At 39.1% G+C, this 272,730-nt stretch overlaps 9 protein-coding genes and 2 long non-coding RNA genes across 26 annotated transcripts; 4 read left to right on the plus strand and 7 right to left on the minus strand.

Moving 5' to 3' along the window:
• Positions 1-4,759: 4,759 nt before the first annotated feature.
• Positions 4,760-25,429, minus strand: cnstb (consortin, connexin sorting protein b). The gene is made up of 10 exons (XM_077553319.1): positions 25,175-25,429; positions 21,050-21,431; positions 17,606-17,715; positions 14,825-14,855; positions 13,224-13,310; positions 13,044-13,152; positions 10,939-11,015; positions 8,655-8,875; positions 6,515-6,659; positions 4,760-6,296 (listed from the first exon to the last, which is right to left on the minus strand). The coding sequence occupies exons 2-10, from the start codon at positions 21,165-21,167 to the stop codon at positions 6,088-6,090; spliced, it is 1,107 nt and encodes a 368-aa protein (XP_077409445.1). The 5' UTR covers positions 21,168-21,431; positions 25,175-25,429; the 3' UTR covers positions 4,760-6,087.
• Positions 25,430-26,086: 657 nt separating this feature from the next.
• On the minus strand, positions 26,087-27,841 carry LOC144039009 (uncharacterized). Its single transcript, XM_077551847.1, has 7 exons — positions 27,675-27,841; positions 27,445-27,522; positions 27,201-27,248; positions 27,057-27,110; positions 26,548-26,837; positions 26,354-26,478; positions 26,087-26,256 (listed from the first exon to the last, which is right to left on the minus strand). The coding sequence occupies exons 1-7, from the start codon at positions 27,772-27,774 to the stop codon at positions 26,118-26,120; spliced, it is 834 nt and encodes a 277-aa protein (XP_077407973.1). The 5' UTR covers positions 27,775-27,841; the 3' UTR covers positions 26,087-26,117.
• A 2,275-nt stretch (positions 27,842-30,116) lies between these two features.
• Positions 30,117-63,306, minus strand: kif26bb (kinesin family member 26Bb). The gene is made up of 15 exons (XM_077553425.1): positions 63,075-63,306; positions 62,521-62,871; positions 58,079-58,504; positions 54,252-54,367; positions 53,973-54,144; positions 47,468-47,662; positions 44,948-45,041; positions 42,621-42,892; positions 41,591-41,771; positions 41,266-41,413; positions 40,743-40,902; positions 35,964-38,880; positions 34,528-34,680; positions 33,667-33,790; positions 30,117-30,934 (listed from the first exon to the last, which is right to left on the minus strand). The coding sequence occupies exons 1-15, from the start codon at positions 63,132-63,134 to the stop codon at positions 30,880-30,882; spliced, it is 5,424 nt and encodes a 1,807-aa protein (XP_077409551.1). The 5' UTR covers positions 63,135-63,306; the 3' UTR covers positions 30,117-30,879.
• Positions 63,307-66,077: 2,771 nt separating this feature from the next.
• hnrnpub (heterogeneous nuclear ribonucleoprotein Ub) lies at positions 66,078-82,173 on the plus strand. Its single transcript, XM_077552154.1, has 14 exons — positions 66,078-67,344; positions 68,419-68,533; positions 71,558-71,637; positions 72,630-72,769; positions 72,890-72,989; positions 74,004-74,116; positions 74,219-74,482; positions 74,574-74,693; positions 78,722-78,850; positions 78,926-79,094; positions 79,228-79,521; positions 80,169-80,449; positions 80,535-80,672; positions 80,746-82,173. Exons 1-14 carry the CDS (start codon positions 66,885-66,887, stop codon positions 80,794-80,796), a joined length of 2,454 nt encoding a protein of 817 aa, XP_077408280.1. The 5' UTR covers positions 66,078-66,884; the 3' UTR covers positions 80,797-82,173.
• A 516-nt stretch (positions 82,174-82,689) lies between these two features.
• LOC144039458 (uncharacterized) lies at positions 82,690-84,856 on the plus strand. Of its 2 annotated transcripts, XR_013289458.1 has the most exons (4): positions 82,690-83,108; positions 83,415-83,460; positions 83,618-83,760; positions 83,851-83,883. It is a non-coding gene; the product is annotated as an uncharacterized LOC144039458 (long non-coding RNA). The 2 variants fall into 2 exon arrangements; XR_013289459.1 differs by lacking the exons at positions 83,618-83,760; positions 83,851-83,883 and adding an exon at positions 84,384-84,856.
• lft1 (lefty1) lies at positions 84,051-88,090 on the minus strand. The gene is made up of 4 exons (XM_077552814.1): positions 86,850-88,090; positions 86,450-86,696; positions 86,103-86,345; positions 84,051-84,606 (listed from the first exon to the last, which is right to left on the minus strand). The coding sequence occupies exons 1-4, from the start codon at positions 87,112-87,114 to the stop codon at positions 84,282-84,284; spliced, it is 1,080 nt and encodes a 359-aa protein (XP_077408940.1). The 5' UTR covers positions 87,115-88,090; the 3' UTR covers positions 84,051-84,281.
• Positions 88,091-93,566: 5,476 nt separating this feature from the next.
• cdc42bpab (CDC42 binding protein kinase alpha (DMPK-like) b) lies at positions 93,567-167,189 on the plus strand. 11 transcript variants are annotated; one of them, XM_077552010.1, is made up of 44 exons: positions 93,569-94,782; positions 122,689-122,780; positions 127,346-127,429; positions 128,271-128,366; positions 129,046-129,194; positions 136,736-136,829; positions 137,465-137,665; positions 137,768-137,909; positions 138,111-138,220; positions 138,933-139,012; positions 140,567-140,745; positions 140,891-141,013; positions 141,135-141,268; positions 142,062-142,183; positions 143,379-143,499; positions 143,756-143,866; positions 144,453-144,685; positions 147,970-148,075; positions 149,516-149,640; positions 151,787-151,892; positions 151,992-152,140; positions 152,218-152,309; positions 152,679-152,755; positions 152,980-153,027; positions 153,529-153,567; positions 153,903-154,022; positions 154,965-155,048; positions 155,128-155,233; positions 155,322-155,458; positions 155,539-155,678; positions 156,711-156,792; positions 157,065-157,284; positions 157,397-157,459; positions 157,547-157,800; positions 157,876-158,000; positions 158,254-158,468; positions 158,543-158,640; positions 158,895-158,979; positions 159,217-159,340; positions 159,974-160,091; positions 160,942-161,059; positions 161,133-161,290; positions 161,783-161,857; positions 165,214-167,189. In XM_077552010.1, the coding sequence occupies exons 1-44, from the start codon at positions 94,605-94,607 to the stop codon at positions 165,343-165,345; spliced, it is 5,445 nt and encodes a 1,814-aa protein (XP_077408136.1). In that variant the 5' UTR covers positions 93,569-94,604; the 3' UTR covers positions 165,346-167,189. The 11 variants fall into 11 exon arrangements, with proteins under 11 accessions (XP_077408131.1, XP_077408132.1, XP_077408141.1 ...); XM_077552005.1 differs by having other exon boundaries at positions 93,567-94,782; positions 151,787-152,140; XM_077552006.1 differs by having other exon boundaries at positions 93,567-94,782; positions 151,787-152,140; positions 154,995-155,048.
• A 40-nt stretch (positions 167,190-167,229) lies between these two features.
• On the minus strand, positions 167,230-186,334 carry fzd3a (frizzled class receptor 3a). Of its 2 annotated transcripts, XM_077552018.1 has the most exons (9): positions 186,200-186,334; positions 185,074-185,557; positions 174,105-174,301; positions 173,530-173,992; positions 171,828-172,127; positions 170,479-170,730; positions 170,121-170,269; positions 168,791-169,045; positions 167,230-168,703 (listed from the first exon to the last, which is right to left on the minus strand). In XM_077552018.1, the coding sequence occupies exons 2-9, from the start codon at positions 185,272-185,274 to the stop codon at positions 168,451-168,453; spliced, it is 2,070 nt and encodes a 689-aa protein (XP_077408144.1). In that variant the 5' UTR covers positions 185,275-185,557; positions 186,200-186,334; the 3' UTR covers positions 167,230-168,450. The 2 variants fall into 2 exon arrangements, with proteins under 2 accessions (XP_077408144.1, XP_077408145.1); XM_077552019.1 differs by lacking the exon at positions 167,230-168,703 and having other exon boundaries at positions 168,834-169,179.
• Positions 186,335-186,897: 563 nt separating this feature from the next.
• On the minus strand, positions 186,898-191,894 carry LOC144039629 (uncharacterized). Its single transcript, XR_013289501.1, has 4 exons — positions 191,793-191,894; positions 191,437-191,677; positions 187,587-187,654; positions 186,898-187,169 (listed from the first exon to the last, which is right to left on the minus strand). It is a non-coding gene; the product is annotated as an uncharacterized LOC144039629 (long non-coding RNA).
• On the plus strand, positions 187,009-193,106 carry fbxo16 (F-box protein 16). Its single transcript, XM_077553174.1, has 9 exons — positions 187,009-187,332; positions 187,609-187,716; positions 188,776-188,811; positions 188,894-189,100; positions 189,196-189,366; positions 190,518-190,777; positions 190,955-191,066; positions 191,426-191,666; positions 191,826-193,106. Exons 2-9 carry the CDS (start codon positions 187,609-187,611, stop codon positions 191,915-191,917), a joined length of 1,227 nt encoding a protein of 408 aa, XP_077409300.1. The 5' UTR covers positions 187,009-187,332; the 3' UTR covers positions 191,918-193,106.
• fam49a (family with sequence similarity 49 member A) lies at positions 193,034-224,060 on the minus strand. Of its 4 annotated transcripts, XM_077553176.1 has the most exons (13): positions 223,935-224,060; positions 206,043-206,093; positions 200,345-200,424; positions 200,026-200,105; positions 198,445-198,566; positions 198,217-198,322; positions 198,004-198,140; positions 197,849-197,926; positions 197,663-197,779; positions 196,045-196,124; positions 195,813-195,939; positions 195,672-195,742; positions 193,034-194,594 (listed from the first exon to the last, which is right to left on the minus strand). In XM_077553176.1, the coding sequence occupies exons 4-13, from the start codon at positions 200,096-200,098 to the stop codon at positions 194,531-194,533; spliced, it is 975 nt and encodes a 324-aa protein (XP_077409302.1). In that variant the 5' UTR covers positions 200,099-200,105; positions 200,345-200,424; positions 206,043-206,093; positions 223,935-224,060; the 3' UTR covers positions 193,034-194,530. The 4 variants fall into 4 exon arrangements, with proteins under 4 accessions (XP_077409302.1, XP_077409301.1, XP_077409303.1 ...); XM_077553175.1 differs by lacking the exon at positions 200,345-200,424; XM_077553177.1 differs by lacking the exon at positions 200,026-200,105.
• Between the last annotated feature and the right edge of the window lie 48,670 nt (positions 224,061-272,730).

The following is a 272,730-nucleotide window of genomic DNA, read 5'->3' on the forward strand; positions in this document are numbered from 1 at the left end:
TTCCAAGTTCGCCGTCAAGCTCGGATTCACCTTCATCATCATCGATGATGATCATCGTCGTCATCAATGTACTATTTTAGCGTTGGTCGATGCCTTTCATCTTGTAAGTGTAGAGCTGCTTGCAAACGCTCGCCATTGCCCGTTCCCTCCTCCATCTAGCTCCATCTAACGTCTTCTACTGCCGCGTCAATGCTTCCCAACCACGGAGTCACCACCCTCATCTTCATCATCGATGATGATCATCGTCGTCAACAATGTGCTCTTTCAGCGATGCTTTTGGTCTTTGAAAAAAACGGCTCGGGCGTGAGCTCCTCGCGACCGGCCGCCATTTTTCCTTTGTCTTCCATTCTCATCTCCTGCTCGACGCTCTAGCGCCGCCTCTACTGACGCCCACCCGATCTTGTCAAAAGAGAGTCATCGCTGCCCTCTAGGGGCCAAAAATAGTCATTAGGCACAACAGACAGGCTGGAAACTTTCACCAGACATGCGGAAGGGTTTCCTCTACCCGTTTAAAAAAAAAATAAAAAATCATTGGATGACGTCTTTTGACGTCATTGGCAGTGCTCCGTAGGTTTTTACTTGACGTCTTTAAACGTCAGTGGCAGTGAAAGAGTTAATATATTTTCGGGGTGGCATTATGATAATGGTGGTAGGAAAATATGTCATTTCAATAAAAACGTCGATAATGCAAGCCAAATGTCAAAAAGAAGTAGTCAAGCTGGCGTTCCCGCCACCATGCAGGCAGACTTCAAAGTAAAATCCGTCAAGGCTTTTGCATTGGTGTCAATGTATTATTTGGTCAGCTTTATTTTGAAGTTTGCCTTAACGTAGGCAGCGTGTGTTTGTTTGCGCCTTTGCGGTTTCCCTGACATGTCTCAACGACGGCACTGTGTCGCGCACATACACACACGTGCTTAACTTACTCGTTAACATACATTTTAATCTTTTTGTTTTAGTGGAAGAAGCAAGTCAAAGGGCTCAAGTCCGAGTGAAGTCACAAGTCATTGTTGGTCAAGTCCAAGTCGAGTTGCAAGTCTTTTAACATTTTGTCAAGTCGAGTCTAAAGTCGTCAAATTCATGACTCGAGTCTGACACAAGTCCAAGTCACATGACTCGAGTCCACACCTCTGCACTTTACTATAATAATTTATCTTTTAGCAAATAAGAACTTATTTATAACCTTTAATCAACAGATGACACTTATGACATAATATGGAATATCGCCTCTTCACCAGAAGACATGACAATCGTGTATTTAAAGACACTGGAAATGCTTTTCATGTAGAGAACTCTAGCCTACCTGATTCTATTCTGGTTTCCTTTAAATTAAGAGAAGGAAACTGTAATTTAAGGGGTTTGTGTATTTGGTGGTACTTCCCGCTCCAAAAATTGCGTGAAGAGGTCAGTGAGTAAACCATATAAAATGTTATGCAAAAGAGAAAAGGACTGTAATAGTAAAATACAAATTTATGCTATTCCTAATCCTAATTTATGGGGAAGGGTGCTCTTTTTGATGCAACAGCTCCTCAACATACACATTGACAGTATGCATGTTTCTGGAGTAAACCACAGTTTACATTGAAAACAAAAATGGATGTTGAATTTATTTATGAACCTTTCTTTTAAATGAAACACACAACATATTAACAGACGATTGTGATTAATTTAATACAGAATGTTTGTATTCTAACTTTATATTGCTTGTTTGTACTAAAACAGGGGAACGAAAATGTGCAAGTCTTATAAAAATTCATTTTAATGTATCACTTTTTAATTCTAGCCATAATTGAGAGACACATCATGTCTATAACGTGTCATGATCGACGACCAATTAAGATTTCCTACAATTACTGTATTTTAATTTATATACATGTGTCGGGGTAATATAGCCTATTTTGTGAATTTATTTGGTGATTACAAATGCTATTATTTTATTGTGTTTTATTTTGTGCTTATCAAACTGGTAGCCCTTCGCATAGATCTATAACCAAGAAGTAGCTCTCAATTTGAAAATAGTTGCTGACCCCTGGTATTGACCTTTGAAAAGAGTATTCACAAAGTGCTTTAAACACATCTTCCAACACGGTTGAAATTGCTCCTCAATGAAACAAAACAGCCATTTTTCATGTCTTCCTCTGAAAGCTCTGTCATCCTGTTCACGTTTGTCTTCATCCAACATAAGGGAAGATGAATACATGTAAAAACACACATAGGTGCTGTTGGTGAACCTCAGCAGTGTTGCAGTCCCGTTTCCTTCTTTTGTCAGACCTGTAGATGATGCTAAAGTAGAAGGTAATGAAAGGTTTAATAAATAAAAAAGGCAACACTGAAGCTTGAAACGTGGATTAAACAAATGATTCTGAGGCTGTCCATTTTTGCAAAAATATCGCAACCCGTGTAAGTTATTAACGTTTTTTATAATTCATAGACAATTAGCTACTGTTTTTTTTCCTTTTTGCAGCAACCATACTGTAAATTATATCTATGCTACAAGACTATTACATTTAGCTGTGTGGTATTATCATTATTATTAACATGCGTGTGTAATGTTTGTTTTGTTTTTATAAACTTCTATTGACAATTCCAAACATCCGGGCATTTCTGATACTTCCCCAATGTAAAGCAATTCAAATGCTGCCTGTATGTAGTGAAAACAAACGGCGAATTGTATTGCTTTTGCCCATGACTATTATAAGTCACACCGTTTGTTATAGTAGTCAAACATTATCTCATCACATTTTCAAATCAAAATAATCCTCACAAATTAAATTACTACAATCTAGTGCAGTGCTTTTCAATTTGCAGCGAGATTTCCTTCACCAAATTGACTGCCGTCTTGACTTGTGACATCATCTCGGAATTGTCAATAAAGCTGCGTTGAGACTGCAGGCAAATCGGATTCCTCCTCAAATACGATTTTTAGGGCTGACTGTCCAAACTGTTTTTAGAAAGTGTCCCAATCCGATCTGGCCCTGTTCAGACTGAGCCACATTATTGACCCGTCTGACAGGTTACTGTAGCAAAGACGTCAAACGGAGGCGGTGCCCGACGCGTGCAGTGTTTGACGTCATGTGACGCTGTTGAGGCTTGTTACGTTACGACGCTGAAACTGGCTCCATACATGTTTGGCCTTTGCCACTTCTACTTTCACCCTACGCTGCATTTCCCTGTACTCCTGTCCACTTTCTTCAGTCCTCTGTGTCCCACTTCTTCATAGCTAACCTCTTTCTTTGGATCGATTTCTGCACCTCCTCATTCCACCACTAAGTCTCCTTATTTCCTACCTGTCTTCCTGATCACATTTGCTGTAGTTGTCCAGTCATCTGGAAGCACCTCCTGACCATCCCGAGCCTGTCTCAACTCCTTCCTGAAAGTCATACAACACCGCCCTCTGCTGTGCCTTTGCCGTTTTTGTCTTCCTCACCACCAGAGTCATCCTACACACTACCATCCTATGCTGTCTGGCTACACTTTCACCCACCACTACTCGCTGATCTCCTTCAGATTACACCGTCTACACAAGATGTAGTCTACCTGTGTACTCCTACCTCCACTCTTGTAGGTCACCCTATGTTCCTGCTTCTTCTGGAAGAAAGTATTACGACAGCTATTTCCATTATTTTTGCAAAGTCAACCACCAGCTGTCCTTCTGCGTTCCTCTGCACCAAACTTGCCCATCACCTCTTTTTCCTGCACTAACGTGTCCATTGAAGTCTGCACCAATGACAACTCTCTCACTTCTAGGGATGCTCTGTATCATTTCATCAAGGTCCAATCAAAAGTTTTCCTTTTCCTCCAGCTCACCTCCTACCTGTAGCGCATACCCACTAACAACATTGATCATCACACCTTCGATTCCTAGCTTCAGGCTCATCACTTTATCTGACACTCTTTTTATCTTCAGGACGTTCCTAACAAACTCCTCCTTCACGATAACTCCTACTTAATTTCTCTTCCTATTTACACCATGATAGAGCAACTTGAACCCTGTTTCTAAACTTCTAGCTTTGCTCCCTTTCCACCTGGTCTCCTAAGCACACAAAAACGTCCACCTTCCTCCTCTGCATCATGTCAACCAGCTCTCTACCTTTTCCTGTCATCGTTCGAACATTCAAAGTCCCTACTCTCAGTCCTAGACTCTTGGTGCTCCTCTTCTCTTTCTTCCTACGAACACACCTTCCTCCTCTCCTTCTTCGACCAACAGTAGTCCAGTTTCCACCAGCACCCTGTAGGTCAACAGCACTGATGGCGGTCGTTGTTAACCCAGGCCTTGACCGATCCGGTATGGAAGTCATATACTGTATTTGATTTGCATGTTTGATTTAGCCAAAGTTTTAGGTCGGATGCCCTTCTTGACACCACCCTGTGTATTTATCCGGGCTTGGAACCGGCACAAGAAGACACTGGCTTGTGCCACCTTGCGGCTACATTGCAGTTCCAGTTACAAGTGAACCTCCGATATCAAGATGGATGTTTTTAGCTTTAGTTTTAATCCTACTACTAAACCCTGTCTGTTTCAGACACTTCCGAATCTGACGGGGTTGGACCTGTTCTCTGATATCTTTTCATTGAAAAACTCTTCCTTTGCTTCTTAATAAGCCTATTGACCTCATTCCTGAGTGTTTTAAAAGTTTTAAAAACCTGCTCATCCCTACTTTTCCTAAACTCACAAAGTGTATCATTCATTTGATGGATCTTAAAATTTCCTCATTAACAGTCTTCGAACTTGATTGAAAAAAAACATTCATCACTCAACCACTGGAACCCAAAAGCAATTTGGTTTTTAATATGGTAATCAATGAAGTACACGGCAGTGGGTAAAGGAACATGATTTTACCCACTACTAAAAATAAAATAATTGCCAACAATATGTTGATAGAACATTTTCTTTACACGTGGCTTACAGTTAAAATATACATTGTAAACCTTTATTGTAAATTTTATTTACATCCTATGTTGACATGACATCATATATTTTAAATTAAGTCCAACTTCATTTCATGTCTAGAAAAGTCAATCTTATGTACGTCTTTCACCATCTTTGTAACTACATTTGCGCTGCACTGCTCCTTTGGTATTATCGCGTAAACAAATTGTGCTCATATTAATCCAAACACATGAACATGAATTTCATGGATAAACCTTGAATGGGGACCTCCGAGCATTTAAGAGTACAAACACAATTTAAGGACCCGATTAGTATTTTATGGGCACATATGACCATTATCCCATATTGTCCTCACATGTATGTCATGTGTCATTGTAATTTGATTCTCATTCTGTTTAGTACAAGCCTGTGACGTTAAACCAATCCATGCATATATTTTCCATACCTTGCGTCGCAAAAGTATATCGTAGCTGGCTTTGAATGAGGTGCTGGATACAGCCTGGACTGGGCGCATATAGACAAACAACCATTCACACAAATCCAAACAAGAAACATGAGTAGAGAATTGATTGCAGTGAAATGTGCTAGGCCAGATCTTGGCCGAGGTACTGGAATTGGACACGTGATTTAGAGTCTTTAATTTACTTTGCATGCATGTTCTGGGGAAACAAATTTGTATCAACTGTGTTAATGGTTATAGTATGATACAAAGTCCATTTTGCCACTGGTACTAAGAAATTCTTCCTTCGAAAGCCTGTGTTTGATGTAGATATTCAGCCCTGTTCAGGAATAAGAACAGAACAAATAAAATGGATATAAAAAAGCATAACCCATTGTTCTTAAAACAAACACATGCAATCCTAAAAATGTCAACTTTGTTATTGTATCAGTGCAGAGGCAAACACAACAGAAACTGGAACAAAGGATAAAAAAAAACACACACAAACATGATACAAATGACTAAACAAGTATTGATGTTAAAATACGGGCACAAGTGAAAGCTGCAAGACCCATCTGAGGTTTTGTCTACGATAAACGAACCACACAAGCAAAAGTCGACTATCACCTTTTGACTTGAAACATTGTACCTCTTGGTGTTCCGCTGAGATTGAAACCCAAATTTCCAAATCATGATAAGCTCAAAAATGCTCCTTTTCTGTCCGTGACTCCAAACTGCTTCAGACTTCACATGATGGCTCTTATGTCCCATAAGGCAGCCAATGTCCGAGTCTTTGGAAGAAACTCCGCACGTTTGTTAGGTAGAAGTCGACGTTGAGAGTGAAGTCGCTGCAAATGTTGGACGACGTGTCCACCAAGGCGCAGTAGAACGCGGTGCCACCTACGCTGATCACCACGGTAACCAGACACAGCAGGAGCAGGATCAAGCAGGAGTCTCCGCCCACCTCGTCTATATTGGAGACACAGATGTGAAGAGGGCATGAAGTCAGTAAATGCGCGATTTTTGGGTGCCTTTGAAAGATTACGCTGCATGATTGGGGTGTTCAAACTACAGCCCAGGGGCCATTTGTCAAATCAAATCAAATTAAAAATTTAATAAATCTGTTCAAGCCCCCCCCCCCAAAACAGACAAAAAATGATTTAAAGTGGTGTGGTTTAAAATTTAACCTTGTTCGATGCCGTCCTCCGGCTCAGTGAAGCGGACTTTGCGATTGGCGTTCATCTTGATGTCTATATTGTTGGGGGGCGGTAGTCCATCCAGGGATGCTCTTCTCCTCTTCAGAATGGAAACCAGGCCATCAGAGGAAAGACTCTACATTTGAAAGACAAGCAAGATAATATTGGATCTTGCATCACAACATAACTGAAAGTGTTTAATTCCAGGTATTTGATAAGCAGACGAATTGCTGTTAGAAAACAGCAGTTGTTTGTTTACATTCAACCATCAGCTGCAGCAGCCAACATGAGTGATGTCATCTTCACAATCCAAGCACCTTAATACTGTACCGCTCAATTACTGTGCAAAGTACAGTACTCGTAGTTATTTTACACCTTGCTGCTGGAAATACATTTATGAATATTAAACTAATGCAAAATTCAACTTAATTTGCTGGCATTTTGTGGTTTAATTGCACTTCCACTATCCATGTTGAATAGAGTGCCAAATAACCAAGATACAAAATTGCTAAGCTACACTTCATATTCAAATGATTCACTCGCTATCCCCACTGTGTGCTATGTGTACTTAGACTTTTGTCCATCAGGGGGCAGTAATAGTTACTTTCAGCAGAGGCTTTGACACTCAACAACAACAACAAAAAGACTTAACCCGTGTCCATAGTGCAGAAATAATATGATGCAGCCTGCAGCATATGCTGCTAACTCTAAAACGATGTCATTTCTTTATATATCTGGAGTGCTGACATCACAGGCCAGTAAATCACAGCCTTGTACTCCGCATCATGTCTCATCACCAACTGTGACTGAGCATATTGCATGTCTTGAGATAATGATTGAATTCATAAAATGAAGTTAAATGAAAAATCTACATATATATACCCTATTTTCATTTATAGAGATAAAGTAGACATCACAATTTCAGTGTGGTCTGAAAGTCAACAATAAAATGCATGGTGAGATCATGATGTAGGTCATATATACTCAATGAGCATAAATGTTGATTGCTAAAAATAGATATCCTGTAATAAAGGCCACATCATGCACACACATCTAACGTCGTATTGTGCTGAGAGTGAGAGCCCATAAATGCACAGCGTTTCAATGCAAGCTATTATGCAGTGTATGTTAAGGTTGCCACCTGCTGCTTATGGTTTGACCAAGCTGGCCTACATGTTGCTCAGTTGATGACTGATCTCAGGACAGACAAGCTTTGTTTTTACAACAGAACCTAGTGAAGTACAATTTGCAGAAACTGTGGCCACTTTCACACAACACCATATCATAAGTGTGACAACTACAACCATGATGTTCGATGGAAATGCTAAAACTTGTATGCTGAGCAGATGTCTTGTCTGTCTGTCTGTCTACCTACCTACCTACCTAATAGCTAGCAAGTGAGCTAGATAGCTAGCAAGCGAGCTAACTTGCTATCTACCTACCTACCTAGCTAATAGCTAGCAATTGAGCTAGATAGCTAGCAAGTAAGCTAACTTGCTTGCTAGCTCTCTCTCTCTATCTACCTATCTACCTACCTACCTAATTATCTAATAGCTAGCAAGTGAGCTAGATAGCTAGCAAGCAAGCTAGCTCGCTTGCTAGCTCTCGATCTACCTACCTACCTACTAAGTGAGTTAAGCTAGCAAGCAAGCTAAATCGCTTGCTAGCTCTCCATCCATCCATTCCTCCATCTGTCCATCTGTCCGTCCGTCAATAAGGCTATTCTGATTCTGTGTAGAGTTGTACGTGTGAGTACTCACATTTTAAAATGTGGTTCTTCACTAAAGTAAAGGGCCTTGTTCAATTGTTCATTCAATTCAGCATGGCTCCACCCAGCCAAAGCTACACTGGGTTATGTAGCAATACTGTGAATGTGTTTCTTAGAAACAGCTGATTTGCTCCCCGCCCTGCAGACAAGACATGATGTCTTGGCCCCATCTCAGTAAGACAGCATACTCCCAATGTGTCTCAAAATGAGAAATTGGGGATGATGTCACTCAGGGAGCAAACGCTGGGAGAGTCCCAGCAAACGCTGAATGGCTGCGGGCTGCAATTTGGTTTGCACAAATAGCATAGAATTTCATGTATGAGTAAAGGAACAGTGACAAGAACGCGAGAAGGTCTTTCCTACCCCATCCGCATGGCAAAGTCTGGCCAAGTCCGTGTCTGACGCCTGCGGGACTCCTGCTGGCCACTCAACTTTCACCTCGTACTCCTCTTCCTCCTCCTCGTCCTTCACTTCATCGTGCGTCTCTTCACATTTTGTTTGTTTAGGATTCTTAGGATGACCTGACTTGGACTTCATCCTTCCCGCTTCGTCGTCATCTTCGTTTGTTGTTTCAGGGTTGCATGCTGTTGACACACAATATCAACATTACAGCAACTCTTGGACAAATTGTTGGGTATTTAAGGCTAATTTACTATGGCTAATTTCATTAGCTCACCTAAAATAAAAAAAATAATGAATGGCTTTTACTCACATAACTACAACAAAAAATGATTTAAATAATGTAGTACCTTGTATTCATATACAGCTCAGTTATTTACACCCACTCCATATTTTAATATCAACTATTATTTATTTGGTGAATTGGTGTAGAAGCCCTGTGATTGGCTGGCAACCAGTTCAGGGTGTACCCCGCCTACTGCCCGAAGCCAGCTGGGATAGGCTCCAGCACCCCCGCGACCCTTGTGAGGAAAAGCGGTCAAGAAAATGGATGGATGGATGGTGTAGAAAACGGCTAGAACAATGTCGAGCCAGCTTTTGTGGTCAAGGGCTTTATTTGATGTTTTAATCAGACAGAACAGGTCACTCGTAAACCAGGGTAAAATATAAAAAGTGAAATATGTAATCCCCCCCATTTTTATTTTATTATTCTACTGAATGTACTGTATTTCTAATTAGCACATTATTCAATCAAGTAAATATAAAAAATATATAAAAATATATACATTTTGACAAAATGTCAAATGCATGTTTAAAAACAATTATTTACAGAAAACCTATTGCAGCCTAATCATAAAACAAATACAAATTAATTAACTAATAACAAGTTCCATAAAACATTCACATATACCGGTAGGCACATTTACAACTAGCCAAATTAAGTAGAGGAACACCCATTAAAACACAATTAAGCACTACATGCACACACGGCTGAATTATTACATTAGAGGATTCGCGATAATGCAAATTTTCAGAGGGTTTGATTCAAAAACAGACCAACCCTAGGCATAATGATACATACATAAAACTAGGGATGTGCGATCTTCAGCTCTTTTGGGTGATCCGGTTCATTTGGATCGGCTCAGTGAATAGAGCTGGCTCTTTTTGGCTCTCAAACGGCTCTTTTAATTTTAGCTTTTCGTTGAAATATTTACGACAAATTTAGCATTAATTTGGATAAATGACTTGGTGAACTAAATATTGCACTCTTGACTGCAAATAGCAACAATTATCAAGCAAAGAAAAATATTGTTTATTTTATTGAAAGTTATAAAAAGGCTACAAACAATAAATAAGCAAAAAAATTAATACTTCAACCAATAACAATCAAAATAACAATCAAATAACAAAAATAGTGAGCAGTAATTTAAAGGCAACAGCAACAAAACAAACATTATAAGCTACTCACCAGGTCCAGGATAAAATACCGCATTTTATTTCAAATTGGCATTCAGAAAAACTAAATACTTCAACTCTCGTCTTCTGTTTTCTCCTCCTCTTTCTCTCTCTCTCTGACTGGCTGAGACACGGAGCACGGATGCCCTCGCCCCTCCCCTTTCTCTTCCCATCTCTCCCTCTCTGAGCAGCGCAGCTAAACCTCGTTTCAGACATGTGAAAAAGAGAGAGCGACATAGGAAGAGAGAGAGAGAAAGAGAGGGAAAATGACGGAGCCAGCTCTTTGTAGCGGCTCGTTCACAAATGACCCATCACTAATGGCCGAGTACCGATACCAGGTATCAGTATTTCAGTATTGGGTCGATACCAGGCCTCATTTCAAAGTACTTGCAAAGGGGACCGATGCCAGTACCGGCTGCCCTCTTGTGGTTGTTTTACAATCAGGAACTAGAAATTAAAATAGAAAATTGGCATTAATTTCATGCAATTTTTAATTTTTCTTAAGATGGAACCCAGGGGTGTGCACATACAATGGAAACAGCAGAGGCCCCAGAATTGAACTCTGTGGAACACGGTTCACGTTATATATTACATGTGAATTCATATTGCACATATTCAATTCATATGTCAAGCAGAGAGTTGTTCGGCTTTCTAAATTGTACAGTAGCCCCACAAAGAAGGGCCACCATGTTTTTATCAGCTGTGGAATGCTTCACAATCATAGATAATGTAGCTCAACATTATACTATATGGCTCCAGTTCTGTTTTCAACAAAAGAATCAGTTGGATTTACCGTTTCCCTGATGGGACGCCTCTTTCTTGCTCTGTCTTGCTATGTTGATTAGCGTTATATCCTCACCAAGGGATGGTCTTAATCCACAGACAATGATGAGGGAAAAATAGAAAAGAAAAGTATGAAAAAACAAGGTTAATCAAAATGAGCTGACGTGACAGAAATTTGAAAGCGAGAGTTGGTATTCTCTGCTGAAGCCGAAACAGATCCACCTGCACCCGAAGGCTAGGCTGGTGGCTACAGTCGCATAGCAGAATGTCGTGCAGGTACGCAACAGTGTCTGGTGGCAAATAGATCTGTGACTTATGTCTTTATCAGTCAGCATGGTCATAAGTGAGGATCCGACAAATCAATGTCAGTTGTCGTTCTTTGGTTAATTTAATTAAATTCTCAGCAATCTTTCCCACTGAACAAATAGAATGCCCACCAGCAAAATCACTTTCATTTATCCACATTATTAAGCAGCTGTGTGTTGCCCCTTAATGAAAACAATTCACCCATGTGGTGTTTCAGCGACTTTGGTTTGGTTTGATTAACAATGCAGAGTTGTGTTTAAATTATGATCAATGTAAATATAACTCAAATATGCAACATTATTATTATTATTTTTTAAATCTCTACAAGCCTTTTTTTTATAATGATCACTTCACAACATTCCTAGGACATCACAATGTCCCATCACTGGTGAGCAATTTTTTACAACAGTGGTGAATCCACAAATTATGATCCCAAAATAGGTTAATTTCATTTCACACTACAATACCTTGACAAATAAATGGATTACACTCAGTGGAAATGTGTCACTTCAACAGAGAACAGTCCTGCTTTCCTGTTAAAAAAATTTAAAAAAGGAATTGGCACCATCTTGTGCATACGATGGCGTATTAGGGTTGCGTATATTTTTTTCCCCAGAGGGTAATATTCAGAGAAAAAGCTTGCAAATTTGTCACTTTGTAAAGTGGCAAATTTGCGAGAAAAAAACTCAGAAACTTACGACAAATACCCGTAGCGTAGCTATAGTCTAATGTGAGGATTCGTTGGTGGTTAATGGGACACTGTTTATAAAATGAAAAGGCAGGATGGAGACGGATTCATTCTTAAATTTAAACTTTACTCGTCATTCACAGCAGCTACAGCGACAACACTTCCTGATCCACCATCAGCTGACTAACACTAACCAATCAGATGCTAGCATACATTAGGTAAATGCTAGTGAATAACAAAGAGGAGCTGATTCGACACATCAACTTAGATACTTATACAAAAATAACAAAAACAAAATGTATGAATGTGTAAATAATAATTCTGTAAACATAAATTTACAACTAAAAATACATTTTAACAAATTAACTTAAATGCTTGATCCTCAAGGTGTGGACCTTCGCAAAGTGAGGCGTCTTTGTTGCTGGCCAGTGGCCGTACACAATGCTTCAAAGAGCGAATGCTTAACATCATATGGTTAATCTCTGCCAAAGGAATGACTTTATTTCCTTATTTGAAAAGTATTGGCAAAAACATCCGAGTAGTACGCTACGTGTTTTTCTTGTAAATTTCTGAGATTTTTTTCTCGCAAATCTGCCACTTTATAAATTTGCAAATTTACAATTTTTTCTCACAAATTTGCCATTTTATAAAGTCGTAAATCTGCCAATTTACAAAGTTGCAAATTTGCCACTTTAGAAACTCGTAACTCTGCCACTTAATAAACTCGCAAATTTACAAGTTTTTTTCTCGCACTTTACAAAGTGGCAAATTTGCCACTTTATAAACTCTCAAATGTGCAAGTTTTTTTCTCTGAATATTGCCCCCACCCTCTAAAAAAGATATATTTATACGTGGCCCTAATACGCCATCATAAGTGCCCTCTTAGAAAAAGCACCAAAAAATTAATAAGTGTGTTTTTCAGCAAATAACAAGTTCCATAAAACATTCACATATACCGGTAGGCACATTTACAACTAGCCAAATTAAGTAGAGGAACACCCATTAAAACACAATTAAGCACTACATGCACACTCACATTTTCTCTTCAGCAGCACAACACAGTACCCTAACAGCGATTAAATGAGCCATTCAGTATGTGTATACAGGCTGTGATGACTCACTTGAGGTGTGTCCCACAGATGTGCCTCAGCGTCTCAATGTGTTTCTGACCGATGTTGTCCGTTTCAGCGGGCAAACATTTCTCAGCGTCCTTCTCTTTGCAGCGGCTCTCTGCAAGCACAGAAAAAAAAAGCATCTGTATTTTCACCAAGTACTCAATTAGAAAGCAGCATTTGCAGTACCCCAGTTCTCCTGCAGGACAGTGAGGTTGAAGAGCACACGTTCATGGTAGAGCTTCTCTAGCTGGAGAAGTTGGATGGCTAACTGGTCTGTTGTCATCAGCAGTTAAAGAGGTTCAACCCATTCAAGGCCTCAGACTAAAAGCACTAACAGAAACGCACGGAACTGCATTGTCTGAAACTGAGTTACTTTTTTTTTTTTAACCACTGTGTAGTTAAAAACAAATATAAAGACATAAAATACCTTAGAAAAAAACATGCTATTTATTGATTAGTAATGGTAAAAATGAGAGGACTACAACTTACAAAAATAGTCCGCTTCCATAATAACGTGGGGAAATTCTGATTGAAGTGCTTTGTCTTTAGTTTTTATTCTTATTATTTTAGTCAGTTTCTTTTCTAATTCAATGGTTAATTTTGTCATACTAATCCAGGAAAACTTGTCTTTTTCTGTAAAAAGAAAGTAGGATATATTTATTTTATATAATTTTTAGGCCAAATTAAGATATTACAGCCGATCACCGATTTTTTAAAAAATGCTTAAAATGGTCCAGTCCCGATCCAGTCGTTTAGATTGGTGTAAAATCTAATAAATTTTTGATTGATCACCAACGAGAGCTTTCTGTAGGTGCTTCTTTGGAGTGGACGTGGTATGCTGTGTCTGGCATCTGCGATTGGGTGAATGTATTGTATGTAGGTGGAACTTCTGCCTTGTGACAATATGTGTGGACGGATGATTACACCATTCATTAGTTCATTAAAGTTCAATGAAATAAAATACATACTATAGATAACATTTTCAGACCTCTATTAGGTAACCATGACAATCATTTGCAATTGGCTGATCGAGGATGCGGAGGCGGAACTTGCACACTAAAGTTAAAAAATAACCCAAATTTCGTCAAGAATGGACCAACCAAACTTTTGAGTTATTTGATACAAAAATTTGGGTCAAATTTACTTTTTGGGGGTTGTTTTGTAGGTTATTCATTTGACCCAACTTTTTGGGTTAGTTGAATAACCCAATTAATTTGGGTCAAATAAGAACTGACCGACTGAATTATTTAACTCAAAAAGTTAATGAAACGATTTATTTAACCCAAAAAGTTGGGTCAAATTAAATTAACAACCCACAAAGCAACCCGATTTTGGAGGTTGTTTGTGGGGGTATTCATTTGACCCAACTTTTTGGTCAATTGAATAACCCAATTGAACTGGGTCAAAACTGATCTGACCCGTTTTGAGTTATTTATTTATAATTCGTAACAATGAAACCCACGTGTGGACTGACTAAAAGCATAGCTTTTTGAAGAAATATTAAAAATGCGAAATTGTGATTTATGAGCCCGACACTAGCGATATGCAACGGGTTTCCGCCTTCCACCAAAGTTGTATACAACTATTATTCACTTTTGGTGTGTTAGCATGTAGTCAATGATGATTAGACAGCGTAAAACAAAGCACAATATAGCTCCATCTGCTAGTCCATGCCAAGACCATTCATATCATTTTTCTATGAAAATTTTGTGCCTAACTCATTGTATTATAAAACGCACTGATGGCTATAGAATTGTTCACTGTCTTGTTTTGTATTGAAAGGATACAGTCCTCCTGGAGTGAGCAGGCTTCTGCGATCTACAACGAAAAACATGTTTAATGTACGCCAAACGTTGTTAAGGTTTTTACCCTTGAGAAATTTTAAACAACAACTTTAACCCTCATGACTGAGCACTGTGGATCTGGTCAAATTAGGCTGCTCAGCCACGAGATGATGATTTGAAGTGAAATGCACTCCATTCCCACAAAGATGACGTGCACATGGTGAGACAGAGCATGTGGACCTGTGAAGCTGAAAGTCACGTGCAACTACTTATAACATACTTTCAAATATTTGAGCATCACAAGTTTTGCTCATTATTCTTTTACTTTATGTCACAGGTGTCAAACTCAAGGCCCGGGGACAAGATCCGGCCCGCCACACCCTTTTATGTGGCCTACAAAAGCAAACCATGTGAGTCAACTTTCATGAGCCATGCCCAAATATGTATGAAAATGTAAAAATTTTCAAGTGTAATACTAACGCTGAGATTTCGCATAAAATTTTCTTGTTACCTTTTTATAGTAACAATCTATTATCATTGATTTGTGATCTATTTGTTGTGTTTAATGACGTTAGTGTAATGATGACCTTTACAGCAACCATAACTATGAAGTGGCTTGCAATAAAAACACTTTTTTCAATTGTTGGAATCTCCTGGACTTCTCCCTCAAATAATAATCCATCAAATGAGTTGAAAAATGTGATGCACTAAAGCAACACAAATGCTTCTTTGAAGGTAATATTTCTTTGGTCTTCATTTCTCAGATTTATTTATCCTAGAACAGAAATAGCAAAACAGAAGGTCGATGTCGATAAGACCAAATAAGAACCTTTGTTTCTAATACGCTAAGCGGAGTTTAACAATGATGTATTTGTATTGCTAGATCTTTTACCACTGCATTGTCATGTGTAAAAAGTAAGTATAAATTATTTGATAACTACATTTTGCATTAAGGTTATGTTCCCTTCCCACCAAATCCACAGACAGACAGAAAAAACATAATTATTAGTTGAGTTGTGGATTAAACTTTGAAATCCACATTTTTTAAATTGGACTTTGAGGATCAATCAACATATTCAGCAACTAGCAACTAGAGGCAATTCTGTTGATCTGCATTACAACACATGCTAGCAACCTTAACTTTAATTTGTTGGACATTTTTCACACTGGATTTAATTATAATTATAGGGAATTAACACCTCATTTTTTGTATTGAAAACATAATCAAAACAATTTGGTAAGCAGTCATTTGATATATTTGACAGGAAAAGGGTCCTCCTTCATGTGCCAAAAAAAACAAAACTTTAATGAGATATTTATATTTTCAAATACTATACTTAACCCCCTTTAAAATTATATATAATACATGGACTTACCTCAAAAATTTTGAAAGTTACAGCAATTTTAATGCTGAAAGGATGAAATCCCTCGTTTTGAGGAAAAACGGGTTTAGCTAGCTAGCTAGCAGCTAGGCTAAAAACACACCCTAGTTACGATGCATACTGTCTAATAATTGCTTATTTTCATACACTTGTATTACAATTTTAACTTTTGTGTGGCTGGGGAATGAAACTAGAGACCTCAGGAGGGTATTTGTGGAGAAACTTTAAAATAATCTCTAAAATTGTCCGTATCTCAACATTAATCCAAGAGACATGCGGACCCTTTTGCCAGAGCGGGTCACATTTGATTTATTGGCTGATTTACTTCCAGTGGTTGCACGTTAAAAGTTAAATATTTAAAATATTTAATTTTAAATATAAAAGCCCAGTTATCAAGTATGATCTGCAAGATGTTTTTCTTTAGCCGTTTTTGAGAAACCACAAAATTGATAAATTTTCACATTGTTGCTGTTAATGTCTGTAAATTAGTTAGGCAACCCTAGTTTGTCATCGCATGTATTCTCTTCAGGAGAAAAAAATGCCGTAAATAAGCATTTTTTGACAGCAAAGGTAGTGTAGCCGTTGTCGCACACTCCGTGCTAGCTTTAAAAAAACACAACATCAAAATGTTTCAAAAATAAAAACAATTAAGTAAAAAGGGTTTTATTTTTTTTTTTTTAACCCAAAACTAACTTTATTCTTCTTCTTTTTTTCCAATGTTATGTGCCGGAACCAAGAAAAAAAAGTTGGATAACAATGAGTGCGTTAACTTTTTTTTAGCGCTGTTGAACTATCAACCAAGGTAGCATTTAGCATTAGCTAAAGTAGTAACACAACCACCGGTCACCAGACCAGGTGATAAATTATTGTCACCCTAGTCTACAGAAACATTTTGTTTGCCAACTTAAAGAAAATGTGACCAAACTTATGGGAAGAACTTTTATTATGCAGAAAGATAATGGCCCAAAACTTCCCACAACAACAAAGCAGCTCATCAAAGGCAAGAAGTGAAAAGGTTTAGACTAGCCAAATCAATCTCCAGAATTACACCAGATAGTGTTCAATATGGGAGTACTACTATTCTGCCTCTCTGACATACTTAAAAGGTCCAGACAGTATCTGAGGGGACAGAGATCCTGTCAGTAAATAGCTAGCAAAAAGGACGTTGTTGTGCTAGCTGTGGTGGAGTGAATGAAGAGAGCGAGTGGTGTGTTCGATCAATAACACGTTGCAGCGGTTACCTCTATCCAATCCTCAAGCTCTACCACATAACTGTACCTCGGAATCTGACACAGTTTGCTTTCACCAGATGCTTGTTTGGTCTCTCTTAGTAAAAGCGTACGCTCCCGAAGGAATAGAGGAGGGGAAAAAAACATTGCCCTTTTTCCACACAAACACCCACCTGGTGCAGCGAGTGCGGCAGTAGTGTGTAGTCAGTGTTTTCTCCAAGAGACTGCAGAGAGGCCAGCAGCTCTGGGCTGAGGCTCGACGCTCCATATCTGGAGACACTTGCTGGAAACATACCAGAAAACACAAAACACCTCTGAGACTCACCTGCTGTTTCTCATGTCCAATTAATTATGTGAAGCCTTGCATGTTTCCCTTCAGAAGCATTGTCATCCGCAGGAAGATCAACCTGGTGATGACGCGGCGATGTCATCCATGACATCAGAAGTGTGTGTTGTGCCTGAGCAAACATGCCCCTCATGGAAAGTGTCACAAAAGTGATGACGCACTAATACGAAAGTATGAGTCACAATGATGAATAGCTGTGAAGCGAGAATAGCACGTTGACTGAACTAGCATTGAATCCATTTGTAATTCCATGTGTTTGATCGGGTATGTTGCCAGGATACTATTTGCATTGTAATGTCTGATTAAAATGGCTGGCAAAATTGTTGTCTCAGCAGCCATTACTATGCCTTATGAAACAAAGCTGTATGATACATAACATACTGTAGCTTACCATCTCCAACTGTTTGATACATTGTAGGCATGCACCCATGAGTAATTTTCTAGGGCTTACGATCATCCTGCTCATCTTAATGCTCTGGTAGCCTGGCGCACACTCAGAGGGGACAGCATGATGATGATGACGATGTTTTGCTTTGCTTGAATTGTTTGAAACTGATTTAATTGGCAAAGATATAGGCATAATAATCCATTAATTAATTAATTAAGCATTAACCCGTTCACGGATAGTGGTTACTACAGTGGACAGCTATTAAAACATTTCCAACGATATAATTATTTAATTTTGCCACTTTTGACCATTAGCCACTCCAGTGGACACTAGTGTAGTCTTGAGATACACTGCCATCCAGTGGTCAACGTTTGTAAGTGCAAAAAAAAAAAGACGGACAACAAGATGACCGACAGAAGTTCAGAAGTGACGTACGTGCAAGGAATGAATAATGCTGCCTTCATCTGGTATCGAAATTATGGTAAATACCACATGTCGAGTAGAAAATTGTAGGTGAACGCCCCCTCATGTCGTATTTTCCACTGGACAACTGGGAATTTATTTTGATACCCGAGTTTCCGAGATGAGAAAACCTTTCAAATTTCAACATGGCGGAGAGCGCCGAAGACTATAATGGCGTTGTCGTCCGCTAGCAGGTTGTTTTACAATCTACACATTTACGTAGCGTACACAATTTAATGTCATGTTCAGTTGCTCAAATACACGTTATCCACCCTAGTGGACATGTCACCAACTCCTTGAAAAATGTATGTTTAAAAAAAATAAAGGTGTTTTTTTTTGTTCATGCTTAAACAGAATAAAAACTGTTGAGAAAAAAAGTATTGATGTATGTTAACATAATTTTTGCATGAAAGGGTTAAATTACACCTTTTCACAATATAGTATGACTATGTCAAAATATTTCAAGGATCAAGGTCAGACTTGTCTCATGCCAGTGGGCAACCCTGCCCACCCAACCTTGGGAGGCTAACGCTAGGCTACGCTGCTAGCTAGCATGGTTCCTACTCATAGCATCCTCTCACAAGCAGACATGTTTAGTTAACTGAAGACTAAATTAAAAATCTTAAATTGCCCATTAGTGGAAATGCTAGTGTAAATGACTGTTTGTTCACATGTTAACTGCAGACTGGACAAGCAAAATGGATGAAATACGGCAAAATAGTGTTCAATTAAAGTAACTGACACCTCCTTAAGAAAAAATACATAACCCAAATATGTTTTTTACAGTAATATGTTGTATGTGCCCCCACTAAAGTGGTTATTTCCCAAAATATTTTATTTTAAATACATACATTTTAGAGCTGTAATTTCAATACGGTGATACCGTCAGAATCTGATATCGGTCCATCAGGAAGTGACCTAATACCAACAGGAAGTTTTTCTAAAGCATCTGGGTTATATTTAAATTTAAAAACAAAAGTGAGTTGATGTCAATACAAGATGATAACCCACCGGATTTCTATGGAATTCCAGTGAAAGATGAGGTGAAATATTTAGGTGTGACCATAACAAAAGACTATAAAACCAGAGAAAACTTGAATGTTGTACCAGTGTTGAAAAAAAAAGAAGCTAATCTATACTTAATTCCTGGTTACAAAGAGATCTGTCAATTTTCGGACATATTTTGTTAACCAAAATTGAGATTCCCTCAAGATTTATATACCCAGCCTTTTCTTTATACATTTCGGATCCTTTAATTAAATCAACAAATCAAACACATTTTTATTTCATTTGGAAAAACAAACATCACTATTTGGGGAAAAGGACATTTTTTGTTAAGGTGTGATTTTTGTGTTACTAAGTTGCCAGTAAAACTATCAAAATTTCATCAGCGGGTTTTGTTGTATTGGAAACGGATTTATAATCATAACTTTACTCCACATTCTGTTCCTATCTAGAATAATAGACGTTTTTCTAGTGAAAAGAAAATCTTTGTTTTATCTTTCTTAGTTTTTTTATGTTGGATACAAGAGGAGAATTTCTTAGATTTGAGGATTTTGTCACTAAATTTGATTTAAGATGTACGAAACAACAATATTCAATACACGCTATACCACAAGCTATGGTAAACATAGTGAAAGAATTGTTACTTTATGACCTAAGAACACCTACGATTCCATCACTCTTTATTGACGAGGTTAATCTTATAGATAAAAGATGTACTAATAATTTTTTACATGGTAGCCTTACTTCCAAGATATTTTCATTCCCTATAAAAAGGAAACATTTGTTAAAAGAATATACTCAAGAAATGAGTGTTAGAATTAGAACCCGGTACCTTACTCTACCCATATCACCGAAGGCTAAAGAAACACATTTTAAGGTGATGAATGATGTTTATCCTTGTGGGGACTTTATGAAACAGAGGTTTAAGGTAGAACAAATCTGCTGTGCTTTTTGTGGCTGTGATAAAGAGTTTTAAATGTGTGTACACCAAGAATTTATGAATAAATTGTTTTGCCATTATTATCAAATAATTGATCATCATTTCCCTTGTTCTGTCTTGTGTTACAATCCCAAACTTAATATTCTTAAAATCCAGTGTTAGTGAATCATTGTCTCAATTTCAACATGAAGTGACCTGCTTGACCAGGAAGTTATCTGATATCAACAGGAAGTGACGTAATACCAACAGGAAGTGACCACACAATGATTATTATTGTGTTTGTGAAATATGAGTCAAGCAGCAAAATTCACCCATGTTTATCCATCTCAAGGGGCGGCCATTTTGTCACTTGCTGTCGACTGAAAATGACATCACAGTTGCTCAGGGCTCAGTCAACAACTAACGACCAATCACGGCTCAGTCATAAACAACTCTGATGTCATTTTCATTTATTTTTTTATTTTTTTAAATAGTACCTGTGACACTGCTGTTGCCGTCATTCTCCTTCTGGTGAGTTGCAGTATCTGGACCTTTAGGGGGCCCAGTGTTCTTGTTACCCATCACCTCTGTCACTTCAGCCAGCTTTTCCTTCATGTATATGTCCTGGCAGCCAGTATTTTTCTCCAGTAATCGTCTCCGGCTCTGCGTGATGTGTATCTGAGAAACGATTAGAGTTCCCAGGAAAGTAATGCCACAGTCTTGTGTGTTGAAGACACCAGAAGTCTCAGCAGGTCGCTTCTAACAAAGCAAGTGATATAATCCTCAGTGGACAAGTAAGGGGAGATCCACGTCTTCTACGCTTTACTCAGAGATTCGCGGTAGAAGGAGGAATCAGCTTCCTTAATTGTTCCCAGCCAGCTGTCGAGTAAAAATACGATTATTTAGTTATTTTATGAACAGAACATTTGCCTTGAGTGTTTTTTATCTCTGCGTCACATTGCATGTGAAATGGCACGGACGCCACTGACTAAATGAGCTGTTTTGTGTCTAAAACAAAAACATGGCTGCTTACTGAGGCATAGTCAATTCTTGAATGGCTCCTAAAATCTAAATCACATCCTTGAAGTCAGCGTGTTCTATGCTATTCGTGAATCATTTGCTCACTTTCTCCGACCTAGATTAAAAGAGACAATATTATACCTAAGGCTTTAGAACTGAGAATATGTTGGAATTTTTGACCCATGGTATGCCTAAAACAGTGGGATGAAATTAAATCTGCAAGCAGGATCACATCAAATAAATCAAAAGTACTAGAGCTTTCAAAATTAATCGACAAGTAATCTATTATCAACTATTTTAATGATCAAGTAATCGTTTGGAGCCATTTTTTAATTTAAAATTGTCCAAATCCTAGGATTTCAGCATATCAACAGTAATTCTTCACTGATTTCTGTAGTCCTTATTGGAAGAACACTGATTATCTTGTGTGTTTAATCAAAATAAGACATTTGCAAACATATGTTTTACTTTGGAAAACAATGACCGAATCGGTAACATCATAGTATAACATCAATCCACCTTTTTTTTTAAATACTATACAAATATGTAGTATGGAATAAACACCAATCACTGGTTAATAAACAGTAATCAGGGAAAAAAATGCTTTTGTAATACAATTTAATGCAAAATTAAAATGAATCCGATTAGTCGATTAATCGATTGAATAATCGATAGATTCATCTATTCTAAAAATATTCAATAATGACAGCACTAAAAAGTACTGAAGACTGACATATTTTAAAAATATCATCCAGTCCATCCTTTCCCCCCTGCAAAACACTGAGACGTATGCACGGTTATTTCTTCACGGTATTCAAATTTTTTGAAACCTTGTTTTCTTGGGTTTTATAAAATGGAAGCTCAATTTATGCAAAAATAAACAAATTCATACTTATGTTTATTTTTTTTAATAGAATTATGGAAAATATTCAACTTTTCCAAAATATTCACACACAAAATTTAAAAGGGTCTGTATTTGCATATGAACAATTTTTTAAATTGTTCTTAAATGTGCCCCTTTAAGAAGAAAATACCAACTGTACTCCGGTGAAATATCCTGGTTGGCTCATTAACTGCCGACTTTCTAGGTTTATGTTCCATCAAAGAACATATCTGTCACATTATGTAAAACAAATAACAAAACAATATGAAGTGGTTATTTTCATAATAAAGGCCTTATTTATGTTATCGACATTTACATTTACCTAATTAGGCTAATGAGGATAATACTACTCCTAAAGAGTTGTTTGAAGATCTAAAAAAGACCTGTCATTTGCCAAAAGCCTCCTTTACAAACCCTCCTTTCATGATAACCACACACAGTACAGGTCCATTACTTTTTGCTCAACCCAGCTAATCACCTGCACCCATCTGTCAGGGCTTCCCCCATGGGAAACAAATCACAAGGCCTGCTGCCATTTTACACACTAAAAGCTTGTCAACACCAACGTCATGGCTTCCTGTCTCTTAGCATTAGCGCAGAATGAATAGGCCAGAGCTGACATGGTGCGCATGAATTACATGTACGCCTTATGAGGTGCGATAGGCCTACAATGTTCTAAATAAAAGTAAAATAGTAGTATAATAAATAATATAATAATAATGGTAAAATAAAGAATTGACTCATTAATTTTAAATAACCAATTTAAAGAGAAAATAGACTTATTATACCATATTTAAGGCCAAAACAGCTAAATAAATCCAGCAAATATTAAAGAACTCTTGATAATATAAATGCTGCATGGGCCGGATTCAAGCACGAAGCGGGCCGTTTGTGGTCCCTGGGCCATACTTTGCGCATCCCCACCTTGAGAGCCTCAAGAAGTTGCTGCAATACTTCAGAGAGATCTGTGAGCTGAAGTGCCAGGATGATAGATGTTGTCATTTCTCATATGTGTATGATGAATTAGGGCTCGACCAATTAATTGTCCGCCGATTATATTCGGGCGATTATTGCCCTTCAAACATCTGCCAAAACAACGATTATTTTGCCCTTAAAACGTTATAATCGACAAAAAGTGACGTTTCCCACTGTGAAAGTGCCCTGAATGCACCATTTTGCTTGCGTAGCATTAGCAACTAGCAAATGTGTAACGTTTGTTATTCTGGTTATTTTGTTGTCCCTAAGCGTCCTTTAAGCCCATTTGGAGTTAACTGTAAAACTGAACACACGACAATAATAATTACATCAACTGTATATTTAAATACAAAACATGCTTCATTTTTAAAACATTGCTAGCCTTTTTTTTTTTTTTTTTTTTTTTTTTGGGGGAGAAAACATTGCTAGCCTAGCGCTAAAAGCGAAGGGAGAATCCCATTCAAATGCTAACCATAAATTAGCTTCAACTTCAGGAGTGTTTTTCCTTCAAATAGTAAATATTTGATAATAACCATTCTTAGTTGTAAACGAGTAAGATGGTTTTATTATTGACACAATCTATACAATAAACCTTGTATACTTAATTAAAATTGTTGATAAGGTCATATTATGGACTTAGCATTCAAAGCAGTGTAATTCTTAATAGCAAAAGTTTGTGCGTAAGTGACACCCATTGAAAAGGAATTGGTGGGGCGGGGGGATTATTTTATGCATGAAATATTTTTTTAAATAATCAGCAGATTAATCGGTAATTGGTATTTTTTTCTGCAAAAAATCGGTATCTGCATCGGCCTCAAAAAATGCATATCGGTCGGCGCTAGAATGAATTTGAGAAAATGTCAAAACTGTTACAAGTCCTTACTATTATTCAGATTGTACTGAACTCTTGAGTAGTCACTGATACTGACACATAAAATAAAGAAAAAAAAACAATGACAGATCATTTTAGAGGGAAAAAAATGCTACATTGGGATTTATAGTTCATGCCAAATATATCATTGTTCCTTAAAAGTGCATGAATTGAATTGCATCCCTAATATATATATATATATATATATATATATATATATATATATATATATATATATATATATATATATATATATATATATATGTTTATTCTATATATCAAAACATAATATAGTTGCCTTAAGAATTATTCAACCTCTCTCTGCAAAATAAATGTTGAAACGTTCAATAGATGCCACCTTCAAAAACCTACTAATATTGGTCAGTTCAACGAAAGTTACTGTTTAACATTTGCAAATATAATTTACACTGAGAGCAATTCTTTAGATAACATGACGCCTATATAATCTAATACAGGGCAAACATAAAAACACTATTATTTAAAATGGATTACTATGTGGTATGCCCCTACTTTATCGCTGGTTAAACATTATACCTGCACTTTTCTGTTTAATTGGATGAGGTCAAGTGGGCTACATTGTGGTCCTCGTGACCATGCTTGTGTCTACCTCTTGTAAAGTCAAACACACACAAGAATAAATGTTCGTGGCTCAATCGTTTTCACGCACCAAACGGGATTTTCCAAGAGCGTCTTGTCAAATTGGTGAAGGTGATACACTCTTCCCCTCTCCATCGCTCCCTTTATATAGCGAAACTCTCACTTCATCTACCGAAAGCCAAACGCTACGCGTCGCATCTTATATAATTTAAAGACACATCAGGGGAGATATAAGACATCATGTAGGCTACTCACCACTACATGTGCGTGAACATCTTCTACCGGAAAGGAAACACACGTCTCGGGCGTCTTGGCTTCTTTTTGGTTGCAGGCGCACATCACATCAGTCTTGTCGTCTCGGCGCCTCCAATCTTCGACTTGCACGTTCATCTTGTTTACGCTTCCATCCGGGGAATTTGCAGCACCAAACGCCCTTCATGCGAATGGGCTTTAGTTTTTAATTTAGTCACACATGTGGCCGGGGCTGCCATCTTCTGGCAGAGAAGTGGACTCGTGCTGTGTATCAGAGGTTACGTAAACGAGTCATATGATGATTTAATCCAGTGTAGTGCGCGTCAGATTACCAGGAAAACAAACATATGTTACGTATGTATAATTCTCCGGGGACACATGCAACAGTCTGTAGTCTGTACTTGACCTTTATTCTTATTGTCCAGGTTGTTCTATACTACAACAAAATGGAATCAAAATCTGGACCTATTTATTTATTGACTATTACAGTAGGCCTAAACTACTTCATAAGCACCTGCTTCACTAATTCATATTTTTAATATAATAATATTTATATTACTTAAAATGTATATCATTAATTTAAGATAAATATTTTAAATTGTCATTCTTTATGTGTCCAATATTTTGTTTTGGGATATAAATTATGTAATTATATCAGTTTTTGTTCATTTTTTAAATTATAAGTAATTTCTTAAATTTTATTATTTTAAAGAGTATTTTTTATGATTACTGTACATTTTTAGATGAGTTACAGTTTTATGAAGTGATGCTAACCCTGTAAGACATGCTGTATATTAGTAATTCTTGTGTTATATAGCAATGGAAAAAAATGCATTTCAACTTTTTTTATGCCATGCCTTTATTTGATAACTTTTGGTGATTCAAAAAAATGAGCAAAAGAAAATGAAACAATCATTTAACACAAGTTTTCATTCTTCTGAGCCTACTATGGTTCCCTCCAGGTTCCCTCCAGGTTCCCATCCTCTTTTTGTGGCTGTTGGTTGCCACACTTGACTGGATAAAGTTCCAGTCGAGACGCTCCCGTCAGCCTGTAGCGGAGGTTGGACCATTTCAGCACAGAGCCTCTGGGACAACGGGAAAAAAAGCAGAGGGGGGGATTTAGTTGACTTTTCCTGTTGTGGAGTTATCATGACAGGTCACATGACTTAACAGGGCACTTACTCGTAGTTGCCGTTGGTCATGTACTGGTAGGTGTTGTCCACTGATGGGTAATCCCACATCTGTAGGTCTGTCACATGACCACCCGGACCATACATGGCAATCACAGGCTCACCAGTGAACACATACTGAACACACATGAAATACCATATTGAGAATTATGGATGGATATATAGAAAGATAGACAGATACTGTACTTTCTCAGGTATCCACGCCAAGTATTTCTCACTGCTCCCTCTGTAGAACATGGTGATGTTGTAGTTTGGGTAGACAACGAGGCACATCCTATTCCACTGTCCGTCCTTGTCTCTGACCCCAGACCACTGGTTGTCCCCCAGCCTCGTCGTCCAGGTGGTTGTGCTCAGCCAAAAGGCACCGGTGTTGTCTGACTTCAGCGTCAAAGGGGTCTGGCTGAACCGGCCGAGCGTGAAGATGGTGTGGGGCGACATCTTGTGGTCAAAACAGTAGCGCAGGCATATGGTCACACCTAGTGGAGAGATGAATGGTAATTTAGAGAATTACTTTTTAGATTTATAATTTATTTCACTGCCATAAATTCATTTAAAAAAAGATTAAAAATTAGGGGTGACAGGCGATTACAATTTTTAATTGGAACTAATTGCATGACTTTACTAGTTAACTCACAATTAATCACAAATTTTATATCTGTTCTAAATGTACAATAAAAAAAATTCTAGGTTTTCACCTCTTGGGTAGGTGAAGTCACTGTCAGGGTCAGGCGGGTAGAACTCCACTCCTCCTTTAGAGGTCACCACAAGGATTTGAAATTTTAAATAAAATCATCAGTGTATAGGAGAAGAGACTTAATGTGCTTTTTGATTATTCTCACCTTTTGGGTAGGTCTCATCGACATCAATTTGGCCATAATAATCGTGTCCTTCACCAATAGAAGACATGATTCAAGATCATCCCATTTGAAATGCATTCGTACAGTATTATAATATTTAAATGCTTTTATAAATCTCCGCAGGGAATTAAAAAAAAAAAGGGAACTCAAAAGTATTTGGACAAAGTAACATTATAGAGAAATTGTGCCTTTATTTCACAATCTAAAATGGTTACATTATGCTCACCATTTGGAAGTTCATGGTCGTAAGTAAAGTCATCAGAAAACAATGTTGTCACCAAACCGTTTAAATTGGAAGGGTCAACTGCAAAGAAAAAACACAGCAGAACACAAAAACATGCTGGAGTCGGCACAATTACAACATTGAGTGAAAATAAGACAAAAAGCTTTTGTATGAAAACAGTTGATAAAATTGTCTTCTTTTTTTTCATTACAAATATGTGTGTGAGTGTCTACCTTTAACTCCTTCCTTTTCTTCGTGTATGGGATAGCCAGATACTTCCACGATGACGATTAATATCAGCATCAAGGTGGTAGCAAAAAGAATTGTCTTCATCTTTCTCGGTGCGTCTTCCCACTTTGAATGCCTGTATTGTGAATGGCTGTAAGTGAGTGCGAGTGAGCGCTTATATACAGTAACAGCAAGGGCACGTTCAAAATGTTTTGTTTCACTTCCGATCAGGGGATTTTTTTTCTCTCCGAAGGCCGCATACCCTGAAAAATGGAAAGATGCCAGGAACCTGGTATGCCACTTTGAAATTCTTCCACTTTAGTCGCTAGTACATTTAGGAGGGGAAATCAAATACAATTTTATTAAATTAAATATTTAGAGAAAATAAAATGAGTGAATAATGAACAAATTGGCTGTATTTACCATCACTTTCATTTATTAAGATCACTAAAACCAATCTATCAAGTCCTATAATAATAGTGAATCACAGACATGAAGAATTTTTTTTTTTTGAAACAGGAAGTCAACCCAAAAATATTTTTTGCAATGTGTTCTATGCATCCCGCTAGTCTAAACACTATTCTGTGATTAATATTACTTTTGTGGAATATGAATTAAGCAGCAAAATTTCCATTTCGGCCATTATGACACTTGCTGTTTGTAACCATCTGCAGTGTGGCACCGCACCACAGGGTGGCGCCTCTTTTTTTTTTGTGGGCATGTTCTTTTGTGTTTTTTGGCAGTGAACGTTTTTGACGCCAGGGAGGCACGATAATTGTAACGCGCGGTGGCGCCTAGTCTACTCCTAGCCCAGTTTTTTTGTTTATTTTTAATAAAAGTGAACCTCTAGATTTCCAGTTGCTCTCCTGTTTTTTTTTTTTTTGGGGGGGGGGGGGGGGGGGGGGGTTTGCTGTCCCGCTGCGCCGTCCATGGACAGTCAGCCACCGCGCAGTACATGTTGACTGAAAATAACATCATCAGGTAACGACCAATCACGGCTGACCTGTTTTCTGAAGCAGAGCCGTGATTGGTTATTACCTGGACCTTGACCAAATTTGATGTCATTTTCAGTCAACAGCAAAATGGCCGCCACTTGAAATGTAGAAAAACAGGTGGATTTTGCTCATAGTCCACAAACACAATATTAGTCAGAATGCTATGTTTCGACTAGTGGGGCTGCATAGAACATATTGTAAAGAAAATGTTGGGGTTGACTTCTTTAAGCAAGCATTTTGGTATTTTGTATTGATGTTGTAATAGTATGTTCACCGTTAATGTCCAACGGATTTCCATTGCTGTTTGTAAACACAACATTCAATACTGACACTCGATGAACCCAAGGAAAACAGCCAACCAGGAACTAACATGAAACCAGTCCGCCCAATCAGGAACGGGGGGTTCGCACAGCAAAATTTGTCACTGATCACTGCCGTCAAAAATATGTCACTGATATATATATATATATATTTTTTTTTATGACACTTATAGTAGCCTGCTTTTTTTTTTTTGGGGGGGGGGGAGTAAAAATTAAAAATTCATTGAAAAAAATAAATGCATTACTCAAGTATTTGTCCTTAAACTCTTTCCACCCACTAAATGTCCGCATTCCTCAGCCCATGGGGGATTCTGAAGACAAGTGTTCCACAAGTTGCTACATTGTTTGAGAGTTGACTATATCTCTCAGTTACACAAGGTGCAAGGTCAGTGTTTATTTATTTTGTACATTCAGTGTACTGGAAATAATTAATCTGACAATGCAATCTCATTGAGACTGTGAAGGAGAATGAGATCACAAATTAAAATGTATTAAGAGCGCATGTTGTGATCTGGACATTGGAATAAATGGGAGTGTGTGCGCATTTCAACCCAAATTCAATTTGCTGCCCTCGGCACGGCTCACAAGACCTTGAAGCGTTGAAGTGTCAACAAACATGGGAAACAACAGAAGCGCTGCCTGAAAAAATGCTAATGCTAACCACGCGAACAGATTCAAAAGCACAACAAGCCTGTCTGTCGGGCTTAAGGGGTTCTCACATCAAATCTTGAGTTGGGAATGTGAGTTGTTGAGAGGGTCTCCTTTGCCCACCGAAGGGCTTCTACAGAAATGATGCCCCTTAAAGTATGTTAAGCTATTTACAACTTTAAAAGGGTTTGGCTACATGATACAAGGTGTGCTAATCTTGTTGTCGATATGCATTACTTTAGTTTTACTTTTTTTTTCCCCCTTAAATCTTAGTGATGTCACATATAGTAATGTAACACAGACAGATATACATACACAAACGTCAATATTCCACACAGTAACAAACATCAAAGTTGGGAAGTTTATTTTTGCAGATTTGGGTTTTGAGCGACTACAAGGGAATTTACCCAAGTGTGCCCCTTCAAAGCAGATATCAAACCGCCCTATTGTGTGAAGCCTCTTTGCCTTCATCATCGACATTAAATTCAAAAGACGAACAATTTTATTTCATTGGTTCAGCACCAAAAAGTATATACAATACAGCAAGTCATTAAGGATTTTCCAATAGGAAACTAACACAAAAGGGCTAAACCTATTGTCAGATCAATCAAAACTTTGAAAAAAGCAAACATGTTTTTTCATCAGACTAAGACAGAAATTCATTTGAGCTACAGTGAGTGTCGTAATAGTGTTTTTCAGTGCCTCTCCAAATAAGGCAAAATGGCAGACAGGCAGAGAGAAACAATGTAATATACTGACAACAATGTACATTCAGTGATGAAAAACAGCAAAAGTGATATCATTAAAGAAAAAAAAACAATTCACAAGTGTGCATAAATTAGAGGCTGAAATGACCAACTGGACCAACAACTTTAAAATATACAGTAGATAATAAGCCATATATACAGCTATATATAGTATTTTTGGTCAGGAAAATAAAACATGCAAGTGCTGAAAGGATGGTTAAAAAAAAGTTCCTCCATTGTAAGTGCATCAAAATTGTCTTTATTTACAAGAAAATACTATATTATATCGTATCTGACTACACTAAAAGCAACATTAAGGTGACATATATTTAATTAATAAGTGAAAATTGTGTAGTTAACATACATGTAGTGTGTACCTGATTTACTTTAACTACCGTGTGAAACTCAGGCAGCTCTGTGGCTGTTAATAAACTTCCGTTTTCTGTAAGGGCATCCAGACAGGTCATCTTCTCCCTCTTTACCAGCTGTGCAGTCATCTACTCAAGGTCCTCCAGGAGCGCCAGGAAGGCCACCTCGAAACGCAGCTGAAGGTCGCCTGCAGGACAGTGATGTAACAAGTACAGTATATGATGGACAAGAGACCGAACGCTAACGTGGCTAGCGCTGCCAAGCAAGTGTGAGGGCTGTTTGATTACTTTTGAAAGGTGTAAATGACTGTGCGCACTTCGATGTTGACAGCCTGACACACTTGCCATGCTGATCTTTTTTACTTTTTCTTTTTTTTTTAACAAACCAGGCATACTCAAATGTGCTGATTTAGTCGGCAAAATCGCTACTGTGGTTCTGACGCCATCTTGTCTCATAGGCCAAAATCTATGGAGAGAATTTCTAGAGGAAAATAGCGTGACGCTAAGCAGTTTACATTTAAGTTTAAAAAAAAAAAAGGAAAAAGTTGATTATTTAAAATTTAAAACAAGTTGGTCGCTCATTATTAAGTGAAAATGTGTTTTTTTGTCTTCTGTATTTATAATTTATAATGGTAATTTAATAATAATAATAATAGATTTTATTTGTAACACACTTTACATGTATAAAATAAATCTCAAAGTGCACAGCACAAGCAACAATAAAAGCACACATTAAAAATCTGAGTAAATATTACTCTTGTCCTTGCTCCGGTGACAATACAGGGTCTGCTATTTGCTTCTTCTCCTTTAATATAGTATTCACATGACGTGACCGACCCCCACCTATCGACGCAGCACGCCTTTCGTGGGGCAAAAGACCAGCAAGACAACGCAACCAAATTCTGAAAAGCACTCGTGTTGCTTATTCCAAGTTACTTTGATTCATTCATTTGTTCATTCATTCCGGATTTTCACCAACCGCTTCACAATGGTGCACACGTGTGCCGTTCACGGGTGCAAAGTTGGGCGAACAAAGATGTGAAGTGAAACTTCTAGATAGTATTCACATGCCGTCATTTGCCCCACATTGTGTGCAAGAAGTGTCCGGAATTACAAAGATACATCTAAAAGATTTCCAATCGACAAAGTCTACCAAAGTGTGTTCTGGCCATTTTGATTAAGGTAAGTGTCATAGCAAGATGGTAAAAATGATTTTACCATAATGCGATCGTGATATATGTGAGCCGCTAGCGATGGCTAACTCTGGCTAAACATAGATTTGTGATCAAGATATTCGATTTTGAGATCTCTCCAAATACCCTCCTCTCTTATTTTCCTTTAACAGCAGCCCAAAAGTTGAAATTGTTGTTGAAGTGTACGAAAATAAGTGATGAATCAACAATGTTTTTTTGTTGTTGTTGTTGTAACATGCTAGCGTTAGTAGCTAGCGCGTTCGGGGGGAACTAGCTACTTTAAGAATAACCCGAGATTCTTCACCTCAAATGTTTGTAATTCAATCGAATTCGACTACCCAAACGTTTCAACGTTTACCGCTGCAAAGAGTGTTGAGCTAAATCTTTCGCATACGTCTTGCTTACACAAGTAACGTTAGAGGTGTCATGTCTGGGAAGATTTGGCTTTGGATCCCGATTGTTCCTGAGTGGATTCCTGCCCTTTCGCAGGCTGACCAATCCGGGCCCTCAGCCACTTGTGCCTGGCCCCAGCTGTGATTAGTTACCCTAATTGGTGTGGGTGTATTTAATTCCCGGGTGGTGATCAGTTCCTTGTGGGATCATTGCCACCCTCGGAGTTCTGTCTGTCATTTTGATTTTTGTACGTTTCAGTTCCTTGTTTATTTTAATACTAACCAGTACCCTGGTTAGTGTTTGTTTGCAAAATAAACCACGCCAGTCTCGCCTGCACTGATTCTCCTGCCTCCCTGCATTTTGGGTCCTCCACTCCACACGCCGACAGACACCATGCTGCTCCGTCACGGTGTGGTCACGGAGCGGCATGGTGTCTGTCGGCGTGTGGAGTGGAGGACCCAAAATGCAGGGAGGCAGGAGAATCAGTGCAGGCGAGACTGGCGTGGTTTATTTTGCAAACAAACACTAACCAGGGTACTGGTTAGTATTAAAATAAACAAGGAACTGAAACGTACAAAAATCAAAATGACAGACAGAACTCCGAGGGTGGCAATGATCCCACAAGGAACTGATCACCACCCGGGAATTAAATACACCCACACCAATTAGGGTAACTAATCACAGCTGGGGCCAGGCACAAGTGGCTGAGGGCCCGGATTGGTCAGCCTGCGAAAGGGCAGGAATCCACTCAGGACCAATCGGGATCCTCAACCAAAGCCAGACATGACAAGAGGAAGCTCAGGGTGACTGACATTCGTCAATAACAAAATAACATTCGATGTAAACTCAATAGAAGCAAAATTGACTTCACTGGAAAGTTGCCCCACCATGAGGGTAGCGATCCAATGATGTCAGTGAATACTACGTATAGAGATACCTGCCAAAATACAACAGTCTTTACAGTATTTACCTGTAATCCACATAAATATGTGCCAAAACATAGTCGCTATAAAATTTACAGTATTATACAGTACAGCAAACTACTATACTGTGTTTTTACCTATAATGAACTTTGTTTTACCCATAATGCATTGCTGCATAGAGTAAAATACTGTAAAATTTAAAAAAAAAATGATGTAATTCTTTACTGTAGATTTTACAGAAATTTGTTAGTGTAACGCCAAGCCATCTGTGACTGAGCAGGAAACACTTCAAAGCTTCTTTTTTTTTCATTGACAGGAAGAGCTACAATAATAACTTCAACAATGACAAATAATAACATTGTGACTTTGTAGAGTAACTTGCATATTTCCCAGGAAAATCCCATCACTCACAGTTTTGGTTCTGTATGGTACGCTCCTGCACGAGATTCTGCTCCAGATCTTTGCTCATTTTGTGGGATTGGGCTCCGACGTCTATAATCGTCTACTGCTGCTTGCCGCTGAAACATGTGAGACCCTGAAAATGCAAACAGTTTCATATTGCACATGATCTCTTCACTTTCATTTATTATCACGTTTCTGGCAGGTTTATGAAAACCATTAACATTATTACCCTCACCTTGACCGAACTCTAACATTGGCCCCAAGAACTGTGTGTGTATAAGTAGGCCAGGACAAGAAGTCTGACACACCCCAACACACACACATTTTACAACCGCCTCCACTCTTTGTGTAATAAAGACATCAGACATGGCCCACTGGGGACTGAAAAAAGGTCTCTAATGTCTCCATCCAAGCCACTCAACAAAATTAATCAAATCATGCTTACAGTATTATGGTTATGTACAGCATGGGTATTATTTTTAAAGAAACACAACACTGTTTAAAAATCATATTTCAGGCCTTTGCCCACAACATGTTGAGCTAGTTCATTCTTTGTTCTTTACTGCACATTGACCCAATTCCCCCCCATGTGGTCATTAAAAATGCATCAACAGGCAACGTTTGAGTGTGGTGGAGGCAGGCTTCGGTCTCATGGGGCCAGACTGTTTCCAATTTGATCCCTTGCTGTGATTGTGTATTTGTTTGTGTTAATGTACAATCAAGTGTTAACACAGCCAATAGGAAATGTTCAGATATATACATCGTAGTTGCTATTAATAATTTTGAAAGCAAAAACAAAAATGATCAAAGATTGATGCAATGTATTGCATACAATCTTTTTTGTATTTAATAGTGCATAACAAACCGGACCTTTTTTCTGCATCCGTCGCACATTGTCAATTTCGTATACTCTGACGTCCAAGTTCTCTGGGATTCCATGATCCGCCCAGCGAGATAGCAGGCCGTTAGATGATTGTCTTGTGGCGAGGGGTGCGTCACTGGAAAGTTGACGAGGGTGCGTGCCTACAAACAGAAATTAATCCAGCATGAGAACTTTGTTGAGCTGTTTTCAATTTTTGAAACTTGTGAATGTACAGTATACACAAAAAAAACCTTCAAATTTAGCATTTTTATAATTTTTGTAATTTTGTAATTGAACAACACAGACATAACGCAATGTATCCATGTTGCATCTCACTTTTTAACAGATCTTTTCACCCTTTTTATTTTCTGAACCAAGTGCAACCTGATTTTGTATTTTAACTTCCATTACTGGGTGAAGTGTTGGATTCATACATTAATGATGTGACTTCTGGCAATGTAAGGCTTTCCTGGTCACTAAGTGTGCTTGATCTGACTGCATTCCACAGACTTGTCATCTCCAATTCACATCACAACATGGTAGGGTGGAAGCATTTTTCTATTCATTAATTAATATAAAATGTCTACTCTCTTTTAAAATCATTTCTATGAAACTATTATGAGGTGTTTCAACATTTGACAGTCAGGAGCCCCTTTTGCAACATTTCCTGTCAAAATTGTTGTCTGAAATGCAACTAGCTACTCAGCATTATAAATTTCAGTACCAAACAAAGCAGATGTTGATTTTAGAGTGTTTTTTTCTTTAGTTATACTTAACCATCTTTGACTGTCAGATGTTAAAATTTGGCATTTAAAAAGATATCCTGTTATTTGAAAATAGAAGAAAAAAAACTCGCTCATTTTGTTTTAATGGCACAATAACAGGATGTGAAAATCAGGTCTTACTTCAAATACGAGAAACGGATCACTCATCCTTCCTACTAGGGATGTTCGATACCACTTTTTTTTTTTTGATTTATCTCAGTAAGACTATGCTTGACTATGCTCACTTTATTCAGAATTCTGAGAATAAATTCATAATTCTCACTTTAAAGTCAGAAGTATTAGATTTAAGTCCGAATTCTCACTTTATTCTCAGAATTCTGACTTTAAAGTCAGAATCATGCCAAACTTTTTTTCTCTCTCTTCACTGGCCCTAATCCTCTTCCATAAAAACTAACTAAAAAGAAAATTACAAAGCTATAATAACCCTGCAAGGTACTCAAAACTTTTGCCTTTGCAATTACCTACTGATGGCACAGCATCAGGATCAACTGGGATTGCTGCATTTTGTTTAAGGACACTGACATGGTCACTAGGGCTGGAGATCGAACCCACAACCTCCAGATTGGGAGACGACCACTCTACCGCTGAGCCATGCCACCCCTCTTCCACAAGTTTGTTTTGCATATAAGCATATCTGACACTTGGACTGCATTTTGTACCTGTATTGCCTCTCCGCCGAGATGATCTGCTACTGTAAGCCTCTCTGAGAAGGGAGCCGCTCCTGTCGCTAACAGAATCTCTGTTCGATGTGCTGCTGGTTGTGGCTTCACTGTCCCTCACCAAGCTGTCATAGCCACTGCTCATTGTACTATTCCTGTTTGAGAAATACAGCGACGTTTTACCCATAGCTGGTGGCAAATCACCACTCAGGACACTCGTGGTCTCGCTTGCATGCCCACTCATGTGAGGGGGCGTCCGGGGAGAGGTGACTTGGCTGTACGGAGAAGGAAACAAGCCCATTGGGTCTGGTCCTGATGAAGTGGGGCTGGCGGACCTTTCCTTTAGGAAGTCTGAAATGCGACCGTTGGTGAATCCCTGAATGGCAGATTTCGTGGACGAGCATGTTGAGCTTTGACTGGGAGTGCGGCTGATGGAGTGGAAGGAGGCTGGAGGGGAAGAAGAGAGAAATGAGGAAGTCCTCTCAATGCGAACAGTTTTGCTGTCCGGGGAAAGACTGGCACTCCGGTTGATGGACTGCTGCAGGCCTTTACGGGGGAGACTAAGGTTCTTGATGCTCGGGGCAGACAGGCGACGCACTTTGGGACAAACCATTTTCAGTTTCCCGACAGCAGACAGCTTTGAATGTGTCTGCCTGGATTGAATTACAGTTTCAGAAGGGCTGGGATTATGACTGTGGCTCGTCTGGCGAGGTTTTCTGGAGCTTCTGCTTGCCCTTGGTATCGTACAATCCCCAACACTATTTCCTTTGTGAACACCTTTACCAAAACCATCAGAACTTTTCTTGTTGATCCCCTTATAGCTTGGAGAGGTGCTGCTACTTCCCCTGTCAAAAATTGGGAAGTCACATGTGTTCCTCCCAAGTGATTTGCTTGTCATCTGATCCATTTTGGCACTAACATGTCTGCCACTCTCCTCCAAGGGTGACATCATCTTCCCAGGACCCCTTCTGGGAGGTCTCCTTACCTCCTGCTTGGAGTCTGTTTCATATTTCGGCAAGGAAGCGCTGTGGAGGCTGTGGTTCACCGGGGAAGGCTGCTTGCCTCTTTTCCTCTCTAGGGTAACCCCGGGGCTGCACGGAGTGGATGATGTCACCCCCCTTGGGTCTCCGCAACCATCTGCCATGCGATGGTTGGCGTTTAGCCAACTTCGAGGCAGACTACCTGCATTAAAGGGTTCAATGCCCGTTTCCAGGCAACCTAAAGAAAGACCAATTACCCGACTATTCCCAACACGTCTGCGAGTTGACTCGTCCCCCAGGAAGGCCTTTGGAGGGTTCATGGAGTAAACATGCTCGCAGTCTCCATGGTGGCTTTTGTCCGTACCGCACATTGAGTCGTTCTGAGAAGATACATTTTCCAAGGCCAGTCGATCGCAGGGAATCAGATTGCAGCTTGAGTTACATATCTCGTCTGACCTTATTATGTGAGTCTCTGAAGCTGATTCCGGGCATTTTATTTTAGTCACAGTTCTTTGTCTTTCTTTGACATCGCACTGTTCATCAGCATTTATAAGCATGGGATTTATAAATGACGGGAGAAATCTTTCCCTTCTTGAGGTATACTGTACTTTTTCAATAGCGGTCACCCGGCTCTGTGCGGCATTTGTCTGACTTGCTTCTGCAGAATCTTCAGTTATATTGCTTATGATTTGGATCGGTTGGGAGCCTGCAGAGCCTTGCACGTGTGCCGTTGACTGGGCAGTATCTTTGATGCAAATAATGTTCCCTCCCGTCCTTCCACTGTCAAGTGTGCCGCTAATGGTCACCTCCTCCACCATAGAGAAGACAAGTTCATCTTGACCTTTCAAATCCAGCGGCTGTTGAACAGTTACAGTGATGGTTGCTGTCAATTCCTTAGCGTCCTTTTTGTTGTCAAGTAGAGAACTGCTAGGTTGTGAAGAGGTGCAGGGAGGAGAAGGGGGAGATGCAGGTAAACTCTTTCCAACTGGTGAAGTCCTTTTGTCTGCTTTGAACCAGACAGCTGCTTCATGACTCTCCTGTTTCTCTGTAGGCTGAAGGGAACTGTTAGCAGCCATGCCCTCAACTTTGACATCTAAGAATTGAGAAGCTAGTGTTTCAGCAGACTGAATTGCTCCAGGTTTTGGTAACTGATAGCGACAAGTCATGTTTCGATTGAGCGTTTGATTCAGTGGCTCCTCACTGGAACTGGTTGCACTGCACTCCTCGCAATCATAAAGACCAGAGTCCTCTCTCTGAAAATTGTCCCCATGAAAGGCACCATCTGTTTGTTTCTCTCGACCCAATGTCTGACTGCAGCCTAGCCCCTGCTTCAATATCTGTGGTGCCTCCAATGCGTCTGTAGCAGTCTCTTTCACCGTGTCTTTCTGGGATTGTGGTTTTTGTGTGACATCGGTAATAGGAGGCCCTTTTGAGGCGGACTTGAGCAAATCCATTGTTTCCTCGCCGTCTATGCAGCCCAAGCGCTCCTGAAGCTCGGCAAACGTGTCACATTTAAGACAGTCCCTCTCTGGCTTCTTCATTTCGGCTTTCAGCATGTCAGTCTGCCCTTGAGTGTCATCTTTCTTCTTCTCTCCATGGAGTTTGGGGATTTTCAGCAGCTCTTGGAGCAAAGCGGTAAACTCCGGGTCTTCCACGTCAGCCTTATTTGGATGTAAGGAGGGTATAATGGGCACAAACTCAGGTTTTGCTAACCTTGGGGGAGCTCTAGGTTGGATCAAACCATCAGAGTCTATTTGGATGACTGTGTCACAGGACTGGTCACTACTGGAGCGTTCATCGAGCTCCCCGCGGAGACGGAAATGTTGCACATCAACGTCAACCTCATCTGTGGAGTGGAAAGCTCGCAGGGAAAAAGATGTGGGGCCTCTCTTTTGTCTTGTCAAACTCCTGCCACTAGGTGAGCATGAGCTGGATTGCTGTTGAGCAAAGATACATTGGCAAGGTTAATTTTAGTATTGGACTATATTTGACATGAAATACATATTACATTTTTAGTGGTGTCAAAATTAGTGCATCGAGTTAATTTAAATTAGGGCCCGACCAATATGCATTTTTTTTAGGCCGCTGCCAATACAGATTTTTGTCAGAAAAAAATACAGATTACTGACTAATCTGCCGATTATTTAAAAATATATATAATGTATAAAATTACCCTCTCTCCCCAATTCCTTTTCAGTGGGTGTCACTCTCGCACAAACTTTCGCTATTAAGATTCTCTGCTTTGAATGACAAGTCCACTTATCAACAAATTTCATAAAGTATGCAAGGTAATTGTTTCGATTCATGTGTCAATAATAAAACCATTCTTACTTGTTTAACTACTGTTGTAAAGCATTAACCTTTTCTTTTATATATTTTTATTTTGTGTTATTTTCACAAGTCTTGGGACTTACTGGGCTAACCTGGGACCTCTGTGTTAAGACAAAAAAAAAATCCTTGGATGTTTGCATCTTTGAATTTTGAGAAAAGCTTTGAATCCTTCAAATATCATCTTTAAATATAACTTGAAAGGACTAAGACAAAATAAAACAATTAGAAAGTAAAATAAGAATAGAATAAATAGCAACCGAAAAAACAGTAGGAATAAATACGTGAGAGTGTTCCTGTGCGTTTTGGCCTCTTGGGGGCAGTGTGGTGCTGTGCATCTATGGCGTACACACTTAAAATGAGTACAGAAGAAAGTTGTGATTGAATTATATTAGAATAACTCGTTTTTCAAAGATTGGGAAGGATTTGTGCCTTTGCGTAGTGTTATCTCACCCGTGGGTATGTATTCCCACAACATTTGTGTGTGGATATTCGTTATTTGATGCTAACTTCCTGTTAGCATTTGAATGGGATTCCCCCACCCTTTGCTTTTAGCATTAGCGCTAGGCTAGCGATGTTTTAAAAATGAAGCATGTTTTGTATTTAAATATACAGTGGATGTAATTCTTAACGTCGTGTGTTTAGTTTTACAGTTAACTGAGGTGTCATTAAACCGCTTAAAGGACGCTTAAGGACAACCGAATAACCAGAACAACATATGCTAAACGCTTGCTAGTTGCTAATGCTACGCAAGCAAAATGGTGCATTCTGGGTACTTTCACAGCGTCGGAAACTTCAGTTTTAATCAATAACGTTTTAAGGGGCAAATAATCGGCCATTTGACCCAATTGGCCGATTGTTTTGGCCAATGTTTGAAGGCCAATAATCGGCCGATTATAATCGGCAGCCGATTAATCAACAGCCAATTAATTGGTCGGGCCCTAGTTTAAAGTTCCTTTAACACCACTCATCTTTTTAACGCTCGATTAACATCCACCCCTTGCACTGTGCTGTCATCAATGTCCAACATTAAATGCTTATGCCATCTACTGGCAGAAAAATTACCTCAACACAAATCAATGTCTCACACTCACAAAGGTGAGTTTCGCGTGTGTGTATTATTATTCTTATGGTCATGGCATGGGTTCGACCCCCCACCCCCCAACAACAGGGTCGAACACGGGAGCAAAGCTTAGACCATTATGTCATTATTTATTTATTTGTCAAGTAAGATTTTAAAACAGAGTTTTGTATTCAGTTTTATTTTCTACCCATACGTTACATCTTTGAGTAAACTTTAAGTATCTCTAGACTGGGCCGAGTGTCCTCTTTTTTGGAAAGCTATATACGGTCACCCTACTATACTACAATTAAAATGTCTACATTTTAGACAAACAAATACTGTATGTGATCCTTTCATACAGTCGCAATTCAAATTGAGTAAAATTATTGAATTGATAACGTGTAATACCTTTGTCCTCTTTTGGGACCTTCGGATACGAGAAGCCAGCTGGATGATGGAGGTGGTTTCGTGTAGCTGCGCCAGTGAATTGGCAACCTGAGCAATGACTGCGGTGTGGCAGTTAGCATGACTCAAGGACTCCCGAAGAAGCATGGTTAACTTACTTCCCCTGCTCACACACACAGACATGCAACAAAATAATACTTCAGCAATGTTACATTTCATTTTCCATTGACACAATCTTATCTTGTCTTACCGACAATACACAACATCACTTTGATGGGAATACTGCATTGATATTATGCATACAATGAAAAAGCTACATGGGAGACAGAGAAAACACAAACCTCATCTTTTTTAAGATAGCAACTCAATTGCAATTTGGTTATCTGATTGTTGTCAGTGTCAGGCGTAAACCAATGTCCAAATTTGGTCAATTTCAGATTTCACCACATGTCTCATTCATACATTGATACAATGGATCAAACAACAGTTATACAGTAACAAAATTATTATTTTTTTTAAATCTTACTTTTTGGGGATGGTTTTATGTCCACTTAGTAGTGACAAAACAACAGGGCCCAGGTCCGAATGGGGAAGTTTGTTTTTGATATATCCAACCCCGCCCCTCATGCCACTACAGACATCAATCATAGTCAACTTGGTTGAACCACGTGAACCTAAAGCACAAAAAAAAAAAATACAGTACATAAAAATAGAAAACATGAGCTCTTTATTAAATGTTAAACTGAATTAAATAAGATGCAAATTCGGGGTTAGCTTAAGTTATAATTAATATAGCACCATCTAATTTGCCTGGTACAAGCTCCCATGGTAGATAAATATTTTATTACAACCTTTCCCAACGGTGCTGCTTTCTTGCGTGCGAGGGGGTTGAACGTGCAGAGTGAAGAACATTACGGAGCTGTGGGACAAGAACGTGGTGAAGTCATTGTGCCGACGTGCTGCAATGGCGACATCCAGAAGGGAGGCAGCCCGCTCAGCAGTTGGGGCCTTGACCCGATTGTGGTTCCGGAGCTGAAACGGAAAACTGTATTGTCACAATCGCACCTTAATAAGCAGAAACAGGAATCGTACCACAACTGCAAGAATGTCTTCTCAAATATATGCCATTAGTATTAGCAATTAGCAATCCACTTAATGCTTCATCTGTGAAAATATGTAAATTTTGTGGAAAACATTTTGTGAGAAGTCGACTATCTGGCTTACATTCAGTACTGTACAATACACTCATCGGCACCTGCAAAATCTAATAAATTCAAAATGGAAAAAAACAACTGCCTTCACAATTATAATAAATGATACTTCATTTTCCTACTGATGAAGCAGGATCAGGACTAACTGAGGGTTCAGTATCTTGCTTAAGGACACTTCACCATGGTCACAGTGGGCTGGGATTGAACCCTCAACCCGAGTTGCGGGATGACCACTGAAAATATTTATTTGACTTTTTGTGTGTGTGAATATCTAAATTTTTCAATCTGAGAAGACTTCAAATAAATGTGTTAATTTGCATAGACTACATAGCAATGTAAATGCTTTCATTCAGTTGTATGCATGAGAAGATCCAAATAGCCAGTTACAATGTATCCATTAATGCAGCCGTGTCTCTGGCCTTGCATTTCTAGTTAGTTAGTTAGTTAGTTAGTTTGAACTCTTACTTTTAGAGTGAACATTTGAGGACTCCGTAGGCAACCACTGCTCAGCCACTTCTACATTTATCTGGGGTGTACCGCAAGGTTCAGCTTTAGGGCCAATTTTATTTTCCACTATTTTTTTTATTGCTATTATTAGTGTTGGTGCTGTTACTGTTAAGTGGTTAGACCAGAGTGGTTAGTGGTTAAATGACCAGATTTCTCTTTCTACCTGTATCCCATGGATGGGGTCGTCTTGGAGCCGAATGTGGGCTCTTGGGCTGTCCTGTACATTGCCCAAAGAAGGGGCGACCTCCCCCAGTAGATCTCTCAGTTTGTCTTCCTCTCCGCAGCAGAGTTCCACAGCAGATACGGATACAGTAAGATCGGTCCACGTCTTCTCCCGACGCTTCTCGATGGCGCTATACAGCCAGGAGATGGCACATGGAATCAGCCCAAGCTTGTGGATGCTCTCAGCGTTCCCTACCATGCTGGACCAGGAGCCTATGGCAGACAACAGGGATTGTGTATGCATTATAACACACATTTTGATTGGTCATATTTGTGTTATTAACTTAAGGCCAGCACACACAAAAATCCATATCAATAGTATTTCCATAAAGAGACATATGAACATATGCTTTGACTGAATGTATCAAATGTAGTATGTTTTCCATGCGTGAAATATAGCTGTGGCGGCAACCACAGGACACAAGGCTAGTTAACATATGCCCCTATCTGAGACAAATGTAAGTACGTGGACTATTTCAAAGGAGAAAACTAAATAAACTATTATAGACTATGCATAGTATACCATTGGAATGCCTATATACCGTATATGACCTCAGGCATTAGACATTTGGAAGAATTTGGACAAAGTGAAATTGATTTCATAATAATTCATAAAATTGAGGTAAAATTAAAAAGATGTACTATACTGTAAAAAAAACAGTGTGATATTGATTTGTGTTGAGGTCATTTTTCTGCTACTAAATGGCATAATTGCATTTGTAAGACGTTGGTGACAGCTCAGTACATTTTCTTTTCATATTAGGAGCTATCTAATCTTTAACATGAAGTAATTTGTGAAATTCTGCACATTTTTAAAATTGTAAAATACAACTTGACCCCAGTCTCCACAGATATATGCATTATTATTATTACATTTATTACTGCTAAATTTTGACATGGACGTGTCTGCTGCATTGCGACTGGAATTCCCCCAGTACATTTCCAAGTAAGGGGCGGTCATTAAATGCATGTTAAAAGAATCAGTGGTGTTAAAGGAACTTTCAATGAACTAAAAATTAACACACTAACTTTGACAAACCTAATATTTTGTTTAAAAAAAAGTAATAATAAATAAATAAAATAAAAAAAACTTAGAAATAGGCAGATGAAAGAGTTACTTGGTTGTTAAATTTCACACTTAATGGGTGGGCAGGCACTACTGGAATCTGTTTTTATTATACAAGCTGCTAAAAAGTCTATTTCTATTATATATCCACTTTTAAAAATATATATGGTCATATGTTAACAATTACTGCATGTCTTCAAAAATACTTCTGGACCTAATGGACCTAACTATACATAAATTATGATTATTTTAATTTTAATTTTATTTTTTTACAAAACATATTTTTATGGACTAACGCCCAACTCTACTTCATCATGCACTTTTGCCCGGCATCCGGTTAAATATACAGGCCTGTTTTACCCGTTTGTCTAATCCAGACATTAATTGAATGAGGATAAGATAATTGGTTTATTCCAATTAGGGGCCAAACTGCCTTTTATTCAGACAGAATAGTATTCTGTGGAGGAGATTGATATCCCTCGGCTGCAGGCCACGTGTAGTCTGCATCGGCCAACTAATTCATTTACGGAGAGTGGCTTCATGTGAAAAAGAAGCTCCAAGGAGACCCTGCCCTTACCCCTGTGTGTGCATGTGTGTGTGTGTGTGTGTGTGTGTGTGTGTGTGTGTGTGTGTGTGTGTGTGTGCGTGTGTGTGTGCGTGTGTGTGTGTGTGTGTGTGTGTGTGTGTGTGTCCTCAACAGTATCTAACATGCTCTCAGCAAGGCTAAGTGCAGGGTCCATATCTTTAATAGCAACATTTTACAGTCCATTTTCTTTACAATACCCTCTGCGCTCAGAGCATCCCCAAAATACAATAAAAAGTGTTTGTGTGTGCTGTATGCTTGAGTGTCTATCATTTATGGGAAGCTTTACGGGGAAAAAAAATCATATGATCAAGTAGTGGATTTTTCAGTGTAATGTCATTCATGAAAGATGAATGGATTGGTTGAAGAGGATTTTAAACAGCAATACTTTTCTGTCATAACAAATCCCAAATAGTTAAATTGAAGCAAAGGGGGCTCGAGATGGGTATCGAGGACGCAACAAAAATGGAGTGATAAGGGAAGGATGGATGACAACAGGAGTGGGACGAAGGTGTAAGAGGAGGGGGGGATGGATAAATGGTCCTTGAGCGTAGATAAAAGCATCCCACTCTCATTTTAAATTTGAACCCGTGGCCCCTCGCAGCAAGCCATTACTCACCCACATCAGCGCACCCCAAGCCCAGGACACATCCGTCGCTGCCGCTCAGCACACAGCGGATGACATCAGCCAAGACGCCTGAACACACCTCAGTCTGGTCAGAAGGACGAACAGAAGACAGAAAACATTTTATGACTCATTTCTGCAGGGAAATAGCATATTCAATGGAAAGGGATACTTGTGTGCTCTGTCAAATTCCCTTTGTCTTAAATACTGTAAGCAGAGCTCATCACTGTAAAAAAAAAAAAAAAAAAAAAAAAAGAAGAAGTAATATTTACTTGGAAAAAAACTAGTAAAGTTTTTTCACTCAGAAATTCTAAGTAACATTTACAAGGAGATTTTTGAGTACAGAAGTTCCTTAAGCGTTGAGGAACGAACAGCTCATCACCTTCACCTTGGGACACGGCGACTCTACCACCTGAGCCATGCCACTCTTGCTGTTTGTCACGATACACTGTTAACTCGAATAAGTTAGCAGAGCTAAAAAAATAAAAATAAAAAAATTATTAAATGAGGTAATCGGTTGCCTCACTTTTTTGGAGTTGATCAACTCAAAAGTTAAAGTTTTGCAGAACTTGAATGGTTGGATTACACCCCCAAAAAATTGTTTATGCATAGTTACTTAGAAGCTTTCTATTACAGCAACTCAATAATTCTCAGTTACTAACTTATAAATGTTATAAAACCACTGGACTAAGTTAACAGAAGTCCAAACCATAAATACACTGTGTGTCCTCACGAGAATCCCAGGAATGCTGGAGCCTATCCCAGCTGTCTTCAGGAAGTAGGTGGGGTACACCCTGAACTGGTTGCCAGCCAATGGCAGGGCGCACACAGACAAACAATCTAGGGACAATTCAGTGTTCAATTAACATACCATGCATATTTTTCGGAAAGTGGAGTACCCGGAGAAAACCCACGCAGGAGCGTAGAGAACATGCAACCTCCGGATTCGGATTCGATCTCACAACCTCTTGACTAGGAGGCAGACATGTTAACCACTTGCCCACCAAGCCGCCTGCTATGAGCATATGTTTATAATCTAACATAAATTATTATTAATTTATTTAAACCAGGTAGGAAACTGAGAAGAAAATATCATTTACAATGTCAACTATAGGGCTAAAATAAAATTACAAATTGATGAGTAAAATAAATTATGAAACATCAGCTAAGTTATGTTTTTAAGTTTCCCAAAAACTAGTATAGTTTAATTTAATCAAAACTTTTTTAGTACAAATTACTCCTAAAAGCATACAAAGTTACACCAACTTAAAAAAGTTAAGTTGGTAGAAGTTTTTATGAAACTTTGAGTACAGACGCTCCCCTACTTACGAACATTCGAGTTACGAACAACGGTACATACGAACATGTCTGCGCGTACAGTATGTCGAAAAATGTTCGGTAAATTAGATTTTGTATGCGCGCCTTTTTCCGAGTAGTGCTTCTTTCCGCCGCTAATACCGACGCTTGGCGCTGTGAGAGCTCACCCAGCATTGGAGGCTCAGCAACGTGTCGAGGAGGAAGAGGAAGAAACGCCTGTCCCCATGAAGGAGGAAGTAACTTTTAAAGCCCATTCCAGCGACGACGAAGACCCTCTCATGATATAAAATCCTCCTCTTCCTCCTCCATCATCTCCTTAAGCATCGAGTACATCTTCCAAAAGTAAGTTAAACTTCATTTTATTTATCTTATTACGTACATGTACATACTGTGTGTGTCTCTCGCTCTCTAACATACGTAGTACAGTACAGCACTGTACGTATTCTCTCCATTTTATTAAATGTTTTTTTCAGTACAAACCAATACAGCTTACTTATACAAGCCTTAAACATACTTATATAAACCTTCAATATACTTATATAGGCTTTAAACATAAATTATAATACAAAATATAGCGCTGAAGCAACTTACGAACAAATTCACCTTACGAACGATCGCTCGGAACGTAACTCGTTCGTAAGTAGGGGAGCGCCTGTATTGTGTACCTGTATTTGAGTATTTTGAACGTTCGGGTTTACAGTGTACTGCATTGCTGGTGTGTCCAAAATGAGACCAAAAACGGGTCGTGGAGGTACAAGGATTCCGCCTGATACTATCAATATATTAACACACAGCAGGAATGTCTCCCAACTGGAAGGTTGTAGGTCCGTTCCTCAACCCTTGAGTAGCTTTTTTTTTTAAAATAATAAACTGGTAAAATCTTTTCCAAACGCTCTTTGTAAAACTTACTGAGAATTTCTGAGTGACAAAACATTACTAGGGTTTTTCAAGTAAACATTACTCTCTTTTTTTTTCTTTTTTTTTACAGTACAGACAGCCTTAAATACAATCCATTGATTTGCCAATTGAGCTACCCAGACTATCATTTTCCAAGTCATCAGATAGACAGAAAAACATTCGTTGCGTGCAGAGTAAAGCTAAACTTCCATTAAGTTAAATCAGTATTAATACGCTTCGAGCGGAATATTGAAAATCCAAATTAAAGTGTTATTTAGTGATGAGGAAGAAGCACCAAACCTGACTGGAGTCTTGAGGATAGACAGCATCATAATGAAAAGCCTTGAGAAGATCTTTGCTGGAGGCTCTTTTAGCCCGCGATGGACTTTGGCACACGGGTTCTAATAAAATGGCTCTTTTCTTGGTCGGATCGATGTGGAGAACTGGAGGGTGGCCCTCGTTCATTGTTGGGTTGATTCGCAAAACAACTTTGACCTGGGAAAAAAAAGACAAACAATAAACCATGCTAAGGTTATAATAGGAACTACAACAGGAATTTCTTTAAGCCCTTCACTTTTTATCACTTTTCAATTACGTTTCCATTTTACTAGCTGCTCATCACTTTTTTAAATTTGTCTATGTATTTTTTATGACAGTAAACATGCTGCTAAGTATGACCTCTGGTGACTGTCTTGCATTTGTTTGCTTGCTGCAACATATTTGCCATTTTGTTACTGCAATTGCTGAAACCGGATAACAGAATTTCATTAAAGATCAATAAAATACTATCAAGTTACTGAACTTGACTTTAGTTATATAATACTATATTTTAAAGACAGTCAAACATCATACAAACTACAATTTTTTATTTCCTCAGAATGTGCACAGGCGCTCAAAAAAGCATTTACCCGTAGTCAAATATATTCACAGTGGTGCCTTGAGATGCTAGTTTAATTCATTCCACAACTAAGCTTGTAACTCAAAACACTCATATTTCAAATCAGATAATTTACTGGACATTGTACCACTCATTCTGGTGTACATGCTTTGGCCACCTGGGGGCAGTTTAATATGTAAGGATATACATGGAGCCACCCTCAGCTCAAGTCACAGTACTATTAGTCATTCTTAGCAGAGGATAAAGAATATATGGCTGTGAGTATTGTTACCATGTTTGTGTCCAGATATCCATTGCTTGAAAAATTATCAATGCTATTTATTAGCCCTTCTACAGCGATTTCCATTGTGTTAGCATTAAGCTACCAGCCTTTAAGGCAAAGTAATAGAGAACATGTAGTTCTCTTTGTCTGCTGTTTACTTTGGCAATACATTTAACTGAACATGGCAGTAAACTGCTTGAAAATTAATTTTTGATGAATTGTTCAATATTAACCAAACTGCTAATCGTTGTGAAGTGAGTTGTATTGAGCTCACAGCCACCAAGACAAAGCAAAAAAAAAATCAGCCGAATGACAGCCCATAGCTTGAATTTTTTTGGGACACTTTTCATTCACTTTTCAAGTGTACTTACCAGTATTCAAAAGAAAAAAAAATCTCAGGGCTCATGAAGGGCACGTGGTTAGGATTACTTCACATAGATTTACTGTGCTGCAGTGCTTCTAAAATATCTTCATATTAGATTCACAACTTTTAAAAATGCATGGCTTGTGAAAACCATGAAACATTTCAACATATAGTGTGTTTATGCTGCCAAATTCTCATATTTGCTGTTTAAAGGACTTTCAGAGAAAAATTCTGTTTTAACTAGAGCTGTCAAATGATAAAATTTTTAAATCAGATTTATCACATTTTAGAATTTTTATTTATTTTGATTAATCATGATTAATTGCTTAATTAAAAAAAGGCTTTTTTATCAACATTTTTTTTCCACCAAATTTGAAGCGCACCCGTTATGTGTTAATTCTTTTGACATTTAATGTTATGAGGACGTCTTCAACATTTTTTGATCCACTGCACACGCTCATCCTCTTTTTCTAATCAGTTAATTACTTGCATAATTTAAAATGGAACAAAAATTACCCCAATATATTTTGACATAAACAAATATTCTAAATGTGATACGCAAACATTTTTTTAAATGCTTTACTTTAATGCATGTAATTATGTTTATTGATAAAACACAACCTGTGCTACCTTAAACGTAGCCATCTGCTGTCACGCTAAAGCATAATCTATGGTCAAAATTAATAGTGCGATTAATCTGCGTTAATTCATGATTAATGCGATAATTTTTTGTGATTATTTAATCAGTTCACGCTTTAACTTTGACAGCACTAGTTTTAACTGGACATGGCATTAAACGAAAAGAGTCACTTTGGATGACTATTAAAGAGATTAAGATAGTTATACTGCTACATTACAAATTATAAATTTTGTATGGGTTTTTACAGTAGACAGATAATGTAAATCCTAATTTTGAGTAATTATAGTTTTGGAATTTTCATTTTAGTTAGTTTTCATTCTGTTTTGAGTTTTGTTATTTTAAATTTAGTTAATTTTGATTAGTTTTCAGGGCAGTTCTGTTTTTATTAGTTTTAGTCTAAGTATTAGTTTTCGGGTTTTTTAAATGTGTATTATTTTTGTGCAATATTTAATGAACCTCATGGTAAAATGAATTATTATTATTTAGTTTTAGTTATTTTGTTTGTTTTAGTTAACTAAAATAATCTTGGACACAACATACTGAGCAGCACTGAGCTCTACTGGAAGAGATGCAGTCATAAGAGCCAGAGAAAGAGACAAGGAAGGTCCCCAACTAAGCTCCAGTAATAGTCATTGTTCTCACAAAGCATGGACAAAATATGCCTGTGAGTATTGTTGTATGCATTCTTTGTACAGTATGTGTTGCTTCTCTGCGGCTATTTGAAGATTTAAAATTACTGTACCGTCTATGACCATTCCAATTATGGTATGTGACCATTTAAGAGCTGATTTTTGGGAGGGCAAAATTACAGTATAGTTTGGTTGTATATTTTGGTGTTTTAATGAACAATTCTAATTCATTCAGTCTTTTTTATTGATTCATAGCACATGGCAAAAACAAAATGACTGATTTCATTAGCATAGCTAGTGGAACTACGTATTCACTCACAGCTACACATGGCGATGCAAACCGCCCTCTGTTTTTCGACATGACATTAATTACTTAATGCAGTGGTTTACGGGAAGGTGCTCGGAGGTCTTAAATTTGGCTCAACCTCGACTGACAGCCACTTAACATTGCTCACAAGCTCATACGGCGACTAGGCTAATAGAATGTATAGCTCACAAAGGATAATACAGAGAATGAATGTAAAGAGATGTTAAACTGATGTATGAGTGCAGCAGCCGGCACAATGCCCGGATGACATCATCAATCATTGTCTATTTGAAAGCCATGCTGCCGCATGATATTTCTTTTTTCCTCTCTCCTCCTCATAATTTTGATAATGTATGCAGCTAGTGTCCACCGAACCATATTGAACCTGTGTCAAACCAAATTTATGAGAGTTCAATTATTCAACAGACACTTCAACAACTCAGAAATGTTTTTCTTCTCTTTCACACGCATAAAATCTAGCACGCAGAAGCACAACGGAGCTGAGTGCTCAGGCAGCTGGGACAGGCTCTATATCTGAGCCTTTATCTGTAATTCTAGACTCAACCCAAGAGTCTGTCTATGAGACAAGGACGAGTAGGCCGTCCTTATTGATCGAGCCCACTTTTCCCAATGGTCAAGAAGGATGGGGAAGGAGAGAATAAGATGGAGGCATTAGCACCACCTAACATTGCATCATGAAGAAGGGGGGTGATACAGGATCCCCTCCAAATTGACCGTGATGTCTTTACAATTCAATATGGCTGCTAATGATGCTTACACGATGGCATTTGTGGTTTGGAATGGCGCTTGTAAAGATGCACCACCAGTGAACCAATACTGCTGTTTGTCTCCACACATTACATTCTACATTGAAACCATGACTTCCAACGCCGTTGTGAAAAGGAATCAATCAAAATCAGTTCTCTTCTTAGCAACATAGCAATGTGAAGTATTATAACTACGGGTGTCAGGTGATTAAATTTTTTAATCGTAATTAATCGCATGACTTCATTAGTTAACACACGATTAATTGCAAATTTTATATCTGTTCTAAATGTACAATAAAATGTACAATAAAATGTTTTTCTAAGTTTCCTACTCTTGTTAACTTAAAAGTGGAAAAAAATGTTAAACTAATAGAAACATGGCTGCATCTTTTAGTCATTGATACAGCAATTTCATAATAATTCATAAAATTGAGTTAGAATTAAAAAGCTGTACTGTACTGTAAAAAAACGAATGTGATATTGATATGTGTTGAGGTCATTTTTCTGCCACTAGATGGCATAATTGCATTTAACACGTTGGTGGTAGCTCAGTGATTTTTTCTTTTCATATTAAGAGCGATCTAATCTTTAACATGAAGTAACTTTTGAAATTCTGCACATTTTTAACTTGGTAAAATACAACTTGAACTCAGTCTCCACAAATATATGCATTATTATTAAATGTATTACTGCTAAATTTTGACATGGACGTGTCAGCTGCTTTGCCACTGGAATTCCTTGAGTACAGGCTTTCCAAGTAAGGAGCGGTCATTAATCGTGCGCTAAAGAAATTTGTGGTGTTAAAAGAACTAATTTTGTCAACCCTAATTAAAACACAATTCTAAATATGTTCTGCTCACTTAATTGATTGAAAAACTGTTAAATGGCAAGAGCATCAGTTACCCTCCAGCCCTGTAGATGGTGGTACTGTACAAAGTGAGTAACAACTGACATAACAAGCTGCTTGATCTGTTTCATCATAGCTCAAGTACTTATAATTATAAATATATACAAACACTAGTTGGCGCATGTGCACTTTGAGTCAATGTGAAGTAACGTCGCCACAGGGCAGCCATCTTGGGACAGGGCTGCTCCATCGTTCAGAACATTACAGTCAATGGGGCATATACTTTGAAATAATTGTCGATTGCTAAACTCTCCAAAATTCTCAATCACTTTTGATTTTTGTTGTAAGATATAACACCGAAATGACACAAACAACTATGCTGCGTAAAAAAAAAGTGATTTAAAAATCTAGCCTGAATCTTTTTTTTTGTCTAATAAACCATTCTACATTGAAACCATGACTTCCAACGCCGTTGTGAAATGGAATCAATCAAAATCAGTTCTCTTCTTAGCAACATAGCAATGTGAAGTATTATAACTACGGGTGTCAGGTGATTCATTTTTTTAATCGTAATTAATCGCATGACTTCATTAGTTAACACACGATTAATGGCAAATTTTATATATGTTCTAAATGTACAATAAAATGTTTTTCTAAGTTTCCTACTCTTGTTAACTTAAAAGTGGAAAAAATGTTAAACTAATAGAAACATGGCTGCATCTTTTAGTCATTGATCCAGTAATTTCATAATAATTCATAAAAGTGAGTTAGAATTAAAAAGCTGTACTCTACTGTAAAAAAACGAATGTGATATTGATATATGTTGAGGTCATTTTTCTGCCACTAGATGGCATAATTGCATTTAACACGTTGGTGACAGCTCAGTGAATTTTTCTTTTCATATTAAGAGTGATCTAATCTTTAACATGAAGTAACTTTTGAAATTCTGCACATTTTTAACTTGGTAAAATACAACTTGAACTCAGTCTCCACAAATATATGCATTATTATTAAATTTATTACTGCTAAATTTTGACATGGACGTGTCAGCCGCTTCACCACTGGAATTCCTTGAGTACAGGCTTTCCAAGTAAGGGGCGGTCATTAATCGTGCGCTAAAGAAATTTGTGGCGTTAAAATAACTAATTTTGTCAACCCTAATTAAAACACAATTCTAAATATGTTCTGCTCACTTAATTGATTGAAAAACTGTTAAATGGCAAGAGCAACAGTTAACCTCCAGCCCTGTAGGTGGTGGTACTGTACAAAGTGAGTAACAACTGACATAACAAGCTGCTGGATCTGTTTCATCATAGCTCAAGGACTTATAATTATAAATATATACAAACACTAGATGGCGCATGTGCACTTTGAGCCAATGTGAAGTAACGTCGTCACGGGGGAGCCATCTTGGGACAGGGCTGCGCCATCGTTCAGAACATTACAGTCAGTCAGGGGCATATACTTTGAAATAATTGTCGATTGCTAAACTCTCCAAAATTCTCAATCACTTTTGATTTTTGTTGTAAGATATGACACCGAAATGACAAACAACTATGCTGCGTAAAAAAAAAAAAGTGATTTAAAAATCTAGCCTGAATCTTTTTTTTTGTCTAATAAAACAATTTGTTTGTAAATCCGTCAAGAATTCAGCAAGTTACATGTATTTAAGCGATTAGGCAAAAATAATTAGCACTCCCATCATATATGCTTATTAAAATATAAATAATTTGAACTAAACTGTTATTTCTCTGTAGAGAGCAGATGATAGAGAGCGGATGATATACAGATTTGAAACAAGGAGAGACAGTAACACCACCACATGCACTAATGTTATGGCCAATGTACTGAATTTTATTCGATGTGCCTCTGCTGCCAAGAACAAGAACCAAAAATAGAGATTGTTTTGGCCACGAACACTGGTTGGACTCTCACTGGGTGCGCCCAACTGACGCTGATTGATTAGGTCCTAGCGGATGTGGATGTTTTGGACATAAACCATGTAGCAGGACCCTTGCAGTAATCATTTGATAGATAGCTTTAAATTTAAGGAACTGGTGTGATTGTTAACAAATAATCTTCAGTAATTACCTTGCCAACATTGGGCGAGTCTTTGGTTCTGATAGCAGCTTGGAGCAGGCAGGAGGGGACAGGAGGAGGGTTTTTCTGGATGAGATCCCTGAAGCCATTGGAGAGATGAGCAGGAGCTGCGTCGGAAGCCTGGCCTTTTCTCCTCGCTGTCAGGTTGAGCTTCTCTGCTGCCCTGTGGGGACAGTGAGAAGTATCGTAGTGCCAACATTCTCTAGCATAATTGATATGTGCTATAAATGCAGTCATATCTTGACATTTTTGTTGCTAAGGAGACATTACCTGGCCAAAAAGGACATGGCAGCGGTGTTTGCGATGGTCACCACCTTGGAGAGGTGAGGGATCCTGGAGCTAGTGTGTACAATATCAGTACATCTTAACACGGCATTGTCTGAAGCCTGCCACGGAGAGAGCTGTATGTTAAAATCCAAACATGTAATTGCACTCAAGCACCCAGTCCTAATGGTACTATTATCATGACGTGTTAGTCTAAGTGGGGCACACGTGGGGTTAAACGTACACCATTAGTCACATGACGGCTGCGGAGTGCGACGAATCCTTTGTAAAGGCTCCAAATGTGCATTGTCTGAGTTAAAGCGTGACTCAGAAGATAAAATGATGCAGTAAATTGAACACACAGTGCAGTTCATCAATCTCTTATTTAATGCACTTAAGCCAACTATTCTAAGCCGTGAAGATAGACTAGTATTTGGATTTTATTTATTTATTTATTTATTTTATTATTATTTTTTTTATTATCACTGTTTTTTTCAATAGACTGGTAGCACTAGCCACTCATATCTCGCCATCATATCTCTGGACAAACAACCATTCATGCTCACATTCACAAATTAGGGTCTTCAATTCACCAAAACCTGCACGTTTTTGGAACGTGGGAGTCAGCAGCCAAGATTTAAACCCAGAACCTCATAACTGTGAGGCAGACGTGCTAATCATATTTACTTTGTGTTGCACAATAGCAACTATAACCTTCCAGAAAATAAAAACAAAAAGCTTACTCAATAGTGACACAGGTGTGTTATTTACTCAACCGCTGAGTGCTATGCCTTTATTTGAAGGAGTCGTCTATTTAAGAAGAAGCTTTTATCTGTTCAAATGCTTACATGTGCATGAAGATTTATACATAACTGTCTCACATTAGCAGTTCCTATCAATAATGCAGTGCAGTCTGAGCTTAAACTAATTATTTCCTACTTGTTTACCACTACTTTTCCTTGGCACACCTGCCTGAACAGTGCTTATAGTTTTAAAGGCCATGTAATTTCACCATTTTATTTTTCTAAAAACATTAATTTCTTGAAGATAAGTGTTGAAAACATTTGCAAAGACTGAGAACAATTTAGTAATGAATTGGTAAAGATACTGTGTGGCATTAAATTCTTCTTTTGCAATTGACAATTCCAAACATTTGGGCACTTCTGATATTTCCGCAATTTCTACGACATATTGTATTGCTTTTGCCTGTGACAGGCATACAAACCACACAGTAGAGTAATTTGACTCTATTTAGAGTAAATTTGACTATTTTAGAGTAGTCTAGTATTTACAATAGAAAGAAAGTAAAATAAAGAATTGAAAAAAATACAAATAAGTCACTCAAGGGTCGAGGAACGAACTCACAACCTTCATCTTGGGAGACGGCCACATTAACACCTGAGCTATGCCCCTCCTCCTATTTGGTTATCTCCAAGAAGAGACCATCATTTTTGATCTCTTGCAGTTAGAAAGATTCCAGCTGACATGAGCGATATACTAACACATAGCAGGAGCTGCATGGCCCAGGGAGTAGATCGGCTGTCTCTCAAGATGAAGGTCGAGAGTTTGTTCCTCTCCCCTTGAGTGACTTTTATTTTTTATTTTTTCAATTCTTTATTTCACTCTCTTCTAAGTGTAAATATTACTCTACAACTGAGTCTATTCGGTCTAAATAGATTCAAATTAACTCTACAGAATTTACTGTGCAGCCATGTTGTTGTAGTAGTCAAACAGCATTGACATTGCTGCATGAAAAATGCTGCATTTGAAGAAAGTGGGAAATTGGATTTATCCCAATCGGATTGTGTCAGCTCCGACCTCAAAGCGTTTGAGGCAAATGTAAATACAAGACATACTGTGTGTTCACGTGACACAACGTGATTTGGAATGACTGTGTTAACCAGAACAACAAACAAGTTATCGGAATCAACCATCTTTGTTGTTTACATTTGCCCCTAACACTTTGAGGGTAGAACTGGGACACTCCAAGCAGAATAAATCTGACACCTTCCTAAAATGCAGCATAAGACCCCTTTTTTGACTCGTGGCGTAAACTTGGAACTGTCAATTACAGTTGTCCGGGTTTTGGGGCATGGCTAAAGCCCGGCCACCTGTTTGCCCGCTAGCCAGGTAACCTGCTATGTTACCAACACACTAAACCAAATGAGGCGGTAGCTTCATGGAGACTCTGATGCCGTTTTGCGGTCCGTAGGCTAATGAACTAGTGGGGCAGAGTGCTAGCAAACCTTGCTAGCCCACAGACCGCCGTTAGACGACTCCATCGCTAAAATTGTCAATTAGACTAATTGACAATACCGAGCTTATGTCACAAGTCAAAATGGCAGTCAGCAAAATCCAAAAACTGTTGTAATTTGTGAGGATTATTTTGATTTCAAAATATGTTAAAATGTTGTTTGACTAATCTGCCTGGTTTGTATGCTAGATAAAGGCAAATGCCGTTTGTTTTCATTATGTGAAAGAAGCACACGTTCTTCAACCTGTAGCTTCAGACAATTTCGCATATACATAGCCTACAGGAATACATGTGAGTACAACAACAAAAAAACGTATGTGAGTGACAGGTAAGAGTCGAAAGTGGAGACAGTGCCACTGAGGAAAAGACAGGAGGCAGAGCTGGAGGTGGCAGAGATGAAGATGCTGAGGTTCTCTTTGGGAGTGACCAGGATGGATAGAATCAGGAATGAGTACATCAGAGGTACAGCACATGATAGAGGCTTTGGAGATAAAGTCAGAGAGACCAGACTGAGATGGTTTGGACATGTCCAGAGGAGACATAGTGAGTATATTGGCAGAAGGATGCTGAGTTTCCAAATGCCAGGCAGGAGGTCTAGAGGAAGACTAAAGAGGAGGTTTATGGATGTAGTTAAAGAAGACATGAAGGTAGTTTGTGTGAGAGCAGAGGATGCAAAGGACATGGTTAGATGGAGGCAACTGATTCACTGTGGCAACCCCTAAAGGGAAAAGCCGAAAGGAAAAGAAGATTCAGGCCACAATTTGGGGAAATGTGGCAGATATTGTACATTCTCGGGAACTGACATCAAGTACATTCAGCAGCTTCTACACTTCACCTTTTTAGTGAACTAAAACTGATAAAATATTATAACCAACAATAAGAAGCTAAGCATTATTATCTATGTAAAAGCAGTTTGTTTTTTTCATTACTTCTTTTATGGTCTCTGGATTCCAATATTTTCCATTCTTGTTTCCGCCACACACACACACTTTCTCTGCAGTCCCATTTCCTTGCTGCCATCCAATGTCTTCACTCTGTAACTCCTCTCCTTTCACATTATTCCACCATATCCGCATAATAATGTGTTCCTACGCGACAGACCAGTATGTATTTTCCGTGCATTTTTTTTTTCAGGAAATGCACACCAATAGTGTACTGTTGTTGTGCAATTCAATTAGACAGTGTTAGTAAAGAAAAGTGTGTTGATTGCAATAAAAAGTGTATAGATAGTCATAGTCATAATGTGTTTTTTTTTATACAGGACTTGCTGATGCATATTTATATCTCTCTGTCCACCCTTTTAAATAGGACCACCTCTACTATTGATCACAAGAGCCTTTTGACTTGCTGCATTTTATGACAAGGTTAAATCACGACCCAATTTCATTCCATTAGCAGAAGTACTTATGAAGACGTCTGCAGCCATGGCATCTAAATTGGCTGTGAGTAGGACCAATAAATTATCGCTTTGCTGACATGCACTCGTAAAGATGTACATTATCCCTGAAGCTCATTAAAAGAGGGATCACGTGAGGGATTGATTTCTGATTTAGCGTTAAGGAAAGGCTTTTAGGTATACCTGATTATGGGGATAAAAAGTGACACCATCAGGAGGCACACGGTGCTGCTGCTCCACCCAGCGGTCCATATCCTGGTTGGGGGGCTTGGCTACCCTCCGCCTGAGGGTCTGTGGGGTTCTCTGAGGCGTTCTGGGGCTCTGAGGTGTCCTAGGGCTTTGAGGGCAATGATTCAGGCTATGTGGTTGTGAGGCAGATCTGTCCCCGAGTTTTGTGTTACTTTGTCCCAGCAGTGTAGCGTTCCTAGTGCTGGATAACTGATGACCCCTGCTCAGAGCCAAGTGCACTGCCTCGCGTTTGAGCTGGTTCAGTTTTGTGCCACAGGTGGCGCATTCACCCAGCTCCCTGCCTCTGTCCCTGGACTCTGCGGTGGACCGGCTGTGGACACGGAGGTTGTCTTGAAGAAATGCACACAGGTCACTTGTGTCCTATAGAATTTGAGAAAACAGGTAACAGTGACTGTTATTCATCCATGGTCTTAGCTATCTGGAGTAATCACTTAAGGAAAAACTTGCCATCAAACAGTTTTAAATTTGTTGTTGAGAGTACAAACATGCAAATATTCTCTTATTTTGAATTTGATAACATGTTCCAAAAAAGATGGGACAGGGGGGGAAAGTCTGGGAAAGTTGAGGAATGCTGAAATAACACATTTGGAGCATTCCATAGGAAACAAGCCAGGATGGAGCAGCGTTCACCACTTTGTAAACAAATGCAGAAGCAAAAAGTCCAACAGAACAATGTTTCTCAACATAAAATTGCAAGAAATTTGAGATTTCATCATCCCAAAAGCTTCAGAGATTCTGGAGAAATCTCTGCATGTAAGACATAAGGCCGAAAGCCAACTGTGACCTTCAATTTCTTAGGCAGCACTGCTATAAAAATAAAAAAAACAGCATCATTGTGCAACTGATATTGTCACGTAGACTCATAGAACAATTCAGAAAACGATTGTCACTTAACAGAGTTCATTGCTACATCTACAAATGCAATTTAAATCTCTTCAATGCGAAGCGAACGTGCTGTGGTCTGACGAGTCCACATTTGCAAATGTTTTTGGAAATCTTGAACATTGTCACCTCATTGATGGTAAAAAGAACTATCTGGATTGTTATCAGCACAATTTTCAAAAGCCAATTTCAATGAGACACACGAATTGGCCTTACTAACTGTGGTCTGTTCTAAAGATAGCTCAGCAGTAATGGGACACTGACTTCTGCTAAGAATTCAAAGCAGAAAATTTTCTTTTTTTTACTTATCACGGTACATGTTTCTTAATTTACCAAATATTCTATATTTTGTTTAAAAATGTAATAGATTGTGTTGAATGAAAGAAAGAGATGTTTTTATTTACTCAAATATTACAAAAAAGGACAAAAATAACTGCATAAATGGATCCAAATAAAAATTTGCGAGAGAGTGAATACGCAATAAGTGAACCACAAAGTAGTGAGGGACCACTGTATTCTGTTTTTATTTACGTTTTACACTTCAATGTGCATTGTGATGCAATTCCGTTCAAAAGATCTTGACATGGTTGTGTAATCACGTCATAAAAGTAAAATAATAATAATAATAATAATTAGAGTTCTAGAGCTGGACCCTGACTGTCTACTCTACTGTGTCTATGTCAATCAAACCAATGTTTCATGTCATTGCGAAAAATATACTTGTGTCATCTGCTCTGCCCTTGACCACACAAAAACACACGCACACACATACACTTTTCTTCCATCTTGCCTTTTGACATCTGTCCAACCCATCCTGAGCATGCAAGTTCACTTTGACAGTGACCCAAATTCCCTGAGTGAACTACAGACGGGGCTCATATAGCTTTTGGAAAGAAAAAAAACATTGGAGACTTAACATCATCAAGTGCTTTAATGCAAATTCCTTCTGTTTCAGTGAGTTATTTTACCAATTAGAAAAGGAACAGGTAAATTCCATCTCTACTCAGCTTTTTCAGTTTATACTAAAGCATACATACACTTCCAGAAACAGTGTTCATTACAAATTTCGGCTTTAACATATCAGCAATATATTTCATACATTGAATTCTTGCTGCCGTGTAGACGAAGAGTGCAATGAGTTTCTCGAACCTTGTGAAGGCGGCCCACTTTAGCCAGATTGCATTTCTATAAAAGGATGATGCAACTCACTGATGCTGTAGAGAAACAGTGCTTGAATCAATAAAGCTGCTATCTGGTTTATTTGATTATTACACATGACCTCAGCCCAGTGCGTCTAAAGTGTGTGGTCTCTGCCTAAAAACATGGACCATCCCACTGAGGAAGACAAAAATAAATAGCCTTTCCTCCAAGGGGAGACTTGAGGACATGACACAGGGATGTTGAGATTAAATATTTACGGCCTATTGAAGCCACTTGCGCAGGAATGGCACTTGTCTACTTTGTCAATTGAAGTGTGGATGATAGATGTTAGTGGTGTGACCTGAGGATGTGGATAAGTGGGCCTTTGTTTTGAAGGAAAACTGTCACTGGTGAGGCCGCAGGATCACTAACACGTTTTTTTTATTGCTACCTTCAAGATTAATTGTCCATTTGCCTCAACAACAACAAAAACAAATGAAATGAATAGTGATTGGTTTGGCTCACTTTCTCATACGGTGGCCTGAAAGGGTAAAATAGACTCAAAAGAGCGCAAGTGGAATCAGTCAACAAAGCACAGGGTGCAAATGCTTGACTTGCCCCTGCTGATAACACACGTCACAGGTTGTAGAGAAACGGCTATTTAAATTTATGTAGACTTTTACTCGTGTTTTTATTGTCAACTGGTTCCACACAGTGGTTAAACACACAAATAATATGTTCTAGTTGGTTAAACCATATAGGATTATAGCTAACAAGAAAAAGCTTGCATCAGACTTTAAGAAAAAGTAAGTCCATCTATCCATCCATACATTTTCTGAACTCTCGGGTCATGGGTGAGCTGGAGCCTATGCCAGCTGTCTTCAAGGGATAGGCGGGGTACATCCTGAACTGGTCACCAGCCAATTGCAGGAGAGTAAAGTTGTACGGTCATAACATAATCTTACCAAAATGTTATGAAAAAAAAAAAAAGTGTGGTCTGTAACGAAATGTATTGTTGTATTGTATTTATACAGTATAGAGCGATTAATTTATTTTTACACCAGTATGCCAACTGCCTACTACACTAACATCTGTCATGCATGTGACATCAAAGAATTGGTCATTTTATTATTGTTAGTATTATACAGTGGCAAATGTGAAGTCAAGCCTTTTTTTTTACAACAATACTGTATATTCTATGTGGCACCACTGGTTTAAATATGGTACTACGATTAATATTGTGTTAGGGCAATATAAGTTAAGCAGCAAAATCCACCCGTTTTCATCCAATTCAGGGGGCGCCCATTTTGCCACTTGCTGTCATCAGAAAATGACATCACAGTTGCTTGGGAGGTAACGACCAATCGTGTTACGTTTCATTACATGAGCCCTGAGTAACTGTGACGCCATTTTCAGTCGACAGCAAGTGGCAAAATGGCTGCCCCTTGAGATGGATGAAAATGTGTGGATATTGCTGCCCAATTCAATATTTCACAAATGCAATATCAATCAGAATGATGTGTTTTTAGTCTAATGGATTTAAAAGTCATATTATTATAAATAACATTTTTTACTTGGCTTTCTGTATTCTAATTAAAAAGTGGCGGGAAGGCTTGTGTAATTATTAAAGGTTTCATGGTTATGGTGATGTTAATGAGGTTTACCCTGGAACTGATTCATTCAATTCAATTTTTTTATTTATTTTTAACAGCTTTAAAGGAACACTTGACTTATTTTGCCATTTTAAAGTTAATATTTTGTTAATAATTAATGTGATAACATTATTATTTTTCATGAAGGGATTAATTAATAGGAAATTATTAATGTTTAAAAACACATTTTGCCACTTGCTGTCGACTGAAAATGGCATCAGGTACTTAGAGCTCAGGTAACGACCAATCACGGTTCACCTATTATCTGGGTTTAGTCATGTGACCTTCACAAACTGAGCCACGAATGGTCATTGTCTGAGCTCTGAAAACACTTAATTGTACGTGAAAAATAATGAAGTTATCAAATTAAACAGTAACTTCTTAACTGCTGAAAATGACTAAATTAGTACAAAGTAAAAAAAGTTGAGGCGAAATCTGCAAACAGGTGAGTCTGCAATCGCTGTTGGCCTACCGCGAGTACGCGAGGTCCACTGTATACAAATTGGTAGAGCACAATCTGCACCATCTGATAGTTCTCTGCCCTTTATGAGTGGTTTATTGTTGTTGTTGTTGTTGTTGTTACTAATATTTGCCTAAACGTCTAAAACGGGCTTACTCTGATATTTCCAATAATAATTTGGACATGATTTATAGTGAGCAATGTGTCCAGATTGAAGACACGGTCTGGACACGTTTACTAACCTTGCAGGAGAAGTGATGGTGCACGGACAGGGTGAGAGCTTGTTTCTTGAGAGCAACAAGGGTCGCTGAGCATCTTTCACAGCACGCGTCTTTCCTCTCACACCTCCCGAGACCAGGATTTCTGTGCAGGGTTTTGCTCAAGGACATGATGCGCTCTCCCACGGAACCAGGAAGAGTCCTGTAGGACGGGACCGCCTCTGCTCTGGGGTGGTACATGTTCCGATGCGGGTCGCTCCCGAATCCCCCCACACCCTCTGGAGTGGGACGCTCGTTAGGACGGGAGGCGTAATCGTTCCCTTTAATACTTGCGCAAACTCGGGAGGACTCGCAGTGATGCTGCACTTTAAGATCCTGAGAAATAAAACAATTATGAGAAGGATGTATGTGGGCTCTAGCGGCGGCAAATTAGATATAATCGACGTAGACAACAGAAACCACACCCAAATGTTTTCTAACAGCGAAACATATAATCGCGTATATGTATAAACTAAAGCAAGCAATATTATTTGGGGCAAATGCATAAAATAATTGTTTTGTAAGAAAATGTGACTTACCAAACGCGTTTCTCTAGTAGAGGCAGTAAATCTATCTCTCTCTCCTGTCAGAGATGACATGACAACTTGTTAATATTTAAAAAGATATCCGAACAAAGGCTGGATGCACTTTCGCTTGATTTTTCCACAGCTCCATTCGTGAAAAGCAAGAATCTTTCTCCCATAGTGGTTAGGATGGGGAATGGGACGGAGTAAAAGTGTGCAGGACGCTGAAGTGAGATGGATGACGGTGACAGTGTCGGAGATAGAATGGGAGCATCGCGGAACGCTCGTGGATTCCCACACCGTGTCACTATTCAAGAACTCCTCAGGGCGGCGCCAAAGAGCCATCTTTTTTCTTTTTCAATGTTTTTATTTAGCACAATTTAAAAACAGTGCAAGGAGGGAATGAGGCCGAAATGGCTTATACAAAATTCCACCCCATACTCAAAGGGTCATATCAAATTTTAACAAAAAAGATTCTAGATAGACAATAAAATCTATCAAAACAAGAGAACAAAATAAATTGATTTATGGAAAGAAAGAACAGAGAATAAGAGGTACATACAGTAAAAAAATATATTTATGGTTTCATTATAAGAAGGCAAAGAGGGAGATGTAAAATAATTATAATCAGGATAAGAGTAAGTGTAACTTCAAAAGTTAATATCCAAGTCATTCAAAAATTTGGGACCTCTGAATGCAATATTGTTCTGGTAGTGAGATGTTCGACATAAGGGCAAATGAAAATGACAGCCATTCCTAGTAGAATACTGGTGAAAATTAGAAAAAAAGGCAAACAAACTTTGAAAAATAACAGGGAGATCTTGCTTGCTATAGATTATTTGTATTTGTGCATAAGTAAGCAAGAATTTAAGGTGAGTTTGTGAAATGGTAGTATGTAATATTTTTTAAAGAGAGGTAAAAAAAAAAAAAAAGATACACAAGGGCTGGATAGAGAAATTATTCTTAAAAGTCACTTTTGCATAGACAATAGTTTACTCAGATATGTGGAATTGGTTGCTGCCCAAGCAATATTACAATAATTCATAAAAGAAAAGAAAAAACTATAGTACAAGGTTACATGGGCGGATGGATGGACCAGGGAGTAAACCTTGTTCAAAATACCAAGCATTTTTATTGATCTTGTGGTTACTAAATTGACATGTTTTTTCCAGTTGAGACAGTCGTCCAGAACAATACCCCAACATTTTGTATGAGGAAATTGTGAGATTTCAATTCCATTAATCAATATTTTTATCCTTTTATCCTTTGGTATATGTTCTTACCACAAAATATTGGATAGTTAAAATTTTTTTTACATTGAGTGATAATTTATTAATCTGGAGCCAGTTAAAAGTGGCTGAAAGTTCTCTGTTTACACCCAAACGATAGTGAGAAAATATGGTTGAGGAGACATATAATGTAATCTATAGTTTCTTTGATGAGAACAGTTTTTAATACCATCATGGCCTTGTGCGGAATTTTTTAAGTTCTTAATTATTTCATATATATTTCTTTGTACAGAAGGGAGAAGGGAGCCTTTATAAAGCTGCAAGGATTCACAACAGACTTCAGGGTACTATACCAGAGAATGACTTATATTAACAAAATACTCGTTAAAGCCTTCTACTATAGAACTCGGGTCACAGGTTCCAGGTTTTGTATCGTTTGAGGCTTGAATAAATTTACTGGCATAAAAAGCTTTTTTAGTCTTCCAAACGGACAATGTAAAATATTTTTTGTATTTCTTGTATATTTCATCATTTTTGGAAGTCAGGTTTCTAATGGCTTTCCTTTAAAGTTTGTTCTTCTTACGAGATCTTTTTATGAGATCATCAGTTATCCAGGGTTTTCCTTTGAATGGTTTAGTTTAGTTTTTTGGAAGAGAGATCAAAGGGAAGCAGTTCTCTATAAGCAAAGTAAGTATTAGCAAAAAAACAAATGATACGCTTCATTAACATTCTGTGACTGAAGAACAACATCCCAGGACAATTTAGACATTAAGGACTTAAAGGACTCCAAAGTTTGTTTTGTAAATTTTCGAGCTTGAACCTGTGAGTAATTGATATTGCTTCCGCTATTGACTCCTTTAGTCTGCATGATCTAAAAAAGAGGGAGGTAGTAAGAAATATCTGATAACAATACGCCTGCCGTAATTTGAAAATCTAAGGAGTTTAAAAGAATGTATCAATAAGAGATGCTGAGAATCTAGTAATACAAGTAGGTTTTTGAATTAATAGAAATAAATTAGTAGCACAGAGTGTGCTTAAAAAGTTGATGGCAGACGGAGATTCTCTCTTAAGCAGATCAACGTTAAAATCGCCAAGGAAAAAACACATTGTTTTCCTTAGTTGCAGTGCCCAAGATGGATAAAAGAGCCGCATTAAAGATGCCGAGGTCAGTATCTGATGGTCTATAGATACAACCAACTATAATACTTTTCCCCTTAAAAGGATTACAAGAATGAATACAGAGTCTATATTAGTGTATTCAAGATGGAGACTGAGCTCCCTTCTTGAGGTGAAGGTAAATTTGTCTGACACATATACGGAAACTTCTCCTCCCCTCTTGCACCTTCCACAGGAGTATATAGCATTATAGTGCGGCAGGGTGTAAACGTCTGCTATGTCATATGTTTAACCATGTTTCAGAAAGTGCCATGACTGGAAAAGAATGTTGGAGAGTTGATACATATTTTTTTTAGATTACCGTAGTTTTTTGGTAAACTACGAATATTTAGGTGAAAAGTAGAGAAGATATTAATCTTAGTAAACTCATTAAGTAAGGCATTAAACTTGTCATCAGTGAAGTAGTCACAGAGTAATTTAGCATTTTTGCAATTTAGATTGTTTACATCAGAATTAAAGAAGTTGTCATAAATACCATCATTGTCCGTACTTACCGTAATTCAAACGATTTAAAAACTAATGAATCTAATTCATAGGGTATAGATGCCCCTCAATTATGGAGGGTTGGTTTTGAGAGAACATAGTTGGTGATTATACACATATGTAAAAAGATTAGAAAGACATGGTTATTTGAAAACATCATGATAAAATTTCAACCACATTGATACACGTCTAGCTCTTTTAGCTCCTTGATTATTTGGACATTTGCTCAGGTGAACCATTGATTTTAAAGACTGTATTAGCTTTGAGGAAGCTCCACCACCAGTTATTAGAACTGAAACAGAGTATTAATTAGTTTTCACCCATGATTGAATTGATGTGTCTTAAGACTGTCATTTTGCATTCCAAAAGAATGATAGCTACTATTCGTGGTTGGTGCGTGCATCCAACTTGGAGCATACTGTAAATAGTCTGGTTTCCACATCAAAAATTTAAGATAGGGCTGTCCTTGCACGAACTGTTTGAACGAACGGCAAAGCGTCCTCTTGTGTCCCCGGCTAACCTGAGAACGCCTGGGGATTCTCTCGGAAGAGGGAAGTCTGGGATTCCCCGCAACCCCTGGAAAGAGATAGAAAATGGATTGATGGATGGAAACGTTGTTTTAATGTACCCGATGAAGTGGATTGTAAGCATGTTTTATAAATGTTCGTGCTCATTGTTGTTTTAGTACAGTTTTCTTTATTCATTTCTTTCCACGTGGAGTTGTGTCAAGGCGACAGATGGCCTGGCGCGTCATTGCGCCGCGCTCTTGTCATTACGGTAATGACGTCAACACCCCACGCCCTCAGCTCACTGCTAGGCAGTGGGCACTACTTACCAGTCGGACAGCATTTTGGCGTAGTTTCGCACCTAGCTAAACAAGAAGCGTTCAGCTATTTATTTCAAGTGCGATATATTTGCAACATCTAAAGCATTCGCAATGAGTTCGGTCAACGTCAAAAAGCTGAAAGTAAACGAACTCAAGGACGAACTGAAAAAGCGTCGTCTTTCCGATAAGGGACTGAAGGCCGACCTGATGGACCGCCTGCAGGCCGCCTTGGACGAGGAGGCCGCGGCCTGCGAGGAAGCGGCTGCTGAGGAAGAAGATTTAGAACAGGCCACCGAACCGGAGTGCATGGGGGAAGAAGAAGAGGGAGAGGCTCCGGTAGTCGAGAGCATGGAGGCTAACGAGGAAGAAGCCGAGGTAGAACAAAACGGGGCAAGCGCCGACGACTGCGTCGCTGCCGCCGCCGCCGCAGCTACTGCTGCTTCCGCCGAGGACGAAGAAATGGGAGACGGGGAAGAGGACGACGAGATGGATCCCTTGCTCAAAGCAGACGTGGATGACATGGAGAAAATAGAAGACGACGATGGTGAGCCAGAGGAGCAGGCAGCGGAGGGTGAGTCGTCTGAATTGATCTCTTGGAGAGTTTCCCCCCATGCTTTAACTCACCGCGGCGGAGAGCTGGTTGCAATTGAACGCAGTATTGCGCGGCGTAACCTTAACTAGGCCAAGCGTTAGCTTCATAATGACGCAGTTTTGCTAATACGGACGTTAGCTCAATTGGCGTAAACATCACAATTTCCGTAACGTTAAATACCCGCCGTGGATTTAAAGTATGACATGTAGTCGTTAGCTGCGTAAAACGTGTCTATGCATTCGTTGAACAGACGACCCGGCTGATTAATTTAGCTTGTTAGCTCACTGACTAGCGTAATTTTCTTTGTCTGGGAAGCGCTCGTCAGCCGGCGGCCGACTTAACTGGTTTCTGCTTTAGTAGTCGGGGATGCGAATTTGACGGTATACCATACATTTGTGAATGACTGTTTTTGCTACTTTAGCAGTAGCATTTAAGCATTCGCACTTTTGTCGACACTATCGGAATATATGAGATTTATACAAAAATTAGAAGCTGTTGAACTACCTAACCTTAAGTTGTGTGGCAATTGAAGGAATTATGTAAAGTTCCTTTAGTTAACGCGTGGTTACGTTATCCGTGTTTATTGCATAGTCACGTTTAAATGGTCATTTTATAGCTCTAAGCCGCCATTTTAATTCTGCATAAGCCATTAAGGGAAAGGGACTGTCAGTGCAGTTAGGGGGCTTACATTTCCTTGCATGGTGCATTACCTCAAAAGTACGATGTACTTGTCCCACACTAACTTTACTTTACACCATCTGTAGGGTTATTGTTCTCATTTTAATACACAAAATTGTTTTCCCAGCCCCACCACCTCTGCTCTTAAATGTGCATATTTGGACCAGCTTGCATTGTAATTAGACTCTGGTCATTACAATTGTATTCACATGATTGTACTATTGTCTAATAATATGAGGTGTTTTCCACTTCTTTAGCTCATGATGGTCGACTTTATGTAACTGACTGAACGGGCTTTGTGGGCCAGAACCCCACTGCCAGTCCGACCTCTCTCAAAGGAGCACCTCATTATATATCTTTGTTCTATTTTCAAAGGGGATGCGGACAAAGACACGAATGCTGATCAGAAGAATAAGAAGGGTGTTAAGAGACGCCGGGAGGAACATGGAAGGGGCTACTTTGAATTTATTGAAGAGAACAAATACAGCTGGTAAGGATGGGACAGAGCAAAATGGCCTTCAGCATCCCTGAAGTGCCATCATAGCTTTGTTATGTATTGGCTTTAAGTGCCGATGCACATATACCTAGCTAGCCTTTCAAGAACATTTTATAAAGAAATAACCACTTTCTCACATGTTTTGAGGGCTATGATCCCTGACTGCTCAGAGAACCTTACCATTATTTATCTGTTATACATTGTTTTCAAATGCACTGCAATTCTGTAGCAGGAGTGAATCTCTAAAGTTAGCTTTAAATCTGCTCCTCTTCACACTTAATGCCAGTTGTGTCCTCAATGTGATTCAAGGTTGCTCACAAAGAACTCAGAGGAGTGTAGCAGTTGTACACACAGTTCATTCAATGGGGAGGGCATGACTTGGGTGGTAGCTGAGAAATGTGGGAGGAGGGCAGGAATCTTGTAAAAGTCTAAACGTCCACGAAGGAACTCGCTCTTGACCGTCCATCGTTTGCCTCGCAATTGTGAATAATTTTCATTAGTCCCCCCCACTCTTTGTATGATGTTGATATGATATTTCTGTGTTTCTGTCTCATGAATCATGTCATGTGTGAAAGATAACATGGTGTGAGTGTGGATAGTGAGGTCCAAGGTTTACATTTTCATTTTCCCCTTGTGCTGGTGACATCAAGCATGGTGCGCATGGTCTATACACATACCTTCTTCTTGATCAGTGTTTTCATTGTGTTATCCTTTAATTGCACAAAATCCGATTGAGTTATATATTTAAGTAATCATCACATCATTGCCGTCTGACAGATCTCTGAGCATTTTAGAGTCAACATTTTTCTCTTGGATGACCAATGTCCTACTCTGCCCCAGTGTGATGATTGGATCTATTACATGACCTTGCTTGGACTTTTTGGAGTGGCTATCAATATGACAATATTATTGAACTCAAGATTTTTTTCATGGCCTGTACTAGTTTTTCCCAGGAAAACATAATTTCTCACGGAGCATTACTTAATTCCACATGGATGTGTTTCTAGAACTCTCCTGTGATTTAGGGGCCTGATCTTGTGCTACAGATTTGGTAAGTGACTGTAGTCTGTATTACTTACTACATATTTTATTTACAGTGGAACCTCCAAATTGAAAAGCAACCACAGCAATGCATGAAACATTGGCAAAACAGTTTGCACTATATTTGGTATAAGCAACTGGGACACTATCTTTCTGAAAAATCCCTTGTCGTTAAACACGTGATAACCTTGGGTTGTGTCGGGTGTATTCACTGCAAAAAAAAATTAAGGTCGAATTGATAGAAAACGTGTCAATTTTTACTATTCAAAGATAAGTAGGTAGCTGCAGTGTGCCACTTTGTTTAGCATCCACTCCGTTTGAATTCAAACATGTTTTCCCACATGGCAGGGCGATAATTCAGTGTATTGCAGTAGACACATGATCAACATCAATGCAATATGCAGTGTTTCCCACACCATGTTAATACTTGGGCGGGCCACCCAAGTAAACTGGCCACCACCAAAGTAGATTTCAATAATTTTTTATAAAAATATATATTTTTTAAAAGTGTCCCAACCAGATATACCGCATGTAACATTAGTTACTTGTCAATCATTAGGTTAGAGGAGACGCAAGTAGCAGGACTGAGACTTTTTATCCAGGTTCTTTTTTTTTAATAGTTAAAAAAATCGATAATTATCTATTGACTCATAAAAAAATATTTATATTGTGATAGATGTTTGTGTCTGATATTTCCACTTAATTATGCTCACTGCTTTCCTTTTTGTTGTTAAGCAAAAACACTTAAAACACTTCAGCTACTCGCTGAGTGGAGGACTGAGGCCTTGCACACACACAACAGGGTATTCTTAAAAACTGATATTTCCCCCCTCTAAGTGTAGAAAAAAAATAGTGTTCACACCACCGCGTTTGTAGAAAAGAAAACATCCACCGCTAACCGCATCAATGCGTTTTTTAATTACGTTCATAACAATTCCAGACATTAGGGTGGCAACAGGTCCCCAAATCTTATCCAATCCACAAATTGGGTTTACAATGAGATGCATGACAAGCCTCTAGGTGGCAGTAGTTAGTCAAATACGGCTCCTCTCTTGACGTCACTTCCCCATATGTCACACAAGCACGGACTGTCAGCCGCTGATGTGTATATATGCGGATCAGTGCTGTCAGCGCACACAAGACTTTTTTTTTTATTATTAATTAAAAAAATAATAATACTCGTAAACAGTCTATGAGTACATCATATACGGAGCATAGAGGGTAAACAAAGAGGATAAATGCAAAATCTTAAAAAGCTTCACTTATTTTTTTTTACCTTTTTTTCCTCACTCACCACACACACATACAAACATGGTTTCCCCGGTGGGGAATCGAATCCACGCCACCTTTTTTCTTATTGTTTAACAACTTGAGGTATGTGAGTGGCGTGTGTAGAGGACGCCGTAAAACTTAATTTACTGACAGACACACGCGACCGCAAAAATACTCAAATCTTTACTTTGGCCGAAGTTTTTATAAACTTAAGTTTGTAATGTAAAAATTCCCGCGGGCGTGTGGAGGACAGTGCAAGCCGCAGAAAAACATCTCCCATTTGCTAAAATTGTGTATACATGGCCTGAATGTTGATGCAGAGTAATTTAGTCATTTGTGTCATTGAATTTTGGAGGTTCTACTGTGAGTATGTGTAATACATTTTGTCAAGCCATCTCCTACAGAGGCAACACAACATTAAATAGGAAGTCATTTCAAGTCCTTGCGTCACTCTAAATATATCTTTACTTCTAAGGCTCGTCTAGGTGCAATTGTCTTTGTCTTACATTTAGATTTCACTGGCTGAATGATACAAGGTAAGTGTCTGCAGGATTATAATATACACGGTACACCACTGCCCAGAACGGGTTGGAGGCTTCCCAATATGTTATTCCCCCCTCCCACTTCTTTTCAGCAAGTGGTTCCCATGCAGTTCAAATGACCATCGTCCAATTGAATGTGTATGGTCTTTTTTTCCCCCCGCAGGGCTTCATTTAAATCGCCCGTGCCCCCTTTGGAGGAAGAAGATGAAGAGTTTGATGACACCAAAGTCTGCCTGGACAACTGTGAGTCGCCTAATCCGATAAATGACTATAACAATGGGAATAGTTTTATCTTTACTTTCGTCTGGTGCAATCCGTGGACAAGACAACAGTCACAAAAACAAAATTAAGCGTTACTCGAGTTCATTCTTCTATGTCTAGAAGACGTGTACCTTCTAATTTGACAGTGAGCACAGCACTTTACCAAGGCCTAACAATAAGATAGTTCTAGATTACTTGCACAATGCCTTGTTTGCAATAGCCTTTTAGTTTCGATAGTTTTAAGTTGCTGTTGATTATTTACTGTAGTATTTTAGGCGGTGGTGTGCGTTTTTCAAAGTAGTTGACAACTTGAAAAACTATAAATGGGAGTCTGTACGTGAATCGATCCACCCTAGCACAAAATTGGTCTATTTGAGTTCTATTGTTGACCATCGTGTATGCAGGGGTGTAGACATCTTTTCAGAAGTGGCCGTGGGTTGCTAAACTGTTAAAGTAAAGTACCATTTGAAGAGATACAAAACTTGATAGCTAAAATATAATTATGCTTTAGACTTAACACCAATCTGATTGGCTGGATTGGCCAATATTAAGCATTTTATGCACATTTTGTTATTGGCCGTACTTTTGATTTGCTCATTGATCGACTCCCAGAAATAAGACATTCCCGCTGTAGAGGTTCCCACATATACATTTACCTGTAGAGGGCCATCGCAAATGGTATTTGGCCGCTACTCAAGATTTTGGCGCTATATATGTAACTGTTGTAAGAACGCTCATTACTGCACAGAAGTTGTTCTACTGCTTTTGTGAGAAATACAGTGCCTTAAATGACTGAAGTATCAACTGTATCGTGATCGGTGGTCTTTTTGTTCTTTCTTTTTTTACCTCAAAATCCTGATCATGTAAATCCTATTAGACAATAGGCATACAAACAGGTATAAAACTAGCCATGATTATCCAATGATGATATTGTGTAGGAATGCAACTGTTAACGTGTTGTTTTTCTTATGTAGACAACTGCGACCTGCACTTTAAGGTGTCACGTGATCGCTTCAGTGCCTCGTCGCTCACAATGGAGAGTTTTGCCTACCTCTGGTCTGGAGGCAAGGCCACTTATGGTGTGAACAAAGGCAAAGTCTGCTTTGAAGTGAAGGTACTGTCAAGATGAGAATGACTTATTTTGAAACTTCGCCGACGTTTCCCCATTTAAGTCCTGCTCAAAAATCGATATGTATTAATATATGTCATCAACTTGTTTCTGTCTGCCTGCCAGATCACAGAAAAGATTCCAGTGAAGCATATTTCAAGTAAGAACATGGAGATCCATGATGTGCAGGTCGGATGGTCGTCGTCTGCGTCGTCACTGCTACTTGGTGGGTTTCCTCGTTCTCGCTTAGCCACCCTTGTTTTGTCAACACTGCTTTATTAGTGTCAGACTGAGGGCTATCAGTATGTATTGCGATAGACACAGGATTGATATTTATAATGTGTTCAATAAAATGTTCAACAAAAGAAAATTACGGAAGAGAACCCCAACCCCGGCGTTCTGTATGCTTTAGGCCGAGGCTACAATATGCTGTTGTTGGGTTGGTGCCACAATTACAAGCAAGAGGAAATTTTGAGCACAAGTGTTTTTTACAGCGCAGCAGAGTTGCTAAAATCTGGTTCACACGGCAAGATTTTAAAAGATTTTTGAAGTTGTCTGCAGACTTCCAAATTGACTGGTTTTGCAGTGTGTGGTGTGCAGCCGCACGGCACAATCAACACATCACACACAAATCGATTTCATTCATGGATATTTCCGGGTTAGACTGGAAGTCTCGCAAAACGTCTTGAGATTAAACGGGACTTCAAAGTAAACAAACAAGGCGGTGTAGTGGCTATAGTTTGTGCTTTGTTTTTAGCAGGAAAAAATTACATGAGAAGAAAAGGTGTTGGTCAAAGTGGAGACAGTGCAAGCTCGGTGTCTCTGTTCCGCCATGACTGTTTTGATTTTGGAGTTCCTTCCGTCCTCCCTCACCGCATAGTTTTCTGATTCGATCCCCGATTTGAGATTGGAGAGTGCGCTTGCTGACCTAGTTCCGGGAAGAGCTTTAATAGCTTCTCCTTATATTGTACTGTAAAAGCTGTTCTTTAAACAATTCATGAATCATTTCTAGAGCCCTTTGTAATGAACTCTTTCAGGAGAGCATTTGGGGATCTTGTTTCTATGCATGCCTGGTTGTGTGTTAAGCATTGTTAAAAATAAAACTGGAACTTTCAATGAAAATTTTTGTGTAATCTGTATATGTAAGTGTCCTAGCCACATTATATCATAAATCGCATTGACTCGTTCACACGGTCATGTTTGCTCTTTTGACAGTATGTACTCTCCCGTTACGATTTAGGTGACGGCATCCATTCATACGCATACTCTGGGAAGGGTAAGAAGACGACAAACGCTGTCATGGAGGACTTTGGTGAAACTTTTGATGAGAATGACGTCATCTGCTGCCTCGCTGTAAGACATCTTTTTCGTCACTGTTAAATTGACATAATTAATTGGTCGTTATTAATAAGAACAACAACCTGTTCTTTGCACGTTCTTTTTTGGTCTGTTCAGGATTTCGACGGGGATGAGGTGGTTCTGTCCTTCTCCAAGAATGGCGGGGAGCCAGGCGAAGCTTTCCGTGTGAGCAAAGACGATCTGAACGGCCAGCATCTTTTCCCTCATGTCATGTGCCACAACTGCGCCGTGGAGGTCAACTTTGGCCAGATGGAGACCCCGTTCTTTCCCGTGCCCTCGGAGTACACCATCATGGAGCAGGTTCCTGTCGACGAACGTGTCCGTGGGCCCCGCGGGCCGCAGACCAAGGCAGATTGTGAGGTAAGCAGCTATAAACATCATTAGGAATATAGTGCGGCGTTTTCATTCCCTTGTATGTTAACCGCTTCTTTCCATCATTTCATTCTTGTAGATTATCGTGATGGTTGGTCTGCCAGGTGCAGGCAAGACCACATGGGTGAAGAACCATGTTCAGGAGAATCCTGGGAAGTACTACATCCTGGGAAGCGACACAATCGTGGAAAAGATGATGGTCAGTTGCATGTGTACATGCATATTTTTTCATGTAGTATCACTGTAGGAAATGTACGCTAATGGATAAGCAGAGTTGGCATATCCTATAATTTTGTTTCTTGAATCCTGTCTAGTGTTAATTTAATCAGGCGTTTTTTATTTTAATAATCATTTTCTCAATTTTAGTCGAGTTTCAATCACGCTTGTTAGTTTTTAATCAAAGTTAGTCAACCTCACCCCGTTTTTATTTAGTCAACTTTTACTCGACTATAAATGTAGCAAGCATTTTAGTCCAAGAAAACCTAATTTTATTCGTATAGTTTTAGTCAATAAAAACTGTCAACGTTTTAGTCAGGACAAATCATTTTACCCCTGTATATATTTTTTTGTAAGCAGATAATGTTGTAAACATGTAATGTATGTAAACATTTCGAATCTAAAACTTTTTCACATTGAATTTTCTCTCATCTTTTTGATGAAAAACAATTAAATTTTATAGGAAATAACAGGTGTAGGTTTAGCATTTCAATGCATTGTTCTTTCTCTTTTTTAAATCAATCGTGTAGTCACTAACTTAAAAAGAGTTTTTGGTCAATTCATGTAGGTGCAAAAGTAAGTGAACCCTGTGCTGCATTACTTAAAACAAGCAGTCGAGATCAGAAGGATCAGGTAAGACAAATTGGCAGCTAAACTAACCACTGAAATGGATCAATGAAATGAGAGCTTTAGCAAATAAATTGTGCATCATTGACTGAAACAGAGACAAAACCATGTCACTTAAGTCTTACCCAGGTGAACCCATACAGGTCAGTCATGCTGAGAGGAAGATAAATCTCAGGGGACCTCAGGAAGTGGGTAGTGACAGCACATCTGTCTGTCATCTAAAGTCATCTTTTAAAAAAAAATAGCTTCATCATTCCTCTGTGAAGCAGACCATCTGCAACAAGAGAACAATGAAAATTACTACAATACTGCCGAGAAGTGGACGACCTTCTAAAATATCAGCATATGAACCACAAGAAAAATGATAATTCATGTAAAATGCCAACTTGAACATCACATCAAGGGATTTGCAGTCCTCTTTTGCTGCATCTGGGACACGTGCATGCTTCAACAATCAGAAGAAAAATCAATCGACAAGACTTTCATGGAAGGCTTGCTAGGTAGAAGCCTCTGCTCACAAAAAAAGATTAAAGCTGCCCATCTCAACTTTGCCAGAGAGTACCTGGACAACACTGAAGCTTTTTGGAAGTCCCAAATTGAACTGTTTGGTCATAACTAAAACAGTCATGTTTGGTGAAGAGTCAACACTGCATACCAGCAAAAGTACCTTCTCCCGACAGTGAAGCATGTTGAGATCTGGGCTGGCTTTTCATCTTCAGGACCTGGACAGCTCCACATAATCCAGAGAATCATGAATTCAGAGGAATATTGTGAAATCCTGGAACATAACCCAAATTCGTCCTTTGTGAAATTACAGCCTGGTAGAAGATGGATCATGGAACATGACAATAATCCAAAGCATTCCAGCAATACAACCAAGGAATGGCTGAAGAGCAACAAGATTAATGTTCTGGATGTGCCCAGTCAGAATCCTGACTTAAATGCGGGCAGTTTATGCTAGACGCCCATCCAACCTCTCTCAAATGGCTGCATTTTGCAAGGAAGAGTAACAAAAATTCCCCCAAAGTAGATGTGAAAGACTGATAAGTCACTAAAGAAAGTGTTTGGATGAAGTTCTAATTGCAAAAGGGAGGTGCAATGTCCGATAAAGTGAGAGGTTCACATACTTTTGCACCCATGAAATCTGAGTTTTTCTTAAATCAACAACTTTTGTTCAATAATGAATGACAATATTATCATTATTTTTGTTCAAGTCCATTATTTTCAATGTCAGCACTAGATTTGGGTACAACTAAACATTTAATAAGGTTATTTTAATATTTTATACAAAAATCTGACCATGCTCGCAGAGTTCACAAACCTTTGAACACAAAACAATTTCCAACATGTTGGCAAGACCAAGTTTAATATACATCTGGTTAACTTACAACATGGAAGTAATATTAAAAATTAAAAATTTGATTACACATTTTTCAGTTTTACTCAAATAGGGGCGATGCAAAAATAAGTAAACCCCACCAAAAATTTAAGAATTTAGTACGTTGTATGGTCTCCACAATTTTTAATCACAGCACAGCTTCTCGTCATTGAATGAGCACGCTGGCAACATTTTGTTGCATCAATCTTTTTTCCATTCTTCAAGAATGGCCTCTTTTAGAGACTGGATGCTGGATGCAGAGTGATGCTCAAATTTCCTCTTTAGAATTCCCCATAGGTGTTCAATTGGGTTCAGATCAGGAGACATACTTAGCCACTGAATCACTTTCACCTGGTTCTTCTTCAGAAATCCAACATTGGCCTTAGATGTGTGCTTAGGATCATTGTCATGTTGGAAAAGTGCACGACGACCGAGGGCATGGAGTGATGGCAGCATCTTTTCTTTCAAAATTGAGCAATACAGCTGTGAATTCATGATGCCATCAATGAAATGTAGCTCCCCGACACCAGCAGTAATCATGCAACCCCACATGAGGACACTGCCACCACCATGTTTCACCGTAGGCACCATGCATTCTTCCTTGTATTCCTCACCTTTGCGAAGCCATACCGTTTTGAAGCCATCAGTTCCAAAAACATTTATCTTGGTCTGATCACTCCAGAGTACAGAGTCCCAGTAGTCTTCATCTTTGTCAGAATGGGCCCTGGCAAACTCTAGGCGCGCTTTTTTGTGCCTAGGCTTTAGGAGAGGCTTCCTCCGTGGACGGCACCCATGCATGCCATTCCTTTGCCTTTGCAGTGTACGCCATATTTTGTCATGGGAAAGAGTCGCCCCAGTTTGGCTTTCTATTTCCTTAGATAACTGCAGTGTCGATTTTCTTCCTCCCTTGTCATTGGAAGACGCTGCTGTCGAGTTGTTAACATCCCTGGACGACCTTGACGTCTCTGTGAGATGGTTGCAGTTCCATCTTTTTTACATTGTTGTACCACTTTTACTACAGTATTCTGACTGATAAGTAAAGCTTAGGTGATCTTCTTGTAGCCATCACCTTTGTTGTGCAAAGAAATTATTTTCTTTCTCAGGTCCTGTGACATTTCTCTTCCGTCTGGTGCCATTGCTAACAGCATGAAATGGGAAAGTGTTTTCTTTAAGTACCACCCATTTATAGTCAACAGTCTGCTTGACACCTGTGTAATGAATAATTAGACTCAGCTGTAGACGTTTGTCGTCTAAAATTTGGGCTTTGCTCCAGAGACTTTCAGTCGGGTGTACTCATTTTTGCATCACCCTAATTTAAATAAAACTGAAAGTTCTGTTCTCTAATGTATATTATTAACCTTACTTTCATGTTATAAGTTAAACAGATGTTATACAAATGTAGTCTTGTCAATATTTTGAAAATTGTTTTTGATTTGATTGACATGTTGTTTAAAGTGTTATTTTTCGTAGGGTGTGTGTGTGTGTGTGTGTGTGTGTGTGTGTGTGTGTGTGTGTGTGTGTGTGTGTGTGTGTGTGTGTGTATTTATATATATACTGTGTGTGTGTATATATATATATATATATATATATATATATATATATATATATATATATCCTTGAATCCACCTCCTGTCTGACCCATGTGTTTGTGCATGTTGCACTAGCTGCAGATTTGAAAAGTGTTGTGTCACTATGTGTCACATGACAGTGTCACAGTGGCAGATTAGCAGAGACGGGATTTTTATCAAATCATATAATTTTTGTCTTGTTTTTGTTCGTGAACTAAAATGTCCATAGATTTTAGCCCAGTTTTTGTTAAGTGAAGTGCATTTTCGTCTCGTCATTTTTTAGTCGACGAAAATGCATACTGATTTAGTCCCAGTTATTGTTTATTAATGAGAGTTTTATTCTAGTCTACTTTTCGTCTTCTGGTGAATAATCAGTGTTGGCGAAAATATTTGTGTTTAGTTTTCGTTCACAAAATTAACACTAATCCTGTCATACAGATCAACACCCCGAATCGTCAGCCAAAAGAATACAACAAACTGCTTGCCATTTCCCAGCGTGCACCTCTTTTCTTGGGAAAGTTCATTGAGATTGCTGCCCGCAAGAAACGGAACTACATCCTGGATCACGTAAGTCACCTTAACATTGCTTTGCATACCATGTCGAGTAGAAATATTAACTTTTGGATTGTTCTTCCCCTCCAGACTAACTTGTCTGGCCCTGGCCAGAAGAGGAAGATGTGCTTGTTTGCCGGCTTCCAGCGCAAAGCTGTGGTGGTATTCCCCGCCGAGGAGGATTACAAGCAGAGGGTTCAGAAGAAGGTCATGAGTGACGGCAAAGAAGTCCCCGAACATGCGTTTCTCAAGATGAAAGGTGAAGGAAGCAGCAAGAGAATTGTTTGCTGGTGGGAAGTAACAAATAGTATTTGTACTTGAGTATAGCGTGTGAGTACTTTGGCCTCTAGAATTGTGGCATAGTATTTACTAAGTGTGTTGGTCTGTCACAGGCTTCTATTCCTTGCCTGTGGAAGGCGAGAGCTTCAACGAGGTGCTCTTCGCCGAGCTGCCGAGGGACGACGCTGCCAAAGTTTTAGAAACGTACAAAGAAGAAAGCAAGAGTGCCCTACCTGCTGAGAAGAAGCCCAACCAGGGAAGCACAACACCCAAGCGAGGCGGCGGATCCCGCGGGGGCGGTCGCGGAGGCAAGAACCAGTTTGGCCGCAGCAGTGGGCCAGTACAGAGGGGAGGCGGCGGCGGCGGCGGTCGTGCGGGCTTCCAGAGCCGAGGCAACTTCCGAGGAGGTATGAGGCGTGTTTGGCACTTAAGTAGGGATAGACTGATTTTTAGCCGGGCCGATTATTGGTGGCGGTATTTGGCATTTTGATAAATATCGGCATCTGCCTTTTTATAAATAAAAGCCGATGAAGCTTGTATCTCATTGAGCGGTGAATGTTTACGAACGTAGCAAATTTAGGGTTTTCAAACATATTCAGACATTTTTTCACCGTCTGCAAAGATCTTTTGAAACCTTTCACGAACCCTGACGAAAACGTAAAATTAGCATTGGTCGCTCAGTAAGATACAGGGAACTTTATTTATGGATTCATTTAAATTTCCACTTTATTAAAATTCTCCTACATTGGGAACTCCCTACACCTTTTATTTAAAAAAAAAGAAAAAGAAAAGAAATTATGTTGAAATTTGGGGAAACGGTAGAAAACTTAAGGGAACAATTTATTTGCTTAGTTTTTAATTTTAAAAAAGTGTTTTAATTTAATTTTGACGCTAATATTTTCTCTTTTACTTCAAATGAATATCGGCTTGAAATATCAGTTATCCGTCTCATTGACTACTAATAATCGGTATCAGGATCGACCTTGAAAAAGCCATATCAGTCTATCACTCCACCCAAGGTTGTTCCTCAGGCCGACCTTTTCTCTCTTGGCAGCCCCCAACCCTCGCGGTGGCTTCTCCCGCCCCCCTCGGGGCTACATGCCGCCCCCGGCATACAGAGGAGGCTTCCCCAACCGCGGCAGCTACAACCGCAGCGGGGGTCACATGTCCAGTATGGGCGGATCCCCCAGAGGTGGACCCATGAGGGGTAACATGGGCCACAGAGGCGGACACATGAATCGAGGCGGTCCAATGAACAGAGGGAACATGGGCAGAGGTGGCGGCGGCGGCGGCGGCGGCATGAATCGCGGCGGAAATAGAGGCCATCACAACCAGGTTGGCAGCTGCCCAGTAGCAAAATCTTGTTGAACGTCCAGGAACACTTGGTCACCTTTTTCTCACATCATGCGTTGCTTTGTAGTTTCATCAGAGAGGCGGTGGCCGAGGCAACTTCGGCAACAAGAACAGCAATTTCAGCAACCATAGGAATAGTGGCGGTTTTGGCAACAGGAACGGCATGGACAAGGCCCAGGCCTTCAACCAGAGCTGGCAACAAGGGGTCAGTGTTTCTCTCTAACTCAGCTGTTGAAGCATCACTATCGCTTGTGTCTAAACAAGCCTTCTTTGTGCAGTTCTGGAATCAGAAGCCGTGGAACCAGCAGTATCAGCCCAACTATTACTAAGACATTTGTTCTAATGGACTGGTGGCCACACTGAAAACCACTCTAGCCACGGACCATCATCATCATAATCATCATCATCATCATCCCTCCTCCATCAACAATGCCATTTTTCATAGTATCTGCTTTTAAGAATCTAAGAGGAGTTAACGTGGTCAACATTCCGTTCCAGAGGAAGACCAGCCTGCGTGAGAAATTTTCAGAGGAGCTAGAGATGCATGTACAACATTTTTTTTAAATTGTTTGTTGTATATTTAATTTGCGTTGCACCACTTTTAAAGGACATGTTTTTTTAGTTTGTATTAAGAACCTTTCCAGGGATGTGCATTTTTGTCTTTGTTTTTTTCTTAATTGTAAATATTTGTTTTGAGTAGTTAAAGAATTCATTGTTGTTTTGGCTCCTGAAAAATATTATGTCCACTGTGCAGTTAGCGCAGACGCAGATGATTTCCAGTGAGTTTCAGTTTGTTGTTCTCCCTTCCAAAACTGTAAACTAACTTCAAGACCTCCAATAAACTGTTTTGCTTGTTTTCTCCTGGCGTATAATTTATGTTCAATGGTGTAAAATACCTTTGAATGGCCCATTTGGAGAAATTTCCACCAGCCCTTGTTGGTGTTGTGATATCATCTCACCTATTGTAATGTGTGCTGAATTTTGAGTTATTCAATCTCTTAGAATGAACAAATGTTAGCTGTTTTAGGTGTGCCTTTTTTTTTTTTTTTTATGAATTCCCTCTGCACATTTGAAGAATCATGGCAGGTTGATGCGGTCCTGAGCAAATGTGACCACTCGACTAGTGTGCATTTGGCTGTCAAGTGCAACTGAAAATGTAGCCAACCCTTTTAAATCAAATGGAATGTTGAACCTAATTTTGAATTTAGCTCATATTTGCATATTGACAGTATAGCAGACAGTAGCTGAGTGCAGATCAGGTTGCACATCTTTCACCAGCAAACAAGGGCTACATGGTGTTCATTTCAAATCTACACAACAGTCGTTATTTCTGTTCCAGCTATTGTTTCTTAGTTTCTGACAATAACCCCTGGTTCCTTGATTTCAGTGTACCCGACTAAACTTTTTTTTTTTTTTTTTACCTGAAAACATGCATGTAAATAATGTACTCAAAAACAATTGCTATGCTGTGATCACTGTTAGTCATCCCCAGTACTGCTGTGTGTTCCACTCTTTAAATGTCTTTGTTTTGTTTTGATAAATTAGCAGAATTTGGGTTTCAGAAGACAATATATTTTTATTGCTTATGTTGCAGGTTGTATATCAGGTCCTGTAAACCAACCATGCTGCAGCTTGTCTTTTGTATCCTAACATTGTTTTTTGTATGTCTCAACTATATTAAAGTTAAATACGGTTGTGAAATTTGAGGGTTGATACTGTGCTTAATTTGTTATCCTATTTCCTGTCACGCACGTACGTAATATGGTCATTCCAATACTGCTCACAGCCTCTAGGAGGCATAGTTGCACGGTAATATTTTTAATTCTGACGAGACTTGGGTACATCGACTTTCAGTTTGAGAGGAAATCCAAATACCGTTGTGTACCCGAATTTGAGCACAGATTAATTCAGCCATTAATCAAATATTTCACTACTGAAACTTTTTTTAAGGTAGCAAATAAACTAATTTGGTATTTTAATTAAAATCATTATTCATGCATTTTACTATTTTCATCAATCTGTCCTATATTTGATCAGTAATGTATGAAATTAAATGTTAAAATATCTAATCATGAAAAATTAAATACAGTATTTAACTAGTACTCAATTCCAAAATAAATAGATCTCAAAATAAAATAAAAAAAGAAAGAAGAAGCCAGAAATAACTTGAATGGGGATCATTTTAGTTTGCATGTTTGTTTTTTAAGACACCACCGTGCCCAGAGAAGATCAACCTATCAGAGACAAAAGGCGTTACCAACAAGGTGTCAATCATTTACCGTGCACCTGCACACACCTGCAACCAAGTAGGGTGGAATAAGAATTAAGTAGATTAATCCACCTCTTTTTATCCATCTCAGGGGGTTGCCATTTTGACATTACACCAAACATCACGGCGTTAGCAATGCGAGCTTGAGGGCACTTTGACGTCAACACCAGAAGGCGCGTAGACCATATTATTGCCAAGAACATTTTTTATTTCCCCTGTAAGAATCTTTGATTATTATTATTTTGTAATATCCAGCTCTGGGGGAGGGTACTCCATCCCTCATTTGCTAACAACTAGCCAAGGCCAACAAACAGAAGCAGAGTGAAAGGCAGTTGAAAGTAACATAGAATTAGCAAAATTCCTCCTAGACAGGTATGTTAACTATTTTTTTACTTAATTATACAGTCCAAAAAAATTAACTTGAAGTGGAAAAATCCATGTACTAATGGTAAGCAGCTTTTGCTAATGCTGACTTGTTTACAGTGTTAATGCTAGCTTAGTATTGCTAGCGCTGCTATTTTCTTGAAGCTGGACTAAATGTGTCCATATGTGACTATTTGCGAAACAGAAATATGTTTTTTTTTTCTTCTCATTAGTGTGTGCAGTTACATTTTGCCCATTGGGTATATTCATATTTAAATGTTGATTTCCTTCTTGTAACCTCCCAACTTTTGCCAGAGGGGTGAATCCACTTCCCTGGCAGACAGACCGTTCCGCATCTTTAGTAAGTGACCTCCCGGCTACGTTTACCTCCATCAGCAGCATATTAGATAATGACAAGACCCCCTACTCCAGTGGTGTCCAAACTCGGTCCTCGGGGGCCGGTAGTCCTGCAGGTTTTGGAGGTTTCCCTGCTCCAACGCACCTGTTTCAATCAACAGGATTGTTATCAGGCTTAGTAGAGCTTGCTGATGAGCTTCAGCTGTGTTGGAGGAGAGAAATATCCAAAACCTGCGGGACTACCGGCCCCCGAGGACCGAGTTTGGACACCACTGCCCTACTCAGACGGCAAACAATGTATTAGGTATGTTTGGCCCTGAAGCTAGCTGACGTCGACTCACGAGGACCACACTCTCTGTTCATGTGAATAGCCTGCATGTTTCTCTCTATGTAGCTTGTCCCCACTGGAAATAAAGCATTACAAGCAGCGTTGTCCAGGAGACTGTATGTAAACGCATGTGAATGTCGTCATGAATGTGAATCGAGAAGGTTGTAGCACAGTGCATGGGTGGTTAGCAAAGGGATGGACAACTGGTGGCCCGCTATGCTATTAACATGTCTACATCTTTTTTTCAGCTAAAAACGAAGTTGATGTTTTTTGTGAAACAAAATAGTTTATTTTTCCAACCATGAATTCATTCATTGAATGACCGCATGCAAATTCAAAATAAAAAATGATTTCAAACTGTACAAAATATACATAAAAAAGTGCTCTTGAGAGGAGTGTGAGGTAACTCCCGTGTGATTGTCCGTTTAAATAGGAAGTACTTGTTATAAGCCTTTAAATATACCAAGACTATTATAGCTGTTTCCATGAGGTTGACTTCACACTATGGACACATTGTCCATAGTGCATGCGCATCTCTCCACAATCATGTTGGGAAACTCCGCCACTTCGATCTCAGTGTAGTCGCCCTTCTTCACCAGGTACATGAGGGGCAAAGGAGCGCTCTCCGACACCGTGCACCTCCTTTCCCCGTAGCCGTAGTTACGTTTGGGCTGTCTACAGCTACCGGTGCACCTGAAGGCCTGGTAACCCGCCGGCTCGATGATCCAGAACTGCGTCCACGTGAGGGCGCGGAAGTCGATGAAGTACTGCTCCCTGCAACAGGTGCCCGTGCTTTGGTTGATGTCGCAGTCACCGCGAGAGCTGCAATACAAAAAGTAAGAGGCAGCTCGGTTAGATGACTGTTGTTCCTCTTGTCTTTGAATTTTGCCTGTTGGTGCCGCAAACGGGTCAGGAGTTTGTTAGCTACGCCCCTGTAATGTGTTTTTTGTTGTTGTGGTTGTTGGGGTGCTAAAAACAAACCAACCTATTATCTTATCATCAGAAACAGATTTAAAAGGGAAGGCACCCCCGAAATGTTCTTTACTGGATTTTTTTCTGATTAATATTGCGTTTGTGGAATGTGAGTTTAGCATCAAAATCCACCAATTTTTATCCATCTCAGGAGGCAGCCATTTTGCTACTTTCTGTTGACTTAAAATGACATCACAGTTGCTCAGGGGCCAGGGCTCAGGTAATGACCAATCACACCTCACCTATTTTTAAAGCTGAACCGTGATTGGTCATTGTAAACCCTGAGCAACTGTGATGTCATTTTGAGTCGACAGCTAGTGGCAAAATGGCCACCCACTGAGATAAAAACGGGTGGACTTTTGGTGCTTAACTCATATTCCACAAACACAATATTAATGAGAATACCATGTTTAGAAGAGTGGCTACAAGAAACATATTATTGTAAATCTACCACTGATATGCTAATGAAATTTATACATATTTGTATTTAAAATACTTCAAGGCCATGAAATTAAGCAATAAAAGGAAAATAGTAGGCTATGTACAGTAGTAAATGAGTCTTGCCTTAATGTGCCACGTGATGACATAATCTAGTCATTAATCATACACTGGCGCAGTAGTTAAGTCATAATTACAGGAAATATTGGTATGAAAAACACTTTTATAGGATATAAATATAAGTATGGCAGCAACTGAGCAGTAAATTGTGCTGCGTGATGGAGGACGCATTCTTACGCCGCTGTGCGAAGCATTTAATTGACCGCCGTTTGTAAACTAAAAAAAATATTTAGGCTAAATAAAAACATAAAAGTTGTATGCAAAACACTTCCGTGTCAAAAATAATAGCCTAATAATAATAAACAATCTACCGAAAAACGGTAGGTAGGCCTACAACTGACGACGTGTTAGGCTATTACTCCGCAAGTGCACTTGGGTCCCGTCAGAAATCTGTGTAGCCACAGTTATGCAGCATTTTATTTTATTATATAAAATAGAATTACGAATTATTTTATCAGCCACTCTAAAAAGCCTCTAACAAGCCCTCCTTTAGCACCGGGAGGGAGAGAAAACAAATCCACGAGCAGTGCCTGTTTACTCCGCGGATCAAACTAGTTCATTGCGCAAAACGTCTTGTGTTGACCTTGCCATTGCTTATTGATTTATACTAATTCAACTAGAACATGAGTAGTGACACGATGCACCCCCTGTTCCTAAGCAAAGGGTGCAAAAGGTGCCAGATAAACACCCCTCCCAACATAAAAAGGGAGGTGGGGGCCGACTGGGGGTTCGTGGGCTAATTGGCACATCACTACAATATCCTGTATATCAAAAGCTGGCGCCCTTACCCGTACTCTTCGAGGTTGAGTGTGTAGAGGACGAGCTCGGGTTTGCCCAAGGTGTTGTCAGTCTGCTCCTGGGTGGTAAAGCGCACACTTTTCGCCACCTCCGCCGCGTAGCTGCCAGGTCTCTCGCCCTCGATCCACACCTCCAGGTGCATGGGCGTCTTCTGTTGCTGAGTCTTCGACCAATAGTGCACGGCCTGGGTCACATCAAAGCTCTTCCAGCCCGTTTCGTGAATGGGGATCAACCTGTGAACGCGAGGCGATCGTTAATTAGATTTCCTGATCGCATTTGATATTTAATTAGGGCTCAAGATAACGAACAAATGCGCAGACTGAATTGAACATTTTACCGTGAGTCCACTAGCGAGGTACGGTTGGATCCGTCTGGGAGCTCCTGGACCCAGTAGATGCTGACTCGGGCGTTGCTGACGGACCGGTGGTTCTTCCGCTCTACCGCGAGGCGCTTGTGGTGCGACGCCCTCTGGTAGAGTTTGAGCTCCGCCATGGTCACCTCGCTGTTATCCGGGATCATTGCCTCCATGTCGAACACCATTCGATGCCGAGTGGTGTCAGAGTACACATATTCTCCGGAAATGTCTACCAAAAAAATAATTTATAAGAAATTAACATCAAGAATCGAGAAATGGAGACGTGCGTAAATTACGCGCCGCGATTACGCACTTAAAATTAATGGATTTCTATTCTATTCTAAACTTTCCATGCTAAAAGTTAAAAACGACAAATTCCTACCAGCATTGCCGGGAATTCCTCTCAAAATGCCGGCCAGGCTCGGCAGAGATCGGCGTCTCCTGCTGTGGTGCATCTTCAGCATCGACAAGTATTTGTTTCTGATGTGAGCCGGCACAACCAAATTCTCCAAATCCCTCTTGTGGATCTTCGGTACCTCGTCCAGGCCCAGTTTGCGCAGGAGCGCTTCCTTCATATCCTGATGCGTAAAAGCCTTGGTCAAGCCGAGGAGGACGGTACACAGGACGCAAACGCGGAGGAAATCCATGAGGAAGATCTTGGAATTAAAGTGTGATAAGCAGCCGCACAGTAGCAGGAGTCAAGCCAGAGATGGACAGTGGCCCCCCTTTTATATTGTCACGGCCCTCCCAGTCGTTCGCACTTTGTCGATGGGGGCAGGGAGCTTTATCAGAACAAAGGTGCGACAATGCAAGGCCCCATCCTATACAGGATATCTAAGTGGCCGTACTTCAAACAGCAACAATTAGACTCGAGTGCCATCACGATTGAGTGAGTGTAATTTCTCTCCTCTGTTGCATTTGATGTCAGTTTGTAGGAGTCTACAGGTAAATCAACTCATTTGGCCTTCACCTTCAAAACTGGTATAACCTTTTAGTATACAAAAAAAAAAAAAACTAACTGATTTGAATGAGAAAATCTATTTTGATTTAAAAGGTGTGAGTGCATCCAATCGAACTGAATTAAATTGGTCCTGTAATTAAAAATGTATCAAGATATGAATTGAATTGTCTTTTGTTGGGGAGCACTGTAGAAAGAAATACTACATTATAGTAAGTAGCCCGATGAAGTTCATTTTTAATGTAAATTACAAGTAACTCATTGCACACTCTAAAAACAACTGGGTTAAAAAATAACCCAACTATAGGTCAAAAATGGACCGATCCTCTACTTTGAGTCAAGAAATGTGTATTTTAGTGTAAAACAAGATCCTTTACTTGGGTCAAAAAATTGGATAATTTTGTATAAAACAACCCAGAAAGTTGGTCAAATTGACCCATAAAGTGGATCGGTCCATTTTTGACCCAATTGTTTTTAGTCAATCAAACCGTTCCTTTTAACGTACACCATCCCCGAATCATATCTCACCCCACGTATCAAGATGCATATTGGACCGTCTTTTATTGAAGAAAATACACACACGAGTACACATCTCTTGGGTAGTCACCGATACCAAGTACCGATACCACTAGTACTTTTGATACATCTATCCAGCCATCCATTTTCCAAACCACGTTTCACCCCCCCCCCCCCCCCCAAATAAGGACAAATAATTTTAAAGACCTATATATCCAAATACTGTATAGCATTTTTCCTGAAAATTGCATGAAATTAATGACAACTTTTTATTATTCTAATTTCTAGTTCCTGATAGAACAAGCAGATGTTTGGATATTGTCCTAGTTTTTTGCAAGGTCAATGATGGGGCCGTGGCTCATTTGTTTGACTATCCCATAGGCAGCATGGCTTAAATTCACACTCAGTTACATGAGTATGAATGGTTTTCTAGCTCTCCCGTATGTCCTATAACTGACCGGCGAGCAGTCCTAGGTGCAATCAGCTTTTCAGCCTAAGTCAGCATAAAACAGACGCAATCCTAATGAGGGCAAGTGCCACAGAATGGATGCTTGGTCTTATTACGTCTGCTCCAGATGTGCCCCAGACAGACATCTCTTGACCCTGTGAACCTGCAGTGCCCCCTCTTCACCATAGCACCCTTGTCTGTACACACACCCCAAACTCTGATGTGTACATTCCACCAGACGATGTCAGGCCTGGGACAGTCTGGCAGCAGTCTGTCACACACCCTGGCTGTCTGGAGAGCCGTTGTTTTGTTCAGCATTGAGCAAGCAGACAAAGATTGGGTATACAGCACACAGCGTTCAATTGAGGTTTTCCCCACAGGAGGAAATGCAAGGCAGCGTGGGAGGGGAGGGTTTTAGGATTAGATGTTTATTCCGAGCCCTGTCGCCCATTCTTGGTCCTCTCCCTGGCAGATTAAAATTATTAGCCAAACAGACAGTTAATCCAAGGGCCGGGGGGGCCGGCGAGGGATGTGGATTGGGGCAGGCTCTTCACAGGTTGGTGATTATCTGATTCCATTGCGAGGATTTGCCTTGCCTTTTTTGTCACACAAACATTACAAGAGGGCCGCTCTCACTGGCTGCCCACAAGGCCCTGCCTGTGATTGTGTATTGGCTTCTGTTTGCTTAGAGATGTCAGACAGACTGAAGAAGCACACAGGAAGAGCAAATGACAGATGACTGCCAGGCCTGCAGCATCTGAGCGGGCAGGAGTAGGATCTTCATACTTCCTTCCTGGCACATGCTTCACGCAGATCCCAAATGGAAAGAACATGTTTAATGTCCAAAAAGTGCAAAGGCATTTGTGAGCACTAATGTTTACTATAATGGAGTTCTTTATGACACTTTATAACTTATTGGGTTCCATTGTGTCACCCACCACAGGGCATAAAACACTTTTTGGTGTTGTAGTATTATTATTCCATTGAAGAAAGCATATGAAAACTAGCATACTTTCAATATTTCTTTAGCAATTAATATTGTATACAAATAGCAGAAATGTCAGCTATAGCATCTGACTTATTCACTAAATTCAAATCAGCCTGGCTTTTCATTAATTAATTTATTTTTAAAAATGCACACACAAAAATTAAATAAATTTTTTTAGACCATCACCACTACAAATACTCAACTCTTGAGTAGTCACCGATTCCGATACCCGTAGTATTTTTGATTCATAAAATTTCCCCCAATAAACAATGACAAATAATTTTAGAGAACGACCTTTATGTCACAATATATAATTTTTCCTTAAAACTGCATGAAATTAATGTCATTTTTCTAATCTTCTCATTTCTAATTTTTAATTCTGATGATAAAACACACAAAAAAGGTGGGTATCGTCTTCCATTGCAAGTAACGATACCTTGAAATAAGGCTGGGTATTGGCCTGATACTATAGAATTAAATTGCACAATAGTTATTCAAACCTGATTTTAGATGTTTATCAAGAGTTTACTGAACCATCTATGAATGCATTTTAAAGTGGTACCCCAATATACATTACGCTGCGAATATCCTGATTTTTGTGCACACATGGCTGATTGCGCAAGGGTGTGTCCTCAAACATATGTCTGCAGGGATGACAGTGTGGTGGCAGAAAGTGCTTGGACCATGTCTAAATAGCGGAGCAGCTAATCGTACATATATTTTGTGAATGTAATATCCTTATTAATCTAGTTATGAAATAATAACAAGGGTATATTAAAATGACTATAATGATAATTTATAGTGAGGGTGACATATGTGAACCGTATGGCCCCTCCCGCCCTTCCCTTCCCCTATCTAAAATGTGGGGCCTAAAGTGCTCAATCAGGTTGTCTGGAGTGCAGTCAAGAGCCAGTCTAAGTGCCTATACACTAAAATACATTTGTCCTCTCTCTAATCACTACAAGCCCTAATTCGGCAAATGAAGATGTCCTTTTGTGTGATGTTTCTCAGTCTTCCTTCCTTCCCATGTCAATCAGAGACATGTTGCCTTTAGTTCAAAGCCACATCTCAACTGCTAGGTGCCATTTCTTTTCAATCAAAGGCCACTGAACTCCCACAATCAACAATGGAGGTGTTAATTAACATGCAACATTTGCATTCAAAAGACGTTCAATTTATAGGTCGTTCCCCTTCCATTTGTGCGACTACAGATTACTTTTGCAGGCCTCCAAAACATGCTGACTGTGAAAGAATGGATGCTTCTTTTTTTTTTATTGAAATAAACCGTGTCAGGGGGCATATCAGAAGGAAGGGGCTTTGGTTTTGCAAATGATATGTACGCACTCTCATTTAAAAACATCCCCCTCGGAGCGAAGGCGGAGCAGCTCCGCATAGTCAATATTGAACTTGTTGTTGGTGGTCAGTGCAAATTCGTCATTATTATTCACATGCTCCCCGAGCTATCTGAACGTCAAATATTTGACGAATCGCTCGTTTGCACCATAATGGGCCCCCGAGGGACAGCAGACGTCCAAGACGATCCATCGGCGGAGTCTGCAATCCAAACAACTGCTCAATAATCATCGATCAGTCTATCACAGGTGGAAAGCGCCAGACCAGACTAGACCTATGAACAATTATTGCTCAATGACCCAGTCAAGTACACGAGCGTCTAATTGCATTTCAGCATGGCTCTACTCAACTAATCCCACGCGGCACAGTAGATCTAGACAAATAGGATCAGACATGATTAGATAGGACTAGCATTAATTTTTGCATTAACTTTTAATTAATTGAACGCTTTGGTAGCCAAGATTTTTTTTTTATTACAGAAAATCACAAATTATATGCAGTAAACGGGGCATAAAGTGCAATAATACAGTACTGTATTTCAAAAGTAATTATTCCGTAATGTGCACCAGGGGGCGCCATTGTCACGTAACTATATCTATCTATCTATCTATCGCTCTATTTATCCATCTATCACAAATGAATATTGAAAAAGGCAGGAGTAAAAAAAAAAAAGTCCATAATTTGCATTGTATTTAATAATCCTGATGATTACATAAGTGCAAGAATGAAATATCTGCACATTAAAAATGTGTTTTGTAATCATCATGTAGTAAGATATAGTGTGATACATGGTGGTATCAGATGTCAGGATAAAGATACTTAGAGCCACCTAGTGGCATCCTTTGTTATTTTCCTGAGGTGAAAAAGAGGAAGGTGTCTTGTTGATTCTATTTGTTAGAGTGGCACCTGGCAATTAAATGGATCAAGCATCTATTAGAGTGGGGGCCTCTGTAAATTTGGTCGATAAACAATAAACTCCTGTGCAACAATCCAAATGGCCGATTGTTGCCTAAATCATTAATTTCCAAAAAATGCAGCAGCGAGACGAGGCATGAAAAGGTCACATTTTTATATTGCACTTATTAAAACAAAGTGACATGGTGCTTTAGAAAAAAAACTGACAATATAAACATTGTAAATAACAGAGAAATAAATAAGTAGATATCTGGTGATGGAAGAATATAAGCTAAAATGCAATAATAAAAAAAGCATTAAAAGATGAATCAATTCACTGTCAGTTGCCAGCTACCAGTTAGCCATTCATTGTTTGTTACTCACTGTTTACTCTGAATGTGGTTGGTTAATTTTGAACACAGCCATATTCCCTGTTATAAGAGGCAATAAATATGGTTGTAGTTACAATACTGATAACGTGGGTGCACACTTCCTTATTTTTATTTCGTAATTTTAATTCATTTGAACTGCCACGAATCAGTACCAGCTCCTCCCAAAAAAAAAAAAAAATTCTGTTTCGTGCTTGGTTTAGATTAGTGTGAGTGTCTGGGTGTAAGCTGTGGCCTACATTAGCTCCTTAAAAGTCATTTTGTATTTGTGTTTTGACTGTGTTCCTCTTTCAAGAGGTCCACCAGTAAAGTCTACTGGTAATAATAATAATAAATGACTGGAGTTGTCATGCAATACACACTTTTATACACTGTCATTATGTCTTCTTAACTACCACGCAGAGATAGTATGCTTTCAATTAAACTTGATCACAATCTATTTCAAAACACAAATCTTGCATGCCAAGTTGCCCCGTGTAATGTGTATGAGATTGCATAACCACTGTCCTCTTTGTGCCCCTCTTGATAGTCCAAAGTAGGAAAGCCAGACTTGTGTGAAACATAAGCGTGTGTAATTTGGACCTGCGCACATTCAGAAACACAAGGCCCCATTCTTGATCTCACTCCACCCCCAGCCCCTACGATGGAGCACACTCTAATCAATGTTGCGTGTTAATCATTAATCGATGTACTTTGAGCTGTGATAAGCGTCTCACTTCAAAAGCATACTGTGTGATAAATCAGCGTAACAGAGATAAAAAGTCATGTTGAACTCCATTTGTGTTTAAAAAATGATGAGCAAATATTAATTTTGGCCTCCCTTTGCTTATAAAGATTCATGTGATTTTAAGCTTTGAGTATTAATAATTATCTAAGTGGGTTCAAAGAAAGGATGGACAAACATTGTGCAAATGATTTCTTTCCGATTGGCATGTGATTAAGCTAAATTGAGCCTTTTAAATCATAAACGATAAGCGTGATTGCAATGCAATAGATTCATGTTGTTTTATTGTACAGTACTGTTATTGGCACAGCACTTGTAAAAACAAAATACAATGCACCCCTTGCTATGCACCACGCCACCAGCAGCCTGACAGACAGCCCGCAGTTTCCATTCACATTTTTTGACATCCCCCAGCATCACCCTTCCCCACCCCTCCCTCTTTTCCGCACAGCAGATGCTGCGATGGGCGCCATGACGGTGATCTGGGATTTTGCCTGCAGAAGCAACCAAAGATGCTATGAGACGAGGAAGAGTGGCTGTAAATCAACACCAAGATGGCGGAGAAGCCCGTTCTACGCATGCGCGGTAGCTTCAACGGATATAAGCTCCTCCACCTGTATTTTTTTTGTAGCACTTAAAACTAAAATTTGTAACGTGTGCTGTAAGCGTTTACGTTGAGTATCTTGGGGTGATATGTTAACTTATTTCCTTGTTGGTATTTATTTACACACAAGCGTTGCTTACCATAATGCAACGCGAGGCTACCACAAGGCCGGTTGAATTTGTCATCTGAACGTTTGAACGTCTCTGGTAGCGGGTAGCTCCGCTGTTTGAAGGCAGCAAAGAGGCGACGGACCGGCGGGGGAGGCCGAGGCAGCAGGCGAAGCAAAGGCGAGGAGGACAAGAGGACAAGAGGACAAGAGGGAGTTGAGGCTGCGTCCCGTGTTTGGAAACAGCCGGACCAGACTTCTGCGTTCCCCTTGACGTGAGACGGACTCCCGTGTAACCTTCAAAAAAAAAAAAACAGAAGACCCCCCCCTCATTTTGACGGCCAACTTCTTTTGAACTCTTTTAACAACCGTCGTGTCGAAGTGGGCTGGAACTAAGGAGACGTATTAGTTTGACACACACTGGGATTTAAAGAACATATCTGGCAGCACTGACTTGCGACAACAAGAGGATATTTTGTGGTGCAAACTACGAATACTATTTGAAAGGGTCCGACTTGGGTTACGTGTGACAGGCGCAGTGAGCACATGACACGGGAACCCTTTGAAGTGAATTGTAATGATGACATTTAGCAGTAAATCGAAGTAACGTTAACATCGCTAGCTTGCGAGCTAGTTGGCTAAGGTAGCAGGCTGCTAACTAAGCCTGTGTCGCCCTTTGCATTCCCGGAGCAGAGGAGGGGCAGTGGGGCTTTTGTAGCATTGCGGCTCTGTCTTGCATTTTTCAAAGCAGGAATGGAGAATCCCAAATGCGTGTCACATCTACTCAGAGGGAAGTGTTAAACCGCAGCGACAGGACCGTTTTCCATTTTTGTTAAATCAAGGAGCAGTGTCCAAACCAACCGGCCTGGGGGAGCCAGGCTATGTTATTGGGACTACTCTACTTTTCTCTTGTGCCCTGCGGCGACCAGGAATGTTAACATGGGGAGCTGCTACTCCCCATTTCCACCCAAAATGTGGATCTCGAAGCAAAGATCATGAGTAAATACAGCGACTTCCCCGCAGCTGAAAGTTTGTGATTTGTTATTTTCGGAACATATTCAAGGTGAAAAAACTTCTTCTTTTTTTTCTACTGGCCCTTTTGAGCCCACCTTTTTCATATTTTCACTCATCATTCACCCCAACTGGACTGTACAAACATGTCGGGAGAGGTGCGTTTGAAGAAGCTGGAGAAGCTGATTTTGGACGGGCCCACCGAGTCCAATGGCCAGTGTCTTAGTGTGGAAGCCCTTCTGGACGTCCTGGTGTGTCTCTACGACGAGTGCAACAATTCTCCACTCCGAAGGGAGAAGAATATCCTGGAGTTTTTGGATTGGGGTAAGACAGTAGGACAGTCTTTTACTACTATTTATTCCTGATTGGCCTTGTTTGGCCTGTGCAGCCAGCCTCATTGTTGTTCTTTTTTGGTAAGACGATAGGCTAATATTGTTGGCTGTGCACTGGCCCTCCCTTCCACATCACATTCCTTTTATAGTAGTCGTGGGGCTCAGTTGGCTTGCTCTTTTCCTTAACACTAACCCTCCCTTAAAAACATAACCCCGTAAAAACTACAAGCTGTCATACTAACTAACTGCATCAGGCTTAATTTTCTTTTCTGCACTTTTATTTTGAATTAATGTCCAGGTTTTGAAGGAATGGAAATTAATAACAAAATAATCAAATCATTTAGTTGCAGCCCTAGTATCTTGCACTCAAGGGAGATGACATTTTACATGAATAACATCATATTATGGCAATAAGTTGTAATTTTAATAGAAACGTTTTATTTTACAAGATTGAAGCCACAGTTATTCCTCACGTTTAATAATTACATTTATATGTTAGCTGTCCATGACCAAAACTGACGCAGAGTCATTTAATATGCAAGCTAACGGTCAGCCAGCTCTACACTCTCATTCACATTTGCCTATGGCATTCACAGGCCAGGCTCCCCCTCTTAAAGCCATACACAATCAATGTTACAGATACTACAGTAGAATCTGAGGCGGCTCACCCTGAGAGGACAAAAATGTCCATCTCACATGCACAGTGTTACTGTGATCTATCAATGACATAATCTGTAGATTTGCTACAATGTCACGTCACTTTAACTTCCTCTTTAGTACCACATGAATAAACTTTTTGTTTGCAGTTACAAACATTTGTTGTGCTACAGTTTTTTTTCCATGGTTGCACACTAATTCATGTTGCGTGGCATCTCCTTTCCAAGTTCTTGTGAGTTTATATCCAGGAAAGGTGTTTTCAGTGTAAAGCTTTCCAGTTTTGTAGCTTTTCCACTCTTCTCGTACAAAATTAGGGGGTGGGGGGTGTCAGGGGGAAATCACGTGAAACACGGGGGACCACACACGCGCACTGGTTAGTGTAGAAGAGCTATTTGTGTGTGTGCGCCTGTGTGACATCGGGAGTTTGGTTTGTGCATGAAGCAGGAATGTGAACAACTCACCTTTTTTAGCTAGCTGCCGGAGCATGCCTGCCCTGCCCTGCATGTCTGGGAAAGCCCTGGAAGCAGCAACAACTATGTGCCTTCACAGGAGGGAATGTGGATTAATGATACACCAGACAGTGAAAGTAAACATCTAATGGAAAAAAAAAAACCCAGTTGGTTTTGGTGATAACTGCCCCCCCCCCCAGTTCATTTGTAATCAGTTTTTAAAAGACAAGACAGATGTGATAATTATAGTAGACATGATGGTAGTTAATTGGTCAAATGGTGGTTCATTTTGGTTGTGGTTTTTCAATTTTGTCTACCCCACCCATCACCATCTGTACCACCTGTTGTAGGCCTATTCTAAAAATTGATCTCTGTGGTTTGGTAAAACTAGGGATGTGGTGGCCTGCTTAGTGTGAGAAAGAAAAGTTAATTTCTTGTTTTGCCCAACATATACTATGTATTTATATATACATATACTATTTCTTCTTCTTTCTTCATTATACTCCTATTGTTTCCGCCAATGCGCCATATTTTGCCCCAGTTGTTATTCTGTGTTGATCTACCACAGCAAAACTTTTATATGCAACTGCTCTCACCAAACACGTGTACCCACAATATGTAATGAGAGGTGCCAAGTGGTGACATTTCTTTGTGTTGATACTAGGAACTCTGGTTTTACTACACGTCCACAGTACATACAGAGACTTTTTAATCTGAATCATTCTGAACAACTTGCTACCATTGATTTGGTTACAATACAAGTCCTTATACCACAGCTGACATGGCTCTTATCCAGATGTCAGGCTGCTAAAGTAGTATCAGTGTCGTAATTAGTGATGCACGATATGAAAAATTTCAACCAATACCGATAATTTCCTGCTTTGTATGGTCGATAGTACCGATAACCGATAAATTAATCTTTTTATATTTAATATAGTATACTATTTATTAGGGGTGTGCCAAAAAATAGATTCTCATAAGAATCACGATTCTCATTTAGTACGATTCAGAATCGATTTTAAATGTCCCCAAATCAATTTTATTTATATTATTTTATACTGTCTTCCCTTTGTTTGTGTGATTCTTTATTGGGAGCGCTGTTCATGTTGTACCTGATTCGGCCACTTAGGGACAGTGTGGTTCCATGCGGTCTGATACACTGTTAAATTGTAGCCACATTAGAGAGTAGAAGGAAAAAGTCACGATCAAGTTATTCCAATAAAAGTTGTATTTTTGCAGCGTGGAGCCGTTCCTTTGAGTGATCAAAGTGCCGCGAGTAGAGCGCTAATTAGCATTAGCGAGTCAGACTGGAGTAGATCATTACGGTTGCTTGAACATCTATAAATTGAAGCAAAAATCAGTCAATCAAATCATTTTGAAGCAAAAATTGCTATAAAACCGATTCTGAATCGAATCGTGAGACGTTTAAGATTCCTACCCCTACTATTCATATAGTCTGCCATTTGTGTGTCCATGAATGGAAAATATGATATTTTAGTAGCTCTGACTATAACGCAAACAAATTTGTTACTTTCAAAATGTTTATTTATTTTCATTCCATATCATACAAATATTTGCGCTCATTTGCCGTTAAAAAATAACGTTCGCAAAAACACTCACAGGCCCAACATTTACCATATGAAATGGCTAACAAATAATCACTCAAAATTTGAAAATTAATACAGAACTACAACTTGTTTATCTGAAAAAACAAAACATTCCTGTATGTATGCATTAGGAATGCATTTATTCTACCATCAGTACAATAGTGCATGAGGATGAGGTAGGTGAATGGAAGGTAAAAGTATATGCATTGGCATTTGTCAACCATAACTCCAAAAAAATCTAAATGAAATAGACAAAAGTGCTTACAGGTTTATATAATAGCTGGTATTGGAGAAACCCTTGTAGGTGGGTGGCGGGTTATGTAGTTTCCCATGGTCTGGAAGGGCCATGAAGGCAACATAGATTAAAAAAAAATATATATATATATTTAATAAACTACGCATTAGCGTGTTGTGGCTTGGTTACGGCCGACAGTAACTGTGGCATTAAAGAGTTGTTGTTAGTTCACTGCTTGGCTTGATTATTTCACAAACGCTACACTATTAATGCTTTGACTGCACTGGGCATAGTAGAGATTTTGCTGAAAATGTAAAAGTTCAAAATAAAATGACTTATGACACGCATCCTATGTATGTAGTATTGGGGCATCCTTCAAAATGTGGTGGTTGATTTTTGATGGTTTGATCACTGGCCATTGAGGACTTGGTAGTACATATTTAAATATTTGATATCTTGAACACAATTTAAAATGAATTCTTTCCTCAGCTTTATTGGTGGCTCACGTGGTCAAAAGTCCAGCACACCTGTAATAAAAATTACAAGCACTGTATTTGTTTTATAGCCTCCAATTTCTGCTTTCCCACTACAAAACAAATGTCACAGTGGTAGCCTATTAAAAGCAGGCTACATCTGATAGATGGCGTAAACACACTTTAATCCTACATGCTGTAAAATGGTTCAAGATGGTCTGTGTGAAACCCAATAACGCTCAAGTTTTAGACTGAGCTGCCTTTTTTCAGCCAACTTAAAAATGTACAGCCAAAGTCAGGCTCCCGCAGAAAGGCCCCACATTCAAACCACAGTCATCGGGCATGTGCACCTTTTTATGATACATCAAGAAGGTGCCACAGTATTCTTTCTTTTGCAGCCCGCAAAAATGAACGAGCCACAGAAGAAGGCAAACATTTAAATTGGGTGTGCTTTTCTTCTTGTTTGATGACCTCATTCCACCTGAAATGGAGACCCCTGCATGACCCGAAGCCACGGGGGAAATGAACATGGGAAAGTACACTGTATCCCGATTCCTTGTGTTTACTTCAGCAGTCAAAGTGTGCAGAGCTGACTTCTCTAGTCCAGCCTCGTGCTCCTTCCCTTTCACTCCGAGCGCGGTTTGTGAAGATTGTCTTGAATTTATGCACCATTTACCATTTTAATCTTTATCGAAATACAGTGACTAGCAACGCATTATAGATGGTCATATCTACAAAATGAGTTTACATAGCACCCCTCTAACCGCCAAGGTATTCATTAAAGTACATCGTGTTGCCTCATGCACCCGAGTTTCATAGAAGGAAAATGGCCGCATTATTCCTGCAGTATGGAGGAGGCTGCCTGACCTTTTCTCAGTCTCGCGTCAGTGTGAGCCCGCATTGGCCAGCTGTTGAGCTGTAGCTGATGCATGTGCATGCGTGCTCCACCTTGCAGGGCTCTCATTGGCTGCATGCCCCGGAAGCACACACTTAGCTGTGTGTATGCACTCAGATATACAGACGCACACTTGTTGTTTTGTCTTGCAGCTCTAAAATTCCATAACCATTCCAACTAAAGTTTGGTTCTCGGGAGTAGGTGTTGTTACACACGGTTTAAATTCAACGTCAAGCCCCTTTGGTTCCACCTCATCCAGAACAAAAAGCTGTGTATGTGAGGCTATCCTCTCAGCCCCCTGGCATCTTGTACTTTCTGCCTATTACTCTCCCACCAGCAAGCATGTGATTAGACCACTTTGAAGCCAATTCAGTAGTTGTGGATGAAAAACAGGGTTTATCACATATTTAGAGGCTCAATGAATTGGATTTCTCAGTTGAAGGATTAAGATTACGGGATCTGTAGTACTACAATGAACTTGGTACTGGGCCTGAAAATTTAATAGATGCAGCCTCCGAACAGGACATCCTCACAACCTCTCAGGCTCTTCTGACGTTTCCTGTCTGGCTGTCCGGCGGTGACGGTGGGCACAGTGAACAGGAAGAAAGCACAAGAAGTCAGTGAGCTAGTTGGGACTAAATGTCTGCATGATGTCATTCAAGGAAGTGAGACAGCTGTATCACATTGTGTCATTGTGTGCTCACTTGTGTCCAGCATTGTGGTGGTGTTGACAAGCAGTTGAAGTCATTAAAATGGTCATTTCCTTGTCAGTGAATCCATTGCCAGTATAAAAAGATTTATATTCTCTCTTACAAACATGAAATAGAGTTTCTCTCAGATATTAAGTGATGCCTATCCAGGAAGCAAATGTTATGGTGGCTAAATTTTCCAAATTTAAAACTGGGATGTGAAAATTTAGCTGAAAATCTAATACTGTATACAATAAATGTGTACAAATTTAATTTCTACTTGCTTTTTGTTAAGGGGTTGTTATTTAGCTAATGCTATTTGCTGTCTTGGGTGAAAGTTCAACAGCGCCAGAAAAATCAATGCACTCATTACCCAACCTTTTTTTGCTCGGTTCTGGCAGCTATTGGAACCTGACTTTGTAGTTTACCTCGTGCTGGTCGCGCATTGGAGACATGCCACCAGAAAGGCTCAGTTTGCGTTGGCTCTGACTAGCGACCACAGCAGTAGAACTACGTTTCCAATGATTCTTAGACACGGAAGCAGGAAGTAGTTCAAGTTCCAGTATGATGAAAACATGCCTGCTATCGATTAGATACGAATGAGATCGCAAACGTGAATTTGGAAGTAAAGAAGAAGGAATTTAACTGTTAAATTCCCTTCTAATGGGTTTATCGTCTGAATCGCATGAAATCTGTGTGATTGACATACACATGGCAAAAAAAAAAACGACACCGGGACAGGACCTGTGTAGTATCGACTAAACAATGCGGTTAGCGAAATTAAAACCACTATGGTATTTATAAAAAAAGAAAAGAAAAAAAGAATGAATCAGTGATTTGGTTGTTAATTTCCCCCTTTACTCATCAAATAGGGCCCAGCCCTAATGAGGCTGTGCTTTTTCAGCCATTCACTCAATTTGTTTGAATGTTTTGTTGGCAGGGACATGCTTACTGTTAATTGTGATGGCTCATTAGAATGTGGCAGGGGCTGGTTTGACTTCCTTTCTGTGACTCAAAGGAAACACTGCAGCTCACAGGTCATTAGCCAGCCCCACAGGACCCCCAGGACCTGACCGCAAATGGCATCTACCCCTCCATGCTTCCCCTTTCCTCTTCCCCTGCCCATCCCCTCATCCCACCATCTTGCTTTTAATCTATTCGTTCCTTGTGGGTTTGGCTGACCCCTGCTGAACTGGCTGTGTACCATGAATGTCATCATGAACGTTCTTTCTTTGTTACTTTTAGACATCGTACCGTTATCAGTGAGGTTAGTTTCTTATTGTATCTTTTTTTTTAGGATGCATGCACATTAATTGGAAGTTTCCACATGGTGCAGCAATTGATATGTAACAATGAAAATCTGATTTAACATGTTCACGTGCTTAAATCTCTGTGAGATTGCAGCAAAACTGGATATTGGTACTCTTTTCACACACCGACACAGACTCCCTCAGCCAGATAATTAAGATATGTGACAAGAAATGTGTTGGACATTGACAATTAAGTTCACACAGCAAAGTAGGAGGAGTCAGTCCTGTGTGTTAAACTGCACCCCACTGCTGCAGCATTGGGACATTCCCTTAACCACGGTGGCCATCCTGCTTGAGTAATACTGAGGTTATCCTCATGTAAATCAGTGGGCAGAAAAGTGAGTCCAGGCTAACTCAACAATTTTCAAAAAAGTTTTTTTGTTTGTTTATTTACTGTTTTTTTGGTTGTTGCTGCCCAACTGGGATAAAGTTACAGTATATAAAAATTTGTCACTGGGACCTGCTGTGCAACTCTAGGCTTAAATGTTTTTCTCTTCCTCCTGCATCGTTTTAAAAATGCATTTCTAACGGACTTCCATAGTTTAATATAAAGCACACGCCTCATACCTCCATAACCACAAGTTTAGTCGTAATTACTCGATTGGCAGGTATTAGCTTGATTTTATTTGTCATACCACTACTATTATCAACAGTGTCATTAGGTTGTGTTTCTACAGGTTCAACTGGAATAAGCATAGGAAAAGCTTGACTCCTGGGAAATTACTCAACACTTAGTTGTGCCATGTAAACACTTGTCATTCAGGAAAAATGTCTGCAAGAAATGACTTTTCAGCTTGGAACACCAATTAGCAAGCTTAGCTCCAAACTTGTGACACAACAAGTCAATGCTGCAGACGGGGAAACATCTTGAATGCCTTCTTCAGAGTTTCCCGTTGTTAATGGGCAACGTTTTGGACTCCTGCCTACCATGTCCATCCATGCGGGATCAAAGGAATCCACAGCTAGCTTGCAAAGAGCAAAAAACATTCACATAGTTTTGTCTCTTCCCATTTGGTTGGAGAGGAAGTGTAAGACGGGAAATGAAAGCATTTCAGTACTGGTCTTAGGAAAACTGATTTAGAATCAGTATACATTATTGTTGTCTGAACATTTTGCACCCAAATTATTTTTTGAATAAATGAAACCTAAATGTTTGTTGGGTTTATTAGATTAAAATTGATTAAAATCGTAATCGTCCTGAACTGATTTTATTTTCTGGCCATATCGCCCAGCCCTAGGATGTTCAGATCTACCTTTTTCACCACCGATCTATTGGGTTTATTATCTGCCGATACCGATCCGCACCACTCCCAATCGCAATCTTGTGGTGCGAGGCTAGACACACTTATGTTCATTGGTGAGTCCATAGAGAATTACCCCTTCACCTGTGTTACAGTGGAAGGACGTTAATGGGAAGATGAAATTAGGGCTAATTATGACAGCAAGAGGATGGCTGCATTTCTAGCAGTTTCATTTTTACAGCTACTGTCAGCACACTTCACTGAACTGTCCAATTCCCAAAAAGTTGGGACACTATACAAATTGTGAATAAAAACTGAATGCAATTATGTGGAAGTGCCAGATTTTAATATTTTATTCAGAATAGAACAGAGAACAGGTCAAAAGTTTAAACTGAGAAAATGTATAATTTTAAGGGGAAACGATGTTGATTTTAAATTCCATTGTGTCAACAAATCTAAAAAAAAAAGTTGGGACAAGACCATTTTTATCACTATGAGGCATCACCTCTTCTTACAACAGTCTGCAAATGTCTGGGGATCGAGGAGACAAGTTTCTCAAGTTTAAAAATAGGAACGCTGTCCCATTCTTGTCTAACACGCGTCTCTCTAACTGTTCAACTGTCTTGGGCTTTCTTTGTTGCACCTTCGCCTTTATGATGCGCCAAATGTGCTCTAGAAGTGAAAGAAGTGGACTGCAGGCTGGCCATTTCAATACCCGAATCCTTTTCCTACGCAGGCATGATGTTGTAATTGGTGCTGCATGTGGTCTGGCATTATCGTGTAGAGAAATGCAAGATCTTCTCTGAAAGTGATGATGCCTGGATGGGAGCATATGTTGTTCTCAAATCGGAATATACCTTTGTGCATTGACGATGCCTTTCCAGATGTGGAAGCTGCCCATGCCACACGCACTCAACCCTATACCATCACAGATGCAGGCTTATAAACTGAGTGCTGATAACAATTTGGGTTGTCCTTGTCCCCTTTAGTCAGTTTGATATAGCGCCCCCGTTTTCCACAAAGAACTTCCAATCGTGATTGGTCTGACCACAAAACAGGTTTCCACTTTGCCACACTCCATTTTAAATAACCCCTGGCCCGGAGAAACGCCTGCGCTTCTTGGTCTGCTTTAGAAATGGCTTCTTTTTTGTACTGTCGAGTTTCATCTGTCAGCGGCGGCTGGCACGGTGGGTTGTGTTCACCCACAATGTTTTCTGAAAGTATTGCTGAGCCCTTTCTGTGATTTCCCTTACAGTAAGCATTCCTGTTTGCGGTGCAGTGCCGTTTAAGGGCCCGAAGATCATGGGCATCCAGTATGACCCTTACACACAAAGATTGTTCCAGATTCTCTGAATCTTTGGAGGATGTTATGCACTGTAGATGACCTTTTTGCAAAACTTTCGCTGGTAAACACCTTTCTGATATTTCTCCACTATCTTTCTGCGCAACATTGGAGGAATTGGTGATTCTCTGCCCATCTTCGCTTCTGAGAGACACTGCCACTCCGAGAAGATCTTTTTATACTCCAATCAAGTTGCCAATGGACCTCCTTAGTGGTAACTGGTCTTCCAGCAGTTTTTTTTATAAGTGCAATTGACTTTTCCAGCCTCTTATTGCTACCTGTCCCAACTTTTTTGAGATTTGTTGGCACCATGAAATTTACAATCAACACGTTTTTCTCTTAAAATTATACATTTTCTCGGTTTAAACTTTTGACCTGTCATCTATATTCTATTCTGCACTTCAACATAATTACATTTAGTTTTTATTCACAATTTGTATAGTGTCCCAACTTTTTTGGAATTGGGTTTGTAAATTGGAGAATTACATGTTGTGGCAACACAATTTATGTCGTCAGCCTCAAAAAATGGAAACACAAGACTTAGGAAGGTTTGCTTGATTTGGGCAGAACTGTGATAAATTGAACTAAACTGAAGCCTACTGTTCGCTGGAAATATGGCTATACAGTAGTGGCTTTCTGCTCAGTTGCTGCTAACCAATTGGTGCTTTCGGTTAAAAATAAATAAATCAGTTACTCAGTCCTTTGTCTCGATTCTGGGGCAACGGAACTGTCTGCCCTGTGTAGTGAGCAATTGGACCAGTAGTGTATGCCCATGATAAAATTTATATGGAAAGAGGATTAAAAACAATGCAATACATTTGAAGTTTTGGAGCAAACTTCCTCTACTCACTTAAATCTAAGGATTAGAGAATCAAAGGCTTCTTGGGATTCAGCCACAGACTCAATTTGGCTTCCACAGTAGATCCATTTTAAACCATGTGTACACACTATTATATCTCCAAACTAATCTTTTTTTAGTCATGATAATCCTTTAATATGGGAGAAGGTTTTCTAGAGGTAGCGTAAAAATTTAAGTTGCAATACGTCCTCTGTTTTTTTGCGGCCGTAAAAAGATCAGCATGGGAGTTCGACTGCTGGTCAACCCTCCACTGTCTCGAACCCAGGACGAAACCTATTTGGGGCTCTTAAAACCAGAGCCCTCCATAGCCTTGTCACAGAACAGGTTCATAAATAACATGATTTTCTCTGGCCTCTGGTTTCTCCTCCTCCAGCTTGGCTTCTCTTTCCTGTGTCAGGATGTTTATCTGTCAGCAGAGAAACAGGCTCAAAACCCCAGCTATGGTTGGATGGGGGGATGCCAAAGAATCCAATCAAGATCTGCTTGTCTCTGCTTCACAGCTGTGGGCATGTACTTACTAGTGGAGAAATACTTTTTTTTTTTTTTTTCAGTTTAGAAGCCTTATGACTTGCAGTTGTTTAGATTTTTGTTGTCCAGAACTCTAGATAAGGTTTACTCAAACTAAAGATTGCGGTAAAATTTCTATATAGCCTATTAGCCACCTATGTGAAATTGCATGTATGGCATATTTTGGTAAGATTATTTTGGAAGAACAAAAATTCTAATATGGGTCTTGGGCTGAAATGTTTTGGCAAACCCTTCTAATGATTAACATTTGTTTGCATCTGTTTGTCTGTTAGCTACAAGTGTTAGCTTCAGTCTAAAGCCTGGTTTACACGGCAAGATTTTAAAATTGTCGGCCGACTTTCAAACGTTGAGACACACCACACTTGAAGGGGAAAAAAATCACGGGAATAACAGTTTTGAACACACCGTGTGTGGTGTGCAGCCACACTGCACAATCAACACACCACACACGAGCCGAGTTCATTCATAAATGTGACGGGAAGTCTCGCAAAACCTCTCGAGATTAAACATGACTTCAGAGTCAACAAACATGCAGGACCAGTCGCGATGCTTCCTGGTTTTGAGCAGAAATAGCGGCATAAAAAGAAAAGGCGTTGTTTAAAGGAGGGTAAATGAGCGGCAGCGCGGGTTCGCGTCCCACCCGGAGACCACGTTGTGTAGTATTTGTGTGCGTGTATAAAAAATAAAATAAAAAAAGGAGTGTAATAGGACAAGCACGGACTTTCTGCTGCATGATGACTGTTTTGATTTTGGGTTCCCCACCGGCTTCCTCACCGGCACGCTTTTTGATTGGCTGCACATCACTGTCAATCGGCTGTGCGGTGGTTTATCCTCGGGGCACACAGCACACTGAGCGAAGTTGGGCCAAAACATTCCAACATGTTGAATATCCCCGATTTCATGTCGGAGGTCCTTCCAGCGTTGATATCCTGCCGTGTGTGGTGTCACACGGCAGAATAATCTGTTAAGATTATTGTTTGTGTCATGTCCTTCCGATTGTCGGGAGGGGAAATTCGGGGCCACAATCAGGCCAATTCTCCTGCCGTGTGAACCAGGCTTTAGATGGTAACTCACTGCATGGCATTACTGTACCAGTTAGCCCAGGTACCATGATCAGACAACATGTTGTATTGTCTCTATTCACATTCCTGAGCATTACTGCTTTGCACCAAACAAGGACTATAATGCTTTATATTGCAATTTATGTTCTTTTATTGGCTCAGTTGTTTTCTCCCTAACTCCACTGTTGTCGTCATCATTAGTGTCAGATTCAGTACCTCTTGGTTCACTCATACTTATAACTAAAAGAGAGAGAGACCACTTCCTTTTGGCAACACAGTATGCTGCTGTTTGCTGAGCTTTTGCGTTGTCCTCTGATCAGGCCCTTTATTTGACTTAGCCAGGGCTGGGCAATTATTCGAAATTTGTGATTTTGATTTTGGCATTTCAAAATCATAAAAACTAGGGGTGTCAGGCTATTAAATTTTTTGATCGGAATTAACCGCCTGACTTCAATAGTTAACTCACGATTAATCACAAATTTTATATCTGTTCTAAATGTACAATAACATTTTTTTTTCAAGTTTCATACTCTCGTCAAAAATGGATTTTTTTTTAAACTGATAGTAATATGGCTGCGTCTTTTAGTCATTGATACCGTAATTTTATAATAATTCATAAAATTTAGTTAAAATTTAAAAGATGAACTGTATTGTAAGAAACAAATGTGACATTGATATGTGTTGAGGTAATTTTTCTGCAACTCGATGGCATATTTGCAGTTGTAAGACGGTGACAGCTCGGTAAATTTTTCGTCTTTCTTTCTAATCTTTAACATTAAGTAATTTGTGAAATTCTGCACATTTTTAAAATTGCAAAATACAACTTGACCCCAGTCTCCACAAAGATATGCATTATTATTAACTTTATTACTGCTAAATTTTGACGTGGACGTGTCTGCTGCGTTGCACCTGGAATTGCCACAGTACAGGCTTTCTAAGTAAGGGGCAGTCATTAATCGCGTGTTAAAAAAAATTAGTGACCTTAAAGGAACTTTAAATTAATTCACAAATAACGCACTAATTTGACACCCCTAATAAAAACATGATAATCGTGAATAACCCCCCGATTAATTTGCAGAAGCATGTGATGCATATTTATGGAATCCCTGCCCTCTTGGAGCGTGGTGTAAGCTGTTAAATTATGCCTTAGTTGGAGTTTACTGTTAAACTAAAGATACAGCAAATATAAATGCACACATTGTATATTTAAAGTCCTACTGTAGCAACACATAGACATAGATAATACAACATTACTCACAGGCATATATTCTAACGGCCCTTTTAAAAAGAAGCTGCATTAATAAAGCTCAAGCCAACTTTCTTCTGCCCTTCTTATTGTGGGTGCATTGCATGCACGGCACCCCACTGCCCCTAAGAGACCAAAACGTGTACAGCAGGAAAAGCTCAGAAAAATTTCGTCAGTTTTTAATTGTTATTATTTTATTATATTCTTATTTTACTTTGTTACTAATACATTTTCTGCTTTATCCTTTCACGTTATACTGTATGTCGAGTTGAGCTTTGATACTTGAATAAATAGTAAGTTTTGGAATGAAAGAATAATCATGTTTTTTTTTTTAATCATTATTTCATTATCAATCAGAATTAATGGTGAGTATTTGTTTCTCATAATGCCCTAATTTTGCCAGAATTTAACATAATTTATTGGTTTTACATAGTCAGTTTTGGATTACGTACCTCTACTATGGATACAATCCTGTTGCTTCTTGGAATTTATTTTGTCCTTTTCCTGCTTAACGCTGATTCATTATCAGTTGCTGAGAAAATCCTGAGAGTCCTGACTAGTGCTTATGTCTTCATACATTCACTCTATTATATAATTAACTCATTAAGGCCGGCAGCGCATTACTGCGTTTCTACCACTAGCGCCTCTAGCGCTCTTCTACCATTAAAGCGGGGAGAGCTGCGTCGTCATTTTGTTTTGACCAATTCTTGGTCCCTTAGCAAAATGAAATGCATCACAATATACATGAAAGGGTGACGTGGGACTCATAGCATGTCTTGGAATTTTATTCGAGCATTCATGGCTGACGTAGATTTGCGGGAGTATTGAAATAAATGACAGCGATTGACGACGTTGCGGGAGGAATTTTAAACGGTGTAACCAGTCGATAGAGAGATATTAAGAAATAAGTTTTTTTAACAGAATGGACGATGAATAATTACCACTCGATCCCCCAAGGTTAATAAAACTGCGCTCCCGTGTTGAAGGTAAATATACCCGCAGATGCGACACAGTTGTTGATTTAAAAAATATATATATATATATATATATATATTGAAGGTTTACAATAATAAACTTAGTTTTTTGTGAATGCCAAAGGTGTAAGCTCTGAAATGTTCTTGGAATTATGTTTCTATGTGCTTCAGGAACGTAGATCATTTATTTAGTAGGCATGGACAATATTGTTGAATTTCCAGGAAAACTTCAGGTTTTTGGGGGTGATTCTAAAGTCACCCATCAGTTTTAGAGGTATGTTTTGGCAGGCGCTTTAGGCCTTAATGGTTAAGCAAAATAGCTTACTGATGCAAGTGTGTAACCTGGTTTTGTATTGCGGTTCTGCAAGAGGTAAAGGTTGTAAACCGCTGGATGTGGTGCTTTATATCTTTCTGTGTTTGCTGCGCATCTCCCGGCTGCTTTGAGCAGAGGGCTCAGTTGTGTGTGTAAAAAGCGCTGACTCAGTCCGCAGCCCCCAATGCTGGACTGCTTGTGGAATTTGGAGCTGAGGTGCAATGTTCGGGAGCACAGCAGCTGTTTGGAAGGGGCCAGATCGACCTCTTTGTCAACCAGTACCCCACTCGCCCCTCCTTTCTCATTCTGTGTGTCTTTCTGTCTGTCTGCCTCTACCCTCATTGTGGATTTCACTGTGGTGGTCAATGACGGTCAATCGGCTTCCATTCACTGGTGCATTCTTTAAATACTGCGCTCCAGCTATTGCTGAATTGTTATAATCGAGCATCTCCTGTTTTAGATTAATTCTCTTGCCTATTTCCTGTTTGTCATCTCCTCATGCCGCCCTCTGCCCTCTTGTCTCGTGCTCCTATCCCTCCCTCCCACGCTGTTATATCCCAGTTTTGCCTAGTGACTGCCAAGTATGTCCCTGGGTTTGCCTGTGTGGGCCATGCACCAGTTAGACAGCACGTGCTATCATGTTTTTTTTTTAACGTGTGCATATAAATCCAATTAGCGTGTGAAAGACTCGTGCATGAATTCTCGCCAGTTACAGTCAACTGACCCTGCAGGTGTCCTGACTGCGCAGAGATGAGCTGCATTCCTAATATAGTTTGTTTGCTATGTTTACACACATGTGGTTTGATTCATTTTCATGCATTTTGATGCAGATTGAACAAGGCAGATATTTGTTCCGTTTGTTCAGGACTACCAACATTCTAAAATTACTGATGCTGTAGCCTGTGAGTTTGCACAAGGTCTAAGTCCTAAAATGGCAGGTTAAGACCACGCCATATCAGCAATACCAAAAGGAACACATAGATTGTCATGATGCTTACTTGTTATGCTTTGCTTGGGTGTTAACAGTTGTGGTCCTTGATTGGTGGGTGTACCGGACAAGCATGTCTTTTGTCTCAGTGAATGCATCTGTCAGATTTGTTTTTTTTTATCTTACAAGAAATTATTATACGTTTCTCACAATGTTTTTTAATTGTATAAGTCAGTGGTTGTATTTTGAGACCAGTTAGCCACTATATGGACAAAGCTCTGTTATTCTGGGATAATCAAAATTAAGTATTGGCAAGGGACATGCTGTCCTTAATGTAGTTTCTCTTTATAACTAAACATGATTAAACAGACACTGAGGATCGGACTTTATGTTGTGGTTTACTATTCTTTGTTCTCAGACCACATTGCTGCCTGATAGCTGACACGGTGTGCCGACCTTGGCTTGTGGTGCAGCGCAAAATCTGTGTTAGTCATCTGATCTATTTTAAGGCCTATTTATAAAAGTACACTGTTGCATTTGTGTCATTTTTCTCTTGCTGGCAATCCTGACCTCTCCATCTTTTAAAGTGAATATGCATGACTTGAGGACTGTTAGCTGGACGAGAGCACCGTTGACACCGGTTTCAACACCGTTCATCCATCCTCTAGCTCAATGGTGCTCATTGACTTGAAGTCTCACATGCTGTTGATCTGATAGCTCGCATCCTTCCTCCTCCAGCCTGAATCACTTGCATTGTCTGGATGCACTCCGTGAAACTCTCGTGCACTGCCTGACAATCTCTTGAGCAGGATTCCTGCTCTTGCATACTTTCAGAAAAAGTTCTCTTTTTTGAGGTGGTGTGTATTACCAAAATGTTTGAGTGAGTTGCATTTCACAGTCACTATATAGTCACTCTTTGTCTCTTCCTCCGTTTCCAGCCTGATCTTCTTAACGCAGCATTACACCAGATCATTTACCATGTGGAACAGGGCCACCTGAACATTCTAGATCAGTGTTCCCCAACCTTTTTTCCACCACGGACCGGTTCATACAAGTCCACAACTTTCTTGGACCGACAACGCAGTGGGTTTTTGGGGAGGATTAATAAAATGCTGCAACAAACGCAAATCCACTATGTATTTTTATGTACCTGTACTAGCAGCCCAAACATCATAACAAGGGTAACAACAATGATGCAAGCAACACAAAAAGTGGCGTATTTTGTAGCTAGAACAATAAATGTGAAGCCACATTTTTATGTAACTACATTAGCAGCGCTCTCCTTAAATGCGGCAACACAACAAGGCACCACAGAACAAATCTAAAGTCCATGAGTAACTCACTCACCATAATGCTAAATTAAGAGCCGCTCGCCGCAGAGTGGGCCATCATGCGTGGGAATCACCTGTAGATGTAAGTCCATACACCTTTCTTTTTTTCTTGGTCATATGCTCCTGTGTTGTCTCATCACTGGGCCTTTTCTACGAGAAACTTTCCAATTATGTCTTTTTTATTTTTTTATACTCATTTTGCTAACTTGTCGATTAGCATCAGCGCTACGCGACTTTGATAATTAGCATCTTGAGACATGCGTCAAGAGTCCGTCGTAAACATAGAGAATCCGGCCACTTTTCAAAATAAAATATTTGTAAGCCTCGGCTAATCAATAAACCAGAAGTACAGTAAAAAAAAATAAAAAATAAAAATCTTTCAACTGTGCGGTTCAAAGTGGCCCACGGTCCAGGATCGGTCCGAAGCCACTGTTCTAGATGACACAAGAACGTGCACTGTGTTAATAGAACATAAAGATCATGCAGTTATCACTCTAGCAACATCTGCTATGTTGGGACGTTATATTCTCAGAGGCGGTCTATCTCTATTGTAATCAGCAATGTCATTTACAAAGTGTACACTCACACTTGGCAATCTGTGCATCATCACAGCTGAAGTTTTCAATGGGCAGCAGCTATGTTGTTTGACTCGCGTGAGCAGTGATCACTCCATTTTGTGCTCATGCACTTTCCTGGAAGAGGTGTCTTCATTGTATTTGTCTTACAGTGCCAATACTGTCTTTATTTTAAGGTATCAGTTACTCGTGGAGGCTGCCAATACCAGACATCTTCACACTTGAACAATACTGCAGTTATGTAATCCTAATAACAAACAGCAATAGACATTTAGCCAAGTTGACTTGATATGTTATTTATGTGCTGCACCTACATTCATCAAATGGTGATGACATTACATAACTACTTTAGTCCTCTTGTGATATGCAGGAGACATTGATGCCTATTGGGCGTAGCTGCAAACCCATTTTTACCTACCTAAAGTTAATGATCATGTTTGAGTTTTGTTGCACGGACAGAAACCTTTTGCAGAATTGCAACTGCACCCTGCCTCTTTGACTTATTAACATGTGAAAAAACATGCAGTCGCATTACAAAATGAGAAGGCACAGGTGTGGCAGTCGAGCCTGTTGTGGGTGAAAGTTGGCATGCTATCTTGACATGTAGCCATCGGGATTGCAGTTTGCTTGTTGAGAGGGGCAGCGTCTACACGTTCACCTAGATGGCAACACGGGTCACATTGTATCCTCCCACGCAGACTCAATCTACTTATCTATGAGGTCACTTGTCTCCTACCTGTTATCTCGGTCTCTGCCTGCTACTGTGCCAGATGCTTGTTTGTTCTCACAGTTTATAGTAGTACATCCATCCTAAATGGATCAGGCTTGTGTTTTTCTACACGTTTTACCCATGCAGGCTCTCGCTGGTTAGTTTGCCCATTAAGAATTAAGAATCACGTTTTTGCCCATTTATTAGCGAGGTGATTTCCCCAAAAATGTCAGTTTGTCAAAGTGCTTAGTCTGGTAAGAATGGCCACTTCAACCTGAGTACAACGCTGCAAGAATTTGCAAAAGCGGATGATGGTTTCTGGAGAAAATTTTGTTTTTTTGCATTGGGGGAAAATGGCCTTTTTGGGAATGTTATTGTGTGATATCGCCTATAGAAAATTTGGCCATTATGAGTAGTGTTATTCCAATACAGTTTTTTAGCCCCAGATACCGATTCCGATAACCAGCTTTGCAATATCGGCCAATGCCGATACCATACCAATACCTAAGTTTTTTTTTTCTCAACATAAAAAAGCGGTCCTGCCATTGGTTCAGCGCATTCAAGGGCCAATAGGATATCTTAGCTCGGCATGCAGTGAACATGTCACACAACATTGAATGTCTTACATGAGCAAGACACAAGATGCTGCATCCAAAATCCTATATTAGCATCGGAATTAATGGTATCGGCATGTTACTTGTTAATACTCACCGATACCACTATTTTAATGCAATCGGGGCCTCTGTCGATACCAGTATCGGTATCGGAACAACACTAATTATAAGTAAAACAATATATTTTCAACCTTTAGTTTTTATCAACATTCTCACAAACGATAATTTTTCTAAATTAGATTAATCACATCTTAGAATTTTTATTAATCACGATTAATCCATTAATAAAAAATACCTTTCATAAACATTTTTCCCCCGCCAAATTTGAAGAGCACAGTTTGTGTTAATTCTTTTTACATTTAATGTTATGATGAAGTCTTTATAAATATATAAATATTTTTTGATCCACTGCATGCGCTCATCCTCATCTTTTTCTAATCAGTTTATTTCTTGCATAATTTAAAATATTTTCATATGAACAAATATTCTAAATGTGATACGCAAACATTTATTAAATGCTGTACTTTGATTCATGTACTTATGTTTATTGCTCAAACACAACCCGTGCTACCTTAAACGTAGCCATCCGCTGTCACGCTAAAGGATAATTTGTGGTCAAAATTAGTAGTGCGATTTATTTGCGTTAATTGATGATTAATGTGATGATTTTTTTGTGATTAATTAATCAGTTGACGCTTTAACTTTGACAGCACTAGTGAAAATACTTTAGCATGAGCACCTATATTGGTGGTGTAATTGTATGGTCATAGTAGGGCTAGGTAATTAATCCTGATCTTGATTTTGGCTTCCCACGGTCATAAAAGAATTGATGAAAAATGAATAGTACAGTGTGTTTATGCAAATTCCTGCATTATGAAAGCACCCTTAATCCCCCTGTGTTGCTTGCAGAAGCAGGCGTGTGATGTCTTCTTCTGTCCTCCCCGAGTGCACTTTAAGGTGTTTGACACCCCAGTTGGAGTTTACTGTAAACTAAACACACAATACACAAAAGAATTTCAAAGTCAGAGAGAGAAAATTTCAACGTCCTATTTTTCATTTTATTCTCATGCATTTCTTATTGCCCAATGCCTTTTTGCCTGGCCCATCAATGTGCAAGTGCGTCACTTTTTTAATCAGCTGCAAAGATGTGTCTTTACCTTAGAAAAATCTAACAATTTGTGTATTGAGACATAAATTGTATGTTGAGTGACTTCCAATGGCGCGGTGTAATATCACAGATGGAGTTAAAAATCACAGTGGTGACAATGGTTTTCTGATGTCAGAGCTTCTCAGGCTCTGAATATGATGGAGGCGGTCGCCTCCTAATTTTATATGCAGGAAAAACTATAGAAGGATTCCTCTTCAATTCATCAAGATCTTTTCTGCCCTTTTACTTTATCCTCTTCCAGACTATGAATGACCACCTGGTAATGTTATCATAGCATCCTTATTCCCTCTTGACTCAAAGGTCATAACAAAAGACTTGTGGATGCTCTTATACAAACGGGTGAATCCATTTATAGTAACGGGTGGACCCGATGGGACTCAAACCCTTAAAAGGTGCAAAGTCCTTGCTGGGCCGCACCACTTGAGGCACAGAGTACTGTAACATAGTAACCCCCCCTTACCCATCAGCCGGAGAATAACGGTCATATGCCCAGAAAAGGCTTTTGGAAACTTGGATGTTGTGACATGTTGCTGTTTGAACATGGATTGGATGTATACTGCTGATTGTTGACTTTAATTTGCCCAATGTTAAAATTTATTAAGTGCTTCTATCTGGAAGTTAACAAGGTGCCACAGTATTCCTACATTCTTGTGTGAATAATGTGCCAACTTTTTGTTGTTGTAAAACCACACAGCTTTGGAAAATGTTGTCTGAGTTACAGAGCATTCGTACTGCCTGGTATTCCTAGCTCTTTGTTTCAGGCTTAGATGCTGCCATAAAGTCACTTGTTCCTGGGACTGCGGGAGAAAATGTTTCGACTGGCTTAATACTTTGACATATGAGTCATCCAACTGTCACTTGCTGTTTCACCAGTGTCACCAGCAAACTTTTGAGATTAAATGATTTTGCATAGTTTGCCAGTTTCATTTGTATTTAAAAAATGGTTCAATTCACTAGGAATATTTTAGAGTACTCTGGGTATGACATTTTTATATGCACTGCATGAAAAAGTGGGTGTGCACACCTGTCATGTTCTTTGAGGTGGCGTATGTTGCAGCATCACAGAGATGCTTCACTGACCACTTTTACATGCAGGCAATAACCCTTTGGGTTTTGAAAGGCCATGCAACAGGTGCAAAACCCCGAATATGCCCTTATTCTGGTATTCTGGAGCCCTGGTCTGCCCTTATTCTGTGTGCCGCTGTCAACATCAGCGTATTCAAAATTCTATGTATACAGGAGGTACTGTGTCCGCTCACGTATGTAAACGTATTATCCGGAATATTTCAGAATCCAGTCAACCTGTCTTGGTGTAACAGATCCTGGAACGCTCCTGACGTTCTCACCTTATCTACACATATTGGGAGGGCATGTTGACACAGAATTGCATAAATCAACTTGTTTGCACTTTGGGTCGAACACGTTCACTCGAAAGCTCGGAGGGTGTTTTATTAAGTGCACTTACGTGAACATACTGTATTTGCATGTACAGAAGTGTAAAGTGTGACCCCAAGCACTTCATTTCTCCCACAAAATAGTTGAAATCAATTTAGTTAAATACAATTTAAAATGGAGAGGTGGTGGAAACTTCACTGGAGAACTTGAGTTTTTATTTATTTATTTATTTATTAATAAAAAATATTTAAGGTGATGAGAAAATGTGCCAGTGTTCTAGTGATGCCTATTTTGCCCTTCACTTATTTCCGGTGGTTATCAATGCTTTAGTACCTACTATTTAGCATTGCAAACTGGGAGTTGGGCTGCTGTCTGACTCTGGACCCTCTGGCTCTACCTGTAGTGATCTCACAACTGTCATTCACTAGAGAGCTAGACACCTTTCATCTAGGTTGGTGATGCCCCCCCACACACATCTGTTGGGATAACCACTGGCTTTGACAAAGTGGCCTGCTTCCATTTTATTTTCATCTATATTTGAGGCAATTTACTCTTTGGGTTTGGGCTACTTGCACACATATGCCGCAGCTAAAGGAAGCCTGGCGTGCAGAGTCACTTGTTCTTTAAGAATTGCATTTGTATTTTCTTCTTGGTGACCTTGAAATGCGAAAGACCTCACTTAAGGTATTATCAGGAAAGGAGTTTGGAATACCATAGCATACAATGAATTTACATTATTATTATGATATGGTGTGGTTGAAACTTTTGTTGTTGTGTGTTGACTGTGTATCGCCTGCTAAGCTTAGTGTGAGGGACAATGGGACAACCAGCTCATTTTGGGAGGATAGCGTGCAGGATATACTGAAGTTGTTGGAGCCAGCTTGAATTGACTCAGATGTTTCTGGTGAATAAGAGAAAAATTAAATGGACAGCCTTGCTGGCCGTGACCATGTGACCCCACAGGAAAACAGCTGGTATATATCTGTTTGAATTTTAGGGGTTCTGATTTCCATGCTCAATACAGAATATTCTTGGAATATTTAAAGATTGTTTTCTTGGACTTGACAGTAGTAAGCAGGAGGAAGATGATCTGTGTTACTCAGTGAAATCCGTCCTGACGCCATGGCTGTGTACTCATTATGATCTTTTGGAGAACTAATTGCTCATTTTTATGACAATTGCGCAGTTTTTTTTTCAATAAGGTTTTTTTCCCACCTAGGAATACTAGCTTATGAGTTCTCTTCCTTCCAGCGGTCCTGTCACGTTCAGACGAAGGCCATCCACAGGTTTCTTCCTCTACTCTTTGTCTAATCCTTAAAAGTCACTCTCTCTTTCCATCTCACTTTTTTCCCCCCATCTCTCTTGAAAACTGCATTTTTGTGTCGTTACCTCACTGTGGTTGTAAATAATATCCGTGATGACTTCCAGATGTCCCTCCATCCCACTATGTAAGTGGAGTCTGGTGCGGTTGTAAGGGTTGGACTGACACTTACTGTAACTGGCTCAACTGCTGACTGGTCTCACTGGCTCGTCACTCTGCACTGTCCGGTATTGCGTTCTGTTCCAAGTTGAACCTGACTGCTTTTCCAGTCCTTCACTGCATTATCTTCGCTTTCCTTATGTTCTCTCACTACTGTGTTATCATCCCACAATCATGTTATGTTGTAGTTTGAGAATTCCTTAACCGCAGACAAGGAGCAGACATCATCGTCATGTTTGTCCTTCCAGAGGAGTTCATTAGCCCACTAATTCCTCTCCTGCTTTTTTTTCTTTTAGTAGTAGTGGTTATTGGATTGATGATGATGTGTGTCAAACAATTCTCGCCAGTTCTTGACAAAGGACCCGACACAGTATACACACAAATATACAATACTTAAGTTTCCTTTCAGAATTTTTTATTTTTAAATAGAATATTCTACTACAACATAGGCCCACAAATGAGGGGAATTGCTTGCAAATAAAATTTGTGATTATTGGATAAAGAAACGTTACTTTAAATATTCAATCATTTTTCAAACGGATACATTTGTTCTTGTAATGATCTAAAAATGAGAACACAGTAAACATTAATACAATGCGTATCATATTGTGATCCACGTGTATCCCAACATGACTTTCAAGGCGACCTGTATCCTGATAATATTTTATATTACTTACAAATAGTTTTTATGAAACAGTCATACGTGTACAGTATACAAATCAAATTTGTATTATGCTGGAAAAATGTTTTTTTTTTGTTCTAATGTTAGCATTGCTTCCTGTTGAATGAATGTGTAATATCGATTCTGATATCAATGTATTGATATGTGTATTGTAAAGAGACTCACAACAATATTCACGTATCGATTTTTTAATTGTATATGTATTTTTTATTGAGCACACCACTAGGAGACACAAGTGGAAGTCTAGCAAACAAAAATATTGGCAATTGGCAAGGTTGAATGCCTTGTTTAATCGTCAAACTTGTGTTTTTTTTGTTTTGTTTTTTTGTTCAATGAGTAATGGTTCAAAGCTTGCATTTTAAACATGATGTACTATTAATCTTTTATGTTGATGATGTGGCTGAATTCTGAACTATCCAAGTGGTATTATATATACAGTGCTATTTTACAAACTACTAGCTTTAGCTTTTGGCTCTTGGCTCTGAGGTTCATGCCTGTGTATGTTTTTTTTTCTTCTTAAATATTGACTGAACGGTGAGTGTGACTTGCCTTAGAGAACATGAAACAAAAGGCTCACTCTAACATAACAATGCAGCTTAAGGGGGTGTATTTGCATCTAAAACATACAGTGCTAGCTTGAAGGTTGACTTCTCATTGAGGTCAGTTGAATTAAATAAATTGGTTCCAGTGTCATTTTCCATGCAAGTATTAGCCGTTGTTAACCAGTCTAATATTAATACATTAAAAAATACTCTTTAAACAATTGAACCTTTAAACAATTGAACCTTTAATGACGTATGAGGAGGAAACAATTTGTTAACCTTTAAATGAGGGTGGAAAATAAATGTTTCATTGCTTACACACCTTTACACAGCTCAAAGTGATTTACGGAACCAGCCCAGCACATAGAAAACAGCCAACAATTACATACAAAAGCATGTCCATACATGTGTTCATTTTGACCGCTCTACTGTGAGCCTGCCTGCTGTGCTGTAGACGAACGAAACATCAGTCACGCTGACATGCCAACTTAAGCCAAGCCTGCCAAATGTACTGAAATGCCTCATAAGTGTGCCATTTGAGCTAAATAAACACACTTGCCTGAAACTGCACAAAAATGGCCCTTGTGATAAGGATAGATGGTCCAGATAAGTGGTCTGGATTTTTGCTTTACAGCACTACTACTTAGCTACATGCATACGTTTGGCGTCACTCACGTTTTTCCAGTTTCACTGGCTCCTGTGGCCAAACATGCCTGTGTATTTTTCACAGTGTAGATTGCAAATGTAGCCCTATATATGCACACTTTCCCATGTAGAGTGCAATACATTAAACTACTTGTGACTGACATGTCATCTTTTTTCCAATCTTGACTCACCAGCTGTGTAGTCATTGCAAAACCTCTTGCAAACAAAGAGCTTCAGTCATGCTCAGTGCTTGGATTGACACTTTCCCAATCATTGCCACAGGTTCATGCCACACCTTGTCGTAGCAACTGTTGCTATGTTTGGGTCTACCTGTGTATTTTGCTAGTGAGTTAAGATGGATGACAAAACTGGATAGTATTTGCTTGTCTTATGGTAAAAAAGAAAAAGAAAAAGAGCACAGCGTGTTCGATTCAGTGGCGGGGAAGCAGACACATTGATTGTTGCGTAAATGTGGGTTAGTTCATCGCTTATTGAATACAGCCAGTGAGTGTGTATGACCTTACCTACACTCTTAAGACAAATTCCAATAATAAATTGCATGCCAGTAAAACAGGTTGTTAGTGGACGCCATACCACTTTTTGTTCAAATAATGTCTTTTTTTCTTCTTTTTTTTGTCAAGCATTTTTTTAACATTGGCCTGGCTCTGGAATTTCTTAGAAGACCAGGGAGACAACAGCTCAGCATTCATCTGGTTTTGATGTGGGGAACTAGATAGATATTATTGGGTGGATGTGAACATATTTGCAAGTGTGCTTTGTTGTGGCTAGGACCTGTGGGCTCAGAGATGAAAGAAGTCTCATGTGGCTCCTGACTCAGCAGACAGCTACTAATCATGTCTTCCTCTGCCTTGCTCCATTACCTTTACTTTGTGCCTGAAAATTCATTTTAATGAAGAGTTAGATCAGAAGTGAACACTTTTATTCCTTCCACCCTGACGAGCACTACCTTGTCAGAGAACGAAGCTGGCGTGTGAGATATGATGGCCTAGTAATGGTCCTAATGTTAAATAAAAAATAACTTGAGGGATAAGGATGACAACGAGGAAGGTAGCAGCAGCAATGTCAAAGGTCGTAGGCTTAGCTGAGATTTGTCTTCATGACCTTCCGGATGATGGGAATGAGGCAGTAAACATGTATAACCCATGTGCTCAGTGCTGAATAATTGATGTTGTCTTCTAGCCTTTATTGATACGGCTGTCCCCAATGACCCATGCCAATATAGGGTGCCTCGAGGGGCCGAAATGTTTTGCTTTATTTACACTTTGCAGGGGTTTAATTAATTTGTTACTGGAATTAAATAAGTGGAGCTTTGACAGATGTATTTAGCAAATAAAATGACATCAGCTGGAGAACAAGAATGTCTGCCAAAAAACAAATATGTGTATTTTGATGTGTATTGTGATAATAAATCAAGTATTTTCTTTTTTTGAAATTCTAAGTCACAATGGATAGCTGGCAGGACGTCCCTTTCACTTGAGTTAGCAGATTTATACTTACCACCACCTAAGTGTAACGTTCTCTTTGGAATTTGTATTTTGGCTTTTTTTATTTTATTTATTTTTTACTTCATTCTCATTTGCAATTTGTTTGTAAAAGCAGGCTTTTTCCAGGTGGATGTGGATTGGTAGGGACAAAGTCATCCCATGAATATTGTAGAAGTCACATCAAACGCTGGCACTGATTTCAGACATTTTATTTGTGTAATTGCTAGATGCCTTGCCTTTGTGTAAAAGCGCACACTGTTCAGTACCAATTTTAATATTCTTGGGGGAAAAAACACAAAATAGCGAGATACAACCCAAGATTAACCCCATAGTTAGTGCAATACTGTTTTTTGGCCCCCAATAACGATTCCGATACCGACTTTTGCGGTATGGGCCGTTACCATACCGTAGGGCTGGGGCGATATGACCCAAAAAATAAAATCTCGATTTTTACAGACATTCAGGATAATTACGATTTTAATCTAATAAACCCAACACCCATGTTTTATCACATATATTCCATCATGATTTTTACAAGTTTTTCCACACACAGCCAAATGTGAATCTAATGGGAAGCATATATTTATTTTATATTGTTCATGATGGATTTGATTCTTTGCAGCGGCCCTGTTGAATTTGAACATGATGCGATGGTGCTGCAGAAAGCAGGGTGGCAAATCACCACTAACCACAAAACAATTACTGAAATCATATTTTTTTACTATTTAGCCTTGTGATGTTTCTTTGTGCCCTGCAATTGACTGGCAACCAGTTCAGGGTGTGCCCCGCCTACTGCCCGAAGCCAGCTGGGATAGGCTCCAGCAACCCCCGCGACCCTTGTGAGGACAAGCGGTAAAGAAAATGGATGGATGGATGGATGGATGTTTCTTTGTTTGTTGGAAAAACAGTGTTCTCACTTAAACATTTTGCTTAATTCCCATGTAGAATCCCATCAGGATCCTTTTTTTTTTTTTTTGGGTGAAGTAGTCCGTGAGAAAATGCTTCTCAGGTTTCATGCAGTATTTAAAAATACTGTACTAACTTTTCAGCAGTGATGCAAATTTTACATGCTCAATTTAGTCCTGAGTGTGCCTGTCTCTATGATTTTAGTTTAATAGTTAATTATTTTCACAGTCCTTTTTTTTAAAGGCCATTGTTGTTAGTATGCTGTTGTTGTTTTTCTAATGACTACATTGTGGAAATGTAATCATGTAAATGTAATTTTTTTGTCACCTTCTACAATACTGATACCGTACAACTTTGAATCATTATGCGCTCTAAATGTGTTCTTTTCACTAAAAAACTGAACGCAACTGACTTTGCCCCCCCCCCCCCCACTGTTTATAACATAATTGAACGACATGTCCAGTTACACAGGATGCAGTGTGTATGTCGTAGTGATGATAATAATAATAATACATCAAATTTGTATAGCGCTTTCCTAGACACTCAAAGACGCTTTACAGTGGAATGGATCCATTATTCATGCACTCACACATTCACACTGTGGTGGCGGTAAGCTACTTTTAAGTAGCCACAGCTGCCCTGGGGCAGGCTGACGTAAGCGTGGCTGCCAGTGTGCGCCTACGGCCCTTCCGACCACCACCAAACATTCGCACCTTACAGACACCAGTGTGAGTGGTACTGGAGGCAATGTGTGTGAAGTGCCTTGCCCAAGGACACAACAACACATGACTCTGGGAGAGTGGGGATCGAACAGCCGACCGACTGGTTACTGAACGACCGTCTCTACACCCTGAGCCACAGCCGCCACAAGCCATAGCAGCCGACTATGTCGGCTCCTCATGGCTCCACTAAAGAGTGAGCACTTGCTGACTTTATGTGTTAGTTTAGTTTTACCAGAGGCGTTTCCCCCCTTTCACAGTGTGAAAATGTCATTTTCCGGAACACTAGTGGTTTTTATAAAATCGTGGCTCACACCCATACAGACACCCAAGTGTAGAGGGCGTGGACACATCCTTGTAGTGTTTGAGCAATAACAAACATTATCTACTGGTAGTGTGTTTTTCCTGATTTGAGAAGTTTATACATCCGTATATGGTTGCCTGTAATTTTCTGCTACTTACTTTTTGGCTGTAGTGCTAAGTCTTTGAAAGTATGATATATTGTTCCTGTTAAACGAAATAATGTTAATTGTGTATATATTGTGGAGAACACCAACCTGCTGCCTCTTAGTCAAATAAGCTGTTTGCAAGTACATGTGACCCTTGGTCATTTAAATGCTGCAATAAATCACAATGAACTGGCACAAGATTAGAATCAAGGTCTCTTTTACGTGTGCTTCTTTTAAATTATAAATGGAATCTGATTTCTGATCAATAACTCGTTTATTGTCAATCTATGGGTTACACGTGGAGTCTTGTAGAAATCACCTGATATATATTTGAATGAACTTAACTTTACTCCTTTTCTTCTTCCTTACAGCCAAACCCTTTACATCCAAAGTGAAGCAGATGCGGCTGCACAAAGAAGACTTTGAAATCCTCAAAGTGATTGGACGAGGAGCTTTTGGAGAGGTAATGTTCCTTTTGTTTTTTTGCACTCGACGACACCTTGCAACAGTCTACCACCACAACCTGTAATTAGGGTTTTCTCTTTTGTTGAGGAAACAGATGTCATCATGGGTCAGTTTGAAGCTGCTCTTTACTCATGTGAAATCCAACGTGGTTTATTTGTCTACATGTCTGCTTTGACTGGCAATATGTCAAAATGTTCCTTGCAGCACAGATTTTTGCAATATGATCCTAAAACAATACTTAAGTAAAAGACAATTATGTTCTACCTTAAACAAACAAGTCTGATATTGGGCTGCTTTCTTTTGCATTCCAGCAGCAGCATGTGGTACTCGACTGCTGCTTAAGCATGACTTCACATTTATCACTTCACAGGATTACAGTATCAGTGAAACTAGCCACTAAATACCACTTATTTCATTTTGTGCTTGTATGTGTGTGTCTAAGTAGGTTAGAAGATACTTGTCAGTGGGTTTCAGGTATTTATGTCAAAGCAGGGGAATGTTGTAAGGACCGGTATCGAGGCCTTCAGCCAGCACTCTTGCATAAAAACAATATTCAGCAAAAGGCAACTCCATACTGATTGACAATTTCTTACCAGTCACCTTGAGAACTTATTTTACCAACCAAGTCAGTCAAAGCATAGTTTCTCAAACGTTTTCAGCTCAAGACAATTAAACATTTGTTAGTACCCTAGGATCCAAATTTGCACGGTTAAATTACATCACCTCATTAACCATAATAGCAACATACACTGTAAATAACTAGTGTTAAGGCAGAAAAGCAAAATGCACTAATTTGCTACAACAAACAGGTAATTGTCCAATAGACTGTGTGCCTGCTTGAAAAACTAGCTTTCATCTTTTTGACTCTAGACAATTGACCGGTCACACATTTTAAGAAAGCCTGCTTTAAAAAACAAACAAAAAACACTTTTTAAAGATTGATGGTGGGCAAACTGAATGGTAAATTAGCAAATAAGGTGATTGATTGATGGATGGAGATACATTTGGACACACCTATCAGCATGTAGCTACAATACAATGCAATGCATTAATGTTTTTACTTGAGCCTGTGCAGCTAGTACTGGAATGTGAATGCATGAGTCATGTGAATCCTGTGTATGTATTTTTCAGCATTGTGTTCAGGGTTATATTGGGACTAGTGAAAAGGTGCTACCTTGTGGTAACATTCCAATGTCAGCGGTGCCATGGCCACTTAATGACCAATTTGATTATTCCATTACTGCACCATTTGTAGTCACCTAATAGAAACAGTTTTTTTTTTTCCTGTGTGACATCAAAATGATTATATTTAAGAGCCTTGTAGACATGTGGGCAAGGGAAGATTCCAAACGACAGCCATAAATGACCTATTGTGATGTCATAGGGTTTCGATTATCATATGAAGAAGTTTTGAGTGGTTTCATGCGCAGAAGCGGTTAGAACGCTTGCGGTTTTATGACTTTAGAGGCCCCTTTCCCAAAACATTTTGGTCAAATTCCAATTCTTTCGGGTATGCTCCATAACATTAAATACCACACTAATGTACTTTTGGATTGCAGTGATTAATGCAAATAGAGAGATGACGGACGATACAGCAAGTATCCGCTAACATGAAGCTTAATGAAAATGAGCTTATTATGGAACTTATGAAGGATATAAGAACAGAGAAGTTATTATAAGGCTTCAGGACTGGTGGCATCAGACTAAGATTACCAGGCTCAGCCGCTCAGATAAAGAAAAAATGGGACAAAACTAAAGTCTGGAAAGGTGACTCGAGAGCAGTCTGAAGTTACGATATTTTGATCCTCCACTCTTATGCTTGCTAACAGACAGCATTCCAAGTGATGGTTCGAGGACACGTGGTTGTGGAGCTGATTTGATGAACGAACCACTGGGCTCACTTGTCCCTTTACCAACTTTAATGGGCCAGTTGGCGCTGAGTGTGTTGTCATAAAAAAAGATTAGGCTTAGGCGTTCTCGACACATAACTCATCCTTCATGCCATCACAGTAACTGTCAACAGTGTAGATTTATGTGATGTAATGTTGTTACGTACTCACTTTTTTGCATTGTCAATACACCAGTAACTTAAAAGCTATAAACAGGCATGAAATAATGAGGCACATTCCGGATAGTGTCTTAACACCCTAATATGGTTCTACATATTATTTTGAATGTTCTAAAGAAAGAATACTTCTTGCAAATGGCCGGGAAATATGCACAGTTGACTGTGATTGTCTTTCACCCGGCTTCTTCTTTCTTGTCATAAAGAAAAATATGAGAACGATTCTACTTATGTTGTCTGTTTCTCTGCGGGGTTTCATCTTGATAGGTGCTTTCGAAAAAGTTGCTGGAGCGGGTCAGAAAAGGCAAAGAAAGGGGAAGTCAACCTCAAAATTTTCTTAACAATAATATGTTCTATGCATCCCCACTAGTCTAAACACGGTATTGCCAACTTAATATGACATCAGAGTTGCTCAGGGCTCAGATGACGACCAATCTGGGCTCACTTCTTTTCTGAACCTGAGTCGTGATTGGTCATCACCTGAGCGCTGAGCAACTGAGATGTCATTTTCAGTTTCCTGCAAGTGGCAAAATGGCGTCCTGCAAGATGGGTAAAAGCGGCTGGATTTTTCTGCTTAACTCATAAGCCACAACCACAATATTAATCAGAATACTGTGTTTAGACTAGTAGGGTTGCTGGGCCACATACAATATATTGTGAAGAAAATCTTTGGGTTGACCCTACCCTTTAATAAAGTCACCAAATCGCTAAATTGTCAACAGTGACTTTGATTTTGTAAACTAGCTTCTTCTATGTGTTTGCAGCTGTGCTGTTTAGTTGAAGAACTACGTCAGCATCTTTACCGAGAGAGCGCTAAAAATAATTGATTACACATTTAATGCTGACAACTAAACACACTCAATAAAATAGATTAATTGCCCAAATCTATGTGTATTTGTGTGCATTGCCTTGAGTTTTTAGCATGTCCCAGCCATAGCTCCATCAATAATTATCTTTACAGGAATCTCTGATTCTGCCTATGTCCAGCCAAAGGTGTGTACAATTACAAAAAAAACAAAAAAACGGCCAGCAATAAAATCAACAGAATTGGTCAAAGGTGAAAAATATAAGGTCTCCACATTAAGTTAGAAAATCTTGAGGTTCTCTCTGGGATGCAAGAGAGCTGCCTTAGCTTGCAGGCTTTTGTTCAAGTAGCTGGAAAAAGTTGTGTGCGTCTTTGTGGGCCATGTTATGGTTTCTTTCCAATACAAAGTCAGGCCTTTGCATGAACATCCCACCGTTGTTTTTCTTCCAAACGAGTACACAGCCAACAGACCCTGAGGACATTTTAATTCATGTATAAAAACCAAAACACACATTTGATTACATTTCATTCATTAAGTAAACAAACTGCCCTAAAGTATATTTTGAGTCAATCACTACACAAAAACGATAAATAGATAATGCTGGGGGGGAACAAGAAGCAAGTAAAGTGACAAGGAGACAAAAACGCCAAGGCGTTGCCAATAATTGTGCGCTCTCCCCCTGTCTTTCTCTCTTCTTCCTCCCTTACTCTATGGAGGGATCCAAACACTGCAGGAATGTTATCATTGTATTGCATTAGCAACATTCCCCAGCTCATTTAATAGACTACAGACCCTGTTGCATGGGCTTCTGTTTGTTTCTGTGTGAGCGTGTGTATGTCACAAATTCTTCTGTGTTTACTCTGGTTCCTTTCTGCCATACACAGTTAAACGTTTTTTAAATAAAAAAAAAAAAAGCATTACAGACCTATATATTGCAACTAAAAAGCACCAGTAGCTTCTGAATTAGTTTGTAATTTCTAAAAGGTATCTTACAGATGTTTGTGCATTCAATAAGAGAAGGAAGTCTTTTTCAAATGCTTGAAATGATCCACCTGGAATAGCCTTCGGTTTCTACTAAGTTATCTTTTTCCATTGTGTGCATGTCAACAGTAGTTTACAGCAACTTCCTTCCAAATATCGCATCTGTACAAATGTTCCCATTCCCAGTTGATTGGTTTGCAGTTTCATGTCTGTGGACAAGACTTTCCTTGGAATTATGAATCATATTTACGTATCCAGCTGTTTCCCTCCCACACGTCTTTGCCAGCCGTTCCCTACTCTGTGACATTTACTGTGATTTCTCCCACATTGTCATATTTGTACTACTCCATTGATTTTGTGGAGCAAAAAAAGATTAGAGATTAAGTTACTGCTTACTTTTACTTTGGGTGGCACGAACCTAATCCTATTTCAAGTCTCCTAACTCGTACTTTCTATTTCACTGTTTGATTTAGCCACTTAATGTCCCTTATACTTATGCCTCACACAAACGCAAACTGAAATAAAAAAATTTAAAACCACATCTTTTTGTCATTTATCCACTTAATGTCCCTTATACTTAAGCCTCAGACAGATGCAAACTAAAATTTGACATAACAAACCCAACCTTTGATTTGATAATGGTGGATGTCTATGTGCATATTCAGTTCTTATAAACTTTGTATTTATCATCACTTCTATTGCTGTGTACAGGTAGCAGTTGTGAAGGTGAGAAATACAGACAAAGTTTTCGCCATGAAGATTCTTAACAAGTGGGAGATGCTGAAGCGAGCAGAGGTAAGTGTCAAGTTGCCAGCTGCCAGGGGAGCATCAGTGGGTTTTTGTTAGCATTAAGGGAACATGGTTTATTTTCTTCACTATAAGATAAGGCTCTCACGCTTAGCCACTGGCACATTTCCACAACACTACAACCTGCATGTTTTTCTCATGAATTTCTTCCGTACATTTCTAGGTCTTCAGTCATCAAGGCTCATGCGTCACATAACAAAAATAGAAATGTTACCAATGCTAGCTAGCTTGCATGTTTGTGTGTAGTGTGCAAACAATGACACGTCGAAGTCGGACATAGTAGTCTCTTTCAATTGTAATGTACAAAATTTCATCAATGGCTTTATTTTGTTTGTCATTATGTTAACTAGGGCTGGTCGATTATAGCCCAAAAATAAAATCTCTATTTTTTTTCAGTCTTTCAGGATGATTACAATTTCAATCGATTGTAATCTAATAAACCCAACAAACGTTTATTTAAAGGTTTCATTTATTCAAAAATAACTCCAGTACAAAATGTTTAGACAACAATACTGTATACGGATTCTAAATCAGTTTTAACATAAACTTAAGATTCATAGTTTGTGCTTAATTGCCTCAATTAAGTAGTTGGTAGCTATTGTAAACATGTCTTGTAAACCACCCATCCACAATAACAGCAAATTCTCAACGATTCGATTTTCAATATGACGATTAATCTAATTAATTGGATGTATTGCCCAGCCCCAATGTTAACAGTTGACCAGTATCTCAGAACAAGTTGTATTTGACCTTTTGGTGCTTACTCGTACTGTTTTTATTTTCTGTGACACGTTTTGTCAATTGTCAAATCTATTTTGTCTTTCTTTAGACTGCATGCTTTCGAGAAGAGCGAGACGTGTTGGTAAATGGGGACTCACAGTGGATTACCACCCTTCACTATGCCTTCCAGGATGATAACAATTTGGTAGGCTACAATAAGATCTTTTTGCTTTCATATTTAAAGTGTCAAATGTATAGCAGTTCACTCAGCAATCCATGTTTAGAACACAATACTATCTCATCAATATGACAGTTGACCTGCCAGCTGCTGGCCTGCACATTCATTCACTTACCGCAAAGCAAAACATAACTAAGAATTGGAGGAAATCAGGCTACACAAGTGTCAATTAACATGAATGTAACATTAATCCAAAAGAGTGTGACTTGCAAGCCTTCAATTTTGATACTATAGCCATCATTTGCCAGTTAACCTTATCGTCTGTCCCTTCTCTTTCTCCCTGCGACCCAGAGTTCAAATGCCGGGACTGCTTGTCATTCCTTTTCCCACATTCTCACAACAAATACTTTGCCCGAGACACTCCCAGACTCTTAAGACCAGACAGTACTGCCCTTCCAGTCATATAATAATAGAAAATAACTATGCATATTTATATGTATGTACATACTTCCTCTGGTCCTCTCTCTCGTAATAGGTGAGAAGGGTGGGTATTGTCTCTGTTGAGTGGCTTTACTTGCAAAAAATAATGTTCCGCATAATGAAGATGTTTTGTTCCCCCCCCTCAAACGATACTGCACACTGTCTTTTTCTATCGTACTTCTCTGTCACTGCAATTAAGACAACAAACCTTTAATGTTGTTTTTAGTACCTGGTCATGGACTACTATGTGGGCGGTGACCTGCTCACGTTGCTCAGTAAATTCGAGGACCGACTGCCCGAGGATATGGCCAGATTCTACGTGGCTGAAATGGTGCTTGCTATTGACTCCATTCACCAGCTTCACTACGTTCACAGGTGAGGAGCTAGTGCATTGTGTATCACAGGATGAAACCCCATGTCTCTCATTACATATCAGAAGGTTTTTTATTGTTTTTCTTGGTACTCGTGCAACTTGAGGTCAATAAAGGAGAAACAAGGTTTCGTGCACTGTTTGTCAGCAAGCAATGAGAAACTAAAAATGGCATTGTTAGTTTTTAGAGTGCATGTTTTGTGACTACACTGAAGAGAGGAAATGTTTTTTTTTTCTTTCTGTTATGCGTATAGCATTACTCATTAAATGTCAGAAGTCCCACACAGATGAAACACTCTGATACCAGCAGCTGTGTCTCGCTTGACAAAAGTCTGAAATTAATTGGCTAATATCATAAAACATTTTAGCTTCTAGTTAATGATTCAACAAAACCAACATAAGATTTCAAATCAAATATTTGCACAGAAACATTAAACTGCTCTTACATTCAAAGTGGTGTTGATGTGCAAGATTGCCAACACTTATCTTACAACTGTGTTACTGTTTAGCAGAATCATTTTGTATTAGAAATGTACATTAAGAACAGCTTTTCATGAATATTTTCTTTCAATTAAGCTGTCAATCCTACTGGTGTTTTCTTCTTCATGATATTCCAAAAACATATCACGTGCGCATTATTGCATGTGGGACCCAAGTGTTACTATTACCTATTTCTTTCTGCGCTACATTGGCTGTAATAAAATTATTAATCACCAATAGTTTTACTATCCAGCTGCAGTGATTATTTGATTTGAGAATAAAATCTAGGGAGACAAAACAACTCGCGCTACAAATTCTCCAAAGGAGGTAGAGGGTTTGGCTTGAAACTGTGTAAAGGACAGAACAAAACATGTTGCAGCCGGAATGCATCGCTGCCGGCTGCTGCTACTGCCGCCGCTCTGTTCCAAAAGCTGTTTATTTTCAAAAGCCAAATGAAGAGAAAAAAGAGGGGACTGGTGGGAAAGCAGAGCCACTGATGGTAACAGTGTAGATCGGCAACTCAGTCAAAAGAAAGTTCTTCTTTCAAGCACAATCGCGGTACCTGTGGTTGCGATATTGCAAGAATGCTCTGCTACGTGTGTTTAAATGGGAGCGTGCAAACTATACCTACATACGTATAATGTATATATCTGTTAGGGGTGTATTGATGCACAAACATTGCAATTATTTGTTTGACACGTGCCTTGTCTTTGAAGTCATGTTTTGTGTGTCATTCTCGGTACAGCATGGGGACAAATGCATAGGCTAAATTGGCTTTTTGTTTATTTGTGTTTTTATTTTCATTATTACTAATAATTGTAATATACAAAATCTGAAAATAAGATAAAAATAGGATAATGTTACATTGTGGTGTTTGGTAATAAGTTAAGTGAAAAATGTTGAAATACATATAAAATTAGCCCTCAATAAAATATGTTCAAATAAAAAAAGAATTTCCCACAGATTGGTAACAGCTTTAAACAAAACTTTGTGCAGCATTAACAGTTCCAACATGTACTGTGATGGAAATTGTTATAGCTTTGACCCGATCTGAATTTCTAGGGAAGAAGAGGCGGCTTGAACGCTGAAGTCAGTTGTGTTTTGCTCTAAGGAGATTATATTGTATTTTTTTAAGAAAATATAAATAATTTAGTTTTTGTCAAAATAATTGACATTGGATAATAACCCACGGTACACCTGATGATGTCTCACAGCACATTATTGTGCCATGACACACTGGTTGAGAATCACTGACTTAAACCATTAGAGGGTGTGGCCCACTTTTAAAGCAGATGCCCACTGTAGTACAAAATGTGCAATGTACAGAATGACTTGGAAAGGACTTTAACATTTTCTTCGTGTGCTTGCCAAGTTGGCTGTCATCCTTGTCAATATTAGCACAGAGTGATCTTAAACAAAGTTTCAGGTTTCAAGTATTAAGCACTTAATACTTGTACAACTTGTACAGTAACAAGGAACTCTGACATTGCAAAAAGAGGCTGTCACTCAAGAAAATGAAAATTGCAATACAAATTTTAAAACAAGTCTTGTGATGTTATTTGTGCTTTGCCACAGTAGTGCTGGTAGGCAGCTAACATTAGTGTCTAACTGGCCAACAATCATGCGAATCATGTCTATGCTAATAAAAATCTATCACATGATGAAATTATCTTGCCTTTAAAAATATTGAGAGGAAAATCTCTTGATTGAGTTCACACTGGAGGATTGCAAACCTCTGCCCTATAGTGAGTGACAGCTGCATGGGACATTTGATAGGAGACAATTTCAAGTGTTTCACTGAGCTATTAATGCAATGCTTGTTCCCCAGTAACACCAAGTGGAATGCTCCAGCCCACCACCCATTTCCAGATCTGTGCCCACACATCAGGAATTTGATACACTTATCATCTCACAGAGAGACATCTCACACATTCTTATCCATTCTCACAATTGAAATGAATGAGAACTACATTAATTTGTTTCAAAACCCCCCAAAAAAGGTCACTTTTTTTTTTTGTTAAGGGTCACATTCGTGTGTTGTGCCTTTAAATGGTGTGGCCGAGTGAGTGCCTTCTCCTTGTAGCTCATTTCACCCTCTCTCCCTGCCATGCACAGTAGAGCTCTGCTGTAGCAGTCTGTTTGCCTGTCCTTAGCCGAGGTTGTTACAAAACCTTAATTTTCTCAATAGCTCAATCACTTACGCTTTTCACTTTGTTGGGAGCCATAGGAGAGATAATTTATAGCAAGAAAAAAAAAAGAGAGACAGCACAGCGCACATTCTGAGTGGATGTCAAGAAGCATGGTTATTGTATCCAAGCAATACTTGGCCCAAACATTTGCTAGTGAACTGAGGTTCCCTTTAAATAATAACCCCCCCGCACTTCATGGAGCAACATAAGGTCTGAATTGATTGCACTTGCAACTCAAATCATTGCTTGCAAGTTAGGGCGAAAATCGGCTGAGTGGTGGCTAATTTGGGTCACTAGTAAGTCAGGTTTCAGTGTACTGTCAAATGGGAGCGGTTAGTTTGATGTCAAATAGGTGTCATGAAAAAAATGGAACTGTGGATGTAAATTAAGGACTGATGTGATCATGTTTTGGCCAATCGTGAAGTTGACGTTTCTCACATAGATACAAATGTGAGAATGAAGAAAGTGAATGGGGAGCCACTAATTGTATGTTGAAATCTAGGGGCTGCTTGCTGTGGGGGCTGGTAGGAGTAACAGACGTGGAAGGAAAGGAAAAGGAACAGGAGGTGGGAGGGATGATGCTGTTATCCTTGAAGTCCCCTTGTGGACTGTTTGGGACAGTAATGATGGGGTATGAGAGGTGTGTGGGTGTGGTGTTGATACGTCGCCGTATGTACTCACCCTGAACCCCTCCCCTTCCCTTCTCTCTCTATTTTATGTCCATGCGCTCATGAGAGAATCACACTTTTTTCCCCTTCTGTATTTGTTGTAGAGGGTGGAGTCAGTCGGGCACATCCCTTGAGGAGGGAGGGTTTTGCTGTCTGGTCCCGTCTGAGAAAGTGTGTACATGTGTGCGCGTGGCCGTAGGTGCATCCATGGAAGCTTGCCTGTGTATGTGTGTTTGGCAGCATAAAGACGAGGGTGTGTGTTTTCATCTTGGTTGTGGCGTGTCATATGAGGTCAAGCCTGTTTCCTATTCACATGACTAAGAAAAAGGACAATGTGGTCACCCTATAAATGACAAGTTCTTGATGGTCATTGAGTAGAAAACCATCCCTTCCCTTCATCCACCAAACAGACTTTATTAAGTTTTTATCTGCAATTGAAAAAGTTGTGGTTCCAATGTAGAGCAATGATAGTCTGATTGTTTTCCCCTGGGGAGTCACAAATGCAGTGGATGATGTTGCCGTGTCCAGGGATCATTAATGGTCCCATTCTTTGTTTTGCAATTGTTAACCTGCACACAGTAGTTGACTTTGGTATATCTGGTGTGCGATCGATTCCACCTGCCCCCATTCACAAGCTCCCTGTGATGAATAAGATCAGTCCATGGTGTCGGCTGCTTTTCTTTTCACCCTGGTGAGGATAGCAAAAGGAGGGATGGTCTTGGGTTTGTAATGCATTTTAGATGTGACGACAATAAAAAGAGATATCCACTATTAGATTATTAGCACGCAATGACCTCAAGTGGTATTATTTGTACACCAATTGTATCTTTTGTTGACAGGATGTTGGCATAAAATGATTGAGATTGATGTGGAGATGAAATAAAGCGTGGCTGGAAGAACACCACATTTTTGTTCACCATCAGCCAGCTCCCATGAGAGACTAAATGTGTGTTAGTCAAATTAAGTGTGTGCGTGCATGTGTATTCAACGGTCAGTGAACTGTGTGGCCTCACAGAGGGGCCTGACAAATGTTTCAATAGCCGATGAATAACTCACGTTGGCTTAGTGCTGCCTAGTACCACATCTGTCTGCTGTGGGTTTGTATGGCAGAGAGCAAAAGGCCTATTCTGCCAGAATGAGAGGAGATGTGGGGGTTGGTACTGAGGAGGGTTTTCCATGTGCGGACGGATAGAGGGAGATCTGTGCTGATGACAATGTTGGACATCATTCCAGTCATGAAATGTCCTGTGTGATAGTAATCCTTTGTGAGTAATATCTGACTGTGAAGGTTTGTGTTGTGTGTAAGATGGTATATGTTTTCCTGTTAATGTCAGGCCCATGTGTTTTATTATTGATCAGGACCATGTGTCTCTTTGTGGCTCATCGATCTACAAGAGAATGGCTTTATATCTCTGTGATTGGTATTGCTATTGCTAATATTTTAAAGGCACTACACTTTTTACCGTTGATGCTAACTGATCCCCTGCTTTGACTGATATTTATAAGAGAGAGTGACTAACAAAATAAGAAAACAAGTTAAACCTTATTAAAATGATGCACAAAATGACTCCAAAGATGTTGTTCACAAATTTACGATTCTGCTTTCCATGATCTGTTGACAATTTGAAATGTTTTGGCATCTGAATGTGAATAATAATAGTGCAATGTAAATCAACATGAATATATATGATATCCTTTTGTTAACATGTACAGTATTCAGATTTTCTTAACATTAAGTTAAGTTCTATACAAATATTCTCAATCATTGACAATACTATGTTGGTGTTGGTGGTGTTGTTTTTTTAAAGATTTGGGGCTGCCAAATGTAGTACTGGTTTCCTCCCCTGTGTCAAGTGGTACCAGAGGTCACACAGTCAGAACAATTGCTTGCCTAGATCCATGTGAGACATCCTTGTCTGTGCAGCTTCCTGTGTGCGTGTGCGCATGTGTGTCTATGTGTGCGCGTGCGTTACACGCGTGCATGTTTATTGTAGGGCTGCAACCAGATGGTCCTACCAGATGGATGGTGTGTCTTAGAAGAGCTTACCTCCCTCTATTCTAGTCTCTGTGCTGCTCTTTAAGACCACAGGAGTCTTGTGACACACTTGCCCAATTAACTGGACTAACTAGCCTAGTATTAGCTTAGCATTCGCTGTTGGTCTTACAATGCGTGGAAGCTAGGGTGTGCTGTGTGCACGCAAGCGTCGCTGGAGGCGTTTGTCCTGCAACCTTCACTGGTGCGCTAGCATCAGTCAGGAGTGAGTAAGAAAAAATTAAGTGTAGAAGCAAAGAGTACAATTCGGGACAGTAAACACAATTTGCCATGATTAAAGATGTTATTAAAAAGTTTATTGGTAGCAGAAACAACAGCAACTCCCTCAACTCATGGTTTTGTCCATTGCTAAGTGGCTATTGGCTACACACACACACACACACACACACACACACACACACACACACACACACACACACACACACACACACACACACCATCCACGCCCATACGCACGCGACTGCCACTACCCCCCAAGGAAATCTGTGGAATGGTCAGACATTGACAAGGCTTATATTTAACTATACGCTATTCACAGCAATGAGTTCCGCCAGCTGGATACTGTCGATTTTAAGGCATAGTAGTAAACCTGACTGGAGAGGGCCATCTTGGAAAACGCTAAACTGACGAATTGTGCCTGGACTCTATCACGTAACGTAGCTGGGAGTTACGCAGTGTAGGGTTAGTGACTGGTCTAGAATTGGCAAAATTGGACATCCGGATGGATTACGCCTTGATTTGTCATGTGGGTTAAAAAAAGGCATCAATAAAATACTAGAACATATTCTGTAGGTCAGCGGTTAACAACCTTTTTTTGGGCCATTGTCCAGTTTTACGTAAAGCAACAATCGGACAGAGCAGCATAAAAACAAATTAAAACAAATTCAAAATACAACTCATTATTACACACAATGTAGTTGTTGTGATTAGTGGGAGCTGTTTCTGTTCAAAGAGCTGGTAGCATCATGAGGTAATGGGAAATGGATACCTGAAGTGTGCGACTTATGTCCAGTCTAGCCAATAATTTAGTTTTGGTCACTGTAATTGAAGAAAGTCCTGCTTCACAAAAATAGGATGTTGGAAATGGGTGCAAGATATTTTCTGGATATTTTGCCTTGATTTTAATCCAGGCGTTCTTTTTGTGCAGAATCAGTTTTAAAGGCTTCATTGCCTCATTTGCAAACTTATCACTATTTTACACAGAGGAGCTGGCTTGGTGTGTGTGAAAATGACTTTGAGCAATAAACCCGTATTATAAGTAGGATAGCTGATATTATCTCTTAGATGCAACTTTCATTTTCTTAAAAATCTAGGCTCTTTTCCTGGCTCACAATTTGCCTTTTTCCCCCTCTCTCCGAAAAAAGCTCGCCAAAGACTTTTTTTTTTTACTGCTGCATCACATGACCTGGACGAGTGGTTTGACATGTACTGGGGCAAAGGTGGACGGACTTGATTTTCAAAATAAAACTCCGTTCAGACTTTAATGATCAGTACAACAATTTTTCTTCAGTCTCTCTGTGCAGCCTGGTATTAAATGGCCCATGGAATGTTAAGAGGTCCGCTGCCCTGTGGTTGGTTACCGTTGCTGTAACCTCCCTTTTGTTGGTTGCAAAAATACATGCTCTACAGTTTGTGGGAATTTATAGTTACTGTGGCTCCACTTACTTAGAAACAATTTGTTTCCTTGTAGTTTTATTACTTTTTTTTCTTTTCTTTTTTTTAAATCTTTTTTATTTTATTTTGGGTAACGAGAAAAAAGTCACCCCTTGTTACACAGATCTATTTAGAAATGCAGAAAAGTACTTGAGTAGAAGCAATGAAAGGACAAATAAACATTGAGTTGTCTTATCTTCAGTAGTGGTAACTTCTACTTTGTACTCCAATTAATCTTGCTGACATAATCTACAAACAATATTATAAACTTGTCAGTTTTAAGGGTTGCAAAAAAAGATGTGTGTTGAATCTGTTGACAGGAGGTTTATAGTGACTGCCCTGTGAAGAACAATTTGAACAATTTTAAAATAATTTAAGTAAATGCTCATTCTGGGCTTGGAGTTGGAAAGTGGGTTCATGTGTCATTGTTTTATTTTGAAGACTGTATTTCCACTTTTAATGTCTTATTTGTTTGACAGTTTGTGTTCTTAATCTTCCTTCAGGGATATAAAGCCCGACAACATCCTATTGGATAGGAATGGCCATATCCGCTTGGCTGATTTTGGCTCCTGCCTCAAACTCATGGAGGATGGAACGGTATGCATTTACCAATGCTGATGATGCAATTTTTTTTGATAAATTACCTCAATATATGCTCTATTTGGATGAAGTGGAGTAGACATAACACCACACCACAGGTAGATCGGCTGTCGCAGTCGGGCTGCTGCTGTTGCCTCCTTTGGTCTGGATTAAATTTCCATTATTTACGAAAGAAAAATTTGAATTCAAATTTGAGCAAATCAGTGTTTCAAAACCAAGAAATGCAGTGGAATCATGGAATGTAGTTCTCGGCTGGAATACCAGTTCAACAGACCCACAATGCCAAATAAATTTCATCAACAGTACTTGTACATGTAAATATTAGTTCAATGTTTTGTTTTTATTTAATACTATAAATGTTTGGCTTTGTAAGGAAAAAAACTGACACTTTTTTTTAACAGTCTATAATATTCATTAATATATTTTTCTTCATGCTTTTAATTTGAGATAGAATGTGCAGTGTTGCCAATGCAGTTGCACATGTGGAAATAAAAGCAGTTAATGATTTTTAACTTTAGTCATCTCTTTAAAAGTGACTAGCTGCTATTATTCTGATTATAGTGAACAGCATGTTAAGGTTGTTACTTCTTTGTATAGGATTTGTAGTCATTGACTCGTGTTGCTCATTCTAGGTCCAGTCCTCTGTGGCTGTGGGTACACCAGACTATATCTCTCCAGAAATCCTCCAGGCCATGGAGGATGGGAAGGGAAAGTATGGACCGGAATGTGATTGGTGGTCCCTCGGTGTCTGTATGTATGAAATGCTGTATGGAGAGACCCCCTTCTATGCTGAGTCCCTCGTGGAAACATATGGCAAAATCATGAACCACAAGGTGAGCTGATTTGACAGGACATCACTTTGTGATTTTTATGTTGGATTTAAAACCTTGAGTTCATCTAAACTGTGCTGCTTTTACCATATATGTTTTTTCCAGGAGCGATTCCAGTTCCCTCAACAAATAACAGATATAGTTTCAGAGGAAGCAAAGGATCTCATACGTCGGCTCATTTGCAGTCGAGAGTACCGAATAGGACAGAATGGGATAGAAGACTTCAAGCTGCATCCATTTTTCTCTGGTACAATTTGTTGCCTTTGTTGCCTTACTCAGTAACGTTAACCAAATAATATCCTGCCTAGTGTAAAGCATCAACAGATGGAAAGTGTCTTTCTTGGAAAGTACAATTACAGCATTGTTGAAGCAAGTATTTTTTAATGAATCACTCTTTTCCATGCTCCTCAAGTTTATTGGTTATCTGTGATTTCCTTAATATATACAGGCATTAACTGGGACAATATCCGCTTGTGTGAAGCCCCTTACATCCCTGAGGTCAGCAGTCCCACAGATACCTCCAACTTTGATGTGGATGACGACTCTCTCAAGAACTCGGTAAGTCTAAAGTTAGTCATTTGATGACCCCATGATTTCTGGCCTTCGTAATGTATTCTAGGGCTGTTAATATAGGTCAACTAGTCACAATTACATTGACAATTAATTATATGATAATAATGATAAATAATAATAAATAATGATACGAATAATACATGCCTGCGACCCTATCAAAGATAAGTGGTTCAGAAAATTGATGGATAATCATAATAGTAATAATAATAATAATGATAATACTTATTATTATTATTATTATTATTATTATTATTATTATTATTATTTTGTTTAAGATAAGTAGAATTTCCAAAGATTTTGAGCCGTAACTGTTATCCGGCTCAGCTGTGACCTAACCGGAAAAACAGATCAAGCCAACCACCGGTAATGGAGTTAGAAAGTTTTTGTGCATTTCCTAAAAATACTAAAGAAGAATGCAATGCAAAACCTGCAAGACAGAAGTTGCCTTGGAGCAAGTCTGTCATGCACTAGCATGTAAACAGGAAGCACGTTGTGGCTGATTCCATTTCTGTCTCAGTAAACTAATTGGCTAGTTAGCTGCTTATTACTGTCAACGGTGGTGAGCTACTCGCTTAGAGCTGTAAATGTTATTTTAAGGCTGACGATAATGAGTTCATTAGCCTTAGTTTGCTGTTTAGCAGTGTTTGTTAAAACATTATAACCAGTCCTAATGCATTAATTGTTTTTTTATCTGCAGGAGACCATGCCTCCTCCCACTCACACTGCCTTTTCTGGCCACCACTTGCCCTTTGTTGGCTTCACCTACACTAGTAAATGGTAAGTCAACAAGTGAAAGTAGTTTATTAAAGTTAAAAGTAATTGGGGGGCTTCCCTAATAAACTGATGGCCACATTCTCACTGAAGATTTATCCGTGGGAAAGCCACCCTTATCTATTCAAGGCTCAGTGATAATGGTCTTTTCCACTCTTTTTCTTCTTCCAGTTCTCCCTTCACGCTTTCACTTGCTCTTTCAACTCTAAGAGTTTTGCATGATGTCACTGTTAACAGCCCACGGTTCCGCTTTCATCTTCTTTGATGTCTCTGACTATACTTGTAAAATGGAGTTACCAAACTTGTAACCTTCCGAATAAATAATTTAAATCCAACAAACTTTGCTTTCAACAACTATGATGGCTGTAAACTAGTCAATTCATGCTTTAGTTAAATATTATTGGACCCTTCAGTGAGTCAATTATTTTACCAACTCAAGGCAGAGACTTCATCATTCTCATCAGAGGTGGAAGGGCGGTAATCACTTGCCACTAGAAAAGGGCCCTAATTTCACATCTCAGGGAGCCATACCCTCTGACGTTCATGTGAAAGTCAGACTATCAAAAGTCACAGTGAACACTTACACAGTAGTCTCAGTGATTTCCTTGTTTCTGATAACTTGGATGACTTTACAGAATTGTACAGTAAAAATAGAACCTACAAAATAGATATTGATGCTGCTTTGTGGGTACTTCTATTAGGAGATTCTGCCACTTTTGACTTAGATAAGCTACTATAATCTGAATCAGCTGATGTGCTGTAAATATTTTTTACCTGTTACATTCCAATTGGGACTATTTGGTAATTAGCTTTTGTTGTAAATATCATTTGTAGAATTACAAATAAAGCTGTGAGATACCGTCAAATTAGATTTTTTTTTTTAGGTCTCTCAGCATCTTGTGTATTTTAACTTCTCAAATTACAAGTTATCATGGTGTCTACTGTATATTAAACTTCTTCATAAACTTTTTCTCAAAATTGTTAATATCTATGGTACCACTAAGCACTTCACTTCCATTTAATAAGTTAGGTTACTTAAGTCTGTCAAAGAACGAACAAAACTTATCGCATCAGGGATATGAGCTACTTCTGAGCAACTTCTTAAATACTGATTGATGCGAAAGGCTACCAGTTGGATGCACACTTTCTGAAGTAGCAACTTCACTCCAATTACTATTAATCCTGCTAATAAATAATGGCATTCCTCTGTGTGATTTATCACAATATCAACAATGATCTAAGAAGGTAGGAAACCAATCTCTGTTTTTACACTTTTAAAACTTTCCTAGGAAATCACTATTTCCCAACACTGGTGAGCTTCACGTGGTCCTTGTTGGCCACCTGGTGCCCCTGGACACCATGTTTGTGACCTTTGGTTTAAAGGGATGTGAAGTCTGTTAATTCGTTGACAGAGAATTATCACTTATATCAGAACAAAAACACCGCACCAAGTCTGAAAAAAATACTGTTATTTATAGGCACTTAAGAAAAAGTTTGAAAGTGCTGTACAAAAGAAATATGCTAATTTGACCCGTTCATTACCATTTTCTTCCTCTTAAGCACATTCTCTGATCGGGGCTGCCTACGACAGCAGTCAGGTGAAGCAGGCAAGGTGGGTCAGGAAAAACTTGACAAAGATGTCCAGCGCCGCTTTGAGGACAGCCTCGCAGTAGAGGCCTACGAGAGGAGGATCCACCGCCTGGAACAGGAGAAACTGGAGCTGAACCGCAAAGTTCAAGGTGAGGGAGGAGGATATACTACTACTACTACTACTACTACTACTACTACTACTACTACTAAAATATATATATACAGATGATCTTAATACATTTAATTAGAGTTCACTAGAGTATCTATCTGTTGAAGGATATATTGACGTTGCAGATTTGAACAAGACGGTTCAAGCACATAAGCACCCAACTAGTGAAGGCCCTTTGAGTGCCAACAAGGAGGTGGAGATCAGAAGTCTAAAGAAGGAGATTGACATCCTCAAGAAGCAAATCGCTGGTAGGACTTCATGATTTACATATCGCTAATTTCAGCTGTACGTAAATCTAATCCCTTAAAACAGCAAGTAGGGTGTTTTGCAATGGGTTTCCAGTGTTATCTTGTTGTCTGTGTGTGACAGACTCAGGCAAACTGGAAAAACAGCTTGAAGATGTGACAATGGCTCGTCGAGAACTCGAGGACTCATCCAAACATGTTAAGATGTTAGAGAAGCAAATAAAAAGTATCACAAAGGACAACGATGACCTGATGAAGGTAGTACAACAGTTGAATTATGTTTTAGGCTACGTTCCTACTGTAGGTTTCAATGCTGAATTCTGACTTTTTGGTCAAATCCAACGTTTATCTTCTTAGCGAACCAAACATGTTCCCAAAGTGACCCCCATGCGCAGAAGGAGACGATGTCACTCACAATATAGTGTTTACGGAAGTAAATAGGGGCTTGTCTTTTTATCATCTTATATCTAATAAAGAGCAATGCGGAAGGACGTAGAAATATTTTGGAGAAATGAAGACAGTCTTTTCAATCTCATTTCATGGAGACATCTATTAAAGATAACGTCACGTCATTGCCGCGCGTAATAATTGAACCGTCTGCGGGACTGAAATGCTTATTCACCACAAATGTCAACTTTCTGCTTCATGTTTGAAGTGGAATTAAATTAAAATCAAATATAAAAATTTGTTCCTCAAAACAAGCAGATTTAGACTTTTGATGACATGTAGGTTGGATACATGCGACCTGTCTCTTAAGACTGAGTTTGCATTGCAAAAAAATCCAATGCGGATCTGATCTAGGACCGAAAGTGATCCAGGTTAAATTAAAGTGAACCAGGTTGGATCTGAAAAAATCAGATACAGGTCATATATTGGCAAAAAAAAATCTAATTTGGTTCAATTTGCCTGCAGTTTGAAGGTAGCCTTACATAATGAGTGTTATTGTTCAGACAAACTACCTTGAATTAAAATACTTTGAAGTATTCCGAGCAAATACTTCATTGCTGAAAAATTGCATCATATATTGTTTACTTTTCATGTTTGTGGCTAGGACCTTGTGGAATCCAATGAGAAGTTGAAGTTGCAGTCAAAGGATCTGAAAGAAGCTCACGGTCAGAGAAAACTGGCCATGCACGAGTTATCTGAACTCAACAAGGGCCTCTCAGACCTCAGGTATAGCCTCAGATTAAACAGACTCAACATCCATTTACATGAGACCAATTTTAACCGAAAGCAGTTGACAGCGGGTATTTATATGACAACAGTGGAAATTAAAATGTATTTACCATTTTCATGTCTGCACTGTCAAATACAGCAGGACAGTATGTGAAAATGGAAAATAACGTGCACACACTACTCATAAAAAGTTAGGCATATTTGGCTTTCAAGTGAAATTTATGGAAATGTAAAAAGTTCATGCTACAGTGATAGCATAATCATGAAAGAGGCACATTTAAGAAGAAGGATGCACTGGTCATTTCCTCATCTCAAATAATTCATTGAAAGAAAAGTTAACAATGGTGGATACACCACAACAACAAAATTCAACTTTTCAATTACTCGTCATGTGTCCTTGAGTATCAATTAAAGCTTGACAATGATATCTCATGCTGTTCACAAGTGGACTCATTGTCTACTGAGGCACGGCAGCCGTCAAGATCGTTGAGGTTTTGGGGTGCAGTTTCCAGCCTTTACGCGGTGACTCAGCTGATCCAACAGCTTCAATAGGATTCAGGTATGGAGAAAGTGCAGGCCATTCCATTTGAGGTACACCAGTCTCCAACAGCCGTTCCCTGATGATGGCTCCTCGATAAGATGGAGCATTGTCGTTTGTGAATTTTGCCGTTAAGCTCCTCGTTAGACAGCACCTTGTGCAAAAAGTAGTGAAACATTTAACAGTTGGACATGTGCATTCAAAAGCTTAGAGAAGGTCACATTAAGTTCACCTGGAAAGGTTTCAATACATTTTAGGCTTATCCTGAAATTTCACCTGAAAGCCAAATATCCTTAACTTTTTGTGAGTAGTGTATGTGTCTTGAGGTTTTGCAACTTGTCATGGACAGCAGAGTAGCAGTAAACATGACCTGTTTTCAAAGGACAGTTTCATCTGGATGGACAAGCAACTCGTGTATACGCTATTTTTTATTTAAAAAAAATTAATGCCAGCATCACTCCAAACCTGGCATACATTCTTACATTTTTGAAAGTCCAAGAACAGGCATTCAATTAAATTTTATCTGTGCATGAAACTTGTTTTTAAAGCGCTGTTTTTACTAGTTTGTTCTGTAAGTGTACATACTTTACTAGTTAGTCGTATGAGAAGCCCGAATCAGAAAGTTGCAAAGTAATTTTCTGACCAAACCCACAGGTCGGAAAAGCAGCAACTGTCTCGACAGCTGCGTGACAAGGTGGAGGAATCGGGGAGTCAAAACCAGAAAGTTGAGGCTCTGCGCCTTGAGGTGCGAAAGGCTGAGAAGGCCAGGAAAGAGGTAGTGTAGACTCCCTGTGGTTCTAGCACACCCTGATATTGTCTTTACACTGATCAATGCACAAATGTGTCATAATTCACTAAAGTAAATCTAAGAAAAATTCTGCAAAGACGATGCAAATAGATTTTGTGTAACCCAATACCCCATCAGTACTTCACATCCATTTTTTTCCATGTGTAGATTGTGTCAGTAATGTATGAGCAGGTAGCACTTTTCAAAGTCATTGACAGAAATGAATGTGTAACCATGTAATCAGATGGAGACTCAGTTGGAGATGCGCGCGACAGAGGCACTTAAGGAGAGGAAGCTGAAAGAACGTAATGAGCAATATACCCGACAGCTGGAGGAGGAGATGCAGAGGCTGAAGGTAATAATGCAAAACATCCATCACACATCTGCACATCCATGAATCGTCACATGCTCAGTATAACAATCATTGTTATTTTTCATATTCAACATCTGCTATGATAATAGATGGCTAGTTAATGTTTGCTATTTTGTATTGCAAGTGTATTTATTTGGCTTTTATGAAAATAATACACCCTAACCCATATCTGAACTCTTTTGTAAGTAATAAAGAAAAAAATATGGATGTGGATTGTGCTGTGCCAGGACTTTCCATTGTTTTGGAGTGCATCACAGCAGGGATTTGTTTGTGTGATGTCGATATTCAAGATAGTTTGCAGGATAATGAGTTGTGGAAAATGTACAAGTACACTTGATGATGTCATCAAGTGGGACTTTTAATGCCCGAGTGTCCAAATTTTGGGGCATTTTGTAGACCACAGAGGGAAATATGAAAGGATGTGTAAAGGTCAAAATACAGCTTTTAAAGTTGAGAGTCACTGATTTATATTCCCACAACCATTTTCAAAATGCTTCAGCCTGTGTTAAAAGTTTCTGTGACATTTGTTCAGACTCCATCATCTTATTCATCACTCCATCTTTTCCAGGTAAAACAAGTTGGCTCATTTGCTGCCCCGACCTCATCTGGCCCACGTCTGCGGGGTGACCTGGAGAAGAAGACGCACCTGTACGAGGAGGAACTGTCACGTCAAGAAGAACAACACAGCACTGAGTTGAATGCTCTGCGAAAGGAGCTGCATGACGCCGAAAGCCAGCATCTTGGCCTGCAGAAAGAAATCCTGGTGCTCAAAGACAAGCTAGAGAAAATTCGAAGAGAGAGGTCTTTCATCTTTTTCTTATTTTTCGTATTTTCCGTATTTACTGTCCTTGCATTTATGCCCCCTCTATTTTAGTGAAAACATTGTAACAGTCATTTCTAGATTTTTTATGCTGTGAAGTTTATTGGCTTTGCAGCGCTGTGTATGTTGTCTTTTTCAGTGATAAATACAAGTGATCTTTACATATATTTAAATTTTAAGTCTGTGTCCGGTAAATGCATTGATTTAATTTCAATGTATTATACATTTCAAATCACAGAGGGGAGGTTTATGTATTTTTTGTGCATGGATTACATCACACAAACAAGCACGTTACACCCATGCAAGCAAGGGAGAGTAAAAATTGTGCAGATTTCTTAAAGTAGCATAAAGGAACTTTTCAACCATCATAAAATATTTTCATAAAACTCTTCTGATGAAACATCGACTTAAAACTAGTTGAATGGTACCTTTGCCATGAACTGAGGGGGTCTGTATCATTATTACTGGCACAAAGCTACTTTGAGAAGGATGGTAGGAACACTGCCACATAAAGAACTGCAAATGTGCTGACTGCTTTATGGCATACGTCACTTCCCACTTTCTCCATTCGTTACAAAGATGGAAGTCAATTTGTGAGTTTGTGAGTTCAAAAACAATGCAATGCACTTGTTCTCATGCAAAATGTGGTCTTCCTTCAGACATAACATTACCGCTTTTGTCCATATGGCGCCGCCATAATCAACATAAAACTGAAAGTTCCTTAGTGTTGCTTTAAATGCTCAGCTATACATGCTCTCGTTTTGGTTTCTACTGAGCCATTCATCAAGATGAGTATTAAGAGTGATTTTCTCCTATTTTAAATTATATCATGCCTTAAATGAAACTCCTAATCTCAAATCTGCTGATTTTAAAACAGCGTGCAAGTGAGGCACTTCACTGCGATCTATGTGAGATGTTGACAGAAGTCAGTGTGAATCCATTGTTTACATTGGCAAAATCTACACAAATTCAAAGTCAACAAATTTAAATTGATTTAAATTGCACAAGTCCCATTCTTCAGTTATGTGAATACACCAGATTAAGCAAGTACACAGTACTGTAATAAAAATTCCAAAAACCTTGAAAAATGATTCAATCTGAAGAAATCTTTACTGCAGCATTTCCACCAAGGTAGGGACTCTGGGACTGGTGATCACTCTTTGACTGAGATTTTTTGTTAGATTTATTTTTGTAACGACATGCCCGGATTTTCTGAAAATTGTGATTGTGGCCTTAATTGCCAAAATGGTTAACCAAGCAGGCACAACAAGGGCTTATTGATTCAAGTTTGTTGTAAATCCATGTTTACCATGTGTAATTATTAGTACATGTACAGTATTGTCAATACATTTATTTTTATTATGTTTATTTAATTTGGATCCTGGGGAGAAACCAAATAGTTAATTCAGGTCTTAAGGGGTTAGCACCGGAAATCCATTCACTAGCCTTACCTTCAGAAATGTTTTATTCTGATATTTAAATTTAACTGACAGCTGATTCCTGGTTTTGCTGTCATGTAAAATACGGTTAACAATTTGGACACAAATTTTCTTGGCTTTTTACCTCTACAGACTGACATCTCTTGTGTATTTTACATTTAATTAGTAGGAAATGAGTGAATATTTGCAAAAAATATTTATCAGTTTGAACATTACATAAAAACATCTATTCCAATTGAATATAGGTTGAAGATGATTTGCAAATCGTTGTATTCTTTGTAAGTTCTACACAACGTCCCAACTTAATTGGATTTGGGGTTTGCACTTATGACCAGTCCCTAAAGGCCAAAAAAGCCCTACATATTTGCAAAATGTTCAATGACTTCACTTGCCTCCAAGTTTAACATGTTGAAGTCCAGTTGGGGATCTGAGTCTTGCTGTGGTATTTTCTATGGTAATCTCTCTGTCGCCCATTGTTTGCAGGTTTTCAGTCGCTTGTCACTATGGCATATATATATAGCGAGTAAAACTGAACAATAGTATTGCCTGTTACCCCCTCAAAATCTTCCAAAGTTTTAAGAATTGATGTTGAGATAAAGTTTTAAACATTTTATACATCAAGGAGAAAGTGTTAATTTTACTTAAGGTCAAGTATATGAAACCATGCTTTGAAATAAATGCGATGTTCTTAGTTCTCAGATGATGTAGGTGTCAAAACTCATTTTCAGTAATATCAGTTTTAAGAGTAATCGGTGAATAATTGCTCTCATCGCCAAAATCAATATGCCCCCCCATGTCTAGGTGTGAAAGTTATAAAGTGGCAGTATTTATTCATACATATATTTTGTCACTGTCGGGCAGAATTGTAACTGAGCTTCCAAACACACTTTGGTTTAAGTTGCTCTAATACTTAATGCTGTATTGCTATCATATACCTTTGCGCTCCCATCAAAACCGCAGCACCCCAAATTTATGGCGAATCGTTAGTGTAATTGTTAAATATAAATTCTGTAGAAACTGGCACTGCAGTCCACAGCTGTCCTTATTACAAGTTTATCTCAATAAAATTCCAAAAAACAGGAAAATAAATCTGAAAAAAAAAGCCTAAAATAACAAATGTCTGTTTTGGGGGTATTTTTTTCTGTAGAGGGTATTTTTTTCTGTAGACATCATTTAAGTCCAGAACTATAAAACAAGTGCCAATGTTCGGATCATTAGAGAAGACCTTTACAACCTAGAATACTTATGCTACTGGCTAGGTCCATTGCAGGGCTTTTCCATGTCCTACCGTGTGAGCTAACAGTCTTCTGGACGCCGTGGGTTCATCCAATACGTCACCACCTTGCTTGGTGTTGTCGGCATGTGTGTTCTCATAATGGAGACACTTCAGGCAGGCAAAGTTTACAGTTTATTACAGTGGCACACATTATTCCGCCTGTGGCTCACTGTGCATGACAGACATTTTGAGCACATATTTCCTGCTGTTTCAACATAACCGTAACCTGAAAAACTGATTGAAATGACAGTGAGCTGTTCTTTTTGTTTTTCTTTTTTGAGTGACAAACAAACAAACAAACTGAGCTGTTCTTTAAGTTGTGGCATCCATCCATCCATTCATGCATTGAACAAAGGTACTCAGTTGCTATATAACAGTGGAGAGACAACTCATGCTGGATGTCCGAGTGTCACTGGGCACTTTTAGCTCTGCACAAAAAATCTGGAAAATTTAAATGGTTCAAACATGAATAATCGATTTAGAAACAGATTTCTTTTGCAAGGTGTTTACAGTGTCATAAGTTTAACAGTCTGTTTATTCTCCTCAACAGTCAAAATGAGCGCGAAGAGTTTGAGAACGATTACAAGCAAAAGGGTGAAAGGGAAAGAGTGCTGCTTACTGAAGAAAATAAAAAGCTCTCCGATGAATTGGATAAGGTAAGATATATTTCAGAAATGCATTTAAAAAGAAAGAACACTAAAATTAAGTTTATCTTGTGCTTCAGCCATTTCCTCTCACTGTCTCACACAAATAAATCAGTCCCTAACCTCAGGTAACCTCTCTGGGCTGGCCTAAATGTTTTCATCACATTCTTCCATTCCACCCCCTCGCTCCTGATGCCAAAGAAATCATTGGTCAATAGCCCGCATAAAAGCACCCTGTAGTCTCCAACACTATGCAGTGGAATGACAGAATTCTGTTGATTTAGAAAAAGGTTCTTGAAGAGTTCAAAAAGGCCCCTACTTTAAATATCTTATGTGGGCGTTTTTATTTTTATTTTTTTTTTACATCTGGAAGAAAAGTGTGCAACTGATTACAAAGAAAACCTGCTAGGAATTGCTAAGGATACAATTGGCATGAAATTATGGCTGCAGTTTAAAACGAAATAGTCATTTCTGGACTATAAGCCGCTACTTTTTTTTTTTACTTGCATTCGACCCTGCTGCTAATACAAAGGTGCGGCTTATCCATCAGATCACAAGAGCGTCAGGAAGAGAAAAAACAAACCAAGTTGAGCCCAAATACAGTAGGAGAGACAGAACGACAGTGAGACAATTTGCGCCCTCATTATGGAAAAGAAAGTAGCGGGAACCCGGTGCGATAACATTAAAACACCTGCGGGTTACAGTCGGGTGTGGCTTATATGTGTAACAAACTCGAGTATTCCCCAAATTTAGCTAGCGTGGCTTGTAGTCCAGAAATTACTGTATCGGAGATCAGCACCAGATTATAACTAGAAGATGGTCTTTGCAACAACACATTTTGACTTTTTTTTTTATCTTCATTGGGATTCTCCCACTAAATTAATATGAAGTAATAAACTATTAGCATTGACTGTATCAGATAATTTATTATTTTTATTATTTATTATTCTGTCAACTAACAGCACATTTACTGCATGGGCCCATGAATTAGCTTACCGTCTTCGTTACTTTGACTGTCCTCAGATGCTGCCGCTCCCGACCTTGGAAAGCCTCTGCCGTACTGTATTACATTATACTGTATTAGTGCGAACATTACCTCACAGGCCTGACAGAAATAAAATGTGCTCAGTAAGTGAGGCATTTGATCAAACAATAGAACAGTTTGTGATTTGTTATGTTTCTATGGTTACATCTTCTTGCACAACACACATGAAAGGATTCAGGATCATTCTTAAACAATGCCCTAGGTGTCAATCACTTGTGTGTCTCTGGGAATGCAATCACAAAGTTGTCTAAGACCTTCAGCAATACTTGGAGCACCTTTGCTTCTGGTCCTTTAGCAGTGTTCATTGTTTGAAGTTTGATTTGACTTTCTAGTAGGCGCTTATTATTCTTTGTCAGTTGTAATGATCTGCGTTTATTGCATCTGACTTGACATGCTTATTTCCTCAGCTGACAAGCATGTTTGAGAAGGTGAACGTCTCCAACCGGCAGCTTGAGGAAGAGATGAGAGAGCTGTCTGACAAAAAAGAGAGTGTTGCGCACTGGGAGGCCCAGATCACAGAAATCATTCAGTGGTGAGAAAACACACACATAATTCTTTTAATCAACTAACAAATAAATGTCCTATGTTAAGTTTTCGTCTGAAGACATGTTGTAATACTAATTAGCTACCGCATACACTAAATAGTCAAATGTGTGTCAATTCACCAGAGTTTAAGTAGGGGCATAATTTTAATTATTGCTTTAACCAACAAAAGACAATTTACCTAGTGATCATCGAAACTGTAATACTGTAACTTTTTTTGGACCAAATCACTTGCAATAAAGGGAAACAAGAACAGTTCATGGACTCATTTGTGGGTGCTGTCCCCACACCCCCAGCCAAAGCTGAGCGGGAATTCACTTTTTCCAATTGCTCAACACCTGGCAGTAGATGTGTGTTTCCCTCGGACAGCCAAACCAAAGAGACCAGTCAGCTACACTATAGCACAGATCTTGGGGTCCGAGGGGTGTGAATTGCCCAGTATCTGGCAATTCAATTTGTGTCACGATTCATAGGTCACGATTTGATTCGATATTGATTAATCCCGATACAAATCTATAAATTGATTATTGCGATATTTTTGTTTTATTTTTTATTTTTACTCAAATTTAGAAAATACTAATCAGTAAACTTCTACACGTACACTGTAAGATTTGTATGAAAATGTATTTATTCATCTGAAAATTCAGGCTTATAACTGAGCCACTGCATTTAACAAACAGGTGTTTGCAGTCTGTTTCATGTCTGAACAGCACTGAAATAAAATATTAAGACTTTAAGTTCCATTAATATAACATTCTTCCATGCTTAATGTGTGAATCCAACCCTAATTAAGACGTTTTGTTGAATATTCCCATTCAAAAGTGGATGTTTAGAAATCGATTTGGCCACATATCGAATCAATTCAAGAATTGCACGATGTAAAATCGCGATATATTGCCGAATCGATTTTTAATAACACTCCTAATTTATAAGAAAATGATTTCACTTACGTATCCTTTCCTCATTGTGGATTCCTGCTTCTTAACATGCGCTCGTAGTGACGATAGGTCCCATTAAGAAGCAAGTGATGGGAGTCCCTGCCCTCAATCAGCTCCGTCGGATTAACTGAAATGTCCACAGCAAAGAAATGCCAAGTCAGCAGTTGGGGTTAATTAAATATCACATTTTCCTAATTTGTATACTGTAAACAAGCCAGAAACCACCTATGGAATTTTGAACAGTGCACAGCCTCAACACCTTGTCCAGACTCTGCATGACTACCACCATTTTTTTTATACTGTTTCACTATATTATGACGTATTAAGACATTGTCCAGCTCTGACAGGCTCCCCTGGAACTATTCAGTAGCTGACTACATACATGCAATGGCATCAAAGGACTGTTTGAACTTGAAAACAGATGTCCTCCAAATAGTTGTAATCATTGCAAAATAAAATGACTGCAGAACAATCTCTCTTGACATGTGTTCATAAAATCTAGTGTTGGACCACCATAGGAGTATCACAGAACACCTGTTGGACCCCTACTGTTCTCTTAGTGGGCAAACAGCTCAGTGGACGATGCAGTGGTGCTGCATTACATTCTGGAACACTCGAGACTTAAGCGAGGATCCTTTTCATAATGACTTGTGCCATTACAGACAGCCTACTATAGCTTTTAGCCGCTATGCAGCACTGCTACAAACAGTTCATCCTTTTTACTCTTGAAGTTCATGTTGTCTTGCAGTATGTTGGGTTCCACCTCCAATTGTGTTAATGCAGCATTTTTCGCATACCTATGAGGATCATGAGCTGTTTGACCCTCCCTCCTGCTCAGATCACTTCCCTTTGCAGCTGACACCTTGCCAGCTGCTTGGCCTCCCTCTGTTGGACAATCAGAAGTGCTCACACATGCATGCACTTGATCACATATTTAAAGGGCTCGTTTGGAATTTTCATTGGGGAGGCTGAAGTATTTATTGCCCCCTGGTGGATGTATTCTCATTAAGTGGTGTTGAGAAATGGGAAAAAATATATATATTATTTTGCAAAAGGAACGAACCAATGTTGGGGTTTTGTACAACAACTAGTTAAAAAGTAATATTACAGTTATGTCAGCTATTTTCTTGTAAAATTATGTAAATTGCATCTATTGTACAGTCTTTCAATTATCCCGTAAAAAAATTTTTCCCCCAGGGTGAGTGATGAGAAAGATGCTCGCGGCTATCTGCAGGCTTTGGCCACAAAGATGACGGAAGAGCTGGAAGGCCTGAGAAACACCAGTCTGGGAGCGAAAGCTACGGTAAAACGCGTGCGCTCATTTGACATTTTACAATCATGTCCACTGACAAACTTACGCATCGATGACTCCTTTCGCTGCTTTTTACCTGTTGTGCTGCAGGACATGCCTTGGAAGATGCGTCGCTTTGCCAAGTTGGACATGTCAGCCCGCTTAGAGTTGCAGTCCGCCTTAGATGCTGAGATCAGGGCCAAACAGAGCATTCAGGATGAGCTGAATAAGGTCAAGGCTAACAACATCTCCACTGAATGGTAAAAAAAACCCTCTGTATTTATCATTAGAAATACGCAACTTGTGAAATAATGCTCGTCTTTCCACACTCCACCAGTAAAATGCAAGACGTCGAGAGTAGAAACCAGGAGCTCCTGGCTGAGATCGACAGGCTGAAGAAGGAGACTGAGGAGATGCGGTTACGTAGAGGTGCCAGTACACGTAGTAACATAACTGCTTGGATATGATGATGATGATGAATCTCTACTAGGGCTACAAAAAGGATCAATGCTAGTTTGATGTAATGATGACAAAGACATTGATGAATATGATGCAGATGATGCCGTTTTCAGTTAAACAAGTCAACTAAAACACACTTAATGTATTTCTTCAAAATGCCATCAAAGCATTCAAACGAAAACTTCCAGTCTCCTATTAGCTGTGAGGAAATAAAGCTTACAATGTTAAAAATTTATGTTTGATCATATGAGTAGCAGCCCTGTGACTCAACAGAACTCTTATTTGTCCTTCTATGACAGTTTCATAACCAACATCGTATTATGTGCCCTGTGTCTTTAGGTGTCAAGCATCAGGATTCCCAGAATTCTTTCTTGGCCTTTCTCAATGCGCCCACCTCAACGCTTGACCAGTTTGATGTGAGTGTTTTGTAAAACAATTACACCTTGAATTCAGTTTAAAATGTTATTTGGATAGTTAATTAATGATTGTCACCATTTCTTTCTTAAGTCTAATTTGCTTAATTTATTTTTCATGTTGTAACTGTTTTTTTATTTGCTTTTTATTTTTATTTATTTTTTTTATAAACCTTTCCGTATTTGCTTGTTACATCATTTGTCCTTGCTTTGTTTTCATACATCAGGACTCTTATTCCTCTTCTTCATCTTCTTTAATTGAGTTTTGGGAAGACGTAAGTTTCCTTGGTTAGACGGAAGTTCTTGTTTTGTGTTGTAACTGTACCCTAACAACTGAAAAGGCCAGTGTAGATGTGTATGTAAGTCCGTGCTTGAGTGTAAGCCTGTGTATCATGCAATAGTAGAAAGGCAACTCAAAGTAGAAATCCTTGTAGTGATTTTGCAGTACTGTTTCTAGTTAGTCCGTCTGTTATTGAGCTCTGAGAATGGCTTTCTGTTTATGGGGATTGGTTTGAACTGCACCACCAAGAGTTCAGTGCATTTTTATATAAACGCCATCCACCCCATTTTCCAGTCGTATATATTTTTGGCTAAAAGCTGACCTTGAGTAGTTGCTGTGCTGCATACAGACTTTCCCTGTGTTCCCCTCACTGTCTCTGTTCTCTTTCCAAACTGCTCCACAGTCCAATGCACATGATACAAAATGTTATCTTCCTGATATTCACTCACGTCTATGTCTCTGCCACACACGCTGCGCCTCTCTTCTGCCGCTGAAGCGCTCGCCATCCGTTGGCTCGGCTAGCAAAGGCAGACGTGTAAGCACCGTTATTACCACACTGTGTGACCAATTCGCTTGCATTTGTGTGGCGTCTGCGTATGTTGACTGTGACGACGGGTGCATGGCATGGGTAGGATGTGACGCTGCTTTTTGTGGCGAGCATGTTGGAGTTGTTATATTTTCATGGGACTTTGTTTGCTTTGAGCAGGTAGCAGGTGTATGGTGGCAAATTAGCATGGGCTTTAAATGTTTCTTTTGTTTATCATGTTTTTAATGGAATCTTTCCCATCAGCTAACCTTTTCTCCAAAAATGCAGAGGGCAGATTTTTGGTGGACGTCCAGTAATTGATTGCTACTGTATTGTATTTTCAGGTGGACTCAATGGATAATTTCACCTCGTCCAACACTCCATCTCGGGAAGATGACCAGAAGTCCCACCTCAAGTCCCGCTCACGTTCGCCCTCAATGGCCAGCGATATGGAGCCCATAGAGGTCAGACGGCTCTCCACAGTCATTCACTGCTACATGTTTGAAAATATTTTGTGACTTCTTGCAAATGTTGTTTTGCAATGCTGTGACGCAAATTCAAATGGGGTCAACATGCTTGCAGTACCATCTCAACTGTTTGGCAGGTTCGCCCTTGAGAATTGACATTGACAATTATTAAGATGAAAGATGCACATTGCTGATATGGTCTCAGAATGTTGAATGTATTTTGTGAATAGGCTTTCATAACATGACATTTAAAAAAATATTTGCCTGGTGTGAATTAAATGACTGCTCTAACTGGTAGGGCTGGGCTATATTATTATATATATTGAATCGATTTTTCTGTTCGAGCTTGATATCAATTCATAAAACCATGAATTGATCATTTTAATATCCCTTTCCCATAAATATGTACGAAAATAGAATTTTAATGGCCCAATTTTTTTTTTAGTATCTTACTGTTTTCGTGAAATTTATTGTTCACATGAATTTTTAAAGTATTTTCTTACATTTATGAAAGACCTGACTCATGGCAATTCAGAATCGTTTTAATTTATATTTACAATTATTGTATTAGAATTACAAAAATATTTTCTTTTCGTCCTTGCTGATGTCAATGTTTGTGTAACACTTTTAAGTGATTAGAACATGTTACTTTCATTAATAAACTAAATCATTTAACCAGTTACTGCTTCTACAAAATTGTATTTGGAATTTAATGTTTGTGAAGTTTTTATCATGTCCTTGAGATTTAAGAAGAATTGATGTTCCATAATTAATCAATATTGGATTGAAGTGAATCGAATCAGGAAAAATCTAATCAAACTGAACTTTTGTGAATCGAAATTGAATTGAGGAAATTAGAATCGATACCCAGCCCTACTAACTTAACACGCTCCTCCTCACTTTTGATATTGCTTTGTTTCCATGTCCTCGATTCTGCAGTTGATAGATCATTCTCCTTGTGCAATCCAGACGCCCACTATGCGCTCAGGAGGATATGGCAGTATTGGTCGCTCCTCCCCTAAGGTCAGCCATTTTTCTCTAGTGTTGATTACAATTAAACTGCATTCCATCTCATCCTTCTCTTCTGATTTTTTTTTTAAAGCCCAAAGCACATCAGTTTGTAGTGAAGTCATTCAGCACCCCCACTAAATGTAACCAGTGCACTTCCCTCATGGTGGGACTCATACGCCAAGGTTGCACCTGTGAAGGTAAGAGCTTTACAAATTGACGGGCCGACCCAAACTCCAACTTGCTGCCTCAAGCCCCTAACATCTCTCCTGCTGTCTCCTCGCCCAGTGTGCAACTTCTCCTGCCATGTAACATGTGCTGACAAGGCTCCAGCAGTATGTCCCGTTCCGCAAGATCAGACCAAAGGACCACTCGGGATTGACCCTCAGAAGGGCATTGGTACTGCATATGAAGGGCATGTAAGGGTAAGTGAGCTTGTAATTAATTATTTATAGTCAAAGTTATTTTACGTCAACATTACAATAACATTCTTTATGGGTTATAGGTGCCTAAACCAACAGGGGTGAAGAAAGGCTGGCAGAGGGCGATGGCAGTGGTGTGCGACTTCAAACTGTTTCTTTATGAGCTAGGCGAAGGAAAGACAACACAACCGAGTGTTATTGTGAGCCAAGTCATAGATATGAGGTAAGAACGTGTACTGCTGGTCACAGGCACTGTGGGGAACACTTAACAAAAGATGGCATGTCACAAAATAAATCTTGTCTGATCATTTTAGTGTGCAGTAAAGCTTTTACAAGCACTGTGCACCCCTCTGAAATGTAATGCTAACATTGATGCTTGTGCTAATGTCCGAGGTTCATCCACTAATATTATAGGCCCCTAAATCAGTGATATGAGCTTTTTATGGTAATAAAGGGGGCACTATTTCTACCAATAAGACACAGGCCAGTGTCCTATCAACTTTATTTTAAAGTAAGGGTGTCAAAATTAGCGCGTTAATTTTGACTTAATTTAAAGTTCCTATAACACCCCTCTTTTTTTTTTTTAACCCACGATGAATGACCTCCCCTTACTTAGAAAGTCTGTATTTGGGGAATTCCAGTCACAATGCAGCAGACACGTCCACATAAAAAAAAGTGCAGAATTTCCCAAGTTACTTCATGTTAAAGATTAGCTAGCTCTTATAAAAAGAAAAATGCACTGAGCTGGTACTGGCAGAACAATGACAACACAAATCAATATCACACTCGTTTTTTTGTTTTTTACAGTACAGTACATCTTTAGAATTTTAATTCAATATATGAATTATTATGAAATTGCTGTATTAATGACCAAAAGATGCAGCCATATTTCTATTAGTTTAAAAAAAAATTAACTTTTATGCTAGCAAGAGTATGAAAACTTTGATTTTACATTTTCTTGTACATTTAGAACAAATATAACATTTGCGATTAATCATGAGTTAACTATTGAAGTCGTGATTAATTATGATTAAAAAATGTAATCGCCTGACAGCCCTATTTTAAAGATGATATATCTTGTTTAAAATACTAAATCTTGTTTAAAAGTTTGAGAGATGAATCGGATCGTCCCACAAGGAACTGGAACCATCAAATAGTTTTTCAAATAACACAGATTGCTAGATCGTAAATATGATTTAAGTGCACATCCTTTTGCATGTTTGACCTTGTCTTTCCTTGCTTTGTTTTCACCCAGGGACGAAGAGTTTTCAGTCAGCTCCGTTTTGGCCTCTGATGTCATTCACGCCAGCCGCAAAGACATCCCCTGCATATTCAGAGTGGGTTCTGCTCATCTGTATTCCTCTTTACACTGTTTGTATTGCAACAAAGCTCCAGTCATCCATATCAGATTAACGGATCATTTCATAGCTCAAGGGAAATTACTTCATATTTCCTAATAAGAGGATATGGCTCTGGAGAACAGAGCCAACATCGATAATGATTATGGTAGAACTAATTGCCCTCATCACGCATCAAGAGTAAAAAAATAAAGGGGATAGAAGCCTCATTAATTCCCCATGTTAACTGTATTTCCCTGTCTTTTGTACAGGTAACAGCGTCTCAGCTCTCCCCCTCCAGCAGCCACAAGCCATCCATCTTGATTCTAGCCGACAGTGACCAGGAGAGAAACAAGTGGGTGGGTCTTCTCAATGAGCTCCATCGCATCCTGAAGAAGAACAAGCTGAAGGAGCGCTTCGTCTACGTCCCCAAGGAGGCTTACGACAGCACGCTTCCGCTCATCAAGACGACACAGTCTGCTGCGATCATTGGTGAGAATTCAGAACCATTATGACCTGTGTTGGCCCCGTGCTGGATTCATGGACAGCCAATCAGGTTAGAACCAGCATTTGCACGAGAGAAATGTTTCTGTGTTGCCCTCAGATCATGAGCGTGTCGCTCTGGGCAACGAAGAAGGCCTCTTTGTCATCCACGTCACCAAAGATGGTAAGATCCACTACTTGACAAAATACATTGTTTATTAACAACCTTTGTCAATCTCTATAACCCTTCTAACCCTGCATCCATCCTCAGAAATTATTCGGGTGGGCGACAATAAGAAGGTGCACCACATCGACCTGATCCCACAGGAGCAGCTTCTGGCCGTCATCTCTGGAAGGAACCGCCACGTGCGACTGTTCCCCTCGCAGGCCCTGGATGGCCGCGAGATCGACTCCTACAAGCTCGCCGAGACAAAAGGCTGTCAGACCATCGTCTCAGGACCCGTCCGAAACGGCTCACTCACTTGTCTCTGTGTGGCCATGAAGAGGCAAATCATGTGTTATGAGGTTTGTCAACATTTGACACGACACTCTCTTCTTGCTGTGTTTTTGTTTCTCCAATATGTCCTCTTTGCACTTCAGGTGAATAAGAGCAAAGTCCGCCACCGTCGGCTGCGGGAGCTGCAGGCTCCAGGGCTTGTCCAATGGATGGGTCTGCTCAATGAGCGCCTCTACGTGGGCTACCAGTCTGGCTTCACCCGCTATAGGTACTTGATTAGCTTTGCACTCCTTATTTTGATTAATTGACCAGATGGTGCTAGTTAGCTAGCTCCCATGGTGCTCATTTACCTGCTAGGGAGCTAGCTCGCTAGTTAGCTAGCACCCATGGTGCCCGTTTACCTGCTAGGGAGCTAGCTAGCACCAGGGGCTAAAGCCAAACTGTGGCAGGGTTTTTACTTTCTGGACCTGGATTTGCTACATCTGATTGTGACTAACAACCTCCTCTGATGGCCTCCATAGTGTCCACGGCGACGTTTCTCCAGTCAGCCTGCTCCATCCTGAAGATCACACACTGGCATTTATCCCTCAGCAGAACCTGGATGCCCTTTGTGCTGTGGAGATCTCTAGCAAGGAGTTGTTGCTGTGCTTCAGTGCCATCGGCGTGTACGTGGATTCTCAAGGTCGCAGGTCACGCCAGCAGGAACTCATGTGGCCTGCTGTGCCAAATGGCGCCTGTAAGTGTTCAAGTTAAGTTGATGTGACCTTAACAGAAATGTGTAACTAATAACAATTTCCCCCTCCCCTTCAGGCTACAATGCCCCTTACCTGTCAGTGTACAGTGAGAATGCAGTTGATGTGTTTGATGTCAACACCATGGAATGGATTCAGACTATCCCACTAAAAAAGGTCTGTGGCTATACTGTGCAAAATTTAAGTGACACATTTTCGATTTATGGATGGCTTTATGGCTGTAAATGAAAAAAATATGTTCAAAAGTGGGCACTTGGACCTTTAGTGAAAATCCAACATTTGTCTCCCTCTTGTGGCGGAAATTGGAAATTGCACCATCACGCAAATGGAAAAGTGCTTGGACTTGGCTCAAACAAAAGATTGGAAAATGATGACGTTCCATTAATTGTTGTTCGTGTGTGTGACTACAGGTGCGACCTTTGAATGTTGATGGCTCCCTCAACTTGTTGGGGTTGGAAACAGTGCGCCTCATCTACTTTAGAAACAAAACAGCTGGTAAGATGTGCAATTTTAGCTCATTCATCTGACATGAAAAGGATCAGTTGTAAAACTACTCATCTGCCTTGTGTTCATTTCACATGAGTGTTGTTACAGATTTGCTGTAGTCTGCATGTTCTTTTAGCACCAGATGTGTTTGAGGCATCATTGTGTGTGTGTGTGTGTGTGTGTGTGTGAGAACTGTTTTGTAGCCACTGATGTAAACATGCCCGTGGCTTTGTTGTGATCTTACAGAGGGCGACGAGCTGGTCGTCCCGGAGACGTCAGACAACAGCAGGAAGCAGATGGTACGCAGCATGAACAATAAGAGACGCTTCTCCTTCAGGGTGCCTGAGGAAGAACGACTTCAGCAGAGGAGGTACACACATGGATGAACATTCTCTTCTATTTAAATAAATATTATATTTGGAATACTGAATCAGTGGTTCTCAAATGGGGGTACGTGAAGGCTACACAGGGGGTACGCAAAATTTGAAAAAAAAAAAAAGAGCGGCATCCATGCAAAAATCCTTTAAAAATAATAATTATTAAATAATGAATGTTATAGTCAGTAGGCTATTCAATTTTATTGTCCTAAAAACACAATGTTCTCAAACCAGAATTGTTCAATCCAAACTGTCATATGCCATCTATCATATCATGTCAATCATTTGAAAATGTTATTTAACATTAAGTTAATTGATTTCTTTTTTAGAACTTTTTTATTATGATCCTAAAGGAAGACACTTAATGGTGCTAATAATTTTTGTTTTCCAAATAGTTCAAGAGAGAGACCAAATGATGTACCAAAGTTTAATAAATCAGACAACTATGGCAAAGCACTCCACTGACCCCCACCAAACTGGTTAAATGTTTTTCACTGGTTAGGCTGAAAAAAATATTTGACAGGATGGTACATCACTGAAAAAAGGTTTAGAACCACTGCACTAAATAATGTATATGATCTTCAATGAGTTTTGACATCACGGAAAATTTGTTGTTGTGACTGCAGAGAGATGCTGCGGGATCCAGAGATGAGGAACAAGCTGATCTCCAACCCCACAAACTTCAACCATGTTGCTCACATGGGACCTGGGGACGGGATCCAGATCCTCAAGGACCTGCCCATGGTATTTAAACTTGTGTCGTCACACGATGCTATGCAAACACCTAATTTACAGTGGAAGCTAAGTAGAACTTCCTTTTCTTGAGATATTCCATACAAGTGTGAACTAAAATGGAATGTTTAACATTTTCTTTTTTTAATTGTTAACTGTATTGGATATATATTAAAGTGGAATTGTGTTCTACGCACCCCCACTAGTCTAACCATGACATTCAGATGATTATTGCATTTGTGGAATATAAATGAAGAAGCAAAATTAACCCATTTTTATCCATCTTTGGAGGCGGCCATTTTGCCACGTGCTGTTCACTGACGATGACAGTTGCTCAGAGCTCAGGTAATGACCAATCACGAGTTTGGTCGTGGCATTTGCAAGCAGAGCTGTGATTGGTCGTTACCTGAGCGTTGAGCGACTGTGATGCCATTTTCAGTTGACAGAAGTGGCAAAATGGCCGCCTTGACAATATGTTATATGTAACCTCACGAGTATAAACATGAAATTCTGATTAATATTACATGTGTGGAATTTGAGTTATAAAGCAAAATCCAACCATTTTTATCCTTCTTAGGGGGCGGCCATTTTGCCACTTGCTGTCGACTGTAGATGGCAGCACAGTTGCTCAGGCAACAACCAATCACAGCTCACCTATTTCCTGAAAGTGAGCTGTGATTGGTTGTTACCTGAGCAACTGTGATGTCATCTTCAGTCGACAGCATGTGGCAAAATGGCCGCCCCCTGGGATTATATTAACCAGAATACTATATTTAGACTGGTGGGGCTGCATGTGATTGAGCACAATTCAAATCTAGATCGAGTATAATAGATTTTTAATGCATATGTGTGCTTAATTTAGAATGTGCGCATCCAAGAGAGCCGCGCAGGCTTCAGCGGTTCGGTCAGCATCCCCTCCATCACCAAGAACAAGGCGGAGCCGGGCCGCTCCATGAGCGCCAGCAGCGGACTGGGCATACGTGAGTGGCCGACGTCATCCCCACCCCGCCTTGCTCCGCCGTTTCCTCAAGTTCTGACTTGATGTCGTCACAGGCTCGTCCTCCCAGAACGGCAGCGCCCTTCGTCGCGAGCTGTCGGGCGGAAGCTACAGCTCCAAGCGGCAAGCCATGACCTCGCCCTCGGAGAGCTCCCTGTCCTCGGGCGGCGGCATGGACTGCGGGGACGCTCCCCTGTCGCAGTTTGACAGAGAGGTCAGTGCACATCACGTCATGGGAAATAGTCAAGTGTTTGCATGTGATCATAGTTGTTGCTCATTCCCCCATCCACCCACCAACATCCCAGCAGGCGCTTTAGCTCATCCTCCTGTTCCAACCTGCTGATTGGTCGGCCCCCTCTGATGTCATACTTGCAGCTGATCTTGATACCCCCCATCCCCGCCCCCTCGCCCTGTGGTGTTCCATTGGCTGGGTTTTAGCCTACATTCTCACTTCCTGTTGTGTGAAAGGAAAGTCCATTTCATGACCGCGTAGCGTTGAACAGGAAGCACTGTAGTTGTTTGGTTATGGGTGACCTCTGACCCCCATCTAAACAAGCCCACCCCATTCCTCCTCCTCCTCCTCGTTATGGCCACCAGACGCCGCCCTATCCCATTTTTGCCCCATTTCTCGCCTCTCACACACCCTCATCCCCGCCTCAGCATGCTGTCTGTGGGTGCGGCGCTGAGTCTGAACTCTCCTCTGCAGTGGCAGGCAGTTTCGCCGTCGGAGAAGACCCCCGATCTGAAAAGGGCTTTAAGGACCTTGCTTAGTAAAATGAAGGTAATGTCAACAACTGCAACGACCTGCACCCGACACACAAGCCAGAGCAGCCGACAAGGCGTGTGTGCGTGCGCGCTCGCGCCTGTGTGTGAGACTGTGTGTGTTCCATGCATACCACCGGGATTGGGTTTGTGTTTAGCCACATGTGGACATCCCGGGAATGATGCCTCGTCACATCGTTCACCACAACATTTTAGCTTGACGCTCGCATCCCCTTGATCGCTTTTGCTGCCCACTCAGCCAATCACGCAGCATGTCTGCTTCCACTCAGCCAATCGGTGCAGTGCACCTTCTTGTCTGCCTTTAACCATGTTTGTGCACTTTGTTTGGGTAGCGCTCTTAGGACTCTAACGGGACAGTGTTTGCAAAACTTTATTGAGCCAAACAACGTAGACAAACATTTCTCAAAAAATGCGCCTGTTCATAAAAAAGAAGAACTTTAATCTGACAAAAAAAAGATAAGAATTAAAAAATTCCATCAAAATTAACAAATGAAATTTAGACATTGCTTTTGACTTGTGCTTCAGCAGAGTTATTAAAAAAAATAATCATGAAAGAGCCCTGGACAAAAATGATGGTGAGCATCACAGGTGTCTTGGAATCAGTAAGTTGGCCTAATTTAACTCATTCACTCGCGGCCATTTTTACTGAAGCAACCCCCTTTGCTCCCGGCTGTTTTACTGGATTTTGACTGATTTTGCAAGGCCCACAGAATATCGTATTCTATTGCTATAAAAACATGGAACCTACCAAAAGAAAGATTCAAGTCTCTTCTTTCAGTTTACGTTTTGTAGCAATTAGCATTAAAATATAAGTTTCATCATGAGTAAATGAGTAATTTTTTTCCAACATGGCCCTGGTTGATCTCTCTTGCTATGCTGCCACCTGCTGGTCGTTTGTGTAATAACTTCTATTTCTTCAACTGTTTTTTTGCAGTTGAGAGGTTGCATCAAAGCCTTCTGTATACTCTAGCATAAAAAAAACATAAAAAGGCGTATAAATATATATTTGGGCAGTATCAAAAACGTATTAATACGTTTTTGGTGGGGGGGGTTGAATGAGTTAAGTAGTCATTGTGCTGTTAGGACGGGAAGGAGAAAATTGTTTCATGAGATTAGAAAGAAAATTCAAGTCTAGGATGTTGAAGTTAAAGGCTGTAAGACCATCTCCAAGCATCTTGAGGTTCCCGTGACATTTTTGTCCGAAAATTAAGAACCACGAGATTGCCACAAAAGGAAAATTGATGACAGATTAAAGAGAAGGATCATTCGGCAACAAAAGAGCTCAGAACCTCCTCCAAAGAAATTAATGTTGAACTCCATCTGAAATCCATCATCCTTTGAGCCAAAGTGGACTTCATGGCCGAGGAAAAGGATTGCAATTTGCCCAAATTCAAAATTGTATTGGTTCATTTTCGTGACCACTGCAAGGTCCCAAACTCAACTTAGCACGGAAAAAAAAAGTCATTTGCAGCCGTCTGCTAAAACCTAACCGGAAGTCCAACATTTTTCATATACTTTGGAATTTGTTACCGTTTTTGGCCTTTCAACAAACTACTCCTACACAATTTACCTGATCGTCTTCTAATTTTTCTGCTCTTTACAAAGATGCTGTTTTGAGTGGAAACACATGACACTTTGCCATGAAAATCAATACATTAGTGATTGTGATTAGATAAGTGAAAATTGGGAGGTAAATGTATCTGACCAAGACATACAAAAGTCTTTTGGAGCCATAGGCTAGCAACTAGCTAAACCTAACTGGAAGTCCGCCATTTTGATTTTACTTTGTAATTTGTCCCCCACAATCAGGACTGGCAAAACGATCAATATTTTGGAGGGTTTTTGTTTTATGCGCCAGGACCCCAATGTGGCTAGGGTTACAAGGGCCCTAGTTTTTTTTTTTTTTTTTTATTATTGGTACTTATGTCAGATTCAAGTTAAATCTGCGACCACTGTGGGATTTTCTTTCTTCCCCCCCGCCCCCTTTTTTCCTTTTCTTTTTTTTAACAGAGGGATACCAACAACTTTGTCTACTTGTGTCGATAGATGATTTAAGATGTTATTTGTCTGCATTAGTAATGTTTTTTCTAAGGAATTTCAAGCACAGTGGTTAGGAATCACCGTCTTAAAACCACTTGGAGCGTACAAGCATTCCAGTTGAACATACAGTCAAGTCCATAGATATTGAATTGATATGTTATTGAAGCCTTGGTCAATCTTTATTTGATTATTTAGCACAGTTGGGTGCACAGCCAATTTTCAGTTGAATTCAAGTGTGGAACTTGATATCTTTGTTTTGTGGTCACTAACGATTGTTGATTGTCTTCACGCTTGGTTTTTATGGAGGACCAAAGATGACTAAATAAATAAATGAATGAAAGTCAAAATAAAAACAGATATAAAAATATCATTCAAAAAATAAATACAAAAATAAATCTAAATGGAAAATTATATATATATATATATATATATATATATATATATATAACAAGATTTAAAAATATATATATAAAAATAGAATGAAATATCAATCAATAAATAAAAACGCTCTAAAAATAAATGTGGAAACACAAAAATAAATCTATAAATAGAATGAAATATCAATCAATAAATAAAAACGCTATGCTCTCACATTTATTTATTTAATGCTGCAGACGCTCTGTTAGGTAGAAATGTTATTCAAATGAGGGGCCGGTCCTAAGCGTGTCTTGGGTTGGACTCCGCCAATGCAAACTGCCTTTCAATGGTCGAGTGAGCGGGTCGGCGAACAAGGAAGTCTCGCTTGAGCTCTCAATGCAAGGCGGCGAGACTTCCTTGTTCTCCGACCCGCTCACTCGCAGTTTGCAAAAAGCTAAAACACGCTTAGGGCCGCCCCCTCATTTGAATAACATGTCGACCTGCAGCATGAAATGAATAAATGTCAGAACAGAGCGTTTTTACTTATTGATTGATAGTTAATTCTATTTATATATTTATTTAGATTTTATTTTTTTTAAACTTGTTTTATATATATATATATCCATATAATTATTTATTTATTTTATTTTTTTTGAATGATATTTTTATTTTCACTTTTATTCATTTATTTAGTTTTTAATTTGGCAGTTTTGGTCCTCATGTTTGTGCTCTGACGTGCGCGCTCAACTGTTGGGACCTTAGCGAGGCAGGTGTGTCAAGTACAATGGATGCTACTCAATGACACAGGCTGTCATTATTAGTTTTTTGGGGGGGGGCCAATTTATTCTCCATTTTCTGCCATCATGTTCTTCCATGTCCATACGGTTACCACGGCAACAGAGAGGATCCAAAAGAACAAAAACAATCTTATATTTTTTCTTTTTTTTTCTTTTGCAGGACTCTGACTCCCCCCGCCACTCGACGGCCTCCAACAGCTCCACCTTCAGCAGCCCCCCCAGCCCGGCCTCGCCTCACAAGACCAAATCGTTGTCCTTGGAGAGCACTGACCGCATGGGCTGGGACACATGAGCCGACCCGGCCCGACCGACGGCGCCCGCACCAGCCCAGTGACAGCACACGACTCCCCACACAACTGTATCTCTCTGCCCAACACCCTCCCCCCTTCCACAGTTGTTTATGGGGTGTGACGTGGTGTCCGAATCAAACGCACCCTCCTTTTCAGCATCAACTGACACGCCCCTCCATGCCTCGTTCACATGCAAAGACAGAAAGAAAGAAAAAAAAGATTTGTATTTGTACATAGGAGCCTTTTGGGTTTTAGGGGACAATATTTTAATTTATTTATCAATCTTAGAGTAGAAGCATTCATTTTGCGTGATGGCCCGAAAAGCCCCCCTCTCCCCTTCCTCATTACTTTTCTCCCCAACCAAGCTGCAAACTTTGCTAACACTAAACTTGCCACTACGTGCGATGACTTTATGATCCGTTTTCCTTCCAAAATAATGCCGATGATGTCATCGCTCATCTTCAGCAAAGGGGTCTACTTAGCCCAACCACCACAATAATGTACATAGGTTCAAAGTAGAGAGTAATATATGATAAGGAAATACTATTTACTTTTATTTTCCTTCTTTTATTCTCAAGTGATTTGGGCTTTTATTCACACGGAATCCGTTTTAAAACTTTTATTTTGTTTAATTGAGTTTCGATTTTCTTATTTTTATGACGCCCCTATAATTGTGTTTGCATTTGAGTGAAAATGTGTATGAACACGCATACGCACTGAGGGGATGTAACGCAGTGAAATGCCTTGGAATGTGCGTGTGGTAACCAAAAACAAAATGGCGGAGGGCAACATGGGGACTTTTAGCATAACCTTGGCTTGTATTGAACAATGTTTGTTTGGATCATATGCTCGATTATGAGATGGACAAAAAAAAGTGGTAAAAAAAACAAAGAATGTCAAAAGTGAGGGAACTTATTGTTTAAAAACCTGCAGCTCCTTTTGGCCTCCCACTCACAATCCAATCTGCTTTTCATAGCTCTGACTGTTTTGATTTTTAATTTTGTTTCTTGTTCTGGCGGATGCAAAGTATCCTCAAACGTGACATTACCATGTGAATATTAAACTCAAATATTCACAACACTACAGTGTGCTTCTAATATGCTATTGTGTCACTTTGTAAGTGTGGTTGTCAGGGAAACCAAAAAATACATTGTGGTCATTCCTCTTCATTCAGTTTTTTTCAAAACACTATTCCACACGTGTGCATTATCTTTTTAGTTGAGTTACTAACGAAGCCAATTTGATTCGGATTGAAAGCACCTCCTGAGCTCGTGGCATGTAGAATGTATTATCTCAGAGCCAGGAGGACCTTTTATTGGCCATTGTTGTACAGATGAATAAAATGATCCCGATGAGAAGATGGACTAACTCAGGAAACGGTTGGAAGCAATATGATGATTTTATGGTAGGAGTGGATAAAAAAAAAAAAAAAGGGTTTTTAGGGCTGCTGTGGAGAGAGGAAAAAAAATCAATTGCCTTTGCATTTCAGTGAGGTCTTATCTAAAATACCTTCTATATTTTGCTCTTTCATATCATAATACACTCTGGTTTTTTTCTAGGATTGCTTTGTAATAATTTGTACAGTTTTGCATGTTATAGATGTAATCATTTGTTTTTTTGGTTTGTTGTTTTCCCTTGAATTTGCATTTTTTTTTTTTTTTTTTACGGTTTGGGCGTTTTACTGAGGATAACCCACTACAGGTGATGTAGATTCTTTTTGCACAAAAATATTTAAGGTGTAAGGTCAAAACAAAATGTATTGAACTGGCTGCCACATTTATGTGGACAACTCATATTAACCTGACTCCGATGTATTTCAATAAAGCGGAGGGCTGTTACAAATACACCGTGTGTGTTTGGGTGTGATTTATTTAGTCAAGAGCACATGCGTTTTCTTTTCCATTTATTTAAAAAAAAAGTGTTTTAAAAAAATTAACAAACCAAGAATATTTTTTTACATTATGCACAGCTTTCAGCCAGCAGGGGAAATAATGTTCTAACACAGGGGTGGGCAAACAGTGCTAAAGTGTTACTTTTTACTTTAAAATTTTAAAGAGGTGCCAATTCAATTGTAGATGAGGTAAAGGGGTAAAAAAAAAGTCACGACTCACGATATGCAAAATGGTGTTATTAGAACGCATATTAATTTTTTCAAAATGTCATTTTAAGTAACCAATTCCATGAAGATACATTACATTGTTATATTTTATTTGTTGAGATAAATTACCAATGACCATATTTATTGATATAAATGAAGGCAAAATGAATAATAAAAAAAAAAATGGGATTAACAAAGTTGGCCCACCCCTGGTCGGTAGTACAAGCAATACCTCACTATTCAGATTTGACCAGCAACCATATCGATTTACAAAGATCCCAAATAGCAGGCGCAAAATTGTATATTCACTCTTAACAGATGTGAAGCTACTAAAATTGTCATCTTATACTAAGTTGCCCACATAAATTCCCTCTGATTTTTTGTTTCTGGCATTTCAAAAAAAAGTAAAATGAGCTAGCACAATTTGATTATGGTGGTTGATGGTTAGATATATCAAAATTGTGTTGTGTGTGCCAAATGTATAATTTGCATACACTCCTTGCACAGCATTTTAGCGCATTTGGCATCAAGTTTGTGCCCATTTTTGCACATGCAAACCTTTGAATAAATCAGCGTGCTGTTCAAGCTGTAAGGCAGGAGTTTGGATTCAGCCCTGACATTTCCCGACTCCACTCCTTATTTTGAAACAAACATGGTTTAAGAATTTCTTTCACAAGCATATTCACCAAGCATAAAAACGTTCTGAATGGAGGGATTTCAGCAAGCCAATGTACCCAAATGTGCAGTCAGCGAGCAAATAGGATTCAGTCTGTCCTGCTGATCAACACAAAAAGGCCAACTAGTCACTAAACGAGTGCTAGAGACCATCGGGAGCTTAAAAAGGTGCAATAAAATAAAACCATCCAAAAAGTAGCCGGTGAGTCTTTGGATTTCTCATCAAGTCCAAGTCCAAAAATCATTTTCAAGTCTTGGCTAGGAGGTCTGGCACCTACAGGGCATCGATCGATCGATCCGCGGCCAAACAAAAAAGGATCGTCCGCAACGTGGTTCAAGACGCGTCTTCCTCCAGCACCCTGTGAATGCCGTTTCCGGCGACCCCCAGCGCCGCTTGGGGGGCGCAGCTTAGATCCCTGACGCTGCTGTGCCGCGACTGGATGTCCAGCAAGTGGGCGGAGCCATGCCGCGACAGACTGTCCAGGCGATCGGTGCATAGGTGTCTCGTCCGGGACGGGTCGTCCAGATGGGGCATGCTGCCGTAGGGCGCGCGGTCGTCACACGCTTGGAAGCTGGAAGCCGTGTATCTGAGGACGATGATGATGATGGAAGAAATGAAAACGATATGGAATAAATGTTGCAATGGCCGAGGAGCAGCTTGGCGAAGAGCTTACCCGCCGTCCCGGGAGCGGCGCAGGCTCCCGTGGTAGCTGCTCAACTTGGAGCGGCCGCTGCGGAGTGAGCCAGCCCGGCTGGTGCTGCCGCTGGGGGGCTCGTCCAGCATGGCCAGGTGGGTGGAGGAGGCGTGCGTGGACGTGCCCTGTGTGGACGTGCCGCGCGACTTCCTCGCCACGGGCGCCTGGGGGTCCCTCAGGAGCAATCGGGTGAAGTCGGGCTCCCGCGGGACCTGCCGGTTGTCCACCATGGCGCTGGGGAATGGACGGGGGGCAGGGAGAGGCGCAGGGAGGTGGGGAGGGACAGCGGGAAGGTCGACAGGTGAGGGGTGAGGTAGGAGAGGAGAGACGGGTGAGTGTACGAGTCGCTGGGAGTTGGGCTCAACACGCTTGAGATGGGAGGGCGGGGGGCGAGTGTGGAGAAGGAGCCGCTTTTACAAGATGATGCCAAAAAACATATACAGTATAATATATATATAGAGAGCGAGAGAGATCGACAGATATTGCCAATTTTGGTGAAAAATACATTTTGGGGGGCCTGACCATTAAAAAACACAAATTTGGGTAAAAAACAACAACAAACCCACCCAAATTGGGTCAAAAAAGTGACAGACCCAATATTTTGGTTTAAATATTTAATATTTTTTGGGGTTGTGCATTAAAAAAACACAAATTTGGGTAAAAAACAAAACAAAAAACTAATTGGGTAAAAAAAAGTGACAGATCCAATATTTTGGTTTATATATTTAAACCAAAAAGTTGGGTCAAATGAATAACCCACCAAACAATCTTAAAAAAATAAATAAAATTATTTAGCAAAACTACTCAATTTTGGGGAGACCGACCCAACATTTAGGGTTGTGCATGAAAAACAAAAATATGGGTAAAAAATAACTACAATTGGGTCAAAAAAGTGATCCAACGTTTTGGTTTACTCATTTAAACCAAAAAGGTTGTTTTTTTGTTTTTTTTGTTTTTGTGAAACCGTGAAAGTTGGGTCAAAATAACCCAAAACCCATTTTTTGGTATTGTTTGGTGTGTTATTCATTTGACCCATCATTTTGGTTTAAAGGATTAACCCAAGCCTGTTTGACCCAGGCCTGTTTATTTTTGACCCAACTGAGTGTAGTTTGAGGTATTTTGTTACCTACACACTCCTGTTCCTTTGCGCCCCTTATTTTATATTTGAAATATACCTAACGTGAAGCACATAGTGCAAATCCTGCCAAAACGACAACAGCGCACTCTCATCCTTTGTGATAAGTGCGAAAGGTGTGTGTGTGTGTGTGTGTGTGTGAGTGTGTGTGTGTACATTGCAGTGTTGTCGTACTCTTTGCGTCTCTTGCCATGGAAGAAGCTGGCCCACTCAAAGCAGGTCTTCTTGCTGCCCACCCAGAAGACGGACGGAATCCCCACGATCAGCATCATCACGTACTTGATCAGGAAGAGGGACAGGTCGGGTCGGCGGCTCTGCTCCACCTGCACGCAACGCACACGCACGCGCGCACACGAGAAAAAGTTTCTTAAGTTATATTCTTTTTTCATACAATCATATTTCATTTACAACAAGACGGTGAAAATGACCCGAATCATGATCATACTACAGTGAGCTGATTTTCAACAAAATGTCACATGTTGCTGCCTTTTGATTGGCGAACCCTCGTTTTAAGTTCCTATATTGCAACTACCTGGTAGGGGCAGGGGATGTGGTAGTGGCGACACCTCTCTTGGACCCAGGTGGTCTCCCAGACGGTCCTGTGGCTGTTCTCGTAGAGGTAACAGGCCAGGACGCTCAGCAGTGGCACCAGGTAGAGCACGGAGAACACGCCGATACGAATCATGAACTTGACCAGCTTCTCCTGGTTCTCTTTCTCCAGGGGGATCTCCATGCGGACGCGGTTGAGCGCCGCGATTCCCGCCAGGAGCAGCACCACGCCCACCTGACACAAGGGGACACCGTTTTAAAATTGCACCTCTGCGTCTTCGATAAACAACCACCAATAATTGTGCTTCATTCAAATGACTTTTTGTTTTAGTTTGTTTCACTTTAGCAAGAATCCTTCTAAGTGAGTCAGAAAACGGAATTTTTTTTTAATAAAAAATAAAGCCTTGCTATATATATATATATATATATATATGGTCGTTTAAAAAAAATGTAAATAAAAGCCGTGTAAATGGCCGTTTTAACTTACTAAACATCGTTTTGTTTTTTTTAACAAACACCTTACTATGGTCATTTACAACAACAAAATCAGCCTAACCATACTTACTGCTTATACTGGTTATTTAAACAATAAAAGATAACTTGGTCGTTTAAAAAAAAAGCCTTATGTGGTCGGTTAAAAAAACAACAACCTTACTATACATGGTCATTAAAAAAATAAATAAATAAAAAATCTTACTATATACATGGTCGTTTAAAAAAAATAACCCAAAAAACGCCTTACTCCTGGTCATTAAAAAAAAAAAAGCATGATCGTTTAAAAAAAAAAGCTTTACTTTGTCGTTAAAAAACAACAACCTTAAATGGTCGTTTAAAAAGAAACAACTTACTATATACATGTTTGTTTAAAAAGAAAAAGAAAAAGGCCTTACTATATACATGGTCGTTTTTTTTAAATAACGTATGGTCGAAAAAAACTACAAAGAACGTATGGTCGTTTTTGTTTTGTTTTTTAAAAACGCCTTATGGTCATTTCACATGGTCATCTTTTTTTAAATGCTTTATACTTTATACATGGTCGTTTTTGTTTTGCTTTTTGTTTTATGGTCCTTTTGAAAAAAAATAACGCCTTTTTTTATATAAAAGCTTTACTACTTATTCATGATCATTTACAAAAAAAAAGAAAAATAATCAGCCGTATATTTGTAAAGGAAAAAAAACACCTGACTCAGGGAATGTGAGACGGTCAAATGTGAAGCTCATGCGGTTTGTGTCAAATCTATAGACCCTCTAAGGGGGCCCCGCTGGCTAAGGGACCCCAAGCAATTGCCTGCCTTGCCTAATGGCAAACTAGGCCTCTTGACTCTTCCTCACCACCACGTCCACTCCCAGCGGAGCCAGCAGGAACCAGCGCAGCGCCGGCAAGTCGTAGAGGCCCACGAAGCAGACGCCGCTGACGCTATCCCCCTCGATCTTGTTCATGGCCAGCAGGCTGACGGTGAGCACGCCGGGGACGCCCCAGGCGCAGGCGTGGAAGAGGAGGGCCTTCTTCTCGATGGCTTCGCTGCCCCACTTGGGAACGGCGGCCAGGAACCACGTGATGGTGAGGATGACCCACCACACGCTGCCCGCCACGGTGAAGAAATACAGCACCATGAACACGAGCGTGCACGCCTGCAAAATGCGCCAACAAAGGCGGGTTAAGGGAAGCCGAAAATAAAAACTGCGGTGCTAAAAGTCAACCAAATACATTCAAAGTCATGTTAAAGGGAAGTCAGCGCACACCTGTCACCAGTCTAAATGCCTCTTAGTAACCTCAAATACATTTCAGCTGTTCCAGTGGACATTAATGCCCTGACATTTTGCTTTTTTAGTTTGAAAATTTGGAAATTTTCAACTCAACTTGTCAATTCCATCGGAAGGAAAACGGCCCTAAAGCATGGCACTGTGTTTTTTTGTTTTGTTTTGTTTTTTGTAGTAATGAGCAGTTTTGTGTTTGTACCAAGCATGATGGCCAAGCACTTTCAGCCTTGTTTGTTTTTTTTGGGGACCATGACAACATTTTACTAATGTGGGAAAATGTACTTAGTCTTCTTTTTTCCATTTGAACGGGGGTTTGTAGAATTTTTATATGAATTGTATCTACCCGTGAGCTGCTCCCTGTATGTTGATGTCACAGTTGTTTTAAGGTTTATAATTATTATGCAACATCTATGCAGCTTTCCCTATGGTGTTTCACATCTGTTAGCATTAAGCTAGTGCAATCTCATCACAAAAAATGTTACGGTTTGAACATTTTTGGCATGGAAGTGCCAATGTGGAGTAAACATTTTTGACTGGCTAATACGTTTGAACATATTTAAATAAATTTGAATGTGTACTCAAGTATGTTCAAACATACTTGTTAGCTAAATGCTAAAACCTTTTTTCCTTAGAATGCTGAATGGAAATCATGCACTGCAGACATAAATAATAAACCATAAAAATGTGTAATTAAGTTTCCAACGTATTGCTATAATGTAGGCCAAATGCTTAAAAAAAAAGAAGCATTTTTATTTTACTTGCACAAGTCAATACCCCAAATGACATTATAGGAGGGGAATGCTAACTTTTTAGCATTTAGCCTATTCTAATGCATTTGCAAATATATTATATATATAAGTATGTTCCAATGTATGTAAGTTCCTGTAAGTCACTGTAAGTTCCAACGTACATGCAAATACGTACTGTAAATACTTGTTGTTTTACATCATGTTTACATCAATCTTTGCGCATCCCATGGCTGTAACACGACTGATCTGCTTAAAGAACGCAAGCATGTAAACATGAGATGTGAATGGATCGTGTCACGACTCACGTCAACACAACTCACTCAATTAAACAGGTGACCACATATCTTCATTAAGAATGACAAAAAAAGTCTCCATGTAAACTCGGCTTATATTTCTGATTTTCACTGTAGTCCATAGTTAATTTTAAAATGAACTGTATGCCAGTAACATTTTTGACTATATTCCATCATTTTCTATGAAATGCGTTGACTAGCATCTCTGGTTCTGGTGGCGTGCGGCCTTACCTTATTATGAGAGCCCTGAGTGACCGTGGCAGCCCGAAACCTGCCAGGAATGGCCGCATTACAGGCCACCCTGTCCTCCAACAGGAAACCAAGGAAGAACGTGAGGGACACCATCATGTAGCACACGGCGTAGAAGATGATGGGCCGCTCCGGGTAGCGGAAGCGAGACACGTCAATGAGGAACGTGAGGAAGGTGAAGAGGGTGGCGGAGAGGCACACGATGGACACCACGCCGATGAAGTAGCGGGCGAAGGTCAGCTCCTCGCGAGTGAAGTACATGTTGGGACACGGGGGCGAGCAGTCGCGGACCCCCATGAAGGAATAGCCCAGCTCCGGGTCTATTTTGAGCTCTCGGGGGCACCAGAAGCCGTAGTCTCGCTGGACGGGGATGGCGGGCTCGGTGGTGTCTGCGCTGGACAGGAGGTCGACGGGACGAGGGTAGGCCTCGTCGCAGTCTGGAAACCTGATGACGAGATAATGTACATGATGTCGCTGCCACTCATTCACTGCCATTGACGACTATAGACGTCAAAGATCCATTAGGTTCATCTGTCTATGTCTGGTCCGGCACCAACCTGTCGCAGTCCATCTCCTCAGGCCAGCTGACGCCAAACATGTCCATGAGTTTATAGCAGTCGCTTTTGGCCTGCAGGCACAGCCGGCGGCAGGGCAGCGTCACGCGGCCGTACTCGGTGCACACGGGCGCGTAGAGTGCGCACAGGAACGTCCGCAGCTCGGCGGAGCACTGCAAGTTGACCATGGGGTGGAAGGGCTGCGCGGGGGGCCGCAAAAGACACAGGAAGTATGTTAGGAGTGTTTACGCTGAAATGAAATGTGGGCCAGGGGGACACAAAGGAGGCAACGGAGCATGTCGGCTGACAGTTGAAGTTGATGAGTGTGTAAAAACAACACTGGGCCCCGTCTCAATAATCCGCTATACCCCCCGTGTCCATCTTACTTCTCGCCAAGCTCCAGAGGGGGAAGCCCAAGCTCGACATCCCCCAACACACACACGTACTGCTGCTGACAGGGCCTTTGTATATTCTAAGAGGAGCATGCTGTGACTGACTGACACAATTGAGGCACTCTGTGTACACACAAGCAAAAGTAACAACGGAAGTACAGTGGTGTTCTTTAATTATATGATCACGCTCACTCATCATCATCATGAATTAGGACTGTGACAAAGGATGGGCATAATAACCATCATTAATTGGCTCAATGTGTGGAACTGATTGTCCATTAATCACATCTTGCAGTTGTTGATTTAGTCTCAACTAGTTTGCTGTCTAATGAACACATGAAATAAAGTCTGACAAAATACGCAATACAATATACACAAATGAGTCATGTCAAGTTGTGCTTTTGTAACACCTTCAGGTGCACCCGATGTCAATAAGCTTCCAGCCACACACAAATCCTGAAGCATACAACCACCCCCAGCCCCAAAACGTAAAGCGGCTATGGCAGACAGTGGCAGGAGGAGGGGGGGCAGGGGGCAATTTATTTGTCTGTATTTGTTCGAGGGGGGGTAGTAAAGAGGAGCTGCTGCTGGGTCCAAAACAAATGAAACATTTAGCCACTTAAACGTGCACTTTTTTGACCCAGATTAATAGAAACCAAATAAAAATTTAAGGGCTGTTTTTATAGTTAAAAATATATACGACATATATCGTCACTGCTATGTGAAAAACACTTATGTCCATTTTTTTTCTCTTTTTTTTGGGATGAAACTGAATGTAGACATCCCCAAAAACGTAAAAATAAAAAAATGGGGGGGGGGGGGTACAAATTGACATAAGTGTTTTTCACATAGCAGCGACGATATAATATAATATAATATAATATAATACTAACACTTTGACTAACAAATCTAACGTACATTAAGTTAAAATAGACTGTATCTGTAAGGATTGTTTTCCCGTCCTAATTACATTTCCAAAATAGACTGATGGTATCAAGTTGCAGTGCAGTCTGCCACTCACATGTGATGCATTTATGTAAAAGGATTATACTGACTGGGCCTTCATGGCACAAAGCGCTCATATTATGTTCAGGAAAAGTGACCTGGCTGGTAGAACTGCTTGCTCATTTTACACATTAAAAGCAACACTATTAAGTCATTCAAACACATTTAAAAAAAAATTGCTTCAAAATGTTTTACTAGCCCAGTAAATCAAAGCATTTTCTATTGGCTGTCAGAGTTAAAATGTTTGCCATGAAAAATCAGACCTAGCTAATAAAAACATTACAATTCATTTTCCAACATTTACACAATATTTTTTTAAATATATATTTGTTACTAACCGTGCTACAATAATCTAATTTTAACACTCATCAAAAAGGCCTTTTTCCATATATGGGTCAGTGAGTCAGAGACAAAAATATTTCATCATTGCACAGTGTATTGCAGTGATACTTTGCAAATTAAAAGCTCAACATTTTGATCCAAAAGAGTAAAGTCAATTTTATTTTCAACATACAAATGTGTTTGGCAGCTTTCCCCCCCAAAAATATACAATTATTTTCCTTAAGTGATATCATATCTTATTACAGGTCTTGCATTTTTATCTTTCCATTGGGTTTTGACTACTGCAGGCTACTGGCATAGTTCACATAAGGCAACATAAGAGTACACGCCAATGGTTAAACACACAAAGGATACAAGACCTGATGATGTATAAAGAGAGCTTGTGTTATATCCTTCTTCCTATTGACATCTTTCTCTATTTTTAACCCCCTTCACTATTCAAAGTTAGCCTTCCATCGCTCCCCTCCTCCACCTCTTCACTACGCCGACAGCCATTTTATTGCAAGCGTCAACAGCAGCCTGCCGTGGATGAGACATATGGCCCATAGAGGCCGGGCAACTACTCGCACCAATCCATCCATCCGTCTTTCCGTGGGGGAATGAATGTTAATGGCTACACCGGCAACAGCTGGCCAACCACTGGTCCAATTATCAAAGCATGTAAGGTGCAATCGCCGTGTAAACGAGCACAGGTGATGGTTGGTACGGTTCACATGTCATTTCAGTCTCATCAAATTTCTTAATTTTCATAAGTGTCATTTATTTGTGAGGATTATTTAGAGTTGCAACCCCATTTTACCATGTGAACTTAAACTACAATTGAAAACATTATTACTAACCTGTTAAAACAAATTATTTGCAATTCACTATTCACAAATTCACTTCTTTTTTTTCTACAGAACCTCTTCTCAGCTATTCGCAGTTCTCTGCGAATCTAGCCCAGGTTGTTAGCATTTTTGCTATATGTATGTTTACTCTACTATGTGACTATTGGGAAAAAAATAACGACGGGTGTTTTGTTTTTGCTTGAGTATTGTTATTTTTACAGGCAATATAAATACTCCTGGGCCTTTAAAAAAAAAGGTCTGTAAGCCATTAATTTTGATAGACGTGTGATAAAATGAGTTTGAAATTATATTAATGTATTCTACGACAATAGTGTGTTGTATACAATATTGACAGATTAAACTATTAATATCGGCAATCATAATCCGTTTTTGGTACTTATCGTCTTTCGTTTTTTAAGTACCGTAACATATAATCAACGCTGAGTTATTTTGGACAAAACAATTAGCACAGTAAATGTACAGTGTATGGATTTACATTTTAAGCATTATACTTTCTTTTTTTTTAATGCATTTTATTGTGACCAAAATTAACAATAGTAAAAAGATACTTCCGTACCAAAAGAGACTACAACCTGTATAAGAGCGCTATCACATAAGATTACTTGGGTGAAATCGTTTCATGGCTTGTTGCAGGTAATGTTTTTGATGATGATGATGATGATTGAATTGAACTGTGATGAATGTTTAAAATAAAACATGTTTAACAGTGAACGCACTCCTCCAAGGCTACACCCATTCACCTAATTCAAAGACAATCAGCCCTTTCTTGCATAATCCAGATCACAGATGGACAGACAGACAACGGGGAGAGCAAAAGCATAACTGTTGTGGCGAAGATTGAAATTGTTCATTTGTTTTACATTTTAACCCGTTTGTGGCTAAAACTATTGTAAAATGATTCACTTTTTGCAATTTTTGTTATTAAGTGAAACAAAACTTGCGTTAGCTTTAAAGACTGAAAAGAAGGCCTTGACCTTCGATTCACCCCTGAGCAGTTTGCTGATTATGCAGCATATTTGAATATGATTAAGATCAGAGTACTATCAATTATTAATACTGGCTAATCCTATAAAGTGCATTCAAACGTGACAGCATATGTCTTCGTAAATGCTAAAGCAATTTGTTTTTAATGAAGGCAGCTGTGACTGATGGTCATGGCGGGCAAATGGTCTGTGCTGATTTTATCTTATACCAAAAAAAAAAATAAAAATCCTAGTCACTTCTCTTCCTGTGAACGCCTCCCACTCACCATTCTCCCTCCAATGCTGCCATTCCATTCTTCAAATTTCAAACCTTAGCGTCATGGCAACGACTGATGCATCCCTGGGGTGGGGTGGGGTATAGGGAGGAGAGCGGGGTTCGAGGAGGTCAGGGTGCGGGGCGGAGGGGACCACCTCCCGGGAGGCAAGAAAGCCTCCACTCCCTTTGTTAATGGCACAATTGGGACAGTTTCCTGGGCAACGGGTGAGCCCTTCGTAGGGGGAGGGGAAGGACAAAAGAGATGGGGGGGGGGGGGGGTAGTGATGGGTCGAGCGAGTCAGTCGTGTCATTCACCGCTAAGAAAGTGTTTGAAAACCTTGCCACAGTGTGTAACGTTCGTGTACGCACACTCACAGAAGTGGCGCCCCGCTCTCTGGATGAGCTTCTCATTCAGTCGGCAGCCAATAAACACGCTGTTGGACATTAAATAAAACAAGGGAGTCTTTTAAAGCCGAGGTCACGCCGGCTTGGATTTACCCGACCGTGTTGTGTCCTTTTATACGTGAGTGTTTAGCGGGGATACATCTTTACTAGTAGGCGCTTTTCCTTCACAAACCTGTTCACGCAGCATGGGTGGAGTATCGGTTCAATACTATCTATTCGCTGCAACACTTGTAACATGACACAGTCTGGTTGGATGTGCTGTTAAACTTGAGTATGGAGGTCAACTTAACATGACTGAGTAGATGGAAAAACAGGCCAGTCTTTGTGTCACTGCACACAATCTATGTTCCATGTGGATATATTGTTGACATGAATCAGCAACCTTAGCAGACCCTAAATTTGACTTCAAAGAGCTGATTATTGACCTAGTGTTGTTTTCTATCTATATCGCGATGGCTGCATAAACTCAAGCATAACATTTTAAAAAAACTCATCACATCACTCAATGTCCTCAATTCAACTTCCTGACAAAATACATCTGTTGCTCTGTTATTCTTTCCTTTCACTAGTTATTACCTGTATACAGTGAGAAATTTGAAACGGTGTGCTTTGATATTTGAATATTGCATACTTGGTGTCTTGCACAAGTCCACCATCTCTTGTTGCTACTCTAAAAAACACCATTGTCATATAAACACAGAGAAATAGTGTCATTTTTCTTTGTTAGTAAAACGTGTTTCCATGTAACAGGCCCTTGGAAAGACAAGGGGGTACGTGCTATTGATATTATTCATTCATCAGAAAAGTATGAATGTGTGATTGCCAAAATTTGTTATATGTATGGCAGAACAGAGCGAGTATGTTTTAATGGTAGTTTTTCTACCAGTGAAAATGTCTTGTGGGGTTCCTCAGGGAAGTTGTTTAGGACCACTTTTATTTTATTTTTTATTTTATTTTATGATTTTCTCTGCACTTTTAAAAATGCTGTTTTAGTGAAGTGAGCATGGGTCATTTGACAGTACCTAACCCCCCCCCCCCCAAAAAAAATGTAATTAATTATGATAAGAACTGTTCATTATAGAGCTTCTAGGCATTGAGTACACTTCTATCTAATGCTAGAAACGCCACCAACAAATTATCTTTTAAAAAGTTATTATAATAAAAAATAATCCATTCCAGATAAATTGGTTGGATACAAGGTTAACTAAAACTAAAACTACAATTTCAAAAACATTTTCATTAACAACATGAAATAAAAACTAAAATGCTTCTTCTTTTTTTAAACTAACTGAAACTACATTTTACGTTTACAAAACTATAATCATAGTGAAAATGTCCTTAGTTTAATTAATTTAATACATGAGCGTTTGAGGTTGATTTTAAATGTGATTTAAGTATATTTATTTAAATATTAACCGGAATAAAGACATTTGAAAGTGTGTCGCACAGAAGTGACGTCATCTAGTAACAGTCAATAGATGACGTTGTTCCTAGGTGACAATTTTGCATGTTTGACTTTTGGCTTTTTCATTAAATTCAGCCGAAACGCAACGCTAGGTAAGAAGTGTGTTGCTTTTTTCATTTGACCATGGTATTTATTATTAAATCTTGCACGCAAGTTATACATAACATTAAAAAGAAAAAGAAAACTAATACTAAAACTAAACATTTTTTAAATAATTAAAACGAACAAAAAACTAACAGCGCCGCCCTGAAAACTAATTAAACCTAACTAATTTAAAAAAAAAAAACTCAAAACAAACTATAATGAAAATTCCAAAACTATAATAACCCTGGTTAAATGTAATTGTATTAATTATTAATCTATGTACCAGTAATTTTATCCTCTTGTGATTTTGTTTCTTCTATTTTTTGTATGGTTGTTTGCTTGACTCTGCTTACAGTATCTGTTGATTATTGTTGTTTTATTTTTATATTTTACCATATAGAGTAATTTTTTTGCTGCATTAATTTTGAAGACTAGCAGCCACTTTGTAGAAGCTAATGGGGATTCTATTAAAGAATAGAATTACAATGCTACTCGTTTATCAAGAAAAAGTCCATAAAATGTAAATGCTTTGGAATCCACAGATCAAGAACCCAGAATATGGCAGTTAGTGTCTTATGACAAACAACATCACAGAACGGCTATCCTGTCATAAATACTGTCAAGTGACATCCAACACGGGTTCTATGATAAGAACCCAACAAATTTCCTGTAGTTGCGCAGATGTTCAAACATTATGGTCAAAATCAATATCCATATTTAAAGAAAATTGTGTGCTGGAGCGAAAACGCTCATTTCAGCCACACCTTGTGAACGAAGATCTTACTGTGTAGCACGTCAGTTTTGGTGAATTACAGAAGGATAGTTTGCAAGGGCTCATTTGGGTCCCAAGTTCAGGAGACGCACATTCAGAGGCTATCATTAAAGTCAAGGCAACACTCTTGGAAGCTTGTGTACCATCTTGAAGAGTAAAGGGACATTCTACCAAAAATGAAGAGCATATTATCATACAGTAAATCCTCAATGAGCTGTGAACTTATTATACAGTAAGGCCATCTGTTGTGGACGTCCAGGACAGTTGAGCGATTCACTATGATGAAGCCACGCTGGTCCACATTCATCCTTTTCCAATGGAGGGATTTCATCCCCTTTCTTTTCTCTTTTTCTGTACACGCCAGTCAAATCCGCCACGCTCCCACTTATCTTGGGAGACTTCGGCACAGTATCATTGTGGCCCAGAAATAACCAATTCCCAGCCCTGAGGCCGCTGTCCCACTTTGGCTGCGAGGTCATTCGCCGGTCAACGGTGACAGGGTGGAAAAGGAATATCAAAAAAAGAAAGATCCTGTTATCTTTACCATATTTAACAAATATACGACACAGATTTGAGAAAAATTAGTAATTCTAAAAATAAAAAAAAGTCTTCGTCTGAGGATCTACTTGGCACATATATAAACTGAAAAAGGGATAATGAGCCATTACGAATAAGAAACCCCCGAAATGGACCAGCGACACAATACTTGAAGGGGTTTACACAAAAACCTCAAGAACGGCAGGCGCTGGTTCCAGTCCAACTCCCGCTTTCTCCACGGTACACCGCATTCATCATCATTGTCTTGGCTATTCAACGAAGCTAATTCCTTTTAAAATCATCTGTCAATTCTCATTTGCCTGCCCTGAACATCTTAAAGGCTTTCAATTCTCCCATGAACTGGATGTAGGGCGAGTTAGCCACCAAGCAGGCGCAAAACAGGGCAACGGTCCTCGTGATTTGGAACCCATTTGGTCTCTGTGTGTTTTTCCGGACACAACCAGCATTTCTGGTGTCTAAAAGAGACTTAATTGCGCATCCATGACCAATCAAAGTGAACACCGTCAAAGCCAGACGTGCTCTCGCTGTTCATGGTACTACCACACACTGCGATTAGTACTCCAATCAACAATGTTCATTTAAAAATAATGAAAATAATGAAGATTTGTATTGTCAAATAAAAACTATAACTAAAACTAGACTACGGGCAATTTCTGGAGAAAATTGCGTGGGAATGCTGAAAGCTAAATGCTAAGATTTGACTGCATGTGGAATGCTTATGAAGTACATTGAGAGATAAATTATGAAATTATGACCTCCTGGTTACTGGACAGCGCACTTTACCAACTGTGCCATCGAGCAGTATCACACAGCTGGTAATGATGATAAGTTATATGTATGGAAGTGGGCGTGGAAATTGATACATAGAAAATGTTCAATGTCTGTCCCATTGAAAATGAATGGGGAAAAGTTGATATTTAACGTTAAATTGTGCGAGTATTGTAAGTAATGTGGAATCAGTCGATATATACCCCAAGAGGCGTGAATTTTTGAAGCAAGTTGAAATTTGAACAGTGTAAATCGGAAGTATGTGGGAGTTGTTACATGGCAAAAAAAAGTGTGGAGAATTTAAAAAATGCTTTAGCATTCCCACAACTATAGAAAAAAAAAGATGCGTGACGGCTAATACGAGCACAACGTGCGACACGATGCCTGAGAGCCACGCAGGCCGTGTTGGGGTTACATAATTCTGGATTCGACTTCTCTCTCCTGCTCGGCCAGTGCGAACGCGGCGAGGTGGAGTGGGCACAGATGGCCGGCGGAGCGCTACACTACAACACCACTGCTGCGATGTGCTGGGGCGGGGTCAAAGGGTGACATTAGGAATGGGAAGCCTTAAGGGATCACCATGCTCCGAATAGATAAACTGAAATAAACAGAGCTGACACGTAGACAGTTCTGTCATTGTTTTGGGTCATTAGTTGCTCAAAAGACTGAGCTTCCAGCAGGATCAGCCAACAGTATCTAAAATATGGGATTTATTTAATGAGGGAATGCATCTGCTCCTTGATTGTGGTATGGCTGTGAAATGTAAGGATTATCTCAAGGATAAAGAAAACAATAAATTGTGGATTTTCATCTCTAATCCATTGATGGAAACAAACTGAAAGCAAGCACACATTGTATATTACGACCCAGTGGAAGAGCAAACGGCTTAAAATCTTCCGTTCAAAATGTCGCCTTCATATTGAGAGAAATTGCAAGCAACTATGTGCAACACCATAAACTATTTTAGGACAACATTCCTGTATGAATCACAGGCGTTTAATAATGCATCGTTTTCACTGCCCTTGGGGTCTAATATTAAGAATTAATTTTCTTCTTATTGTTTTGGTAATACACTGCAGGCTTCAGAAGAAAGTAGGCTATCACTTTGATACTATACTGTATTACCTACTAAAGGCAACATATAAGCAACAAGCCACGGTAAAGGCAATATCTAGGATGTCGATGTCCGTGGGGCATCAGCTGAGGCAGAAATAAAACACGTATTCAACAATATGATATCCTAATGTATACTACAAATAGTTAGTATACAGTACTTTCCTTAAAAAAATGATTTTTAAAAAAAAATCATTTATGTCGTTTATAAAAAAAAATTATAATTCTTTCAAATGCAGCGCAAGACAAATCTTATTTGGGCAAAGTGAAAAAATGATAGCTTAGCAATTAGCACGTTTTTTTTTGTCTTCTGTGAATTCATCATACGTTCGTGAAAACGATCCTTTTCACAAATGGAGCCTCTTCAATGCCATGAAGAAAACGATTGCTGACTTATAGAGCCACTCCGCAACGTGTTTAGCTACACTAGCTAGCCAGCTGAATCTCATGTCTAGCTAGCTGGTGTGGTGTACGTAGCCCTGAGCTTGCCGCAGTTGTGACCCAAACAATGGAAAGAAGAGTGGGAGGGCACTTCCAGCGCATAGGTGACACAAGCATGTTGCGCCATCTTAAAGTGCCTGCCTCCAGCTGGCCAAAGCTTTTTGGGGCCGTCTCCGTGGTTCAATTATCGGAAAATCTTAAAAATGTATGATTCCCAGTTTTGCTTTTCAAAGTTTTCATAAGGTGGAAACTTAGATGTGAACCTGCTTATTTTGAGCGTAGTAACAAATTTTTATTTTGTATATGGGCTGCTCATTGCTTGGGAATAAAGATGATTAACATCCACTCTGCTTCTCTGTTTGTATGTGTTTTGTTTTTTAATTATAATACTGTACTGAGAAAACATCAGCATCACAATCAGCGGCAAATTCACGCCGACGCAACTTTAAAAAAATAATAAAGTTGAGCAAATCCTGCTATTTTGTGTGCAATTTTTGGAAGGAGAAAAATATATATTTTTTCTTTTTTTAATCATTAAAATTTCAAGAAAAATCATACTAAATGCAGCGTAGAACATTGATGATGTCTCGTTAATATTAAAAATGTGTTTACATCGGTTTCAGACCAAAGCGCACATCAAATTTAACAGATAAAGCATTGTTATGGCTTTAAAATTGCTCAGGTAGTTTCTGAAAATAAGAAAATAAAAGTTTTCCAATTAGTACAATTATTAAATGTAATATGGATGTTATTTTACCATAAATAGTGAGCATTATCAGTGTATGTTTTTCAACATATTGGGTAAATTTTTTAATTCGTCCTTCCTATTCGTTGGAGGGATTACACAAAAAATAATTCAACAATTTTCACAAAACTGACGATAAAGGTACATATCCGATTTTGTATTATTACTACTACTATTACTACTATTTATTAGCAGTAAAGGGTTTAAAAATATATATTTAATTTCTCAGTGAAAATGTGAATTTAGACATATGAAAGCGGTGGTAGCTGTGTGTCATTGATAAAATATGTCAATTGGAAATGTCGCTCAGTAGACTGCCAAACTGACTTGAGTTTTGTTAATAATACTGATTCATCATTTAGAGATATTGTTGTACAATTATATTGTCTTTTTTTTTAAATTCTTTGATTAACACTTTCATCAGCATCCGCACTCTAGTGGCTTTTCAAAAATCTCGTAGTGACACGTAATCCATAACAAGTTACATTACCAAATTTAAGTCAAGTTCACAACCAATAATTGTACCAGTTTGGTTTCAACAGCACCACATCTTTGCATAAAACTTGTAGAAAATGGTCCAGTACTAGTTTTGGTTAAACCTTTACGCATTATTTAGTCAATAATGCACTAAAATTATACAAAATGGTGGGCTTCATCACCATTTGAAAAAGTGCAACACATATTGCTTATCTTGTTGGACTGAAATTGAGTAACATAGAGACTCTGCATTGACAAAAAAAATCATGTTTTAACTGTAGCGTAACACATCTTTTGTGTGTCAGTGCTGTAGTGTACCTCCATGGCGAGAGCGGCCGTTTGCTGGTCGTAGTGGTTGAGCACATTGGGCATGAAGGTGGTGTTGTAGGGCAGCCCCTGGCACATCCGCAGCGTGATGGGCTCACAGGTAAAAAGGCTGTGGCTCCCCGCTGCCGCGTCCATGGGAATGGCGACGCACGCCGTCAACATGCACACCGGCAGCACCCATAGGAGACTCATGACTGCTCAGGTGATAGCGGAGGAAAAGGCACGATATCAGGACTGTCCGTTTAAACAATTCCTTTTTTCCAGATCACCAGAAGACAGTGGCGGTCCAGCAGTGTGGTCGACCATGGTTCAAGCAGTCCATTGCGGTTGAGTCATGGCAACGGCATCAGCTCAGAGATGCTGTGGTCCTTTAAGATGCTGCGCTTTGACCAAATGACTCATATGACTCGCCCTCTTCCAACCAACAAGCATGCCTTGGAAAATAACGCTGATGACATTTATGTTCAGTGGCAATCTGGGGAGGAACACACAAAATTATAAATTAGCATTTTATTTTCCACATTGGATTCACTATACATTATACAGTATACACTTGAGTACATTATTGGTTTTGTTCACAGTTGTTTCCCCCAAAAAATATGTCAAGAATAACCAAGACTGTAATTCAAATATGACCTGACAATTGGGTAAATATTATGTAAATTCCTGCACGTTAGCTATGTTACAAATAGACTATTACCTAAATGCTCATTTCACACAAACAAATTTAACGTTCAAACAGCAGCTGCTCACATTTGTAAACACTAAACGCACCTGTTTAAGCATCAATAATGAGGTTATTACATTAAAAAAAATTACAACGCTGATGACGTGAGGGCGTAAACGTTAGCTAACAAGTTCGTCGTCACGCTCCTCGTCCTACGTCCGCAATTAGTGATTCATAACAGATACCTCAGCCACATTTATCATTACACACTGTAACGCAAACAAAGCCAGACATTTTTTTTTAACTATCCTGATAGTAGCCACGGTGAACCTTTTGTAGCCACCTCCACGCCGGTGCAGCGTAACTTAATATAATTTACCGCAATCAACCGCGGGCCACCGACGGAGGTGTACGCGACAAATAGACAACATTCAAATGGTTTAAGCTTACCAGGCCACTGGAATGAACATTCACTTGGAACGACCTGGTGTCCTCGCCTCTCCTCGAGTTGGTAACAATGTGCGAGGGTCGCTTAACCCGCACCCTCCTCGCCTCCTTTCCGCCCCCCACCCAGCGACTGTCCTCACCCCTACCTCTGTCCTCCCCTCCTCCTCCTTCGTGGTCCCTGCCTAACGTCAAGCCACGTGAATACCGACATAACTTCTGGTCATTGCTGAGGAATTAAAAGCAATGAGCGGAATCACGGGATGCGTTGGGAAGTTTTAGAAGCAGTTGAATATAAATATTTAGAAATTATAATAAAATTAAACTGAGCAAAATATAACATGAAGGCGAAACGAAAGTACTAAACACTTTCGCAATCAAACAATTCTAAATTACTTTGATAGGAAGTGTATTGAGTTTCCGCTTTGGTACAGTGTCTCTGCTAACTTGACACAGCCGCGTCTCTTTCTTCCCAGCAGGTTTTATGTCCTTTTTGCGCGCAACCGCCCCACCGTGCACGAGCACGTTTTTTTTTAGCTTCCTTAAAATGGAAAATGCTGCGAAAACAAAAACAAACAACAACTTTTAATAAAACAAAATACTGTAAATTATAATTAGGTGTAATTAATTTTATTGTTTTTATCAACTATATGACTAATCATATAACATAAAAATAAAGTGAGACAAAGATAAATTTCTTGAAATTAATTACACAATTTCCTACAAAGTGATCAAAGAAATATAATCACAAATCTGTGCTAATATAATATTTAATTCTCACACTATTTGGCCAATATTCCTTCTTCGTTGACACACACATTTTGCTCCATCAGTGCTTGTGCTGCAGCGTCAGGCCTTCTTGCATAACATTTGTCATCATTAGAGCCACGGACGCCTGCACAGTGCAGACTGCACACCCTACTGTGGTTTGCTGTGCAGCACCCCCTCGGTGTGTGATATGCTCTGGCAGCTTGGTCTGTGTACAGAAAGCACAGTCACGGTTACTATGGGAACATGTAAACTATATGCCCCGGACAAGTGGGAAGACGGATGAGAATTATAGGTAGATGGATGTTTAAGTCGAGAGAAGTAACATTGGGTTTTGATGTTGGATTTATTCACTCCGACCTGAAGTGTTGGTAAGTTAAATCACAGAGTGTGTATATATGTCGTCATGTGTATGTGAGAGAGTCCTTCACTTAACACATGGGTGTGTGAAAGAGAGCACAACATCGAGCAGGGGTTGGCATTTTCAATTTTAAACAAGAGGAATGTGTACTACAATGGCTTAAAAACAAAAAACACAAGAATGCATGCGTTGTCAGTGAGTTGTCACATATCAGTCGTAGCAGGTCTGTGCATTGTTTGTTACTGATTCACGGAAGTCACTCACATTATCACTGCCGTGTCTCCAGATGAACAGGAAGATGCCGCACGCAGCGAGGTCCTCTGCAAGTCCTGCTAAAATGCAGACCAAGATGAGCGCCTGGACCCCTCTGAACCACTCTCTGTCCAACAACAAGGTCACAACAGCTCTCGGGGCAAAGCATTCAACAGGAAGACACTAATTGTTTGACCTTGTTACGAGGTGCCACGTATAGGCCATTTGCTTCTTGCATATATCAATATGTTAAGTTCCTCTGGAAACAGAAGCCAAGACTTTCAGTTTTGAGCTTCCAAGACAACTTTTGACTCTCAATTAGGCAATAAATACATACATACATATATACATGCATACATACGATGAGGAAGCTTTTTGGTTTGAATGTGACAGAACTTTTTTTTTAGTAAATGTGAGATTTTTTTTGGGGGGGGGGGGGTCGTTTTATGAGGGCAGTGAGAGAGTGTGTGGTAGATGGTGTTTGGCTTTTTTTTGTATAAGAGTTTTTTGGTAATGTGAGAGTTTTTGTGTGTGATAGGTTTTTGGAGTATGTAAAAGTGTTTTTGGTGAGTGTTTTTTGTTTTTTCATTGAGTGTGAGAGATTTTTTGACCTATGAGCCGTGTTTGTTGTGTGTGGGACATTTTTTTTACCGTGTAAGAGTTTTGTTTTTTGGGCGTACAAGAGGTTTTTGTGTATACAGATGTGAGAGTTTCTCTTTGTGAGTGTGATGGGTTTTCAGTGAGTGTTCCAAGTTTTTCAGAATGAGTTAGCCTTTTTTTTTTTTGAAAATACGGTTTTTTTTTGTAGGTGTGAGAATGGTTTTGGTGAATGTAATAACTTTTTTTCAGGACTAGTTTGATTTTGTGAGCATGCATATATATTTTTTTTGCGCTATGCGATTTTGTTTTTTGGAATGTGTGTGTGAGGATTTTTGGTGAATATGAGAGCGTTTTTGGTGAGTGAGTGGGGGATTGTAAGAGGGTTCTGTATGGCTGAGAAGTTTTTGGGGAGTGTCAGTTTATTTTTGTAGCTACACGAGAGGTTAATGTATGTTTGTTTTTTGCTTGTTCCTCATGTCTCACACAGATAAGTTGTGACCATGACCAAGAACCAACAATTGAAACAAACATATTTGATGAAAGCATCACGTGCTTAGTTTAAAACAAACAAAAGCCATCATTGCCCTTGTGTCGCTTTCAGGTTTTTGAGGAGAGGCGAGGCCTCCTGTCAAAGTGGGTACGTCAATGTGTGTGCATTGTGCCAAGACGCCGTCGGGGTGTCTTTCTTTTGATTTTAAGGCCTTTGATGTGCTCATCAGTTTGACAGGTGGTCTGACAGGCAGAGGAGGTTGGTGCTGCACGATTTCGTCAAGGGCTGCTCAAAGGAGCAGCTCCGCTTTGTCGACCTCTGCGTGAGTAGACAGCTCCCCCTGCAGGCCGCTGACTTCACGTGCATGCTGCCGAGAGCAATCTGCCTCTACGTCTTCTCCTTCCTGGACCCACGCAGCCTCTGTCGCTGTGCACGGGTAAGGAGGAACCAACAGCAACACAAACACACTCACATGGATGTATAACGTCACTTTGCAATGCATGATGTATGATTTTTTTCCTTTGATGGCAGGTGAGCTGGCACTGGAAAAGCATCGTGGAACTGGACCAGCTGTGGATGCCCAAGTGTCTGAGACTTGGCTGGTTCATAAGCTTCTCGCCTACAGTTTTTGAGCAGGGTGTGTGGAAGAGACACTACATCAAGGCTGTGCAAGAGATGCTGCTTGCTGTACCAACCAGAAAGGTATGTAAGAAGTAATGCCACTCAAAATAACAATGGTGCTCTTGTTTCATAAACTACATTCATATTTTAGTCATTAATCGGTTAAATATTATAGAGAAACTTACACATGTACAATTTCATGAAAAATTATATGTGAAGGCTGAAATGCTTAATTAGGGATGTATCGGTAACGGCAATATTGTGATATCGCATTATTAAAACTGCCGCAATATCGTTGTCGTCATGTCACAATATTAAAAGCAGCACATCTATTAAAGAAGTCATGTTGATTTCCATTTGTGCAGTTCTAGCACCCTCTGGTGGCTAGTTTTTTTTCAAATGCATTAGCAAGTAAGTGCCTCAATATTAAGTGCTATTAAAGATTGTAGCTTGTTTATATGCATTGCTGTTATGTACAAAAGCACAATACAGTGTTTTTTTTTTTTTAAAGTATGAGCTCTTTTTTTCTTTTTCTTTTTTACAATATTGTGACTTTTTTTTAATATCGCCAACCTCCCCACAATATCGTGCTAACTATCGTATTGTGACCTTCATATCGTGACAATATCGTATCGTGATGTTTGGATATCGTTACATCCCTTATGCTTAATGAACAAATATGGAGGCATGTGGAATGAAGTAGAATAATTTACAATGATGTGGAGTGATATTTCATGATATTAAAATATATAAAATTATGTGAAATGATATTAAATGAAATTTATGTGTTTTTCTCATTTGTTTATTTATTTTTGTGGGGGAATTTTAGTGGTGAATTTGTCAAATTGTTGGTCCTTGGGAATATTTGACATGTGGATTGAATGAGCTGAATGTTTTGAATTTCAAATTGTAACGATGTGAATCTGTTATGCTGAATGTCCCATTGGAAATGAATGGGTAATTTCTAAAACTGTGAACTTTTGAAATGAGAAAAAATAATACCCTTGATGATGAGAATTTTTGGAATATGATAAAATTGGAATGACGTGAATTGGATGAATTATGTGGAAAGAGCGGCATCTCAAAAAGTGAATGAGTAAAAAAATAGGAATAACATAATGTGTTTGTCAAGGCTTTATGCCTTCACAATTATTCATGAATGATAAAATATTTTTATTATTAAAATGTGACCCTTGAGCGCCAAATTTTGCCCTGGCGTAATCCACCCACAGGCTGCCTGGTTCCCGCAGCAGACAGCGGTTCAAGACGTAGCAAGAGTCGGCAGTAGACATGATGATGAGGACATCTCGCAAAGTGACGGGCTTCAAGCATCCACCAACCAGTACATTGGCGGTACATCCAGGAGCAGATTAAAAAAGGACAAGCCTCCACCTGTGCTTCCACCTTGGAGAGACTCGGACAGATGTCCCAAAGACATCGTCCGCTTCAACTACCTGGACAACTCGGACCCTGTTCGGCAAAACAGTGCAGCGTAAGGCAGCAAGGAGCTTTCCAATATGATCACAGAATTTGCATAGGTCCTGCAGAGGGGACTTTTTTATAGTTTCTTAGGGAAACAAATGCAAACTGTTCTTTAAATTCATTTTAAGTGGACCTGGGGACCAAAAATAATGATAACATGCCAATCAAGACTATTGTTTGCCTCTAGGCTGATGAAGAGCAGAGCAACCTCTTGCAGCAGCAAAACGGAGCAACCGGACAACGGGAAACCAAAAACGCTGTCCGAGGCAACTTACAAGCTACGAAAAGCCAAATCACTGGTAAACCACACTTCATTTTTCACTGCAACAATAACTCCAATGTGCCCGTGACCCTAAAATATTGAAGATGCTCCACCAGCAGAATTTATGCATTATGGAGGATGCATGTCAATGATGACAGGCTCACAGAAGGAGGTGATGCAAATGATGTGTAAGGAGAAACAGAGGACACTGCGGCAGAAAATATTTCAGTTTTACTAAAATATCCATAAATAGTATCTAATGTCATGGACCAATCAACAGACATGTTATTTCCACTCTTGTAGAAATTAAATGCCTCACTTCAAATAACTACTTATTGAGTATTGAAGCAGCAAAAAAAAAAATCTCTAAGATATTTCCTCCTTTGTTTCCTATAGATGTTCCTTACTTCAAACAGCACACCCCACCATCCTCTTCCTCCTCCTCGTCAGACCCAGTCTCGGCCCCACTGGGCATCTCACACTCACAGCTACCCTGTCACCAAGGAGGCGGGAGAGATCCTGCTGCAGCAGGCCCGGTTGAATGCCGGCAAGCGTCCGGGTCCAGTGAGGACGGCGGTACCCAGGCTAAGCTTGGAGGCGCTTAGGGCGTACCAGCGCTCCAACAGGAGCCTTCCCAGTAAGTCTGAGCTGGATGATGTAAGCGCATAGCAAGATACAGTCAGGAAACTTTAAAACTGTTAGAAAAAAAAATGGTGCCTTATGTTCCAAGTAAAACGACAGTTTAACCTTTATTTTATGTTACCTGAGTCCTTAATGGTCGAAATTCTTCTTTCAGGTGTACCACTGTTTGAGTTTGAGCCCTGGACTCTCTCCATGTCACTCACACAGTCGTGGACTGACGCATATCGCCACCTGCAGGACAACTAATTAAAGTACAACTACATTTACAGGCATAGGAGCTGCACCACTGATCTGAATATATGACTGAATAGCCAGCGGATAGATAGCCCATACACACCCGTGCAAGCCGTTGAAGCCACAGGGCAGCCATCTTGCTCCTCCATCTCGCTAGCAGATGACTGTATAAACTATAAGGTATACGTACAGATTAGACAAGTACAGCTCGTAGGCAGTTAGTGTAGGGCCGGGGGCAGGTGTGGGGGGTTTTGTGGCGGTTTGGTCACTATTTTTTAACAAGTAAAAAAACAAAAAAAAATAAGTAGACGGTATGTGAGGCAGCACGGTGGCTGACTGGTTAGCACGTCCGCCTCCCAGTGCAGAGGACGTGAGATCGAGTCCGGGCTTCAGCCTTCCTGGGTGGAGTTTGCATGTTCTCCCCGTGCTTGCGTGGGTTTTCACCGGGTACTCCGGTTTTCCTCCCACATTCCAAAGACATGCATGGCAGGTTAATTGAATACTCCAAATTGTCCATAGGTGTGATTGTGAGAATGGTTGTTCGTCTCTGTGTGCCCTGCGATTGGCTGGCAACCAGTTCAGGGTGTACCCCGCCTACTGCCCGAAGCCAGCTGGGATAGGCTCCAGCACCCCCGCGACCCTTGTGAGGAGAAGCGGTCAAGAAAATGGATGGATGGATAGACGGTATGTGCTGCTTTGAAGACCCCCTTTTTCTTTTATTGGCATCTTTTGTCGAATTACAGTTATAATTCTTTTATTAAAAATATATGTTTTCTCCTGTAAACATCATTAAGCATATAATTTATAGATGTATTTAAACCGGTCAGAGTTGTAAAACGTCTGTAGTCCTCTTGTTTAACAAATTTAAAACATCATAAATCATGCTGTTTCTACTAAGTACTGTCTCAAATGTTTCGATACTGTAAATAGAGGATCGTATGCCGATGCCGAGAAATGTTTCTTGGGAGGAGCAATATGGCGGCCGCCTCGCAGCTTCAAAAGTCTAGTCCTATCGGCTATCCAGTCATATATTCAGATCAGTGGAGCTGCACAAAGGTTGATCATTTGAAAACTTGGAAATGCCAAGATGATATAAGTGACAGTTGCTTAAAATAAAGGAGTCATTCATATATTTCAGTAAGAAATGTACCACCTTTATTATCAAATTCACACAGCCCTTTAAACAATACAGTACAAAGCGGAAGCAATTTATATAATAAGCAAGTCCACAAATGCTTTAAAAACAACAAAAGAACATGTTCTAACCCAATCCTGCATTCGACACAGTAGCACATGAAGAAGAGCTCTTATGTTTGTCACGTGATCATGACAGCAAATCCAAAAGTATGGCTCATGTGTACACATAAATACCACAAGACGGTGATAAAAATGAACAAGACACATTTGACATGAGTATTCATTGAAGTGTAATTGAGTCATAAACGGCTACAGTATAGCTTCAGTCAGAAAGTAATTCCTATTTATGGCTGTTTCTTTATACTTGCACGCTTATAGCAGATGTCAAGCAAAAAAATGTTCTTTGCAGTAATATGTTCTATGTGCCCCCACTAGTCTAAACATGGTATTCTGATTAGTATTGTGTTTGTGGAATAAGAATTACATCATCATCACAATTTAACATGAAGTCCAACAGTCAGTAATGATGTGATTGTCCAGTCTAGTAAGAGGAGCTCCCAGAATCAACTGGATTAGCGATTGGATAGCATTGATAATCAAGCTGATTCAGAGTCACTACATCAGCAAATGACAATAATACACGCTGGTGTATTATTGACGATTAGTGACAGTGGCTACCAACATGACATTTGACACAGCAGATCCATTTTAAGACAATTACAACAAGTACAGTAGCTCAAAATGTTTGTTTTAAGGCAATAAAAAGACAATTAGGGGACGGGAGTGGAATAAAAATTCATTAAAAAAAAAAAATCTAGGTAATAATTTACAAATAATTCACTCACACTCAAACAACTTATAGTTTTTTTTTCAAAACTGGCAATTGATCAATATATATTAACAAGAGTGAAATAAGAACATGAAAGTTTTTCACTAAAAATACACTTTTTGGCCTTCTTTTTACACAAACAAAATAACCGAATCAGTGAAAGCGAAACGCATGATTGATCATTATCCTCTTAAGCACATGCATTGTGCAGTTCTATATTCACATCAACAGGTACACCGGGGCGGGGCGTACTTTTTTTCCTTTTTTTTTTTTTAAAGCAAAAACGTGAGAATCCTTGTTGACGATACATCTAAGCAGTCAGTGCCTCATCTTTCTCCACATCTAAACAAGTCCTTGATCGATCTCATTCCATGCACAAACTGACTGGATAGCAAGTCAATATTTGACCATTTTGTGTGCATACAGAAGCATGTCAGAAAATTGGGAGATTTTAAGAAACCTCGATTATATAAGGCGACAAATGAGAAACACTCTCTCAGCTGTTAATAGAAGCGGGAATCGTGTTGTCGTAGAGTAACTTGGAGAGAATGACTATGCAAAGTGTTAATAGGTCTCTTAAATAATGTAAACATATACATCTTATTTGAGGTCAGAGCATTGATCCTCTTCATTTTTATATACGATTAAAATTATTTAAATTACTGGAGCATTGTCCGGATGTTTTTTGGAGTGGACTCATCATTCAGGTGTTTTGTGGTGAATCTGAAGAGAAGAAAATGAGAAACACACATTTTATTGAATACAAATATCATAAACAGTGTGACATGAGTAGCAACAGCCTTGAATACACTTAAGATCACATTTCAGGATACTACCTTGTGCAGTATTTGTCCAATTCTTGGCTGTTTTTGTTTTATTAGTAATATTATCATAGATGAAGCATGTTAAAAATCACTTAGGGAGCTGAAATTTCACCTAGATTATCCAAACATGTTGAAGTTCAAAATGGCACCATCCATCATTTCTAAATTATTATTGTCATTATCCTTAGACACAGGTAGTATTTGTCCATTGTTTGGCTCCATTGACTCCCATTATAAATAATATTTTTTCATATTTTTTATACACTGTACACCTGATGTGTTATAGTGCATTTCCCATGATTACCCAATTTATCCGTTCAGTGGGGCCTAAACTAAACGTGGAAAATAAAAAATGTGAGTCTTAAAAGCCTTAATCCACCAGGTGGTACTAGAGAGCAACTTTTTTTGTTTTTCCTGAGCTGATGTATGTCAAGTACGGTCACTTGCACAAAAACAAGCTGGCATGACCCGGATTGAGAGAACAGGCCTGTGTGTGTGTGTGTGTGGACGCAGTAACATTCACATGCGCATGCCAATGTGTGTGTGACGTGTGTGTATGCGCGTTGTCAAAGGGACAATTCTGGGCAGTACACCATAGCTACTTTTGGTCATTGCACACTATTGCTTTTATTGTCCATAGAGGGCATCAAGAACAAATAAATAAACAAATGAATAAATTAATAAATAAATGCTATATATAAATGAATAGGTCTGATGCCACTAAACATTTTGAGTGATTGAAAGTAAAAAAAAACTAACAAATTACTTGGTTATCACACTTAAAAGAGAGGAGACAATTCTTGGCTAAAATACCGCGAAATGGGTCATTTTGTGTTTCCGCACAATAACATGTTTTTTGTTTGAAATTGTTACTTTTTAGCACTTTTTTGTGCTTGAATGAGTACATAATTCAATTACTGTTCCCCCTCAAACCTGAATAGTGACATGTACAACTGTGTGCAAAAGAGTGACCTACTTGAGGGCATTCAGCAGGCCTTCTACGTTGTCCGCAGGCTGGTCCTTCAGCACTTTTATGCAGCCTTTCATCTGGCGAAACAATCATCAGGTGAGAGCTGCGTCACAGAGCAGTGATGTGTGCAGTGCGTGTGGAACTTACGTCGATCTTGGAGGACTTGTTGAAGGCACCGTTGGGATGAACATGGTCATAGAGAATGATGACACCGACCATGACCCTCATGCAGAACAGGAGTGTGTCCTCGCTGCTGAAACGACTTGAGTATTCCCTGGACACAGAAGATGACATCTTGATATATCAAGAAAAATCTTTTGTTTTGGGCCAAATGGTCGTATCAAAATAAAAGTGATGCTACATTGACAAATGAACTCACGGTGTCTCCAACATGACTTTACAGACGCTGGCCATGGTGCTCAGACAGTCCGTTGTGTTCTCCAGTGGTAGAGTTTTGTTCTACAAAAGAGACGACCAAAATGTAATATGGAATATTTTTTTACATAATTTACAATGCAGGAATGATTAACTCTTTGACTGCCAGACGTTTTCAGAAACGGGATGTCGCCAGTGCCAGCTGATTTAAGCATTTTGACTGATCTTTCAAGGTCCACAGAAAATGTTGTGTTAGGACTATGGAAACACACACATACTACCAAATGAAAGATTGAACTCTCATCTTTCATCAGAAAAAAAAAGTTTGTTTCTACCTTATTCCGTTCTTCAGTAATCAACAATAGAAAATGGTTAGTTTCACCGAAATGCTCTGTTTTGAAACAAAAAGCGGAGAAAAAGAGCTTTTTGTGAAACAATGTTATGTCATGCACTCTAGTAAATTCTACACTTCTTTTTGTCCATGAATGATGCCACAAACACCTAAATAGTGCTTTACTTCTGTAATACACCACCACCAACAATGAAAAAGTGTTTTTAGATTGCAAAATACGTTTATTTCCATTCAACAGTGTAACAATTTGACAAAACAATTTCGCAAACTATTTACAAATGTGTGCAACTGAGGTACTATTTACAATTATGTGGATGTTTCAAATACAGTTTTTCTTTTTGTAACGCTCCCATGCGTGCAAGGAGACGCAGCAGGATTTGCACAACAGATTTAGTTTCACTTGCGATGGGTCCTTTCGCGTGCAGACGTTGCACTTTCTTGACGGCCTTTTTTTCCGGGGAATAGCAAGTAGCAGACTGTACCCACTCCTCCAATGAATATGCATTGGACTCGGGGTACTCTTCGTCGTCCGATTGAACGTCCGCCTGAGCATGCTCGGTTGTGCTCCGCGTTTTCCGGTGTTAGCATCGCTAGCCGGTGAACCTTTATGACGTCGTCATAGCCGCCGCGTCAACGCTTGCAACTTCAGCGTCACCCTCGGAGTCACCATCATCATCATCGATGATGATCATCGTCGTCATCAATGTGCTCTTTAGCGTTGGTCGATGCCTTTCGTCTTTGAAAAAAATTCCCAAGTGTGAGCTGCTTGCAACCGCCATTGTTCGCTTCCTCAGCCATCTAGCTCCGCCTCACGTCTTCTACTGCCGCGTCAACGCTTCCAACCTCGGAGTCACCATCATCATCATCGATGATGATCATCGTCGTCATCAATGTGCTCTTTAGCGTTGGTCGATGCTTTTCGTCTTTGAAAAAAACTGCTCTAGCGTGAGCTGCTTGCAAACCGGTCGCCATGTTCTCTTCCCTTCCCCAGCCACTGTCCCCTCTAGCTCCGCCTCACGTCTTCTACTGACGCCTACCCAATCTTGTCAAAAGAGAGTCATTGCTGCCATCTAGGGGCCAAAAATAGTCATTAAGCTAACTAGATCTGCTTGAAACTTTCACCACAGCTGCCCAAGGCTTCCCTCCACCCGTTTCAAAAAAAATAAATTGGATGACGTCTTTTAACGTCATTGGCGGCCCTCCGTAGGTTTTTACTTGACGTCTTTTAACGTCCATGGCAGTGAAAGAGTTAAAAATGAAGCGAACTTACTTCAGTGACAAAGTTTGTGGTTGCGTTGCTGAGCGTTTTCAGCATCGGCGTGGCTTCGGCGTAGAATAAAGACATCCTATTGGCCATCTCGTTATTAACTTCATTTTCAATATCCAGCTGTAAAGTCACAATGAAATGTGAAAAAAATGCCACGTTCACATTTACCGTATGTTCGTAAGAGCTTACATTCATGTTGTTTATCCGGTTTCGACTGATGGTTCTTCTATAGTAGCTGAAGTCATTCTGGATGGCGGGAATCCTCATCTGAGGTAAAACAAGCAATGAAATCAGACTGCTCAAGACAAAATCATACATTACGATGTGAAAGTATCGTTTGGCACCTTGAGCTCATCAAAGCGGAGAGTGAAGTGGAGGATTTCTGCAAACTGTTTGGCCAACGCCTGCTCCTTTTCCAGGTGCTGAGTGGGCGTGTAGAGCGGACATGTCAGGGACTCCAACAAACTCTGTAGAGCCTCCTCTGCACACAAATACAAAATCAAAATCACAACTGTTGGTTTCTGCTCAAACCCTATTAACGCGACACTGCTACACACCTAGTCTCAGAGAAAAACTGTAAAACTTCTTGAGTTTGATAACAAGAGGGCACACCGAGTTCCAGGCTCGCTCCTGAAGCATGAAGTCGCTCGGATTTTGAATTGCCTAAAGAGAACAATTACACCAAGAATGGCGGTCACATGTTAACACCTATCAAAATAATGGATGTCAAAGGGTACATAAATAGATTTGAAGGTGATCCCAGCCGAGATTTCTGTTCTCCTCACATCTCTGATCTCCTGTCCGGCTCCTTTGTATGCCTGTAGACCCAACAGGATGCTTTCAGAGTCCTGAAGAACGGCGTTCACCTGGTTCCAGACATCACACTCTCCTTCTGTGGGTTGCGCATCTAACAAGGGAAAATACACAAAGCAAACACTCACTTATAGACAAATTTATGCTGACTGTCTTTTACAATTGCTGTTCAACAGAGGTAGCAAATCCAGGCCGAGAAAGTAAAAACCCTGTCACAGTTTGACTTTAGCCATTGATGCTAGCTAGCTACCTCATTACCAGGTAAACGAGCACCATGGGAGCTAGCTAGGGAGCTAACTAGCTAGCACCTGGGGCTAAAGCCAAACTGTGGCAGGGTTTTTACATTCTGGACTTGGATTTGCAACCTCTGCTGTTCAATTATATTCATACCAGATGGATTTAAGCCATTTTATGATCATAAAAAAAATACTGAGTGAAAATCCATTCTAAATGAGGACTACATGTCACACACTCAATGGCCACAACATTGACTAAACTTACATATAAGTACAGTGTTACAAAATCTGAGGTGTTTCTTTCTATTTATATTAGCTTACTGAGCGCTACATTCAAAACTACATCCTAAATAGTTGTCTGTAAATCTCAGTCGGAAACAAATTTCTTATTGAGTTTAGGAAAGCTTGTTTTTGACTATAAAGATGTAACCAAAGCTGTGGCTGGTGAGTATACATTACATTTCCTGTAAATATGGCTTGCCTCAGACTTCAGGGAATGTTTCACCCAAGTGTGAGCAAGCATACTGTAAATTGTAACAGTAATACTTGATGTCATTTTAAATCTTGGACTGTCATGACCACAGGCAGCCAAACTAGCTGCTGTAAATATAGAGCTGACACTGACATTTATCCTCAACTATCTGAAGTCTGTTTTACATTTCAAAACCCTTCCCATTATCCCATCATTTCCTCTTTTTGTAAACAAAGGCTGCGGTTGGATGAAATGCCACAGGGGAGACATAATTTTGGTGGCGATAGAAAATTAAGCCTGCAACATGGACAGATTAGTGGGCGCAAATCATTCTTTAGCCATTAGGTGGCGATCATGCTCCTTTCAGTTCCCATATCTGTGCGATTCAATGAGGAAGATGACTGTAGCTAATTGCTAACTGGTAGTCATTAAAGCAAACATTTTATATCTCTGTACATGTCATAGGTGGTGTAACACTTCTTATTGTTGTGATTTATTAATTTTTGAATTCTTCTAATTATTGGATGTTGTTAAACACTACTAACTGGTATGATAATAGAGGAATAAATATATTCTAATGTTATCCCGTCAACAGATTACAGAAAGTTTCCCAAACCAGTAGAACAAACATGCACAAGAGAGTAAAAGCAGACTGCTAAGGTCAAGGGTCAACTCCATTTTTAGTCAGTTTAACATCAAGTGAATGGATTTTGGAAGGTTTACCGACAACAAAGGCTGCCTTTATGCTAGTCAATTTAAACCTAAATACGCTGACCCTTGAGCTCTTGGGAGTGAAGAGGGGTGAATTAGGAAAAATGACAAGCTGAAAGACAAGCTATGCTCACTTTCAAAGTCAAGGAAAAAGTTTGGCCCCTGTTCAAGCTCGGTGCAAGTGAGCACTTTTAACAGATTCCCCATTTGGCTTCTGCAAAAGACAGAGAGAGAAAAGGAGCAGACACACAGGGAGTGGAAGAAAAAGGAAGAAAAGTATAAGTAATGTTAAAACGTTATTTGAACAGTGAGAAACGGCGGCTTGGAGCTGAGAGTCGAGTTTCATGTCTGTGCGGAAAGAAAGCACGAAGGAAGCCTGCAAACAGAAAGGAAATAATCTTCTCCTCCTTTCCATCTTATCACTGTTTTTCCCCACTCCTCTGCCAGACTTACTTTCAAAGTCCAGGAAAAAGTGTGGATAGTTCTCTATTTCCCTTGTAAGGACTTTTAGCAGGTTACCCATTCCAGCAAACCTGACGGGCAAAAATAATGGTAAAACACACAAAACAAATGGATGCAGACAGTACAGGAAAACCGCTCATGATGTTGGTAACTGTATGGGGGAAAAAGTGTTGTAAGCAATACTATTCTTTGCTATTATGCTCGGTTCTCACCTCTGGCCCGATGCTATTATAATACAGTTGTTAACTATTGTAAGAGTCTACCGTGTGGTACTTCTAGACTAAACTGCACAGATCCTGAACAACCCTCTCTGGATTAGTGCCTTTTTAAACAAAGGAGGAACTGACGTAAATGTCAGTTTCTCTATAAATATTTTATTGGAAGTGAAAGTCCAGTAAGTAAGTAGCAATTTCATGGGACTATCCCAAGCATTACATGAGGTCACATTTACAGGAAAAGTGGACACATCATATAGGACGTCACATGGATAAGTGGGAACAGCATCATTGAGTTTTAATAGCATTCCACACAGGGCATTCATGATGAGCGGCTTGAGGAGTCGTAATCAAAATGTCAATTGAGTAACTAGAATAGACTAAAATGAAGACAGTCTATCAAAGTGAGATGAAACTGCACATGTAGCAGCTTCTAGAGAGAGTGAATCTTTCTTCACGACCACAAAGATGCAACTTGCCAGAATCAAATGATAGTGTGAGGTAACAACAAAAGACACACTGTGCTTACAGTGTGCACATGATGATCACACTGCATTTCTCTGTGCAGCCTCCAGCAAGCCACGGCTAAAATCAATTCTGCTATTCATTCCTCAAGCTGAGATCTTCACAACATTCACACAGACATAAAAAAAAAAAAAGAGAGAGCGAGACTACATTCTGCAGACTGTTTCTATTGTTACGCTTTGATTCCTGGTAATTCTTGGATTAGATTACTATGTAAATTTAAGGCAAGCATATAAACAGCTGATTAAATACGTGGTTAGGCCAGAAGGGGGCAGTGCTGATTCAATTTTGAGGTTCTTAAAATGGCGTCAAAGTGGCACTCTTCCAACTGTGGACAGCCAGCAGCTACAACTAGCTTCCCTTCTTTATGACTCAGGAACTATTTTAACTACCCCCGGGCACAAACAGGACTTTTCCCACTTATGGCTTAGCTGGCTGTAAAACAAACCATGTCATTATACATGTTCAACCATTTAAACAAACAAACAAACAAAATTCCCTTTTGGCAATGTATTTTTAACACCTTTTTGAAGATTTCAGGAGGGCAAGTCTTTCCACTGTGTTGGAATGCCATTATGTCACTTCCTAAAACATTATAATTAAACTTAACAGCCCCTTGAGAACAAAAAGAATGTCACTGTATGTTTGTGCATTAACGGAGGAATTTCAGTGGTTAATGTGAACACAGTCCTAACGTGGATGTAATATGTTATTGGGATGGGACATAAAGGCCACTGATAATGATTTAAAAGAACGTTACACCTTAAGTTTAAGTTAAACATGTGGCATCTACTGAAAAGACATTCCAATACTGTACATACAAAATACTTAAAACTCAAAGTCATTTTACACTCGGGCCATAGACAGTAACAAAAAACAACAACTTCAAACTAACTATACAGTACAGTACTTCCAATTGGAATGAGCATCTGTACCAACACACTGCCGGGAACAAATTCAAATTAAAAAAGTTCCAAGGCACTAATGTCAGTGTATTTAAGAAAGATTTTATTTTGAAGATGGCCTCGCCACATTGACTGCGTGTTTGGGTGTAATCTAAATTTTTGAGCAGCACTGTGTGTGCATATATATATATATATATATATATATATATATATATGCACACAATCATGCCAATAATATTTTTTTTCTAAGTGTTCATACCAAAAATACCTCTCTAAACAAAACCTTTCGATAAAAATGTCAGACATCTACAAAGGGAATTTCCGTGTGTACCCAGTTCCTCTTTCACAATCAATTATCAATATGGCTCGGCTTCAAAGTGAGAATGAGTATCCCAAAAAGATTTGACTTGGGAAATACCACACATAGCCACACACAAGCCTCTCCAAAACAAGGGAAACTGACAGAGATAGATACTTTCTATATTCCAGAAAATGTCCTTCTGGTGATAAAAATGTATAGGAAATGCTTTAATTGTGAAATGAAATACACAACAATAAAGGCGTGCCAAGCTATAATTGCCTTTTGTGCTGTCGGCTTTATCAAAAGAATATGTGATGAAAGGTCAATGTGATTTGTTGTACAGTTGATTACAGTTTTTACACATTTACTGCGAGTCAATCAACTAATAAGTTAAATTCACACCACAATGCACCAAAAGCACCACGGTGGAATAGCATTATATTTTACAAATGTTCATTCAGGCTGAAATTATTTGAAAAAGCTTTTTTTTTAATGCTGCAAATATACAATTGTGCCTTTAAGTTTGCCTTGACTTGAAAAAATTTCAAGATGTGAGCTTTTTTTTCTTCCTTTTTGTAGCTACAAGCTAAAAGTTGATAAAGATCAGACTCCCAACGCTACATGGCTGCAGCAAACTTAAAAAAATCCGGCCACCCTCAATTCACATTTATTTCCTTGCAGTAAGAGGACAATATCAGTTGCCAGCAGTAATGCAACACTAAGCTGATTTGCTAACTGACACCACAGAAGAAGAAAAAGGAAGGGACAACACATTAGGTTCAGATGTTTTGTGCTTGCATTTTCTGTGTTTGCACTTTGCAGGTTATAATATTGTGTTTTTATTAGGAATGAACTATTTAAAAAAAATCAAATTTTAATTCCCCCCACCAATAATTTAATGTCCAATTATTTTTTTCAAGATCCTCTTCCAATGTATTTTTTTTTTTAAACAAACAAGCAATAAACAATATCTGACTAACTATACTAATACATAAATGTTTTGGTCTTACAGGTTACGCTTAAATAATGGCAAGAGCCAGGAATTAATATGAAAGACAGTTTATCTACACTACTTCAATTAGCGTTTTTAAAATCGGTAAAATTACCGAATGAACAATACTGAGCTCTCCAGGGAAAAAAAAGAAGAAAAAATAAGCGTTTTTAAACTTCTTAAAAACTTTCACTTGCATTCTTTTAGGCACTCACTACAACAACTTCATAATATTCTAACCAACAAATGGGCCATAAACATAAATCAGTAAGTCATCAATCAAGATTACAGCAATAATGGATGGGTGGATGCAAACAATCTTGTGGCTTTAAACACGTCAACACTTCTTGGAAATGAAACAATGATTTGTAAATATGTAGACTGCACTTCTTAAGCACCTGACCAAATTTCTCTAGACCCTAAATAAATAAATATATTCAGCCTATCCATTTAAATGAAGCAGCCTATCGTTTTTATACAGCTCAGTACTGTCCAAAAATTGTTAAATAACACATTACAAACAAAATTTGGTGTTTTGTGGGAGGGGCTTCCAACAGATTAATTGCATTTGCTGTATTTCTGTAGTGCTGTATGAATGTAGCCGCAAGGGGGCACAAGCCAGTGTCTTCTTGTGTAGGTCCCAAGCCCGGATAAATACAGAGGGTTGTGTCAGTGAAAATGAGAGAGAACGAAGAATAGAAAAAGTGACTGTTGCGGACAAAGAAATAGATTAGTAAGGATAAAGCGAGAAGGGCATTGAAGTGAATGAAGAGTGGAAAGGCACTCGGTCCTGATGATATACCTGTGGAGGTATGGAAGTGTCTAGGAGAGGTAGCAGTAAAATTTCTGACTGGGTTCTTCAACAGGATCTTAGATAGTGAGAAGATGCCTGAGGAATGGAGGAGAAGTGTGCTGGTGCCCATTTTTAAGAACAAGGGAGACGTGCAGAGTTGTGGCAACTACAGAGGAATAAAGCTAATGAGCCACACAATGAATCTATGGGAAAGAGTAGATGAAGCTAGACTGAGGGCAGAGGTGAACAATTAGGAGCAGCAGTATGGTTTCATGCCAAAAAAAAAAAAAAAAGAGTACCACAGATGGAATATTTGTACAGAGAAGGTCAAAAGGAGCTGGATTGTGTCTTTGTAGATCTGGTGAAAGCTTATGACAGGGTGCCCAGAGAGGAACTGTGGTTTTGTATGAGGAAGTCTGGAGTGGCAGAGAAGTACGTTCAAATGGTGCAGGATATGTATGAGGACTGAGAGACAGTGGTGAGGTGTGCTGTAGGTGTGACAGAGGAGTTCAAAGTGGAGCGCAGCTCTGAGCCCCTTCTTGTTCGCTATGTTAATGAACAGGATGGCAGACGTAGGTTAGACAGGAATGTCCATGGACTATGATGTTTGCAGATGACATTGTGATCTGTAGTGAGAGCAGAGAACAAGTGGAGGAGAAGCTAGAGGCGTGGAGGTGTGCCCTGTAAAGGAGGGGAATGAAGGTTAGCCGTAGCAAGACTCTCTGGGTGAATGGGAGGGACCCAAGTGGAAAAGTGAGGTTACAGGGAGAAGAGACCAAGAAGTTGGAGGAGTTTAAGTATTTAGGGTCAACAGTACAGAGCAATGGAGAGGGTGGAAAAGAAATAAAGAAGCATGTGCAGGCAGGCTGGAACGGGTGGAGAAAAGTGTCAGGTGTGATGTGTGATAGAAGAGTTTCAGCTCAAATGAAAGAAAAGGTTTATAAAACTGTGGTGAGACCAGCAATGTTGTTTGGTATGGAGACAGTGCCAGGAAAAGACAGGAGGCAGAGCTGGAGGTGGCAGAGATGAAGATGCTGAGGTTCTCTTAGAATCAGGAATGAGTACATCAGAGGGACAGCACATGTTAAAGGCTTTGGAGATAAAGTCAGAGAGGCCAGACTGAGATGGTTCGGACATGTCCAGAGGAGACATAGTGAGTATATTGGATGCTGAGTTTCCAAACACCAGGCAGAAAGTCTAGAAGAAGACCAAAGAGGAGGTTTATGGATGTAGTTAAAGAGGACATGAAGGTAGTTGGTGTGAAGGCAGAGGACAGGGTTAGATGGAGGCAACTGATTCGCTGTGGCGACCCCTGAAGGGAAAAGCCAAAGGAAAAGAAGACTGTATTTCTGTAGGTACCACAACCATATTAGCTGTTCATTCTTTGTTTTTGTTTTTTAATGAGACTGTTCCCATGTTTATTTATACCCTTAATCAATTAAGACATATCCAATGTTCAAAATGTGTTGTAGAATCCTATAAAAGTGTTTTCTCAAAATAAAATGTGATGAAATTCATTAGTATCTCTATCACAACTCAAAACATGTCCGGACATCAACAGAATCAAATTAAATTAAACAAAAATTTGGGTATATAATTATGGCCTTAACTGTAAAGTGTATAAAATCATATTATTCATTTCTGATCATGTTTCTCATCACATAATCAACAAGCCTATTCAGAGAAATGCTCTGCATTGAGAACAAGCGCTGCGACCACAACTGAACTTCATCATGCAGCTAGAGATGGAACCAGACAGGTCAGTCACAGGTTTGAGTGGGGGGTTGAGGATGTTTTCATACGGGCATCCACAGTTGAGGCATGAAAAGCTTTTTGCACTTAAAAGCATGTATTGTGGACATTTAAACAGTCATTAAAAAGTGAGCCGGAAAGTGTACATTAATTACATGAATCTGTAAGTGTACTGCAATTGAGCTGTATTGCACGTGTGTGTTTTACCTTCTCTGGTGCAGGACCTCAGGTTGCTATCAGTGTCATTCGCGTTGTCCTCTGAAACGAGAGAGAAAAACAATTGGGTTGAAATCAATGTTGTCTGAGGGCAAATGATACTGGAAAGAAAAACAAAACACACCGGGCGTTTAACAAGCATGTGTATCTGCCGCCCACAGACAACTGTGAGTGTGGCTACGCTATCAACTTTCCACATTAACACACTTCCTCCTTTTTTCTCCTGACTCATACAAGCATTCAGACAAAGCACAACACACCACTGAATTATTCAAAAGTGAAATGGAGTCGGTTGCAGCCAAAATAGAGCTGATTAAGCCTCTGTCTGCTTCATGTCCATTGGAGTATCAAATATAATTGGCCGGGCTTCTGATGGTCACTGCTGGGATGAAATGCAACACCACAGGGGTGACAATAGAAACAAGATGAATTGTGGCCTAGTCAGCAAAATTATTTGGTGGTGCTGACCCTTAAATTAATCTTTTGCTTCAAATTCAAATGCAGAGGGAAACTAGTAAAACCACATGTCAGGGGAAATAGTTCTCAATTGGCTGTTGTGACCCTCTGGCCCTTTGCTAAAGAAGAAATGGGAAAGAGGTGGGATGCTGCAGTCAGATGGAAGAATGGATGGTCCACAAGGACAGTTGATGCTCTCCTTACAAGGGCATGATGGTGCGTGGCTGCTCCATGTCGTCTCACACATGAGTGGATGTCACCTGCTCGTCACGCTAGGCACACACGCATTCACACATCATTTCTTAGAATTGCAGACGCTGTATCAACACACATCGGACCCCTTAAACCATGTCCCATTTTCCACTTTCACTGCAGCTCGTCCCGTCTGCGGACAGACTCTTCTCCTTCCTATTTCTACCCTGCTGACTTTCCTTTCCTCTTTCACGTTCGCTCTTCTGCTACTTCATTCACGCAAAAATGGACTGCCAGCAAACAGACAGATGAATATTCAAACTCACCATCTACAATATAACTCATTGGAGCAGAAAGTAAGAACAGCCGCTAGCAGATCTGCCAGTCTTCACAGCAGGTGCTGGAGTTCGACATAGAGGGAAATGCAAAGGCACATTCCCTTCCTTTAAACATGGAGAGTGAATTACAAAGAAGCTTTGGTCCAGAATATTGAAAAATAATTCAAGTAAGCCAGTTACTAGCTGTCAAACTCATTTACAACTACCAGCCAGGCACCCGTAGGTAATGCTAACAGATAGCTGCATGCTAGCCAGTAGCCACTTACGTCGGAGACTTCTGCTATATCATGCAATGACGGTGTAATTAATTAGCGGTTTCTTAGCGTCCTAAATTAGCAATTGAATATGAGTTTGGGATAGCGTTGTGTTGATGTTGGTCGCAACTTTAATGCCAATCAAAACTACGAACGTCTAAAAGGGAAGTCAAGCTAGCCATCATGCCACGACGTGGGCCACTTTCAAAGTAAATGTCTACTAAGGCTATTTACGATACGATACGATACGATACGATACGATATACTTTTATTGCCATCAATGTAAACAAACTTTATTTTAAAGTTAGCCTGAGCGTAAGCGGTGTGTTACGCTGAGTATGTTTCAGCTTCCTTGATTGTCTGAATGGTGTCCACCGTGAATGGGGAGAGTCACCCTCCCCTACGCTGTGCTCTCGTCATTCACCAGACGCATTCAAGAGTTTTGTTTGATCACTTTCTTGATGCCCATTGCTCGGCATAGAGCCAGCCGCCATTCTACGTCACTACACAATGAATGCGTTGCGACGAAAATAACAATGGCGGCAAATAAAGTTTCTACAAAATGTATTCAACTGGAAAAGATTTTTGAAAAACAAATTTCATAGATATGTTATAACCAAATAAATCATATGGAGCAAACGTGTCATTACAGTCAGGGTTCCTTTTAAGGCAGGGCCTGTGTATGCGTACTATAAATGTTGTCTATGATAATACTTGCCAACAGGTGTCGCACAAAGCGGAATTCAACACTATTAGCCGTGCACATCAGTGATGCATCAATAGAGTACAGTAGCTACAGGATCATCAAAAATATAGCGCTAAAGTCAGTACTGTCTGGCTTATGCATTTCATCCGTCCTTAACACTGAGGTCTCGTGACGGGCTACTGCCTTCTAAAATCAGTGATTCTGCTTCCTTGGACACGGGAAAAAAATCCTCAAGCGCCATCTGTTCACCAAACCATACATTCAGCAGCATGAATACAAACGCACACAGCTAATACATGTAGATATTTTACACATTCTTGGGTCCCTTGAAAGCTGCTATATAAATCTAAGCTATCATCATCATCATCATCCTTATTCGGGGTGTTAGAAAAAATTTATTCGGCAATATATCGCAATATTACAGCGCGCAATTCTCAAATCGATTCAATATGCGGCCGAATCGATTTTTGTATGGGAATATTCAACAAAACGTCTTACTTAGGGTTAGTATTTACACATTAAGCATGGAAGACTGTTATATTAACAGAACATTAAGCTTTCATATTTTATTTCCGTGCTGTTCAAACATGAAACAGACTGCAAACCATGTTTGTTAAATGCAGTGGCTCAGTTATAGGCCTGAATTTTCAGATGAATAAATACATTTTCATACAAATCTTACAGTGTACATGTACAAGTTTACTGATTAGTATTTTCTAAATTTGAGTAAAAAAAAAAATATATATTCGCAATAATCAATTTATAGATTCGCATTGGGATTAATTGGTATCGAATCGAATCATGACCTATGAATCATGATACAAATCGAATCGCCAGGTACTAGGCGATTCACACCCCTAATCCTTATTATTATCATTATTAGCAGCACAGCAAGCTTGTGATGTTATTTGATGCTGCCCTCACTTAGCGTGCAGTTTAATGTAAAACCGTTTCAAAAACATTGCCAGTGCTGATGCTAAAGTCTATGTAAAATCCCATTGACATGCCAACAGGAAATTAGCTTTGACTTTCGGGAGTGACATTGCTTCACATAACAAATATTCTCACACAAACACTGTAGAAACACTTTGTATTGTTGTACCAACACACATTTCCACATAATATGGCACGAAATACGATATCCAAGATCCCAGGTTAGCTCAAGGGGTCCCAAGACTTGTGAGAATAAAAATAGAACAACAAAATACGCTAAAATAAAGATGATAAAGAGGTAAAGGAGATGAGGAGATGTTTGAATGTGTGCAAAGGATGCAATGCCGCAAAAGTGCAAATGTAGTAAAGGTGTGGTTGGCTGCAGCGGAATGAAAATGCAAGAGGCTTCAATTTCACAATATTTATAAAGTTTTGAAATACTGTAATTATTTTTATTAAGCGTGACATCAATATCAATAAAAATGTGATGATTATTGTTTCCATAATTGCCCATTGTTCCTAACCAGTGTTGATATTTTCAAAAAAGCAAGGCTTACAAGTATACCTAAAGCAACGGTTTTAGACGAGATTATGCGATCCTCCACAGAAGCAGTTTTATCAGAACCAGACAACTTTTCATTCAAACGAGCAAATAACTGCACAGAAGTCTTTTCTTGATGGAAAGGATGTATCTGCTCATCTCCCCCTTGGGGTTGGCAAACATTTTTTCCCCGTCCTGCAACACTGGTGAGAGAGTTCAAGAGTTGTGGTGAGCCAAACTGACAGATGGGATGATCCTTAAGGATAAATGTGTTTTCATTTGAAACCTTGGTAGGGACGATTGTTGGCAGAACACCGAAAGCCCAATCATTCCTTCAGTTGGCTGATAAAAATATGAGGGATGAGAGTGACTACTACCTCCGCCAAGTGTAAAAGGAGGTGGTTATATCTTTTTAGCTGAATTTGTTTAAATGCCTTATCGATACCTATGATACTTCAATCATTTGAAGCATTGCATTGGCAGTATTGCACCACAAAGGAAAGCGGTACAGGTATTGATTAGCAGACACGATTGCACAGAAGGAAGCAGCAAAAGAACGTTAGTACAATCGTTACATACTAACAGGTAGCGCCAAAAATCTATCAGTGGCGGTCAAACTTAATTTGACATTACAGATGATGACAAAATGACCAAAATGTGTAAAATTGATATAGCCCATCAGCTCGGTGGAAAGTCTACTTACTGATTACCACACAAGTAAGCTAGCTGTGTAACAGTGAAGCTAAGCTAGCTACTGTGCGCTAGTTTGACAGTTTGGCTATCAATAGCTGATTAAATATGAACTAAACTAAACTTCATGTTATTGCACATTTAAGTAAGAATACAATAAAGTGATAAATTAGATATTATGGAGATGGTTATTATAAAACACTACAATGAAAAACAATTGTTGTTTAAGCATAGAAATGTATACATAGACTCCATTTTGAGTTGCATTTTGGATGTCAGTGTATCCACCATATTTGATGTGGCAGGGCTTCTTTTAAATAATACTTCTAAATAATATTATTATGCATGAATTAATTGCATACTCTTAATTAATTTTAAAAGATGAAAATGTACTTATTGTGTGTTCATTTAATTTTTAGAGCTATAAATCTACTTTTTTGTTTTATTATTATGCATGAATTAGTTGCATACTCTTAATTAATTTTATGAGATGTAAATGTACTTATTGTGTGTTCATTTAATTTTTAGAGCTATAAATCTACTTTTTTGTTTTATAATGATCAGTGAAAAAATATTTATCACTCCAATATAAATTAGGACTACACAAGATTGTATGAGTTGACTTACTTAACCTACATAACCATTTGACTCAACTTGCTTCATTTTATTTTTTTCTACAGTAACTTGAGACCTGCACATACTGTATATGACTTACTGCCACCCTTTGCCTCTTTCCTGTGCTCTGTGATGGAGCCACTAAGTCATTATCATATCTTTGCATTCTGGCAGACAACAGCAGACCGCAGTGTATTGATTTGTTCTTCTTTGGTATAACTTGCAGACTTTCATGACTGTAGGAGAATAGACATAACAAAGTCTCCAATTTTTGCTGAATTCCATCTGCTTTCTTAAATATGTACCAGTAGCAACGTGACAAGGGGCAGCCATCTTGGTGTTCAAGACAAAAGAAAAACAAACAAAAACCCAGAAAATACAAATCTGAAGAAAAATATACATATACTGTATGAAATCATCCTTTATTAAAGTCAAAATAGCTCATTGACTCAATTGTTTTGCTCAGCATTTGGGAACATGGCGTGACAGCTGTTCTGTTTACAGGCTTGAACATGGAAATCAATTATTTACATGATCGAGCATCAAATCCACCATAGGAACCCTAGCTCTGGGTCACGCAAGGGGATCTTTTGTGCACAAATAACGTAGTCAATGTCCCCCCACACACTCCTACTGTAGTGTGAGCAATGCGTAGGCTGATGTTTGGGTAGAAGGGGACCCATGTGGCTCATTATGAGTTGTAGTCTTCAATCGCAAGGGGTCACAAAAGGGTCAGATGAGTGAAGGTTCAATTGGCTGGAAGGCTGTTGCGCTCCCATGAGTAAATGAGGATGCATGAGCATGTGCCTCTATGTGACAACTGTAACGAGTCATGTCTGCATTCTGCATGCCAACAGTTTATGATTGGCTGATAGATTGGTTACAGCTCAGGGGCTTTTAAATGGGTTAGAGAAAACAAGCAAAAAACGTCATAAACCATTAATGCTCAAATGTGTCATTATTGTTGCATGACAAGGTGTTGACTCGCCAAAATTACCACTGCCCCAAAAGTGAGGCATGAAATGAACAGAGATACTCCACAATACAGTTGTGTGTGTGTTTTCTGGCAAGGGAAATTGGCCTTCAAATTGGGTTAGAGGAGCAGAACCTCTCTTGGGTTCCCTTCACTGGAGCAAATGTGACAACGTGGTGTGTTGGGGGTTGAGCATAGCTTGCCAGGAGGTTGCCTGCATTTTGCCCTAATATGGGCATGGGTCGGGTGTGTTGTAGTGAGAGAGCGCAAAGTGGAAACCTGCCTTGCGACATCACAAGAATGGCAGCTTTACTTCTCTCTGCTTTATCACTGACACGTTATCGTTTCCTCTTCTGATCCGTTTCACACGCCAAAACAGGATTGAACTGTTTTGCTCTAATAGGCTAGCCACACTTAAAGAAGTTCCTGCTTCAACCACACTAGGGGTCTATTAAATACAGCCAGCACAGCTATTTACTGAATACAAAGTTCTGACTGTATAAATCGTACACCCGCCACTGTATAACCACACACTTGCTTGAGTCAGTGACAACAGAATCAGGCCTGATGGCTAAATCTTCAACTGATTCATTACAAAGTCACTACTTTCCCTCTCTCACATCTGGCCACTGATGGGGAGATGAAGAGGTGCAGCTGAAGAGGAAACAGACTCATAGCATTCATTAGGAATGGGTATTTGTTAATTATGGTAATTCTATACACTATTATATGTAAATGGCAGAAAATACAGGTGTTTTCATGGATATCTTTGAGGTCGATGTGGATTCCAATATTTGGTAGGATGTAACTATGGCTTTTGAAGACTGTACTGTGACACGAGGAGAAAGTGTGTGTGGAGACCCTGGCGACACGTGTTTCAAGGAACAATAGAGAGAGGAAAACAAGCCAGGGCAAGAGGCAAGAGGGAAAGTAAAGGAGGGAGTCTGGTATTTGAAGAGGAGGAGGCAGAGTCAGTGGTAGTCTGACCACTAGCAACCATTGCAGCATAAAAATTCCTCCAACTCCTCTCTGCTCAATGCCACTTCTGTTCGACCAAGCCATGCATGTCAACAAGACTGCAGATACAAAGGGAACCATGTCTATGTATGACTGGGGCGTGTGTGAAGCCGATGTATGCTAGCTGGTGTGTATATGAGAACATGAAGAAAACTGTTAAAAGGATCCTCTGACGGGTGAAAGTCAGTGAAGTTATCAAGCTCAATGAAGTTACCAAGTCTTGGTGATGGGCAATAAGAAATAAATGCTGACTTCACACTTGTTGGAGCGGACTAAAAAGTGCACACATTTGGTTTGTTTCACTTCATATCACAGACTAAATATAATTTGCACATAAAAATGCATTTACAAACTCCCAACCTGATTGGACAGTGTTGGGGACATACTGAGTTTGCGAACAACAAAAAGTTATGTCTGCTGAATACATTTGTCATTTCAGATCCTACCATTTGTTTCACCTGCTGAAATGTCAGTGCCGTGTTTACACTTCAATTTAAGTGATTTCGGTCCCCTTGTTTAGTTCACACGAGGGTTAAGTAATCACAGAAACGCTTGTTTTAACGGAATCAAACCACTGAATGCAGTGAATTTCTTTGGTTCAGATATGTTTTCATTATGAGAGCAAGCAGTCAACCATTGTTTACACACAGCTACCATTATTATTGTTCTCACACACACACACACACAGGTTTGTTTTACTATATTTGCGCGGCCATATCATTGACATAATGCATTTCCTAGCCCCTTCCCCTAACCCCAACCATCAAAAATCATTGCCTACCCCTATTCCTTACCCTAACCTCAACCATAACCCAATTCAAACCTAAACTCTAAAACCAAGTCTTGACCCTCAAAAAGAGGTCTAAACTTGTGGGGCCCAGCAAAATGGCCCCACATGGACAACCGGGTGGGCCCAACAGCTCTGTGAAATCCCAGAATGTTGGCCCCACTATGTTACAAAAACAAGACCACACACACACACACACACACACACACACACACACACACACACACACACACACACACACACAGAAAGCAACTTTGAAGACTTTTCTATAAAAAAACGGCAATGCCAGCACAGACTCAAGGGTGGCGCCTATCAAAACAAACTTGTTTGTAGCTTCCGGTAAATGGTGGTTATATTGTGGGAGATCAGTGCTAATCACTTAAAAATGAGCTGAGATGAACATTTTCCCTCATACAAACCAACAAACCTTTAAGTGAATAACCATGTTTCCAAGATTAAAACCTACAATAGTTGCTCCAATCCTTATACGCTGATCTCCGAGTTCCATCTCTCATCAATAAAACATTAGTAATAGATGCGCCTGCTGTGGTCAGTGGGAATGTGGATGAGTAGTAAAATGCTAGTCAGGCAAAGTCTGAAATGCTTTGCCAACTGCGTAAATGTTGCATAGACAGCTATACCTTAACTTAAATGAATGAAATAAATTAAATATATTTTGTGATTAGGGGCTATATAAATAAACTTGACTAAAGATAGATAAAATATATAAAATACAGTAAAATGGGGCGGGAGGGGGACATATTGTCCTTATTTTGTTCTAGTGGAACAATGAAAAATTTATGAAATAAAATGAATAAAATTAAAAGTAAAATAAAATAATAAAATAAATAACAATTAAATAATTATATCAATAAAAAACAAACCTACTTCTTCCCCCTTTCAAGACTAGGTGTTTGGATGCTACCCAAAGAAGGGAAAGATTACAGAGTAGACACGTCTGGTCAAAACTGCATTTTCATGAACCATGACTACACCGTGGGTCCTGATCCAGTTGCTGTCAATCCAGCGCAAGGCGAAAATGCAACACTTTTGGAGAGAAATTCCTTAGCTAAGGTCGACAACCTGATATTGAAGCACATACAGTTCTTCACCAGGTAAGGTAAGTTTAATTAACACATGCTTTATGAATGAATGTGCACTCGATTCTGACGCCTCCGTATTGATATATTTACATATCAATTATGTGATGACACCCGTAGCATCTAGATAGGAATATAATTCGACTTGTACATCTTGAAGATTTGTCCTTCGTGGCAGCTGGTGTGAATGAATTTGCTTTCATTATAAAACTCTTGATATTTTGCTAAATTTTCAGTATTTTCTACAATATTCTTAGGAAGAAGTGAAGCGAAAATATATAAGTTGGCTGAGTGTACAACGGAAGTGCAGGCTTGTAGTTCATTGGGGCATTTGCTAAGTTTAGCTGAAAAGCTACAATCAGCTACTAAATAAGTTTACAATCTGGCTATTAGTATAATTATTTAACTAACAGTCAGATGTACAAAAGTGAAGAAAAAATAAGTATCAAACCCTTCTGTTCCCTTGTTTGTTTGTTTTTTAGCTGCAGTACTTTAACAAGATGACTACTTACAGTCTATGCCTTATCACCACTAGGCCACAAAACTAAGAACTTGATTAACCAACATATTTAAGTATTATATTATATTTCTATTCATGCTTCCAATTCTTTAATTATTAATTTGGTGATTTCAGATTGCAAACAATTACTACTAAATACAAAACATCTTTGTAAAAGAGGAATTAACATTCATAATCAAAATTAACACAAGAGATGGAAACCTCTTGAAAGCTATAACAACATTAACTATGTCAAAATTCCTGCACCTGACAACACTTGTTTCAAACGTATTAAAAGGTGTAAAATGTGCTAACAAACTATAGCTTGCAAAACAGCTCTACACCAAATATGACTATTTTGTATTGCAACATTATGCCACAGTCATGGGAGCTATTAAAAAACGTACTTCCCTTTTTGATTTCTTCTGCAACCCATTTATACAGCCAACTAGGGTTTTTATCCAGTCATGGAACTTTACCAAGTACACTGACAGTAAACATAAATCCAGCGCATTGCCTGCACTTCACCTGGTACATGAGTGGGCAACAAGAGCATAAAGGAGGCTGAAAACACTCACACACAGAGAGAGCTGTTGTCTTGCTTGACAAGAAGATGCGTAAAAGTGAAACATGAGCAGGAAGCGTGCAGGGTCATGAGGCAGCACAGCAGTTGCACACGGCGGTAAAGTCAAGCAGGCAGCCAGGTTGGGGTAAAAGAGGAACTCGCTGCAGTCAGTTTGATTGTCACGGTCACATTATGACATGTACTGTAGTTTACTATGAACAAGTCATTTCCTCAGAGGGGAATGGAAACAGGAGGTGACAGACGACTGCCAACAATGAATAATAATAAACATGGGAGAATAGCAGCACTACAACAACAATAACATGATCCCGATGAACAGTCAAGGATTGTGTTTTTAAGAGTTCAAATGCTAAGCTCTTAAAGAGATAAGCTTCACCCACGGCTCAGATTCATTAATCCTGTTTGCCAAATTGTGAGACTGAATAGCGTTCCTGTTGGCGGTTACTGACACTTAGTTTTAAATTTACAATTTACAATTTCATACCTGCTTTCAAATGGTGACAGATCAAAATATCTGTTCTGAGCTAGCTAGCTAGCTAGCTAGATAGATAGATAAAGACTAATGTCACTTTAACACTAGATTTCAGACTTGGAGGTAGAAAATTGACCCAGCTTTGCCTTTTGAAATCTGAGGTGAAACCGAACAAAATTCAACATAAAACCCAGAAAATTAATACATTGTTTTTGTCCAGGTCCAAGACAAACCTAAATTTAGTTTTAAGGAAACATTTTTCGCCACAATTTAACACAGTTACCAGGTGTCTTAGTAAAAGGTCACTGATAAACGATATATTTTGACCATGATGGCAAAGGGCTGAGCTAGCGCGGTGGCTATTTGTTCTCAAAACAAAAAGACCGATTTGAACAGAAAAGTGAGCCCTTAAAAGTATCGTTTGTATTTGTTTTCCTTTTTTTCACAAAGCCACCAAAACACTTGTCAATTGTGTGCGTTAAAGTTAAAAAAATAAAATAAGGGAGAAGAAAAAGCAGATCTTCTTCCAGCTTAGCTGCAAAGTCATTGACAGAGGAACTGAAAGAAGAATAAACTAAGATATGGAGTGGTCTTACATAAATTAGTCAGACTACAATCAAAAGTATCCCACTGAAGAGTGAATATTTCCGAGTGTTGGCAAAGGTAGTAAATGTGCACTCATGTCAGGAAGTTCAAGGTTCGCAAAGGTTCGCCGGACATTTGCCTAGAGTTTTAAAGGGTTTTTCTTGTTCAAAATGTCCTTGGGACAAGAAAACCCATTAAAACTGTTTAGAGAATGTTTAGAGAGCATTTAGGAAACGCTGCAACTTTGAGCGAACCCTTACATGAAATCAACATTCGCTAGCGGATATGGTCGCCCCTCAGTGGGATAGGGGCTTTATTTGTGTGTGAAGTCTCACACTTGATGGGAAGGAAAGCACAGTAGAGACCCAACAATAAGTTTTTCTTAACACGTCCCCTGTAGTAATTTACATTTGGGGATTTAATCATTAGTAACATAACTACTACTAAGTGTTTAGCAACCTAGTAGTTAGCATGAGCAGTCAGATGGTAATATAAAGCAACTGTCAGCTAGGCATTGGTAAAACTCTTTTAAGTATTATCAAAAGGCTCTTGAATAAAGATTTACAAGCAGTCTAGCTTCATACTGTTGATGAATGAAATGTCTCGGCATAAAGTTGATGGAACAGTTTCTAAAACAACAAAAACAGCAAGTTAAAAAGCTCACGATAATGTACCTAGTCAACAAAAAGTAAACCACCCCTTTAAATGCAGCAACATAAGCACCATGCGATAAAATGATAATTTCTTTGAGAATGTGTGAAGATGCTATATCCTGTTTTTTGTTTCGGTTACAGTCACTCTGAACTGTGAGAAAACTGAAATAGGACTCACGATGAACTGCAAAAAAATTCAATATGAGTCATCATGATGCAGAACACGCATGCTCACACAATTGCCCAAACACAAACTGAAACTTTGAGTTACTGGTTTGTTATTATAAAAGGCAACAACACCTGAGGTTAATTGTTAACTTTACATCAACCTCAACAGCTGCAATAAGATTATCTTACCCTGTACCCCAAAATGTTTTTTTGCTTGTGAAACAAGTTTATAATTTATCCATCCTAGAGAGAAAATTAAATACTAGTGATGCAACGAATATTCGGCCACCGAAATTTATTAAAATTATTAAATTTATAAAATTAAAGCTGAAATAGGATGTTGTGGTGACGCAAGCAAAAAAAAAAAAACACACTGCAAGCAAGTGTCTGTTTGAATTAAACAGCGAACGCGGGGGTGAGTGTCCCCCTTTTCTTCTCGCTGGCTTTTCACCGTGTGAGTTTGCACCGGTCGGTCGCAGCAGCTCCCAGGGTCATTGCGCACACCGGAGGAGAGGGGCGTCACTTGATGTACAACAGTTAAGCGGATCGAAAAAAGACAGAACTGCCGTGTACTGCAGTACAGGTGAGCCACTCTTTCTCCTGCAACGCCCCCTCCCCCCTTTTTTTTTTATAAAAGCCCCTCGAACGCTTCCACTTTTTCACCGGCATCCTGGTGGCCGTGCTAAATACTTTATCTTTTTTTTTTTTCCAGGAAAGCTCAGTATTGTTCATTCGATTTGACATCATCATTGCTCTCCTTTTTTTTTTTTTTATAAAAATAAATAAATAATAATTTAAAAAAATATATATATATTTTTTTTTTTTGGATGTGGGTGAGTATGTGTATGTGGGTGTGTGTGTGCGTGCGAGCGTGTGTGTATTCATCAGTTCACCTAAAGCCTATTAAAAAAAAAATCCCATACTAATAATATAATATAATAATAAATTGCCAAATGCAGAAACATCAATGTAAGTTATCACGATGTGGTGGCTCTCGCTAACAGACAGAATTAAGTAACCAGAATTAGGTTAAAAAATTCTATATACGTAGACCATGTTTCTATAAATTTTGATATTTGTTTTTTATTTGAGGCAGATATTTTTTCCATTAAAATGTGATTTATGAGGAGGTTAGACCATTGGTCGATCTTCAGAGTTTGTTTATTTTTCCAGTTAACAAGAATTGTTTTTGTTTTTTTATCAAACTCTGCGTCGTTTAGCAGTGAGATGTTAAAACGCCATGTCGGTGGTGGTTTAAAGGTATAATCAACTTGTAGGGAAAGGGAGACTGGTGCATGGTCGCTAATAATAATAGGATGTATTTTTGTAACAGTTTTATCAGCAATAGAGTTATTTGTAAGAAAATAATCGATTCTTGAAAAAGACCTGTCTGTGCACAGCGGAAAAGAAGGTAAATTCCTTCTTATTTGGATTTTTAAGTCTCCAGCTGTCGACGAGGCCAAAATCATCCATATATTTCCCTATTACTTTAGTAGATTGTAATCGCTTTATACATGTTGTATTATTAGAACGGTCAATTAATGGATTTAAGACTGTGTTAAAGTCTCCTCCAATAATAATAGTAGAGTTCGCTGCTAAATCAAACAGCTGAGAGAAAAATTCATGGAAAAAGGCCGGATCATCATTATTAGGGGCATATAAATTACCAAGTGTATATATTTTATTAAATATAGTCACCTGAATAATAATGTATCGGCCCTCTGGGTCTGTTATTGTATTATTTAGAGTAAAGAGTAAATTCTTATGTATGAGTATACAGACTCCTCTTTGTCTACTGTTATAAGGGGCAGAGTACGCTTGGCTAAAATTCTTATCAATAAGTAATTTTTCTTCAGATTTTTGTAGGTGGGTTTCTTGTAGGAGGCAAATATCTGCTTTTAATTTTAAGAGATGGTCTAAAGTTTTTATTCTTTTTGCTTGTGAGCGAGCGCCACAAACATTCCAGGAAACCAGAGCTAATTTATGCATACAAACAATATGGACTCAGTCCTGTGTATATATCTGCATAGGCCATTTGTCAATATTGGCATGTTATAGGATAGAATCAAAGTGGTTAGGTGGTTTATGTAATTTGTGTAAAATATGAGGTGACGTGTAAGTAAATATAACAGTGAAAAAACGGGTAGGGAGGTGAAAGTGAAGGAAGTTAGCGGGGATTAAACATAAAAATACACCAGTAACTGGTAACTTGATTTTTTGTTTAAATATACTTTAGATATAGTTATGTATTTAATAATATATTTATAATATAGCCTAAACATAATGAGTATTCATATTTTAGGTTTTATAACCACATATACAGTATATGTATACATCTAATAATCAAACAAAGTTTAGTTCCACCAATGCCGTTTAGAACAGCCAGGGAGTGGAGTTGGGGTTCCGGAATAGTTGGCCATCGATGTATAGCTTTTTTTTTTTTTATAAAAGCCCCTCGAACGCTTCCACTTTTTCACCGGCATCCTGGTGGCCGTGCTAAATACTTTATCTAATGCTAGCACTATTGCTAGCAACAGTTTTAAACATGGAAACACTTACTAATATCTCTGGGTGGCGAAAGACTTGTACAGGACGCTGTGTGTCACTTTGCAAATGTATTTATTTATTTTGAAACGTTAGTGAATATGTGAATGTGCCGATTTTAAGTGCGCCACACCTTGTCCCGCCGCACGCATTCGTCCCCACCTGTGCGAACTACATTGACTATATGGCAATCACACCGCCAGAAAATGCTCAAACCTCGTTTGGTGTTTAATGTAGTGCGGTGTGGTGTTTAATTAGCCAACATGTCTGCGGTGTGGGCACATTTCAATTTATATTGTGCTTGGTTAATATGCCAGTGCTAAATACATACTTTATAATATTATTATTATTGTAATTAATTATAATAAATGCAATGATAGTAAAAATTGGCATACTTTTTTTTCGGCGTTTCGGTTTTCGGTCAAGCATTTTTCATTTTCGGTCGACCGTTTTCATTTCGGTACATCCCTATTAAATACAACTGCTCTCGTTTTTAGTGTCAAAATGTACATATGGGTCAGAATGTTTGTGCCCGTTATTATACTGTATATTAAATTTCACAACAGAATAAACCTACCTAGCAATAGCATAAGCCCTACACCTCTGGGTTTTTCCTGCATATAGAATTTGGAGGTGGCCTCCAGCTCTAAAAACCTCTAACATTATGAAAACAGTTATTCGACCAATGTTTCTCTAAGTTGGGTGTCATTTCTAACAGCAATTGCAGTACTGTACTACGAAAATGGGAAGTTAGTAAAGTTACTACTAAAACAAAGAAGAAGGAAAAAAAATCCCCTATTCTGATGATTTTTTTTGTACCGCAAATGTGTCAAATTATATAGTAGATTTAACATGTCAATATTGTTGTTGTTTGTTTTTTTTTAACCCAACATTATGTCTGATTTTGATTTGCGGAAAGTATTTCTGCCTTTACAGAGAACATAAACTGAGAGTTACTGAAGCATTCAATCATATCCTATGGGCCATACCATGCCATACATAGACAAGGCTAAGATAACTGTTAGCTTATTGAGTAACTACATTGTCGTTTTTATTGTAATGATTGTCTTGCCAACAAGCATTCAACACGGATTCAGGCCAACTGTAAATACGTGTACCAGTCTCAAGGTGATTTCTTTCAAAAATGGTGGACAGGCATTTGTGTTGTGTTTAGTCTGGGAAGGCACAAGTACAGTAAATCACAAACGAAGCACTAACGGTGGTATACACAGCTAAGTAGTAGCATATGTGCTAACATTTCACACGCAAAGTGTACATTTACTGCATAGCCATGTCCAGTTCAGCCTTATACAGTAACTTACCAAAGCATTTATGGACAGAACCGATGCTAAAAATTGGTCTTTTAATATTTATACACAAACATACAAAAAGGCTTGATATATGCGACACAAGGTTTATCCACAGTACCTATCGCCCAGCCATATTTGAGCAGCATTCCGTAAATGCTGCAATTAGAGACAAATTGAGATTGGTAAAATAATACAAACTTGCGCGCGCACACACACACACACACACACACACACACACACACACACACACACACGTTAGCTGTGATTCGCAGCTGTTGCTGTATGCTCTCTCACCAACAAAAGGGTGCCATTCTAGTAAAAGGAGAACCATGAAAAGCATGATTTATAGAGCAGAGCATTTCAGTCTAAAATGTACACAAAGAGCCCACATTTGTTGGTGCATTTCAGCACTTTGCAAAGGTCAAATCATGACATAAAATACTAGACTGGCAAGGCTCAGAATTAACTGTTTTTTGTTTGTTTGACGAGCAGTTGTGCAAATCAATCAGTTCATTTGAGGAGTAACTTTTTAATTTTGAGGAGCAATTTTTTGCAGGTTAATCCCTTCCCAATGACCTGAAGCAAGGGTTTTATTAAACAATATAAATAAGACAACACTAAAAGATAACATGTCAATCTTTGACTAGCAATTAGCATGGTTTCACTTTCTTCTGTTTAATTACTTTTTGTTATCCATTTCTGAGAATTTGTCAGAAGCATTATAGAGGCGGTTATTACTAACTCAACAGCGACTGTGCAACGTGTTTAGCCGCACTAGCTAGCCGGCTAGTTAGCTAGCTAGCAAAGCTCGCACTAACTAGATGGTGTGTCGTAATCTACCCACGCCTAATAATGCTTTTGAGAGCATGTCCGTGGTTCAATTATAGGTAAAACTTAAAAGAAAAACTCTGTCATTTTCAGTTTTGTTTTTCAATGTATTTAGAGTGTATTGGGTTTGAAAAGGTGGAACCTGGCCTTGTGAGTGACGTGGGTGTCAGTGAATAAAAGTGTTAAGATGGTTAAGAGCTGGCTATTAACTAGCTAACTGTTAGCCAGTCTGTGTGTTAAAAAAAACTGCTGATTGTATGAATATGAAATTGAAGTTTCACATGTGAAGATGTGAAATAAAAATTTCACATTCATATGATTTTACTTTGACTTTTTTGTAACCAAATTATTTGAGTTATCTGTTATGCCATCAATTGTTTCAGCCCTATTTGTAAGTAACTGGCGCCTATCCCAGCTGACTTTGGGCGAAAGGCAGGGTACACCCTGGATTTGTTTTTGCCATTCGCTGGGCAAAAAAAGACAAATTCTTCAAACTCACTTCACTTCTACATACAATTTTGTCTTCAATGAACCAAACATGCACGTTTTTGGAATGTGGGAGGAAGCCAGAGTAACAAGAGAACACGGGGAGAACATTCAAATTGGCAAGTGTAATTCAGCGGCTTGTGTTGCTTCCATGGAGGAAAATAGAATTAATGCCGTCTTGTAGATTTATCACTTCCGCTTAGTCATCATGGTAAAGAAACCTGTACTCACCACTAGCCCTGCGGTATGTGAGGCGAGATGATAACTGTTTCACTTGCACGTGGCAAACAGGCTGATTTCAGCAATACAACAAATAAAGGTGTGTCAAGTTTACTAGCATTCATTTTATTCTTGATGTATTTCGATGCTATAGACATGTTATTAATACAGTACATGGGGCAAATGCACAATGTCTCCTTTAATAAGAGCTGAGACATAATGAAAATAATGAAGCATGAATGTAGCAAAACATGTGCTTCTTTCACCAACATCCCAAGGGGCAGATTTGAGAGCACCACGTCAAGAGAGACAGCTGCTGCAGTCATACATCTCCACCAACAAGCACACTGGAGGCTTCCCACTGGCTTTTTGACTACTTTCCACTGCAGAGCAACAAGTCATCTATTCTGCACGTTCATGCCAATGCTGGTATCCTCTTGGGACGTCCTCAACATGAGGTTATTTGGCAGGAGCAGTGGCATTTCAAATGTCGATAAATTGCTAGTCTAACGGGGCATGAAGGATTTAACGCATTAAGACATCATTTGTGAGAGTAATAGCTTCAAAATAAATCTAATGTGTCTTTACTTTCTAAAGTTCCCAGGCAATCCAGGTAACCAAAAGTGCCGTAAAGAAGGAGTGCTAATGCACAGAATAATAAAACGCAGGTGGTTAAAGTGCACAGGAAGCATGAAGCTTTTATGATCCGCGCAGGGATACCACAGAACGTTAGAATCATTGCAGAGCTTAGGGAGGCTAATGGAAGCTAGCGGGTTAGCCTCCCCGGCATCTCTTCCCATGTGAGCTCATTTGACAGTGAGGGGCTTGACGGGGATACATACACACCGTTTGGCAACTAATCAGCGGGTTCAAGCAAGCACAGATATCATAACGGGCAGACAAGTTGGTTAAAAATGGTGGGAAAACTCACCTCTTTGTGTCTTTGGGGAGTAGTTCTAGCAGGTAATAAATGAAAAAGTGCGTGAGTGGCCCTTTTCGGCGACCTTGGTAACTCGGTCTGTCCAGCATTGAGTCAGAGCAAGACCCCGCCTTCTGCCTACAGAAAAACACAGGGGGGAAAACGGTCCGACATCTAAATCCCGCCCATTCGAGTTTTGATTGGTCCATATTAGGGACAGTGCAAAATTAGCCAATTAAATTTCACTCACTTGTCTCAATGCAAGTGGAGCATTCATCACATTCACACATACATTTAGTTATACTTCGACATTGAAAAAAATCCCCAAACTTTACGAGCTTTACTTTTCATTATACAATTTCAAAATTTAAGAGATATTTTACTCATTTACCTATATTTAATATGAAATATTTTAGCCCATATTGGGCCATATTTGGTGTTTCAACAGTGCTCAGGAAATATTGAATGCACCCCCCCCCCCCACACACACACACACACGAATTACAGAAGTGAACATGTTTGAACATCGTGTGTGCATACTTTGCCCTCAGGGATACAATACAAAAAGATGGGGACATTCATCCATTTTCTAAACCACTTATCCTAACATGACAGGGAAAAAAAGATTTTAATAGCTTGTTTACAAGTGGTCTGTGGCATGCCTGCCCACTCATCTAGTGTGAAAGCAAACAGCAACATAAATCTTTTGCGACCTGCCCAGTTTTGAAAATGTGTGAAAGCAAGGCGTTCTTCTTCTCTTACAAAACAAAGGGGCTGCAAAATACCAAGAGGCCCCCTAAACTGCAGATTTCGGTATTTGTGTGCCTCCATGAGTTTAAGTGCTGTGTACTTTTTACACTCTATTCTTGCTTATTTTCAGTGTTGTAAACTATGAAAAATCCAGTGTACTGTCTGTATGACTACTTCAAAAACTCACATGTCAAAAGTGAAGAGTAAGATGACACGTGCTAAAAGTTTTGGGAGTGCATTGTTGTCAACAGTTTTGTGAAAAATTGATGATGGTATGCGCACACTTTTTGGGGAATACCAAGCATGTTGGGGGCCCCTGTGAACCTTGGTGAGTGAGGGTGGGTTATAATAATTTAGGTCAATAAAATACCAGTCTGCAACACCCCAATTAAGATCAAGAATTAGGCCTTATGATGGGGTCACAGTATCTACTGTATCTATTGTGTAGTGTCATGTAAGTGTTGATGGCATGCATCCACTAGTGATCATTTTTAATAATTAATGGTTATATGTATGTATGTCATTTTAAAATACACGATGTTTTGTAATGAATGTAAGACTATTCCAATGACATAATAGTGGGCAAAAAAGTATCATTTTTATGCAATGCTGACATCTAGTGGTGTGTTTTTCTATTGTTGCCAAAAGTGCTACAAATGTTTTTGTTGTTATTATTGTTGTAAAAACATTTTTAACACTTGATTGAGATAAAGATAAAACCATTATCACCATCAATTTATTTTGTTTTGCGCCATGGGTCAACTCTTTGGTGAATTAAACATACTAAGACAAAATGTATTTATTTATTTATTGCAAATTTACACTGGATAGATCATTTGAAAGCTAATTAAATAATTATAATGAAATAAATGTGATTGAACTATTTCAGGCACAGATAAGTGGTCTTGCAACATGTTTTTTTTTTCATTTTCTATCGCGAATTGTTTTCTTTTGTTTTTAAAATAATTTTAATGATGCTCAGTAGCAACTGTACTTAGTGTTTTTCCATTGATTGTTTTATATTTACGGCATTAGTAGTGTTGTTGTTGTTGTTTGAATATTACTAACGTTCAAATTCGGGTTATACCATCGAATAGAATCAACTGTTACAACTAATAATCCCGAACATCTTAATGATGATGATGATAATAATAATATAGTTATTTTTAAATATATATATTTAAAATTATTATATTACATTTAAAAAGCCCAATGGACATTGAACATCCCAAAATACAATATGAAAAATACTAATATTGTAAAATAAAATACAAATAAAAAAGTCAATACAGAGGGCATGTACTGCGTTATCTTTAATTGTATTAATTCAACATTATTCTTACTATAGAAGTAATTGCACCATACTTATTAAGGTCGATTCAATGTTCGAGGACTAAGAGGTTCTGGGTTCAAAACTCTGTTCTGTCCATCAACCTTGTGTATATAATTCAAGCGTTCTCTCTGCGTGTATGGGTTCATTCCCCTCAGTGTTGGATAAATACATTTGAGCCTGTAGATGGCAGTAGCGCACCTCAGTGTTTACTCACTGCTTGCTTCCCTGGGTTGGACTGAATATAACGAGTCGTCCACTGACATGTAGAACATAACTTTTAATATATTTCGATGATTTGTCTGCAAGTGTGAGTCACAACGTAAAATGATTGACACAATCCTGTGCTTTTTGTCTAAACATTTCACGCTATTATTCAAATTGCATCAAGCATCTTCTCATCTGCGACGTGTGGCTCCAGAATCAAGATCCAACAGTCTGGAGCTTTTCTCAGGTGACTTTTGGTGAGAACTGGTGTAGAGCGTAGACTGGTTTCCATCCAAATGCAGGGCAAAGAAACACATATCAAATCACCGAAAGGTGCAAAAATGATTTATTTACTGTATTCAACATACACGTTTGACTACCTTTGTTAGTGACATACCGTGACAGGCAGACCAATTAAATATTCTTCCACCAGATTGTAGAGCAGAGGTGGGCATCGAGGGCCGGAGTCCTGCAGGTTTTGCATGTTGCCCTTCTTCAACACAGCTGATATATGATCAGCTCATCAGCAAGCACTGCATAAGCCTGATAACGATCCTGCTGATTGGAATCAGCCTGTGTTGGAAGTGAGAAACCTCTAAAACCTGCAGGACTCCGGCCCTCGAGGACCGAGATTGCCCACCTCTGTTGTAGAGGGTACATAAATCCATTTTGCTTGTTGTTATGAGTTTTTTTTCTAACTAAAATGTGTGCCTTTGCTCAATAAATGTTTTTTAAACATTAGACTGGTAGTAAACATGTCTGCTTCACAATTCAAAAGTTTTCTTTTCCGAATCATGGTTCTATGTCATTCAAATGTGGCATTTGCATGTTTTCCCTGTGCTTGTTTTCCTTCCATAAATATATAAATATATTTATAATATTATATAAATAAAATTGGGAAGAGTGAACAGAGGTTTACAGGCGTACACTTCCGTCTTCTCGAGCTTTGCAATGGTGTTTTTTTTTTGTCGATAAGCTCCATTAGGACAGTTTAAAATGGCACCAAGTGCACCTGTTGTTTTGTCACCTAAGGCTGGAAGTCGTTTAAACAATGCTTGCAAGCTTTAAGGTGTGCAGTTACGCAAACACTTTCAGATTCCATTCCATTCAAATGACGGCTTTGTTTGGTTACTTTTTTTTTTTAACTTAATTTTCACGCATGCGCAAACGTAATGCGCACTTCGCTTATTGTTAACAGCTTAGGTTGTAGCTGAAAAATTTAGCTGACTAACTGATCTAACTGTTATGTCGCACTCACACACACACACGCACGCACACACGCACACACACACACACACACACACACACACACACACACACACACACACACACACACACACACACACACACACACACACGCACACACTCACGCACACGCACACACATACTACGCGCCTTGACAGTTAACAGCCTTTCTCAGATCTAACAGGCTCAGCAGACTTTGGAGCAGTTGTTGGATCTTGGTGGACAGTTTCATCTAATTATCTTGGTCATAACCCCTGCTCCATCCTTCCTCTCCAGCCCTTTTGTCTGTCTCCTTTTTGTCGCGTTTGTCTTTGCAGTCCACTCAACCTTTTCACTGAGCTTCTGCTTCCTGACATGAGTTTCCCGAAACATGTTTGCATGCTTTTAAAATAGCTTTTAACACCGGATTGTCCAAGTGTACTGTAGTGTACATGCTTGTAAAAATTAACATGACAGGAAAATCCATGAATACAATTATTGTATTTTGTGCAGAATTTGAAAGAATATCATCTGTCATATGGGTTTCAAATGATAAAACAACACAACCAGGCTATGGTAATTAGATGATACAAAGCTTATGCCACAACTGCCTTGCAAGAATTAGATTTTCTTGAGCTAATGTCATGCATCCCCTTTAGAGAATCGTTTAGCATTTTAGAACTGCACAGCATTACACTGTTAGATAAAAAGAACAGACATCCATCCATCCGGAAATACGATGACACTCGGAAGATTTAAAGAGTCGATAAAGTTATGGCAAATCATTATTCAGGTCACACAAACTCTTATTAAATATGCATGTTTATTCATGGAGTTATTACCATAGTTGGAAGTGTTGCAATTCCGAGAAACTGATAAGAATGAAACTAGAAAAAAGATTCCTGACAGCGATTCACAAAATTCCACAGCATCATCTTAATGTAACAGATGTATAATCAGTTTAATAGTACAGTGGCTTGTAATAAAGAGAAAGTATTGCCATCATTGTTATGAGAACCAATCACCACGTATTTTAGTAATCTGTAATATTGGTGGACCGGCCAGGACAACTCTCATGTTGGGTGAGTGGATTTTGTATAAACTTTGTAAAATGTCCACATGGTTATTTGCATATACAATAATAACTAGAGCTGCAAGAAGTTATAAAGGGCCCTTGCAACCTTGGCCATGTCACATTGGACAAGAACCCTGTAAAATATTAATGTTTTTTTGCCAGGCCTTATGTGTGTGCAGAGTTTCACGATATTCGTTTAGGTTTAGACCCTCAAAAACAGCGCCATTTTTCTTTGCAGACAGCACATCGCCATGGCAACAGCGTGCGACAAAATAAAAAGCTTTCAATAACTTTTCATCTTAAACGTTTAGATGAAACACACAAGTTTGAAAACGATTGGATTAATCTGTAGAAGGAGTTGGTCAAAATATGACCTCTATATTAAAAAAAATCGATAAAAAATAAATAAATACAAAATGGCTTCCTCACATCTTACTTTCACATTCCAAAACCATGTTTCTTAGTTAGGTTGAAGTCTCTAAATTGTCCTCGGGTCTGAATGTCAGGGTCAGCTGGAATAAGTTTAAGTTCACCTGTGATTATTGTGAGCACAAACATTTCAGAAAAAAATGGATGGATAGTGTTGGAATGGAGGATTCTTACCATTTGCGTGTTCATGCCGTTGATTAATAATACATACAATGAGATCAGTGAATTCAGGCATTTTCTCTACATTTATTCCCGACATCGCGGACAGGAGATGATGCGCCTCCTCGCGCCATCTTGTTTCTCTCACTGTAAAGTTCCCATGCCCCGCCTGTGGCTAATATCCTTTGTCCTCCAAAACGTTACCTCGCAGAGTCACATGACTACGCCCCCATTGGTCAATATGATGTCTCAATCAACCATGCTAGTAGGAATTTAAAGTGAAAGAGAATTGTCATACAAAACTATACTGAGTAAATCCAAGTCCAATTCTAAATAGTCATAACTAAATCAAAACAGTTATAATTAACTTGAAACAGAATATTTCTTACAATGGCATTAACTGTTTTGTTTTCTTTAGCTTCTCATTATTTAACCAATTATTGAGATTTAAAAGTGAGGTAACAACAAATGGAAATCAACTGTCATGTCAAGAACATGTCAGTAAGGTGGGGGCTTTAGGACCCAGATGCGGGAAGGCAGGGCAAGGAGGCAGAGGTGCAGTCCAAAAAGACGTTTTAATATCTAATCAAAAAAAAAACCTAACTTCAAAATACAAAATAACCTGAACTAACAAAACATGACAAAACAACTAAGGCGAGGTTAACAACATGACATGGGTCCTGATCAGGAGAAGAGGTCAGCGTGACGTGGCGAAAGACTTACGACAGTTGCAACAGCAAAAATGAACCGACACAGACAGGGGGGAGACAACCGACTAAATACACCAACACTAATGACATGACAAGACACACCTGGCTGAGGGCACTGATTGGATGACACATGAGGGTAATGGGGAAAGGTGGACACAATCAGGGTTGACACAGACACCACATGAGGAAGGGCAAGTGACCAGAAACGAGAGGAGTCAGACTTTTCACAATAAAACGAAATGACAATGACAAGGGGAAGACATGACAGGGAGTAAACAAGACTGAAAATCAACATGACAGAACATGTCCAAATATTAGAGGTATAGATTTCCAAACGACAAAGTCTACCAAAGTGCGATCTGACCATTTAAAAAAATACTTTTATCATAATGCGATCGTGATATATGTGAGCCGCTAGCCGTGGCTAGCTCTGGCTAAAAATAGATCTAGTGGTCAAGATGTTTGATTTTGAGATTGAAAGAGGATCTTAATTATTTGTCCTCTTTGCGTGTTCCAAAATTTGAAGACAGATTTAATGTAAGAAAAAACACCTTTGCAAAAATGATTTTTTAATCCAACAGAGATCTCTGGACATTTAACAGCCTCTAATTCATCACTTAAACAGGTGGGATTCAGAGCGTCGAAATGTGTCTCTTCCGCGTGTAAAATGGCTTCTTATAGTTAAAACCGACCGCCTCTCTTTCATTTGTAGACAAAACATACTCTCTGGGTACTTTTCCATGAGCGATGGCGAAAACAGAGTCAGGAGTGCGTGTTCGAAACAGATTCTGTTCTCAAGGACCAAATGTGTTTTCGCACAAAGCGCTGAGAAGGAACTTTTTAGACTAAATAGTATGTCCCAGTTTAAGGTCAGATTATACCGAAATCAACACCATCTGCTCTGCACAGGACACAAAACATTTCGACAAGGTTAATATAAAGAATTAAAATGTTAATAATGTGTAACAATGGTTAATATATGAAATGAAGAATTAAAAATGTTATAATATCTATCAAGATCTCCAAATACCCTCCTTATGATCTCTTATTTTCCTTTAAAAGCAGCCCAAAACTTGAAATTGTTGTTAAAATGTAGGAAAATAAGTGATGAATCAACAATGTTGTTGTTGTTTTTGTTGTAACATGCTAGCGCTAGTAGCTAGAGCGGTCGGGAAACTAGCTAACTTGGTTTAAAAATAACCCGTCATTCTTCACTAATAAAACATTTCAACGTATGGCACTGCAAGGAGTGTTGAGCTAAATCTTCCGCATACGTCTTGCTTACACAAATAACGTTAGAGGAATCTCGGGGTGACATTCATCAATAACAAAAGAACATTCGGTGCAAACATAATAGAAACACAGTTGAGACCAGTGGAAAGTTGAGGGGCCAACTCAGTGAATATTATCTATAGGGATGTTTGATACCACTTTTTTCAGATAACTTTTACCATTACCACTAATAATTTTAAAATTGAATGACAGCTAATTTTAAAGAAAGACCTATATATCTCAATATAGCATTTACTCTTAAAATTATGAGTTTAATAGCAATTTTTTTATTCTTCTAATTTCTAATTTTTGTTCCTAAAATGTCCAAAAGAGGCAAGAGGCAGTTGCGAGTACTAATACCTCTTAAAATTACATTACTTTTTGTTCACAACAAATAAGACTATGAAATCAAGTGATGTTGTTATATTTAATTCATAGAGCGCTTCCAAATCGAAAAGTGTTGTGTTGAGCAACTTCACAGCTCCTGTTTTTCTTGCCTTCGAATCTGACTTGTCTTGCTGCCTCCTTCAGTCGCTCGTGGCTTTTAATTTAATTTGGTGGTTCTGGCGGCCCCCCGGGAGACAATCGCTCCCTCGGCATGTTTGAGCAGAAGCTACATAAAAAGGAAAAGAGGCTGTAAAAAAGAATGCAATGTACATTGTCTAAGAAATGTATTAGGCCGCCCAAAAAAAAAACGGAATAATGAATTTTAAACTGAACTTGCAGTGCAACAATGCTGTTGTTTCGGAAATGAATGGGTAACAGTTATGAACATATTTAGCATTACAAATGACGAACCATTGTAGCAAGATGAAAAAGGATTTTGGTAATTACCAATGCTGTTAAGCATTGAGGTGGTCTAATCCATTTCCTAAGCACCATATAGCTGTCAAATGCCAACGCTGCTGCTTTGTAGTGGTGACCGCCCCCATTTGCCTTTTCATCCGAGAATGCTCGCATGCTGATTAGCCATTTGTGGGAGGAAAATGTCAAACTTGTGACAGGAGCCCTGAAAACAGCTCGCTCTTGCATAACAATCTTTTGAGACCAATAATGTTTGTTCTAAGAGTATCGTTCTTGTGCTGCCCACTTTTGCAGATGTGCTCGTCATTAACTCTAAAAAGACAAAGAAGAAAGGGAGACAGTAACAGCCAACTGCATCTAGTGAATAATGTAGCAGCCCTGAAATATACATGAAGTATTTCATTTTGCACTTGAATTATGTACTGCAGGGCCTGCTGGATCAAACGTCTCCAATCACAGCGGGGGATGAAGTCACACACTCAAAAACAGAAGAAAAACATACTAGCTGTCAATTCATTTCTAATTCTTTAAACAAACAGCAGTTGCCATATGCAAACAAATATATACCTCTTTTTGAGTGTTTTGTTTATACACAACCCCGCAAACCACTCATCAAAATAACAGTGATCAGCAGGTTGTCAAGTGTCGCTTGACAAGGACTGACACGCAACCAGACGCTGTTTGGTTTTCGTTGCTCTCTACAGCAGATTGCAACCCACGTTTGGTGTTTGCCATCATTTTGTTTGAATACTATAACAAATACATTATATTCAACAGATGAAATAATGGAATTTTCATTTCACAATAGCCTCAAGCAAACCACCCCCGCCCGTTCCATCAAATGAAAATCTACAAATCGAAGGGCAGCTTCAGTGGTTGATCTTCTGTATATTTTCCACAGGAAAAATGTCTCCGCATGGAAATGTCTCCGCTTGCTCTCAAGGTTAAAAGCAGAAAAATGGCCATGCTGAGGTGCTACGAGACATGAATAAAAATGAGGCAGAATATGAGTGTAAATCAAGGTCCTGAGAGAAGAGGCAGCTGTGAATTGCTTGTGATTAAAAGAAAATAAAAATATTTTCAATAATTTTGACCTACGATGCTGCCTTGAAGGGCTCTAATGAGGACGTTGAAGATGGATGTATTTACTGAAAGCTTTTTGTGGTTATATAGTACATACTGTATATATGCTTAGGCAAAAAATATTTGTTACAAACAAAAATACTAGGGGTGTTGAAATTTTTTTTGGGGCAATATATTGTGATATTACCGTGCACAATTCTCGTATCGATTCAATATACGGCAAATCGATTTTTAAACATCAATTTTTGATGGAAATATTCAACAAAACATCTTACTTGAGGTTAGCTTTTAAACCAAGAGTGCCATCTAGAGGAGTTAAAAAATATCACAGGTGCTTCATGAAGCTTCATTTGTCCGTTTTTCTGTTTGTCTGTCTGTCTGTCTATTTAGCTGTTTAGCTAGATAGCACCTTTAAACAAGAGTGCCATCTAGAGGAGTAAACAAATATCACAGGTGATTCATAAAGCTTCATCTGTCTGTCTGTCTGGTTAGCTGTTTAGCTAGCTAGCTAGCTGGCCCATTACAACCAAGAGTGCCATCTAGAGGAGTCAAACAATATCACAAGTGTTTCATGAAGCTTCATTTGTCTATCACTACTGATTAGTATTTTCAAAATTTTGAATGAAAAAAATGGCAATAATCGACTTATAGATTCGTATCATGATTAATTGGTATCTAATCTAATCGTGACCTATGAATTGTGATACGGATCGAATCACCAGGTACGAGGCAATTCACACTCCTAAAAAATACTATGTAAGTTTCTGTAACCAAAAATAGTAAGAAAGAATGGCATGGTTATAACATATTTTAGGTGTTCTTTATTCTAAGAGTTTCCCAAACCTAATCTCGTCATTTATAAAACATTGCATATCTTCCTTAGCTGTGATTCGTATGCACGAGGTTGATGGCCAAGTGCCAAAGTTTATATTTCTTTAACACAACATTTCTACAAGTACTGTTTATTAGTTAACAGTAATAGGCAACAACAATTTATGATTTGTTTATTTACGTAATCAGTTATTTGGGCTCCGCCAAGGCAAATAATTCTGGAAACAATGGTGTTAGCCGCGCAATTAGCCGTTAGCGCAACAAACTAACTAGCAAGTGTCAGTGTGAACATTGACAAAATTAAACAATTGAAAATTGTTTTAGTGTTTCACTTTGACAGAGAGACTTGGATGATTGTTTCACTTCACGGCAAGTTGCGTCACGTTATTATACATCATTTAGTAACGTGCACACTAGCTGGCGAGAACCAGCCCTATGTTATGAATACACATGCTGGCGAGATGACGTCTGACAATCCACCAAGCCTCTCTCGTCACCTCAGTCTTGGTGGTCACGAAAGGCGGCACGCCTTTGGCTCAGCAGCATATAGAGCAGGATGAGGTCTTGCTCACTTATTAAAAACGGATGGATTTCAGTTAGGAACAGACTGTAAAGTGTAATTGGGTAAGTATTTCTGATGGAAGCGTGTCACAAACATGTTATTCAAACAACAACAAACTGCTTTTAATTATAGGAAATCTCAAACAATTATGCAAGCAAATGGGCTGTATTGGCTCTTATATTTGTAACGATTATCGGCTGGTTGTAACTTTTTCAACTTTATCACAGCCTGGACATGCCACAGTGGGTGTTGGGGGGGACCAAGAGCATCCCACACAGACCTCCAGCCCCACCCAGGCTGGAATGAGAAGACCGACTGACACACACACACACAAAACCTTCTCAGAAACCTGACTGAGTGTCTTATTTTGCAACAGAACAATAAATGATGTTTGCCATTTTTGAAATGTTGACTCCATGAAGATGTTTCATTTGAGTGGCATATTCTCCACTTAACTTTCATTTGTGAGCATGTTTTAAGAGTTGTAAGCTAGGTAACATGTCTTTTGATGTGTTCAACTGTACGCGTTTGCATTGATTGAATTTTGACCTTAGTATCTCGTTTAACATGGGATCCAAATTCAATTTGATGAAACTCAACCTGGCAAATTTCCAACTTCTCTGAGACCTGAGGTGCAGACACCGCACCCCTGGAGCGTGGGTGGGGCCACCGGTATAAAACCCGTGATCCACACATCGCTAATTCGTTTTTTTTTTTTTTTTGCTCTTCTCTTTCTCTTGGCTCCCTCTAATCAAAAATAGAGGTGGTGCTCCGCAGGCTTGCTCAAAATTGATTTAAATATTGAGTTTGCGTCTCCTTCAATTAATGAGTCAATTGATTATTAATTTAGCATTTAACAATTATTGATTTAATAATAGATTGAACCGATTTCCCTTACATATTAACTCATTCACTGCCATTGACGGCTATAGATGTCAAAAATTCATTTGAACCATTTCTATTAGTTTAACATTTTTTCCACTTTTGTTAACAAGAGTATAAAAACCTAGAAAAAAATGTTTGTTGTATATATAGAACAAATTTAAAATGTGTGATTAATTGTGAGTTAAGTATTGAAGTCATGCAATTAATTAATAAAAAAATAATCGCCTGATGCGATTAGAAAAAAATAAAAGATTATAAAAAATTAGGGTCGTCAGGCGATTACATTTTTTAATTGTAATTAATCGCATGACTTCACTAGTTAACTCATGATTAATCACAAACTTTATATCCGTTCTAAATTATTTAATTAATATATATATATTTTTTATATATATTTTATTAATTTATAATATATATTTTATTAATTAATAATTTGATTTAAAAAATTCTAGGTTTTCATACTCTTGTTAACATAAGTGGGGAAAAATGTTTAACTAATAGAAATAGTTCAAATGAATTTTTGACGTCTATAGCCGTCAATGGCAGTGAATGATTTAATGGAGATCTCATGACTCTTTTCTGCCACACTATTGCCTGAAATACGGTACCAGCAATCGAAATATGCATTCATTTTGTCTGTCAAAAATATGGGCAGAAAAGGTGGAAACGGGCTTACAGGAATGACAGAGGTGTTTCCACATTTTTTTTTTTTTAGTCTTTACAGCTGATGGAGATGAATATCCGCTGCCGTCCAGACAGTTTACCCATGACTGATTTCTCCGCTTGGCTTTCCAAGCATGAAAAAACTGCTGGCTATCAAATGTCAGCATCCATCTAGTCTGCACATAAAACATTGTTATACTCTGCAAGTTCTACTTTCAACTTATACAGTAAGTGACTATTTTTTTCTTTCTTTTTCACCTATGAATGAAACAACAACCTTATTCACATTTGTATTTGCAGGCAGAATTGCTGTTTTTACAAAGTTTTTCCTGTAGTTGAACAAAAAAGACCCAATTTTCATAATATGTGTTTAGTAAGTTTAGTTTAGTTTTTTCTTACGGGGCCCTCCAAAAGTAGAACAACTTTTGTTTGAAGCCAGCTACTTTTCAAGTGAGCAAAAGTATTGGAACTGACATTGTTAAATTAACTTAAGTAATAATATTTGGTATGACCCTTACTTGCAATATCTGCATCAAACCTGCGACCCATTGACTTTAACAGACTGCTGTATTCTCCATTTGAAATGCTTTTCCAGGCCTTTCTTGCAGACTCTTTCAGTTTTTGTTTGTTTTTAAGGGTTTCTCCCATCAGTCTCCTCTTCAGGAGGTAAAATACATGCTCTGTTGGGTTAAGATCTGATGATTGACTTGGTCAGTCTAAGAACTTGAGCTTGTCTACGCGTTTTTGTCGCCACCTGTTTCTTGTGTCAACGAATGAGCTACCTTCAGACACTTGTTTTGTTCAGATGTGCCTCGTTGTCTCGGCAATTTGTTGGTATTAGTTCACTGGTTTCTTTCAGTCTGTGTTGGGTTATCCATTTCCATAATTCCATCACGACAAACTTCATCTGTGACAAAAATCAACATTATGCTTTGTAAATATGTGTACTATAAATATTTTTGGGAAAAATTTAATGTTATTAAATGAGTGATAAAAGTGTAAAAATTAGTGCATTTATTTTGAGTTAATTTAAAGTTCCTTTAACGCCCCTTACTTGGGATGCCTGTGCATTTTAGGGAATTTTAGTTGCAACGCAGCAGACACGCCCACGTCAAAATTTAGCAGCCATTCCCACACCATGTTAATACTTGGGCGGGGCGCCTAAGTAAACTGGCCGCTGCCCAAGAAAAGAGAGTTATCGCTGTATGTATTCAAATGTGGAGATGGAACGAGAAAGTGAATAAAAAGAGATCAAATGAAACGCGAGACTTCAGTATGACCTCCTGTCCCCTGCAGTTCATTTCGATTACCCCGTTTGGACCCCACCCATTTGGCGATGTGTAGCGACCAGGCGCCATCCGCGGAGACTACTCGTACTCCGGTGGAACTCCGTAAATGGCATCAGCTTAAAGTCGAGACACGCTTACGAGGCACAATGTGTGTGTGCGTGGTGAGGACGTGTGTGAATTACAAAAAACAAGGCAAAATGACAATATTTTACACTCCCCCCCACAAAAAAACAAACAAACAAATTTCTCATCTGTGGGAAACACAGTTTAGCAGTAATAAATTGAATAATAATGCATATATTTGTGGAGACTGGTGTCAAGTTGTATTTTACAATTTAAAAAAATGTGCAGAATATCACAAGTTACTTCATGTTAAAGATTAGATAGCTCTTAATATAAAAAGAAAATGCACTGAGCTGTCACCAACGTCTTACAAATGCAATTATGCCATCTAGTGGCAGAAAAATTATCTCAACACAAATCAATATCACACATCTTTTAAATTTTAACTCAATTTTATAAATTATCATGAAATTACTGTATCGATGACTAAAAGATGCAGTCATATTTTCATTAAACATTTTTCCCACTTTTATGTTACCAAGAGTATGAAAACATACATTTAGAACAGATATAAAATCTGCGATTAATCGTGAGTTAACTATTGAAGTAATGCGAATAATTACGATTAAAAATTTAATCGCCCAACACCCCTAGTCTTTTCAAAAGCGTACATCATTATTCAACCACAATGAACACATCAAAATTCAACATTAGCTCTTTTTTCGGGGAAAACTTTATTTATATTTTCCATTTTGATTACAAATAGCAAATTAGTATCAAAAGTATACAAGTTATGCCACATAGGATGCGTTCACATTGCAGTTCAATTCAGTTTTTTTTTCTTACAAGTATCTGATTTTTTCATGCAGTGTGAACGGTACATTTCAGATTTTTTCACACCCGACCTGGGCCTCTTCCGTATGTGGATATAAATCGGATATGTATGCGATGCGTCTACATTGTGAACGCTCATCCGCACGCATCCGATTCATACGTCATCAAAAGCCTGATATTCGCTCTGCGCGGGCGGGAGAGAGTGCCTGGAGGGGAGACTACTGACACGTCTGTGAATATATACAAAGCTGTTTTGAGCAACAGTGTCACATTTTTATTTGTCTTTAATCTAAACATGAAGTTGACATGTGTGGCCATAGTAGAAATTCAGCCATGCATGCAGACGGTTCATCACGAACGGCGATGATGCGACGTCATCTTCGGTAGACTTCTCAATGAAATGATGAGGTCTAGGAGTGTCCCCTCATTTCGCTACTCTTGCGACATGAGATGAAAAAAATAAGTCTGACTAATTTGTTTCTGTTGCTGTTTGTTAAAACTGACGCACGAGGAAGCTGAGTACAGAAGCCAACCAGAAACGAGCGTGAAAACAGTCCACCAACCAGGAGCGTGGGCGTTCGCACAGCTAAATTTGCATAATGTACACAGACAAGACATATGAATCGAACTCCTAACACGTCCGCGAAACGAGTCCACCGGTCTACCAATCTGTAGCGTGCGTTGACACAGCTTAATTTGCATATGGCACGGTGATCCCTGAGTTTCTCACATCAGACACACTCATAAGACTTTAATCAATGGCTCTTCCATTTTTAGAAGCAGCCGTTTTCGTTATCAAGACAAAGCAGCCAGCACCTGACTCCCAGGCGTGCACCTCCCTCATATTACCCTCCTCACCCCTTCGTCTTCCCCCTGCAGCCCCTAATTCAGGGAAAGCCTGCCAGGGAGAATCCCTGTTCATGAACTGCAGCGCTCTAGCCTGCCCCACAAACTGACTGTGAGGGAAGAGATGACAATTTTTTTTTTGGTCTTCTTCACCCCATCTTCCCTCCTCCTCCTCCTCCTTCTCCTCCTTGCTTCTCTGATTCTCCACTCCATGCTTAGTCATGGAGTGTCGTGCTTGCTCCCTGATTGGTATGCAGAGCCAGGCCTGCTCTGTTCTGCAGTGTGGATCTGCTGCTTGCTGCGTGTCAGGGAATCGCACTGCAGTGGCGGGTGGGGCTCGCACGCTTACATAGGAGAAACCTCTTCTCTACTGCACCAGGAAAGCCGTTTTGGAATGATCACTGTAGTGGGGATAAAGTATGGGGCACAAACTACTTGCGCAATCTAATCAGATTCTATACAAGTGCTTGCTGGACTTAGATTGGCACTATAAGAGACATTTTTATTACCTATTTTGTTTTTGTTATTATGGTTGGAGGTAGGTCTAAATCTAATATTTGGTGAACTTTATTTTCTTTATTTTTTAATTAAGATCTCAATTTCCCTAGATGGAATTTATAGACAGTTGCTGAGCAGATGTACAAAAACTATCAAGACAAGATGAAGGAAGTCTGCCATTTTAGTTGTAAGCAGCCATTTTATGGTCATTTCCAGGAGTTTTTGTCCCTTTACTGCCAAGTTTGAAGCATGTATAATAGACAGATGGACTAAACTAAATTGCACGTGGGTGGAGCATTGCAGAGAAATTTGATGACTCGCCATAAAATATGAAACTCTTAATAACTCAACTCCACAAGGTCACAGCTTGATAACTCCCATTCACTCGGATTTCCTTCAAACTGAGTACTTGTCCTAACAAGCGTGGAGGTGTGAGGGGGTTCAATGTCATTTACTATGAGAATATAAAGATTATTGTAAAAAGACTAAGTGTCTGAAATAAAGTATTACAATCTTAAAAAGTTCAATATACACTCTGGAAAGAGAATTGTTGAACTAAGTTGAATTAAGTTAATCCAAAGTGAATATATTACATTTAATGAACTCATAATTAATTAAACTTAATATATGTACTTTGGATTAATTTAATTCAATTGTGCGTTACCAATTGAAACAATTTTTTTAAAAGTTGGTCAACAATTCATTTTGTAATCTTAAATTGGTTCAACAATTCTCTTTATAGAGTGAAGCGCTTGTATTGGATTTTAACAAATAGTGCAAGTGGTCATTATATTATGATTATGTATAATAAGTAGGAATAAGCAAATACCAGAGTTCACTTGTGTTGTTGCTTTAGAGCAGGGTGTCAAATTCATTTTAATTAAGGGCCACTTTCACCCAAATTTGATCTCAATTGGGCTAAAGCAGCATGTCCATGGCCTAATAATCTATAAATAATGATAGATCTTTTTTTGTGGTGCAAGTACTTAATTACAAGTACATTCTGAAAATGTTTCTTTTTATTATCATTATTAGGGATGGGCGAGTATTGATACCAGGTATCGGTTCTCGGCTGATACTCAGCCTGATTTCAAGGTATCGGTTCTCGTGACGGCCGTTTTATGATCAGGAAGAAGAAAATTAGAAATTAGGAGAAGAGAAAATTGCAATTAATTTCATGCAATTTTAAGGACATTTTTTATATTGGGTCTTTAAAATGATATGTCATTGTTTTTTGGGGGAAATTGTATGTATCAAAAGTACTAGTCTAGTGGTATCGGTATTTGGTATCGGTATTGGTGACTACTCAAGGTCTGAAAAAAGTGTTATTGAACATCCCTATCAAGTACATTCTGAAAATATTCCTATCTATTATCTTATTTCAGAAGTCATAACAAAAATTAGCACAAAATGTTTGCATCAAATCCTCAGTAACAGAAAATTTTAGAATGTCATTCAAGTGGTCAGTGTGCCCTCCAGTGGACAAAATAAGCAACAACAGTTAATTGAGGGGAGAACTGCAGTTAGTGTTCTGTCCTCACGGGCCAGATTGGATCACCTGATGGGCCTGTTCTGGCCCACGAGCCGTATGCTGGACACCCCTGCTGTAGAGCTCCCCTGCCATGAAATCTGGCTTTTTGTAACCAGTTACTATTTACAGGAAATGCATACACCGCAGATATTTCTGCAATGTCATACATATGGAAATTTAGTGAAAACAGTTTCATATTACATTCCGTAATCCACTTTAGAGAAATCAAGAGCTGTAAGTCAACTAAAACGGGGCTGCTAAGCATCCTGAAGACACCTTGATTAGCAAGCTCACGCTTATTACGGTGGAAGATGATAGCCAGGTTTGCCTGATCCGGGCTGTAATGTTTGAGTGAGAGCTGCATGAGACGTGCTGGAGTCACCGTGCATCAGCAGCCTGCTTTCCACTGCACTGGCGGAGGAGACCTCGATGGATTTTCTCCCCTGGCGCTGCTTGAACCCAATTACACTTGAAGCAATAAATCCTTAGCAATGCAATTTCCCCTCAAGACAAGATCTGCAGGGCTATCCCCCCTTTTCCTCTCCCATGCACATACAGTCTTTCTCCTCTATGTTCGTTTCCTTTATTTATGTCTTACTCTTCAATCATCTTGTCAATTTTTTCTCTTTCAATTCTATTTTCTTTCCTATCTTTTAACGTTCATGTTTTTTTCTCTATCCTTGGTGGTGCGTTTTATACTTTTTCTTTTCATGGTCAAACATGCAGCAGGTCACATTGACCGATAACAACTTTTTTTTCAAGGAGAGTGAACAGCCTGACGTCAGCGAGTGTAAAAGCAGAACATACGCTATATTGACTTTTAAACACAACCAGTCCAGTTCAATTTTCAACAGCAGTATTTGTGATTAATTTGCATTTGCAAAAAAATAAAGTGTAAAAGATGAGCGAAGTGAGATTCCAGGGAATAAAACTTGTGCTCAGTATTTCTGGGGGTCCACTTCGGAATCAGAACACACACCTCCCTACCTGTTTTTTCACTGTTATATTTACTTACTCGTCACCTCATATGTTACACAAATTACATAAACCACCTAACCACTTTGATTCTATCCTATAACATGCTAATATTGACAAATGGCCTATGCAGATATATACACATGACTGAGTCTATATTGTTTGTATGCATAAATTAGTTCTGGTTTCCTGGAATGTTTGTGGCGCTCGCTCAGAAGCAAAAAGAATAAAAACTTTAGACCATCTCTTAAAATTAAAAGCAGATATTTGCCTCCTACAAGAAACCCACCTACAAAAATCTGAAGAAAAATTACTTATTGATAAGAATTTTAGCCAAGCGTACTCTGCCCCTTATAACAGTAGACAAAGAGGAGTCTGTATACTCATACATAAGAATTTACTCTTTACTTTAAATAATACAATAACAGACCCAGAGGGCCGATACATTATTATTCAGGTGACTATATTTAATAAAATATATACACTTGGTAATTTATATGCCCCTAATAATGATGATCCGGCCTTTTTCCATGAATTTTTCTCTCAGCTGTTTGATTTAGCAGCGAACTCTACTATTATTATTGGAGGAGACTTTAACACAGTCTTAAATCCATTAATTGACCGTTCTAATAATACAACATGTAGGCGATTACAATCTAAGTAATAGGGGAATATATGGATGACTTTGGCCTCGTCGACAGCTGGAGACTTAAAAACCCAAATAAGAAGGAATTTACCTTCTGTTCTGCTGTGCACCGGTCTTTTTCAAGAATTGATTATTTTCTTACAAATAACTCTATTGCTGATAAAACTGTTACAAAAATACATCCTATTATTATTAGCGACCATGCACCAGTCTCCCTTTCCCTACAAGTTGATTATACCTTTAAACCACCACCGACATGGCGGTTTAACATCTCACTGCTAAACGACGCAGAGTTTGACAAAATTATAAGAAAAGAGTGGGCAGACTTTTTGGAAATAAATGACTCTCCAGACCTATCGCCATCTCTTCTCTGGGAAACTGGGAAAGCAGTAATTAGAGGTAAAATGATATCATATTCATCTTATAAAAAGAAACAGGATCAAAAATCAGAAAAAGACTTGGAAGATAAAATTAAACAACTGACGGATAAGTACGCAATAAACGCAAATAACCAAATATGGACTGACTTACAAAATACAAAAATACAGTTAGACGATATGCTAACTAAAAAGACAGAATTTATAATACAACAATTGAGATATAACAACTTTGAATATAATAACAAATCAGGTAAATTTCTTGCAAACCAACTTCAACGCAATCGGGAAAAGTCTCTTATAACGACTATTAAAGGGACAACTGGTGAATGCACACAATCACCAGAAGAAATTAATCACATTTTTTACAACTATTATCGTAACCTATACTTAGAAACTAACAAGCCTAACCCTGAGCATATTGAGGCATTCCTCAGTAGCTTAACTATACCTCAGTTAACTACTGAATATAAAGACATGTTAGAGGCACCACTTACTATAAACGAGTTGTACAGTGCTCTAGATAGTATGCCTAATGGCAAAGCACCTGGCCCGGATGGTTATCCGGCTATATTTTTTAAGCACTTCTGGTTAATGCTTGCTCCACTATTCTTAAGAGTAGTAACAGAAATTAAAACTAAGGGTTACATACGCCCACACATGAATACAGCAGCAATTAAACTTTTATTAAAGCCAGAAAAAGACCCCACCCTTCCATCAAGTTACCGTCCGATTTCACTAATTAACACTGATATTAAAATTATCACTAAGGCTTTCACATCGAGACTAGAAACAGTAATCTCGACAATTATTCATAGCGACCAAACAGGCTTTATTAAAGATCGGCACTCTACTAATAATATTAGGAGACTCTTTAACCTTAAGGCATGTCACAGCGGCATGATAAAAAGGCAGTTATTATATCATTGGAAGCAGAAAAAGCTTTCGACAAAGTTAACTGGTCCTTCCTCTTTGCTGTTTTAAATAAATTTGGCTTTGGGAAATCATTTATCCACTGGGTATCAGTATTATATGATTCTCCTAAAGCTACAGTTACTACTAATGGGATTATATCTCAGAGCTTTACTTTACAGAGAGGCACAAGACAGGGATGCCCACTATCCCCTTTATTATTTGCAATATTTATTGAGCCAATTGCATTAGCCATACGCCAGGAAAGAAGGATTCAACGAATTCACTCTGGGGTAACAGATCATAAAATTAATCTATATGCCGATGACATCTTACTTTATTTAGAAAAGCCGGCTACTTCGCTAGGGGAAGTATTTAACTTAATAACTAAATTCTCACAGTTATCAGATTATTCTATTAACTGGACAAAATCAACACTTCTACCTATTACAGAAAATTCATGGAACCCTGCAAGCCAGGACCCACACTACTCATTTCCTATAGGTAATTTAAAATATTTAGGCATAAAAATCTCACCTAAATTAACTGATTTAATTCATTTAAACTTTTCTCCACTTCTGGATAACATTTATAGTGACTTGGAGCGCTGGAATAATCTTCCTATTTCTCTAATAGGACGAATAGCCACCATTAAAATGAAATTTTTACCCAAAATAAACTATTTTTTCTCAATGATTCCATTTAAACCTACAGCTAAATGGTTCCAGTTGTTGGACTCAGCCGTTACAAAATTTTACTGGAATAAAAAAAAGCAAAGATTAGTCTATCTACTCTTCAAAAAAGTAAATCCAAAGGTGGTCTAGAGGCACCAAATTTTATGTACTACTATATAGCTAACCAGCTACAATATATCGTTCTATGGGCACAACCCAACAGAGACACTAACTGTTGGCAGGAACTAGAACAGAAGGATTGTAATAACCTCAGACTTCGAGATTTACTCTTTATTACAACATCGATTAAGCGACATAATTGTTTTAAAAACCCAATGATTTCCGCCACCGTGACTGCCTGGTGGAAGGCACTAGAATTGACAAAAGCCCAAGTGGAGCCCTGTGGGCTCTCTCCCCTATGGCATAACCCCGACTTTCAACTTAACAACCAACCGTTTTATTTAGGTGTGTGGGAGCAGAAAGGAATTACACATCTCCACCATCTCTTCTCAGATAATATGTTTATATCATATACATCCTTGCTCCAAAAATACAATATAAAAAAACGGAAATTTTTTACATTATCTACAAGTTAAAAATATGATAAAGAAAAAAATTCCAACACTTCGGGGTACGCTCCAACCGCCTGTTTTAGCTAAAGATATTAACAAGCTTTCTCTGACAACAACAAAAAAACTTTCCAAAATATATAAGTTACTTTCATATACTGATAAAATGTCTTTACCCATCTCGAAATGGGAGACAGACTTGTCTATAGCACCGGAATCTGACTTTTGGATTCAAGTTTGTGAAAACGCATTTAAAATGACAAAACACACAAATTTACAACTTATCCAATATAAAATTATTCACAGAACATACATTACTCAATATATGATGAAGAAAATGGGACTCTCAGACTCCGACATTTGTCTCCAATGTTTACAAAACACTACAGACACTTATGTTCATGCTTTATGGTTATGTACTCCGGTTATGTACTGTATTTCTGGACTAAAGTCTTAGAAAAACTTTCCGCTATTTTGGACTGTAGGATACCTTTATCTCCAAACTTGTGTTTGCTAGGTGACCTAACAACAACTGACTTACCACATAAACAATTTCAATCTACACTTGTAGCCCTTACTATCGCTAAAAAAACAATTCTTGTTAACTGGAAAAATAAACAAACTCTCAATATCGACCAATGGTCTAACCTCCTTATAAATCACATTTTAATGGAAAAAATATCTGCCTCAAATAAAAACCAAATATCAAAATTTATAGAAACACGGTCTACGTATATAGAATTTTTGTGTGTATATGTATATATATGTATATATCTTAAAAAAAAAGAGAAAAAAAAACATTTCAATTTATTATTTTTTTAATTTATTTTTTTAAAAAAAAAGAAGAGCAATGATGATGTCAAATCGAATGAACAATACTGAGCTCTCCTGAAAAAAAGAAAAAAAAAAGGAACACACACTTTCAAAAGATGGACTATCCTATTTTTTTCCAGTGCAAAGGGCTCTCTTGCATAAAAATTACCATTCGAGGATGGCACATAACAGTTGAACAAAAAAACAACATTAAGTGCAAGAACTAATTTTGTGCATTTTTTTCACCAAAATCCCCTCACTTCAAATTTGAATATTATTTTGAGGTATATTTGTTATTACAAATCCACCCAAAAATATTAGGCCCACTCATGTTGAATTCAGAAAGCGCTGTGTTCATGTTTTCCCCATCTCTATGCAGCTGAAGGAAGCACTACTGAGCTCACCAAATTCCCTGCAGCACAGATAGGCCAAAGAATGTAGTATGATCGCCTGCAGCCAGTGATGGACTCTAACCTGTGGATTGAACCCAGGTCACTCATTCGCTCCCAACCATTTTCACTGAAGCAACCCCCTTCGCTCCCGGCTGTTTTATTGGATTTTGACTGATTTTGCAAGTCCACAGAATATTGTTTTCTGTTGTTATAAAAACATGGAACCTACCAAAAGAAAGCTTAGAGTCTCTTCTTTCATCAGAAAAAAAGTATATTTGTATCTGTTTCCGTTTTGCAGCAATTAGCATTAGAATATAGCTACGGTTCATCATTATTCACAAACCTGTTGAAAACACTGGCAAAAAGAGCTTGTTGCAACATGTCCATGGCTGATCTCTTATACTCTCCTGCCACCTGCCGGCCGTTTTTGTAGTAACTACAATTTCTTCAAGCATTCTCTTCAGTTCTGAGGCTGCATCAAAACCTGAATGCTTTAGCATAAAAACACATAAACATATAAATACGTTTTTGGGAGTGAAGGACAAAGTAATAACAAACATATGTATAATTTTTTTGGTTTGAATGAGTAAGGAACCACTGTTGTATGCACAACTAAGCCATGTCTGTCTTCTAGTGGTGATTGGTTATATGACAATTAAAAAACTACACTTAATCACTGCATATTCGGAGATCAGCACCTAAGGATTTGCCTTTTCAGACTTTTTCCTTTTATTTATTTATTATTTATTTTTTTATATATTTTTTGCATGTTATGGATTTACCCCAGTTTTTCAGTGATTTTTTGTCTCCGCTTACCTCTGCTGTTTGTGGAAAACATTTATTGAATATTGATCAGCGTTTTTGAAGTATTTTTTGGTTTTGTAAAAAAAAAATTTTTTTTAAACCTTTTTTTTTTTAATGAACCCCCTCACCAGTTTCCCATCCCTAGTTTGAATAAATGAAAATAGAATAATGATAATGAATGAACGAATGAACAATATTCCTCTGCTGTCCTGCGTCCAAATGGTCATCCTGTACCAGTAAAACATTTGAGGAAAACATAAGCACAATTTTACTATGAATTATATTCCTCCTACGGGTCTGAGAACTGCAAGTAGCAGCCCTCAACCTTCAGCCATGGACTCTCTTAGATATGGCTTTGAAAATGTAGTTAAGTCTCTGTTGTCTATTTTTATCAGGCTGGCTGAATTATTCAAAGCCCGGTTTGCCTTTCTCTCCTCTGCTGTGCTTTATGCGTGTGTGTCATTGTAGCGTTTGCGCAAATTTTCCTCATTGTCTGCATGTGCTGGTGTTTGTATGCATTTGTGTGTATTTGCCTAACACGCACACCAACACAATGAGCATCCATTAGAATGAGACACAAAAGAGAGCAAGTGAAAAGAATAAAAAAAAAGGTTTCCTTTTATCCCTATCTGAGTCTGGGCACATGCATAAACTGCACTCTGAGCTACCAAGTGAGGACATCAGATGAGTCATTATATGAAACTCTATAGGGACACAAACCTGCTCTTTTCTGTAGGATCTGAATAGCTCAAACTGAGATGTAAAGAAAGACTTGCCTTTAATTTGGGCGTGTTTTAGAATCAGTGCCACTGGAGCCGCCGCATGATGAGATTTGTTTATGAATAATTAAGCCTAATACGGCTCAGACACAATCAAACCGTCCCAGTTGGACCTACAATCAAACAATCCGTATGCTCAAAGTGACCTTGCTCTGTCTTTAATCTCCTCTCCACTCAAGTCAGACAGCAGGTTTGGATTGGAACGAAAGAACTTCCCAATGCCACCGTATCTAATGTGATTTAATTAGCTACATTGATGACAGTCTGGGGTCCACTGAAGAGAAACACTGTTAACAAGGCCTGTGGGCTTTGTTATTAGCCTCTGGGAAGACTGAGAAGTATAGCAGAGTTTTCTGGACATAACATTAGTTTAATTACAGCACTCGGGTCAGGTTTGCGTGGGTTAAGGATTAGATTGCAGTTTAATTAAAATTTCAAACTAAACATAAAACGAAGGACATCTTAGCTTGAAGTCAGCTATCTTAATAAATAATGCTAACTAGCGTCTATGACTATGTTTATATGCCGTTTCAAAATCCGAATATTGGCAATATTTGGGTTTGGAAAAGCCTTGTAAACACGTGCCAAAAAAAAAAAATGGTTCACACCTTTTCTAACACAAATATTTAGTTATATAAACACGTGGTTTGTGTTTTGCGCATTCACAAGCAATCTTGGTCTGAACTACTTGTATGTACGGCGGCCATCTTATGTTGCCAAACGCTGAACAAGCCTCACTTTAATACAATGATTTCTCCGCTGCGTTTTCACATTTTTTTCTGTCTTTATGGCAAAAATGCCAATACGTGTCCGATAATGCCTATTTTATGAATTATCATGTGATGCGACCAAAAAGAAAATAATAATAATAATTTTGGACTTTTATTTTGAAATAGATTTAAAGACAGGAGTTTGTATCATTCACAAGTCAGTCAATATGCTATGGGAGCAGCTATCAGGTTTGTACTGTCTCACAAAAACAGTATATAAAAATGTTACCCTTTTAACAACCTGTATGTAGCGGTCAAATCTGGACATGATGTGATGATATGACTTGAAAAAAATAAGATTTTTTTCCAACAAATATATAAGTGTTCAGCATAAATGAGTATCTGGTTTGTAAGAACCCTTTTAGTTTCCTTTCAGAATCAAGATTTTCTGTGTCATACTATACTTCAAAATACTCCCACAAATGTGGGCTATTTGATTGCAAACAACAGTTAATTAGCACACGAAAAAAAAGTAGTTTTCTTGACAAAGTTATGAAAGAACATATTTTACAAGTAGACCCCGAGAAAAAGACGGACAACTTGCTAATTACAGTCCTAGCCGAGATGTTGCTATTCATAAAAGTCGTGGAGGTAATAGAAAATACTAGATTGTAGTCATTTTTGTTGTGGGATGTATTCATTAATTTTTTGCATTAGTTAATCAAATTAAATTGATGGTTTTGTAATCCATGCAAATTTTTCTTATGCTCATTGTGATATTGAATAAAATCTTTGAGATGAGTTGAAGCATCTCAGTAAAACTAGACTAAGTAAAATTTCTGCAGAAGTTGCGTGAAAATTAATGCTAATAGCTGAATGCTAAGCTGAATTCTTATGAAGTAAATTGAAAGCTAAATTATGTGAAAATTACAAAGTATTAATTGTAGTTGAAAGATAAATGAATAAAAAGAACACTTGAATTCGGGAGGCCTAAATTTTTGAAGCAAGTTGAAATTTATATGGAAAAGTGGAACTAATGATATCCAATGAAAAAGCAGGAGGGGGGGGGGGGCTTCACTTAATAGCGCCACCTAGGCTTGCAGTGCCCTACATTCATATAGATGAAAAAGTGGAACTAATGATATCCAATGGAAAAATGGAAAAACAAACAAACTCAATAGCACCTCCTAGGCATGCAGTACCTTTCATTCATTTGGATGGAAAAGTGAAACAAATGATATCCAATGTAAAAATGTAAAAAAACAAACAAAAAATCACTCAATAGCGCCACCTATGCATGCCATTCATTTACATGGAAAAATGGAACTATAATAGTCAGTTGATATACATTTATAAACCTTAGCATAATTGCCATGGATATATTTGCAATGTACAGTCAGAGGCGGGATTCAAACCTGCCACCTCCTGGTTACTGGACAAGGCAATTTACACAATGCACCACAAGACAGCTGGTAATGATGGTGGAAAGTGGGACTTGTTCAATGTCATTCCCGTTGAAAATGAATGGGGAAGAGTTGATATTTAACATAAAATTGTGCCAATACTGTAAGTAATGTGGAGTCAGACGATAAATACCCCGTATATATAAATATAAATAAATATATGAATTTGAAATTTTGTTGTAAATCGGATGTATTATGTGGGAGTTAATGCACGGCAAAATAAGTAAGAATAAAAAAATCTCAATAAAATATAGATAATAGATGTCGTATTCTATTTAGGGCCAAATTATGTCATTTGCACCTGAATGGGACGCAGCACGATGCAAATGAACACAAAGAAGTGTAGTAAGTGTACCAAGCTAAGTCACAGTATTGTTACAATTAAATCTACAAGGCTTCATATGCTGACCTGAGAGGCTTGAGTGTAGTTGAAAGCCCGTCGGGTCCTATCGGGCTCCCCAAGAGTACTTGTGCATTCGTATCGATGCAAAAAGTGGTTGCTATTTAATGAGCAATTTGACATAGAAGATAGAGACACAAATGTGAGAGAGGGATTGTGTTATGTCAAAAACACCACTGCATAATAAGCTTTTACACATGCCTGGATTATCTCTAATTGAAAATAAACAATGATACGAAATGGGACAAACACAAACATACTGCAGGGTGTTGTAGAGCTGTCATGTTCCTGTTTCCGACTGTTGTCGGATGGCGCGGTGTCGCCTGATGGCACCAGAGTGAAGAACATTAGCAGAGCTTCAGCTCTCATGTGAGCGCCCTAGAAAACACACCAGAGGGAAGGCACATTGTGTTTTATGGCATTTAGTCATACAGTCGTTTGGACGGTTTTAAAATGAGTCACAGGCTGACTCACTGCTGCTCTTACAGCCTAATCAAAGAGAATTATGACCACCCGGAGGCACATTCTGTTATCCTCTATAGGACTCTTATGCGTTCATCGGCCACAGAATTAGATACTCGCATAATCTAATGAAATCCAATACAAGAGCTAAATTACAATTTCTGCCTTTACAAATATAGTAGTGCTCAGTTTGATCAAAACTGTCTTCGAGGTATTATTGTAATAAAGTGTTCACTTCTACTTCACCAATTGTTATTTATCTAGTTACAGTACATGAAGTGTAGGCAAATGAAACACGCAAACAAAAACTGAATATTCACATGCTGTACCTTTAAATGTTAATGTATTTAACAAAACTAAAGTCTTTAGCAATTTTTTTTTAGAACACCACCTACTCAGAGACCAGATGGCATCATGAAGTACTTAAACGCAAACTTTTTACATTTCAGTGATTGACAGACATTGTAACTATTTAATTTTATTTTTTTTAAAGAATTAGGAATTTCAAACTATGCCTCAATTTGCGACAACTTCTCAGAGAGGTCATCATTAATGATTTTTCTATTCAGGTTTACTTACACTACATTCAAAATTAAATGACATTGTACTTTCCTATTTTTTTCATATTAATTTAAAATAGTAAATTTGAAAATTTTCTTGACCAGGTACCGATACTACTACTACATTTGATAACTTTTCCCCAAAAATCAATGACAAATAATTTTAAAGAAATAATTCACAATATATAGTGTTTTTCTTTAAAATTCTTGACATTAATGGCAAATTACTATTCTTCCAATTTCTAGTTCTAGTAAAACGGCCACAAGAGGGTGATCAATACTGGTATCGATTGCTGTTGCGAGTACCAATACCTTTAAATAAGACTTGGTATCAGGCCGCTAATGATACCTTGTAGTCACCTATCCCTACTTGATAATAATTATCTATAGCATTAACAACATCACTTTAGGGCAAAAGCTTCTAATGGATATAAAACGTCATACACTCCAGTTCAAAAGCAACTTTTTTTTTGTACTTAACTTCATCTTAGACTTACTGTACATGTTTATTGCATAAAAACCTGGGATTTGAACAGGGGTGTGTAGACTTTTTATAGCTACTCTACATACAGATGTATTAACCATTACGTAATGGTTATAGTGGAATGGATGTAATAATATTGTAGAACGACAAAAGGATCTCTCCTGCATCTTCCTCTTTCTTCCATCCATCCATCCATCCATCCATTTGCAAAGCCTGCATTTATATAAGAGATGCATTTGCTGGGGCACTAAAAGCCAAATGCAGTGAAGTGGATCTACATTACAGCCTGTGTTATGAGAGAACTCCAAATGGCATCAGCGCTCACTCGGAATTAATGGAGTTAGTTACACACAAGGGGGAGGATTTTCTTCAATAGCGGCTCTGCAGTGGGCTCCAAACCTCTCGATTCCATCACCAAGCATCAAAGTTGCTCTTATGTGTAGAGTTAAGAGGATATTACTAAATTGACACCCCAGGTACTGTTTGTTTCGGGGAGGGGGGACTTTTAACTGCTGCAAATTAATTTAACGGTGAATAAAATAAACATGGTGCATCATTTACATTTGTGTGGATTGTTCGTCCACACGGCGGCGCTGTTTCGGAGCTTGAAACCGATCACTTTTGGAACCGGACTCCAGAGTGGATTTATTTTTATTTTTATTTTTTTAAACGCGCCCCGTACGTTACAATGTGGACACCATATGCGGGATACTCCTCCAGTGATGACGTAGTGGTTGTCGTAGTTTGATGTCGTAGTTTGTGGGTGCACGGCCAAGGTAGTATAAGAGTAGCGATCAAGGCTCCATGGCTATGCAGTGGATCTTTCTGGCATCCAGTAAATAGTTCAACTATTTAGATGCGGCAACTGTGTGCGTTGTGACACCATAAAGACTAGCAATGTTTTTACAAATAGAAATTTGTTTATCAACTGTAACACTACATATGTGGTCTTTAAACTGGATTTCCCTTGTGGCCGTTTCTTCATTGGTAGAACCAAGCGCAAATTGAAATCCAGACTTGCCGAGCACAAACAAGCTATAAGAATTGGCAATGCTCTATACCCTATGGCACTGCATTATAAATATTCCAATCATTGCAATCTATAAGGGGAGGAGATAGATTAAAAAGTATTTTTGGATCGACACTTCAAGAGCCACAAAATTACCTGGTCTGAATGGTGAACTGAATTTCATTCCTTTTCTTTAAGATCTCTTCTGAAAAATAATTGTATATTCCGTTCCGTTCTATTCCGTCTTCAATTCCGCTTATCCGGGGTCGGGTCGCGGAGGCAGCAGCTTTAGCAGGGAAGCCCAGACTTCCCTCTCCCCAGCCACTTCACCCAGCTCCTCCGACGGGATCCCAAGGCGTTCCCAGGCCAGCCGAGAGACGTAGTCTCTCCAACGTGTCCTGGGTCGTCCCCGGGGCCTCCCGCCGGTAGGACATGCCCGGAACACCTCCCCAGGGAGGCGTCCAGGAGGCATCCGAACCAGATGCCCGAGCCACCTCAACTGATTCCTCTCAACTTGGAGGAGTATCGGCTCGATGCTGAGTCCCTCCCGGATGACCGAGCTTCTCACCCTATCTCTAAGGGAGAGCCCGGCTACCTTGCGGAGGAAACTCAGTACTAATATATTATATATTGTAAATCATATATTGTGTTTCATTTTTTTATTATTGACTTTTCAAAAATATTGCTGATTGTTGTTTGCTGATTGGTTGATGAGTACCAGCTGACTGTGTGTCCATCCCACAGTGAACATGTGACTAACTTCTATATAAGCAGTTGTATGACGATCCTTTTCAGCTTGCCCCGACGAATGGCCAAAACACGTTGGTGATTTTTAATCAACTGGCCATGTGGCAATAAAGGCCTTTTACTTGGCTCACCTTTGAGTGCCTCAGTTTTCTCTCTTTTTTGAAAATACTTCTGCGGATCCCTCCACTGAAGAAACATTTTTGGGATAAATCCAAAAATATCCTAGCAGCGCTCCTGGATGCTCTGATTGTTGACATATTTACCTTCCTGCTTTTTGAGCTCCTCCATATTATGCTTCTAGGCGTATAAAGATAAATGCCCGCTCAAAGATATATGAATTATTCTTCTTCCCGTAGAGCCGCAGAGGACTGCAGCAATAATGTGCAATCATCTCCTTTGTTTTCCACTCCCTGGACTAATACATCAAAACTTCACAGTGCAAATCAAATGAAGTGCCGCGTGTGTTATTATCCTCATCGTTCATCACAGCGCTCGCCTTGTTTTTGAAACTTTATCCACAACGTGCACTTTAACCGCATAGCAAATGCAGGTGTTGTCAGAACATCAGCGACTGTGAATAATATATTTTGCAACGTGATTGCTTAAACCTTTTAAGGTAATTTATCGGTACAGAACACACGGGCAGCAAACATCCATTCCAATTAGCCTAATCTGCATTCAAAGCGGTAGCGCACTCCTGACATGAGAATTAAAGCTGATGCGCATACAATATATGTGTGTGTTGCCATGGTGAAAATACGCGTTTAGGGAATGCTGCTGTGCAAGACACAACACAAACACAAGCCTGGAGGAGTAAGGAGACATTCTCCATTTATACGAGCAAAAAATAAATAAAAAAGACGCACTCACAGCCATATAGGCAAAAGGCTCAATCCTCCAGGACAACATGTTCTGGTGCATTTGCAGCTCTATTTATTTCAGTGCAGCTGGCTCAAGGCCCCACTTCCAGGGCGAACAAGGCCTGCATGAGGCCACACGGTCCCCGCGGACGAGAGCTGCTCGCTGGGATACAGAAAAAGATAAGAGCAGGCTGTGCCAGCGTTATCTAACACATGCACCGAGAAAATGTCACAAATGCTTTATAAATGACACACTATCAGATAGTTCATACTGACTTTGGAGTCTAGATTATATTGATTTTTCCTTTCATCCTGCTATCCTAGTCTGCGGCATTATATGCCAGCAGGATGACAGCAGAGTTTGCTCAATACAAAAATAGAACTAGTATTGATCTCTCTGTTAGATCTTGTTACACATGTCCTGTTTATCCCTGCAAATATGTTTGTTTGTGTGGTAGTTTGTTGTGCTGCAGTAACAAATCGAATCAAGGCGGTGCACATCAACATAAAAGGAAGTTGGAATGAAAAGGAATGTTTACTGTAGGCTGATCTATACGCACAGTTGTGTTGAGTGTGTTAGTTTAATAATTATTTTTTAATAATACAGGTGTACTAATATAGTTTGTAGAATGGCATTGAACAGCACCATTTAGCAGAGAGATTGAAATAAAACATAATCTCAATATGTACATACCAACATAAAATGTGTATCTTGAAAGACATTATAGACGAGTGAAGTTTATGTTGCTTAAAATGAATGAGTTTAAAATAATTTCCAGGGTCCATCTGTGAAATATCATAACTGAACAGGTAATGTTTTAAGTAACATTTTAACTAATTTGAACCCAAAAACGTATAAAAACGTTCTATTTTAAATATTGCCATGGTCCCAAAAACATATTTATAAGTTTTTTTAATGTTTTTTTTTTTTTTTAATGCTTGATTATAAAAAGCTTTGATGCAGCCTCTGACCTGAAGAGGTCATTTAAAGCAATGGTAGTTATTACAAAAAAGAGCCAGCAAGTGGCAGCAGAGTATAAGAGATCAGCCAGGGCCATGTTGCAACAACCTCTTTTTCCCAGTGTTTTTAACAGGTTTGTAAATAATGATGAAACTTAGCTATATTCTAATGCTAATTGCTGCAAAACGGAAACAGATACAAATATACTTTTTTTTCTGAAGAAAAAAGAAACTCAAATCTTTATATATATATATATATATGTATATATATATATGTAGTATTCATAACGTTGATGATGATGGTTATTATTATATTTATTTGGTTTTATTTATTTATTTTTGTGTTTTTTTTTTACAAATCATTTATCTAATGTCTCAAATTTGCGTGTCAGGTTAATTGACTCTAAAGAATGCTCTGAAAATGAGGATGATCTCCGGGCTGATCTCATGATAGACTTCAGTTGACCAGTTCACAGGTGACCCTAATGAGGACAAGTGGCATAGAAAATAGATGGATATTAGTTTTACTACACTGCAGAGGAGCACTACATTTGCCCTAACAAAACACAAGAGGTGTCCAGGCCGGCTAATTGGGGTCGCCATGACAATAACAGCCACCCTCTTCAACTCATTACAAGCCAGTGGACCATCCAAATGACGTTGAAGCTGTTAATTCAAGGTAAAAGTGCTACCTCCTTCTGCTTTAATGCTGTTTGAATAAAGACCGCAAAGAAGCAATTATACAAATGAATGGGAAGACGCTTACGAGCTAATTAAGTGTAGCGCATGATCATGATGTTTCGGGAAAGTACAGCCGGGGAATTCATCAGGAGGCATTTAATAAAGGAGTGGTGCAGGAAGTGATTGGAAGAGTGAGGCAGCCAGTGGATGAGTAAAGTGGTGGCTGACTTATGGGCGACAAAGAGTTGAATTTTAATGCTGGCCTGCTGCAAGTCACCTCCTGCTGAGCCCACTGTGGACACATCCAGCTGTGACACCCTGCTGTTAATGTTTGAAAGAAGAAAAAAAAAAGAGTGTACTTTGCTCTAAGGAAAAAGAAATAATAATACCTTATATTGAGCCAACCTGTTGAAGTTAAATATTTATCGTCCTCTGTTTGCCCAGAAAATGCAATAAAAGTGTCCCCATTGTGACTGAGTCACATTTTATGCTTGTACACGGTTGTATAATGGTGAGCGTGTCTGCCTCACAGTCAAGTCGGCTCAGTCCTTCCTGTGTGGAGTATGCGCTGCTATGACCTGGAGAAATGTATGCTGCTCTGCAAAAAAAATATGTTTAAAGCTTTCGATGGGTTCAGATTATCTGTATTATTAACAACGAGGCACTCACACCTTTGCTCTTTCTGCCTCTCTCCATGAAGTGCGAACACTCATGGTCCACAATGAGGCGCTCTAAAGTGTCAGTCTTTTTCATTTTTTCCCACTATTTGCTGTGACATGAGTGCACACTTTTAAAGGGTGATTATGTTGTTTTTACCTCATCATATAGTAGTTAACATATTTTGATACTTTTACAGTTAAAGTTAAAATACATTAAAATGATTCTATATGTGAACAGCATCCCTAAAAAGATTGTCCATTAGGGGTTGTGTTGTACAGATAAAAGTAAAAGGATCATTTTGTTTAGTTTTCTGTAAAAAAAAAGAAAGAAAAAAGTAGACATTTTATATAGAGAGAAAATGTCAGGAAAAATAACTACAATAGAAATAGGACGGAAATAAAAAGGCTTTTTGTGTTGTTTTTCAGGCTGAGAGCAGAAGCAACTGCAGTGGCGGTGGAGAATCATAATACAATATTAGGGCATGCAGCATAGCTAAGGAGTTATATAAGACATACTGATATCTTCCTTTGTCCTGTGTTTTTTCTTTTTTAAGACAAAAAAAGGTTGTGCTTTATCTTGACTAGTTTCGGCGACGACTGCCGCCTTCCTCAGAAGCTGTCAAACTGACAGTTGTGACGTGTTACGTATCAGCTGAATGCAGGAATGTGACAAACAAACAGCAACACATTACACCAGAGCAGAAAAGGAAAGGGCCACAAGAAAACCTCAAATCCGCCATATCAGATCACTGCAAACGAGAAAACCACATCATGGATTTGGACAAAGCAAGCATCATTGGAACAGAAGAGCAAAAATACAAAAGATGGATAAAAGAAGCAATAGAGATCAGGAAACAGGGATAGGACACTAAACAGAGACGAGGGAACTTTTCAACTTTTTTTTTGTCTTAAAAAAGAGAAAACACAGGATCATATAGATTTGTTGACAAGATGAATTTTTTTTAGCCATATCTTCCTTTCCGACAAAAAACATATTTATTTGGCTTCTATTGAACAATGAGCCCCCTTGAAAGTGGTCTAATTATATATATTTTTTAATATATGATTTACAGTTTAAATTGCTGACCAGAAAATATTCAATGGTTTCCTCTCTCATGTGACCTTGCAGTACAAAAAAAATAAATATTGATGCTAATGTTTTTTTCTTATTTAAATCAATATTTTTAAACTCTGTTGCTGAAGGTCAGATCTGTTGACACAAAAGATATTTTTCATTGTGGAAATATTGCTGCTGTAGATTAGCATATGATGCGACTGGCTAATCAGTATTGACAACTGCAGTTTTTCAGACCTGTCTAGTGACTAAAAGCAATGAGCAACAAAGCGACATTTGTGGTGTTGTTTATGTCGTCTGGAAATTCTGAGACTCCCTAAGGAGGAGAGGTCTTTGTGTCTGGACTGCAAATGATCGGCGCCTACTCCCATACAGATTAGATTGCATTTTCATTTGTGCCAGGAGCATTTCATCACCAAGTCAAAGAATTACAAAGTCGATTAGTGTCGCTGTGTGGTCTATGACAAACACTAATACCCCCATGCCTCCGTTTCGACAATTGAGCTGAATATTTACTGGTTATCAGAAGCTAACGCTGGTAACTAATGCTAGCTAATGATGCTAATCTGTGATAACACTCTAGCTGTGATACCTTTTGGTTTTGACCGTCACCTGTGGTTTAACTTGCATCCAATTCTGATAAAAAATAATGCTGAGACCATCCTTGCGAATCGCTTTGACACTGTTTATCTGTTTGTGTTCCACACTCGTATTAGCTTCAACCTTCTTGGCAGGATGAATCTACGAGATTTGATATATTCAGGTAAAGTGAAAATTCCAAACTGTTCCGCTGTGATGACACTTGCAAATATTTCTAGGTGGGAAAATACCACGTGTCGCTTGCACGTGTCTGTTCATGACACTGAAGTTTTACATTGCTTTTCTTAAATAAATAAAAAAGATACTGTCTGACTAAGGATCTAACCTGCTCAAACATGCTAAGCAAGTGCCAGAGGATGTCAAATATTCGGCACACTGGGGTAACCCCAGGAGGTTGTTGTCATGCTCAATGAAGCAAGCGATTTAAGTGGTGGAAGCACTGCAGTCTTCCAGAGCTTGAGGCCAACCTACACAAGGAGCAATAAATGCTACATCATTAACATAGTGAGAAAATACTATCTGCATAGCAACTGCACAATGGATATTACATGTCTGCAGTCCAACCCGTCTTTGGTGCTATTGGTGCATTAGAAATAACATTTCCAGTGATGGCTGGTGTCGTTGGGTTGTACAAAACTGTTACATCACTTTTCCTTTAGCAGCACTCAATCATGACACTCACCTGTTTCCAATTAACCTGTTCACCTGTTGAACGTTCCAAACGGGTGGTGTTTTTTTTTTTTTTTTTAGTATTGCACCATTTTGCTGACTTAACATTCTCAACAATTAACTTATTCATCAGTTTAAACATCCAGTATCTTATCAGAATTGGGCTTTGTACAATAAAAGTAAAAGTAGTATAGTAATTATAATAATAATAATAAAAAAGAGGAAACATTAGTTGCACATGTAACTAACTAAATTACAGAATCCACAGATTAAAACGTTCAATTATGCTATAGTTAGACTATTTCTATTTTTTTTAGTACATCATTAATGGATTGCTTCCTGATTGACAGTGCTTTTGTGATTCTACAATGCAGCCAGAGAAGCGCAGATCTTCCAAAGGAAAATTTATTTTGATGTAGTTGCCACTACAGGAAACCATTGTACCACTATTCACACAATCATTGATTTGTAGAGACCATATGCTGTATATGAATGTAATGAGGAGTTGAGTCAGAGGAATTATATGTTTTACCATCCAGAATAAGACACAAAAAATGCCTGTTTTCCTGATATCCACTATGGGAGTACAGTATATTGTGTATGTAGGAAATGAAATTGAGTGCAGAAGTTACCCAAGTGTAACAGTTATTGAGCTGAGTAAGTCACATATTGTATGAATGTTAATTTTTCGGACAATATTAAAGTCAACTTGGTATAGACTGCAGCTCGCTTGTGACCCTCAACAGGATAAGCGGATCCGAAAATGTATTGCTTGCTCAGACGTTAAAACAGTTTCCCTGTCAAATCTCATTGGATCAAGTTATAATTGGTTCATGAAAACTTGTATTACAATTTGGCCCCTTGGGTGCAAAACAAATTGGGAATCTGGATATATTTATTCACTCATTGATTTTACTATTGAAAAGTAAACCTAGGTGGAGCTCTCCTGCACATTATTGCTTGTGCTTTTAATGAGATCCAATATCAGACTTTTATTTATTTAAAAAAAAAAAGGATTGACAGATAGCTATTCATTCATTCATGCTTAGAATCTTTAGCCTCACTGCAAGTGAACGCTGTAAAACATTCGCTGCACTGCACCACTAGCTGTATGATTGAGGTCTTACATTTCTCTGTGTGCGATCAACATGAGGGATCGTTGTTTATTATAACTACCATTCTGCTTGAGTGAACCCGAAGACATTTCAGAGAACTGAAAAGTATTCCTTATACAAAAGATCGACCAATGTTTGATGGCGTGTGGTGGATGAGAACACTAAGGTCAAGCAGTGGGCAAACCTCTAAACATGAAATATTTTCTACATTTACAATTTCAAAGACCAACTCACTATGTCCCAAATCCACTAAGAATGGACTGCGTCCGCTGACAGTGCCAAAAATTGCTCCACATATGCACCTGCAGTTTGTTCCCTGTTAAAGTCCTATTCTATATTGCTCTAATGATATACAGGCGCAAACGGGCCCACAAAATTTGACAGATGGGAGCAAATTTGCACCATGCATGGCAATGGAATTGCACCAAGAACACGGCAGTATAGTAACAGTTGCGAGATCAGAAAGCCGGCATAGACTGAGGAGTTGCAAAAGCTTTTTCCTCATTAAGCGCCGTTAAGATGTCGTGAGCGGGAAGAAATACGACGACATAATTCGTTCATTCATTTAATGTCCATAAAATACAAATTAATGGTGCGATCATTTTATATTTTCAGAGGGTGACGTGGGCATCATGTGCTATAAACTATGTTTTTGGTCTCTTCTTGGATAAAAGCAAACAGTATGAGGGGCACAGATATTCTATATTTACACTAAAACTATTTGGTCAAATTTACTCTAAATAAAGCCAAATTTACTCTACAGAATTTACTGTGTAGGCCTACATCGTTATTTAGTTTTAGGAGGAATTACTCTACAGTGATCACATAAATATATAAGCTCACTCTGCACCCTAATGAGAACAAGCAGTAAAAAAATAAATTTAAAAAATGGATGCATTAAATTCGGGGAGCAGAAAACAGCAAAGTACCACAGACAATGCCTGTCTTTTTTCTTTTTATTATTATTATTATTTTTTTTTAATGGTTGATTTAAATTACGTCCGTGGAAAATGCAGACTCGATGGTTGAAGTTGTTTTTAGACTCTAAGCTACTGCACCCAAAGGAGAAACACTGGAAATGGCATTTAACTGAAAAATCCATAAGGCGATGACTCAGTTCTCCTGCTGTTTAAAAAAAAGTGTTTATGTGGGAGAGGGTTTTTTTTGTGTGTGTGAGTGTGTGTGTGTGTGTGTGTGTGTGTGTGTGTGTGTGTGTGTGTGTGTAAAAAAGATCTCAAACCCTTGTATAGGATCATTTTGTACAGCACACAGATGAATGGCTATAATCATGAGTTTTCCACCTCATTTAGTGACAGTGGTAATAGTAATAATTGCATAGTAAATTGTGCAGAGTCAATTTGATAGGGACCAAGTAGACTCAATTTTAAAGTAACATTTACACTTGGAAGAGAGTAAATTGAATAATTGGAAAAAATAAAAGTGACTCAATGTAGGAACGAACTCACGACCTTAACCTTGGAAGACAGCCGACCTGCTCCCTGAGCCACGCAACTCCTGCTTTCTCATAGTATATCGCTCAAGTCAGCTGCAGCTGATTCCATGATTGCATAGAATCTTCCTAAATCCAACAGACCCAAAACTATCTTTGGTCTCTTGGTGAAAAGCAAACAATAGGAAGGGCATAGCTTAGGTGGTAGTGTGGCAGTCTCCCAAGCTGAAGGTCATAAATTTGAACCTTAACCCTTGAGTGAGTTTTTATTTTATTTTATTTTTTTACTTTCTTCCTAGTGTAAATCTTAGTTTACTCTACAACTGAGTCTATATGGTCCCTATTTAAATACAGTCGAAATTAACTCTAATAGAGTCAAATTTACACTACAGAATTTGCTGCGATGGGTATATTCATTTGAAGTTCAATGATCCGATACATTTATATTTCAAATAAAGGTAAATAATAGCCTCACAAATGCACACTGACCTCGAGACTTACAAGATAGATATGATGATCTTACATGTGTCACATTGCATGATAGCATTTCAAACTATGAAAGGCTGTGCAACAGTGACAGTTTCCATTGTGTCTTACAGTATATGTGCAGCCACTGGGAAAAACTAAAAATAACATCCATGCACTTACAATATTACACCCTGTCACTTAAACTTTACTAGTTTTGAAGGCATTATTTGATTACTTTATTAAGTGTAATCTTTTGCGTGTTCAAATAAATCAGAATTGAGATCGTATGAAAAAGTTTCCCTTGCAAGGAGTTTATTAATAGCTCTTAAGACACAGGAAAAAAGCTTACATTCGAACGGTGATGTTAAGCTTCCAGTGTGTCGAATATGGAAACACACAGTCGCTTTATAATAGTAGAAAAGGTTCTCTCTGCCTCTTACATTTAACAAAGAGATAGTGTTTAAAATAAGCAGGCACAAGATACTGACATGATCATCTCAGCTCCCCACCAGCTTCGGAGAAATGATGTAGACAGGCTTTGACCTTGGACCTTCAGTTTTTACGACCAAATGACTAATGACATGAGAACTTGACAACTTTTAAAACATACACATTCTTATCTCAAGAGCTGGCAGGGAGTGAGAGGTTCCAATATATTTCACAAAATCATTATCACAGTGTTATTCATTTAACTACACATAGTTATATGGCATCTATATACCTATAAATAAATTCCAAAACAGTAAAAATATAAATTGAAAATGTTAAATGTCAACAGTGTCAACTCACTTTAGTCTGTGTTTTGGCATCTTTAAATTGGCTCAATTCAGTCCACTCTAATAATACACAATACCAAATGAATTAATTATAGTCTCTGTAAAAGTTACTTTAAAAATAGAAATACTGGTGTTTTAAAAGTAACTTTTACCCATGAAAGCTTTCTGTATCTTTTTTTCCCCACCTTCATCACATCTCAACTGTAAAAATAATTACCATCGCCGCCTTCATCACTAAATGCGGAATCACAACAATCTGCGGGGCTTACACGTGTAAGGTCCAAAAGAATGAAAGTTTATCCGAATTGCGAATGACTTCCAGTAGTTAGGATTAGTAGTCTACCTTGAAATGTGTCATGACTTGTCCTCTGCACAGCACAAAAATGAACAATATTATACCAAATCTTTAAATGTATTGTAAGCGTCCATGTTGATAATCCATTACTGATCATTGTTATGTAATCATGATTCATCCGACTGTAACGTTAGCTCATTAAAGCCCCAACACTTACTATTCTGAGCATAAAGTTTCATAATCCTACGCAGGCTGGACTCCACTTACATCAACAGTCATTTTTAAAATTCAAAATTACTCTTAATAGCGAATGCATGACCTTGGATTGTAAATATTTGGTCAATGTTTAGCTTTGTTGTTTTAAACCTCTGACAATTTTCTGATTGCTGACGAATGACTCCTGGTTGTTGGTAAGCAACAATTAGACATCTAGCTGGTCTTTTGGTCATTTTTCTTTTGAATTAAAACAATTCACTGGCCTAAACAGACCAGGCTGAGACTACTGATAATCAACACTGACATCATAGTTAAAGAACTACGGTGTCAATGTGATGAATTTGTCGGATGACTCAGCTGCGCTGAAATATGCCTCCATTTTATTTAAACTTTGTGATACATTAAGGCTGGCCAGAGTATTGATTGTCCTTTCCTGGGCTAATAAAGACCTGAATCCGCCCCCTGAAGCATAACAAATAAACAGAGAGAGAGAAGAAAATAATCTCAGATTAAATCAGATTGTTTTATTTTTCATGTTTCTTACATGTGAACCATAACCCATTTCCTCATAAAAGATCCCGGCAGGTGATTTGGCTTTAAAAAGGTGCATCCGCTCCAAAAATCATAGTTTATACACCATCCATTGTTTTTGCCAAGATGCCCTTGTTTGTAATCGACTGAGTGCTCTGATTTTTACAGCCTTTGCATCAGTGATGGGGATTCGGTGAGCAGCGGGGAAGAGGTGGAGGTTTGCGGATGTTAGCAAAAGGGATGGAAATTACCTTTCGTAACAGCTACAATGGTACAGAGAAATGGAGGAGGTCGTTAATATTCATTGGACACATCACATACCAAAGGGGAGTCGGAGTGGAGCGAAACATAAATGTATGTGAAAATGAGCAGCAGCAGGTTCAGAAATGGGTGACAGAAGCCACAGATGATCACAATCTCAAGTGTTGGTGTGCACAACAGTCCAGTCAGTACATCTGACATAAAAAAGAAAAGAAAAAAACAAGTAGAAAAAAATTGACAGAAATTGTGTTTGAGGTTTAATAAAAAGAGTGTTGGATTTAAAAAATAAGTTTAAGAATTTGGTAAGGAAAATAGGTTATAGTGTTATTGTGAAAAACTGTTATAAAACACTTTACAACACAGTATACTGTCTTCTATCATGGAGAAAAATGTACATATTTGCCTTTCATTATGAAAATGTGCTGCAAATCTATTTTCCAATTGAATGGTTAGTAGATTGCATGAGTCCCCTGTGAGAAGAAAAGCCCCTGTCCGAGGTTTACACCCTACAATCCAGTAGAGCAGTTTAGAATACAAATGAATTCTGAATACCTGTAAGGCTATTGTGCTAATCTTAGTCAATAGGCTTTAATAAAAGGACCGGACAGGAGAGGAGATTCACTGTATTGTCCAATTCATACAAACAAAAGCAAGTTGAATGTTCCTCCCCCCATATGGCATCCTAAATAATATCTAATTTTGTGAATCCAGAGCGGAAAAAAATCTATAAGTAAATCATATCTCCCAAAAACGTATTAAAAACGTTCTATTTTATGTTTTGTGATGCTAAAGCATACAGAAGGTGTTGATGCAGCTTAAAGCAATGGTAGTTATTACAAAATATGGCCAGCAAAGATCAACCAGGGCCATGTTGCAACAAGCTCTTTTTCCCAGAATTTTCAACAGGTTTGTGAATAATGATTAAATTTAGCTAATTTCTAATACTACTTGCTGCAAAACGGAAACAGATAGAAAAATACTTTTTTCTGATGAAAGAAGAGGCTCTACTCTTTCTTTTGGTAGGTTCTTATAGTTGGTTTTTATAGCAATAGAACACAATATTCTGTGGGCCTTCCCAAAATCAGTCAAAATCCAGTAAACCATCCGGGAGCGACGGGGGTTGCTTCAGTAAAAATGGCTGAGAGTGAATGAGTTAAAAAGGCTTTTTATAAAAAAAAATGTGCCCGCCAAATATGAAGAGCATCTGTTATGTGTTAATTGTTTCTACATTTAATGTTATGAGGATGTCTTCCACAATTTTTGATCCACTGCACACCCTCATCCTCCTCTTTTTCTAATGAGTTAATTACTTGCATATTTTGAAATGGGGAAAAAATACCCCAGTATTTTGACATGAACAAATATTTTGAATGTCATACGCAAACATTTATTAAATGCTTTAATGCATGTAGTTATGTTTATTGCTCAAACACAACCCGTGCTACCTTTACTGTCAAGCTAAAGGATCATCTGTGGTCAAAATTAATAGTGTGATTAATCTGCGTTAATACATGATTAATGAGATTTTTTTGTGATTAATCAATGAATTAAAGCTTTAACAGCATTAGTTTTTATATGATTTTTTGTGTGCGAGAGGCTTTTGTGGAGTGAGATTTTTTTCATGTGTTCCTGAGAGAAAGTAATTTTGGTGTGTTCGATGTTTTTATTTTTGGTCAATGTACTGTAAATTTGAGAAATTTGAAAAAAGTTTGAGAGGTTTTCTGGTATGAGTGAAGTTTTTTGTGATGTGAGTTTTATTGTGGTGTGTTTTGGCTGGTGAGTGAAATTTTTAGGTGAGTGAGAGGTATTTTTGTTGGTGTGAGGTTCTTTTGCTGAGTATGAGAAGTTTAGGTGAGTTTAAGAGTTTTTTGTAATGAGGTAAATGTTATTTTACTCATTCTTACACATACAGCTCCAATCGATCTTATTAATTTAACATATGTTTGATTGAGCCTTAGGTATATTAGGTACAGCATCCATGTACATTTTTAACAATCATCATTCTGCATGGTGTTCTGCATGTCTAATATGCTGCGGCATAGCCAATTTCCAGTGCAATTACTGATGATTAAAAGCTCATCATGGATGAATGTGCCATGTGTACATGGAACTAATAGAAAAGGCATGTGTGGTCAATGAGTTGGTCCTTAATGAAGTTTACCGTCTATAATGCATGTGTTAGCCATTGATGGAAATGGCACTGAGTGCATGCTTAGATGATTAATTGATTTTTCCACAAATCCCGATTGATTACCATTAGTGCTTTTTTTTTTAAGTGCTCCTAGGAGATTGTACTGCCGTAATTTGCATATGAGATAAATAATCAGGGCTTGTTTTGCAAGTCGGGCTTACATTTATTTCTAGCATTCCAAGAAACATCCATCAGGTCAACTTTGCTCACTGTGCTTGTGTCAGGAGAAATTATTCTGAGTTGTTTTAATGTGAGAATGCCTATTTGTCTTTACAGCTGCCACATTCTAATGGCAGAGAGGAATGGAAGGGAGAAATGTAAGTCTTTCTTGATAGATGTTGAGGCTTCCGGGACGAAGATAAAAAGAGTCATGTTGCCTGTACTGTAAATGAGGGGCCTTGTTAAGCCTGCAGTCTCCCACCCACAGCGTACCCACATTGATTTATTGTGATAAAATGCTGCTCAGTCAGAGCTGCTTCCATAGATTAAAAAAATGTACCAGAGGGACTTTTAACAGCACACATGGGGCCTGGTTTACTAAAATCACAAATACTGGGCGCTAAATTGTAGTTAGGCTTTGAGAGAATGTGCATGCTGCTCGTGATCGTTAGCTATTAAGATTGGATTTAAGAAATGATATGGCACAAAATATGACAGTGTTTCCCACACCATATTAATACTTGGGTGGCCCACCCAAGTAAACTGGCTACCACCTAAGAAGTTTTCAAGAAAATCTATTAAAAATGTATTAAAAACAAAACAAAACAAAAAACATGTTGCGACCGGATATACCGCATGTAACGTTAGTTCTCCGTTACTCACTTGTGGATCATGAGGCTAGAGGAGACATAGTAACACACTGACATCCCCTCCCCCGCCGTAGTCCACCCACCCAAGTAGATTTCAAATCTGTGGGAAACACTGTATGATACCCGAGGTTACGGGTTATACCACCCAATAATTGAGAAAATAAAAATGGAACAACAACAAAAGATCAAATAAATATGATAGAGATAAGGCAGATGCAGGAGGGCGCTGAAAAAGACCAACAAGATTAATTAATCTTTTTAAAATCTGCAGATCTGGGGTCATTTTTCTGTGAATAATTAAAACAGATTTATCGCATTGATGATTTGTTTGTCTGGACACAGTAATTCCGGTGGTATCGTTTTCGCCTATACATCTTGTTTAGTTTTTACATGGCTTTATTACTGCTTCGGACATAAATCAAGCTACCAGGCAAGCCACTGGCAACAGTTTGAAAATTGCTACTATTCAAATCTGAAAGACATTTGCATAAATTGTCTGAAGATTACTTGTGGATGTATTCATTGTGAACCCAAGGATACTGTATCTACATAACAATGAATCTTCTTTTGTTTCCTTTCGGCTTTTCCCTCCAGGGATTGCCACAGCAAATCAGTTGCCTCCATCTAAGCCTGTCCTCTGCATCCTCTGCCCTAACCCCTAACCCTACTCTCCCACCAACTACCTTCATGTCCTCTTTAAATACATTCATAAACCTTCTCTTTGGTCTTGCTCTAGACCTCCTGCCTGGCATTTGGAAACTCAGCATCCTTCTGCCAATATACTCACTATGTCTCCTCTAGACATATCCAAACCATCTCAGTCTGGCCTGTCTGTTTTTATCTCCAAAGCCTCTAACATGTGCTGTACCTCTGATGTACTCATTCCTGATTCTATCCATCCTGGTCACTTCCAAAGAGAACCTCAGCATCTTCATCTCTGCCGCCTCCAGCTCTGCCTCCTGTCTTTTCCTCAGTGGCACTGTCTCCAGACCAAACAACATCGCTGGCCTCACCACAGTTTTATAAACCTTTCCTTTCATTTGAGCTGAAACTCTTCTATCACACATCACACCTGACACTTTTCTCCACCCGTTCCAGCCTGTCTGCACACGCTTCTTTATTTCTTTTCCACCCTCTCCATTGCTCTGGACTGTTGACCCTAAATACTTAAACTCCTCCACATTCTTGGTCTCTTCTCCCTGTAACCTCACTTTTCCACTTGGGTCCCTCCCATTCACACACAGATACTTAGTCGTCTTGCTACGGCTAACCTTCATTCCCCTCCTTTCCAGGACAAACCTCCACGCCTCTAGCTTCTCCTCCACCTGTTCCCTGCTCTCACTACAGATCACAATGTCCTCTGCAAACATCATAGCCCATGGAGATTCCTGTCTAACCTACGTCCGTCATCCTGTCCATTACCAGCACACTTCACCACTGTCTCACAGTCCTTATACATGTCCTGCACCACTTGAACATACTTCTCTGCTACTCCAGACTTTCTCATACAAAACCACAGTTCCTCTCTGGGCACCCTGTCTTTCTCCAGATCTACAAAGACACAATGCAGCTCCTTCTGACCTTCTCTGTACTTCAACATTCTCAAAGCAAATACTGCATCTGTGGTACTCTTTTTTTTTTTTGGGGGGGGGGGGGGGTGTGAAACTATACTACCGCTCACAATTGTTCACCTCTGCCCTCAGTCTAGCTTCAACTACGCTTTCCCATAGATTCATTGTGTGGCTCATTAGCTTTATTCCTCTATAGTTGCCACAACTCTGCACGTCTCCCTTGTTCTTAAAAATGGGCACCAGCACACTTCTCCTCCATTCCTCAAGCATCTTCTCACTATCTAAGATCCTGTTGAAGAACCCAGTCAGAAATTCTACTGCTACCTCTCCTAGACACTTCCATACCTCCACAGGTATATCATCAGGACCGAGTGCCTTTCCACTCTTCATTCACTTCAATGCCCTTCTATCTTCATCCTTACTAATCTTTGCTACTTCCTGGTCCACAACAGTCACTTCTTCTACTCTTCGTTCTCTCTCATTTCCCTCATTCATCAACTCTTCAAAGTACTATTTCCATCTTCCCATCACACTACTGGCATCTGTCAGTACACTTCCATCCCTATCCTTTATGACCCTAACCTGCTGCACGTCCTTCCCATCTCTGTCTCTTTGCCAACCTGTATAGATCATTCTCTCCCTCCTTACTATCCAACCTAGCATACAAATCATCGTAAGCCCCTTGTTTGGCCTTTGCTACTTCTGCTTTCACCTTACGCTGCATTTTCCTGTACTTCTTTTTACTTTCTTCAGTCCCCTTAGTGTCCCACTTCTTCTTAGCTAACCTCTTTCTCTGGATCCACTTCTGCACCTCCTCATTGCACCACCAAGTCTCCTTATCTCCTTTCCTTCTAGATGACACACCAAGGACTGTCCTACCAATCTCCCTGATCACATTTGCTGTAGTTGTCCAGTCATCTGGAAGCACCTCCTGACCATCCAGAGCCTCAACTCCTTCCTGAAAGTCATACAACACTCTTCCTTTTTCAGCTTCCACCATTTCGCCCTCTGCTCTGCCTTTGCCGTCTTTGTCTTCCTCACCACCAGAGTCATCCTACACACTACCAACCTATGCTCTCTGGCTACACTTTCACCTACCACTACTCGCTGATCTCCTTCAGATTACACCGTCTAAACAAGATGTAGTCTACCTGTGTACTCCTACCTCCACTCTTGTAGGTCACCCTATGTTCCTGCTTCTTCTGGAAGAAAGTATTCACGACAGCCATTTATTTCTATTCTTTTTGCAAAGTCAACCACCATCTGTCCTTCTACGTTCTTTACCTGGATACCAAACTTGCCCATCATCTCCTCATCACCTCTGTTTCCCGCACCGACATGTCCATTGAAGTCTGCACCAATGACAACTCTCTCACTTCTAGGGATGCTCTGCATCATTTCATCAAGGTCCAATCAAAAGTTTTCCTTTTCCTCCAGCTCACATCGTACCTGTCGCGCATACCCACTAACAACCTTGATCATCACACCTTCGATTCCGAGCTTCAGGCTCATCACTCTATCTGACACTCTTTTTACCTCCAGGACGTTCCTAACAAACTCCTCCTTCACGATAACTCCTACTCAATTTCTCTTCCTATCTACACCATGATAGAGCAACTTGAACCCTGCTCCTAAACTTCTAGCTTTACTCCCTTTCTACCTGGTCTCTTGAGCACACAGTATGTTTACCTTCCTCCTCTGCATCATGTCAACCAGCTCTCTACCTTTTCCTGTCATAGTTCCAACATTCCAATTCCCTACTCTCAGTCCTAGACTCTTGGTGCTCCTCTTCTCTTTCTTCCTACGAACACACCTTCCTCCTCTCCTTCTTCGACCAACAATAGTCCAGTTTCCACCGGCGGTCGTTGTTAACCCTGGGCCTCGACCGATCTGGTATGGAAGTCATATATTTGATTTGCATGTTTGATTTGGCTAAAGTTTTACATCTTCCTGACACAACCTTCTCTATTTATCCGGGCTTGGGACTGGCACAAGAAGACACTGGCTTGTGCCCCCTCGCGTCTTAATTTCTACATAAGAATAAATGCAATATAAAAAAAAAACATTTAAAAAAGAATGAATCAGTTGGGAAAAAAGGTAGTGTAATTGTCAATTCCAATGGCAATAGCACAGATATTCCTGTATATGATTTATTTTAAGACTTAAGACTTTAAGACAAGAGCTCAGATAACGTTCCCTGGGATTTTTACCAACTTGTTGACACATTTTTGTACTTGGTATTTGACAGAATTCATTGAGCCCAAAATTTAGTGCTTCATCTGAATTCATTTATTAACTCAACTGCATAGAAGACCACGTACAGTATATACGTAGGTAGGACGTTTAATTGGGTAGAGGCCTTTATTCTTTTACCAAAGAACATTATTTACATCCATTTATTTGACAAATAAATCTAAAATATTAGCAGAAAAATACTCCACTTGCTTTTTCTCAGCCTTCCCCCGAGCAAGTTCTCCTCAGAGTATTTCTGTTAAATGAAAACATTTATTGACTCTGACTGCTTTCGCACTGAGAAAGAAAGGAAAGAACAACACAAGATTCAAGGAGACTATTTCCCCTCACATTGAACTGTAGACTCACAGTTTATTCAGGTCCACAGGATTTGTTGGAAGAAAGCGAGCAAGGTAGAAGGAGCAGAAGAAAGGGGGGAGATCAATGGTTTGCTGACCCTGACAACCGATCAAGAGTTTTTTTTAACACGCCAGGAATGCAGGAATTACACAAAACGAAGAGACAAAGGGAGCTAAATGACAGAAAAACAGACAAAGAGCATAGGGCCAAAAAATATCTCTCTTTACAGCGTTCTAAAGATAACTACTGGTATATAAGATACCAAGGCTCAAAATAACTTGTTTCTTTCAGCAGAAATTTTGCTAACCAATTACTTCATTGGAGGAGTAATTTAGTCATTTCAACAGCATTTTTTCAGGTTAATCCCAGGGACAAGAGTTCTATTGAACAATAAAAATATAACAGTACAATAGGAAGGGTGAATGTAGGACTGTAGTAAAATACCACAGTACAACTGTGTTCCTGCACTGACAAGAGATCGAAATTTGAATACTGAAGTAATACAAATTCAACGGGCAAAGGTCTCGCCAATCACAGGACAATGAGTCTACATAGCTTGTAGATGCGACCAGCACCATGACAGGTATCACAGAGACATGACATCTAACGGCAAGGAATTGGTGATGACAGAGCAAAGGCAGAAAGGAGGAAGTCAGGTGCGGTTCATGTTGAATATTACAAAACAAGAAACAACGTAAGGAATATGCCCAAAAAACTAGAAGCTGATTGGGTAATACAGGAACCTGTGAATACATGAGTGAAACTAATTATAATGGATGTCATCTGCAGATTCACCTTTTCTCTCGGGGGTGTTCAATATTATTAATATTATTATTATTATTATTATTCATTTTTCATTATTATTATTTTGCCCCCATTTTACACATATCGGAGGTTTGTCAGCATGGTTTAAATTAATTAATTACTTGGGTTTAATTTCCCAATTTTGATCCGTTCATTCGCGGTTTGTCATCAGCAGATTCACCTTTGCTCTGTGAGGTGTTCAATATTTTTATTATATTATTATTATTATTTAATTTTTGCCCTCATTTTACACATATCGGAGGTTTGTCAGCATTTTTTAAAATTAATTAATTACTTGGGTTTAATTTCCCAATTTTGATCCGTTTACGGTATATTGTATCTACAGACGGATTGAAAATCGTTTCCAGTCCAAACCATAGATTCCTATTGGAGTTTTATCAGAC

This window comes from Vanacampus margaritifer, chromosome 19, assembly GCF_051991255.1.
Source record: "Vanacampus margaritifer isolate UIUO_Vmar chromosome 19, RoL_Vmar_1.0, whole genome shotgun sequence".
Taxonomy (NCBI): Eukaryota; Metazoa; Chordata; class Actinopteri; order Syngnathiformes; family Syngnathidae; genus Vanacampus; species Vanacampus margaritifer.

Excerpts from the sequence above, each read along its gene's own strand:
- cnstb (XM_077553319.1), bottom strand. The coding sequence starts at position 21,167 with ATGAAGGAAAAGCTGGCTGAAGTGACAGAGGTGATGGGTAACAAGAAC. Across the intron at positions 17,716-21,049 it reads CGGCAACAGCAGTGTCACAG|CAAGTGTCTCCAGATATGGA; the intron begins GTACTATTTAAA and ends GTATGTTTCCAG. Across the intron at positions 11,016-13,043 it reads ATCTGTGGGACACACCTCAA|ACCATCCCTTGGTGAGGATA; the intron begins GTGAGTCATCAC and ends CTGTGGATTAAG.
- LOC144039009 (XM_077551847.1), bottom strand. The coding sequence starts at position 27,774 with ATGAAGACAATTCTTTTTGCTACCACCTTGATGCTGATATTAATCGTC. Across the intron at positions 27,249-27,444 it reads CGACCATGAACTTCCAAATG|GACACGATTATTATGGCCAA; the intron begins GTGAGCATAATG and ends CTATTGGTGAAG. Across the intron at positions 26,479-26,547 it reads TGGCGTGGATACCTGAGAAA|TATGTGTTCACTGGTGAGCC; the intron begins GTACAGTATCTG and ends ATGTGTGTTCAG.
- kif26bb (XM_077553425.1), bottom strand. The coding sequence starts at position 63,134 with ATGTCATCTCTGACAGGAGAGAGAGATAGATTTACTGCCTCTACTAGA. Across the intron at positions 45,042-47,467 it reads ATCCTCAAGACTCCAGTCAG|ACTGAGGTGTGTTCAGGCGT; the intron begins GTTTGGTGCTTC and ends CCTTCTGACCAG. Across the intron at positions 33,791-34,527 it reads GCGACGGATGCAGAAAAAAG|GGTCTCACATGTTTCAGCGG; the intron begins GTCCGGTTTGTT and ends TTGCATTTTCAG.
- hnrnpub (XM_077552154.1), top strand. The coding sequence starts at position 66,885 with ATGAGTTCGGTCAACGTCAAAAAGCTGAAAGTAAACGAACTCAAGGAC. Across the intron at positions 71,638-72,629 it reads CAAAGTCTGCCTGGACAACT|ACAACTGCGACCTGCACTTT; the intron begins GTGAGTCGCCTA and ends TTTCTTATGTAG. Across the intron at positions 72,990-74,003 it reads TGCGTCGTCACTGCTACTTG|GTGACGGCATCCATTCATAC; the intron begins GTGGGTTTCCTC and ends GTTACGATTTAG.
- lft1 (XM_077552814.1), bottom strand. The coding sequence starts at position 87,114 with ATGGATTTCCTCCGCGTTTGCGTCCTGTGTACCGTCCTCCTCGGCTTG. Across the intron at positions 86,697-86,849 it reads AGGAATTCCCGGCAATGCTG|ACATTTCCGGAGAATATGTG; the intron begins GTAGGAATTTGT and ends TTTTTTTGGTAG. Across the intron at positions 86,346-86,449 it reads ACCTCGCTAGTGGACTCACG|GTTGATCCCCATTCACGAAA; the intron begins GTAAAATGTTCA and ends TCGCGTTCACAG.
- cdc42bpab (XM_077552005.1), top strand. The coding sequence starts at position 94,605 with ATGTCGGGAGAGGTGCGTTTGAAGAAGCTGGAGAAGCTGATTTTGGAC. Across the intron at positions 153,568-153,902 it reads CGGCTAGCAAAGGCAGACGT|GTGGACTCAATGGATAATTT; the intron begins GTAAGCACCGTT and ends TTGTATTTTCAG. Across the intron at positions 158,980-159,216 it reads CTTTAGAAACAAAACAGCTG|AGGGCGACGAGCTGGTCGTC; the intron begins GTAAGATGTGCA and ends GTGATCTTACAG.
- fzd3a (XM_077552018.1), bottom strand. The coding sequence starts at position 185,274 with ATGAGTCTCCTATGGGTGCTGCCGGTGTGCATGTTGACGGCGTGCGTC. Across the intron at positions 173,993-174,104 it reads GAGGAGATGGACTGCGACAG|GTTTCCAGACTGCGACGAGG; the intron begins GTTGGTGCCGGA and ends TCTCGTCATCAG. Across the intron at positions 170,731-171,827 it reads CGCTGGGAGTGGACGTGGTG|GTGGGCGTGGTGCTGCTCCT; the intron begins GTGAGGAAGAGT and ends CCCTTGTGTCAG.
- fbxo16 (XM_077553174.1), top strand. The coding sequence starts at position 187,609 with ATGAACAGGAAGATGCCGCACGCAGCGAGGTCCTCTGCAAGTCCTGCT. Across the intron at positions 189,101-189,195 it reads GCCTCTGTCGCTGTGCACGG|GTGAGCTGGCACTGGAAAAG; the intron begins GTAAGGAGGAAC and ends CTTTGATGGCAG. Across the intron at positions 191,667-191,825 it reads CTCCAACAGGAGCCTTCCCA|GTGTACCACTGTTTGAGTTT; the intron begins GTAAGTCTGAGC and ends TTCTTCTTTCAG.
- fam49a (XM_077553175.1), bottom strand. The coding sequence starts at position 200,098 with ATGGGGAATCTGTTAAAAGTGCTCACTTGCACCGAGCTTGAACAGGGG. Across the intron at positions 197,780-197,848 it reads ACCGGATAAACAACATGAAT|CTGGATATTGAAAATGAAGT; the intron begins GTAAGCTCTTAC and ends GTGACTTTACAG. Across the intron at positions 196,125-197,662 it reads CCACAAACTTTGTCACTGAA|AACAAAACTCTACCACTGGA; the intron begins GTAAGTTCGCTT and ends TCTCTTTTGTAG.